Genomic DNA, 288,358 nt, shown 5'->3' with positions numbered 1-288,358 from the left:
CACGTCCGGGACTATAATTGCCCATCTCCCGACAAGTGAGACCGATACTTTTTATCCCGATTACATCTAGTTTTATCATTAGTCGGAAATTCCTCGAATGAGCGGCAGTATTCGTGAAAAGATTTGATATGTTTCAATATTGCCGCCACGATGATAATTCATTCATTCTTATGTATATTGCCTTTTTGAAATCTTTGACTTACAAATTCAGTATTACAAGACCATAATATGAAAAAGGCAAACATGAAACAAACAAAACAAACAAACAAACAAACAAACAAACAAACAAAAAAGCTATATTCTAATCGAGTCTGGTGCAATCTCTTCAATGTTTACATTCCATGTTCCACTGTGAAGCACTCAGTGAAATGCTCAGTGTCAAACTTTCTCACTTCTAGTCTTGTAACGATTACTGTCTTAATGTTATAATGACATGGTATCTTGACGTACTCATTTTAAAATATTCAGTAGATTGTTCCACAACTTGTCACCCATGAACGAAATTGCAAATTGACCAACAGAAGTATGCATTGTAGGTATAGATTCGCACCAAGTTTGAATCTAGTGTCATAACAATGATCTGCCATTTCATAATAATCTTGCACAGGAAGAAGAAAATTCTGATGCTGAAACTCTGAAATAAATATTCCCACCAGCAATTGTGAAGTTTATTAAGCGTTAAAATTCCAAAGTTTTGGAATAAGAGCGAGGAAACTTTTGAACCCAGAAGTTATTACATTTTTTGAGAGATATAAATAGTATTAAAGTACGATAAATACATACTACCCTAGACTTCTTGACTGTACATTATATCAGCTGAGGTAAAATGAAAGCATTATATAATAAAACCAGTACATTTATTGGTACATAATTTCTTAATTTGAATAAAATTCCCGCTTTTTTCTTATCCATTAATTATTTCGACAATGTGTTCTTTCCACGTTAAATGTTTATCAATTATCACCCCGACAAATGATGCCTCTATAGCCTCATTAATGACAATGTTTTTGACGTAACACCTGTGGTTAATAACAGCTTGGTATGTAGAATTACATCACTTGTTTTAAAAGTAATCATGGTCACCCTATAAGCATCGCATCAGTTTATTTTTATTATTATAATAATTATAAATTCTTAACATTCTTAAGATTGTGATCAACTATAGATAGATTTACATTCCTTATGTCAGCTGAGAAAGTGTGAAAAAGGTTTGAACCATCTGTAAATAGTCGAAAGTCCAAGCAATCAGAAGGATTCGATAAATCGTTGACATAGACTAAAATCAAATTCGGTCCAAGTACCGATCCCTGAGGAATACCACAATTCACAGGAATTTTTCTGAAATAATTTATACATATTGGGATCTATGTTGTGGGTTCGAATCCGATTGAAAACTATCCGTATTTTCTATCCTGGGTTGGTAACACTGCTGGTGGACAGAATTGTCCCCGAGGTTATCGTTCGCCCAGTTAAAGCGATGAAATTCGTTTCTTCGCTTCGATGTAGTGTGTATGTGCGATGTATGATAGTGAGCATGCGTGCGTGAGTGCTTCACGAACTCTACAACGTGTTGAGCAGTCTCAGTCAGAAAAATGTAACAACTTAGCCGGCTATTGAAATGAACCACTCTTTTTTGGGAGTGGAGATTTAGCCGACTGGTTCTGTCTCTGGCCTCTCAGCTAGGCGACTGATGCCGTATGTGTGGGTTCGAATCCGATTGAAAACTATCCGTATTTTCTATCCTGGGTTGGTAACACTGCTGGTGGACAGAATTGTCCCCGAGGTTATCGTTCGCCCAGTTAAAGCGATGAAATTCGTTTCTTCGCTTCGATGTAGTGTGTATGTGCGATGTATGATAGTGAGCATGCGTGCGTGAGTGCTTCACGAACTCTACAACATGTTGAGCGGTCTCAGTCAGAAAAATGTAACAACTTAGCCGGCTATTGAAATGAACCACTCTTTTTTGGGAGTGGAGATTTAGCCGACTGGTTTCTGTCTCTGGCCTCTCAGCTAGGCGACTGATGCCGTATGTTGTGGTTCGAATCCGATTGAAAACTATCCGTATTTTCTATCCTGTTCTATCCTGGGTTGGTAACACTGCTGGTGGACAGAATTGTCCCGAGGTTATCGTTCGCCCAGTTAAAGCGATGAAATTCGTTTCTTCGCTTCGATGTAGTGTGTATGTGCGATGTATGATAGTGAGCATGCGTGCGTGAGTGCTTCACGAACTCTACAACGTGTTGAGCAGTCTCAGTCAGAAAAATGTAACAACTTAGCCGGCTATTGAAATGAACCACTCTTTTTGGGAGTGGAGATTTAGCCGACTGGTTCTGTCTCTGGCCTCTCAGCTAGGCGACTGATGCCGTATGTTGTGGGTTCGAATCCGATTGAAAACTATCCGTATTTTCTATCCTGGGTTGGTAACACTGCTGGTGGACAGAATTGTCCCGAGGTTATCGTTGCCCAGTTAAAGCGATGAAATTCGTTTCTTCGCTTCGATGTAGTGTGTATGTGCGATGTATGATAGTGAGCATGCGTGCGTGAGTGCTTCACGAACTCTACAACGTGTTGAGCAGTCTCAGTCAGAAAAATGTAACAACTTAGCGGCTATTGAAATGAACCACTCTTTTTTGGGAGTGGAGATTTAGCCGACTGGTTCTGTCTTGGCCTCTCAGCTAGGCGACTGATGCCGTATGTTGTGGGTTCGAATCCGATTGAAAACTATCCGTATTTTCTATCCTGGGTTGGTAACACTGCTGGTGGAACAGAATTGTCCCCGAGGTTATCGTTCGCCCAGTTAAAGCGATGAAATTCGTTTCTTCGCTTCGATGTAGTGTGTATGTGCGATGTATGATAGTGAGCATGCGTGCGTGAGTGCTTCACGAACTCTACAACGTGTTGAGCAGTCTCAGTCAGAAAAATGTAACAACTTAGCCGGCTATTGAACCACTCTTTTTTGGGAGTGGAGATTTAGCCGACTGGTTCTGTCTCTGGCCTCTCAGCTAGGCGACTGATGCCGTATGTTGTGGGTTCGAATCCGATTGAAAACTATCCGTATTTTCTATCCTGGGTTGGTAACACTGCTGGTGGACAGAATTGTCCCCGAGGTTATCGTTCGCCCAGTTAAAGCGATGAAATTCGTTTCTTCGCTTCGATGTAGTGTGTATGTGCGATGTATGATAGTGAGCATGCGTGCGTGAGTGCTTCACGAACTCTACAACGTGTTGAGCAGTCTCAGTCAGAAAAATGTAACAACTTAGCCGGCTATTGAAATGAACCACTCTTTTTTGGGAGTGGAGATTAGCCGACTGGTTCTGTCTCTGGCCTCTCAGCTAGGCGACTGATGCCGTATGTTGTGGGTTCGAATCCGATTTTGAAAACTATCCGTATTTTCTATCCTGGGTTGGTAACACTGCTGGTGGACAGAATTGTCCCCGAGGTTATCGTTCGCCCAGTTAAAGCGATGAAATTCGTTTCTTCGCTTCGATGTAGTGTGTATGTGCGATGTATGATAGTGAGCATGCGTGCGTGAGTGCTTCACGAACTCTACAACGTGTTGAGCAGTCTCAGTCAGAAAATGTAACAACTTAGCCGGCTATTGAAATGAACCACTTTTTTTGGGAGTGGAGATTTAGCCGACTGGTTCTGTCTCTGGCCTCTCAGCTAGGCGACTGATGCCGTATGTTGTGGTTCGAATCCGATTGAAAACTATCTGTACCTCAAATAATCCGTATACCAGAGAAGTGGGTTCCCCTCACACCATAACGCTAGAGTTTCGATAATATTATATTGTAATCAATAGTATCAAATGCCTTCGTGAAATCATTAAAAATACTAATGGTTGAATTTCCTTGATCAATTTGCTGAATTAAATTATTTACAAGGTTGATGAGGGATAATTTCGCACTTCGTTTCTCATGAAAGCCGTGTTGATATTTGAAAAGCAGGTCACGCCTGCCGAAGAACGTCATAACCTGCTTATTTACAATTTCCTCCAGAATTTTACCTACTGGAGGTAAAAACAGGAATTTCCCGATAATTTTCAGGGTCGTCGTTTGAACCTTTCTGATAAATTGGGACCACTTTAGCAATTTTCAGTGCATCAGGAAACTGGCAATTTTGAAATGACGGAGTATGAAGTTGCTCCTGTAATATAAGAGCCATATGGCAGCATCTCCTTGTGTACTTTGTCACTGACCTGAGCGAAAGGTGTGTGACATTTTAAAACGAACTAACACAAATGGTAAATAATCCTTTATATACACATACACTTACTAGCCTACAGTGCACACGCAGTAAACGGCTGTCAAGGGGGACCCATAGGCGTTTCTTCAGTGACTTTTATACTGCAGAGCGAAAAGGAAACTTAACCTTGCGGAACGGAACGGAAAGGAAGCTCAACCACGATCAAATACCGACCTTATTTTATTAACAATATTGGCATTTGATATATATGTAAATATTTTGCGTAGACAGTGTATGTTCTAGTTTAAACACCGGCACACAAACATCAATTCATGGATTCGTCATTAAATCCCCCATGTATTGCAAGAACAGAGAGGCTGGTATCTTCCATTATGTCGATAGAAGAGCAAAGTAATTTTTCAAAAGGATTGCTTGTCGCTTTAACATTTATTTCGTTCACTCAAAGGGCTGTCATCTCGTTCACAGAGGCAAAGATGATATTCCAATATGTCGGCCGAGAAACATTCTTTTCCAGGGAGAATCTACACATCGACTAACGGTTCACACGGCATTAAACGACGATTTTCTGTTGCCTCGTTATGAGTTAGTACAGTGTACCAGCAGATAGTAGTCAACAGCTGCAGATGTCCTGTGGGAGATTTTCAGCTGGGTGTGGAGACACGTTCAATGTGTGTGATTCTGATGGTGATTTTATTACACCTAAGAGATCTGACAATGGAGATCGCGATGACCAGCAATGGGATCTTTGTCATGTTAGAAAGACCGGCCAAGACAAAAGTTTGTCTTCAAGAGTGAATGCAAACTCTCGACATGGTCATAATAGACTCTAAACTTAACAAGAGGAACAATAAATAATATCATGGAACATACTTTCAGCAATCTTCGTCCTATAGATATACTATTTACGCATTAACAAACTTAGAATGCAAAATTTAAGAATGTATCTCTGACTTTCACTTTTGTTTGTAGATTAAACTCTTGGTAAGGAAAGCAATGAGATTGTCAAAATGTGTCCGAACGGCACCGTGTGGATTTCTGCCGAACTCTACCATGAATATCTACTGAACTGCACCGTGTGGATGCCGAACTGTACTACGAATATCTACTGACTGCACTGTTTAAAATTAAAAGGGAGCTCAATTATCTGGCGACGTGACCACTTGCTATGATACACGGAGGAAAGATAAGTGACGACAAAATGCAGACGAGATCAGGATTAAGGCCCGATTAAGGTTGTAAGTGCCTCGAAAGTGAAAGTCTTAAACTTTTGCTCAAACTTTCCTCAAGGAATATTTCCACCATTCTTTCAAAATAAAGAATAAAAATCGGGGTTCACAGTGCAAACTGTTGTATTAGAGAAACAAACTACCCAAAATTTGCACATACTTGAAATTCAAAATGGCCGCCACCCCTGTGTTAAATCTATGGTGAAAAAATTTCGATTTTCGAAAAACTTAAGAAAGTGACAGTTTTGCTTACTCAAAGAGCTTCAAAATGAACCCCCACAAGTTGTAAATCGGACATGAATTGAGAGTCCAAATACCTGTCGCGTTCTACCTTACGTTGACAAATAGCAAGTGAAGTGTCGACTCATAGATAAGAGCAAAACCGTAAGAATGAGAATAGAGAACTAGAACTACAGACAAACAGGTAGACATGAGAAGAGAACAAAAGAAATGGAGCAGAGGTATAGGTAGACAAGATCACTGAACAAGAGATACACATTTTCACAAGAAAAGTGGTACAAATGTTTGCCTCAATATGATTTACTAAATAAACAAACAGCTTTTTCACAGAAGAGCTCACCTGTCTGGTTCACTAAAAAGTACAGGGTTCCTCTAGCGTCATAAAGAATACTATACATTCAAAATGTTCATTGGCTATAAAGCCTGCTGTTGTTTTCACTTTTGGTGATGTTTTCAATGTTTCTTTAAAGTCAACTATAGTTTCTTCTCAAAGGTATGTTGAGATACTATGTACTAAGTCTGTCAACTCATCCTTTACATGTTTAAACTAGATATAACACTATGTTGGCAAGCTAAATAGGTGTTTTACATGCTTTAGGGAGTAGAACAAGAACTTAAAAATTAACATACCAAATGAAAATAGTGACAGCAAGTCATCCTGCAGCATTTAATGTTCTTAGATCCATTGATCCCTTTTTTGATTAAAATCAAATGTTCTTAGGAACTGATGATCACTGTTTTGATCAAATCAATTGTTCTTAGGCACTGTTGATCACTGCAATGATTAAATCAAATGTTTCCAGGAACTGTTGATCACTGTTTTGATTACAAGAGTTCTTATTTGTATCTGGTATAAGCTTCATACTATGACACACATTGACATGCATATTCAGATCATAGGATGATGCCCTCAAACAAAATCGGAGAGGAATCAGTTCTGATATTTCCAAGTATAAAACAGCTTGCACCTTTCTTATAAGTACAGTGTTAATAAATCTCTCAATTATGACATGAGAAATCTCAAATTATATCCCAAATTGTATTCTATATTTGTCAAAATTTATACATCTCTTGAGTATATATACATAATTGAATAAAATCCCATGTCTTGAAAAATACATGTTTCTTTGCATAAAAAAGTATGGTTTGTTAATTCCTTGAGTTGAATACAGTTTATAAAATTACATACCTATAAAAAGACCAAAAATATATCCATCATCTTGTAGAGGGTTGAGGCAACACTATCAAATATTTAGTTTCTTTTACAGTTTTGCTATTATTTTCAATAAATATAATGAAAATTACGTTGATTCTATTTGGCACTCAACATACCGGTATCTAGGAGTATAGCATAGTTTAAATTCAATATCATAAGTGTCAATAATTTCATGACAACATGTAGACTCTCTAACACGCCTAAATAGGCTATATTATGGGTGTAGCCAGCAAGGAAATCTCACATTCTTGGCATTTTGTCAAGTATGTTTTGGTTGGTTACTTATAACATTAAACCCCTCAGGTATTTAACTATGACGGCCATTGGTTCATGACTCCAAAATCCTGGTAATATCGTCATTTTCTTGAACTTTCACAATAGACTTGGAATGAGAATTTGTTTCAAAAATTATGTTCAAAAAGTGGTGTCACTTTACTAAATATCAAGAATAATGCCAAGATTATTCCTTACAGAACTGAAATCTGCAATAAAGGCTGACTCAGCGGTTTGTCTCAGTGCTTTTGATAACTATCATTGTGTACTTCATAAAGTGGTCACCCACACTCATTTTTCATCATAAAATCTAACAGCCATTTGTATAGGAATATTTTTGAACTCTACACTGCATGAAATAGCAATACTTTAGTTTTTAATCAACTTCCTACATGTTGAAGGGCTGGAATTTATCTTCAAGTACCCTATTCAGTAGATACCAAAATCAGAAATGGACAGTGACAGTATTCGCCGACATCTTTTAGCTGTGTTCTGCTGAAATTACAATAACAAATGAGGAAACAGTATGCTTGTCTACAGTTAAAACACCAGGTAAAGGCATATTTCAGGACCCCCTAACTCAAAAAATATAAAGGTGGCCCCCCCCAGTTGAGAGAGTCCAGACAGTATATAGGACTCAAACTGAATGCAAGCTAGTGAAAACAGCAAAATTCACTCACAGAGACTACTGTAAAAGCTTTTTTTGACAAAAAATAGTTTCAAGAAGGAACAAACATGAAAGAATGACAATGAATTTACAGACCAAGTATGAAAACTGTCACATGCACAAAAGAAATAATGCTACTTGTAATGGCAAAACAACCCTACAAATTTAGCAACATAATAGATAATTATTAAAGTAAGTCAGAATAAGGTAATTGCAAGGATCCTACAACTTATATTTGAAAGCCATCAGAAGAACTTGAATCGATATATACAAATGTTATGCTAATGTACTACATACATCTCTGTTTGAAGGAATCTCTATAAGACCATAAATAAAATGTTGAAACTTTTAGACCAGGAGTATTCAAGAAGAATAAGATTTTAACTAAAGGTGACAATACTGCCTACAACTGACCAAAAATTGATATATGAGAATGTAACTGCATTTTCAACAAATTTGAACGACATAATTCCTAGGAATCTTTAAAAACACTTGTAGAAAACTTGTAAAAAAATAGTGACAACATCACTGTTCGCTCCCATATAGTTATCAAAACAAGTCAACAATTGTATGAAACATGGACATACATATACAGACAGACTGACATACACAGACTGGCACAGAGTGATGACATTGACCCCAAGTGTGCCTTGGCCCATGGAGAGTGATAAAGATATAACAAACAGCTGAATGTAATGATAAAATAGTTAAGTATAGGCCTATACAGGCACTGAAGGTGAATATGTTACAGCAATTTGAATAGTTTCTTTTCCTTTTCTACTTCTGTGATAATATTTAAGACAATCAATCTGCAAGGCAGTTTATGTATTGACAAATATGTTATCTTTTACAAGCACACAGTAAACTGTTCTTGATTTTTCATTTACAATATTTGACATAGACTGAAATACATAACATGCAACCAATGTTTACACTTTGCCTATACACCAGATACATGGAGAAATTTCAACATACAATCATCAACTCAGAAACCCTACAGGAAAAAGTAAACATTGTTTTCTTCCAGAACAGCTGGTACATCCACATCTGGAACAACTTACAAACTTATCCAATTACACAAGGATGATGACACAAGAGATAAAGTTAAACTGTGATGAACTTGACTATTCCTTTCAAATCCTTACCTAACTTGACATCTTAAACTAAAATACACTGCATGGTTAATTGTGCACAAAAATACATCGGGGTGGACCATTTGATAAGGGATGGCGTCTGGAAGATCGATGAGACCTGTACATTATCTTTTTTATCCGATCCATTGTACATTCTTTTTTCCCCACTCTCTCACCTTTTCTTTTTGTCAAACCTTCTCTGGCTGAATTTTTTTTATTGGCATTTGTTAGGAATTTTTTCAAAATCTGCCAGGATTTTTTTGCCGCATTTCAACACCAAATACAGTTTACCATATCAAATGCTTACTAAATCACCACATTACCGGTATATACTCTTAGTTCCAATAGGTATAAAATTACCAAAAAAAATCTTAAAAATACAAAATGAAAGATATCCCAGTAAAACTGAAAGTTTCGCAAAGTTGCCCCAAAAATTCAAAATTCCGGATTTCAACTTAATTTCAATATATCTTATTAACAAAAACCCTAAGGACCGGTTTACTAAATATCGAAGCAATCAGACTGGTAAATTTTGAGAAACAAATTTTTTGACCAAAAATGAGAAAAATTGCCCCCAAAATACAAAATTGCAGATTTCATCCTAATTTTAAATATATCTAATCAACATAAACCCTAGGAACCTGTACACTAGATATCAAAGCTACCAGATCAGAAGTTTTTGGAGAAAAATATTTTGACCAAAAAAGGCAAAAATTGCCCCAAAAATAAAAAAAATTGCCAGTTTCAACATACCTTCAATACATTATATTAAGATTAATCTTAAATACCTGTATACCAAATACATGTATCAAAGCTATCAAATCAGCAGTTTTTGGATTAAAAAAATTTTTATCAAAAATTGGGAAAATTGCCCAAAATTACAAATATGACAATATCAATACAATTTGTACAAGTATGACTGAAGTCATTCTGAGGAACATGAATATTAAGTTTCATAGCATTCAGACGAGCGATTTCAGAGAACAAGATTTTTTGACTAAAACAACAGAAAAAATACCCTAAAAATACAAACATGCAAATTTCATCCCAATTTTCGCACACATAATTAGAATACCTAAAGAAATCTGCATACCAAGTTTCAACCAAATCTGACCAATGCTTACTGAGTTTTAGCCATTTGTAGGATTTTCCTTTTTTCCCCCTCATTTGCATATTTTGGCACTGACATGTTCATTTGAACAAATTCACATCTCCACCCTAGGTGCACCTGTACACCAAATACTAGGACAGTAGGTGCTACGGTTTAGGAGTTTTTGATTCGGACGGACTAACAGACATACATACATACTTACATACATACACACAGACGCCATTTTTCCACCTTATACGAATACCTCCCATTTGCATATATACATATGCATATATGGGAGCGTAAAAATGGGGGAAAAATTCTTTAAATCTACAAAAATAGGCCCCAAAATCTTCATAGGCAAATTTTCTCTATAATTGAAAATATCCAAGTCAGGTCACCCCAGGGACGTGTACATAAAATGTAAAAGTTCACAAACCAATGGTTTCAATGAGGAAGTGTAAAGTTAATGGCTGACAGATACCACAATGCATCATCTAAAAAGCTCTGTGTTGCTTGCTATATGCAGTGTTTCTGAAATCTAAATTCAACAATAATAAATGCTGTAAATATAACAATGGGAACACAGCAATGATATTGTATTTTGCATTCTGCTGATTCAGAACCAAAATCAACTCCAGATGATATGTTGATGTGTTGCCATTTTGACTGATTGTTGGCAATGTTGCAGTCAATTCATAGATTACCAGTACAAAATTTCTTGGTAAATAATCTTCCTTCCCATCAAACCTGAAGCCATAACACATACATTATGGCTTGTAATATTATGTATTATATTGCCTGAAATATTGAAAATTAGTGATTGCTCTAAATCATGTCTTTCAAGTTAAATTATAGACCTTTGAGAGTCTTTGGGTAAATGAATCAGGTCAAGATAATAAGAAAGAATTTTATGTAAAATACATTTTGTTTTCTATACTATGTGACTGCAATGTATAAAATAAGAAATAAGTGGAGAGTCCATACCACTGAACAAGAGAGGTAATTATCAGATTTAAAAGGTGATAATGTAAGCTGAAAGGTGACATGAGTACATGTAAATTGACAAGAACTTATAATCTAAATTGAGTTGTGACATGCAATACTTTTCAAAAAGTAACCTTTTTTCTTAAGTGTAAGTACGATGAAATCCAAAAATAATACACATTCTCATAAAAAAAACAGTGCAACCTGGAATTTGTGAGTGTTCTGTTGAGACAGTGGGTTACTTTCTGATTATTTGGGATTTGGGCTTTATCATAAGTGATGAATGACAGAATGACACAAAGTTAATTCATCATCATAAGTGATGGACACAAAGTTGATTTACATCTCAGTATGATAAACACAAGCTGTGCAGCAGATAATATGATGACATCCTGTTTTGATGATGAATTCCTAGATTGTACTGCAAATCTGATGAATTGTATTTTAAAGGTATGGAATCAACTTTTACCAAATGCAGTTTTCCATACCTCTTCCTTGCTGCCACTAAAGCATTCAACTTTTACCAAATACAGTTTTCCATACCTCTTCCTTGCTGCCACTAAAGCATTCAACTTTTACCAAATACAGTTTTCCATACCTCTTCCTTGCTGCCACTAAAGCATTCAACTTCTACCAAATACAGTTTTCCATACCTCTTCCTTGCTGCCACTAAAGCATTCAACTTTTACCAAATACAGTTTTCCATACCTCTTCCTTGCTGCCACTAAAGCATTCAACTTTTACCAAATACAGTTTTCCATACCTCTTCCTTGCTGCCACTAAAGCATTCAACTTTTACCAAATATAGTTTTCCATACCTCTTCCTTGCTGCCACTAAAGCATTCAACTTTTACCAAATACAGTTTTCCATACCTCTTCCTTGCTGCCACTAAAGCATTCAACTTTTACCAAATACAGTTTTCCATACCTCTTCCTTGCTGCCACTAAAGCATTCAACTTTTACCAAATACAGTTTTCCATACCTCTTCCTTGCTGCCACTAAAGCATTCAACTTTTACCAAATATAGTTTTCCATACCTCTTCCTTGCTGCCACTAAAGCATTCAACTTTTACCAAATACAGTTTTCCATACCTCTTCCTTGCTGCCACTAAAGCATTCAACTTTTACCAAATATAGTTTTCCATACCCCTTCCTTGCTGCCACTAAAGCATTCAACTTTTACCAAATATAGTTTTCCATACCTCTTCCTTGCTGCCACTAAAGCATTCAACTTTTACCAAATACAGTTTTCCATACCTCTTCCTTGCTGCCACTAAAGCATTCAACTTTTACCAAATATAGTTTTCCATACCCCTTCCTTGCTGCCACTAAAGCATTCAACTTTTACCAAATATAGTTTTCCATACCTCTTCCTTGCTGCCACTAAAGCATTCAACTTTACAAACATTCATAAGCATTGATACAAAAATGACATGGCTGATATAACATACATAAGAACCTACATCTATGTCCTTGACCAAAATATGAAACTTTGCTTCAATATTATATGTCACTCATATTTATCCACATATATATCAAATATTCACATACATGTATACATCTATATACATTTATTTTTTGTCTACATTTTATGTATTAGTAGTAGTCTTTTTTCCACAAACTTATTCTAGTTCACACAGATAATTCAAATCAAGATGCTAAGGGATGACATTTCAATAAAAGATTACATACACAGAAACATCAAAAACAATATGCTCTTGTTTAAAACAAAATTGGCTTTATACATGTAAAACTAATGGCCCCTGTGTGATATATTGTAATACAAAAAACATCATAAGTTTATGTATGTAACGTTATGATTTTTTTTCAGAGAAAGTAATCATGATAATTATAAAATTTTATTTTGTATACAATATAATTGACAGACACATTTAATGTGTACCTTGGGTTATGAAAGGTATGGGTCAGTAATATTAATTTCCTTCAAAGTTGAGTCAACAAAAAGTAAAATCAGTGCATAAAACCTGCACATCAAATGTTGAACAGCCAATGACAAGACTTATTGATAAAATAGCTAAAATGTTACAGCATGAATGACAGGAAAAAATATGAAGGAAGGCACTACAAAAAATTGACAAATCAAACATGAAAGCTGCATAATTAGCAGTTGCAGGGAAGAAAATGTTTTGACTGGGTATGGTAAATACGTCCTAAAATGTCAGCATCTGAATTATGTACATCATAATCTTTATGTAAAAATTTCATAATTTTGTTACGTGATCAAATTTTGTCTTCAGCATGACTAGCTGCATGACTAAATGTGCTGACTGTTCTAGGGTTTGTATTTTCTCCATCTAAGTTTTTCAAATCCAATTCCATGTAGTCATGTTGTTGAGGATCACGCAAGGTGGTGTATCTAGACTCATCGTCAGCAGGACCCACTTTGTGGTAGTCATTTTCACCTTTGATTTCAGAGTAATCAGGTTCCTGTCCAGAGTACATGGATTGGTGAAGTTTTGTTGTGTTTCTTCCCCTTTTTAAACTCCCTCCTTCATATCCAGTATTGGTGACACCATCAGTTTCTCTGGTTTTCCCACCATTACGACGCAAGCATACAACAACCACAATGATCACAGTCACAAAGAGCAGGCCAGCAACCGTACAAGCAACAACTATGATTATTGTTGAAGATATACCATCATCAGTGATTTCCATCAAACCTGAAAATGAGATTTAATTGAAACATCAATATTATCAATAACTGAAGATAAATGTGTAGTTGCTCTCAGGATTGAAATATTTGTCAATGAGGAAAATCAAAATAACTTGTCCAAAGAAAAGAACCAAGACAGTTTAAACAGCAGTTAATTTTCTCTTTGATCAGAATTAATAAAAGTTTGAAATGCAATCCTTATTTAAAAGCATATTAGCAAGGTTTTGGAAAAAGGATGTTCATAGCAAAGTGAAGAAAATTGCCTCAAATATTCATAGTGTGCAATGTTTATTATTTGAACCAATCAGCATTATGTAATCCTTGCCAACCTACATAATCACATTAAAAGCTATATCAAAGTACCTTCAGAGTAAAATTCTTTTAAAAAAATTGAAATGTTGACTAAAAAATTACAGTTGCAAATTTAATCACAATTTGAACAAACCTCAATGCTTACGTCATGCAGGCACAAAAGCATAAACCTTATTTGAAAGAAAAAGTCCAGTGATTTCATAGAAAAACATTAAATATAAAAAATAAGCCTCAAAATTTATGTTATGAAAATCTCATTATCATTTGGGAAGAAAATCTTCACTTGCAACCTCCATCACAAATTTGAACATTATTCAAGAATTCCCTTTTTGAGTGCAGCAAAAAGTGTTTTTACAAAATCAGGAATTGGTCAAAAAAATCACCAAAAATGATCCTTAAAATTTATATATGTAACCTTTTGATCATTTAAACAAACTCATTTGATGTCATTCATTGAAAACCGTGATACAATTGTACAGTTCCTGATGAGGTTTTAAGAAAAGAAACTTAAAAAATCTCACAAATCCAATTTTGAAACTTAAAAACAGTAGGAATAAACATCATAAAGAATGTATGGATCAATCATAAAAGCAATTGGTACATTGCTATTTGAGTTTTTAGTTTTGACTATTTGCATATTTTTGAGACATATTCCTTTGACCAAATCCCTCATTCAACCAATGACAGACCTTGACACCTAATACTTGGGTAGTAAATTCAGGGGTTTTCAAGATTTTTAGTGGGCGGATATACAAAGATACATACAAACATACACTACTTGTACATACGAAGCCTGTATACAAACACCAAGTAGATACATAGATATATACAAACAAACACACACACACAAATTCATATATACATACATGAAGACAGACATAAACTGGTTGATTCAATAAGCTCCCAATGCTATACAGATTGTACATATGGCAAATGGAAACTAAATCGATTTAATGAAAGTAAACAGAGTAAAGTATTCAGCAAATCACAGCCAGAAATGAATATGGATGTTTTTAGCTGTAAACGTTCTCCTTTAACTTTTCCATGCTGATTGACGGTCCAGGATTTTCACTTGATTCATTCCTGTTACCATTTCCGGGCCCTCCACCTTTGTTTCTGGCTTTCAAACATACAACAACGACAATGACCACAGTGACAACGAGCAGGACAATGATGGTACAAACAATCACAATGACTAGTGTTGAAGAATCGTCATCGTCAGATACGTTTATGAAACCTGGAAATGAGATTTGAACTTGCAGTTACATATATTATCAATAAATAATATTAATTTTACACCACCTCACTTTTTTATATTTAAAACGTTATTGACTGTAACTTTGGCAAAAGTTTCATGACACAGAGACAATGATAGGCAAAATCCCAGAGGTGATAGCAGATCCATTCATGTACAGCAACCCTTCCCTATAAGAAGCCATGCAGTCACAGATTTGAATGACATCATGAAGGGCAATGTCTTCCCAGGATGCCCTGTTGCCATAGCATTGATACATATGCATAATTTATTGCAGACTGAGATATCCTTTGCTGGATCCTGCCATGCAAATATAGGCCAAATTGAGATACCATGGTCCCACCAGTCCTATGTCAGTAACCATGGAAATTTATTAATCTTTGATTATCCAAATACTATTTTGCACATCAATGTGTTTATATCTTCACATATGAGTCCAGTTGCTACCACGACACTGTGAGGTTTTTTTTTGGCTCAGCTGCCAGACAGCATGATCCCATTCTTTCACTGAGATGATGAGGCTGATGGTTGGGAGGCAATTATTTTTTATGTGAACATCAGTCTGGTGTGAGTAGAAATGGCTGCAACATGGCATTGACAGAGAGGATATTGACACCAGTGGCTTACAGAGAAGATGGTGTTGGCACAGTTGAGGCTGACAGAGAGGATATTGGTACTGGTGCATGGCTAACAGAAAGGATGTTGTACTGGTGACTGATAGAGAGGATATTGGCACCAGTGGCTTATAGTGAGGATATTGGTATAGGTGGCTGACAGGACAGACGCACTGGTGTTTGAGAGAGAGAATATTGGCAGCAGTGGCTTACCGAGAGGATGGTGTTGGTACTGGTGACTGACAGAGAGGATATTGGCACCAGTGGCTTATTGAGAAGATATTGGTATATGTTGCTGATAGGGAAGATATTGGCACTAGTGTTTGAGAGCGATAATATTTGTACCAGTGGCTGACAGAGAGAATATTGGCAGCATGTGGCTGAAAGAGAAGATATTCACATTTGTGGCTAATGGAGACGATATTGGTACTGGTGGCTGGCAGAGAGAATCAGTCTATTGGTACAGGAGGCTGACAGAGAGGATATTGGCACCAGTGGCTGATGGAAAGGATATTGGCACCATAGAAAGGATATTGGTACAGGTGGCTGACAGTGAGGATATTGGCACCAGTGGCTATAAAAGAGATGATATTCGCACTGCATGGATACTGACAGAGAGGATATTGGCACCAGTGGCTGATGGAAAGGATATTGGCACCATAGAAAGGATATTGGTACAGGTGGCTGACAGAGAGGATATTGGCACCAGTGGCTGATGGAGAGGCTATTGGCACCATAGAAAGGATATTGGTACAGGTGGCTGACAGAGAGGATATTGGCACCAGTGGCTATAAAAGAGATGATATTCACACTGCATGGATACTAACAGAGAGTATATTGGCACAAGTGGCTGTATTGGCACAAGTGACAGTATATTAACACAACCCAGATAACCAGACTGGATGTTATGAAGGGTAGGTATATGAGGTATGTGGCATTTACATGATATGGCCTGATGGTGATAATCAGTGAAACACAGAATGAGACTTATTTGATTGATGCAACGTTGACATATGAGTGTTGTTACATGAATGTAGAAGATTATCAAATGATATATCAGACCATGGTGAAATATATAGCCTGCATAAATGGCTCTGCACCTTAACTCTGCACAGACCTTGATGACAGCAGAGCCATAATCTTAATATCAACATAAAGAAGCAACAAAGAGACAGGGCTTAATCAGCAGAAATTTAGGGCCATACCGGTATATTCATGACACTGTCATATTTCCATATAGTCAGTCATAGACTAGGATGCACTTAAGGAGGGTCAAAGGTTATGTTATGCAAGACACTCCTAAAGACATAGCTGGCATGCACGGTGTATTGTAGGTGGCTAGAAGATATGGCAAAGAATCCCTTAGCTAGTGAGATATTGTTGAACCAGACTAAGACAGTTAATGGGGAACCTCCAAATTATAGCCAAAACCTAGGGTCACATGTACTACTGTGGGATTCAGTGGGTTCAGTATTTTACCATCAAGTTGAAGTTAACGGGAAATGTGTTTCTGTGCGTGCCATCAGATTCTCAACTTTCCCAAACATTCATTCTTCAAATTTAAATGACTGCTCATGCATATGAGGAAATACACATTTGTCAAATGGGCAAATGAATATGACACTGTCACTCAATTTAATATTTTCCATCTTGAAAGCAAAACTTTCAGTTGAGTGCTTGAAAAGGGTACCCCAATGAGGTTACGGTAACAGTAAATGGGTCTTTAATTTGTGCATGTAGCATCGACTATCATTCAAATTTGTCTGTGACTCCTAAAGTCAAGAGTGACGCTTTATACACAACTATGGCTAGGTCGTGTTTATAAGCCACCACAAATATTGACATTCAATCGCACCCCTGCAATATACCTAGACTAAGCTGCTGATGTTGTCTACAGTACATGTGGCACCTGGTGGTGTTTGAAATTTGTCCAGATTATGAACAAGACACTAGGGCCAGTAACCAACAGTTACCTTGAATCCAGAAAGTTGCAAGCCCAGATAATTTCACTTTTTCTGAGGATAGAACATAAGCTTATCTTACAAAGTTAGAAACTGAGAATGTCAGAACTTTATGGACACGGATTACAACTCAACCTGCTTGGGAATCATAGCATATAGCATATACAACATATAGCATAGAATAGCAGGGCAAGGTTGCCATTCAGTAGTAGGGCAGCATTGTGACAGACTTGGCTATACTGTGACTAGATTTACGGTAATTGACTATAACTGCTTTGAACTATAAAAGATGGCAATAATGCAACTCTAGCATTTGAGTTGATGGAGATGACTGCCAGCTTCAAATCTGGTGGACAGCATCATCTGTAAGTGAGCACCAGGTTTTCACTGTGAATGAAGTTGCGTAGAGTGGCTTGTGATCAGCTGCCCTCTATAATCAGTATGTATGGTGTTGGCACGCAAGGTAGTGATCAGCTAGACTCAAGGTAGTTGCAGCTGGACCAGAAACTGAACCCGTGTGATGCCTGGTATGGCAGATATACAAGTAGGTTTGTATGTGTCAATTAAGCCTGTCTGTCTTGACTGCATACTCATTTGGCCACTTGCAACTTGTCATTGTCTGCCCTTTCAGTTAACGTTATGATGTGAACATGAGTGTAATGGCTTCAATTAAGTTGACATAGCTGAAACAACATATGACATTGAGCAATGTGGCTGATGGTCATTAATGTGAATGATTGGAATTCCGCTGATGGGCATGAGTATATTTAATTCAATTAGCTTATTGGCTGTGATGTGACCATACGAGTTTGAGACTAGATATCTCGAAAGTTTATGTTTTGGTATTCATGTCTGATAGTAACTATAATTAGATTTGCACATGACTGATTAATTGACATTTAACGAGCATAACATAAGTAGGTGATAGATTTGAGATCCCATGATTGCCAGCAAAAATTGGTGGACCTAGCCTGGTTTTCTACACCCTGCCTTTGTGTTAACCAAGAGCATATGCAGTAATAGCTTTGTTTTTAAATAATAAGTTTATATTTTCATTGAAAATACACTTATTCAGTATTTTTTTGTTTTTGTTCTCAAAAGCAAGTAATATTTATTTTATCCCTAAATTATGTTAAAATACACAGTAACAGTTATGCAAACTCAAGTAATCAAGAGCAATATTGCACGTTATTGTTGCAAAATGAATGTTAGCCTAGACTAAAATTAAGTTGTCAACAGAAAAATCGATATGACATGCATTTAGACAGGCATTTCAATAATGATTTCAGGAACAAAATGATGGAAAATACCGCAAAGGTTACAGATAATGGAACTATAAAACAATCTCCTTTTAGATGAGAAACTGTCATGAGCAGATTCAGATTGACTCTCCACTTAATGGGAGCCTTGTCCATCCCCAAATCCGTGGTAGACAAGTTAACAATCATTATTGATAACTTCAAGGTGTTAAACTACATTGGATAATCATCGCCTGAACCCAGCAAAGGTACAGATGTTGCTTTATCAAAAATATAAATTTTCTGTTAACCCTTTGCATGCCACTGTCAATTTTTCTCAGATTTTTGCCAAAATTTAAAAAAAAAACTGTAGCCAATCAAATATGATGACCGTTTGGTCCAAAATTATAAAAAATGACAGAAAAATTCACAAAAATTGGTAAAGGGTTAATAAGACTGATTGATTGACTATTGGACTTACACTGGGATTGCCTAAAACTGCCTATATTTTCAGTGTACTCTCCATCTTGGCACTTCTGACATACTGTCTGGGCTTCATCTGTCTGGTACGTCCCAAGCGGACAGAAGGTACACTCATCAAGTGATGTATCATACATAGTGCCAACTGGGCATGGAACTGGAGCAAACAAACAACAAACAGTTGTAATGAAGCAAGGTTTGCACAAGAAATCTTCTGTCAAAGAAGCATTGTCATTTTCACAAAACAGGCACAGCTTGCATAGCTTTACTGAGAATATGTACTGTGCATGTAAAATACACAGCTGTTAAGCTGTTTCAACTTTCAATTTGTTGTCTTTTCTTTCTTCTACCCACCATTCAGGATTCCCACTTCAAAACATACCAAAGTCTGCATAGATGTGAATCGCATTCAAGAAAGATCTTATTCACAAGGTATTTTAATGCAGTGCTGACTTTCAATGAAAGCTTCACTTTTAATACATTAATTCTCACTTTTAATGTATCCCTGATTTTAATGCAGTCCTGACTTTTAATACAGGCTTGACTGTTCAATTTCTACAATCTCTGACTTACCACATCCGTCTACTGTACTGACATGACCTTCAAAACAGACCCACTCTGGTTGACTTGCTACAAAAGAGTCTGGATCTGATGTTATGGTTTGTCCATTCAGCTCAAAATTCAGCGATCCATTTTTCACCAGGTTTTCAATTCCTACCAAGGTCTCATTCATGTCTGCATTCATACTATCCAGTAATTCCAATGACACATCATCTTCAGAAGGCGCGCTTGACATTTCATTGTTGACTTGTATTTTGAACTCAATCTTCATATCCTCTGAAGATTGTCGCTTTCGTCTCTTGTTCCCTGCCCCACATGAAACTTTAAAACTATCTTTGTCGCACACTCTACGATGATTACGCTCCCGACACAGCTCATGACGCTCCAAATTAGCTTGCAGTGTAGTGATAATCTCATCTTTGTGAGCAATCAAGCCACAGGCAGACTGGTATATAAAGACAATAACCTGGCTGACCAAAGAGCCTGGAGCAGGACCTATAAATATTCAGAGAGGAACACATTATGAAATTGCAACCACGACGAGGAAAGTTAAAATACTGAGAGGAGCTTATAGTAGTTATGTGCTTCAGAATGGAATCACTGCTCACACTTCAGGAGACTTCACACAACTTTGGTACTGGAAATATACATAACTTTTTACCAAAACTTAAAATTCAAAATGGCTACCAATCCCTTAACCCTTTAAACCCTGCTCAGACATAAATGTCTGATGACGTCATAGAGTACCAGGGGGTAAGGGTGCAAAGGGTTAAAAAGCAAGACATATCTTACTAAATCAATCAGCTTAAAAAGTTGAGTATCTGAATATCTTTCCCTGAGGTCCAATCTTCCTGGACAGAAAACAGAGTACACCTCTTGGACAGATTTTGGATTGAGTGTAAAAACCTATCACTCTTTACTGGTCTATAGCCTATGTGAACATTTTGAAATGTGTATACATATATGAAATATAAGTTTTCAAAACTTGCTTTTATGAGATCTACTGTTTCAATTTTTCACTATGGACTATATCCAGTGAATTGCAGTCATTTTGTAATTTGAGTTAAATGGTTTATCTCACCTAGAAAACATTTTGAAAGATTTTTTGTCAATAAACAATAACACCATTTCTAAGCTAAATGGTGGTTTTTTCCCCTTTTTCCCTTTGATAAATAATTGTGAGAATGAAAAATGTTTGGGGCTTGACGAAAAAATCTCTGTGAGGAACGCATCCACTTCTGTCATGTTATTGGTGGCGTTCGTGAGTGTAGAATAGAGAAGCTATACACACAATTGTAGAATGGCATCTACAAGTATCTCAAGTTCTGTCTACGGTTTGAAAAGTGACAATCACTCCTGCTATGGAGTGTTGTTTAAAATAATTGATTTAGAGGGTGAAGTGAAGTAATAATGAACTACATGTAAGTCCACAGTAGCCAATGACTTTCAGTTTTTTGAGATTTTACATTAGTTTTGTACTTACGAACACAACGTGGAGGCTGGTGGGGATGCCAAATACCATTTATGCAGCTGTAGACATCTCTGTTTCTTAAAGGTTTGTATCCATCCTTGCAAAGAACAACACACTGTGTTCCCTCTTCAGTATTGCCACAAGATAATGCTCCATGTTCAGGAACCAGTAAGTCTGGACACTCATCTAAGCAGAAAACAGACAGCAAATAAATGATATTATTAGCATTTAATAACTTTCTGTATTTGCATGGTACAGTGTATGTAGAGTTTTTAATGCTGGCAATGTGTCAGATTTGTTTAACCTGTACTCATCAATTTTTCTGATATTAAGCAAAGAAATTGCATTGAAATTGCTGTTTTGACTTTTCCAATATGTGATGTCATACACTGAATAATACAAACAAAGGCAAAATATGTCTCAATAATTTTGTCATTTCAAAATGAAAAATGGAAAAAAGGTTGCGTAGTTGGCTATGTCCTTCTGTAGAAAAAAGTTGATTGCATTTTGTTATTGGAAAAGTTTATATAAAATGAATAAACACAACATTTAAGTTGCAAAGTTTACAAAGTTTATGTAAAGAAAGCAGCCCATGGGTGACATGATACCAACTGTGATGCATTACAGGTGACACAATACCAACTGTGGTGCATTACAGGTGACACAATACCAACTGTGGTGCATTACAAGTGACATGATACCAACTGTGGTGCATTACAGGTGACATGATACCAACTGTGGTGATTAGAGTGTGGTACTGATCACAAATTACACTCTTACAGCAGAAATTATATGGTACATAACAGCAATTAATACCAAACAGGAGAAAATTAAACCTTAAGGATTGTGGACATAACAGATGTACCCTTGACAGTCCTGGATCTTTAATCAATTTCACCTTTTTTTCATTAAATTGCATTTTATGGTAATTGAGTTCTAATCACTATAGTAATGACTATTTTTTGCCAATCTGTAGATTTTACATTGCTCTTATATGTAACGATAGTCTATATCTTTTTCTTTATCACTTTTTTTTGCTGTCAGACTTCCTGGGATGTGTAACTGTCATAGTAACTGTCCTGCTAAAGCATATATGATTGTATCGTAGTACAGGATATCACCAGTATACAATGGTTATAAGACTGAATGATTATTAAATTCTGATAGTGACTTACCTGGGACGTGTATGATGGTAATGTCAAATGAGCATGTTACTGTATTGTCTGAAGTGTCTGTTGCTGTAACAATGACATTATGAGGGCTACCAATAACTGTGAAATCACTGCCACTCGGCCGACTTGTTGTCACGGAGGCCAGTTCTGTGTTGTCAGTGGCAACTGGTGGATCCCATTCAATTTCAACAGAGTCATCTGAAGTAGTTTGTGATTGGTCGCTGGGACAAACTGTTATCTTTGGTGGGTGTGGATCTGAACAGAAAGGAATATGTCCAGAAAATTATACAGGGATTTTCTATGAGATTGTTAACTTGTACTCAACAACTCATAAAGAAAGAACTTTTGTCACCTGTAGGTTTCAACATATTAAATTTTTCTCTTGTTTTAATTTGCATGATGATGAGCATATTACAGATAATATCACACACCACTAGTCAGCACTTACACGTAATGCATTGATGATGAAGATTTACGCAAGTCTCTTGGCAGATTAATTCTGATTTTCAACATACCATCAAATTCTACTCACTCAAGGTACATAAAGTTCTCTCTTCATTAAAGTATTACTTACCGATTACAACCACTTGGAACTCACACCAAGCCTCCTGTTGGCCATGTTCTGCACGTACCCTTATGTGAATTCCATTTCTTGTCTGATCATTAAACTTCAAAGTACCAGGAATCTGGATGTCACCAAGAACTTCATGGGTGATTATGTTGCCATTGGCATCAACAGCTTCAATATCAACATCAAGGTCAGCTTCATCACTGTCTTCTGACACTGAGATTTCTACCTGTTCATCTGGACACTGACGGAAAGACACAGGTCCTGTTGTGAAGAAATTATAATATCAGTTTGAAAGACATAAAAATGCAGTTTTAAATTACAAAAGGATAACATAATATGAGAAACAAAAACTAGCGACCATGACACTTTTGGCTCACATTTGGTTTTATGTGGCAGGCCACAGCAAGTCTACTTAATTAAACAAGTTTAACCCTTGGAACATGTATACCGTGTTTCAAAGCAATGGACAAGATCAAAGAAAATGATTATTTTACTAAAAATGTTAAAATTGCTCCCCAAAATACAAACATCAAAATTGCACTAGAAATTTTACAAATCCGACAGGGGACAACACTAGGATTAAGTTTCAAAGCAATAAACAAGAACTTTGGGAGAAAATGATTTCTTGACCAAAAATGGAAAAATTGTCCTAAAAAACATAAAATATGAAAATTTCACCAAAATTTGGCCAAATCAAACTAAAATCACTTTCAAGAACCTGCATACCATGTCTCAACAAAATCTGGCCTGTGGTTACAGAGTTTTAGCAATGTGTAGGATTTTCATTTCTTTTTTCCCCTCATTTGCATGTTTTTGACACTGACATGTTCATTTGAACAAATTTACATCTCCAACCCTTGTGCACCTTTACACAAAATACTAAGATTGTAGGTGCTGCAGTTTTGGAGTTTTTTATATGGACGGACATATATCTGCACATACTAACATACAGTACATAGACATACTGACGCTGCCAGCCTACCATATAAGCTCTCATTGGTACCAAATTGAGCTACAAATGGTGTCAATGACTCTTTGATCACATTTGGTATTGTGGCAGGCCCAAGTGATTGTATGTACAATATTTATTACAGTCTATTGGCCTTAGCTTGTAAAAATCACAATGTCAAGTGCATTTGAACACAGTTTGATGCACAGTCCATCAAATGCAAAGGTGAAGTGTTCAAGGTAAGCTGCATGTTGCCAACACAGTTTTTTTCAAAGCAATATTTCTCACAGAAGATGACAAGGAAACCCCCTGCCTTATACTATATATTTTCAAAAAGCAGAGACTCTAAAGTTTAGTATGGTAGCAGTAGTTTACTTGAAGGATGAAATCAGTGTACATTTGAGGTAAAAAACCTCAATTTTGGTATTAATGATAAAAATTCATTTAAGTCAAAAGCTCAATGCTATTTTCTAAAACGTAATTTTTTACTTGTAAGAACAGTATATGTAGAAAAATACGACTATTATAATTTTATTTTGCATTATCAATCCTCACTCTAAAATTGCAAGGGTTGAAAGACTGACACTCAAAAAAGTGATAAAAATCATGAAAAATGCCTCTTATTCAAAATGCAAGAACTTTATTGCCAAACAAAATGGTCTCTTCTTATGTAGCATTTCAAAAAGATAATATGAACATTTCAGAAATCTGACCCAGCCAGATTGGAGTTAAATTCTTTGGAAATTTTGAAATTGGGAGGAAAAAGAAGCCAGGAAATCGGGTGATTTGCATACATTTGCATAAATCAACTTTCTTTGTCACACAACTTATGACTGCTTGACAAGAAAAGGTGAACCCAACCAATTTTTCGGTTGACAAATTAAATAAAATTGAATCAATATTTGTAAAAAAGTGATTTTTGGGCAAAATATGCTGTGTTGGGTGCAGCATCCCCTTAAAGTTGGCAACTGTTGCAGTGTACATACACATATAAAATATCATGCAGTCTGGCATATCAAAATTAGTGATAATCTACCATACCAAGGTAAAGAGTCCTCTTGTTATATATTGCATGGAAGAAATATAAAAAATATTTGGTAATTTGTCAAGCAGTAACATTTAAACAGAGCTCGGCTGTGTTATGCAGAGAATAGCTATTTGGGAGGCATGTTGATGAAGAAGGTGGAAATCTTTTTTGACCAAAATTTGAAAAATTACCCAAAGTTACAAATATGAGATTTCACCACAATTTTAACAAATCCAGCTTTAAGACACCTTAAGGAATTAGCATACCATAAGTTTCAAACAAATCTGTTTAGTGGTTACAGAACTTTTCATTTGCAGGATATTGCCATTTTTACCTCATTTGCATATTTTTGACACTGGTTTTCTCATCTGAACAAATTGACCTCTCCATCCCTGGGTACACCTGTACACCAAACACCAAGATGGGGAGGAGTTTTTGATGTGGATAGACATACATGCATACATACAAAAATACATGTAAACGTCACTGATTTCCCTTATGGAATTACTAAATGTGAGCTAAAAATACACTTTATAAGCCATCTACCAGTACATGACGCGACCACCCATTAAAACTTACATCCGTGTTAGGCCTTCTAAATCGGGTTTACTGGTGTTGGAAGTTAATGCAAAACACAAACAATACAATCAAAGGTTACATAATCCATGTACACATTCAGCCATGGATCAACACTGATTTTGCAGCTGCTGAGACTGAGTACTACTGCAAAAATTCATGGGCAGGAATATTTTTGTGTTTTATTTGGAAGTAAATGAAGTAAGTACATCAAGTCTCAGAGTGTCTACTTCTCAGAGAATGCCTCTCGCTTGAAAGGCCAAGGGTGCAAATTAAATCGTCTCCAAAACTAAATATTATGAATGCCTATTTTTGAGTTATAACTCATAAATATTCTCTGAGACGCACAAGTAAGCTTAAAGAAAAGGGGCAAATTTTCAAATTGACACTAAAGTTTTTGCAATTCTGGTAGTTAGAGGGCACACTGACACAACAGACCACTTAACACATGTAATCGAACTGCATGGCCACTGAATGAATTTTTTATTTACTACTTAACTGGGAAATCAGTTTGTTATGTGGATTGGATATTTTATTATTTTCTCCAGAATAGACTGATAAATTCCAGTAATTTCCCCCTAAAATATTAAAGTTTCCTTCAAAATATGAAAGAAGAATTCCTTGGTCTAAAACAGATTTGCATAATTGATTCGCTTACTTAATGTAGACATTGTTGATGAGGACATTAACTTCTCAGTCTTATCAGGAAGTCAGTGTTTGCTTCAACTGAGCTGTAATGCTTAGAGTATACACAGGAAGGGCTTGAGTGCTGATAAAAAAGGGGGGTTTGCTGTCTCTGTTTTTAATGGGGTGGTTGCGACATGATGCTTTACAACTTCTGACTATTAATACAAATTTCAACTTCATTGATATCTATGACAGTAAATTTGCAGATTTATTATATAACAAAATTTTTAAAATATATCAATAGCTTTCCAAAAGTTTTTGACATTTCATACACTTTTTGCTACTGATGACCATATTACAGTGCAACAGTTTTACATTTGAAAGCTATACAGTTATATCTTTCTAAGATGGACATTGTCTACAAAGTTTCCAGGAATTAAAAGCAAAATGGAAGTTATGAAGATAGAATGTTACCTGGCATGGCTGTGGTTGTCCTGACAACTGTAAATAAAAATAATAGCAAGAAAAAAGTCACATTTTATACAGGAAAACTCTTTGTACAAGGAGAATTTAGACTTCAATCAAGATCTTCATGTAAACAGGAATGACTCAACTATGTCTTAAAATTAAAAAGTTACACTGTCTGACTGTAATAAGAGTTGTCAATGAACTGCCATATCGCAATGGACAGCCAAATAACTACCAATATGTTAATTTATGGCAAATATGACAAAAAGAATGTTATATGCTGAAACAGAGTTATCAGAATTCATGGTTGTCTGAGAACTCAAGATTGAGAAACTAACATCCTTAGATTAACCCTTGAAGAGACAAGTTTCAGCATTATCTTTCACAATTATTGAATAAGTATCATCTCTATGAAATGATACATTCATTCAATTCTATTACTAATCAACACCTCTGAAGTACAAAACCTGCTTTCACTATCAAAAGCTGATCTGTGAAACATCAGTTTGTTCTTTATTACCTCCACTGACATAATAATATAACTTGCATGTTCAAAGACATTTCATCAGCATAAAGTTGCATAGAAACCACCTGTTGATTTAATTTCACTATTTTGCCGATTTGTAAAATCTGCCAAATTAAAAAATAGCGTCAATGACACTGTAGCTCCCATCCTGGACTATTTAGTGTTTGTTCTCTGGTCAGATATTTGAACATGTGTGAAAGGGATAAAGTGCATGAAGTGAAAATACTTAAATGAAATGTACTGGAGACAGTGAAATATGTTTAATGTAATTATTCAGAATATAAAATGGAAAAAATACAGAATGAGATATATCGAATACTGTGATACAACCATTAACTCAACAAGTCATTTACAATGACATAGTTCCCACTTCTAATAGGAGTATTAGTCTTGATGGGGCAGGAAAATATGGTCATTAAGAAGTATCACTGGAGTGTATATGTTGAGATCTATGGGCACATTGGTCTATGTCGTTCTTCCCAATTTGAAACACATGTGGCATGTCTAAGTTATGGTTCTAAATCGGGAAAAAAGATCAGACCTCTAGCAGTATTGGCCAGCCAAGAAATACATATGCGCATTATAAATGAGGTACAAGATGTGACATCTTAAGGTCTAATATCCTATCAAAATTGGAGGGTATAGAACTTGTGGTTACTGAAATATGCATATATATGTATAATCAAGGTCAAAGGTCATCGAGGTCACATGACATTTTGAAAAAAAAAATTATATTGCTAATTAATCCCTATATGCCAAAAAATCAGATCTCTAGCTCTATTCGCTTGCCCAGAATTAGATGTGTACATAATTAATGAGGTAAAGCGTGTGTTGTCATAAGGTCTCCCATCCTACTAAATACAAAGGACATAACACTTATTTATTGACATAAACATATATTTTAGGTAAAAGGTCATCGAGGTCACATGACATTTGGTCAAATAATTTCTCTCCTATAGTTATCCCTATATACCAAAAATCAGACATCCAGCTCTATTGGCTCGCTCAGAATGAGATATGCGCATAATTATTAAGGTACAGTATGTGGCGTCATAAGGTGTCCAATCATACCAAACATGAAGGGTGTAGCACTTGTGGTTACCGAGTTATGGACAAATATGTATATTTGAGGTCAAAGGTCACCGAGGTCACGTGACATTTTGTCAAAAAAATTGTTTTGCTAAGTTATCCCTACATACCAAAAATCAGACCTCTAGCTCTATTGGCTCGCTCAAAATTAGATATGTGCATAATTAATGAGGTAGAATATGTGGCGTCCTAAGCTGTCCCATCATACCATACATGAAGGTGTAGCACTTGTGGTTACTGAGTTATGGACAAATATGTATATTTGAGGTCAAAGGTCATCCAGGTCACGTGACATTTTGTCAAAAAATTGTATTGCTAAGTTATCCCTATATACCAAAAATCAGACCTCTAGCTCTATTGGCTCGCTCAAAATTAGATATGTGCATAATTAATGAGGTACAATATGTGGCGTCATAAGGTGTCCCATCATACCATACATGAAGGCTGTAGCACTTGTGGTTACTGAGTTATGGACAAATATGTATATTTGAGGTCAAGGTCACCGAGGTCACGTGACATTTTGTCAGAAAAATTGTTTTGCTAAGTTATCCCTATATACCAAAAATCAGACCTCTAGCTCTATTGGCTCGCTCAAAATTAGATATACACATAATTAATGAGGTACAATATGTTGCGTCATAAGGTGTCCCATCATACCATACATGAAGGCTGTAGCACTTGTGGTTACTGAGTTATGGACAAATATGTATATTTGAGATCAAAGGTCATCAAGGTCACATGACATTTTGTCAAAATATCCGAGATATATGCGTGAACGGATGGACTTACGGATGGACGAACAGACGGACATGACCCAATCTATAAGCTCACTGGACTTCATCTGTGGGGACTAAAAATTGTGTCACTGCATCCTTTTTGCAATATGAATACGATGAGAAACTAAATTTTTATTTTTCGTGGCCTTATACATGGGAGTCTATGGAGATCTGCCTTATACATGGGAGTCTATGGACGTTGTAAACTAAAAATATGCAAATTTCACCACGATTTGCCCAAATTTGGGAAAGGTCACTCCTATGCACTTCCATACCAAGTTTCAAATCAATCGGACTTGTGGTTTCAGAGCAGGAGATTTTTTGACCAAAAATGGGAGAAAATTACAAAAAAATTCATGAAAAATAGCAAGTCCAAGATACTGACCCAAGATGTGCACAATCATTTCATGTCAGCCCAAAGTACTTACATGCTAATTTTTCATGCAATCTGCTCAGTGGTTATTGAGTTTTTTGAATTTTGACTGTTTTTACATTTTTTCACTTAATTTGCATATTTTTGGCAATGACAACTTCATTTGAACAAAATCTCATCTACAGCCCATCATCCATGTACACACAAATATCAAGATGAAATGTACAGCGGTTTTGGAGTTTTTGATGTTGACGGACAGACATACAGACATACAGACATACAGACGTACAGACATACAGACATACAGACATACAGACATACAGACATACATACATACAGACATTTCCCTAGCCTATAAGAATAGCTTCCATTGCCATATATACATATGGCTATGGGAGCTAATAAAAAAATGCTTCATGAAAACTGATGACGTTAAAGTTGATCTCAGAGTCACATCACAAGATCAATGTTGTCTTGTGTTCAATGCAAGCTGCAGTCCACTAAGTTCTGTTTCAATGTTAAACATGTATTGAGTTCCAAGTGCAGTAGTTTACTGAGAAAATATTGGTGCATGGCATGAGAACCAGATTTACATTGCTATTGTTTCCTACTATGATTGGTTATATAGAGCTACCATGGTGAATTTTGGTGAAATACTTCCCATAACATTAACCATGTTACCTGCCCTGTATATTTAAAATACCGTCAAGGACAGTGTGCTCACAATCAGTTTGAATTGGTCCATTCGAGAAATATTTGAACCAGGAAAAACAAGAATGACAAAAGCACATAAGGTCTCAAAACTTAGGTACTAGAGGTCATCTTTAGAAACATGCATATCAACTTCTATAGCAATGGGCCAAGCAGATCCTAAATACATAAGCAAATGTCAACAACAAAAAATAGACAGAGAAGGTTTGATAAAAAGAAAAGGTGGGAGTGGGTAAAAAATGTACAAGGGATCTGGTAAAAAAGTAATGCTACCTCATCAATCTTCTAGACCCTACCCCCTCCTGAATATCAAATGTTCCATCCCTTGGTATTACATAACGCCAGATGACAGGGAAATGTATTTACAACCTTGGGAAGTTTTTAGTTAATGCCATGAGTGTTATCATTCTAATGTAAACAGCACTAAAGTTAGTTACAGATGGTGAAATGCCTTCCACTGTGGGCGGTGATTACAACATCTGGAATTATCCTTGATCCAAATTCTCATCAGTTCTTGTATGTCTTACATAGAAAAGTTGCAAAAATTGGTCCGCAATGAAAAAATTCACCTCAGCTTTGTTTTCTAGATCAAATTTTCCTACAAATTGATACCAAATATGACAAAATTATGTTCACTGCCTTCAAAACTGTCTCACAACATATCCTGGGTTGGTGTAGGTCATTTAAGGTCACAAACTGAGAAAATTACCTAAAATATACAAATTTGTGGGTTTCCCAACACTTAGAGCAGAAAATTTATCTAATAACATCCCTCGGGACTTTATACCAAATTACAAAGCTATCAAACAAGTAATTTTGAGAACAAGTTTTCTTGACCAAAAATGACAATATTGTCTTAAAAATACAAATTTGTATATTTCAGGACAATTTCCACATATCTAACTACTGTCATCTCTGTACGTCTGTGTACCAAATATAAATCCTGTCTGTCCATGGGTTTTAAAAAGAAAATACTGTTTAAGATTTTTTGACCAAAAATGACAAAATTGCTCCAAATACTAATTTTCCCAATTTTGTCATAATTTCAACAAATTAGAAGAGTAACCACCTTGCAAAGATCCAATCCAAATTTGAGAGCGATTGGGCTGGCGGTTTCAGAGAAGAATAATTTTTATTGAAAATGAGAACAATCACCAAAAAAATTCAGTAAAAATACAAAATTAAGGATATCTTCACAATATTCATAAAACTGTATAAGGTTCACCTAAGGTACTTGCACACAAATTTTCAAAGCAATCAAAACAGCGGTTCTCGAGATATTAATTCTTGACCATTTTCACATTTTGTAAGCTCATTTGCATAATTTTGGCAATGCAGACTTCATTTGAAGAAAATCCCATCTATAGCCCAGGATGCATCCACACACCAAATACCAAGCTGAAATGTGCAGCGGTTTGCGTGTTTTTGATGTTGACGGACATACTGTAGGTGTGTGTTTTGATGTTGACGGACATACATACATACATACATACATACATACACACATACATACAGCGCCATCGACTTCAGCTTATACGATAAACTCACATTGGTATAACCAAATGTGAGCTAAAAACAGTGAATAGTCAAATGATGTTCTTGGGCTGATTGATGTGCACTTACTGTTTTGAAGAGGATTGCAATGTTTAAAATTGAGAATCCAAAGTATTTATTCAAATAGTCCAATTCACAAAATACATCACTCTGCACGATGAAACAGAACATTTCATACAATGTGTCTACATACACCTTAATAAATTACAGTACATTTTGTTCTCATCTGCATTTAAATTCTTTAAAAACATTGGATTTGCTTACCTCCTTGACCTTGACCTTGTAATACAACTTCAGTTGGACGATTTAAATTTGTTGCTATTTTTTGAAGTCTCTGGTTGTTTACATTTGTCATGTACACAGCCTTATCTTGCCAACTTGAAAAAATCAGAGAATCTCCGTTGATATCCAGACCGTATGCATGATTGAATGCTGATCTCAAATAATTCACTTGTTCTTGGTTTCTGCCTGTATGGTTATGAAAAGTTTTAAAGTTGGTACCAATCAAATTAAAAAAATCGACATGTAAAAAGAGCTGTTGTCAAAAATTATCACCAGGCTTTTTTGCACATCTCTGATTGCCAGACATCTGGATTTATTTAGATGTGCATCTCTGACAGAGAGATTATTTGGATATATATCCATGATGGGTAGATTAGTTGGGTTGCATTTCCGATGATCAGATTTGCATCTCTGATGGCCCGGTTAGATTATTAGGACGCACATCTCTGATGTTTATAGTTATGGTATTCATCTCTGATTGTTAGATTATTGGGATGTACATCTCTAATGTTTAAATTATTCAGATGCGTATCTCTGCTATTTAGATTATTTGGATGTGCATCTCTGATGGCAAGATTCATATCTGGTGGCAAAATGACTGCAGCAAAAAGTAAACCATAAAACCATAAAAATTCCAAAGGTGTATAAAAGCTAAATATACCTTAGTTGCTATTTCATAAGAGGTTAAAAGTCATATAGGGACCATTGGCTGTATAACCAGATCTAAATTGCTCCAAAATGAATAAATGTCAATCATTTTAGTCAACATTTGAAAAATTATTTTTCTATTTATAATGAATATTTTATTCACAAGCCATACTATCCCTCCAGAAAGGATGAAGGTGGCAAAATATATTCGTTGAAACTTGTAAAGTAGCTGAATAACATTAATTTGGATTTCACTTTATGATAAGCGATTATTCTTACAGTAAAGGGACCACTTACTACAGAGCTTTGTTCATTTATTTACAAATACTCATGTTCTAATACATATAGACTATTTTACAGGGTAGAATATTACATCAAGTAATTAAAGGGCCAGTATAGCTGTAACTTCAGGATTTTTTCACTATTTTTAGTTCTTCCTAAAGAATGTTACATCACTATTTAGCTTATCAACACAGCATCTCAAAATGCACAGTGTAAATTGTTAATTCTATTCTAGACCAGAGTTCGATGAATGACATAATGTCAACAATAACAATACAGTCTTTACATTTACAAGCTGATTTGATAAGCTGAATACTGTGTATCTACATGTAAAAATGCTGTAGGGAGAACAAGAAACTGTAGTTGACTTCAAAAAGAGAACTAGTGAAACAAATCATCAAAATTTACAGCCAGGGGCTCTTAACTGCTACAATCATAAATTTTGGTTTGATGATTACCATCAAGGTCAGATTTGATAATGATGAGTTCTTCGCCATCGATGACGTACAGTTTGTTGTCACTTATTGCAAGTCCATTAGGCTTCTTCAAGTTTCCTTGGATGATTGTTGTGAGAACTTGAGTGTTTAAATTGAAACGTTGTACCTTTGCAGCATTAGGAGTCCACTCTGTGAAATACAGGTACCTGAGAGAGGAAACCAGTGTAAACTTGGATCAGTTTCAACACATCATACTGTCTCCTTCACATGAAATGTTTGAGAACCTCTCATTAATGCATTGATAATATCATACAAATTCACATACATAAACAAACGATGTTGAATAGAGTTATCCTGCTGCTATAAGTTTATTTCTTTTGTTGACACTGTAGCTTGATGAGGTGACTTTAAAGATGAGTACAGAGTTGTTTGAGAAAAATGCATACGTATTGCTGATACACTGACTGTCATTCTAGCTTGTTTAGGATACTGACTCAGAGATTTTAGTTTACAGACGTCTATAAAACAGTACAAACTGTATGACTTCTGAGTTGTGTGTTACACACATGTACTTACTCATTATGAACATCAATAGCGCGAGGGTGGCTGAGATTTGACAGCAATATCTCATGGCTACTGCCATCAATGTCATCTAATGCCTTCTTTTCTATGCTTCCTTTGCCAATGTCAGTCCAATACAATGTGTTTGAGTCAATGGTCATTCCATCGATTGTCTCTCCTTCCGTGTAAAAAACCTCCGGGATGACATCAGTGAAGAAGTTCACTCTTTGAATGGTGCCAAAGTGTACTTCACTCCAGTACAGATTTCTGCTTGTCTGATCGTAGGCAATGGCAACTATGTTGTCATCCTGTGTTGCAATGACAACTGGGTAGGCCTGGCGATCAGATGATGTCAGGCCTATCATCCGAATATCGATGACGTCAGCGACGAGTAAGAATTCTGATGGTGCTGGATTTAAAAAATGGCAATGCATTCATCAGAAAGGGAATCATGTGATACTGACAATGAAGATGATTCTGATAGATAATGCTTTTTTGGTGATAATTTGATTCTTTGATCATTGGTGAAATGTATTCTGTGAGTCCTGCAATTTATGATCACTCTCAATGGAATCCTTAATGGCTTTGGCAATGACTGATTTCCTTTCTCACAAACTGCAAGGATTTCCTATCACAAGGTTTACTATTAAAGTGGCAGATATATTGTATTCTCTTTACGATCTAAATTAAAAAATGTGTAGACTGTAAGCCATTTGTTGATGTTTTGAAAGTGTTAATCATGCAATTGCCACGAGTGGTTTAAGAATTTGTGCAACAGAATTGTTGATAACAATTGATTTTAGGCCAGGAAGAATCATTAAAGGGGAAGTTCACCAAGGATGATTTTGACATATGTGCTAGCTTTGTGGTCACTTACCCCGGAAAAGCTATTTTCGCCATTTATAACTCGCAAGATTTTTTACAAAAACCGATAGAAATAGTACAGGAAGTTGCCCATGTAATTTGAATCATGGGAAAAAGCGCCAAGCTTGAAGCTTGCATAATGTGATATGGAAGGGACCATTTTCCCATGGGTATGGCATTGTCCACTCACCCATGCTTAAACCAGGCTGTGGGTATTTACATAACTTTTGTTTATACTGAGTATCCTTGCATAAACGATGATTCACTTATAATAAACTGTCCACTGTCAGATTTTGTGTTGCTGTTTACTACTGTGTTACTGTGAGTAGACAGTGTGGGGGCCATACCCATCCGGAAATGGTCCCTTCCATTTCACATTATGCAAGCTCCAAGCTTGGAGCTTTTTTCCCATGATTCAAATTACATGGGCAACTTCCTGTACTATTTTTATTGGTTTTGTAAAAAATCTTGCGAGTTATAATGGCGAAAATAGCTTTTCCAGGGTAAGTGACCACAAAGCTAACACATATGTAAAAATCATCCTTGGTGAACTTCCCCTTTAAATTGTTTCTTGGAATCACTTTAGCTACGTCAGCCACTTAAGATTTTTTTGAAACTGTCAAAATACGCCACATTGCAATTGTTTTAGGGCTGTTGGTGATGTGTTCTTCTTGGAGCATGTTGAAATGCTCAGAATTTGTTCTGTCAAGACTGCCTGCATATGGAATGCCTCTATTATTGTGGAGAGTTTGTAAAATCTAGACTCCAAGTCATCAGTAACAATGTCACCAGTGGGAGATTTTGATGGTGCATAAAAAAATATTAAAAAAACATTTTGCTCGCAGCTTCTGAAGCTTTGCCCAAAAAGTCAAAGGAATAAATATATTTTTTTCTCTGGCCTTTATATAGTGTTTGTTTCTTACCAACACACTGAAATCCATTGTCATTCAAAACCTTTCCTCCTTTGTCTGGGCAAACACATCTAGTGTTACCAGCTGGAGCATGCACACAGATATCTGTGCAGGGACTGTTTTGACATCTGTCTTGTCCTGTTTATCAGGAAAAAAATAAAAGAATTTCAGCTACATTGTAGTGTATGGTTTATGTCATTCTGAGATCAGATCTTCTTAATAATTGCACACAGATAAATCTTTGCAAATTTACATTATATTCAGTGGTGGTGGAATATTTAGTTGTTCATTCTCTAAAGCTTAGCATCAAACTAATTTGGTTGACAAGATCTGATAAAACTGTCAAGTGATAAACAGTTTATGTCAACTGATACTGGGAGTAAATTCTACACTTTTTGCAGGTTATTAATTCTCTGCTGTAACCAGGTGACATTAAGTTGCAAGTAACCATACACTTTATATGTTTATAATTTTCTCACTATGTTAGAGTTACTCTTTCCTTGGATGCAAATAAACCTAGTCTACCTGAGCTAGGTGCTGTTCTTGTGGCATACTTGATGGCCATTGGATCAAGGATATTGTCAACCAACTTTTCAGAGACTCCGCTAATCAGATTTCCTTTGTATATGGCGGTCTCATTCCAGTCACTCCAATACACCATATCATTGTTAATATCCAAACCAAAGGGGATCTGTATGGGTTGAGGACAAAATGTTATGATAAATATAAAGGCTTTTAAAAATCAGGCAGCCTGCAGGATGCGTGTGTCTCCTAGAAAGAAAGAACAGTCGTGGGAACCCGAACCACTAGCCTAGAGTTGTACCTCAAATTCTATGACAGTGCTCGATCTTGATCTATACTGCTGTGTAAAGATCATCAAGGTTGCTATTGGCACCTCCATCCACAGTAATCCGTAGTAGATTATGTCACAAAGAATCAAAGCAAAATTTATTTTAAGGAAAATTTATTTTTAATTTTGTGGCAGCCACATGTAGCTGATACAAAATGTTTGGAGGTATAAGTTTTTTCAATGACAACTCCTTTGTCAAAAATCTACAGTATTATTGCCCTTATGGTATGACGAACAAGAAAGCGAGGCAAGGTTTTGTCTCTAGAGTGACGACAAATGATAACAGTGATTTTGGTAAGGAAGAGTTGATAATGCCAAAATACATAATCCTAATCAATGTTAACAGTGATGTTGTCAACAATATGCACAAAATTTTACAAAAAGTATTCATATCTATGTGAAAATTAAGTATTAGTCGCGCCAGCGGCTTACTGACTACGCATGCGCGTATTCATAATATACTATGCGAGTAACCGGAAATGTACCCTTCTTTCGTGGGCGCCGCCATGTTTTTTGAGTGCTCGTAAATAAACAAATTCGAAACGTGCTCTCTATTATTTTATAACATGCCATTAATAAAATATATCTTTTCTATTAGCGAGTAATTATTATTATCCACCCTGTCGCTTATACAAAATTTCTTATCACGCCTAAAAATTAAAAGAAGAGAGAAAACTGTCGTGCATATGAACGAGAACATTCGCAAAGAATGCTGGGATTGAATCTTAGAAAGGCGCCCTCTGTGTCAATAACTATATGCAAAATTACCCGTTTTTAGAAGTAACGCTGGTTTTCAGCTTACAATATCTGAAGTTTGGCGGTACAGTTACTATTGCAAAGTTAATGATGGCACAATACGTCCCTTGTTAAACACAATAGATAGTAATCATGGTAAAAATTGCAAATTTATGTCAAACTTTTTTACACATAACAGAAAATCTATACCTACAGGGTCTGACATCATGTACGTGAACTGTCATCAGAGGGTAAACCGGTCATACTTGTACAAACGTATATAGAAAGTAACAATTAATTCTATTTTATCCTTTATGATTACTAATCATGAATCGATACAAATAACATTTTTAATCTCAACGCCTGGCGCGACACCAAGGGCTGAGCCCTATATAATATTAAGTATGAACTCTTTTACTCTTCATTTACAAAATTCAATTTGATTTGAAATCAACTTTGGGCAGCTAGTATGTGTGCAATGTGACAATAAATATTAATTGCACATACTAGCTGTATGGCATTCCATCTGCCAAGGTTTTGCCATTGATCAAAATGACACCTGGTAGTGATCACTGAGTCTGTACGAAGATGATGTAATTTAATTGCCGGATAATGCATGGATGTATGTTGACTCTGTGTACTAGTGAGTGTCTACAAGAGTGGGTGTACACTGTGAATTGTCCAAATATTTTCAAGGATGCTAGTACCTCCACTGAACTCACCTTCATTGGGAATGAAATGGAGATCCTGTTTGTACCATCCAAATTTGAAGATTCCAAAGTTGGAGGTGAATTACTAGTGACATGTGAATCAATAAAGTACATCAAAGAACTGGTAAGAGCGATGGCATTTGGATTATCCACATTTTGACTATGGATCACTACTGGATTTTGTCCATCCAAATCAGTTCTTACTATGGCAGCTTCAACACCCCAATCACTGTAGTACAGATAACTTAAACAAAGAGAGAGAAAAAGATAAGCTGTAAATTAATTTCCTGGTTTCATACACCATATTCCAAAGATTTTATATGCTAACAAAGTCACAGATCACATGAAACTTTATTCATGTTTCTGGGCTAAGTTAATTATAAATTCACTTTCAAGAAATTCCTTGTCTGTATGTTCCTTTACCTTAATACGTGAAATTTTGAAACATGTCTCTATATCCATTCTTTATGCAATTTAGGTGTATATTTGACAAATGTCAGCAAGATCTTAATATATCAAAGCTGATAGGACATGAACTTTGAGGTAACGCTCTGAATTCTTTTGAAAACTTTATCAACTGCTGGCCTGCACACATGTGTAGAGAATACATGATCATAAGTTTCTTGACAACACGATATTCACTATGTTGATGTTTATCAAACAAAATCAAATTTAATCACTCAATTAAGTGTTAAATTCAATACTTATTGATTGATTAATATCGAGCAGTCACAAAAGGCAATGTCTATTGGTTTTGATATTGAGCAATCACAAAAAGCAATATTGGTGTTGATATTGAGTAATTACAAAAAGCAATGTTGGTGTTGATATTGAGTAATTACAAAAAGCAATATATTGGTTTGAAGTGAGCAATCACAAGAAGCAATGTTGGTTTTGATATTGAGCAATAACAAGAATTTGATTTTGATATTGAGAAGTCAAAAAGAAGCAATATTGGTTTCGATGTTGAGAAGTCTCAAAGAAGCAATATTGATTGAGATGTTAAGTCAAAAAGAAGCAATATTGGTTTTGATATTGAGCAGTCACAAGAAGCAATGTTGGTTTTGATATTGAGCAATCACAAGAAGCAATTATGATAGTTTCCAAGTTCCATTTTAATCAACGCATGGCTGACTTCATCAACATGTAACAATTTACATACCCAGCCTCTACATCAAGTTGAATTGCTCTAGGATGATAAAGTCCTGACTCGATGATACGTTTTCTGTTACTACCATCCAAGTTCACCATCTCTATCCTGGCCCACTCATCACCAGAGTTGGTTGCATATAAGACATTCCAATTGGTAAAGTAAAGTCTTCGATGTAAAACATCTATGGCAATACCTTGTGGAGTCAAATTCAACATTTCAGTGATAGTTTTCAAATCTTATCCACAGAATGAAGGTTGAATTGGTATTTATTGTAGATGTTACAAGTAAGTGTGTAAATGCAAAAGCGACTGTGCTGAATATTGCTTCATGAAAATATGAAACTTTTAGCTATACATTAAATTTCGGATTTGAAATGACTTTCTGCTTAACCTTTGAGTGCTGTTATTTTCCCCACAAAATTTAATGCAACATTTTACCAATTTTTATGAATTTTTCTGTAATTTTTTTTATAATTTTGGACCCAATGGATATCACATTTTATAGGCTACAGTTTTTTATCAAAATTTTGGCAAAAATCTGAAAAAAATTGCCTTGGGAATATTTTATAAAGGTGACAAAAATTGACTTTGGCACTCAAAGGGTTAATATATATTTTTCTACATACTCTTTTGATCAAATTAACTTCACATTGATATAAAATTAGCACAGAGCTGAATGTTGAATAAAGCTTTCATGAAAAGTATTAACACTTACCATCCACTATTCCGATACCTTGATGCAAGAACATTTGTGAATTACTTCCAGAAAGATCAACTCTTCTAATTTCTTGATATGACACATCACTGTAGTAAATGACCTTCAAATACAAAACATTTTATTTGTGATACTCAAGCTTTCCACAGTCCCCATTAAACTCTGTTGCTGATATGACTAGTAAAGTACCGTATGGTATATATTATAAATATTTTCAATATTTTCATTTCCTAAAACCTTTTTTGTAGCCTTTTCTCATTTACTATTGTTAGCACATTTCTACATCAAAATGTTAAAGATATACAATGGTTGCGTTGTTTCAAATAACTTTCAAAACCAAAGTTATTTACATACTTTTTTGAATGTTGTGAAAAAATTGACATGAGGTGAATATTTGAATACCAATATCTGTGAATTGACATACCTGATCTATTGGGTCGTAGTCAAGGGCAACACATCTAGCGACCTGGTCAATCACAATACTCCGTCCACTGGCATGGCCGTCTAATGGCAATAATCTGATTTGACCATCATAGCCAGCACAGTACAGCAAGAATTCATTGGAAACTGATAAAAAAAATCAAACCATGCAGCTTTGAGTAAACTTACAATTGATGACGCAGTAATGCATACTGAGCTGTTTGTGAAGATTTTGGAGTCCAGTTGTAGGTGAGTGGTTTGTAAACCTTAGGCTAGTAGCATTTGTGTAACCCTTCATATGGTTTCATTGATATTCCACTAGGAAACCCAGTTGACATGACTGGCCAAGTCTGGTAAAATTCACCAGAGTATTTCCCTTAACAATAAACCTGACTGTCAGACAATAGAAGCTTTTCTGGATGTGAGAAAACACTTTGCATAATTATGTCACTTTTCTAGCTGATTATAATAAATCTTTATCTGATATGTAATGTCAGCAAATCAGCTGTGAGAAATTTCTTTATATTTTCTCTAATGCATCATGAAATTACACACCAAGAAAGCCATCCAGTAGTTTTTTTCTACTACTCAACTACCAGTAAAGAAAGACTTCTACTAATACAACAACACTACTACTATACTTAACTACTTCAATATGGCAGATTTTCTCTGCAATATCATATAAAATACCCCAAATATTGCAAATATTAGACTAAGTGTGTCAGAAAGCACATCAGTATACTTACTTCCACACGTTGTACCATCAGGCATCAGAGTCAGTTCATCATATGAAGAGCACGCACATTTCCTGGTGTTAACACCTGTCGGCAAACACAGTTGTGAACATGACGCCTGGGTTGTACAACCATTGCTGGTGCCTGGTTGTACTGAGGCATCACTTACAGCCAGTCCAAACACATAGTCACCAAAACCACTGGCGATACTCATGATGTTGGTTCCATATGTTGACACAGAATACACAGCGCCCTCGGTCCAAACGGTGAAGTACAGAGTCTGTCCATTTAAAGCCAGGCCAAACATGACCTCTTCAGACGTGGTTGACAAATCAACAACCTGTACAGGACTTGATGCACTGCCCTGTAATGATTCTATGGTGTTGTATTTGCCATCAATCCAATACACTTTACCCCTTGTAAGACAAAATAAAAAGAATTGAAATGGCTTGAGTATAGTGTTTTCACATTTTCAAATCAACAACATCCTGTCTGCAATCAAGATCTTAAAGCACACTGCTTTCCATAACTTTTATGAAAGAGATTTGAGAAGCTAAAAGATTCTACTAATAGTTTTACTGCATTGTCAAAGTTAAGTGTCAAATTTTCAGGGTAAGGCAGTAATCTGTTGGTTTGATAATCATACCAAGTTCATCTGAAACAGAAGTTAAAAGTTGAACAGAATGAAAAATATTGCACTTGCTTGGTGTCTGTATCTACATGTAGCTTGAGTACCAAAATGTAGTTTACAGTAAGGCACTCAGTACAAATCCCCCAAAAATCGTCAGTTTCTTCAGATTAGTTGACCTACATGTAATCCATTGTGAAATGCATGAATTATTTTGTCAGTATAAAATGGATGAAGTTCTGACATATATCTGGCCAACTGAGCAACAATAAAGCTATCAGTGTTAAATGTATCTGCCAAGGTGAACTGATTAAAGGTATACCGTCACCTGTTCCAATTTTGCCACAGTTACCATGGAAAGAGAAATTCTAACCAATCACAGATTTTAAGCGGGTGGCCGCTTTTTAAAAAACAGCGCCCTCACACGGTCATTTTGAATAAGAAGGAACGCCCCTTTGATGACAGGTGACTGTATACCTTTAACTGATTTAACAAGTCATCGTTGATGACACAGTCCCCACTTGTTAATGGGTACTTTGATTACATGTCCTCTTCATTAGGTCTGTGATCAAAATACTTTTTAATAAATTCGCTTGATACATGTCTGAGTTGTGGTTCAGGACATGAAAAAATCGTAATAAAATGGCCACACGGCGGCCATATTGGATCTTATCACAAAACAATTCAATGTGCATGTGTGTGACATAGGTCAAAGTCCTTGTACCAACTTTGAATAAAATCGGTTGAGATATGCCTGAGTTATGGCTCTGTACATGAAAAAATCGTAACAAAATGGCTGCATGGAGGCCATATTGGATCATATCACAAAACAAATTGATGTGCATAGCTATAACATTGGTCAATATCCTTGTACCAACTTTGAATAAAATCGGTTGAAACATGCCTGAGTAATGGCTCTGTACATGAAAAAATTGTAATAAAATGGCCGCCTGGTGGCCATATTGGATTGTATCACAAAAAAATTGACATGCATATGTATGACAAAGGTCAATGTCCTTGTATCAAGTTTGAATAAAATCGGTTCAGATATGCCTGAGTTATGGCTCTGTATATGAAAAAATCGTAACAAAATGGCCGCATGACAGCCATATTTGATCGTATCACAAAACAAATTGAGGTGCATATGTATGACATAGGTCAATGTCCTTGTACCAACTTTGAATAAAATAGGTTGAAACATGCTAGAGTAATGGCTCTGTACATGAAAAAATCATAATAAAATGGCCGCCTGGCAGCCATATTGGATCGTATCACAAAACAAATCGACGTGCATCTGTATGACATATGAAGTAATCCATTTACTAAGTTTGAATGAAATCGCTCCAGGCGTCTCTGAGATATCTGCGTGAACGGACGGACGCACGCACGCACGCACAGACGCACGCACGCACGCACGCACGCACGCACGGACACACGCACGCACGGACATGACCAAACCTATAAGTCCCCCCGGACGGTGTCCGTGGGGACTAATTAGCATTGATATTTATTGACCGATTGAGAAAATGAATTATGAACAGCCAAGCTTACACCAGTAAAGGTAGATGTCATCTATTTCCTTTTGATCAATTGATGAAATAGGCAAGAGAGAATACTTGAGGGTTTAATCTGTTTAGCTTTTCAGATACTTACCCAGAGTCAATAACTATTTCATTGGGCCAATAAAGTCCTGTATTGACCAGTGACTGTGGATTGCTTCCATCCATTCTGGCAATTTCAACTGTTCTGGAATCTTGGGATGTCCAGTACATGTATCTGAAAGGACATAAATAAACAAGGAGATCCAAGGAAGATTTGTAAAAGATCTGGAAAAATTATAATTTGAAGTAAGATACTTAAATATGTATTATCTGCTCCTGTAGCATCTGAGGAAAATGACTCTAAACTTAGTGCAAGGTATTATTCATTCATTCAATCAGTGGCATGTAATAACATTTTTCTTGCCCTGAAAAAACCTCTATCAATACACATGGCAAATAATCAACAATGCTACATTCATTGTATGTTGGGGTGGTGACGATCTACATCTTTATTTTCAATGTCAAAAAAGGCTAACGAATCTCTAGGACAGTATAAAAATTGTGTTCTCAGATTCAGGTTAAAATACAGTGAATTTCAAATAACTCAGAAAAAGCTTGTGCTAGCACATAAATTAGAAGACAACAAATTTAACCTTTTAGACAATACATTCAATATGGCGTAAAGTAAATGATGGTCAAAAGTTACTTCTAGCAGATACATGGTATTTATGATGAGCTGAACGGGGTGAGAAATTTTAGGAAAACATTTAACCATTGGTCTCAAAAAAAGATACTGAGTAGAACTTGACTTTATAATTGTTTGTTAAAGAAATTTTCAGTTTTTTTTTGGAAAGTACTCATAACCATGTGTGAATGTAATACTTATATGACCTTACCATGAACATTAACAGTTTGATTGAAAATCTACACTAAATAAATAGTTAAATAATTATGGAATAATTACTCTAAACACAGTCTTTCAGGATGAAGGAAGTGTGCTCTAAAGGTGTTATAGTTTTCATTTCCTTAGATGTTGGGTTGTACCTTTCAGAAGAATTAAATGCATCATGCAAGGATATTAGAGAAATTAAACATTATGTTACCTTTTGATAAATATGCTATACAACATAATAAATGTTTGCAGGATTACTTTACATAATTCAAAGAGTAAGATACTATTTATATACGCAGACAATACCCATTGACTGGATCAACAGCAATGCCTCTAGGGTTGTCAAGGCTGTACAACAAAGTGCGGCGGAAGCTCCCATCATGCTTTGCAACTTCAATTGTTCCCGCAATGGCATCAGTCCAGTAAATGTTGTTGGAGATCCAGTCAACAGCTATTCCATTTGGTCTGCCAAGATCTGAATATCAAAACAAAGGGAAATAACTGAAGACACTACTCCATAAACTGAAGCTTTTCTCAATGTGAAAAGAGATTCAATAAGGGAGAATTGGACATTGTCATTTGGATTTGTATTCTAGGCTCTGCCATATTCTAATTTCTGCCAATATGCAGTGGGGTGTCATATACAAACTCTTCTCTGTTATTAATCTAATGAATGGAACACTTTGTGATCCTGAGTATTAACATCAATTGAGACTGTGCAGAAATCTGCATGTATGTTTTTGCAAGTCACTTGCAACTTCACTGCATTACACATACTTCAGAAAGATCAGGCACTAGGTAATAGGCATCATTAAGGTGCAGCAACTGTCCGTGGTAGAGTATTGTGTATGCATTGAATTGTTGCTAATTAATTGGAATAAGATTGTGATTACAAAATCAAAAATAAAGCTGACATCTAACTAATGTTAAGAAATCTACATTTTAACCCTTAAACATAAAAATAATCCTTGAAGTTTATGAAAGAAATAAAATAATTAGGTGGGTTATTAATTCCATTTTTCTTAAAAAATATGTACCTTTGATTTAACTATCACACTGCTAAAAAGAGAAATCATCTGATTTGAAATTCAGTGAGGGCATTGAAGACACAGATTGCATTACAATCAGAATTCTTTTCAAACAACAATAGCTGTTGACTTGTTTGTCTGAACACAAACTGGTCTGAGGTCAGACAATGTCACATACCAGGAAGGGCTATTTCATTGCATTTATGCAAATTACCAACAGAACTATTGTCATGGCTGCACTCAGGCAGAAATGGAGAAACAGCTTCCAGTTATATTGTTAATTTTCTATAGTTAAAATAAATTTTCCTGTAATTTGAAGTTATTGATTCAAAAGAGAACAGAGAAGCTACAGCAAAAAACAGGATGGTTGGACAGTCTCATATACATTACGTTTACTTTTTTGTATGTCCCACACAAGTTTGTAGATAACATTGTAGATAAAAAGAACCGACTCATTTGAGTGAAATACTAATCATGTAACTCTCCACTCCACTGTTTATCCTCATGTGTCTAGACAGATTGGCATCAGTATGTATACATTGTATTATGGTTTGTTTAGCCAGAGTGCTGTCCTAATTAACTTTGGTCTCTACTATCAACTTGATATCTAATTTAGCAATTCCCTTGTGTGTTCTATCCAGACACTCAAATGAGTCGGTTCTTATTATGTACAATGTTATCTCCAAAACTTGTGTGCCGCGTACAAAAAAGTAAACGTAATGTATGTGAGACTGTTCAACCATCCTGTTTTTTGCTGTAAGTGGTTTCAAACAAAATACATGATGTTACAATCACTGACAGATAAAAAATCTGAAGAATGCTGTGCTTGCAAATAAAAATGTTGTTGTAGTGAACTATAGTGCTGTTGTTGTACCTGATTAATGGCACACATAAAATTGAAGTGCTTCTGAAATGGTCAAATTGCTATGGAGACAACTGAAAGTTTACGCTATGCACTTCAAGTGGTGTTATACCAATTTGAATTTGCCAGGCAAGTCTAACCAAAGTCAAATCCTTTATCATTCAAGGGCACAGCCTTCAGGATCTCTGATTCCAGTTCCTTTACCAATTTAGGATTACTCGGCAAGTTTTTAATCTGTTCATTCCAGAGCTTAATTTAAGTTACGGAAATACAATTAAAGCTTAGAGCTTCCAGCATAATAATAAAATGACAATGCTCATAGTTTATTACATCAAACAAACTATTGCAGTGTTTTTTTTTTGTGTGTGTTTTTTTTTTGCAGCCATCAGTAAATAGGGTACTACATCGATTGGAAACATTTCAAGTTTTTTTTATTTTAATATGCTGTGACTCATCAAAACCCCCAAAATTTGGCAAAATCACACATGAGTTTTAAAAATGCAAAATAACTCCAGAGTTTTAAGGTTCAATAATGTAGGTAGGGTTTCTTTATTTTCTATAATTAATAAATAAATAGAAATTTCTATGCTTTTCAGTAACAATAAAAAGTGAGCACTGCCTTGCTGTATGACACTACGTACCGGTACATACATTGTCATGATTATTTGTGTGTATAAAACCAATCTATTCTCAGATCGCAAGTCCACATCCAATACAAGATAATTACCATTGCAAAGTCTTTAACTAACATAAACCCTACTGTAAATCTAGCACTCTAACATGATCTGCACTGTATGAATTAATCCTCTAGATAGTGAACAATGTCATTGCTAAACATGCACATGGAAATTTGAAAGTAATACTGATCTATCTGTAAACTTAACAAATTTCAAATAAATTTTTTGATGATTGGACAGGGATCTGGAATTCAATATTCTTGACAACATGACAGATGAACACTTCAAATACAATAATGATAATAATAATATCTATTGCCGACTTACTTGTAAATAAAGGATTGACATCATCATATTTTGTAGCAATAAAAGTGTTATATAAAAAACAATTTAAAGTTTTCTGACATAGCAAGATAAATATTAATAAAAATATCTTGGTATTTCTTAGTGTATGTGATGTAAAAATGTAGTCTGTTAGTTGTTCTTTGAATGACAACTCTTGTTTTATCGGTGGAACAATGAGCTGATTTTAATGAGTTTCAAATTTGGAGTTTAATTTTGTTGAGAGTACCTGTTACAATTTCCTGTGCTGTTCGCTGGCCATCAATGCTGCCTCTGTAGATAGACCGTCTGTCAACATCTGTCCAGAACAGCAAGTTATCTGCTACACAAACTGCCACACCCACTGCTCTCTACAAAGAAAATCAATGTTAAGGAATGACCATCAAATTGAAATCACATACACTGTCATGACATAAAAACTGCTTTGGTATCATGTAAATATCTTCAAAAACATTAACTGACATTTTGGATCATACCATAATTGAAAGAAAGTTTGGATCACATGATGCTAGCTAGATTTCATCACTACTTTTGATTTTTGACGTTATAAGTTCTGTTCAATTTTCCTTTTTTGACTTATGCACTCTTGAAATGGATTTTTATGGTGGTTGAAAGAAATAGAAAATAAACATGCAAAGTGTAAAGACATTATACTTAAGTTATCACACCTTAATTTCACTTATCAAAAAACTTAGAAGGTTGGGGGGGGGGGGGAATTCGCTCAGTAAACATTTTAGCTACAGAACATTTGTTGAAATTCATTGTGACTGTTGAGGAACATAAAAGTGTAAACTACGGCAGACGAGGAAGTTGCTGAATTTTCTGGTGAAATAATCGAAGGGGTGACCAAATTCTATTTTATAAATTGCACTTATTAATTTTATGATAATGTATGCTGGGGTAATATTTGTCACTGCAGAGACATTGATGCACGTCACAGCTTGCCCTACAACAACAACATGGTCGATGGGAAAGAGACTGTATAAAATCTCACAGAAATGATACAATGAAAATTATGGGGGAATTATTTGTTGCTACTTTCCTTGATTGAAAAAATTTCAAAATCCAAGAAAACAGAAGTGGTGATTCCAAGGAACGATTTTTTTATTTTTCTGACCCAAAGATACAATACATGTTAATTGACTCTGATATGTCTATAATTGTGATTCATGCATATATACAACTGTCCTGTTAAGCTCATCAAGTACGATAACTGTCTTATCACATTCTAATAAGAAATCTTATCGTTATTTTTGATTCCTGTGCACAGATTTCGCATGGTAAATATTACAAACAAAAGACTTTGACACTCCCTGTTCCATTAAATGTTTAAGCCCAGTATTATTCTAGCTTTACGGAGGTTATTATTGAAATGTCTATTAAGTACAATACCAACCATACTAAACTCGTAATTAAGTCCACCACAAATGTAATATTAAAACAGTTAGGGATGGACCATTAGATCTTGGGAGGGGGTGGTCAAAAATAGAAAAAAATTCAGAGCAGAAAGTTAGGAAAAAAAAATTTCAACTAGTTTGCAAAATAAAAAAATAAGAATACAAATGCATAAAAAAAAAACTGCAAAAGTCTTTCAAATCTTGAATTGTTTTTAGATTTTACCGACAGGAAGCAGCTTTCTGTATTTTTAGTACATCCTCCAGGCATATTTTTGATTTTATTGTATACATTTAGAGTGACTGTATCCCTTATACTGGAAGTTGTGATCATCTTATCTTTTAAGGACTTTTGTATTCTGATCACTTGAAAATTATAAAATTATAGAGCCCGCATGTTTTCTGCGTACAAACCAAGCAGGTACACTAGGTAAAACATTGAAACTATGGTATGGTTGTCAAGACAGAAAGTTATATTTGCCTTTTAAGATCAAGGTGAACAGATGCAGGCCACATCAGGTTCATTTTTTTTCACAGCATTTTATTGCAATGATGATTGCAAGAATGGGTGAACAAGATAAACTGTCGTTAGGTTTTCGTTTTCAAAAAATGTAATCTTCATTTAAATCAGTGAACTGGAATAAAAGTTAATTTTCTTTTCCTTTGAGTTTTTTATACAAAAAAAATCTGAAAAATACTCCCCAAGTGCCACCAAATAACACCATTTTAATCTCTTTTTTCAAAAGCTCCAGCGGTCAAGTGGTCGCTTGTGGTGCTTTGCACCACCTCTTCACCCTCTTGTAAAAAATCCTGGGGAGAACACTGTTTCTCTATAGCAAATACTGAATAAATCTGCATAACTAATCGTTTGTGTGTAGCAAATGCTGAATGACAATTATCTGAAGAATTTTTCCCGACTAAAATAGAGCATGATTTAAACAAATCTTAAGGGACTTATGTAGCAAATTTCAAAAAACTTGGACAAGCCCTTTCAGAGAATACAGACTTTTTGACCATGAATGGCATAAATTGCCCTATAAAGACAAATATTGAAATTTCACCACATCTATACACATCCAATCAATTTGGACATGCTGCTACAGAGAAATAGATGTTTTGATCAAAAAAGAGTAAAAATTGCCCTAAAAACACAAATATGCAAATTTCACTATATTTTGCAAACAGCTTCTCAGCTTGTCAAAAGATGATCTACAACATTACATGAAATCAGAGCAATATAAATCACTAGGCCATAGGTATGTTGTACCGGTAGTTACAGCACACAATCTTTTTTGCGCTAGTGATATGGATGTACATTGTATCCTCAGACAGCGTCAAACTAAAAAAAGTATAAATCCGAAAATTTACTAGTAAAAAAAATTAGCACAGCTTTCCTCATTTGGAAAAAAATTTTTTTGTAGAAATTTACAATATTGTAAAAAAAAATATCACAATTTCATTGTGACCACCCCCTCCCAAGATCTAACGGTCCATCCCTTAATCCAAAATGAAATAGAAAAAAACCATAAACATAGCACAAAACCATAATGTAAGAGATCAAAACAATAAATGAAATAGTACAAACCATAATTGTAACAGCACAAAACCAAACATACCGTCAATGACACTCGGCTCACATTTGATTCAACATGGCAGGCTAGAGTGAGTATCTTTGTTTGCCCCAGGGAACAAATAAGTGCTATGTGTACCAAGTTTCAAAGCAATTGGATGAGAGATTTCGCAGAAAATGATTTTTTTAATCAAAATTTTGGGTAAAATTGCCCAAAACTAAAAATTTGCAAATTTCACTACAATTTGAAGATACTCAACTAAGGTTGCCTCCAGGTACATGCATACAAGGTTATAAAGCAATCAGAATATTTAATTTAGAGAAAATTATTTTTGACCAAAATTGAGAAAAACTGCCCTAAAAATATACAATTTCACCACAATATGAACAAATCTGGCAGAGACTAATCCTAGGATCATGCATAACAAGTTTCAAAGCCATGGGATGAGAGCTTTCAGAGAAGATTTTTTGACCAAAAACGGAAAAATTGCCCCATAAATACAATCATCAAAATCTCACCACAATCCTGCATACCAAGTTTCAACCAAATCTGGCCTGTTGTTACAGATTTTTAGCAATTTGCAGGATTTTCTCTTTTTTGACCTAATTTGCATATTTTGACACTGACATGTTCATTTGAACAAAAGTCACTAAGATGGTAAGTGTTGTGACTCTGGAGTTTACATTTGGACAGACATACATCCGCACATATACAAACATACACACACACAGAGAAGCTGCCAAACTACCATATAAGCTCTTTTTGGTGTATATACATACACTAAATGTGAGTTAAAAATGACACAGCACAAAACCACAAATTCAACAGCACAAAACCATAACACACCAATTATGTAATGCATAAATAAACCACAATTGTAATACAACTCAACAATTTAGCTTGAATCCAGTTTGTAAATGTGAGTAACAAAACACCGTCATACAACTACTGTGAAATGTTTGCACACTTCCTTCACGTGGTTTCCTCACCATACCATAACCATACCACCATAACCTAACCACTATTATTCCCTATACTGGTAGTTCAAACTGTAACCTTGTATTAAATTAACAATAACACATCGGATCTTTTCACCACATTTTTTATACCAGTAGTTCAATTTGTATTACCTATTAATGTATAGGATCTCCCTGTTACTGATACCAACATTATGGTTTCAGTTATCATGATACATTTCCGCACACTGTTGAATGAGTCGAGCATGAGCCTTGGTCACATGACTTCTGTCACGTGTATTTTTTTGCTAATTCATCATGACGTACATTTCAAAACTTAAGTGTTATCTACTTGTTTCAGTCACTTTGTTTGTTTCATATCCCTGTATTTGATTTGTTGTTGCTCCTTCAAGGAAGCTATGATGGGCAATTGTTTGAGATTTAAGTTTCACAAGTTTTGTGATGTCAAAATCTTTGACCAGCGCTCAAGTCTTTGCTTAATGCTGTATTTCAATGTTTGTCAAGGATTGTTTTGATAAATTCTTATAAAATAAATCAGTTATTTAATCTATTTTATTTGTGTTTTAATATTTCTTTGTTTCACATGATGATAAATACTTTAATTGTATAAATTGTAATTATCTGTTATATACCTTGATGATAGCCATTATTTGGTTAACTTGGTTGAAAATGGAAATCAAGCCATGGTGAAAAGAAATGTATCTCTTGTCAAGTTCTGTTCACTGCTTGACATCATAAGGAAACAAAAAGATTTCTTTATTATCAACTCTGTGCAAAGGTTTTGTGTAGTTCTGATCAAGTAACAAAGATTATACTCACTCTAGCCTGCAATGTCGAATCAAATATGTGAGCCAAGTGTCATTGACGGTATGTTTAGAGACATAACTATATAGATTTATTACATGATGTTCTATTAGCATTGCATTCACTACATTTATTGTTTTTGTTCTGGTTAGGCCAAAGTAATTAAATTCTTTGTTTTGCGTCCACTCAAAATGGGAAAAGGTACGCGTCTAAGCGGCTGAAAAACACACACAAGAAAATTAACACAATGTAATTTGATTGCAGCAAATAACAAATTGTAACAAAATTTTCGTTCAGAAAAGCTAAGCGGTCATATATGTCCTAAAATTTCCTATTCAAATACACTGTGTGTGTTTTTCATGGGAACCTTAAAAACCTAGGCGGGTGGGGACGCAAAACAAAGAATTTAATTACTTTGGCCTTACTATGTTATCACAATTACGGTTGGGTGTCTGTATTACATTTATGACTGATTTTTATTAAACTTGTGAACAATATTACGATTCAATGGTTGCATTTTACAACTTGATTTACAGTTGATGTTATATACCGGCATATGGAGGTTACAAGTGTCATATCAGTTAGCATGAGGTCTGCAGCTGTTAAGTTTGAAATCTGATGGTCTTATCGTAATTTCTGTGCATCAAAGTTTGATCTTTAATTACATGGCACATGTAGTTCTGTAGATTCTCTGACAGTTTATGATCATCGATTAGTGCAGTATATTTACATAAGAAATTTAGCATGCAGTGAATCATTCACACAGTACCTGTAATCCATCATAGAGAACAGTTAGCTCATTTCCACTGTTCAGATCAATACTGATGATACTGCTACCATTGGCAACAATCAGACTGGCATCAGCATCTTGGAAAAAATTAAAAATATACCAAAAATGAAGAGGATAAAAAAATTTGGATGTAAAGTACTGGATCACAGTTGATCTTACAAAGAGCAAGCTGTTATTCCAATATATCTCAGAAATGCAATCTTTTTCTCTGTCCAACAGAGAAATTTGCATTATACCGTATTATATGTGTGTGTGTGTGTGTGTGTGTGTGTATATATATATATATATATATATATATATATATATATATATTGTATATACAATATATACAGGTACTATATGGTGTTATATATATATATATATATATATATATATATATATATATATATATATATATATATATATATATATATATATATATATATATAAATAATCTATACATATGTCCTTGTGGGAAATTGCAGCGCTTCATCCTTAAAACACAGCATTATAAATAACAACACAAAATAATTATATCTGTTACTTCAGTTTCACAATCATGAATTACCTTATACTTTGTGTTATGAACTTTCAGGTATGTTCTTGGGGAAGAACATGAAATGTGTGTACAGTCAAGGGCAAAAAAATCTGATTACATTATATATTAAATGTTTTAAAAATATATAATCTGTACTAGCACATTTTACATAACATTTATCATAATGCCGTAATTTAAGTGAGCTCATATCAAGAATTCGCTGCAGTTCTGTAGCTCTAATCAAGAATATTTTGTACATGCTATACCGAACTTTTCGAAGTGTGCAATGCATGGGAGTAATCTTCGTGGCCACTGATGTGATTAACTCAGAGAACTTTACAGAATGGTAACTTATTTGATTTCTTCATGGGATACGTCAAACAGACAATTTGCCTTTCTATAAAACAAAAAATCAACTTACTGTGAAAAGCGACAAGAAACAGCACCACGAAAGTTGATCCTTGTATCAAAACCATCATCAGCTGACCGTCGCGACAGTACAATGGTTGTCTCCTCAGTACGGGTGAACTCAGAAAACTTTGAACTGGCAATTTTGGTGAAAGCAAATTATTGGATTTTTACCGTGACGAGCAAGGTGTATTGCGATCCTCTTCGGGTACCGCTGGTATGGTTCAACAATCAAAATATATTGCGCGAAGTGACGATCGTCTCATGAGTCGTAGCGCCTATGAAGATCCTGCTTGCAGCTTTTGGTGTACCTGGTCACTTGAGCACGCGTAGACACAACTTTTAAGTTCATCCGTTGTTTTACCGAAAATGTCAATGATAAGGATATCGCGTTTGATACCAGGAGCTGAGACACCAAGTACCGGACATCGATATGTCATCAACCCACTTCCGTCTGAACACCTTATGCAAAGAGAAAGCGGAGACTTGTTTGTTAGCACCCTATATAAAAGCGAGCGTACTCTCCCGGCCCCAACCCAGTACATACAGTATCATTTTTCAGACGATCACTTCCGTGTACTAATTAAACTTTGAATATCATTTGCATAATTTTACCTCTGGGCGGACAGTTTCAAGATCTCCTAAAGTGAAAGTTTCCTTTGAGACAGGCCTTGTCTGACGTGCTGGAGCCAACAGCGCCACCAAGGAATTCAATGAACGTACTTTGAGATTTGTAATTTTTGTCTTACTGCATTCCCTGAAAGTGTTATTGGGCAATAAAGTGTAATGGTGATATTGTAAATTCCTTCTGGTGATGACAGATGATAGTTATTTCATAAACATAGTGTGAGTTACATGTGAAAGTATGTTAAATGATTCTAGCTAGGCTGTAGTGACCAAGGAAAGTAAATGTAGTAATTTTAATTTTAGTTCACGTGCTTTGCCAATCTCAAAATTGTGCATCAATGGAATATATGTCTTACTGAATTTTGTTTAAAAACAAGCTCAATACCTGTATCTTGTCTCAGTAATGTTGTAGGGATTTGGGCTAGCTTATTTGTGGTTTAGGAACCTGAGTACCCTGTACTTAGTCATCTGGTGTTGATCATCCTTGGGAAGAACCTTGGCCAAATTGACTTAAAACAGCCCTTGACAAAGCAGTGTTGTTCACAGTAACCGATTTAAATTTAACGAAGAGCATGATAACTTTGGAAGAAAGTTATTTTGAGGTGATAAGTTTAACTGATAAGAAGGCCAGTTTCAATGTCCATTTTCGAGAGATATGATGGAACAGTTTGCTGTTGCTGGTTTCTTTAGAAACAGAAGTTTAGTTTTTCAAACTTTCATCCTTCAATATATCATCAAAAGAGTTTGACAAACAAGATGTATGTTGTGTGGGTGTCCAGTAATTTGGACTTACTACCAAGCTGCAAATTTTGAAGCATATATGCTGCGAAAATGGGTACATTAAGGCTGCATTCAGAGATATGAGTGGAGGGGGGGGGTGATTGGAGCAATTGAAGAGGGATTTGAAAAATCTGGGGGTAGTAAGGGGTGATGTTAGAGATTTGCAATGGGTAAAGAGGAATCTGAAAACTTTTATTATATAAAGTGGTGGGATCTGAAATGATATTTATTTACTAGGGGGTATCTGAAATGAATTTTCAATATGTCAAATGTGATACCTCCAGCTCCCCCCAATGTATTTTTGAATGTAACCTATTTCTTAGAAAGGATTGAAATCTGGTCAAGCACTAAAGATGGATAACCTAAAGCAGCCAGCACCTTTCAAGCACACATAGGAAAACAAAAAGGGGCAGTCAACAAACCTCTTAATGTACGGCAGACGTGCTAACTTTTTTGTTCAAGTGGGCGGGGAAAGCTGGACTCTCTTGCTGGCTGGCAGAAAGTAAAACTCTACTGTAGCAAGCAAATTAGTTTTAGAAACTTCTTAGGAGGGAGAGAGCTGTGGAAAGATTTTTTAATGGGCAGAGGGAAAGCTGGAAAATTTTATACTCCACTTTGAAATTTATGAACCCTGTGTGACCCGTAAATCCTGGCACTTTTGATGGTATGAGTTTGCCATCTTGAGTTCAAACTCTGCAATGGTCAACCACACCCTTCAATTTATGCACTCAAACTCATATTAAAACAAAACATTAGATTTCCTCTCTTACAAATGGGATAAGAGTTCAATGATGCCATACCATTAAAAATGCCAGGATGTAAGGTCACTCACTGGGGTCATGAAAGTGGCCTATTGGTGTGGAATGGAGATAATGGAAGACTAACTGGCCGCAGGGAAATTTTTCAAATTGGATGGAAGGACAGTGATGGACAGATATTTTCTTTCAAATTTTAACTTCGTTTAAACTATGTTAGAATAGTGTGACTGACTGTACACGTTAAAAACCTTGAGTTAGTAATCTTAAAAAATAGCGTCAATGACACTGTAGCTCCCATCCTGGACTTTAGTGTTTGTTCTCTGGTCAGATATTTGAACATGTGGGAAAGGGATAAAGTGCATAAAGTGAAAGTACTTAAATGAAATGTACTGGAGACAGTGAAATATGTTTAATGTAATTATTCAGATATAAAATGGAAAAAATACAGAATTAGGTATATCGAATACTGTGATACAACCATTAACTCAACAAGTCATTTACAATGACATAGTCCCCACTTGTAATAGGAGTATTAGTCTTGATGGGGCAGGAAAATGTGGTCATTAAGAAGTATCACTGGAGTGTATATGTTGAGATCTATGGGCGCATAGGTCTATGTCGTTGTTCCCAATTTGAAACACATGAGGCATGTCTAAGTTATGGTTCTAAATCGGGAAAAAAGATCAGACCTCTAGCAGTATTGGCCAGCCAAGAAATACATATGCGCATTATAAATGAGGTACAAGATGTGACATCTTAAGGTCTAATATCCTATCAAATTGGAGGGTATAGAACTTGTGGTTACTGAAATATGCATATATATGTATAATCAAGGTCAAAGGTCATCGAGGTCACATGACATTTTGAAAAAAAAAATTATATTGCTTATTAATCCCTATATGCCAAAAAATCAGATCTCTAGCTCTATTCGCTTGCCCAGAATTAGATGTGTACATAATTAATGAGGTAAAGCGTGTGTTGTCATAAGGTCTCCCATCCTACTAAATACAAAGGACATAGCACTTGTGGTTACTTATTTATTGACATAAACATATATTTTAGGTAAAAGGTCATCGAGGTCACATGACATTTGGTCAAAAATTTCTCTCCTATAGTTATCCCTATATACCAAAAATCAGACATCCAGCTCTATTGGCTCGCTCAGAATGAGATATGCGCATAATTATTGAGGTACAGTATGTGGCATCATAAGGTGTCCAATCATACAAAACATGAAGGGTGTAGCACTTGTGGTTACCGAGTTATGGAAAAATATGTATATTTGAGGTCAAAGGTCACCGAGGTCACGTGACATTTTGTCAAAAAAATTGTTTTGCTAAGTTATCCCTATATACCAAAAATCAGACCTCTAGCTCTATTGGCTCACTCAAAATTAGATATGTGCATAATTAATGAGGTACAATATGTGGCGTCATAAGGTGTCCCATCATACCATACATGAAGGCTGTAGCACTTGTGGTTACTGAGTTATGGAAAAATATGTATATTTGAGGTCAAAGGTCACCGAGGTCACGTGACATTTTGTCAAAAAAATTGTATTGCTAAGTTATCCCTATATACCAAAAATCAGACCTCTAGCTCTATTGGCTCGCTCAAAATTAGATATGCGCATAATTAATGAGGTACAATATGTGGCGTCATAAGGTGTCCCATCATACCATACGTGAAGGCTGTAGCACTTGTGGTTACTGAGTTATAGACAAATATGTATATTTGAGGTCAAAGGTCACCGAGGTCACGTGACATTTTGTCAAAAAAATTGTTTTGCTAAGTTATCCCTATATACCAAAAATCAGACCTCTAGCTCTATTGGCTCGCTCAAAATTAGATATGCACATAATTAATGAGGTACAATATGTGGCGTCATAAGGTGTCCCATCATACCATACATGAAGGCTGTAGCACTTGTGGTTACTGATTTATGGACAAATATGTATATTTGAGGTCAAAGGTCACCAAGGTCACGTGACATTTTGTCAAAAAAATTGTTTTGCTAAGTTATCCCTATATACCAAAAATCAGACCTCTAGCTCTATTGGCTCGCTCAAAATTAGATATGTGCATAATTAATGAGGTACAATATGTGGCGTCATAAGCTATCCCATCATACCATATATGAAGGGTGGTAGCACTTGTGGTTACTGAGTTATGGACAAATATGTATATTTGAGATCAAAGGTCATCAAGGTCACATGACATTTTGTCAAAATATCCGAGATATCTGCGTGAACGGATGGACTCATGGATGGACGAACAGACGGACATGACCCAATCTATAAGCTCACTGGACTTCATCCGTGGGGACTAAAAATTGTGTCACTGCATCCTTTTTGCAATATAATACGATGAGAAACTAAATTTTTATTTTTCGTGGCCTTATACATGGGAGTCTATGGAGATCTGCCTTATACATGGGAGTCTATGGACGTGTAAACTAAAAATATGCAAATTTCACCACGATTTGCCCAAATTTGGGAAAGGTCACTCCTATGCACTTCCATACCAAGTTTCAAATCAATCGGACTTGTGGTTTCAGAGCAGGAGATTTTTTGACCAAAAATGGGAGAAAATTACAAAAAAATTCATGAAAAACAGAACAGCAAGTCCAAGATACTGACCCAAGATGTGCACAATCATTCATGTCAGCCCAAAGTACTATACATGCTAATTTTTCATGTAATCTGCTCAGTGGTTATTGAGTTTTTTCAATTTTGACTGTTTTTACATTTTTTCACTTAATTTGCATATTTTTGGCAATGACAACTTCATTTGAACAAAATCTCATCTACAGCACATCATCCATGTACACATCAAATATCAAGATGAAATGTACAGCGGTTTTGGAGTTTTTGATGTTGACGGACAGACATACAGACATACAGACATACAGACATACAGACACACAGACATACAGACATACATACATACAGACATTTCCCTAGCCTATAAGAATAGCTTCCATTGCCATATATACATATGGCTATGGGAGCTAAAAATGAGCAGGTTGGCTGCCTCTGATGTAAACAGAAATGAAATGAAGAAGGAATGTTCAAAGTTTATTCTATTCCAGATTTTACATGCACTGGAAAGTAATTGAAAATGTATTTTGTCAAAGAAACACTGAAGCTTGTGTATTAAAACAGTGAATTATACCAAATTCTACATCCCTGTTTATAAAAAGTGAATTATACTAAATTATAAATCCTATTTATTAAAACAGTGAATTATACCAAATTATAAATTCCTGTTTATAAAAACAGAGAGGTTATAAACAGTGTGCTCGGGTATTTGGTTGCAGATATAAGACCTCTGGGGTGAAAGTTAGCATATTTGGCGGGAAATAATCACAGAGCGAAGCGAGGTGTTTATTTCAACCAAATATGCCAATTTTCACCCCAGAGGTCTTATATCTGCAACCAAATACCTGAGCACACCGTTTATAATCTCATTATAATTATGCTAAAGTTAAATACAAGGGGACAATGTCATTATTTAGGATCGAAGTTGGAATGAGGGTTCAGGAGCACCGCGTCAACACAAACTCTAAAAAGAACCTTTCAGAATGCGCACACATGCACAGTTGATTCCATACAATACAGTAATGCAACACATCGATATCGCGATTACACATCAAACTTGGAAGAATTTTACTTGAAAACACACTCAAAAAGAACTTTAGAAATTGATGTTGTTGTTACATTGCCATCACTGCTTATACAATCTCTTCATTTGTGGGTTCATCGAGCTAAAAGACTAAAAAAATCAAAATCAATCTCAAGCTGTAGACTTGTTCGACATTATGGCACGATGAGCTCTCAAGCTGGAGTTCAAAATTTGCGCAAGCTCAAAAATGTTACGCAGCACGCAGTTCTTCTTGTTGAGAATATAAACCCCAGCTTAAGCCAATCAGATTCCTGGATTCCAGCTATTAGCATATTATAATAAATTACACATCCCTATTTATAAATACGGTGAATTATAACAAATTATACATTCCAATTTATAAAACAGTGAATTATAACAAATTCATAAATCCTTGTTTATGATATAAACACTCACTGACAAAAAACTTGATTTCAATAATGCAATATCAAATAATGCACATTTAGTACTGAAAAACAAATGTTTCTTGATTGTCACAGGAAAACAAACTCCTTTGAATAAATAAATCAGTGCAGCACATGAAATCACTAGAAGAGTGCAATGCAATGCACAGGCACTCTAAAAACGGATTAGTAATGTATGATGTTCTGTTTGGAACATGTCTTGATTTAAATAACATGATCTTTTCGACCAATTAAAAACCTTTTTGCAATGTATAGTAATAACGTGCAAATGAAAATGTTTTTCCTCATAAATATGTAAATACTTTTCTGTATTGTGATTGTCTTACAAGCATACAAAATGGTATTTTAAAGGAATACTAATTTAAAATATCTTTTAGCTTTTTTTTATTTAGGAAACACTCTGATCATAGTGCCTTTGTAAAATCAAGGATTCAATTACAGTTTACAGTGTTTCATCTAGACTGGGGGATGGGGATCCCCCCTTTGTTGGCACCCCCAGGTAATTTGTCAAGGGGGACCAGCCCCCATGAAAATGGTGCCAGTCACACCTTAGAGATACAAGTAGAACACATTAACTTGTGAAATCCGCCCAAATTTTCTGGTAAAGGGGAAAATCCCCCTGTTGATGCCATCCTGGATGAAACACTGCTCAGTTTAATGTAGATAGTAAAGTGTTCCTGGACAGCTGTCATTCATAACTTTCCAGGATTTTACCACTTACATCATTCATAACATCATTACACCAAATACTAACACACACAAGGTTTCTCTTCTCTGATTGTAATGAAAGAGAACTACTTTCAATTTCAACTAGCAACCAAGAAGGTAGACAAGCTCTGTTGCTATTTTTTATGTAACAATGATTAAATATGAAACAACTGTAATGCTTGTTCTATTCATTTTTGCGGACAAAATAGGTTATACTTAATAGGCTTGTAAAACAACAATGACATATATTAAAGACATGTGAGGTATATAGACATCTTGATATCTCTTCCAAAATTGACCAAACATTTTGAAGCTAAATATTGAATTTAAAAACAACCTCACAAACAGTTAAACAAAAAAGATCATAATTGAGCAAATGGAGAGAATTAGCCCATAAATTTACTCAAGCAATTTTCACAATGAATTGAACTTTCAAATGAAAGCATACGTCAAACCCTAAATTGCAAATTGGTAGCTATTGGATTAGAATTCTAAGAGAATACAATTTTAAAAAGTTTACAGCAGCATAAACTATGCAAATTTTTAAAAATCTGAATACAGGCACAGCAACAGTTGGTTAAATAATTTTGCATATGTAAATTTTTATCATCATTTGAGTGAAAATTAATCAGGTCATCCCTAGAAGTCTGTGACAATTTGATTGCTATGAGTAAAATTATACAAATATTGAGCTAAAAATTCTAAACAGTATACAAAAAAATATTTCTCTTCCTACATAACTGCTGGTATGATATTTAAATGTCAAATCTTACAGAACTCTTTTCAATTAAGGTAGAATGTGCCTTGAAGACAGATGTTACAACTCTCAAACTTTCACAATGCTGTTTTGATTTACCAAATGTGGGGGCTTATTTTGAAGCTCATATAGAAAATACATTTTTCACTGCCTTAGTTTGTGAAAATTAAAAAAATGATCACCATTTTGATTTTCAAATAGCTGGTAAATTTTAAGTAATTTGTTTCCATTATACAAAACTAACTGCATATTCACCTCTGACCTTTATTCTTGATTTTAAAAGTGAATGGATTAAAGCTCCATGATTATGGAATTTAGTTTTAGCAACAGGCCAATACTACCTGTATTTTTGATAGTTTCCTTGCAAACTCATCATAATTTCACATTTGTTCAGTCCTTGTTTTCCTTCTCATTTGTTCATAATCTCCATTTCGATGTCCTTGTCCCAATCCTGTTTTGCTACTGGATTGTTGAAGTGGAGGTAGACATGCTGTACACCACCTTCCTCATTGCGTTGCAGTTTTTGATATTCTTCATTCACTTTACCTGATGCATCACTGTTCAGTTTCTGATACCAATCATCCGTCGTGCCAGACATACGAGTGTAGTCACCTTCCTGGAGTTTTCGGGTATCCAAAGGAGTTAGGTAATTGCTATCCCTGTAGTCCTTGTATTCATTTTTCTTATTGATATTCTGGTGAGATTGCGGGACATCTTTTTCCAATGTTATGGTGCTTGGATTATCTTCTGCATCTTTGGTCAGTTTTTGATATCCATCATCTGTCTTGCCAGGATTCATGGCCAGGTACTCACCTCTATCTTCTTGGCTGGCTTTAGCGATGTCCTGAGGCACTAAGTAGCCACCTTCTTTATAATCCATGGCCTGATCTTCTACTGGCGGTTTAGGTTGTGGACGATTGGTGACGTGCCACGGAGGTGATTCATGAAGATCATGTTCACTATGGTATTCAGCATATGGAGTAATGGGTGTCACTTCAGGTATCTCACTGTATGCAGAAGGCAGTGATTCTCTACCAGACTTTTGATGAGGTTTGCCTTTCATTATTTTGATGTAAATACAAAATCCAATCAATACAGAAATTATAATAATGACAAGAATGCAAACCACAACAATGACAATGATTGTTGTTGGTGTTTTTTCTTCACTGGTTCCTGTAAGAAAGAAAGAACAACACAGTCAGTGTTTCCATGTGTATTTAAAATTATGAAGTTCACTTCCGACAATTTAAGTCAACCGTCTGCTGACCAAGGAATCTTTTGCTGTACACCCTAAGAAATGATAAAAGTTCCCCTACAACAGTAAAACACAAGCAAACTAGGGTGGCTACCAGCTCAACCTGTGTTAATTTTAAGGATTTTAAAGTCTTCCAGATTTGCAGGACTTATAGGTCAACTCTAACCTGTAAACTGTATTGCCATTGACTTTCCATTGATATCAGAATTCAGTAAATTACTAACCTTTACACTGTGTGTGATTTCTTGCGCCTACATCGTCAGTGACTTGATCATCTGGACATGCCTCACACTTAGTTGCACCTTTGTTAGGCTGATAAAATCCTCTATCACATGGAGTACACGGATAGGTTCCAGTTTCTGACCAAGATCCTGGATCACATTCTGTTGAAATAAAATAACAATGGAATGTATTTACTGTGTAAACCCATATCCTGCTAAGTTAACATTTAATCATTGGACGGAGTTGGTCATTTAAGTCCCATTATACTGCGTTTTAACAAAAAGTTGAACATTTGAAGGCCAATGAAATACAGATTTTTATTAACTTATTCCTGTTATGATATACCAATACCATCCTAAGTAAACGAAAATACTGCTATATTTTACTCATACCATGTTTTACTGACTCGGAAAATGCAGAAGTGATAGGCCAGGCAGGATAAGGGTTAAACAAAGCATTTAGTATAATGTGTATTCAATATGCTTTGTTAACTACAATATCCCTGATTTGCACAACAATCACACCAGTACATGACAGAAATAACAGGGTGGTTCGAACCCAGTTACACGTAGCTACTCTAAAGCTCAGCATATGCAATGTAATCAATACCTTTTGGTGTCAGTATAAAAGTGTCTGACGACACAGTAAATGGTGGCATTGAACCACTTTGAAGGGCTTCATTCAAGATGGCTGCCATCTGCTCCTGATTGGCCATCTCACTGTCATGTGACACATTGGCTTCATGGATCATGTTATACTCCATAATGACACTACCTTGTCTGTAACAAAAATTAGACCAACGACAGTTCATCACATGGTCATTTTGGTTTTCACATGCTAAATGAGCTTTGTATATTTTACCTTATACTTTTCCATAATGCCTTTCTTTGCAGAATACTGTAGGAATTTGAATGTTTAAATCCGTAAATTAACACACACTGGATGTAGAAATCTGTTAACTCAGGAAAAAAGAAACTATCTTGTTCACTTTTTCAAGGGATGTACCTCGTTATCTCATGAGAAAATGAAACTTTATAGACACAAAATGCAGTGAATATTATTGAAACATGAAACAGTCGGCCATAGTTTGGAAATTTCATGCTGCACAATGGAAGTAAAAGTATACTAATTTATTTGTGTTCGTATGGATACCAACAGAACTGGTACATGCACATAATTAATATTTAAATCAACAAAGATGCTTACGTATTGAATTTTTATGTCTAATTCACAATATAAATTGAGTCCACACTTTTCTCTTACAACTGAATACTTTTGAAACTTTCCAGTTCAAATCAAGCTACGTGGGTTGATATCATTTTAACTGTTTCTCTGACATCAAATATATAAAGCACTTATTAATGCCATGTGTGATATGAACTTTAAAAACAGTTTTAATAAAATACAATTTCCTCTTTCAATATGAAAACACTTACTGAATACTAGTGTTATGTAGGTCATTCCCCCCACACTCATCATGACCTGAGTTCAATTAGTCTAGAACATTCTCAAGGTCACTGCCCTTGATGACCTCACAACCTTGAATTCAATTAGTCATGTTTGGAATGTTCTGGAAAGTTGATTAGTTGTGTAAGGGAGATAATTTTAGAACAGTAATTAGCATGTCAATAAAAGTTCTAGATTGTTCTTATATGCCTTTATAAAAGGGACGTGCACAGCTTCCAGTCAGACTTTTGGGATCGTGTCTCTTGTGTGTTACTAAACTCCAGCAGTAGTCATTCTCAGACTTTTCAAGACCTTCACTGTCAACGCTGGATTTATACTGTGGACTTTGTGCAGCTTCAAGCCTGCAAGCCAAAGGACTGTTCATTCATCCGACTGACTGTTACAACTCTGAGACTGGAGCTTTGCCGTCCCAGCTGAGATAAGTAGTCTGTACACTTTTAAAGCTTGTACTCTGTCCCTGACTTAGCAATTAGTTTTGTTTTCGTAATAAATTTTGTTTAAACGGAAACTGCTGAGTTCACCCTTTTGTTCGTTTTCTATCACGTAACAAATTGGGGGCTCGTCCGGGAGACGAATATTTTGAGCCGTTTGACAACATTTTGCCTACCTTTTCAAAACTACTGTATACTGTGAACTCAGCGAAATTCAATCATGGCGGAATTCAAGCCAGACGAATTTATGGATGATCTTGATCAGGACACATTTGATTCCCTTAAAAAAGACAACCTCATAACACTGGCCAATTTCCTTAGAGTAGATGTCAAAAGATCTATGCGCAAGCGAGAAATACAGTTCAAGATTGCAAAACATTTAGTTAATTCAGGCCATTTTGAGGAGTCTGCCTTAAAAGATTATGAGCCTGAGTCTTCCTTAAAACTCAAAAATTGGAATTAGAAATACAGGCAGATTTCGAGCTAAAAAAATTGGCATTAGAAAAAAAAAAGAATTACAAATGAAAGAAAAAGAATTACAAATGGAAAAGGAGAGACAGGCATTAGAAAAGAAAAAATACAAATGCAGTTAGAAATGGAAGAAAGACAGAAAGAGAGGGAATTGGAAATGAAAGAAAAAGAATTGCAAATGGAAGAAAGACGAAGGGAGAAAGAAAGAGAGGAAAAGAAAAGGAAAGAGAATTAGCAGAACACCGACTGCAGTTAGAAATAAAACGTTTAGAGCTTGGAAAGTCAGGAAAATTCTTCCCTTCAGACGGTTTTGACATCACTAAGCATTTCAGGTTAGTTTCCCCCTTTCCAAGAAAAGGATGTTGATAAATATTTCCTTCATTTTGAGAAAATTGCTCAGAGTCTGAACTGGCCTAAGGAGTCCTGGTCTATGCTTTTGCAGAGTGCTTTGGTGGGTAAAGCCAGAGAAATTTACATTCAGTTGTCAGTAGAGCAGGCTTCAGATTATGATTCTGTGAAGGAATTAATTCTCAAGGGCTATGAGTTGGTGCCTGAAGCTTACCGTCAGAAATTTAGGGATTGTGAGAAGGCGAAGGATCAAACTTATGTTGAATTTGCTCGAACAAAAGAACAACTGTTTGATCGCTGGTGTTCTTCTGAAAAGGTCAGTCAGAATTATGAAAAATTACGACAACTTGTTTTGATTGAGGAATTTAAAAGGTGCATTCGGAGTGACATCAAGACATTTATCAATGAACAAAAGGCAGATACATTAGAGGTTGCTGCACGTTTGGCCGATGATTATTCATTGACCCACAAATCTTCATTTCTCAGCAAACCATCCCAGTCCTTTTCATACAGAAACAATGCAGGTAAATTTAACTCCTCCTTTTCATCCAAGAATTTTTCAAAGGAGAGTAGGAAATCAAATGACAACAGTTCCAAAATTCAAGTAACACTCCCACATCATCAGATCCCAAGTCTCAATCTCCTTCTGACAAACAGTTTGGTACACTTTCTTGTAATTATTGTAAGAAAGACGGCCATTTAATGTCAGATTGTTTCAAATTGAAAAGAAAACGTGAAGGTCAAAGTGGTCAAAGTGGATCTAAGCCCACCGGCTTTATTTCTTCATCAACTCAGTTAGAGTCTAATAATGTGTGCAACACATTTTCTGAGGTTAAACCCCTCTTATCCCCAATTAATGAGGTCAAGGTCAATTCTTCTCAAGATAGCATTATGGGTATTTTCGAGCCATTTATTCATAATGGTTTTATATCACTTTCTAGTGATTTCTCTTCCGCTACCCCTGTCAAAATTTTAAGAGATACCGGGGCTTCCCAGTCTCTTTTGTTGGCAGATACCCTGCCGTTTTCTGAAAAGTCATTTTCAGGTTCTAAAGTTCTTATTAAGGGGGTAGATTGCAATGACTACATTCCTGTTCCTCTCCATAATGTCTATTTGTCTTCGGACTTTGTTTCTGGACCTGTGGCTTTAGGTATTAGGCCTTTTTTGCCTTTTGAAGGGATTCACCTTCTTCTTGGAAACGACCTTGCTGGGGACAAGGTCATTACTAATCCACTTGTGACTGATAATCCTAGTTTAGATCAAAATCCAGAGCCAATAGAGGAAGACATTCCCGGCCTTTTCCCTTCGCGTGCAATTACTCGAGCCATGTCAAAGAAAACTTCTGAGAATCAAAATACTCTCAAAAATAATGTCACAGATGTTGACTTAAATGACACCTTTCTCAGTCAGGTGTTTGACACGGATCATTCCGTTATCCCTCGTGGATTTGAAACTTCCAGTAAAACTTCTGCGGACCAAAGTCAGACATTTTCTAGATCAAATCTCATTGCAGAACAACACAAAGACCCAGATATTTTGTCTTTGTTTGACAGGGTAGATGATGAAGGTAAAACTTCAGATAGCTCTGTTTCCTATTATACAAAATCTGGTATTCTCATGCGTAAATGGAGACCTCCAGATGTTTTGGTTGATGACGATTGGGCTATAAAACATCAAATTGTGGTTCCAAAGCCCTACCGTGCTGAAATATTGCGCCTGGCCCATGAAACCCCCTGGGCTGGTCACTTAGGAGTCAGGAAAACTTATCATAAAATTCTCAGTCACTTTTATTGGCCTAATCTCAGGCAGGATGTAGCACATTTCTGTAAAACTTGTCACACATGTCAAATGGTAGGAAAGCCAAATCAGACCATTCCAAAGGCCCCTTTACAGCCAATTCCTGCATTTCAAGAACCATTTAGTAGGATTCTAATAGACTGTGTTGGGCCCCTACCAAAAACAAGATCAGGAAATGAGTACATGCTGACAATAATGTGTACATCAACTCGGTTCCCAGAAGCATACCACTGAGAAATATAAGACAAAGACTATAGTGAGAGCTTTAGTCAAATTTTTCACTTTATTTGGCCTCCCTAAATGTGTCCAGTCCGATCAAGGCTCCAACTTTATGTCTGGTATTTTTCAACAAGTAATGGATCAGCTAGGCATTAAACAGTATAGGTCATCCGCCTATCATCCAGAAAGTCAGGGTGCTCTTGAGCGATTTCATCAAACTTTGAAAAACATGATTAGGACCTACTGTTTTGACACAGAGAAGCAGTGGGATGAAGGAATTCATTTTCTGCTCTTTGCTGTTAGAGAGTCAATTCAAGAGTCTCTTGGTTTTAGCCCATTTGAGCTTGTATTTGGACATACAGTCCGTGGCCCACTTAAGCTCGTTAAAGAGAAATTCCTGTCTGACACGATGATTGTCTGAATATTTTGCAATATGTGTCAGATTTTCGTACAAAACTCTCTAAAGCATGTGAATTAGCCAGAGAAAATCTTGAGTCATCTCAGCAGTCAATGAAAACCAAATATGATAAAACACCTCAAAACGGAAGTTTGAACCAGGTCAAAAAGTTCTTGTTCTACTTCCAATTCCTGGCAAACCACTCCATGCTCGTTACTTTGGGCCATACCTAATTGATAAGAAATTGAGTGATTTAAATTACATCATAATAACACCTGACAGGCGAAAACAAAACAGCTATGTCACATAAATATGCTTAAGCCATATTTTGATAGGGATAATCCTACTATAACTCAGCCTGTCAGTGCAGTCAGTTCAAACCATTATGAAGATAGTGATACTGAAACTGACTTGAGTGAAAATACTCTAAACTCAAAGCTGGGCTCGGTCAAGCTTCAGAACTCAGAAATCCTGGAGAAGCTGGAGTCTACAAAGTTGGCACACCTCCAGCCAGAACAACAACAACAGCTGAAAGAACCAATCCATGAACACTTGTTCCAAGATATTTCAACGAGGACAAACATCATCTATCACACCGAAGATGTCTGCGACAGTAATCCAGTGGAACAACATCCAGACGGACTGAATCCTGCGAAAGCGGAATATCTCCAGGAGGAAGCCAAGTATTTGCCGAACAATGACTTTATCGAACTCAATAAAAAAACCGGACTTTGCCATGCATACTTTATGCCAAGTTCAGTGCCATTTCGAGTTTTCCAATACCAAATTGCAAGAGGATAGTCATGGCAGATCATCTTGTTTGCTATTTTTAACAAATTTTGCAAATTTAGCAAATCTCAGAGAAACTACTCTACAATTGAAAAAGAGTGTTTATCTTTGATATTAGCTTTACAGCATTTTGAAGTTTATGTTACTTCTTCAAATCAGCCAATAGTGGTTTATATTGATCACAACCCTCTTGTTTTTCTGCAGAAATTTAAAGGCAAAAATCAGAGATTGCTAAGATGGAGTTTAATGTTACAGGAGTTTAATCTTGACATTAGACATATCAAAGGCAGAGACAATTTAATTGCAGACTGTCTCTCTCGTATTTAGAGTTTATTGTTGTTCACTTTCAAGAAATTTTACTTTAGAGTAAAACAAAATTTGAGTACTTAAATCCTTTTCAAGATTACTTTGTAAAAGAAAGATTTTTCTTTGAAAAATTTTCTTTTTTTTGAAGAGGGGGTGTGTTATGTAGGTCATTCCCCCCACACTCATCATGACCTGAGTTCAATTAGTCTAGAACATTCTCAAGGTCACTGCCCTTGATGACCTCACAACCTTGAATTCAATTAGTCATGTTTGGAATGTTCTGGAAAGTTGATTAGTTGTGTAAGGGAGATAATTTTAGAACAGTAATTAGCATGTCAATAAAAGTTCTAGATTGTTCTTATATGCCTTTATAAAAGGGACGTGCACAGCTTCCAGTCAGACTTTTGGGATCGTGTCTCTTGTGTGTTACTAAACTCCAGCAGTAGTCATTCTCAAGACTTTTCAAGACCTTCACTGTCAACGCTGGATTTATACTGTGGACTTTGTGCAGCTTCAAGCCTGCAAGCCAAAGGACTGTTCATTCATCCGACTGACTGTTACAACTCTGAGACTGGAGCTTTGCCGTCCCAGCTGAGATAAGTAGTCTGTACACTTTTAAAGCTTGTACTCTGTCCCTGACTTAGCAATTAGTTTTGTTTTCGTAATAAATTTTGTTTAAACGTAAACTGCTGAGTTCACCCTTTTGTTCGTTTTCTCTGCACGTAACACTAGTGACATTAACAGTAACTCTGCCTTTCACTTCGAACAAAGACATTTGACATTGCTTTTCCAAAACTTTTCTTGAAATCTTCATCAGCAATTAGTCCATCATTGAATTCCTTGTTGGTTATTTTCAGACGACCATCATACTGATGTGACCCTATCAAAACAAAAATTAATATTTAAAAAATGTCACTATTAGTCAATCTAATGGTGGAGTGTAACATTGCCTTTTTTGTAACAACATTCAAACACGCTATTGTAACAACGACATTTATTATGACATTGATAATGAGGGTTTTTTCCAGAGTATAATTAATTCTATACTGCAAAATTTCAGTTCTGAAAATCAAAGATTTGTAGTTGGTACTTTTGCAAACTTGAGCTTGAGACTTTGAACTTTCTTTGAAAACTTAGAGAGTTCATAGCATGCTGCGGTATAATCGTTGGGGACTTTGACCAATATGACCAGTAATTCCCAAAAATTTAAATTAAAATGACTTTTCACCTAAAAAATCAAAACATGGTTCTTACTTGTGTAGAGGTGACAAATGATACCAAAGAATGGAACATTACTGCAGTCACAGTCATAATCCTGTCCAGCGATAGCGATACAGATGCCATCATTCTTGCAAGGTTTAAAGATGCAGATATCCTCTATAACTGGAGGCTGGGTTGGTTCAATGTATGTCTCACAGCTGGCACCATAGAAGTTGGGTTGGCAGGCACACAGATAGCCTTGATTTGCATTCTCAGATATGACACAGATTCCATCGTTTTGACATGGACTTTCTGAGCAAGGATTTACTAGGTCGCAGTTTGGCGGATGAAAACGTGCATCCCGGCATTCACACCAGTACTTATCTGCCAAATTATAATCTGTCTTACAGGTACCACCATTTAGACAGGGAGTCACTGCAAGATGACAGGGACTAAACAGAGTTTGACAGTAATCTCCAGTATAAGAATCCTGGCAGTGGCATGTAAAACCAGACAGGGAATTCTCACATATCCCATCATTATAGCATGGATCTGGTTGACAGTAATCTATCAAAATATCACAGTGCAGACCAGTGTACCCCTGGGGACAGTTACATGTATAGCTGGCTGTTCCTGGAATACAAGTAGCACCATTCTGGCATTGATTCCCAATACATAAATCCAGGATTTCACAGTTTATCCCTGTTTGTCTCTCAGGATCCGGACAGATACATGTGTACGAGTTGAATTCTGTGTGACAAGTTCCACCATGTTGGCAAGGATTAGACAGACAGAAGTCAATTTGTGTATCACAGTTCTTTTCTCCATAGCCTGGTTGGCAATCACAGAGATAGTCACCAATCATGTTTGTGCAAGATCCTTCATTTTGACAAGGGTTTGTCGGCAAGCAGTTATCAATGACATACTGACAATCATCTCCAACAAAGCCTGGTAAGCAGTCACACTCGTACCCTGGATTCTCAAATATTTTGTTGACACACATTCTGTTTGTTCCATCACAGATTGTCACATCCAGACATTCATTCACGTCTGAAAATTAAACACAAACAAGATATGCTTAAGTAATACAAATTTGACAAATACATGTAAAGCTATCTAACTGAGATAGATACATTACACATTCATATGACAGTTCTGTATGAGTAAAAACTTCCAGATAGACTTTGCTTCCTGTTTTCATAAAAGCTCATTTTTGATTATTTTGGACTCATATTTTCAAATGTCCTACAAAATATATTGATTAAAAAGTTTACTTTGTTTGAAGGAATTCCTGCTGAAAACAAGTTCAAATGATGTTAACAGGTAAAAAAGATAATAGCTGATAGGGACACACCTCCACAGTGCGACTCTTCTCTGTACATTACAGCTTTCAGCTCATCTGACAAAGATTCCAGCAAGTCTGGCCAGGCTACAATAGGGAGTCTTCGTGGATGTAACGTAGAGAGCATGGCGTTAATTTTTCTGCTAACTGGCCGATGTTTTGATCACTTAGGGCGCTGTTGTAAATGTGTAGTCTGCTCATATCTCCGATGAAAGATCTCTGCTGCATGAAACCTCCACTTGCAATAGCCTTAAACTGACCTGTTCAACAGCAGATATGAAAACACCATCACATTTTAGCAATTTATAATTGTATACCTTGGACAGGAATATTCTTGTTTGAAGACTGCAGCATTTTAACAAGGACCTCATTACTGGAATGTATAACAACTATTCAATGTTGGTTGTACGCTGACATAATGACTGATTTTTACCTAATGTGATATTTACAATGTGAGCTATAGAATATTTAAGCAATAAAGCATCCCAGCAACAGTATACCACAAGATTTTGACAAGTTCATGGCATATACGTTTGAGCAATAATGAGAGCATATATATGAAGTGAACTGGTCAAAATCGAGTGGTATACCGTCGTTGGGTGTGCTTTACTGCTATTATATCATGAAGTATATTGAAATGCTGGCATTGAACATGAAAAAAGGATGTTTGCTCTTGCCGAGAGTTCATGTGTATGCAAACCTTGCTATACGGCGAATAAACCACGGTTCTTTTCACATTTCGACTAATCAGATAGCCGCATTTGCACCATCAATATACTGGCATGATATAATTTGAGATATGGCATATTGGTATTTGAATCTAAACCACAATTGTATACAAGTCAATTAACACTATTTGGTTAAGGTGCATACCAACAGTCAGGGTTCCACCAGTTTGTAGTTGGGGTACATTCAGCTCTCTAACACATATACCATCTTTACAGATTTTTAATTTGGCCAATCCTTGCTCTGTGTGTGTCCAGGTAACACAAAGGTGATGCCAAACTCCATCATTGACAGAAATATTCAGTTGAATCACATTATTGCCAGCTGCAAACTGAAAAAGAGAAAAATTATTTGAAAAAAACAAATAGCATCAAGGATACTGTGCTCACATTTGATCAAATATGGAAGGTCAAAATGAATGAAATGCAAGCTTTAGAGTTGGACTGTTCATGGTGTCTTTGAAACATAGTTTCTTTAACCACGATGAACACATACAATATTTACAGTTAAATGGCTGTTGGACAGATGACAATAATTTCTGATACACCTGGTACAGTATGTGAGACATAATTAAAAGGGAGATACTTTTGTGCTTAAGCAGTTTAAAGTTACCAACCCAGATGTGTGATTGCTATTTTCCATCAGTTTTCAATGACGATAACCGGGTCAAAACTGTCATTTGATGTACAGCCACAGTCATTATTAGACACATGGAGAATGTAATTACACTTGGCTCCTTATACCTTGTTCACGTAAAATTGATTTTTTTTTGCCTGAAGCTACATCTTGCTGTCCACTACATTTTCAAGCCATAAGTAAATCCAGCAAACTTATTTTTCTAACCAAACACTGTATATATGTACATAACTTTTATTGTTTGAATTGTAGCTTAAGTACAAAGTTATTGATGACAAAGACTTCTTGTATTTCAACTTTGTTACTAGTCTGTTGTGTCAGTCATTGGTAACAAAGCATTGTGGAAACAGATTAAAAAGCAAACCATTTGATGACATGCTCTATCTTTTGAAATAACCTTGTTGTACTGTGAAAGTATGGCAGGTAAGAGGTATAAAATACAATACCTTTAGATTTCTGTAATCAAAGAGGCCAACTGATGCATTAGGAGTTGTGTAGGAAAAGATTGTGCCGTAATTGTCAACATCTTGAGTCTGTAACCACAGGCAGATTGAAAGCTCATCCACAATTTGCAGATCACTAGCAGCAACTTCCACATACTCTGCCATGTTTCCCGTGAACACCAAATCAAAGTTCATGGATTTTCCTGTACATCCAAGAAATTTATCAGGATTCATTAGAATTCATATTTTGTGTTGACACAACAAACATTTATTGACTTCTTCACATTAAAATTACCCTCCCATCTATCAAAAGTGTTTTTGCTAAGGGTTGTTAGCAGGTAAATGTTACTTGGGTTCTCCTAGATACACCAATGCCATCATGTATGAGACAGCAGAAATGTTACCAGGGTCCCCCAGTCATTTTACCAGGCTTCCCCTTGGTATGTCAATGCAATCACATTAAGGGACAGCTTCAATGTTATTGGGATCCCCAAATCATTTACCAATATTCCCTAACTTTAGCAAAAACACTGGTGAATACCATTTTAAAGGGAGGGGGGTTGTCAGAACTGTGCGTGTGCGACTTCCTTGTTTACAAATTATGTATTTCATGCATGATATCTAGATGCATCACATCAACATAGCTGCAACATTTAAAGTTTATGATATTCATTGTTAACAAATATGTTTTAACTTTCATCAATCGCCAACGTACCCTAGATACAGTGTTAACATCAGTCATTGGGGTCCCTGGCAGTTAACCTTTGAGCAGAGTTCCGACAACCCACTCCCTTTAAAATTTTGTACCAGGAATCTCTGCATATTCTATGTGAATTATTTACAGCTGTGAGTCAGATTTTGACAGTTAGGTGTATTTTTCTGACTGCTATTGCTATTTTTTAAGACAACAATACTCATTGTGTCGGTATGAGAGAAATGCAATGATTGGAAATTGCACTAGACAACAACAGAAACAAACATGAAAACAAAAAACTGTACTTACGAGTTAAACAATTTGGTCCTGTATATGAAGGCTTGCATTGACATCTGTATTTATTTATCTCATCATGACACATAATTTCATTCTGACATGGATTGCTGGCACATTCATCTATTTCTACATCACAGATATCTCCTACGGACAGGACAATGACTCTGATCAGTATAAACCCCGTATTTTGTATGGTCATTACAATTTTACAAACACAATACAAATGTTGATAATTAATAAGTATTTTATAATAACAGAAATATGTCTGAGTGCATGAGTCTATGTCACACCTACACACAAGTCTTTCCAGTGGTCACCTAATCGTGTTTGTTTCTAGCAATTCACTTCAGGGTTTACAAAATGACATGCCCTTCAGGAGCTGCTACCTCTCTCATACTGGTGTGGTCAGTGGTCATCTGAAAATGCTCAAACTTTACTAAAAGTAACAATCTATACCAGTCAAGATTTCTAACTGAATTACAAAAAATACTGATGCTGAAACCAGCAAAGAAGTTTTATATTGACTGGTTTTTATGTATGTCTTGAAGAACAATGCGTTTAGCAGATTGATGATGTTGAGATTGCAAACATTGATGGTCTCAGTCTGTGTACTGGGTATATTCACCAATGAGTACACATACACATAAACAGCAACCATACACATAAACAACAAGCATACACATAAACAGCAACCATACACATAAACAGCAAGCATACACATAAACAACAACCATACACATAAACAGCAACCATACACATAAACAGCAACCATACACATAAACAGCAACCATACACATAAACAGCAACCATACACATAAACAGCAACCATACACATAAACAGCAACCATACACATAAACAGCAACCATACACATAAACAACAAACATACACATAAACAGCAACCATACACATAAACAGCAACCATACAAATAAACAACCATACACATAAACAGCAACCATACACATAAACAGCAACCATACAAATAAACAACCATACACATAAACAGCAGCCATACACATAAACAGCAACCATACACATAAACAGCAAGCATACACATAACAACAACCATACACATAAACAGCAGCCATACACATAAACAGCAACCATACACATAAACAGCAACCATACAAATAAACAACCATACACATAAACAGCAACCATACACATAAACAGCAACCATACAAATAAACAACCATACACATAAACAGCAGCCATACACATAAACAGCAACCATACACATAAACAGCAAGCATACACATAAACAACAACCATACACATAAACAGCAGCCATACACATAAACAGCAACCATACACATAAACAGCAACCATACACATAAACAGCAACCATACACATAAACAGCAAACCATACACATAAACAACAACCATACACATAAACAGCAACCATACACATAAAAGCAACCATACACATAAACAGCAACCATACACATAAACAACAACCATACACATAAACAGCAACCATACACATAAACAGCAACCATACACATAAACAGCAACCATACAAATAAACAACCATACACATAAACAGCAACCATACACATAAACAGCAACCATACACATAAACAGCAACCATACAAATAAACAACCATACACATAAACAGCAACCATACACATAAACAGCAAGCATACACATAACAGCAACCATACACATAAACAGCAACCATACAAATAAACAACCATACACATAAACAGCAACCATACACATAAACAGCAACCATACAAATAAACAGCAACCATACAAATAAACAACCATACACATAAACAGCAACCATACACATAAACAGCAAGCATACACATAAACAGCAACCATACACATAAACAGCAACCATACAAATAAACAGCAACCATACAAATAAACAACCATACACATAAACAGCAACCATACACATAAACAGCAAGCATACACATAAACAGCAACCATACACATAAACAGCAACCATACAAATAAACAGCAACCATACAAATAAACAACCATACACATAAACAGCAACCATACACATAAACAGCAAGCATACACATAAACAGCAACCATACACATAAACAGCAACCATACAAATAAACAGCAAGCATACACATAAACAACAACCATACACATAAACAGCAACCATACACATAAACAGCAAGCATACACATAAACAGCAACCATACACATAAACAGCAACCATACAAATAAACAACCATACACATAAACAGCAACCATACACATAAACAGCAAGCATACACATAAACAGCAACCATACACATAAACAGCAACCATACACATAAACAGCAACCATACAAATAAACAACCATACACATAAACAGCAACCATACACATAAACAGCAACCATAGACATAAACAGCAACCATACACATAAACAGCAACCATACAAATAAACAACCATACACATAAACAGCAAGCATACACATAAACAGCAAGCATACACATAAACAGCAGCCATACACATAAACAGCAACCATACACATAAACAGCAGCCATACACATAAACACAACCATACACATAAACAGCAACCATACACATAAACAGCAACCATACAAATAAACAACAACCATACACATAAACAGCAACCATACACATAAACAGCAAGCATACACATAAACAACAACCATACACATAAACAGCAGCCATACACATAAACAGCAACCATACACATAAACAGCAACCATACACATAAACAGCAACCATACACATAAACAGCAAACCATACACATAAACAGCAACCATACACATAAACAGCAACCATACACATAAACAGCAACCATACACATAAACAGCAACCATACACATAAACAACAACCATACACATAAACAGCACCATACAAATAAACAACCATACACATAAACAGCAACCATACACATAAACAGCAACCATACACATAAACAGCAACCATACACATAAACAGCAACCATACAAATAAACAACAACCATACACATAAACAGCAACCATACACATAAACAGCAACCATACACATAAACAGCAACCATACACATAAACAGCAACCATACACATAAACAGCAACCATACAAATAAACAACCATACACATAAACAGCAACCATACACATAAACAACAACCATACACATAAACAGCAACCATACACATAACAGCAACCATACACATTAACAGCAACCATACACACCCTACTACAAAAACACTGGTCATTTTTTCTTGGTCACACAATTTGACTTTGACATCAAAATTAATGCTATTTTAGGCAGTTACAAATCTCAGAATTTTTAACCCTAAGAAGGAATATGTCAAATTATACTATAGCTAATTACTATACTAAAGCCACGGCGTTTTATCATTAGCTTGTTTATGTACATGTATGGCACATAGGGGCTAAGTACCACACTTCAAAGAAAATTGGACATATTTGACTTGTTCATATGGCCTGGTTTTTTCTAGTTGTTGCAACACAAGCAAATCATTCGACGGCAATTTTCATGTCAAGTTACATAAATGTATATATACCATCAGTTTACCGCGGCTACAAATTAACAAATGCATGCCAGTGAGTGTCCTTGCAACTGGAGTAAACAGTCAATAATTTAGGTGTACGTATCATAAAAGGGCTGTATGCAAAATATTGCCAAACTTTTGCTCTATCCATGATGTACTTGAAGTCATGTCAGTTCAGACCAAAACTTGGGTAACAAGCCATGACGAATTCATTATCTTCATTTGTGAATAATGCTACATAACTGTGATGATACTGGGATAGACTACTAACCTGTGTAGCCAGGAATACACTGACAAACAAAATTTCCAACTTGATCCTGACATGTACCACCATTCATGCAGGGCTCTGATAGGCAGTCATCTATGTCAACATCACAGCTTACACCTGAAAATAAAGACAGCACCAAGAAAATAATGTAGTTGGAAATATATGAGATAATTAAAATTACCCTACAACATACATGTATTGTGTGCTTGGTGATCAAACGCAGAAGAAAGACATCAAAAATATTAAAAATTAACTTCTCAGCCAACCAGCATTAACAAATCAACTGCACCCCAATATATCTTAGAATATGTAACTTTTACAATTATTCAGCATTATCATATGCAGGCCATGTGAAATGCCTACATTATCAAATTAAAGTATTCACAGTTTTAATTTATACATTTCACAGAACTTAGTTCCCATGTAGCTCAACATTGCATTCTTGTTGTAATATTTATCAAAACAGACAAAAGCATCATTGATAATAGGTAGTGACACCAGACACCTCAGTTCACTTAAAGCATCATTGATAATAGGTAGTGACACCAGACACCTCAGTTTACTTGTGAATCCATCATCACAGGGGCATTTGTCCATCGTAATACACTGACAGACAGACAGACAGACAGATAGACACACACATAAGCAGCATGATGACATGGGCTTCCAAGTGGGCATTCAACACACAAGGGCTAAAAATTTAAGTGACTCAACAGATCTCAGTTTACCTGTGAATCCATCATCACAGATACAGTTTGTTCCATTGCAGTATCCATGTACACATTTGACACAAAGGGTTTGTTCTTTGTCACAGAGATCACCATGGTAATCATCTGGGCAGACACACTGGAATCCGTTGACCTCATTAATGCAGGTACCTCTGTAACATGGAGAACTCAGACACTCATCCACATCTTCATCACAGTTAGTACCTTTGTGAGAAACAAAGTTTTAAGGAATGTAAGCAGGCAGTGGAAATATAAAAGTAGTGGATGCACACATGTCATGATCAGTTGCTGTACCAAAACAAAACAAAATCATCAATTATTTCCTGCATTCTTGATAAACTGCTTAAATCTTTTTTTTTAATTTGAATTTTTCAAACGCTGAAGGAAGAATATGTAATCACCTAAAAGTGGATGTGCCTGAAAAACTAAAACTCATTCACTTTGAAGAGATCATGAACAATTGTCATTTTATTTGTAATAATTGCAGTCATACGTTTGAAGTAGCAGTAAATAGACTGGATATGATGAGAAACTTTACTGTATCAGTCTTGTTATCTCTTTATTGCTTTCTGACTAATTTTGGCCTTCAAAAGACATTTGGAGCTTGAAACTGAAGCATTGTTATTTTCTTTCAGGTTTCCATAACATTCCTCTCTGACTAGCTTTTGAAGACACAGATGATAGCTTTCAATGTATGAAGACACAGATGATAGCTTTCAATGTATGAAGACACAGATGATAGCTTTCAATATATGAAGACACAGATGATAGCTTTCAAAATGATCGCAATCATACCAATCCATATCCAATAACACTAGGTCAAAATTTGTAAGACAATAGTTGTAAACATAGACACAAAACAGCACAGAACAGACAGTAAATAGACGGTACAAACAAAGTCAAATTCATGAAAGAAAGATATATGGACCTCTGGCCAAAAGACCAAGAAGTGATGTCAGGTGTTTCGAAAATAGTAAGCGCATCCTGCCCCACATGTGGCACCCGCCATATATCAATCTGTAAGTCAGATAGGTAGTGGTCACTAACTAAGGCCCAATGTCACCGATGCCATCAGTGATCATTTGTCGAAGAGAGATATTGTATTTATCTACCAGCTTGCGATACCTGCCAAAAAAGCGTTTCAAATGTATGAAGACACAGATGATAGCTTTCAATGTATGAAGACACAGATGATAGCTTTTCAAATGTATGAAGACACAGATGATAGCTTTCAATGTATGAAGACACAGATGATAGCTTTCAATGTATGAAGACACAGATGATAGCTTTCAATGTATGAAGACACAGATGATAGCTTTCAATGTATGAAGACACAGATGATAGCTTTCAATGTATGAAGACACAGATGATAGCTTTCAATGTATGAAGACACAGATGATAGCTTTCAATGTATGAAGACACAGATGATAGCTTTCAATGTATGAAGACACAGATGATAGCTTTCAATGTATGAAGACACAGATGATAGCTTTCAATGTATAGCTTTCAATGTATGAAGACACAGATGATAGCTTTCAATGTATGAAGACACAGATGATAGCTTTCAATGTATGAAGACACAGATGATAGCTTTCAATGTATGAAGACACAGATGATAGCTTTCAATGTATGAAGACACAGATGATAGCTTTCAATGTATGAAGACACAGATGATAGCTTTCAATGTATGAAGACACAGATGATAGCTTTCAATGTATGAAGACACAGATGATAGCTTTCAATGTATGAAGACACAGATGATAGCTTTCAATGTATGAAGACACAGATGATAGCTTTCAATGTATGAAGACACAGATGATAGCTTTCAATGTATGAAGACACAGATGATAGCTTTCAATGTATGAAGACACAGATGATAGCTTTCAATGTATGAAGACACAGATGATAGCTGACCTAGCAATGGACATGTTCACTGACATAATTTATCAAAAGAATTATGAAAAGTAAATGCCAAGGCAAACATTCAATTATTACCTCGAAATCTAGAATAATCTGTAATCTGAATTCTGGAATAAACACTATCTCGCAAAACTCTTTCTCTTTATTACGCTTCATGCAAAAGTTTCAAAAAGATAACAATATTAAATTGGTATTTCCATGAATACCGGTATCTACAACTCAATGAAATCAGTTGACATTGCTTGACTCATAGGTAGCCATCTGACAGTGAATGACCCTATAACCAAAAGTCAGGGGTCATAACATATCGGTAGATTCACTGAGGGGCTCACCTGCAAATCCAGGTATACAGGTACAATTGTAGCCATTTGGTTGGTCAACGCAGATTGCATCATTTTTACAGGGATTTGACTGGCATTCATCAATGTCAATTTCACAATCAGTTCCTTGGAAACCATCATCACAGATGCAGATATAGAAACCAATCATATCACGGCACAATCCACCATTTTGGCAAGGACTGGACTGACAGTCATCCACAACTAAAAATGAAAATTACAACATGAAAATTCCTTCAATATGATAAATAAACTCATTTTAACAACAATTCATCCATTCACGAAGATTATATAACGACACAATGAAGCAGACATATTTGTATTAACTACATAAAAAGGCGCTGAAAGATCTTTTACCAGTGCTTTAATAGTTGACGCAGCTCTACAATGTTATTTACTATCACTCCAACATTCATAGAATTTGTACATTGACAATATGGCTATTCTCTGAAAGAGACAAAACTAGGGTACCAGAAAAACAGTTGATAAAAAACACTGGGTGTCAAAAGATTAAAACACTCACATCCAGTGTTTTTTATCAGCTGTTTGCCGGTATTGTAATCTGTAGTACCATCTCTTTCACACTCACAATGATGCAGTTTTTACACTTTTTTAAAAGTTTTCAGTGGCTATTCTCTGACTTGTCTATAAATCAGAATCAACAAGCTAAAATAAACAGCAAGAGTAGAGCTTATCTGATGAGGAACAGTTACACTGTACAAACTTACAAATACAATCTCCTTCACTTGATGTCCCCATGGAAACAGTCTCCCTGTAACCAGGACACTCCATGCAATTGGTTTGTCTCATTGCTGATTGATAGTGATGTCTTGGGCATGGTTGGCATGGTGACAAGCCATTGACAGAAAATGTGCCTGGTGAACAAAATGCTGGAATGGGAAAATAATTGTTTATTTGAGATAATTTGTAGCAAGAACATGAACATTTCATCTCATGCAACTGAGTTACTCTTATGTGATTACTATTGTATGCACTTTGAAACTGAAATTGGAAACATTTGTTATTGTAGAGAAACAAAACAAATAAAATGTACCTATTATCTGAAATCAAAAACGATAGCTATTTCAAATATGAACTCCATCAGTAATAATTAAATTTTTGAATTTCCTGACTGTAGGATGGTAAAAACTTAATTAGCTTTAGTCTTCAAAATGCATCCACACATACAACAGACTTGATAACTCTTGTAAAAATTTCAAACTTAAAATCAGTCCCTGAGAAACATTGTATTATAAACCTTCAATGACAGCAGTTCACCAACTGTTGTACAGTAAATTTTAAAGTCACACAGACATACTGAAAAAAAAAATCATGTAACTTTGTTTACTTTGAAAGCATAAGCATTAATCCTGAAGCATATTTGTTACAATGTGACTACCGGTATTTTACCGACTTAAAAGGTAGATACAATGCAAAATTTAATATTTACATTTAAAAAAATATAATTCAATAATAACTTCCTGTCTAATGGTTCTAAATTATGAGAGGAAGCTATACATACAAATACAGCTAGATCGGGCTGTTGATCCGGCTTCCGTAGTTGTTGAAGCATAAGGACATTTGTGACAAAAACTTCTCCCTTCTTGGTCTTGATAGTGTCCAATATTACAAGGACTACATGGCTCGAGGCCAGAATCAGACCAGTGACCAGTCTCGCAGTAGTCTGTTGAGAAACAATGAGAGGTCAATTTACCAGAAAGACTATGTATTGTTGGTAGCATCAGATGGACACATGTATTGATAGCTCCACACTTTAATTACCTATTCAATATAAAGGACAATAAAATCCAAAGAGATTTTATGTGTTATCTCCATGACTTGATGACAATTGACCACAGATGACCTTGAACTTGAGATGAAATTTACACAAACTATGGATCAATTCAGGCATTAAAATAGCAGTCGTAAGGTATACCATGCTTTATTAAACTGTTGAATTAAACTTTCACTACAATATTCGTACATGGAATTTTAAAAGTTTTCTCAATAATTTCTCTAAAGATCTTTCACAAACCCAAATCAGACAATATGTCATGAAAATCAACCATCAGGAAGTCATCAAACATTAATGGATGATGTTAAACTCAATTCCAGATTACGGTATGGTGCGGAAACTTCACCGGTATATGTGTGGAGGTATGAGAAGCACACATGTAGATGATAACTAGATATACCGGAAGAGTTATTGTTTGTATACGCTGATACAGACCATCTAAGAGAATTCTATACTTTGATACAGGTGAAAGTGCAAAAAAATATGTTCGTCATTTTGTAACATTATCTTCATTTCTTCTGTACGAAGAATTAAATAATACACACTAGTCCTTACCACATGACTACTTCACCAGTGAGGGACTAGTAAATTAGATTTGGATACACTCTGTGTTCTAACACAAATGCATACTTGATATATTGTTGTACTAAAGACGGGGCGCCAAAGTTTGTTATGACTAAATAAAAATTCTGATTCTCTGACAATACACGCTAGATTTACAACTCAAAGCAGAGTTGGATTGTGATTTAATAATAATTACCACTTGTTACAGTAGTACCTTGAGTCAATTAAAAAATAGAGAAATAATAGTTCCTTAGGTAGGATTCAATAATGTTATAAAATATGACAAATTATAACACTGTTACCTTTGCAATCTTCCAAATCTGTTGCCCCTTCTATCAGTGTTGTCTTACTGTCAGGACAAGCCTTACAACCAGTTTGTTTCTCCTCATCTTGGTAGAACCCCCTAGCACATGGTGAACAGAGGCTTTTGCTCTCCCAAAAAGTCCCCCTAGCACAATTAACTATTGAAAGAAGAAAAGACATAAAGTTAAAAGTGGACAAGCCGACTAACATTCACATTAGATTGTGTTGCAAAACATACATCTCTATATTTATATAATTACACAGACCACATTGTCCTTGTTCAAAGTTTCTGTGCTCTCCAATGAGTCGATGGCTGTGCCCTTACCAAAACTATTCTATTGAGTTCTAAGGACTTGTGTTTTTCTATAGACTTCAGTAGAAAAACAGCTAAAAGTCCTTAGAAGCCTTTGAACTTTTGGCCTTTTTTCTTGGCCATTTTTGTGTATAGTGATATACAGAACTTTTCCAAAAAGGTGCAACGGCTTGAATGAGTCATATCTGTGCAACAGCTGTAGATATTAAAGGTATACAGTCACCTGTAATCTAAATATGCTTATATATGGTATCAAAATGCCCATGTGAGGGCGCTGTTTTTTAAAAGCGGCCATCCGCTTAAAATCTGTGATTGGTTAGATTTTATCTTTCCATGGTAACTGTGGCAAAATTGGAACAGGTGACAGTATACCTTTAAGAGTATGCACACAAAGCAAATTCATAAATGCCCCTGGACTATGTCATGTAGGAGATAACTCAGCATGGCAGTAGCTTGCAGAGGATGTAACTTTTCAAGACACTGTTTCTGAGTCTGTATCATATTACAGAGTGTAAACTTACTACATTCTGCCGCCTCTCCAGAATATGTTCTTTCAACTTGACCAATCTCACATTGGGCAATCACACCCTGGAACGACAGACTGCTCTCACTCTGGGCAAACACTTGATTGTTAATCACCAGGTCAATTCCTCTTTGTTGTACAGCTTCTAGCTCATAATAGACTTCAATGCTGAGATCATACAAGTCATATTGTGCATTTTCTGTGATAACAACAGATGTTATGACAATATTGATTTGAAATGACACTCTTGTATTTCCAACGACAGCTCTTCTAGCCCTCATCGGTTTGTCAGAGTCATCTGGTCTCAAACTCTCATGATCCACATTCCAGTCATTCTGCCTTTGACTACGGATTTTCTTCAGCTGTGGACTCTCTCTTCTCTTTCTGTCTGAGGTGAAGTCACCACATTCAACCACAACATTTTCTACACTGCATGAAAAATCATCTGTTGCGTCGCCACAAGTTATGTTAGATGGACCATACTGTTCAAGAAAGCTGCGTCTGATCTCATCTTTTGAATTTTCACAATCATCATGAAAGTAGTATGATTCAGATGATACTCTTGCTGTACCACTGAGATACTTCTCTGAAAATGAAGCAACAACCAATACAATCATAAGAATATACTGAAATTTGCCATCAATTTCTATTTGATAACACTGTTTTTAGGACATTGGCTGAATTTTTGTATCAAAATTGTTGTCAGTGTGAACATCTTTCACAATGTAAATTGATAAAATTTTTATGTCTCTGATCAAGATATGAAATTTAAGTAATGAACAATGTGAGCTATACAACTGCTCATCAAATAACCAGGTATCTGTGTATTACAATATTTACCAACCTAAACTGATTTGTTCATTGTATTTGGATTCTATGCTTAATTAATTAAAATGTTTAAACTAAGATGGTTGCCATGAGTTGAACCTGCCCACTGCCCCAAGTTTGCCATGTTGTTCCTAATCCCTGCCTTGCACTGATGTCCCCTCAATGGTTCTTCCCAGAAAAGTAGGCATTTCACAGTGAAACTTGACTTACTGAGCTTTTCTACATTAAGTTATGGAGCCTAATGGCATACTCAGAGAAGGACAAGGACACATTATACAGCCAATATGAGGTTGTTAGGGAGTCTGTCTGGCTTTAGTCATCCTTCCAGAAAAAATGGCAAAGAATAATACCATTGAAACTTCACATGTTCCTGTACAATCAATGGATGCATATAATACAATGGTATATCTAGCAATTTCATCTATAAAATCCGACAGATAAATGACTGAATTTTTTGCTTGAGGTGAGAAGACCTGTTGTTGGACAGAATTATCCCAAGGGATACCTGATGTTCAGATTAACAGCAAATGTATATATTGCTTTAGTCGAGTTTGTGTGTTTGCTTGCTAGTACAGTATGTACCAGTAGATGTATATGTGTTTGCTTCATTGAACTTGAAGGAAAGACCAGTTCAGCTCACTTATTGAGCTATCTTTTTAGAGATTTAAATGTAGTCCATTTGTTTTGATGATTGACTTATACGAACTGTAGGTAACGTAGCTGCCATGGATTCTGAGTTCCAATCCAACTGTAAAATTATTGAGTTTTTACATGATTTTATGACTTACTAGAACAGTCTGGCCAAGGAAGACACTGGTCAACTCCTTCACAGGTCCACAGCCCACTGTAATCACACCTGTACAAGTTCCTATCAGCAGGAGTGCGAGCAAAGTCAGATTCCACATGACAGAAAATTGTACATATTTGTTGATATCCTGAGTGTGGAGCAGCAGCACAGTTTCTTGATCCATTCAGTGGAGGTGCTGGTGGTGTACAATCATAAGCTGAAAATAAACGAACAACAAAGATGTTTCAAAAAGCAATAGAACATGGAAAGACTTTGAGTTTAACAATAATACTTGCATGTGCCATTTTTCTGTCATATTTGTCACTTAAAATTTGTACAAGTAATTGATAGTTGGGCTATTGTTTATTCATGGTAAGATTAAGGGGGCGCTGCACCCAACACGGCGTATTTTGCTCAAAAATCACTTTTTTTGCAAATACTCATTCAATTTTCATTAATTTGTTAACCCAAGATTAAAATATTGGTTGAGTTCACCTTTCAGCTTGTCATGCAGTCATACGCTGCGTAATACAGAAGAGTTAATTTATACAAATGTATGCAAATCACCCAATGTCCTGGCTTATTTTTCCTCCCATTTTCAAAATTTCCAAAGAATTTAACTACACTATGGCTGGGTCAAATTTTCTGACATTTTCACATTATGTTTTTTAAATGCTATATAACAAAACAACTACTTTGTTTGGCAATATAGTTCTTACATTTTGAATGAGAGGCATTTTAATTTTGCTAATCATGATTTTAATCAATTTTTTGAGTGTCAGTCTTTTAACCCTTGCCATTTTAGAATGAGGATAGACAATGAAAAATAAAATATTTGTTTTTTTCTACATACTCTTCTTTCAAGTGAAATATTACATTTCAGAAAATAACAAAAAGTTTTTGACTTAAATTAATTTTTATCATTAATACCAAAATTGAGGTTTTTTTACCCCAAACATACACCTACTTCATCCTTTGAGTAAACTACTGCTACCATACTAAACTTTAGAGTCTCTGCTTTTTGAAAATATATGAGGGGGTTTCCTTGTCATCTTTGATGAGCAATATTGTTTTGAAAAAAACTATGTTGACAACATCCAGCTCCACCTTAAGGTAGAATGTACCTCGGGAACAGATATTCAAGCTCTCAAACTTTAACAATTCTATTTTTAAGTACCACGTATGGCTGCTAATTTTAATGCTCTTGGACTAAGACAACTTTTCAGTTTATAGCTATCAGTAATTTGACTGAGATCTGTCAATCTTTCCCTGACTTTCAACACAGCAGTACATCGATAGTAGTGATACTACCTAGCACATATGAAATGTTTCAAACTCTTAGAGTCTAAAGAGTGTGTTCTCTACATATGTACATTGAAACCTCTTTCAATCACAGACTGTCTCCCACCGTTTTCAAGGAATGACTGGACCAATGTACTTACAAATTCAGATGAAAATGTTAGCAAGATGAATAGACAGGAGGGGTATGTCATAAAAGGATTTCTAACAAAAAAATCTTACCCTCAAGTAGAAAAGAGAATTCACAAGTCACTGTAGGGTGTCCAGTTGGATAGCACTGAATGTTGTGATGGCCTAAAGAAACAAACTGTCCAGGATATGCGCCATTGAGACATGTGATGTCTGAAGCTGGAATGCTATTACCATGGCCATCATTGTACTCTGGATAAGGCCAATCGACATGAGTGCCAGATGAATTTGATGTCTTATTTGTGAAATCCTCTGGGCAAAATACAACGACTGGTGGCCTATCTGTATAAAGCATTAAAAATAAACAATCTGAATTCAAACATCGAAGGCAGTCCAGTAGACAGGAAAAATTGAATAAAAAAGTAGAGAGTCATAAGACATACAATAAATATCATAATCCACTGATATTGTATTTTTAGAAATGACTCTATCAAATTTTCACATACCTTGTATTACATGTAATATTGTATGAATTCAGTACAAAGTGTCACACACCTTGTATCATAGCATTGAATGAGTTAGGTACAAATTTTCACACACCTTGTATCATAACATTGTATGAGTAAGGTACAAATTTTCACACACCTTGTATCATAACATTGTATAATTTAGGTACGAATTTTCGCACATCTCATATCACAACTGCAATAATCACCTGGGCCTTTAAAGGTAGATTTGGGTGGCATACTGTTCTATGTAGGAATTGGAATGTATCCGTGATTTTCATGTGGGTTTTAATGTTCAGTATTTTCTCGTTGTTATATAGTTGACCTTTGTACACCACAAGGTCGTCAAGGTATGTTACGTCATGTGTCGAGCTTCCAAATGAAAATTTGAAGGTAGGGTGCGTTTGGTTAATACCTGATGTGTTTTGTTCCAATAAAGATCATGAAAATATCGTAAAGCCACCTCACATCACATTGTATGAATTCAGTACAAATTTTCAAATACCTTGTATCACAACATTGTATGAACATCGGTCTGATAAACCTGCTTCATCCTCTGCCTGCCAAGTCAGTGAGTGAGTGCCGACAGGGAACTCATATGGACTTGAATAAGGTGACAATAAAGTAAGATGAACAATGCCTGAATTGTCAGTGGCATTAGGTCGATGAAGGTCCCAGTGTAAAAGCCTCGTTGCTTTATTCAAATCTACTGTGTCATGGATGTCATTGGGACACACAATTTCTGGTGGTTCAAAGTCTGGTGGGATGGAAAAGTTCAGTATCAGTGAAATAAATCAATGTTTACTATCATAATATAAATTCTTAAATTAAAATCAAAAAGTTATCAGCATTTTGTTCACCACATCAGGTTAAGTTTGTGTCTCTACAAATATGAAAGCAATGCAAACAAATTATCCTAATGAAAACTGTACAGTCCAGCCCTGTCTCTGAGCAGCAAATTGTTTGTTCAATTCAAACAGCTGTGACCATGACGATAAAAGACATCAAATTTCATGAAATATGAAATAATGTTCTAAATGTCAAAAGTACAACTGTCTAAATGTTTGAAAAGATATATCCTTATTGTGAAATGGAATAATGCATGGCTTAGATACACCTGACACATGCTTAGTTTCACAGAGGAAATACCAGTATTTCCTCTTTTTTAAATCGACATCATAAAGTTGTCAAATTTCCAAACTCACAACATAGAGGTATTAAGAGAAACCTAGTTTCTTACCTACACATTCACCATAAAGTCCATGGTTTGTCCATTCACCATGGTCGAGACAAGTCTTTGTGAAATATGAGCTTGTACCGGTACCGTTCATAGTAAACCCATCACCACAGCTGTACTGACAAACTGTGCCTATTTCATGTCTGGCAGTGGTACAATTTTCTGGGTTGACTGTGGTGTGTTTTATGCTGAACAAGGCTGGACACTCTTGGGCTGGAGAAAAATGATGGACAATCATGTATGATAGACAGTGTTTGTTAAACATACAATATATGAAATATCATGGAATGATGGTGACTTTGATGGCAAGTGACTTTCGATCATTTAATGAACATTCTTTGAAGTAAAATATCTCAGAATTCCTGGTTATTTTGTTGTATCACCATAGCAGTAATTGCTGTCCAAATTTGAACAGTAAATATATTCTGACAAACCTGCCGCATATTGTAAAGAGACACTACTTAAGCTCCAATGTGAATACAGAATAAATGTCACAATAATCAACAGAGCATGAAATCACTTGAAGACATAAATCAACATTTTATGGTCTCTACATGCTAAAATTACACATTTCCTTCTGCAGAAATTTTCAAAGCATTTTGATGATTACATTTTAGACTTTGTCTATACAGTGAAACTAAACGAGAAAAATTGTCTAGTTTGCTTCACATATAGTACACTCATTCAAGTCATTGTTGTGTTATAATTGTCCTTTGAACTTTGATCCTTGTCTCCATTTCTGAGTATAAGACTAGATCGCAGCTTAAATGGAATCTGACTGAGAAATATATTGAGGAGATAGTTAGACGGTACAGGATATAAAATCACCTCTACATTGTGTGGGAGTGCCATCCCAAATTCCAGCATCTGTGCATGTTCTCGACAAATCACCATAACTTATGAAACCGCGGTAACAAATTACAATTACTGTAGAACCAACTGGGTACTGTAATGGGCCGCCTGATGAATACTGGATAATTCCACCAATTCCCACATCAGGAACTTGTGGGCATTGAATCTCTGTTATAAGAAGATGAAATTTAATAGAATGGCATCATTGACAAGATTCTGCTCCCATTTACAGTTAAAATATCAAAAATAGATAAATACATGACGTGTGGCTTATATTGGTACTGAGGGTAGACTTGCTTCAGTATTGATCATTATGAAATGACCCCACAGCCCTGACATTGAACATAAATGGTGAATAAGATATTATACATATATGATCAATGGGGACATACTGATTTTTAGCCTTCTTATACTGAATGAAGCAATCCATAGAAAGCCAAACAAACCAAAATTAATGCCATTTGCATCAGCTGATTGTGACCAAAATGACAGAAATGTCCTCAAAAACAGCAAAAGTTTGCAAGTAATGTCTGATGGTTTACATCATAAAATGTTACACATCTCAGAATATTGGGGTTTTTTTGAGGATCAAAAGTTCAGTTTATAAGAATCCACTTGCAAGGAATAAACAACTCATTAACAACCAGAGTGGTCACTCTGATGTTCAGGCCAGGTTGATCAGGGTGGTTTGATGTCAAGGCCATGTTGATCAGGGTGGTTTGATGTCAAGGCCATGTTGATCAGGGTGGTTTGATGTCAAGGCCATGTTGATCAGGGTGGTTTGATGTCAAGGCCATATTTATCAGGGCGGTTTGATGTCAAGGCCATACTGATCAGGGCGGTTTGATGTCAAGGCCAGGTCGATCAGGGTGGTTTGATGTCAAGGCCACATTGATCAGGGTGGTTTGATGTCAAGGCCATGTTGATCAGGGTGGTTTGATGTCAAGGCCATATTGATCAGGGTGGTTTGATGTCAAGGCCAGGTTGATCAGGGTGGTTTGATGTCAGGTCCATATTGATCAGGGTGGTTTGATGTCAAGGCCAGGTTGATCAGGGTGGTTTGATGTCAACGCCATGTTGATCAGGGTGGTTTGATGTCAAGGCCATGTTGATCAGGGTGGTTTGATGTCAAGGCCATGTTGATCAGGGTGGTTTGATGTCAAGGCCATGTTGATCAGGGTGGTTTGATGTCAAGGCCATGTTGATCAGGGTGGTTTGATGTCAAGGCCATGTTGATCAGGGTGGTTTGATGTCAAGGCCATGTTGATCACAAAGGATGACAATGAGTGATGCTAAATATGCAAATTACTCCTATCAAGCAATGTAGGAAGATCGCTGTGGAAAATCTAATTTTTGTAATGGTTTCCCTTCACATCATCAATGTACGGCCTGGCCATCGCAGCATTTTATTTTGAACTCTTACGGGTATTCAGATTGATTTCAGAAATTTTCTGTACTGCTTTAAAACAGTTACTTTATGATTCGAAAGTTGATGAAAGCAGTGTCAATAAATTGGCTGTGTCAATTTCACTCTGTCTCTGTGTCATTCTAGGCATTCCTCATAGAAAAGGGAAATAAAGCCAGTGTCAAGAAAATGTTCAAATAATATCAGTACAACTTGATACATGGAGAATGTCAAATAAATTACTAAGTCAGGCAATTTGTAAAGTTCAACAACATATTAATTCATTGAAGCAAGCCAATAGTTAACTTTGTCCCAGTTTTCCAAATTTTTTCTACCTTTTGTAATGGGGAGTGTGATGTGTCTGTGAGTGTGGGGGTGGGCAGTTGAAACATCCTTTGCATGTCAGCCTTGACATTCTTTCCACACTTGACTTGCTGTTCTCAAAGATTACAGTGTGCCTATAGATTCACACTTTACCAAGACTGTATAGAAAATGAAATGTGCCTGAAGGTATATTGTCATACTGACAAAGATATTTCCTTGTAGCTTTAAAGTCAGTTTGCAATTACATGTAATTATTACATGAATGTACCAGTAGGAAAAACCCTGAAAGTTGGAAAATACCTGTACCATGTAGCAAATTTTGTTTTGTTTCTTGACACAATCAATGTCCTTGATATTACTGCTTAGATATTTGGCATCTACACTGTTTGTCTGCCCTCAATTTCTTTGTCCTGGTACATACTGTAGTACCTCTTTTATTACTCAAAACCATTCTTTCAATTTCTAGGTGGGGTGACTTGGATCATTGTAAAACACTTCAGAACACTTTTATGTACACTTTGACTGCCCACTGAACAATCTCTCTCTTCAAACCAGAATATTTACTTCCTTGTGCTACGATAATTCACAAAGGTTGACAATGAAGTCGGTCACCTTGTGAATGGAGAGGCGTGTACTCTATTGAACTTTCCTTGCTGTATCAACTCCAGGGATTTCATGCTGAAAATGCCCTACCAAATATCAAATGCTGGCTCCTGTCTGTGAGAACACTTTCACCAGAGCATAGCCAATGTTTGTGATTTCAAAGTAATTTACATCTAGAGCAATTTTTGATTTCAGTTTAAGTTCATATATTAGCAACTAATTCTTGCAACCTTCCATAGCTTTTGTATTGTGCAAGGGTTAAGGTGGTTGGAAAGGCTATTTTTGCACCAATTCTTTTCTCAGAGTTAATGTCAAGTTTCAAGTGTTAGAATTAAGATATTTAGTTCAAATTTTCAGGATAACTCCCTTAGTTAATATTATCTCCAAAGAATATAAAAATTGTATATTTGCAGCCATGATTTTGAAATATGACACCAGTAAATATTAAAATTTAATTTTTCATATTTTTTTTACATATTTGAATTTAATAGTAATTGGATAGTATTAATATTACCAAATTAGTTATAAATATGTTGACACTATTTATTGTAAGATTTGTACGGCAGGATTTGTAAATAAAATTTGTTTTTATGATTTTACATGGGTTTATATATCAAAAAATTATTAAAAATTCTTTCAAATTTCAAAATGTGATTTTTCAAAAAGTACTTCAAATACAGGAAAATTGTGCCGTACAAATCTTATCTGTAACCTTGTTAATAGGCAGTAAAAATTCCATGTCCATATCTCATTTAAAAGTTGGATTAAATTGGTATACAATTATGTAGGAAAACTGTTATTCTGTCAAAAATGTTGAAAACAAGCCATATTTGCACCCCTCTTTTGAAGTCATAGAGCAGTTTTTTTTTGTTAATCTCACTTTTGACACCTCTTTGACACTCAAAGAATCTAAAAATGCATTTACAATAGCAGTCACTCACTCTGAATGCCAGCACCGCCTTGTCAAACTTTCCTGAAAAACAACAAATAATGACTTTCCCTTTTCAAACATTTTATTAAAAGCTAGGGGACCTCTACCATAGTTAATACACTAAGGACTCCCCAACTTCTTCTTATTTGGTCAGTTTTTCAGAAGTTTTAACAGGCTATAATTCTGCAATGCCTTTGTGCCCAAATGTCTAGTTTTTTTTATTCCACAGAGAATGTTGACTACTTTTACATTTTAATAGTTTTGTTGAAATTTATAACTGACGCTCTAAGCCTTTCCAACCACCTTAAACTACATGATGTTAAAATGCATTGTGGGTAAAAAATAAACTTTTCACCACAGCAAGCATTTGAGATGGTGATCTCGTAAATACTTTTAACACAAATGTAAGCGCTGTCATGGCAACCAGTTCAATTTGTTTGTGAAACCAGTTCAACTCATCATATTTTCACCTTTTTTGGCATTTTGGGCATTAATCTTATGTGTTTCACCAGTAGAAATCCACCACATCAAAAATATGGTCGACTCTCTGAAAGTTGTATGACTCACTTACCGGTAGGTGGCAAAATTGTTTTTTAAGGTACTGAGAATTACACAGCTACAGAGGTAACTGTAACACTATGATTGTTTGCCTAAACTGCATCATCTGTGGTGATTTCAAACAAACATGAAATACAAATTTCAATTAATCATGGATGATTTCAAAATACAGACTGCGATTGGTCAGAAATTTGATGACCTTTCACCTTTCCCTATTTGTGAATATGCATTGTTATGGCTGTGGTTATGATCCTCAGATGACCTTATTCAACAAAGTAACTAGCCAAAGAAATAGTCCCTATTTAAAGCTACAGTTTTCACAGACTGGATATACAAACACATCTTACCTTCACAGGCAGGCAAATCTCCATACCAGTAACCTGTTCCATTGATGAAGGGTAGGCAGGTCACTGCTCGGCTTGATACTAGTCGGTAACCATGGTTACACTCAAAGTGGCATGAGTTATAAACAGTGTTATCACATACTTGACCAGTGTTGGCAGTTTCTGACAGTACGATACCTGATACATGAAAGCTTGTGGAGTGTTCTACAACTGGCAGGGCTTGGCATGTTGTCACTTTGTTTACAAACAAGAAACAAAACAAATAAATTGAACATCCATTGAACAACAGTGATCATTGTACATAGTATTTAGAAAATTTCACAAATTTTATTAAGGCTCTGTAGATTTTTCCATTCCAATAAATTAAATATTCATATTTGATCAATTATTTGAATGGATTGAAAAATTTGACCAATTATTTGCATGGTTTAAACATTCATATTGAATCAATTAATATGCATAGATTAAATATTCATATTTGATCAATTATTTTGAACCATTTAAACATTTATGTTGGATCAATTATTCTGCAAAGATTGAATATTCATATTGGATCAATTATTTTGAACCATTTAAACATTCATGTTGGATCAATTATTCTGCAAAGATTGAATATTCATATTGGATCAATTATTTTGCATAGATTAAACATTCATATTGGATAAGTAGTTTGAATATTCTCATTGATCAAACAATCTTCACACTATTTCCAAAATGTAAGAGTAAATGTGCGAAATTTTCAACAGTGCTCCATCTCCTCAATGCTATATATAGACAACCATCTGATTTGTACATTATATCAATACTAATGTCTGTGATGCACTACTGCAGGAATCATCTCCATGGTGACTCAAAACCTACATGTACATAAGGAATGGTATGCACAAGAACATTCATCTCTCTATTGAATTTTTTATGATTGTTTTTGACTGGTGAATTGTAAAGTTTAAGTCTTATAGACAATCTTCATCGATCTATTATAAAGACCATCAGATGTGAACATTATTGCTTGCACACGAATAGAATACAAAATGGATGCCAATCTTGTCTATTTTGTGAATACCCTTAGATAATACTATGTCAATGGGTATTTTTCCAGTTTATTGACAGCAGCTACTGATGTATCAAAAAACAGTTGGGCAGAAAAGTACAATCCTTCATATCTGGTGACACAGTGCAAATTTCCGCTTTGAATTCTGGGGGGGGGGGGGTCAGGTCTCTGTAAGTGTCATAATTGAGTTTGTCAGAGAGCTAATACTGCCAGGGAAAGAGACTATGTGGAGTCAGACCCTGGAGTGACAATCTATGGTCAGACCCTGGAGCGAGAGTCTATGGTCAGACCCTGGAGTGAGAGTCTATGGTCAGACCCTGGAGTGACAGTCTATGGTCAGACCCTGGAGTGACAGTCTATGGTCAGACCCTGGAGTGACAATCTAACGGTATGGTCAGACCTTGGAGTGACAGTCTATGGTCAGACCCTGGAGTGAGAGTCTATGGTCAGACCCTGGAGTGAGAGTCTATGGTCAGACCCTGGAGCGACAGTCTACGGTATGGTCAGACCCTGGAGTGACAGTCTATGGTCAGACCCTGGAGTGACAGTCTATGGTCAGACCCTGGAGTGACAGTCTATGGTCAGACCCTGGAGTGACAGTCTATGGTCAGACCCTGGAGCGACAGTCTATGGTCAGACCCTGGAGTGACAATCTAACGGTATGGTCAGACCCTGGAGTGAGAGTCTATGGTCAGACCCTGGAGTGAGAGTCTATGGTCAGACCCTGGAGTGACAGTCTATGGTCAGACCCTGGAGTGACAGTCTATGGTCAGACCCTGGAGTGACAATCTATGGTCAGACCCTGGAGTGACAGTCTATGGTCAGACCCTGGAGTGACAGTCTATGGTCAGACCCTGGAGTGACAGTCTATGGTCAGACCCTGGAGTGACAGTCTATGGTCAGACCCTGGAGTGACAGTCTATGGTCAGACCCTGGAGTGACAGTCTATGGTACGACTACCAATGCAATAGTACTTACCTCTGCATCCATTTCTAAGGTCACTGGAGTAGCCAAGTGGACACACACAATGGTCAACATCAGTAGCCCCTACAGTATAGGTTGTCCTTCCATTTGGACATGGTTGACAAGGTTCAGGGGTCCTTTCTGACTTGTAACTTCCAAGCGGACACTCTGAACAGAAAAGAACAATAACATATATGAAACTTTGCTGACATTGGACCCCCTAGGATTATGTTTATTTGCTGAATTCTTCAGTGTGGGCACAGCCTTGTTCAGTCTTGCCATTTATTTGCATCAACATATCTATGGTTTCTATTGGAATGAGATACGGTAGTTTACCTTCGCAATCAGCTCCACTGCCTTGATGTCCAGTATCACAGACACATTGGTAAACTCCTATATCCAATCCACACAGGCAAACAGCATTGTCACCGCATGTTGATTTACAATTGTCTATTTCCACAGTTTTCCAACTATTTTCTTCTTTATCTGCAAGAAGTAAAACAAAATTTTCTAAATTATTTCCTTCAACCATGTTCAGACATTTACATTTGCTGAACCTAGCTGTCTTGGAAGAAAATCAGAATTCAAGCTGTAAACCGTACATGAAATCTTGGTCAAGGATTTGATAGTAAACTTGTGGGAACCCCAGATACCATTTATAATGTACCCTGATCTGTTTGGATTAACCAGTAATTACCATATATAAATATTAGTATAGTTATCCAAGTTTCAGGTACTCACTTGATAATCAGTATTGGATTAACAATTTGTTCAGTTCATCTGTTCAGTAACCTTGGGTTATACTGATAGTACTGGTATGTTTCCTAGGCTTGAAATATTTGTTCTAGGCATATCTTATCTTTATGATCATCTTTAGTCCACTGGGACATCCACTAGTGCAGTGCAAATATCAATGGTCTTTAGTGTTTTTGTTTTTGATGTTGTTTATGTTATTATTGGTAATAAAATTGAATACAAATATTTTCTCTTTGTTGATTCATTTCATGTCTTCCTTAATCCACGTAACAGTACAATGACATAATAATTATAGAGCTTCCAAGGCTTTGAGGTACCAGCGAGGTACAGTACAGCGCCAGTGTCCATTCTTTAGTATAAACACATAGCACAAGTGTCTATTCTTTGCTATACACACAGCACTGGTGTCTATTCTTTGCTATACACACAGCACCAGTGTCTATTCTTTGCTTTATACATACACAGTGCCAGTGTCTATATTTTGTTATAACACGCCATATGCTTATTCCGTGTCACGATTTGCCAGAATACGTCACGTGACGAGAAAATAGATACATCTAGTCCCCACCGGACCGAAAAAAGTGACGTCAGAGGGTATTTTTTGAAAAGCTATTTCCCTAGGGAAATAGTTCTGACCAAATTTGGGAAAGTGCCCGATCACGTGACCGTAGTGTCGTCTGCAGCTTTGTAACAATGGCGGGTGACTAGAACGTGATGTGCATCCGGGATAGGTGATGACACATTCTCTAAAACAGATTTTCCAACATTTTCCAACATTCCAACAGCGTAGGAACTTGAACAGGTCATCGACAGAAAAGATTAAAGTGCAACTAAGGATGTCGCTAGGTATGCTTAGAATATTTTTTGAAAGAAAGTGGTAATACCACATACAACTGAAACCGCTGTGGAAACATCGGCCAGTAAACTTGTCACAATGGATTGTTGCGGTACAAAATATCAAATCACATTAAAAACCTTATACAACATGAGCATGTGGGGTGTTATAAAACACCTATTGCCTGGTCTTTATTCGGGCTATAGCACTCATCTATTACCCCTCGTGGCTGTGTGTTACCAGAAACACATCGCTATACCCCTCCGCCTATGGCCTCAAGGAATAGTGATGTGTTTCTGGTAACACACGGCCCCTCGGGGTAGGTAATAGATGGGCGCTAGCCCTGATGACCACGCAATAGGTGTTTACTATATACACACACGGCACCAGTGTCTATTCTTTAGTATATACCACACAGCACAGGTGTCTTTTCTTTAGTTTATACACACACAGCACTGGTATCTATTCTTTGTTATATACACACACAGCACAAGTGTCTATTCTTTCCTATATACAAACATAGCACTGGTGCCTATATTCTGCTATATACACACAGCACTGGTGTCTATTTTTGCTATATACACACACAGCACTGGTGTCTATTCTTTGCTATATACACACACAGCACTGGTGTCTATTCTTTGCTATATACACACACAGCACTGGTGTCTATTCTTTGCTATATACACACACAGCACTGGTGTCTATTCTTTGCTATATACACACACAGCACTGGTGTCTATTCTTTGCTATATACACACACAGCACTGGTGTCTATTCTTTGCTATATCAGTGTTTCAGTCATTTTACTGGGATTCCCCTTGGTATATCAATGCAAGTAGATAAGTGGACAGCAAAATTGTTACCAGGTCTCCCAAATCATTTACCAACATTCAAGAACCTTAGCAAAAACATTGTATACCGGTATACATACATACCACTGGCGTCTATTCTTTCCTACATGTATATACACACACAGCATCAGTGTCTATGATTTCCTACATACATACAATGTACACAGCACCAGTGTCTCATCTACTTAACTGACTAAAGCACCAGTCTCCTAAAAACCATGAAAATATGCTATCAACAATATCATCTTGTGTGGTCCAGTTTATCCATGAACTTACAAGCTTGCACATCCATGGTTTATCTATTGTAATGCCAAGACAATACTAGATACAGTCAGTACCGGTACTTATGTACTATCGCACATTTGTTAGGTGCGACATTCTCGGGTATATATTGTTCAGTATCAAAATTGGAAAATATCGATATTATCAATGACATCAAAAGTATACGATAGATATCGGATATTTTTGAGTGCTACATTGTGGGGATCAAACCAAAGATTAAAGAAAATACTGTCTAGTAAACTAAAGTTATCAGCCAATTATACTTTACTCTATCTCTTTAGGCGTTGACTTTGAGTGTGAATTGCTTCCAACTTAGAGATCATATGATTGGATAGCGTATCCACAAGTCCCCCATCTGTAGCCAACTTGTCTACCAACACACAATGATACCACAGTAACATTTCATTACAAATTTCTGGTAATGAAAACGATAACCCTGGACACCTTTTCCCCAATTTCTCTGTAATTTACCATCTGTTTGTCGCAAAGATGTTTTTGTAACCAAGTGTGACATTTTACCATTCTTTCCATGCAAATAGGTTTGAAGTTCGAGACCACCAAGAACCGATAGTTCTATATTCACTGTCATAAAACTTTTTTTTTGTTCATAATTTGAACCCATTTCATATTAAGCCTACATCACACTCTTTTCTGTCAAGTTGACAAGTAATTTGGTTGATATTCTGTGCTACATTAAAAAAAACGCAATAGAATGCCAAGCTGCCGCCCCTATAACAATCGCAATCATACCAATCCATAATCCAATAACACTAGGTCAGAATTCGTAAGACAATAGTTGTAAACATAGACACAAAACAGCACAGAACAGACAGTAACTAGACAGTACAAAAACAAAGTCAAATTCATGAAAGAAAGATATATGGACCTCTGGCCAAAAGACCAAGAAGTGCACGCGTATATGACAGGGGTTTCACTAAGTTTTGAAAAAGGGGGCCATATGAAAATTACAGGGGGCCAAGCCATACCAACCGCAAAACATGTGGATGTTTGGTCATACGACACGTACCCCTCCCCCTCCCCCTCCCCGCCCACCAATACACGGTTCCAAATTAGCTTTTAAAAAACTGGACAAAACAGTTCATGAACCATAAATGGTAAGTTACATTTTTTATTTCAAGAATTGCTTACAGAAATATGTTATTATGATCTGATGATCTACAAAGGAATCTGCATCCAGCCAAAGAACTTTAGCAGCTATTGTAATCCCACTTGTACAATTTAGGATGCAGTTTGCCTCTATGGTTCACCACTGAAAATAGTCATTTCCAATGATTGTTGGTAGAACAGAATGAAAATTTTTATGAATTTCGACTTTAACCTTAGTACACTAGCCGCCAGTCGCTCGGCATTTCTACTTTATTTACATGTTTCAAACGATCAGGGACCAACATTAGATAGCCTGGATTTACTTTCAAATCATCAACGGCAGCTGTTGTAAAAAAGTGTTCGTTTTATGAAAGTGTTCGTTTTTTGGAAACCACACTCAAAAATGCATCGTCTTCAACACAAAAAGCATACAAGATATGAATTCAGAGATGTATTGGAAGCCATCAATGCTGGTTTATTGAATGAATTATTACGGCTTTTGGTGCAGGAAAGCGATAGGTGCAGGCTATAGCAGCCATGGCCGGTTATTCCATTTCCTGACTTCCTGCATTGCCGTGTATGACGACTGTGCTACAGCCTACCGCTAAACGTCACAGTCTGCTAAAGTTTACACCTTCAATTTATTCAGTCTTGATATTTATATGCCCACAGAGTTAAGGCAATTAAGTCAAACGTAAGGAAAATCATTAAAATCCGAGAACGAACGTCGACTACCGATGCCAAGGTGTTGCTTACATTTTACAATCCACGGCTATGGATCGCGGTAGGGGCGATTGCTGATGCATTCAGAAGAAACATTTCCCAATAAATATTCATAAAACGCCGCAAAAGTATCAATATGATCTGAGAAATTGCCATCGGCTGTACCTTTCTTCATAAACCCGTCTGTATAAATTCTCCATTTCGACTCAACTAAATCACTTCACGGTTCACCCACATCTCATGACCGTCGCAATGTTGCGTTACTGCACACGCTCAATGACCCCTAACCTCAAACCACCCTGTGTACGTTGGACGTATTGCGTGCGGTACCTGAGTACCTACATCTGTAATAGCTTAGCGAGGCATAGCGTGATCGACAGATGCGAACGAGTGAACACAACATTTTCACTGAAAACCCCGCAAAAGTGTTGAAAACAAGTAATTCAGCATTAAGGATACAGATCATTGTAAACTTTTGCCGATATGCCGTTTGTTACCAGCTATTCATTCCTGTAAGCGGCACAACAATTAACATGATTTTCAGGTAATTACAGGCGGCCGTGATCGCCTTACAGCCGGCCATATGGCCGGTGGCCAGCTTTTAACGAAACCCCTGTATGATGTCAGGTGTTTCGAAAATAGTAAGCGCATCCTGCCATATATCAATCTGTAAGTCAGGTAGTGGTCACTAACTAAGGCCTCATGTCACCGATGCCATCAGCAATGTATCGCCCAACTCCGTTTGGTGCATAGAAAAATTATTGCATCCGTTGGCGCAATTTTGTGTATTGTGCCAATGCGTTACAGATTGCGCTGATTACTAAGAGCCTGGTTTTGCAGTCCAACCACAGGTGACCCAGACCCGTTGTGTTATTGTTGTTGTTGACCAACAAAATTCAACAAACATAACTATTGTATTGTTGTTGGTTCAAAAGTAATGTATATGTCCTAAGAAACACTACAAGGACACTGTCATTATTTGATCCAATGCAATGACCCATCATACACTCTCTGAAGAAGGGTAAACCTAATTCATGATTCACGATTCAAGATTCACAAATCAAGATTCACGATTCATGTTCTGCAGTTTAAGCTAGAAACAGACGCATTTTCGCCCAGATTTACTTGATCGATCCATGTACAGTACACTGATAAATCACCATTCAGTGGATAGAAAGAACAGGGAGAGAGTTGTTTTTCAAAATGATGCAGTGCATAAAATAGTGACCCTTCAAGAGTGTTTTGAAGGAAAAAAGTGGCCCTCTCCGATTATCATGCGCAACTGAAACCTGTTACTGATTTGAAGGCCTAGTGGTAAAATCGAGGTCAAAGGTCACTCTGTCACATGACATTTTATCACAAAAAAACCTTTTCTCTATTAGTAATACTTAACCCTCTCCACCAAAAATCAGACTTTTGGCTCTATCGGCTAACCTAGAATTAGATATGTGCATAATTGATGATGTTCAGGATGATGTAAGGGTCAAAGGTCAGGGACAACCCAACATTTGGGTGTGCAATTTGGTTCAATACCAGTCATTCTTCAATAGATGACTGGTAGATAGGATAAGATAAATCTGAGGGGTAGGGCAGGTCAAATGTGACATAGAAAATTTGGAAAAATAATACTTTGCAGGGCTTGTAACCTTGAAATTCTGCACATAGGAACCTAGCTCTATGATCTAAGGGACCGTTCAGTTTTTACGGCCGGGGGGGGGGGCGGCAAAATCCAGGGGGGGGGGGTCATCATAATTTTGGAATCCGCGAAGGGGGGGTCATCACTTTTTCACTGGTAGGAAAGGGGGGGTCACCACATTTTCAAAAACATAATTCCTACAATAAAGTTCACTTTTATGCCATGGCCATGATCGACCCTCTGTAAAAACATCGGCCCTGCCTCCCCATAATTTCTTTCCAGTCCCGCTATATGTACCGTAGAATTATTCATGCGAGAAGGCACCGTTGAAGCCCTAATGATGATTTATCAGTGTGTATGAATCAAAAAAGTCAATTGGAGTGAAAATGCACCTGTTTCTAGCTCAAACTGTAAAACATGACTCGTGAATCTTGAACCGTGAGTCGTGAAATTGAATTAGACTTACCCTCGGAATGGAGCGGACAGTTGCCGAGCCAGTGTGCGAACGACAAACCAGTGCTTGGCGTCTTTTCATAACATATGTTACGTCTGTCCTACCGAAGGTTCAAAGTTGGTATCTTTCTAGTTAGTTGATGGTGCTTACATTCCTTTCTTCACGAAGACGTCCACTCAGTCAATCCCCATGGAGGTAGCGGCTCCAGCCAGGGAAGCGGCCTCATGCACTCATGGAAGCGGCCATGTTGTTTATGTTTATCCTTCACAATACGGTATGCAAATGTATTATAATAATATATTTGCATACCGTACCCGGTCTCTCTCTCTCTCTCTCTCTCTCTCTCTCTCTCAATCAATCAATCAATCAATGTTTGATGCGTACTCACCCGTATTAAACTGTACTGCAAAGATCCTGAACTCATCGAAGGAGTTCAAGTGAATGGCAAAGGACTCATTCGATGTGATGGAAAGCAACTCTTCATATTCTGCATCACCGAAGCCGACAGCAAAAATACGCAACTGAGAAGTTATATTGTCATTCCATACCAACGATAATAACTCTCGACTTGCCACGGTGGGTTTCTCTCCTATGTCAGACGGTCCGTCGGTAATTAAAAAGATACGTTTTTCGGCCTCTGGACGCGAATTCTCCAAAATTTTTCGAGATTCCCTCAGAGCGTCAGTAGTCGCCGTCCATCCTTTCGCTTCTCTTGGAATTTTGTCGATTTCAGAAAATAGCTGACACTTGTCGAGGTCCACCGACTCGTCTCCGTCTGGTATCGAGTTATAGCTTACGGACACTGTGGTACTATAGGTAACAACAGCGACCCTTGCGTAATCCTTGCCAATGTGAAAATCGACCAACAAGCTTTTGATGAAAGAAAACACAGTGTCTACTGCACCATTCACCAATGACATACTTTGCGACTGATCGACCAGGAAAACTATATCAACTTGTCCCTCGCTCCCTAAAAGAAAGTCCTGTCGCAGTGCCCGGCGGAATTTGTCCGCTTCAGAACTACTTGCGTGTTTGATGGCGGCAAGAACGAAAATCCAAAGGGCTAGTCTCCCTCTTGGAGGACGCATCATGAAAATTGACGGTATATAATTAGGCCCTAAGTTGCCAAAAATTTATACGCACCGTATCAGAGGTTCACACCTATGAACCAGGAAGTTCAGTGGGCACCACCAGCACGACTGAGGAGAAAGTCACTTTCCGACAAACAAAGGCCGCGCCAACGCAATGTTAACAGCTAGACGATCCACACAGCTTGTCCACTTTGAATTAATGTTTCGGCGAATGAAGGTTTCTTGTAAGGAACTCAGACTACCGACGCAGTGAGTGAATTTTATAGTTCCCACTGTTGCACAGGCGTATACTTGAGCCGAACGAGCTGTGAGATTCTCAATTTGCATGCGAATATAGTAGCACGAAAACTTTTACCTCTAGCATGAAGACGATTGGTTATTTGATCAAGGTCACGGGGGGTCATCTGCCTGTTTCATGACACCCGTCCAATGCAACACAGTCCCGTCCGTCGGCGCGGTTGCGATGAACTTACCGATGATGAATTATGCAAGAGCTGTCCACGCACTTTTACTGGCAAAAGTTTGAAATGTTCGTACATTTTATGACTTTTTCATTTACTAAAGCTATCCAAAAATATTTTAACGTGAGTCTATTCTAAATAACACGGCCTTATTAAATCCGGTGCGAGCGCAAGACGTAAAAGTTGACAGCAAAACAGAGAATAAAACACAGACTCCTAGGATTGTATGCACTATCGTTTGAGGTGCCCATTCTTGTTTCATAGTTTGTGGATACACAATTCTATAATTTTTCAAGCAACGCCAAGAAAGTCAAAGCAGCAAACATTACCCTAGATGCAATAATTGTAGCCGGGATGTCGTTTAATATGCCGTTCGATATGTTGACTTCCGTATTTGCCCCTATACGGAAGTCAACATCGAATGGCACCGAACGACCCCGCCCCGCAGGCTATTGCAACTATCTGCTATTTATGATTTTTTTTTTCAATCTCACAACGGACAGTGTTTGGGGAAAATCAGGTACTCGATAAATGCGTGAATTCAGTTTTTGGGTTTTTTTCTTCAAAAATTGTCTTGGAGAGCCGTGCGTTTAGTTTCTCAGGGATTGGAATCTGTAGGGCAAGACTATAAGCAAACTCAGGAGAATCGCAACATGGAGGTATAGCTATCTTGCACATGTCACGTACACAATTAATGTGTGGCACGCGTGTACATTCGTTTACGAAAAAGGTTCTTATAACAACACTGAAGTTTATTCCTTGCAGATACATTTTACAGCAGCAATTTCATAAACCGAAGATAAAACTCTTGTTGACCTTTGATGTGAAATTGCCATTTCTTTCAAGTGATGGTTGCGTTTTGAATAATCTGATTAATATCAGGTGTAGATATGGCCACCTTTCAAGCTTTGTTTGTTATTGGCTGTTCTCGTTGCCTGATAATATGAGGCGTTTATCAATCAACGACATCGATTACTCGAAATATGTTTCTATTGATCCGTTCTGTCGATCATCAACTACCATAATTATATAATTATTATTATTATTATTTATTATTAATTCTTTGTTTCGGACAATGAGCAGTCCATATATATAAATCATTACAGAATTGGGAGAAAAATGATACAAAAATGGTGAAATCAAGAAAAATTCATTTATGGGTTAGACAATGAAGAAATATTTCTGTACAAAGAAACTCAGATTAGAAGACTGAATTTATCTACTTCTCCTCAAGTCAGAAGTGAAGTACACAACATCATACACCTTAGGTATAATTAAGTTTTCACTCATAGAAATCCTTTTCATCGAACTATTGATTTGCTTTCTAAGCAAAGCATCAAAAGTGTCAATCCTATTATATACAAACATAGTACTAGCACTGCTACGTCTGTCATATCGCAGAAATATGCGACCAGCGTTATTGTAAGCAACTTTCAATTGTTTCAGGGTGCTTTTATTACAGCTGACCCATAAGTTACCACCATACAATTGATAACAATACGCTTTAAATAGTTTACACTTAACACTTTGAGAACACAGAGAAAATTTTCTCAAAAGCATGTTAGCAGAGATATAAAAAGATCTCCTCTGACGCTCGATATCAGAATTGTCACTGAAGGTATTTGTCAACAAATAGCCGAGGTGTTTTTATTCAACAAATCGCAGTCTAACTCCATTGAGATAAACAGCTGGAATATGCTCAACCATACATCGCTTGAAAGTTATACATTTCTCTGTATTGAAAACAATATCATGAATATTGCCATAATTGCTACAAATATTTAAAAGTTTCTGAGTTCCTTTCACTGACGTGCTTATCAGACATATATCATCTGCATACATCAGATGGTTAACAAAAATACCACCGATGTTGCAACCAACCTTAGAATTAATCAATCTATGGGTCAGATGGTCCATATACACGTTGAAAAATTTTCGCTGAGAGCTACATACTGTATCAGCTGTTGATAGGAATCGTACAAATCCCACTTAACTGTTAACACATGGTAAGACATCACTGATTTTAGTCCCAGTTTAACATCATATGCCTGATATGTATTGATTTTAGCCAAGTTTTACGTGCAGGATATTTGTAAGATGCTAAATTGAAGCATTGGAAAACAATGGATTATTCACGAACATCGCGGAATAAAAAATACCCGAAGCCAGTAATGATAACCAAGTGCAATTTTGATACAATTTGACATGGAAGAATTAATTTTTTGACGAAATTTTACTAGGGTTGTCGTTGTTACACATTGTGTAGTTGCTTGCTTTCTAGCTTTGTTTTAATAGTTTCGAAATCAAATTCGAGAAACGTTTTTGAATTTAGACCCCACTGCATGTGAACTGAGTAGAATCACGTCTTTCACGAAAACAAACTTGTAAGTCTAATTCTGCTAATAATTCTGATAATTGCAATGCAAAACACAACTAGTAAGTTTCTGAATTAAAAAAATAACTTTTCTGACTTTAAGTTGGAATTAGTGCAATCATCTTGATATGAAGGAGGGTAATATCCTTCCCCTGTACAGTAAGTGTCAAAGTGAGACTACTCACAATGGCCCCTTGATTTGTGTGCTCAGACATTATTTGCTAAGGGTTTCTCCAATTTTATCAGTTTCTGAACAATTTGAAATTTAGAATTTAATTTAAGGATTATTGGTTAAAACAAAGTTCCAAAATTATTGAGCATGTTTAAAATTCAGGAGTAAATTGAATAAGAATTCGATGTTGGAAGGTGCTAAAAATTGTACACTTGTCAAAGCAAAGTTATCAGCAACTAAGATGGTCTCATCATACCACCTGTCAGACATGTTAATTTCCTTTTTACAAACATTAAAAAAATCAATATCCTTTCTTTTGCCAACACAAATGCAACTTATTCCCTTAGTTTCCTTGAAAATATTGCATATGGCTGTCAAAATCTATGTTGACAAAATCACAAAATTGCTATCTCCTTTGCGGAAAAGGGGTTGGTATTCTCATTATTCAAAGTGAGAAATTAGAGAACTATGATTATCAAAACTATGGTCCCAGAATTTTGAAATATGGACCCAGCTGTTCTGTGTACTGAAGAAATTTGCTTCAGTTCAGTGAGTGATCTCCGTGTGTGTGGATCATTGAGAATTGTGGGTAGCCTCACTTATTGAGGTCTGTTGTCTTACAACTCAAGATATCGATATTAGAGGAAAACTACTGGTTTAATCAGGAACTGAGGAAAATAGCTTTGACTTATGATAATATATTCAATATTTTTATCCTAGATAAACAAGCACAATCCATGTTTGATTTCAGTAAGATTGTGTTCTCTTTAGAGTACACTGACATAGGAAGCATTAGCCTGGCACATGCAACGCTTTATGTAAAATGTCCAATCTTACTTTTTCATTTTGACAAATGAATTCATGTCAAGATATAAATTTACTCGTCAACAGTAATAGCATTCGGTGTATGTGACGTATATAACCGGCCAAAATTATGAAACTATTTAAGTTGTTCAATCGTTAGACGACTCGGATATAACGAAAGTATGCGAGACATTGATCAAAACTTGGCCCGCTTTGCAATCGGTAAGACTGCTGATCTATTGTTTGCGTGTGTTTATTCACGTGTTTACCAGTTTGCTGTCTTTCTAGTCAGTCATTTGTCTGCATGTCGTTTGTCAGTTCGTCTATTTAGGTCAATTTATTCGTTTTTGTGATCACTTGTGTATTATTCAGTTTTAGCCCCCATGTGGTCTCACAACATCATACCACGGTATGACAGTGTATAATATCATAACTGCTTGACTTCATGGCTCATATGCTCATAAAAGTTGCACGCTGGTAGCATGTTATTAGGGACTAGTCAGTTTCTTCGATGGGGTGGGGGGTGGGGCGCGACGGTGTGTAATTAATTGCGGACGTCAAAAACTTGAAGTGGCTGACCCCCTTCCAACTTTATAAACATATATATATATATATATATATATATATATATATATATATATATATATATATATATATAAACACAAATTACTTCAAGTACAAAGTAATGAAATATGTTACTTAGGTTTCATGCATCCTGCGATCCTCAGACAGAAGGATTCCTAGCTCGACACTCATGTATATATATATATATATATATATATATATATATATATATATATATATATATATATATATATATATATATATTATTTTATCACATTTTTTATCACATTTATTTTTCAACACATTTACATTTTTTAAGTATTGACATTGAATTTTACCCTGTATTTTTACCACTTTTTATTTTGATGGTGACAATTATTTTTTAAGACTTTTACATCTTTTTTTTAAAATATTGACATTGAATTTTACCCTGTACTTTTACTAGTTTTTATCTTGATGGTGAAATTTTTACTTCAGGAGAGTTCTATTTTCTCCTGGCTTAAATATTTCAGTACTGGTTGGTTTTCCTGCAGCTGTCTCTCCACTTTCAAAGACATTGCAGAATCGTCAAGGTCGAGCCGTCTTAGCTTAACCCCTGGCGTAAGATTCCTTCAATGCTTGATCTTTTTGGAATAATAAATCGAAATTTATGAATTGACCATGTGGCAATCAAAATAATAAGATTTACATAGTTATTTACAGTTGCATTAATATCGATTCCTATTACAATACACTTAAACAACAAAGGTACATGTGTTCCACAGGCAATCTGAATGATGTCTTCAACAAATTTCCAAACTTTCTTAGCTTCTGTACATTCAAAGAAACGATGCTGTGTAGTGTCTACACTGTTACAATAATCACACAAAGCATTGTCTTTTATCTTCCACTGATAAAGTTTTAAATTGTTTACACATCTTTTATGCAAAAATTTCCAGTTAAATTCTTTTAACTTGTTTTCGTCTGTAATCTTGTGTGCCAAAACCCATATTTTGCTCCAATTTACTGCTTGCACAAGATTTTCTTCCAGCTGAATATTTTTGCTGGGTGTGACACGCTGTTAATCAAGAACTTATAAACCTGCTTTGTATGCAGCTTTTTTAGCTTTACAATATCTCCTAGAATCACTATATCTATACGACGTCTCGAACAGATGAAAATCTGTACATAGAATTCCATACAATATTTTCAGAGAAACTATGTTCTCTTTTAACTGGAATTAAGTTCCATGCTTCAAGAATACAGCGATAAAACTCAGGCAATTTAGCTACAAAAATCCCAGAATTAACTATTTGCTTTGACAGAACATCACGGAGGATAGAATGCTGCGCTGTTGGCTTTCTCAATTTCCTCACTCAGTAAATTGAAATAGTTTTTTTTTTCATTCCTTAACGGAGTTTGGAGCACAGATGTTTAAGTAGTAAAATATTAGAATTGTCACTCTGTTGTCACTCTATTTTTTTCATCTATTGCAAACAGCGCCACCAGCGGTAATAAAAAAAACACCACTAACCTGAGGGCACAAGATTGTTGATACTCGATTGAAAAAGGTGATCAGATAATTTATAAAACTGTACGTTAAAGTTTATGATTTTTGAAAAAAACAAAAATTACCCGAAGAAGTTAGATAAGATAAATCTAGGAATGGGTCGTTAGATCGTTGGAGGGTTTATCAAAACACGTAAGAAATTTAAGTTTCCAAAGTGAAAGTTATCATATCTTTCGATCTGGTTACTTTAAAACAATATTCTAATGACTAAAACGAGTAAAAGTCTAGGCGAGCATGCTTTCCTGATTTCAAAATCGAAATTTGTCAAATGAATTAAACCATAATATCCTTATCGGATTTGGGCACTTCCACGCCTTAGTTTAGATGAATGGGAGCGTTCAAATTCAGATGCAACTGAATGAATTTCGCCGTACACGTCTTTTAATTACCAACCTTACCAACGTTCCAAACTATTGGGCAAAATACCGGCGTGACTGCCTTGACCGATCCAATTTGACCACACGACTAGCAAAAGTCAATATATAATGATAAAAGACCTAGAAATCACATAACCCGAGGTTCGATATCACATAGACAGAAATCACCACAGGCGCTCCTTAGCTGGGTAGTCTGCTAAGTAGATCGATTTTCGGATCGATCTATTGATCCCGTGATCGATATGCCCGCCACTGCAACCTAAGGTTGCAGTGGCGGGCAAGGTTGCAGTGGCGGGCATATCGACCACGGGATCAATAGATCGATCCGAAAATCGATCTACTTAGCAGACTACCCAGCTAAGGAGTGCCTGTGGAAATCACACAATCCGAGGTGTCTTTGCAGAACCGCCGCAATACGTGTTTCTTTTTCTACGCGCACATCCTTTACTGATATACGGGCTTGTGACAATGGGGGGGACTTGAAAAATTTTCATCATATAGAGGGGGGATTTGAAAATGTTTAAGGGTATGAAGGGGCATCTGGAAAAAAGTAAGATTTCAATCGCGATTCCTCCAGGCCCCCCAATCGTTATTTGTGAACGCAGCCTAACATAACCCGAGGTTCGATATCACATAGACAGGAATCGCAAGTAACCTTTTAGGTAAAGAATAGGGGTTGGCCTAACTATCCAAAGACCCAGCCAGATAAAAGTATCAAAAACACGTTATTTGCTAAATTTAATTGGTGATAAGACTTTGTCAACTGAAGATTGCAAATGTACCTTCCTCACGGCAGTACAAAGCTATTGTTCAATTTATTTCCCAGTGACCAGAGACTGTCGATGTTTCCATTAGGCTACATAATGTATCCAGAGACTGTCGATGTTTCCATTAGACTACATAATGTATCCATATGACAAATTGAACATAGCCACACCTGTCAATATTTATGCAGTGAATGCACACATTGTCCCATTAATGCACCGTCCCTCCACCCACGGTGATTAATGCAACAAATTCTGTAAAATGTTATCGTAAGGTCACATCTTTTATCTTTGTAGTCTAATGGGATAATATCAATTTGCATTTCATTCCAAGTCAAAATATTACATGTACTATTTTTATATTACGCAATAAAAAACCATGTCAGATGCAGGAAAAGCCTGCACGCACCGTATTGCATCATGGGTATGATAATGTTGCTGACAGTAACAGACACAACAACGCAAACGTATCACGGCTGTAAAAAAATCACAGCTATGTCTCAATATTCCTTTGTGTTTTTTTGCATTGCCAGCTTTGGCGCAGGAAGTATGGTGTCATTACTGGTTGTGTTCCAGTTTGCTTATTATCAATCGACAATTCCTAAAATACCGACTGTGAAACAGAACATCGGAGAGCTTCGACAGGGTGTGTGGTACATCCCTTTGGAGAAACGTTTGCGAGAGGAACTAGAGAGTTCGGCACCAAAATGTCAGTGCAAAAGACCGACAAAGACAGATTATGTTCGAGAGTACGATCGTCGTCTGGGTGCTTGGAAGTTACAGCAGCAAGAAGATAGCATGAAGCAAGAACCCTTGACTCTTTGTAACGCCTTGTCACCATTTAGTTACGTTGGTCACGGATTGAGTGTTGAACCTTTCAAGATGATACCTCTCGTCGGCCTGACCATACATAGTGCAGCCTTTACAAACTTCATGGCCAATCGCTCTGAAGGCTTAATGACTGTAGTTTGTGGAAAGAAACTAGGAGTGATACTGGTGAGGAATTTCCACAACAAAATAAACATCAAAGCATCAAAATAAACGGTAACTTTACCGACAAGCTTGTTGTCATCGATGCTGCTTCCAGCGACCCCGGTAATATGATGGAAATTCTCAACTCGTTACTGTCAAATCTCTGGTATCAAAGCACGACGTTTACAATAGATTCATGGGAAAGACTTGAAGTCACAATTTTCGACGTCGCTTCCGTTATTAATATTCACATCAGAAGGAAAGCTTTGCCCGACCTGTTTGATACCATGTCTGACAGCGTTGTTGACAAGGTCACTGTCATTACCAAGACATTCGAAAGATACAATGTTCTCCATCGGTTAATTGATAGTGTACACAATCATTATCCAAACATGACCATCTTAATAGCTGACGATTCGAAGGAACCTGAACTCGTCAGACGACCAAATGTGAAACATTATACAATGCCTTTCTTTGAAGGATACTTTGCTGGTCGAAATCTGGCCCTGAGTCAGGTCACCACAAAGTACACACTGTATGTCGACGACGATATGTTCTTCACTGACCAGACAAATTTGAAACTTATGATAGAAAAGCTAGAAGATCCCAAAATTAGAATAGACATCGTGGCGGGATCTGTCCAAGGGTTTGACCCAATTGTCAGCATGTTCGAAAGTGCCTATGGTGACGAGGGTATTTGCGTGACGTCTCTCTCGCGGAGCATCAATACAGTACCAGATCATCCGAACTGCACTTTCGCAGAAATATTTCTCAATTTTTTTCTGGCGAAAACTAACGTGCTGCGAAGCATTGGCTTCGATCCTGCTAACGCAAAAAACAGGGGACATATCGAATTTTGGTTGGACGCTGTTGGAAAATCCCAGAACGTCTTCTGTAATGACGTCATTATAGGCCACGCTCACGATGACACACAGAATCCAACATATGAAAAGTACCGACAAATTCATCAAATGAATACACATATGTTCTTTCAAAACAATTTATGTTACTACTTCTACAAGGATAAACGTTTCTTTGGAAGAAAGTAAAAATCGATGCACCTATCACGTTTGTCCTTGTAATCACAGCTGAAATTATCATAAACAGTTGTCTTAATTTCTATTCAGTAAACAAGTCTGCTTCATCCTATGCTATTTTATCCGAGATACAATTTATGTGAATTTTGATTTTTAATGATGTCCACAACAGCCTTTTATTTTACTTTCACGACAAGTCTGAACCCTACTGTCCTTCTTGAGCAGCTACAAACATGAATAGACACACACCTTCACACACCCACACACCCACACACCACACACACACACACACATGTATGTATGTATGTATGTATGTATGTATGTATGTATGTATGTATGTATGTATGTATGTATGTATGTATGTATGTATGTATGTATGTATGTATGTATGTATGTATGTATGTATATATTCTTTTGTCGTCATTCCTGTAACTCAGAGTGAAATGCTCACGGTAGAATACTTGGACTGAATCGCTCAGCCTTCATCAGCTGTTGTTCATCAGCATTTCGCGCTGAGTAACATGAACTACGGCAAAAGAATATGGTTCCAGCAAGGAAACTATATTTTTAATTATATATCTAAAAGTTTATATATATATATATATATATATATATATATATATATATATATATATATATATATATATATATCTAAAAGTTTATATATATATATATATATATATATATATATATAATATATATATATATATATATATATATATATATATATTTAACACATTTCTTCAAGTACAAAGTTATGCATCCTAAGATCCACAGGCTGCAATCTTCAGACCGAAGTTAAATGACATGCATGATTCTTTCGTGACTATGTCATGAGGCAAGAGGAGGAAAGTGTCTGAACTTGCTCAGAGGACACAAAAAAAGCATTTTCAGTTTAAACTCTCCATGCTCTTATAAACATAATTAGAACTAAATTTGGATAATTGATTAGCATGATTTCTCAAGAATTTGAGAAATTTGTTTAATATGCATTAAACTTTGCGATGTTGTGGAAATGTTGTAAGTAAGAATGATTACATCACAGTACCCAATGTTCAAAACGTTTAAACAATATTTACATTTGAATGGAAATGAGTTAACTTGTCTGTAGTTTCTTCGTTACTGAAATACTAGTACTAATCTCACTATGTTATTTTGCCTCGACCAAATGAAATTTTTTGATCGATTTACAGTTAAGTCAGCCAGGGTCATTTCAAATGTGCCCTGACTACATTTTTCGTTTGTACAGCCTCAAATTTAAGAAAAAGTGAGGGTCATTCCAAAAGTACCATGACTTAAAAGTCATTAATTAGAGAAATTTATACATTTTGTCGTTTCTTTACTAACATTTAAACAAAAATAAACTTTTTCATAAAATGAATCCGATTTAAGAGATATACAATAATCTTTTTGTTTTTGTTGTTTTGTTTTGTTTGATGAAAACAATATTTCGATTTTTACACAATTCTATCATTTGAAAAATTTACGCTGTAAAAATTTCGATTTCATTTACTCTCATCCAATTTTCCCAATTTAATTCCAATCATGTTAATGTTGAGTCTCTGGCTACATCCGGGTCCCAAAGTCACTACCCTATGATCGTGAATCATGTATCATTGTCCGAAACCCTAAATCCATTATCTTTCCAAAATTATGGATACTCGTAACTGCCTTCCCTCTATAATTTGAAGAAGCAAGAGGTGACACGGAAGAAATTGTCCGGCAGCCCCCGGTAAAAAAGTTTCCCGAGAACAGCGTTTCGCACAAAGAGCTATAGGTCTATTAGCTACCCCTGCCTGTATATATGGTAAACAAAAGTATTCAAATCTGTATTTTTGTTAACTGGCTGCGACCATCTGTGACAACATATCACTCACAAAAACCGTGCGTGCTGCATTCGTGCTGTATATAATCAGATTAAAGCATCTAACGTCAAATTTTCTCACATTCCTGGCTACTGGGAGTCTGGGATCGACGATGCGGGGGAAATCGTCCCACTCTTTACACGAGTTCTGACTGGATGACAAACAGCCTTTCGTTCAACCACAGGGAATTGAGTAATCTTGTTGTTGTTGTTGTTGTTGTTGTTTTTATTGTTGTTGTTGTCGATGGTGATGATGACGATAATAAAAAATATTAAAAAACAATGTGTCATCCTTGCTGTTGTTTGTCGATGTTGTAGATAACTGTAAGGGAGCGTTCAGTTTTTACGGCTGGGGGGGGGGCGGCAAAATCTTGTCGCTGGTGTTCAAAAAAATATAGACCCCCCTGCATTTTTCGTGAAAAAAGATGACCCCCCCTTTGTCAGACGAAAAAAATTGATGACCCCCCCGCTTATAAATAACTAAATCCCATATGTCAAATTTACCCGCATGGTTTGGATTTGAACTCCGGTACGCCGCGCACTTTATTCGTGTAGCAGAGATGCCAGTGCACAAACTTCTCAGCCACATCCATTGAAACGTCTGTTAATTAGGACGACTGTAAGGCAATTTTTAACTTAATTTCCATAGACAACTCATGTCCATGGACATTGTATAAAGTGAACTTTATTGGAGTGGTTCGCCAAAGGCAGCCCTCCGGTTAAGAGGGTCATGGGCCATTACGTAAAGTCAACTTTATTCTAGTGGGCCACCAAAGGTGGCCCGCCGGTAAAGAGGGTCGATCATGGCTATTGCATAAAGTAGACTTTACTGGACAGGGCCGCTGAAGGCGCACGGCCATTAAGATTGCCGTGGGGTATTACATAAAGTCAATTTATTGGAGTGGGCCACCGCAGGCGGCCCGCCGGTAAAGAGGGTCGATCATGGCCATTGCATGAAGTAAACCTAATTGGAGTGGGCCGCCAAAGGTGTCTGCCCGTTAAGAGGGTCATGGGTAATACATAATGTATATTTATTGTAGTGGGCCGCCGAAGGCGGCCCGCCGGTAAAAAGGGTCGATCATGGCCATGGCATAAAGTGAACGTTAATGTTGGTATTATGTTTTTGAAAATGTGGTGACCCCCCCTTTTCTACCAGTGAAAAAGCGATGAACCCCCTTTGCGGATTCCAAAATTTTGATGACCCCCCCCTGGATTTTGCCGCCCCCCCCCCGGCCGTAAAAACTGAACGGTACCTAAAGAAAACTGTAATCGTGACCAAAAAACGACGTAGGTCGCCCAACGTCACTCCCGTCGTATAATAGGACGGGAGTGACGTTGGGCGACCTACGTCGTTTTTTGGTCACGATTACAGTTTTCTTTTACAATTATCTACAACATCGACAAACAACAGCAAGGAATGACACATTGTTTTTTAATATTTTTTATTATCGTCATCATCATCATCATCATCAACAACAACAACAACAACAACAACAACAACAACAACAACAACAACAAGATTACTGAATTCCCTGTGGTTCAACGCGCAGAATTTTATCCAATGCCACGCGTTGAGTAACACACGAACCGGAACTACAAAGTAAGCAGTCAGCGTACAGTGGCAGACGACAGCGTTGCCATGACATTGGAAAATGCTGTACGTCGCTGGTGACAGACTCACAAAAGACAGCCAAATTTTCCAAATAACTGGTGAACATAGGTCACTTGGAAGATAAAGCCATTTTTTTTGTTGGACATCTCATCCGTAGCTGTAGTTGAAGTATCAGCAGTGGAACTCGCCACAGAGTTCGCTTTAGTGACACGGAATACTAGGTAGCCACGAAGTAGGATAGTCGCTGTTACAGTTAAACATTCAACAGTCCGGGTCAGCTCCAAAATTGGAGACTCATTATGATAATGTATTCCGGCATTCAGCCAATCATCGACCAGATTACATCATTAATAAAATACAGGTCACGCTGGGTCACAAATTACCCACCAAGTGTGATCGGCAGTTTTGGGCCGCTTATTAAGCCCCTGTCTTGTGAATTTCGACGAATTTCGACAGTCAACATAATCCACGTGTTCTGCAGAAGGTCATGTCCAACAAGGAGTCCGATTAGTGAACAAATATTCGAAATATTGACGATTCATTTCTACCCCCAGTTTATCGATTTCGCTCAAGTACCGAGAATCATTTTGTGGATGTTCGTCATCTCTATTAGAAATACTGTTATAAAGGTTATTTGTGTAGGTACGCGTATAACATTTTGCAAGAAAGAAGAGCAATGTCAGAGCTTTAAACGATACCTGTTTTGTAGTTGTCAAACGCAGACTAAAAATGGTACGCGATTTTGAAAATGTGTTGACAGAGTGGCCACACAACTGTTCCCCATACGGTAGAATTTGTATCGCTGCCATCTCCGATACAAATGGGGTATTCTGAACGATCTGTGTAGGTACACGATTTATATTTCGCAGGACTTCAAGCCAGAGTCTAGGAATCACAGCGATATATGGGGTTTGGTTGTCTTAGCCAGAATAAAACTGGTACGCGATTTTGAAATTGTGTTTTGACAGAGTGGCCACACAACTGTTCGACATTATGACAGAATACGGCGCGGGAGTTCGACACAGTATGGCGTACGTAACGAAGGACGCATGTGGAGGTTGCCAGGAAATACAATTTTTACTGATGGCGCGCTGGCCGCTGATTGGCTAATGAGAGGGGGAAAATATTATGGTATAGCGTCTCCAATTTTGGAGCTGACCCGGACTGTTCAATGGTTCCAGTGTGAATTTAATACATTTTGTGAGAAAAGAATCTGACGTCCCAAGGACCTTGGATCAGATTTCTCACACTCGTTGGGGATATTTTGTCTCACACTCGCCTACGGCTTGTGTGAGACAAAATATCCCTAACTCGTGTAAGAAATCTAATCTCAGGTTCTTGAGAGTGTGAGATTCTATTATTCTCATCTGGTGAAAGATGTATTTTCTGTATCATCATTTATTACTGTCAGGATCCGATCAGTTTTGAAATATTGAAAGAAATTATTTATTGCAATACCGACTTTTTTCTCTCGATTGTAGTAATAAACTGTTCCATTCCTCACACAATGCATTGAGGACAACATATGTCGATTATCGCAAAGACAATCGTGTATCACCATGACAATTAATCACCAAACTCTAGTTTCTCTGACGAAATTAAATGAAATTTATGGTTTACTACTGAAAACCGTGATTAGATTGTTTAAGCTGCATGTTTTAATGCTGAAGGGGACAATAAAATACCTATTTCCATAGGAACTAGAAGCGGATTTATCTCATCTATACAACATCTGATTTCTCATGAATTATGTCAATTTATCATTTTTTTTAAATGACGCACTGCAGCTGACAGGGTTTGATAACGACATATTCTGTCTGCAATAATTAAGTTACATATTCTGTCTGCAATAATTAAGTTACATATTCTGTCTGCAATAATTAAGTTACAAGGGATCTAAGTACGCTTTATTTATAAGCTGCGATAATCCCTTTATGAAGATTAGAGGGCGCAAGATAAATATTGCTGTAATTTTTCAAAATAGTTGATATTTTCATAAGGCATCTTGCTCGAATCTCGAACCCATAAAACGTCATTATTTTAAGGCATTCATGCAACTGCTTGGCTGGGATTTGTTAGCGTTTTATTCAAAGTTCTTCAAAAGTTGAAAGAAAATGATTAATAATCAATGTTTAATAGCTAAAATTTGGTTTGTACAAGGGCCAATAGACCGACTGAAACATTTCTGTCTGTCACTTGTCCAGCGTGTACGAAATTTGTTTCAGTCTCGACGTGGCAAAGGCGGCACAGGGAATCATCTGTTCAATGGATTGAATGCAAATTGCCTCATACATCCAATGATTCTTCGAAAAGCTACAGAAAATAGTTAATATTGAACGTAGCCATGACAACGATAATAATCACGAGACTTTAAATGATCATGCAAGCATTTTATGATATACTACAGGGTATCGCAAGCAAAATTCATCTGGAGTTTTTATTTTAAGCCTTATCTGTATCGTGTCTCTGCCTATTACTTTATTCTCGCTATCTCTGTACAGTATTTCAAAGAAAATAGTCCGCATCTGTTACTTTACCCTCCACTAATCCCCTTCATTAATGTGTTTTACCGGTCACCAATGCGGGGTTATCGCCCGACCTAACGAGTTATTGATCAAATTTTCCCGGGATATTGATTGGAACACAAAAGGGACTGTGATTAGAGTTTGTTGTTATCTCCCATTTAGTACTGTGCACATGTATGTTTTGGATCGTGTTACGCTACGAGGTCGGTTATATGTCGTTGTCATAGTTACTGATCTGATAAACTGTTTCTCCGGTGAGACCACTGATGGTAAGGGACGGACAATTATATCTTGGGAGAGGGGTGGTCAAAAACAGAAAAAAATTCAGAGCAGAAAGTTAGGGAAAAAATCTTTTAAACTAGTTTGCAAAATAAAAAAACAAAACAAAATAAATAAGAAGACAAATGTATAAAAAATCTGCAAAACTCTTTGAAATCTTGATTTTTTTTAGATTTTACCGACAGGAAGCAACTTTCTGTATTTTTAGTACGTCCTCCAGGCACATTTTTTAATTTATACATTTAGAGTAAACAGATGCAGGCCATATCAGGTTCATCTTTTTTCACAGCATTTTATTGCAATGATGAATGCAAGAATGGGTGAACAAGTAGAAACATGTCAATAATGATAAAACAACATATCAAGTCATTATGTATTATATTACCATGGCCTATTCATCGAGTTTTGATTGGTCGAGCTGAACCATGTGACTGCCCACAAATACACAGTAATGGTTTGTTTTCATGCCCGTGAATATGAATATGAATAATATCGTAAACATAGAAACTTTACAGCTAAAACGAAAATTGCAATTTGTACAAAATTCATAATCAACCACAAAATAAAATGGAGCATTTGTCGACCAAGCTTAGACGCTTTTTTCAAAAAAATCTCCGGATTTGCAAACTTTTGGCAGTGCGCACTACTCACTGTCAGGTTCTTGGGCCCCCGTTGTCGTTCGCACTGGAAATTTTTGTAGAGTTTGACGGTTTTTCGGTGTTCCTTGATAATATAATGGAAATAACAGACTCCGCGCTGACCATTAATGTTTACTTATGGGCGCGGGCAGGAGGAAAACCAAATTAACGGGCTCGGCAAGCCTCGCCCATTATTTTTTGGCTTTCCTATCGCCCTTGCCCATAAATAAACGTTAATGGTCGGCGCTTCGTCCGTTATGTCTATATTATTTTGCTTTCAAACAGGCGTTTTCAATTCTTTTTTCTCAAAAAACAGCCTCAAAAAACAACAGCAACACATATTTTAACATTTAAATACACTACGTAGAATGCATTCTATCCAACAAATCCCAACACAAAAACACACAAAAGGGTTGAACTTTGAAAGTTTCTAGGCAGCAAATGCTGAATAAATCTGCATGAATAATCGTTCGTGTGTAGCAAATGCTGAATGACAATTATCTGAAGAATTTTTCCACCACAAAAAAGGAACATGATTTAAACAAATCTTAAGGGACTTATGTAGCAAATTTCAAAGAAATTGGACAAGCCCTTTCAGAGAATACAGATTTTTTGACCATGAATGGCATAAATTGCCCTAAAAAGATAAATATTGAAATTTCACCACATCTATACACATCCAGTCAATTTGGACATGCTGCTACAGAGAAATAGATGTTTTGATCAAAAAAGGGCAACACTTGCTCTAAAAACACAAATATGCAAATTTCACTATATTTTGCAAACAGCTTCTCAGCTTTTCAAAATCAATTGTAAATCATGAGATATGCATGATGTTTGGTGGTGTGAATGTAGGCATTTCACCACGCAGTAGAAAGGGAAGCCAAAAAACCAAAATAGTCAATTTTCAAAACTATAGGAAGCTACTGAGGAGCAAGAAGTCCATGTTTCAGAGGAAGATGTGTAATCTGATAAAAATACTCCCCAAGTGCCACCAAATAACACCATTTTAATCTCTTTTTTCCAAAAGCTCCAACCAACGCCAGGAGGGGGACACCCCCTCCTAACCTCCCCCCCCCCGCAAAAATACTCTCCAATTGCCATCAAATAACACCATTTTAATCTTTATTTTTCAAAAGCTCCAATGGCACGAGAGGGGACACCCCCCTCCTGATCTCCCCCCGTGACCGCTTGCGCGGTTGCTTGTGGTGCTTCGCACCACATCTTTGCCCTCTTTATCCTCAGACACCGACGAACTAAAAAAAATATAAATCTGAAAAATTTACTCTGAAAAAAAATTTACACAGCTTTCCTCAATTGGGAAATTTTTTTTTAGAAATTTACAGTTGTAAAAAAAATTTCACAATTTCATTGTGATCACCCCCTCCCAAGATCTAATGGTCCATCCCTAACGAAGTTTTATGGTCCGACTGCCGCTGACATAAACTCGGAGGCGTGAACGTGGTGTGTATGGTATTCCCATATGTTGCCGAATAAAAAAACTCAATATAATTGAAGCCGTGCCACTTCACTCAAGGATACAGCCTATTGTTATAGGATTGGGTCGGGGCTCTGGTCGATTACCCAATGTCAGTGTGCTTTCCTCCACCACTACCTCAAAACTTCTTAACCATACATCAACCGTTATCATGATTTATAACACACTCTCAGTATCCATAGTTGTATCATACATTTAATTTCATGTTTCATTTATTGCTTGTCTCAAAACATTAATTCCAATGCCACAATCATATAATTTCTTATCACACAAATATACTGTGTACATGTGTTCTTACATACATAGAGTAAATTCCGTTAGACGACATGCTTCATTTACCAAATCCCTAACCGACTGATAGTCGGACCGTGATCTGTTGTGTCCTGTTGAGCACTCTCTAAAGTTACCCACGAGGTGGTAGTTCTGGTAAGGGGATATGCGTGATCAGTCTTTTCCTGCTGAAAAGGTACTCTCTCAAAAGAAAAGCGGACATTTCAGCATATACCGACATACCAATTTTGAGGGTGCCCCTGGACAGGATTTCGGAAACCGAGCCTGCGTGTAACTGCATAAGAGTAATATGGACCCTCCCTGCCTGAGGGGAATATTTTTTTTTGCTCGTACACCCTCAATGATACCCGTAGGCACCTTTGCAGCAACCCCAACGAGGGTCAGCTGCTTTAGCCAAGCTTGTTAAGACTACTGGGCACCCTCGCAGCAACCCCTCAACGGGTTGACTGCCTGGCCCTACCTTTGTGAAGACACTCATTGGCACCCTCGCAGCAACCCCTCAACGGGTCGACTGTCTGGCCCCGATTTCATACGCATAAAAAACTCTTTTTCCTTTTGGTGCTTACACACAGAAACATATAAGAATAAATACCTAGTCTAGCGAACGGTGTGATGTTTGTTTCCGATACGCAAAGTTAGGGAGAAGAAAAAAATGGCGGAGAGGATAACTAATATATCCGTGTTGCAACAAGCAACTCGCTAGACTAAGGTACCTTATCAAGAAGATAAGAGTAGCAATGTGCACTGGCGGCCACATCCTGTAATAAGCCAAAATGTGCCAACAGCATGACGAAGGGAGAGAGTAACATAGCCAAAAAAAAAACAAGGTCGAGAGACAAAGAAGAGCGAGAAAGAAGCAACAAGTGGCTAAATAGCAAGAAGAAAAAAACAAAAGCGGGAGGTTTAAAAATGCAGAACATACCTGAGAGGTGGTGCAAGGGGGTGTTGCACAAGAAAGAATGTGCAAGAGAAAACAGACGGTCACGAAAAAGCAGGCGAACTTGACTGTACAAAGGAGAGAAGAAAGGCAAGACTGGCCTTGCTTGCCAAACGCTATAAACTCTATAATCTCTAAGAAGTCGGAACTGGAGGCGCCAAATGGAGACAACGGGAATATGGACGTTACTTTCGGTGTGGACATGGCCGTAGTATGCAGAATACCACCATGAGAAAGATAAGTTATTGGGTAAATTTTCAAATGTGTAATAAAATGAGTAAGACCATGTTGTCGATTCCCTGCCAGTATTTCGTGACGTCAGTATTGTTTGAGTCCAAATCGTGTGGAATTGCAGCGCGATTCGTCGCGTCCAAAGACGCCAATGTATCGTGAGCGTAAAATACTATATTTTTGCGCTCATGTGTAAGATTATGACACAGGTGTGATATTGTAAGGCAAGTTGAAGTAGGCATGGTATTGTCAGGCCAATTGAAGTAGGCATGGTATTGTAAGGTCAAACATGGCTAGTTTTGCAGTCAGTGGAAGACGCTTCATCGGGAAAAGTCATCAACGTTTGTTAAAATTTTTGTCATATTTTCGCCAGTAAGAAGTTGTAAATACTGCTTAAAAAACTCTTAAAATCAGTTATCGATTGTCAAATTTCAACCAGAGTATTACTTATGGCATAAGCTTATGCTTCAAATTTTCAATGTTTCGATTCAATAATCTCTGTTATGAACTGGATACATGTTGGTGTGCAGGAAGAATTAACCCAAGCATCATTCATTTGGTTGAATAAGTTCGATTTCTCTCATGAAGTAGAAACAACATGACAACAAAACTCATCGGCATTATGAGTTATCATACAGGAGATATCATGATAAAATCAGTCTAGTAAACATTTCACAGGTTTATAAATCATTTTTATTTTCATGAAGAAAAGTTGTTTTAACCTAAATAAAATCAACAAGAATATAAAAAAGTACAAGATGACACAAATAACACCAGACAACTGAGGTCGGGCTATGTGTTAAGTAAACAAACGTTTCTGTCTCAACATAGATTGTGATCTCAATTTGTTGTAAAAATCGCTTTCTTGTCTTTGTAATTTGATTTATCTCGCTATATATGCTCTCATGTGTATGATTCTTGTTCTTGAGTCGAGTACGTGAAAGCTATTACTGCACTATCAACGCATTTAATATACCAAGAAGGTAACCTCGTTGATCGAGACGATGAACCAATGAAAAAAACTACAGAGTTTGCTTACAGCTTATCCCTTTAACTTATACAATTAACGAGTAAATTAGACTTGAAGCAAGTCTGCGTGCTCTCTGAAACAGTTTTTACTCGACCAGAGTCAGTCGTAAAATTTGATTCAATAATTTACTGTAATTTGGAAGCAAGGAGGCATTTGTAAATCTGATCATAAACATGTAAAGAGTTCGGCTGAATTGCAGTGTGTTTGCAAGGTTATATCTGATTGGTCGATTGTCACTATTCACATCAACTTAGAGAGTTCATTTGCATCATTCAATTATAACGTTAAGACATTTGTATCATTATAGAATTAACGGACGACGCGCTGACGTTTAACGTTTATTTATGGGCAAGGGCGAGAGGAAAGTGAAAAATTAATGGGCGAGGCTTGCCGAGCCCGTTAATTTGGCTTTCCTCTCGCCCGCGCCCATAAATAAACGTTAATATCAACGAACCATTACGAAAATTTCCAGTGCGAACGACAACGGGCTTCCAGAACCTGACAGTGAGTAGTGCGCGCTGCCAAAATTTTGCAAATCCGGAATTTTTTTTGAAAAAGTGTCTTAACTTGGCCCACAAATGCTCCTTTTTATTTTGTGGTTGATTATAAATGTTGTACAAATCACAATTTTCTTTTTAGCTATAAAGTTACCATGTTTACGATATCATTCATATTCACGGGCATGAAAACAAACCATTACGGTGTATTTGTGGGCAGTCACATGGTTTAGCTCGACCAATCAAAACGCGATATACAGGGCATGGTAATATAATCAATTATAACGTAAGATTCTGCCAACCAATTGGATAACAGCTTCCAAATCGCTGCAGTCTGCCCAAAGAATTTGTAAAACCGGTCGTGCCTTGTCGGTTCACTGCAATTCTTTCAGACCAAACCTTTGTGTTACTCCATTGTTGTGACTATTGTACCCAAAGACGGAATTTTCAGATTGAAGAAAGGGGTCATGGTTCTCAATTGTATCTTTGAATTGACCAAACGGATAGAAAATCAAGCCACAGACAGAAATCTTTTCATTGACGTCGGTGGTTTGTGACTATTGTACCCAAAGATTGAAGAAAGGGGTCATGGTTCTCAATTGTATCTTTGAATTGACCAAACGGATAGAAAATCAAGCCACAGACAGAAATCTTTTCATTGACGTCGGTGGTTTGTTTAGAGATGATTTTCTCAAGTCACGATTTCATTTATTTTTTGTCACCAAAACACGACATATTGTTCTCATTGAAAGATGTGTTTTGGAAACTCAACAATACAACAGTGCCCACGGCGAGACTTGTCAAGATTTGGTAGAAATCTACCGCTCACTATCCAATTTGTCACAGTATATGACGTCGCCGTTTCTAAAGTTGTTCTCGCAGATCTAGAGAAGAGAGAAACTTATCGATAATAATATTATGGGTACAAATTATTTGTCCGAACGGATAATCTTCATAACGTTGGCATTACAAGTTACTGATATCATGACTGACTAGTTCTTGCCGACGAATTGTCGCCTTTGTTTCGCTAAGGTAGTCAGCAGTACGAATTATTATCGATTTGAACGAATCATTCAATTATATTGAATTCTCCTATCAATTCTTCAAAGACTGTAATTCGCAACACTCTTTTAAAATCATTAACATCGTATAGAATGCATTTTTATCCTGACATTTTCGTCACTGAAATCGCAGGGATTGTTTTAATATGAAGTATAGATTTGTTAATATGTTTTACCAGAAAGTTGACGCAAGATTCTCTTGAAAACACTGTATAAATGAACGTGATTGGTTTATTTTACCGGAGACTTTCAATGGTCACTGGCATCCATCGTGATTTTGACATAAAATATCTTTACCTATGTTAGCAATCGTCGAAATTGACGCTTCTACTTTTCAACTGACATGGACATTCATCGCCAGATTTCTTATCTGCTATCGCATCATTATGATATCATCTTGCGCTGTTTACTTCTGTTTGTGAAGATTTATTAAGCTGCGTTCAAAAATATAACAACAACAACAACAACAACAACAACAACAACAACAACAATAATAATAAAAATAATAATAATAATAATAATAATAATAATAATAATAATAATAATAATAATAATAATAACTCTATTTCAGGATAAAAAAGAGAAACACTAAATTGTTGACGCTATTCCATACATTAAAAACCAAACAAAAAATTTACAAAAAATAGAGACAGAAAATAGTTAAAAGTACATGAGATTTCTATAAGTTAAAATATACTTCGAATGCAAAAGAGCATCATAATTAAGCAGCGCTTTTGACGCACATGTAAATATTCTGTAGTGGTTGATAGAATTGTAGTCATCAGTCTGTAGAGCCATGAGCTTATTCCTAAGGCAAGTTCTTAAATTGATCCATTTCTGAATGCATCCGTTGACTTTTTGGAATTATAATTCTAAGCTAACTTGAGTTAATCCAACTCTAGCCGGGTCAATTTAACCCACTGAAGAGCATCCAAAAAGACGATCATGAGAGAGCATGCAAATGTTGAATTCCTGGCAATACTTTGCCAAATGGTGAAAAACTGAGCACGTTGACCTACTGAAAAAATGTACAAAAGTACAAGACATACATGACCTATATGCTTAAAAGCGGCATTGAAAGTCTGATCATAAACATGCAAAGAGTGTAAAACCGGTCTTGTCTTCCCCCTTCACTGTACTTTGCAATTCTTTCAGACCAAACCTTTGTGTCACTCCATTGTTGTGACTATTGTACCCAAAGACGGAATTTTCAGATTGAAGAAAGCGGTCATGTTCTCAATGGTATCTTTGAATTGACCAAACGGATAGAAAACCAAGCCACAGATAGAAATCTTTTCATTGACGTCGGTGATTTGTTTAGAGATGATTTTCTCAAGTCACGATTTCATTTCATTTATTTTTTGTCACCAAAATACGTATTGTTCTCATTGAAAGATGTGTTTTGGAAACTCAACAATACAACAGTGCCCACGGCGAGACTTGTCAAGATTTGGGAGAAATCTACCACTCAACGTCCCATTTGTCACAATGAAAGTATGACGTCGCCGTTTCTAAAGTTGTTCTCACAGATCTAGAGAAGAGAGAAACTTATCGCTAATAATGGGTACAATTTATTTGTTCGAACGGATAATCTTCATAACGTTGGCATCAAATTACTGATATTATGACTGACTAGTTCTTGCCGACGAATTTTCGTCTTTGTTTCGCTAAGGTAATCAGCAGTACGGATCATTATCGATTTGAACGACTTATTCAATTATATTAAATTCTCCTATCAATTCTTCAAAGACTGTAATTCGCAACACTCTTTTAAAATCATTAACATCGTATAGAATGGATTTTTATCCTGACATTTTCGTCACTGAAATCGCAGGGATTGTTTTAATATGAAGTATAGATTTGTTAACATGTTTTACCAGAAAGTTGACGCAAGATTCTCTTGAAAACACTGTATAAATGAACGTGATTGGTTTATTTTACCGGAGACTTTCAATGGTCACTTGCATCCATCGTGATTTGACTTAAAATATCTTTACCTATGCTAGCAATCGTCCGAAGTCGAAGCTTCTACTATTCAACTGATATGGACATTTATCGCCAGATTTCTTATCTGCGATCAATATCACTATAATATCATCGTTTTCGCTATTTAGTTCTGTTCGTAAAGATTTATCAATTTTCTGTGGTTTTTTCTTCCAGAGCCTTCTGCTCGTCGGTCTTTTGGTTGGGTTCTACCATTGTAGGCCCTACGGTATTCTGCTTTTCGGTGTTCGAGTTCGCTATTTCAAATTTGAGTTCGTCTGGCTTCTGAATTTCCCCACCTGTGACTGGTTCGACTTTGAGTTCGGTCGTCTTATCGAGCGTTGTAGCCGAATCTTCCAAAACGAGTTCCGCTGCCTTTCCTTTCCCGTTTGAAGCCTGGTCTTGGTCTTCTGAGAGTCCTGCCTCTGACATTTTGATGGAGAGTGGCACGATCGGAGTCACGGCATTATTATGCCCGTCGGTGGTGCACTTATAACCCTCGATGCAAGCTAAGCCAAGACCCATGCACCCGAATAGAAAACTCTTGAACATGAAGAAGAAATACAAAGCACTAATTTGCTTCTTAGGGAGGTAGATATCCTTGAAGATTAAGGAGCGAATGACTAACAGGGGAATATCATCAAGGAAAGCCGAGGCAATGGTGAGACCAAGTCGATATCTGGCGCCCTTGACGATAATTTCTTCTTCTGATGCCGTTTCCTTAGCGAACACTGCCGGGTAATAGATGAATGTACACATGAAGAGAAACTGAAGAGAACTGACCGAGGCAGCGACGGCCACAGCATAGGGAAGGAATTGGTGTTCCAGAACTTCGGCGTTCAGATCATCGAGAAATGCGAGAAGATCTAAGGCCTCGGTCAGCCACAAGGCGGCACACTTCAACATTTCTGAGAAGGAGATACCGCCACGTGGTAAGAAGAGTCGGATGATGACGATGACAAGATAACATGACTGTACGAACAGGAGATCCTAAAAAACAAACAGAAAAACCCAAACAATTCAAAGAAAATGCCTGAAGGAGGAATCCATATTCAGTCAAGAATGGGTACATTCCGATGATGAAATTGCTAATATAAATGAAAGAACATTTAATGTTAGAATGGAACTCATTTTCTGCGAATAAATTTCCAACGTTCTCATGTATTTACATTGCAAAGACAGAATAAAACATGTCAGCGATTCTAAAGGGAGGAAAATGGTCGCTAAATTTCGCATTAATCTCACCTGAAGAGACGGAAAGTTTTCTGTGTTTATTCCCCCGCAAAGAAATTAGCAAACTAAAAAATTCTAACTTTAAAGAATCGCACCATCAAGTAGAGACATTATAGCATAACATTTTCACTGTTTAAAGGCTTGCTTGCTTATGGAATAGTTGCTAAGAGACTGATTTTGATAAAAATGCCACTTACAATCTTTGATCATGGCTAGAACACGATTAGAACTAATTTGGGATAATTGGATGATGAAGTAATGCCGATTTCATCTACAAATGTTATCTCATCTGCTTTTCTTTTACATTACACACTTGTTTTTATGAGTAATAGCACCTAACACTTTTGAGAAATTTAAAAAATATTAAAATCCAATTATCCCCAAATAGTTCCGATCGTGTTCTAGAGTAATGTTATGCTATATGCTATAGCTTTGTACAGTGTGTGTGTGTATATGAGAGAGAGAGAGAGAGAGAGAGAGAGAGAGAGAGAGAGAGAGAGAGAGAGAGAGAGAGAGAGAGAGAGAGAGAGAGAGAGAGAGAGAGAGAGAGAGAGATGTTTCACTAATTTGATTACATTTTCACAGAACAGTTTAGAATGGTATATCTTAATCAACTTTTTTTCCCGTCAATCTGACAGTTCTTGTCTGAACCTTACCAAGTTATAGTCTTTTGTAGTCCATGGCCACTCACCGATATCGAACAAATCTAATCGTTCATCGTGGTACAGCTCCTGTGGGTTGAGTGATATATTGTTGGCTAGCTTGGTATGGGCTACTTGAACACGGCCAATACTAACGAAAGGAACCCAGACAATTACTTGGAGAACAAAGAAAAGTAACGGATCGCACCATCTGTAAATGATCAGTGGAAAAAATGACAGGTTGTATTTCACTTCATATAACAAACCGTATTATTCATGTGAAAAATCAAAACAAATAAACCTGATCATTAATGCAATCATCGTGAGCATACGAAATTCAAGTTCAAAAACCATTGCAATTTGTTTTTAATGAGCGACAATAGGTGTGAAAGTAAAGTTGTCTAAAATTACATATTAATAACAAGATCTGATTGGGTGTAATCGAAGTACCATGACAACAAGCTTTGTGTTAAAGAAATTGTCCTGCAGTTTTAAGGAAGTTGATGGGAAGATAGCGACTGGGTTAAAACGTTGTATTTTGGGTGTTCGTGTCAGAAACATTCATCTAATGTTTTGAGGTGGTTTTTAACCAGCGTGAAAATATTTGCTGCCATGGATGGTTTTTACCGATGCCACAGTCACTCGTGATCTATTCAGCTCTGGGACTATTCGCTCCATAGACGTGTGTGCAAATGTATACACGTCTATGGGGCGAATAGTCCCAGAGCTGAATAGATCACGAGTGACTGTGCCGATGCCTGCTCAGTTATACCCCGTCCAATCTCAAATCAGATCAGCTTGTTGGCCTCAGTCATAAGGGTAACTGTGATCTGGTCAATATGTACACCATGGACTAGCACTTAGACAATCGGAACACCAGTTCGATTGTGGTGAGCAAGCCAAGCGCAGATTGCATTGTGTGAGTATGAATTCCGACGCGTAGCACCAATTCAATCCATCGACACACACAATTTAAACTGACCAGCATACAGGACACAGTAATCGTCTTTGATATTGTCATTATTATTTTAGTTCCACGCTGGATCATGTGAACGCTTTTCCCCATAATGACGCACACTGTCGTCAGATCGCTATGGTTCCTATGTCCTTCCCGCTGTTACGGTAAAAACCGAGCCAATAGCTATAATAATAAATGTTAAAAGTTCATAATGCATGTTTCTAAAACTCACAATACGTATGCGTTAAATTACTACGAAGACTAAACGGCTCAAAAACTTATGCGATTAACTCTTATTCTTGGCGTCCATTTGTCAGGCTTTTCGTTTTATACATCGCTTTGCCAGTCCAAACGGAATCCATGTCGTTTTTATGTCTTAAGAATGTCTCTGACGTAAAAATGAAGTAAAAGCGATTTGTATTATGTGATAAATGATTACCTTTGAAATATTGTCAGAATACTTACGCAAAAAGTCCGTAGAAATTGTTAGTATAACAGCAGCAGTTTCCGATGCAGCGATTCAAGCGTTTCGGTGTCAAAACGCCGACGAAAATGACCAGTGCGCTAAATACACCAAGACAGCTTGGAATCAAAGTCATGTAAAAGTAGATACTTTCTAACAGATAGTTATGCTCTGTTTCAATACGCCATGACGTCACTAAGACAGCCGATAACGCAAAGATGGACAAAAGAAATGAGCTTAGAAATTCGCATCTTGATATTTGTCGACCTCCAAGAGATTCACTGCAACGGCAACACCCCATGTTAGATCTTAACCTTTATCAGTCTGTGTCTAATCCGTTCACTTGACAGACTTGGCCAGCGTCTGATGTTTAACAGGTCATCGCACCAAATTAACGTTAAAAACACTGTAAGAGTACAATAAGGTGAGCCGGATATAAAGAAAGTGCTTCCATGGTAGCGACTTGTTGATTTGACCTGACGTGACCTCTTTTACTCCGTATAGAAACGTTTCTCTATACTGTCTATGAAACTACCGATATGTATGGTCACGATTCTATTGAGTACAGCGATTATAGAATGCTTTGTTTGCTGTATATTTTGTGTGGTATAAAACCTCTGACATCTATATATTCTGTTTCTTGCTTTTGATTTCCTCCTCATTTTTAGGGAAAGATGCCAACATGCAGACTTGATGTCGTCAACATCAATCGATCGAAAAAATGACAACGCCCAAAAACACAATCAGATCGCACTCATTATCATACAAAAGTTTTTCCCATTAATTGACTCATCACGCTGTCAGTATTCGTCTGCAGTTGTCAGAAAACCGCATTATTTTTATGCTCATTAATAGTGAAATCAAAGTGACCGGCGTTCCTGAATATCTGCACCAAGGCTTACTAAGTATGGACCTGAAAGACACAAGTCCACAGCAACATTTTGTACTATGAATTTTGAATGGACTTTTATTTCGGCGATGGAAATTAATTAAAACACGCAGTTTCAACAAAGAGATATATTGCCTCTGACAAAGTAGGAAGTACACGTCATCAAGAGAAACGCGTAGAACACGCCTCGAGTTAAGACAGGCATGGCGGCCATTTTGAATTTCAAATATCGCAAAATGTTGGGTAATTTGTTTCCCTTGTTCCAAACTTTGCACGGTGACCCCCAATTTTTATTGTTGATTTGGTAATAGAATGGATGAAAGTTTCATTTAGGAAAGTTTGAGCAAAAGTTTAAGGCTTTCACTATCGAGACGCATACTACCTTAAAGAAGCACTCCAACTTGGTAACAATAAAATTTTTTAATGCCAACGGTCGATATTTGAGGTGGCGATTGCGCGCGGATCGCGAGATATTTCCCGAGCGTATTTTTCACATCCCGAGTTTACGATCGTTTCTGATTTGACCTGAAATCCCCCGAAGGTTTGTTGTTGTGCTGATTGACGATATTCTAGGGAGTCTACAATAAGTTCGAACGACGCAATTAATTTACTTCCCACAGCAAAGACTTTATATACAGCATTATGCCATTACCTCAGGTAAGTTTTGTAAAACTTCTCCTTAGTTTTTGTCGTTTTCATTATTCTAAATCAGTTGTACTATATTTTTATTCAATACCACATAAACATCAGTTTTTACGTGTCAAATATTAGCCGCCTCCGATGACAACATTTTGTCGTCTGCCACACAGTACGCCGCGCGCGTGGTATGCGTCTATGCATACCACTCGGCGGCCGCTATGTATCAACCGCACGTAACTGTGCTAGTCACCTATGCGAATTCTGGTGGAATCAAACTTTGTTTTCCGTTTTTTCTCAGAGTCAGTAAGACTCGACTTCCCCCAGGGGGCATGACCGATCACCGATGCGAGTGGTACTGTGGCATACAGCAGCGTAAGCGTAGACTCGTACTCCATAGCTTAGTTGACAATGGCCCAGTGCCGAACGTTCGATGTTCGGAAGCTGAATTTAGGTGGCCACCGGAATTCAAACTTTTACTTTTTTGAGGACATGTTTTATCGATATCTCGTGATCCACGCGCAGTCGCCACGTCAAATATCGACCGTTGGCATTAAAAAAATGTGCTTTAAAAATGTTACCAAGTGGGAGTGCCACCTTAATGCGCGATCACAGTACTGTCTCGGCTGTCTCCCTCTCTGAACTGTATGTGACAGTTCTCAATTTCTCGATGGCCTAGGCTTTACATGTCGCATGGCCTAGGTTATAAAACAAGGTCTTTTCGATGCTAGACCTATCGACTTGGTTGAATTTTTTGAAATCAAGTGGCAGCAATGAAGAAAACGGAAGTTATTTGAAGGCCTGTGCACTGCTTGGAAGTCGGCCAAGAGTCATCCCCGTCCCATTTACTGATGAGAGACACTGCCGGGGCAGTACTGAAACCGCGAATTACTGTGCAGTGCTGTAGCTAGACTCTATTTCTAAAGATCTGTCCTACAACTGCTCGAATTTGACAGAGATACTGATCATCATTGAGGATTCCCGTGCAGTCTGGTACTTTTACAAGTATAAAACAATGATAGAAACATTTACTTTTGTCAACAGTTTTCATAATGATACCCTTATTAATAACAGGGTCTATGCTACACTGTAAAGTTAAGTGTTCAAGGATAGAACACCAATTAAACGCCTTTTTGTAACACTTTTTGAACGCGTCCAGACGTTCAGAAATTTAACACTACGTGTTCAACCAACGTTCAATTTTTGAACACACGTGTGCAGATTTTGAACGCTACGTGTTCATCAGACATTATATTGAACACCATGGTGTTCCATATCTGAATACACGTTGCACATGAAATTTGTTCAAAAAATTGAACGCATTTACGCGTTCAAAGGGCTGTAACACTCTTTGAACGCATGGACGCCGTTCAACGATAAGTGTGTTAAAGGCTAGAACACATGATGCGCGCTTGTTGAACACCTTTAATTTTGGGCGTTCAGAGGGTGTTCAAGCCTTGAAATAACATTACAGACCACTGATATTCAGTAAAATTATTTTATTCTAAAAATACACAAAGCATTTCTAGAGTAAAATACAATAATTTACTGTAAAAAGGGCAAATAAACATTGCCAATTTGTATGTAAAGTTTGTCAGAGGAACATACCAACGGTGTTAACACCCTCCTATCAAAAACATAAGCAATACAAATCCCCATGAACACTGTAGATCGTTTTAAAAAATATGAACAAAGTAATGACAAAACAGGTTTTATTTAAATATTGTGGATTACGTTTTAAGGTTCATACTTGTTTAAAATGTACAAAAAATCATCTGAAAAAGCTCAAAATTTGGCTTACTTATTGTGTTGGAAATACATATATGTATGGAATGCATACTTCATTGTTGTAAGATGGTTTCTTAAAGACATTTCCTCTTGTATAGACAATTGTAAATTTTGAAGAAAAAAAAGTTAGTCAAGGCTTCTCTAGTGCACATGGTATATAGTTGTCCACATTAAAGTAAACACAACATGGCAAGTTGTCAAAGTGTCACAGTAAGGCACAACATGCAGAAAGTGGGGAAAATTGGTCCTTGGCAGGGTAAAACCTATTTCCTTGTCCAACAAAGTCCTTCATAAACAAAGAGGTTTGTTTGTTTGTAATATCTTTAAATAAACAATGAAATAAATCGGTGACATTTCAAAAATCTACTCAGAAATTAATTACGTTTGCCGGACAGCGAGGCAGTAGTAAATTTAATATAGCCATTGTAAAGTAAAAAAAACAAAAGATTGTTAATTGTTTCACAGTATTGTAAAATTTCTGTGATGCTGAGTTTTTGAACACTTGAAGGAGATGGTTGTTAACACTACGTGTTCAGGTTAAGAACACCATTGTTAATAATATGAACACTAGTGTTAACAATATGAACACTAGCCGTTCAAATTTGAACACCGAACACGTACATTTTGAACGCGTAAAGACGCGTCTGGCGTCCGCTATTTTTACAGGGTCTATGCTACAGCTTGTTGAATTTGGCGTAGATACTGATCATCATGCAATTAGGATTCTAGTGCAGTTGGCTACTCTTGTAAGTATACAATATGAATGACTTAAATATTAATTTATCATCAACAATATTTATAATTAAAATTTGTTATTATTTGTTTAGACTTTCGTTATGACAAATAACACCTTATGACCCTGTGACAGTACTTGTGTGATCGCTATGCGGACCGTCAATTCTTTTGACGGATACTCTGAGAGAAACTGACAAGAATAGACGGGTGAAGGAAAGGGCAACCAGTTCATTCAAATACGTCGGGCAGATACACAAACTTAGAGGGCTAATGTGCTAATGTGCAGCGTTGAATGAGCTGTTATCCAATTAGGTAGGTGAATCTTACCAATACAATTAAAACAATATAAATGGACTCCCTAAGTCGCTGTGAATAGTGACAATGGACCAATCAGAGAAAGAGCTTATTCAATGCTGCACATCAGCAGAACTTAGACTGCCCAGAGATGAATATTGAATCTTTGAAGGTTTTCTTTATTGCCCTATAAGTAATTTGTAATATCGCAACATTCAGCTATATGGCACCTAACACTTTTGAGAAATTTGAAAAATATGAAGATGCAATTATCCCAAATTAGTTCCAATCGTGTTCTGGGAAGAATTTGAAAGTACGGGGGATAACATGTGAGAGGCTGAGGGGAAAAGTGTGAGAGGGGTTGTCCCCATATCGCTTGGATAATTAAAAACTGATGTGAGCAATCTGAGAGGTATGGTGTTTTTATTCCTTTTTTATTAAGTAAAAGTTAGAATACCATTGGGGAGCACACGAGAGGGCCCCCCTCTCATATCAAAAATTATTAGAAATTGATGTGTGTAAAGTTGCCATCTGAGAGGTGTTTCAATTCATTTTGCACTTCGTAAAATTGTATGAAAATTACATTGAACACTGATATTTTTTATATTTTTTGCATGATCAGTGTTTGAATCACAATATTCAACAACCAAACAATGACAATACATTTTAAAAAACATTTCTCAGTTTGCCAGAGATAAAGGACCTAAGAATATGCAGGAATGGAAAATCTGTGACTTATTGTGTCATTTCTCCAGCTTCTAGCTTCTAATGAAAAGCTTGGATACGGTATGGTTAAATATCAAAATGGTTATTGAACTGAAGTCAATGAAAATATAAGTTTCTGTGATAATAATAGATGAATTCACAACGGTTCAGTCTTGTCCTAGATCCTGTGACAAATTTGAGAAATTGATGTATGCAAGGGTGCAGTCTGGGCAATCTAAGATGAGTTTTCGATTTGTCTTTTACAAGTAAAGCTAGTAGAATACCCCAAGGGGAGAGCACGAGAGGGGGTGTCCCCTTCTCGCATCAAAAATTTTGAGAAAGCTATGTTATGTGTGGAATAATGCAATCGTAGAGTTGTTTAGCAACCTCCTTTAAGTTTTCGATTTTTAAGTGACTCTCTCACATTCCTCGACGTCCCCCCAGGCCGTACATAATGAGGGCTCCCTTACTGCATGTACTATTAGGGGCGTAGGAAGCACTTCACGGTGGAGGGGGGGGGGGAAGATAACCTATATTCTGGTGATGAATGACTTACGATCAAAAATTTGCATATATAAATAAATTAAAATATTAAATCATAAATAAATAAATTTAAATAATTAAAACAGGCCAAAATAAATCTAAAACATAGCGCCAAAGTCCCTGAAGCTACTATAGACAGATTTGCATATTTTATCACAATTTGAACAGATCTAAGTTGGGTTATCCCTAGGGACCTGTATACCGAATAACAAAGCTGTCTGACCAGCGGTTATGGAGAAGAAGATTTTTTACCAAAAACGCCTTTTTTGGAGCTAATTTGCAAATTTTCAACAATATCAAAAAATAAAAAAAACAGTTTCTCAAAATCATATTTTTCATCTACACAACAAATATCAAATCAGTAAGTACTGTGGTTCTCAAGATATTTGAGTGGACGGACGCCTTACATACATATACATACATACATACATACATACTTTACTTTACTTTACTTTACATACGTACGTACGTACGTACATACATACATACATACATACATACATACATACATACATACATACATACATACATACATACATACATACATGCATGCATGCATGCATGCATGCATACATACATACATACATACATACATACATACATACATACATACATACATACATACATACATACATACATACATACATACATACATACATACATACATACTGACAACGGACGCCGGACCGATACCCATCCCAATAGCTTCTATAGACTAAAGTCTGTAATAGCTAAAAATGTTATGAAAGCACCAAGACTTTCACATACGGCAACGTCTCAATATTTGTGTTTTGTGTATTAACTCTAGTTGTTTGTTTAGCTCCCTACATAGCACTCAGCAATAGTTGGGACAGCTAGCCGTAGTGAATGTGTATTTGTAAAATTTGGGGGGGGGAGGGGGCAAAAGTATACCTTTGTCCCGCCAACTTCAGCATTGGGGGGGGGGGCGCCCCCTGCCCCCCGGTTCCTACGCCTATGCTATATAGTAAAAAGTTCACAGGTTGCACACCAGATTTTTCGGCTCCCCTTCTCGAATACCATCATTATGCAGTCTTTGGTCCGTGCGTTCTCTAATCTGGTCAAGAACAGATTGTGTACAAATTAGACGCTAAAAATTCATCGTTTTATGGAAAATACGATTTTCCCCTTACTCTTGCGAGATCTCGCAATTTCACGCAGTGCTTTTTATTGTTTGTGCCCCCCACCCACAGCCAAATTCTATCGACAGGACAAATTATCCAACAAAACAGTATTTTCTGGGACAGAATTTTGCTTGCTGTCTTTAGAGAGCCCTAGAAGTAACATCGCTTATCTTAATTGGCTTATAACATTTTCTATCAGGTAACACTGATGCCGATTTCTCTGTCCCCGTGAGACGATAGTGTTTGCGCTGATGGAATGCTATGTACGTGTTTCCCGGCACTCATCCCTATTTTGCACTCGAAGGAAATTTCGTGAAGTGAGGAAGAAATACCCTCGCTGCGACTTCGCGGGTAGTTTCCCTCCGGTTTTAAAGTCAAAGAAATTTCGCACCGTGATCTGTCAAACGACTACAACATATGAAATGAGAGAGAGAAAAAAAAACAGCTTCCAAGAAATCAGTTTTTGGATTCAATTTCTACAAACGCCTATCAAGTATTAGCACGCTGTACAAGACCCTGGGTACGTGTTTATTCGTGAAGGGAAAGTTGTATCGTTGCTCTGCAACTGCATTCATGATTCCCGCGTCGCTTACTCAGTTCACTTCTGAGATTTCATGCAGCTGAAGGAAAATAAATATATGGTTTTAAATCTGCACATTTGGAAAGATTTAACCTCTAAGATATATCACAAATTCTTATGTTTATCAATATGACGGTAACTTGAATGAAGAATTACTCCGCCTAACGACGAAAACAAATAAAACCTCGACATATTACGAGTGTGTAGGTGTGCAATCCCGGGCTCGCGAAGTGGACAAACAATGCATGCATAGAGTTTGCGAGAGGAAATTTACAAATTTGCCGGAACTTTCGGTACTTTGCGCATGAGCGCCAAATAGCAACAAGTTTACCAGTCTTGTTCCCTCACCCCTTTCTTAAATAAATTTTGCATCTACTGTAATATTTAGGTGTGCCTAGATATAATCTTTAATAATAATTATTTGTTGCTTGGTATGCTTTTCACAAAACTGGTGCAGAATGAATGAATAAAAGCGAAAATTTTAATCAGGATGATTTATAGCCATATTTATATGATCTCCATCCGTGACAACAAAAATATTAGGCATAGATGCCAGGGAAAAATGTAATTTATTTGATCAGTTTTTCATTTAACAAATCATGTCGACCGTTCCTATTTTTCATTTTTCAACAACCAATTAAAGATCGCCGTGGAAGTTAAGGGAATCGATAGAAAATTCCAAAGTCCCTGATGTTTGTAAATTATAAACAAAATATTAATAATACACAGCAATCATAAATGGCTCAATGATGTCATGGTCTCCGAGCCAATTCTGTAAAACCATTTAACCTTAAATTGCTGTTTTGGAAATGTGAAAATTTTGCTTTATATTTCAGCCGGGACACCATTTTGTTATACATATTGCTAAATAAAACTGACTGGCGAACCAACCTTACAATTTACAAAGAAAACCGTGAAAGCATATGCATTATGTTTTTGGATATCGACGTCGACGAATTTCACCTTTCGCTTTAACTCATCATGTCAAGGCACTTCAATTTTGGATTTGACGCTTTGCTCCTCAATTATTTTGGTAGCGTACGTCGCTTACACAAACACTGCTACTTCAAAATCGGGAAATATTTTATTCACCAGGGTTTTGCAAAGCATCTTGTATCTATTTAAAAAAGATCGCTCACAGCAAAATTTGTTCAACCACTGAAGTGACCATGGCAATGACTTTGTCCTTCATTGGCTGTGTCCGATATCTGTTATGTAAGAGGCTCTAACCATAACGTTTCTGCCAAGATCGTAAACCGGGAACGTGAATGTGACCCTGGCTTTCCATTTCAGTTTAGTCCTGATTATAAAAGTGGAACTGAAAATGTGAGAACCCATATGTATTTCAAGAAAATGCTGTTTCTGGAACAGTAAATGTTAACGATAGGCTTAAAAAACCTGGTCATAAACCATCAAAGACCTTTTAACACGATTGAAACTAAGGCCAAAGTAATTAAATTCTTTGTTTTGCGTCCACTCTAAATGGAAAAAGGTACGCGTCTAAGCGGCTGTAAAACACACAGAAGAAAATTAATACAATGCAATTTGATTGCAGCAAATAAAAAATTGTAGCAAAATTTTAGTTCAGGAAAGTTAAGCGGTTATGTCCTAAAATTTCCTATTCAAATACACTGTGTGTGTTTTTCATGAAAATCTTAAAAACCTAAGCGGGTGGGGACGCAAAACAAAGAATTTAATTACTTTGGCTTAATTACGGAGGACTGGATGGTGAAGTAATGTCGGTTTAATCTGCAAATATAAGCGCATCTGCTTTTCCTTTTAAAGCTACACACTTGTTTTTATGAGTAATTTGTAATATTACAATATTCAGCTATACTATAGGGCACCTAACATGTGTGAGAAAATTGAAAAATATGAAGACCCAATTATCCCAAATTAATTCGATCGTGTTATTTGAGTTGTTTAACATAGGATTGAAGGTAAGCTTTATCATATCCAATCAAGAGCAAATCAGTGTGTTTCACATAAGAAGTGACACAGTAGATTATAGCCGATGTTGCATTGTTGTCAATTTAAAAATCTTGCTATTGCCAATCTCTCGATCTATTGGTTTTCTTGTTGACATTATGTATTTTTTGATAAAATATACATTTCTGCCAGATTATCTTTTTACGTATTAACATTCAAATAAGATGGTGTTATCTTGGCCACAAATATGGCACTTAAACAAAAATTAAAGTCTTTCCTGCTATTGGCCTCAGTGGAATATCTGGCAATTTACACCATTCGATAAGTTGCTTACATTCTCGATGAAAGATTCCTAATTTGGGTTAAACTCCCAGCCTTCTTTTGGCCAATTTGACCTTTGGCATCATTCCATTTCTAATCAACCAATTTCTAATATTAAAAGTGATATGGTTCTGACACCACTCTTTGTCAGACCATAGTTCTTAAAAGTATGGAATGTCCAGTGTTGAATCTTAAGCGCGGCATTGCGGAATTAAAGGGGATTAGCGCGTTTCAGCAAAATGACGCATAGGAAATTACCTAGTGCGTCAAAAATGACGCGCTAGCATACGCACTAGCTGGGGTCCATAGCTGTTGTGTTTTCGGACGGGATTTCACACGGGACCCACACCAGTGCAATGGGCGACCAGAAAGTCCACGAAAATCAAGTCATTGACAATGACATAGTCCCCACTTGTAAAAGGAGTATTAGTCTTGACGGGGCAGGGAAATGTGGTCATTAAGAAGTATCACTGGAGCGTATAAGTTCACATCTATGGGCACATAGGTTTATGTCGTTTTTCCCAATTTATAACAAGAGGCATGTCTAAGTTATGGTTCTAAATCGGGAAAAAAGATCAGACCTCTAGCTGTGTTGGCCAGCCAAGAAATACATATGTGCATAATAAATGAGGTACGAGATGTGAAATCTTAAGGTCTAATATCCTATCAAAATTGAAGCGTACAGAACTTGTGGTTACTGAGTTATGCATATATATGTATAATCAAGGTCTAAGGTCATCAAGGTCACGTGACATTTTGAAAAAAAAATTGTATTGCCAAGTTATCCCTTTTATACCAAAAATCAGACCTCTAGCTCTATTGGCTCACTCAAAATTAGATATGTGCATAATTAATGAGGTACAATATGTGGCGTCATAAGGTGTCCCATCATACCATATATGAAAGGTTTGGCACTTGTGGTTACTGAGTTGTGGACAAATATGTATATTTGAGGTCAAAGGTCACCAAGGTCACATGACATTTTGTCAAAAAAATTGTATTGCTAAGTTATCCCTATATACCAAAAATCAGACCTCTAGCTCTATTGGCTCGCTAAAAATTAGATATGCACATAATTAATGAGGTACAGTATGTGACGTCATAAGGTGTCCCATCATACCAAATATGAAGGGTGTAGCACTTGTGGTTCCTGAGTTATGGGCAAATATGCAATTTGAGGTCAAAGTCATTGAGATCATGTGACATTTTGTCAAAAAAATTGTATTGCTAAGTTATCCCTATTACCAAAATTCAGACCTCTAGCTCAATTGCAGGGCTCAAACTTAACTTTTTTACCTACTTGCCCTGCGGGCAAGTTTCCAGAAATTTTACTTCCCCGAGGAACAAACTTACTTGCCCGATTTTTTTGTCTGTTTACATTGTTTGGGTAGAGATCACGAAGACCAAGCAATCTCAAAATGTGGCTGACGGCATCATATCAATGCAGGTTCTGTTTTGTCTGTATTGATAATCGCGTTAATTGTTACGATCCATTATGTTGGTCTTCGTGATCTCTGCCCACTCGTCTACCAATATTCTAGTGCAGGATTGGGGTCATACAGTTGAAGGGGTGGCCCATCAATCGATATTCGCATCAGCAAATCTCTTTTCCATAAGTTTTGAAACTTCCGTTGTCGTTTCCTTTCATATATGTCGCACTTCTGATTCTTCACTTAACTTTCCACTGAACTCGATGCTGTGACCGCGCTATAGCTTTATCACCGTCGATTTCTGAGTGGCCGGCCAGTTGAACGTGTACTGTATCCCCTGACACAGATCCTGTTCCGGAATCTGACTTTGTCAGGCGTAGATTTCAAAAATTTACATGAAAACAGGGTGGTTTGCTTCGCTATGACGTACAGTCTGCGTTGTCTCAGTCAGGTCACCGCGTGCAAAGTGGCTGTTGAAATTACTGACCAACACCCCCTTGGAGTCACTAGCGACAAGCAAGTGAGATTACACTTCCCTAGGGAGGAAAGACAACAGCTGAATATTACTCGCTGAATGTTGACGTCCAGCTTGTCGGTTGTGATACCCGCTTCAGTGACTTGAAACAGCGAACATTGTTTAACAAAATTTCTTGAGTTTTTTATTCCCAGAACATGTAAATTTTATCAAAGTCTATCACTTGCCCGACCGGGCAAGTGTAATTTATTTTTACCAGCCCAATGTCAGGTTTTACTTGCCCCGGGCAAGCGGGCAACCGTTAAGTTCGAGCCTTGAATTGGCTCGCTCAAAATTAGATATGTGCATAATAATGAGGTACAATATGTGGCGTCATAAGGTGTCCCATCATACCATATATGAAAGGTTTGGCACTTGTGGTTACTGAGTTGTGGACAAATATGTATATTTGAGGTCAAAGGTCACCAAGGTCACATGACATTTTGTCAAAAAATTGTATTGCTAAGTTATCCATATATACCAAAAATCAGACCTCTAGCTCTATTGGTTTGCTCAAAATTAGATATGCACATAATTAATGAGGTACAATATGTGGCATCATAAAGTGTCCCATCATACCATACATGAAGGGTGTAGCACTTGTGGTTACTGAGTTATGGACAAATATGTATATTTGAGGTCAAAGGTCACCAAGGTCACATGACATTTTGTCAAAAAAATTGTAGTGCTAAGTTATCTCTATATACCAAAAATCAGACCTCCAGCTCTATTGGCTCGCTAAAAATTAGATATGTGCATAATTAATGAGGTACAATATGTGGCATCATAAAGTGTCCCATCATACCATACATGAAGGGTGTAGCACTTGTGGTTACTGAGTTATGGACAAATATGTATATTTGAGGTCAAAGGTCATTGAGATGTGACATTTTGTCAAAAAAATTGTATTGCTAAGTTATCCCTATATACCAAAAATCAGACCTCTAGCTCGATTGGCTTGCTTAAAATTAGATATGCACATAATTAATGAGGTACAATATGTGGCGTCATAAGCTGTCCCATCATACCATATATGAAGGGTGTAGCACTTGTGGTTACTGAGTTATGGACAAATATATATATTTGAGGTCAAAGGTCACCAAGGTCACGTGACATTTTGTCAAAATATCTGAGATATCTGCGTGAACGGATGGACTCACGGATGGACTCATGGACGGACATGACCCAATCTATAGGCCCCCTGGACTTCATCCATGGGGACTAAAAACTGTGTCACTGCATCCTTTTTGCAATATGAATACGATGAGAAACTAAATTTTATTTTTCTTGGCTTATACATGGGAGTCTATGGACTGCCTTATACATGGGAGTCTATGGACTGCCTTATACATGGAAGTCTATGGAGACTGCCTTATACATGGGAGTCTATGGAGGTGAAAACTAAAAAGTCCTCTAACACGGCCAAATTTGATCGCATTGTGAAACAAATCGACGTGCATCTGTATGGGGTAGGGTACTATCCTTGTGCAAAGTTTGAAAGAAATTGACCTGGGCATGTCTGAGATATCTGCGTGAACGGACGGACGCACGGACGGACGCACGCACGCACACACGGACGGACATGACCAAACCTATAAGTCCCCCCGGACGGTGTCCGTGGGGACTAGAAAGTCCACGAAAATCAAGCAGGTCGTTCTTACATGAACATCGCCATGACACATTGTGCTACAATATTTCAACAGCCAAAGAATCATTTGCAACTTTATTGTCAATATGACATGTTAATCACGATTAACATTTCAATTTTAATTTTTTATCGGATTATCACAAAACAATGTTGTGATCATCGCGGTCCAGCTGTTTTTGAGTCTGCACGTGTACTTTGGCTGGACAATTCACTGTCACGGACAAGCTGAACTTAATGTCTTTCATAAATCTGTCAATTTAATACACCCCCCGCAAAAATAAATAAATAAATAAATAAAATAGGGCTACCAATGATATGAAGAAAATTTGTTTGGAATACAATTCATTGATGCAGTGCAGTCGTCCGGCAATGAACTCAACCCGTCTTCACGGCAGGTGCAGTCCATGCGACACAGTCCGCTGTCCAGTCATGCGTGCACCACAGTTCTGATGTAATTCAATAGGGTCAGAATGAGTATGGCCACAATTTCAAACTTGACTCATGAGTAAGCTACAGTCCAAAAGCTTCCAGTCAAGAAAGTGTGGGAACAGCAAATCAAACTTGCAAACGCCGACACAGCGAACACGCAAATGGCAAAGGTCATCTACTTGTTATACATTTGCATGCGGGTAAAAATGTCAACAGGCTCCTCAGGTCACTATAAATCTAATGAAACGGCTGCACGGCTAGATCGTTCAGAACGCCTGTATCACATGCTGTGCAATGCATACTTTATAAGCTTGTGTAAATGACAGTATCAATCAACCTGTGATTAAATTTTTCTAAATTTTGTGAACAATTTGTCAAGTAAACTAATTTGTCGTGATGATTGAAATTAATTTTTTGTGACTTGTTTGTCGTTGGGAGGTCTTGGAAAATCAGAAAAGGCCGGCCTACATGAATATAATGCTTAATTACGCTAAGAAATATTACTATTAATTAATCTTATGAATATTAATGAATGAAAAAGATGCCCCTCCCCCTAATTTTCAAAAAGCGTCCTAAAATTGAAGTCCACGGACCAAAATGCCTCCAACTCTGAACCTGGATTTAATATTGAATCATATCACAGCTTTCTTCATTTTGAACATTTGATCTATTTCCAGAAATTTGGAATAGAATTGAATAGTGTTGTTTATTTTGCTAAATTCCTTTTTGCTTATGTCTATTGGTAACTCTTATTTTTTGCAATTATTCGGCATCGAACCAATGTGCAACAATGATCTGCGCCCTCTCTAGATGCACTGCCTTTCCTGTTGTTTCTTTTTGTTAGCGTAATCATCCGAGACAGGCCTGGTCATGGTCGCATGGTCGACACAATGGTGAAGTCTTGGTTGCTAAGGATACTTGGAAAATGGCCTTTCATTTATCTGCATATATGATACACTGCAAAACAAAACATTTTTAAGTACATTTTTTAATGCACCGTACAATGATTACAATTACTACTTTTTTATTGTACAAAGTTGAAAGATTTCTTAATTTCTTGAATAATAGTCCCACAGGAGTGTCTTCCAATATTATGATATCGCCATAAAAAAGTTCAAAAGTCAGCATTTGTATTAGAAATGGAATGTGTGCCCACTTCCAGGTATAAAATAAGTATCTTACAAGATATGCATTGTACCAATAGTTTTTTTCTGTCTGCTTGGGTTCAAACTATCAACACAACGCCTTAAATATACTTCGTATCCTCATTCACAAATCAATGAACCTTGCAATGAACTCTCGTTTTTCATCAACAGTTTCAGTTTCACTGCTGTACAATGCTGAAAGACAAAGTCATGATTATGTTGAGTGATGTAGAATTCAACAGTTCAAAAAAATTCAAATTGAAATTCAGGTACTAACATTTAATATGTGTTTACACTCTCTGCGCTTTAGATGCTGCCTGCAACTGTATATCAAATATCTACTAAAGTGATGCAAGTCTGGTATTACAAGGCTATTTTGATACAAAAGAATATGTGGAAAAACAAGACATAAAGTTATCCACTTGTCACATCGAACTTTGACCCAGTGTCAAAGGTCAGATGAGTGAGAAGGTTATTAGTATTCATGAATAAAGCAGCTGGTAACTGGAATATCTAAGTCAGAGATACAGTTGTCAGAAATGTGCTCAAAGGACGAATGGGACCCATAAGACCAATGTAAACACTGTATCCAAGGAACAATTGTGGTTGCTGAGTGTTGAAACATGTCTGTCATAATCTACCCCGTACAATTTAAATATTGGCGCTATGATGATGATCGAGGTACATCGATCAAGATATCGCGCACAAAATACATTGTTTGTAAACAAGAAACTCGCACAGGCACAGTTCTGACAACTGTTTCCCTTTAATTTACAGATTCGCAACATCAAAGACATCAAAATGTGTGTGAATCAAAACTAGGCAGATTACAGTAAAAAGTAAAAAAAGTTAAATTTGAAATATGACAATACAGAAACCAATAAATAGAAACACAAAGAGCATTTCAAAGTTGAGAATAGTGAGAACATAGGATTATTTGCATACATTGAAAACTAAAAAGATAAACTATTGACTGATAATAACAAAGCGGAATGAAATTAAATAAGTTTTCACTCATAAACTAACTGATATTATTGCCACACTACTTGGAAAAATAAAGTGCTGTTGACCACCTGGTTTTTTGATGAAAATCTACATTTCACCACCTAGTTTACTGATGAAAATTAAGTGCTGTTGACCACCTAACTATAGTTTAATTGATGACAATCAACTGTCATAGACTACCTAATTCATCAAAGAAAACTAATTCCATGCTGTTGACTCTGTTTGAAGTTCAAGATCATTCTGACTAACAAAACTCAGTTCCTGTTTTCACATATCATACATTACAGATGCAAAGAAGCAAATTGTCCTCCAAATAGGATATTCTCCAGAGTTATTTTCTGAAAGCTGAAAGTTTCTTCATAATTGTGAGAATCATCCGTAATAAATCCAGTGATATCACTGTCATCAGGTGTTGTAAATGGAAACAAATCAGTCTGCTTTCTACACTCTGAAAATACTCGTTTTACTATGAACAACTTGCAAACGATTTGCGTTGCTATGAATAAAATAATAATAACATTAAAATAAAAAAGATTATACGATATGCTTGGGGACTTCATAAACAAAGTGTCGACTGATCATAAGTTTCACGGCTTGCAACGGTATACTGGCAGTGCCAGATAACTGAAATGTCTAATTACAATTTCAAAACAAACTGCCAAGAGAGTTCTTTGTAAGAGAAAAAAAATGCAAAGAATGGCATTTGTACACATAATTCATTGACCTTGAGAGGGTAGCAGATAGTTGCAGTGCTGTGGGCGGAAAGCAAGGGAAGACTCTATCAGCCATATTTGATAACTATTTCATGCTGAACATACCTGCAGGTGCATATGTCTAATGGAATGAATTTGAAACGTTATATGCACATGGCTGCAATCATTTTGGAAGAAAATATAGATTTGAAAAAATTATGAGATTGAGGTTAAAAGAGATGGTAAAGTAATAAACAGCTTTTCAAATAAATTCCTTTAAATTGGCAAATGATACAGAATAAAACATGAAGTGACTGACTACCAGGGACACAGACCGATCACAAAACTATAGAATCAAACAACTTGGTGTGATGTACTTCCTGACATTTCTTTTAAAATATGTAAATGATACAAATATGATGTACTTGACACCATAACCCTGGATATGATGTACTCACAATGACACACATTTACCTATTTGACATTTGACATAATCAAGTTTACAGTGACAATTCCAAATACATCCACTCATTTCACAAGAGAAGCTGGAAACACTTCTACCTTGTTGATAGTCTGGTACAAAATTCCACATTTACATATCAAATCCTTGTATTTCTGTTTTCTGACTCCCCTAAAATGGCATATTCTTCCTCCTTGAAAAATAAAAAATATCTTTACAAGAACTGCCCTTTCTTTGAATTCCCTACAACTGGAACTAACATTTGCAAGGTTTTGACTTTCAATTTATGAAACTGTAGAAATAAAATGTCAAAGCCTCTGAGTCTGTTCTTGAAGGTGAAGCAAATTTTTAGTGATTTTTCTCCATTTTTTTTAAATGAGTAAGTTTGAAAAAAGCTTGTTTTCACAGACAATCATCTTTCCATGTCACTTAAACAATGAAATTACTTATGTGTATTTCTAAAAATGCACAGATCCCATTCAAAGTAGTACAACTATTAGATCCCATTCAAAGTAGTACAATTATTAGATCCCATTCAAAGTAGTACAACTATTACTAGTCACTCATCATATGAAGGGAGGTCATAAATTTTATAGAGCATGATGAGTCATAAAATTAAGATTCAATTCAATTTTGATGATTGTTCAGAAAACACAGATGACCAAAGACAGGTTGATATTATGATTTATTGAAAATAAATAGCGTCAATGACACTGTAGCTCCCATCCTGGACTATTTAGTGTTTGTTCTCTGGTCAGATATTTGAACATGTGCGAAAGGGATAAAGTGCATGAAGTGAAAATACTTAAATGAAATGTACTGGAGACAGTGAAATATGTTTAATGTAATTATTCAGAATATAAAATGGAAAAAAATAAGAATTAGATATATCGAATACTGTGATACAACCATTAACTCAACAAGTCATTTACAATGACATAGTCCCCACTTGTAATAAGAGTATTAGTCTTGATGGGGCAGGAAAATGTGGTCATTAAGAAGTATCACTGGAGTGTACCGTACTCGTCCGAGTATAAGCCCCCGTTTGGCAACACTAAACAGCTGTAAAACTAGGGGAGGGGCTTATACTCGAGCAACCCCATGTTATCTGGCATGGACGCATAATTTATGCTAATTTTATGCACGATTTTTTTCAACACCACTCAATCTTTCTATCGCTTTCAAAATCGACTTACACAACCAAAGAAATTGATTGTACAATCTCTAAATACAGAAGTGACATTTTGGTGAAATTCAGCGTCACAAAATCCCCCCAAACTTGAAACAAAGACGTCATGTATGCTGCTGATCAACAGTAATGTGAACAGGCATGCATTGCCTACACGGAAAGGCAACTCAATATTCCAGTATCAAACTGTCTACATCTTGTGAAAACAACAACATAGCAGTGAAAATTGTAATAGTCACCAGGAAAAGTCTTCACAAATGAAAGGATAATTGCTTCAAACAAAAGAAACTGCATGTTTCAAGCATGAAAACATCGTGGCTGTGAATGAAAGTGAACAATGGCCGACGTGAGTGAGACTATTCTATTTAGGTGACGGGGTGAGCAGGGTCAAAGAATCAAGATAGTACTGGGAAAACGTGTCATTTTCCTTACGATGCTGTCAAGGAAACTCCAGTTTCCCATTGTTTTAACATCTTTTAATGGTTTCTTTATTATCTAAAAGCAATTTTGCCAAGTTAAATGACCAAAATATACTCTCCTAACCTTTCTGTATTTGAGTTACACTAGGGTAGGGGCTTATACACGGATGTAATGCATTTTCTAAAATCCTCTGAAATCAGTAGGGGGGCTTATACATGAGCAGGGGCTTATACTCGGACGAGTACGGTATATGTTGAGATCTATGGGCACATAGGTCTATGTCGTTGTTCCCAATTTGAAACACATGAGGCATGTCTAAGTTATGGTTCTAAATCGGGAAAAAAGATCAGACCTCTAGCAGTATTGGCCAGCCAAGAAATACATATGCGCATTATAAATGAGGTACAAGATGTGACATCTTAAGGTCTAATATCATCAAAATCGGAGGGTATAGAACTTGTGGTTACTGAAATATGCATATATATGTATAATCGAGGTCAAAGGTCATCGAGGTCACATGACATTTGAAAAAAAAATTATATTGCTAATTAATCCCTATATGCCAAAAAATCAGATCTCTAGCTCTATTCGCTTGCCCAGAATTAGATGTGTACATAATTAATGAGGTAAAGCGTGTGTTGTCATAAGGTCTCCCATCCTACTAAATACAAAGGACATAGCACTTGTGGTTACTTATTTATTGACATAAACATATATTTTAGGTAAAAGGTCATCGAGGTCACATGACATTTGGTCAAAAAAATTTCTCTCCTATAGTTATCCCTATATACCAAAAATTAGACATCCAGCTCTATTGGCTCGCTCAGAATGAGATATGCGCATAATTATTGAGGTACAATATGTGGCGTCATAAGGTGTCCCATCATACCATACATGAAGGCTGTAGCACTTGTGGTTACTGAGTTATGGACAAATATGTATATTTGAGGTCAAAGGTCACCGAGGTCACGTGACATTTTGTCAAAAAAATTGTTTTGCTAAGTTATCCCTATATACCAAAAATCAGACCTCTAGCTCTATTGGCTCGCTCAAAATTAGATATGTGCATAATTAATGAGATACAATATGTGGCGTCATAAGGTGTCCCATCATACCATACATGAAGGCTGTAGCACTTGTGGTTACTGAGTTATGGACAAATATGTATATTTGAGGTCAAAGGTCACCGAGGTCACATGACATTTTGTCAAAAAAATTGATTTGCTAAGTTATCCCTATATACCAAAAATCAGACCTCTAGCTCTATTGGCTCGCTCAAAATTAGATATGCGCATAATTAATGAGGTACAATATGTGGCGTCATAAGGTGTCCCATCATACCATACATGAAGGCTGTAGCACTTGTGGTTACTGAGTTATGGACAAATATGTATATTTGAGGTCAAAGGTCACCGAGGTCACGTGACATTTTGTCAAAAAAATTGATTTGCTAAGTTATCCCTATATACCAAAAATCAGACCTCTAGCTCTATTGGCTCGCTCAAAATTAGATATGTGCATAATTAATGAGGTACAATATGTGGCGTCATAAGCTGTCCCATCATACCATATATGAAGGGTGGTAGCACTTGTGGTTACTGAGTTATGGACAAATATGTATATTTGAGATCAAAGGTCATCAAGGTCACATGACATTTTGTCAAAATATCCGAGATATCTGCATGAATGGATGGACTCACGGATGGACGAACAGACAGACATGACCCAATCTATAAGCTCACTGGACTTCATCCGTGGGGACTAAAAATTGTGTCACTGCATCCTTTTTGCAATATGAATACGATGAGAAACTAAATTTTTATTTTTTGTGGCCTTATACATGGGAGTCTATGGAGATCTGCCTTATACATGGGAGTCTATGGACGTGTAAACTAAAAATATGCAAATTTCACCACGATTTGCCCAAATTTTGGAAAGGTCACTCCTATGCACTTCCATACCAAGTTTCAAATCAATCGGACTTGTGGTTTCAGAGCAGGAGATTTTTTGACCAAAAATGGGAGAAAATTACAAAAAAATTCATGAAAAATAGCAAGTCCAAGATACTGACCCAAGATGTGCACAATCATTTCATGTCAGCCCAAAGTACTTACATGCTAATTTTTCATGTAATCTGCTCAGTGGTTATTGAGTTTTTTCAATTTTGACTGTTTTTACATTTTTTCACTTAATTTGCATATTTTTGGCAATGACAACTTCATTTGAACAAAATCACATCTACAGCCCATCATCCATGTACACACAAATATCAAGATGAAATGTACAGCGGTTTGGAGTTTTTGATGTTGACGGACAGACATACAGACATACAGACATACAGACATACAGACATTTCCCTAGCCTATAAGAATAGCTTCCATTGCCATATATACATATGGCTATGGGAGCTAATAAAACTATAGCAAGACATAAAGTATATGTCTCTGGAGCTGACAAATGATAACCACTGGAGTCCTTAGTTACCCAATGGAGTCCTGTGTTAACTATTGAAATTCTATGTTAACCACTGGAGTATCTGCACTAATACTCTAAAAGTCAAATTCAAAGTTGCCTACGCCTCCATCTAGGAGTGAATCATTTACTGTACACCATACCACAATGATTACGCATGGTTTAGAAATTTGATGTCTCTCTGTCATGGTATGAGGTTTGAAGACGATGACACTTTAAATGCAGCGATTGGAAACTGATAGAGGAAGCAAAGTGGAGAGTTTGATTGCATCAACAAGGAGAGCCTAAAGGACCATTGGGCTAGCTGTATTTTGGTCTAGGGGAGACTACACTGCAAAATATGATGGAGATATTTTGGACAGAATCATTTCAAGTATGTCGACATGTGAACTTTCTGACTACCCCTTATATGCCATGTAGTGATCACAGGAAATACCATGACATACCAAATGACATTTGCAAATGACATTTGCAAATCATACTTTGCAAAGGATTTCCAGGTTTTTCTTTATTTCAAAAAAGTGAAGGATCCTATCTATTTGCAGTGATTATCATTGTTGCCTTGGCAGATGGACAGATACTTTTGAGGAAAGTCACTGTCATTCAACATCATCACAGCATGTTGGGAGAATGGTGCATTTTAGGACTGGTGCTCCCCATTTCACTGATTATTGTTTACACATAGCTGGACTGACACTCCCTATGTCAATGGTAATTGATTACACATGGCGAGACTGACACTCCCTATGTCATTGATAATTGTTTACACATAGCTGGACTGACACTCCCTATGTCAATGGTAATTGATTACACATGGCGAGACTGACACTCCCTATGTCATTGATAATTGTTTACACATAGCTGGACTGACACTCCCTATGTCAATGGTAATTGATTACACATGGCGAGACTGACACTCCCTATGTCATTGATAATTGTTTAACATAGCTGGACTGATACTCCCTGTGTTATTGATTATTGTTAACCTATGTCTGAGACAAAACACCTGTCAAAGCACGTCTCTGACTAACTGTAATGCTTGTAGGAAATAAAAATTAATTTCAAAAGTTGTAAAATTGTAACATGATCAAAGGTACTGTATATACATTCAATATTTCAATTAATCTACTTGGACAAATTAAGAGTCACGGGCTTGAGTGTCAAAGGTCATTGGCTTGAGTGTCATAGGTCATTTATATCTACATACTAAGGTTCCTTTAAATACTTATAATTTCATACTTTCTACACCATGTAGCCTTGCCTCAATGCAAGCTACATTGAAATATACATGTGCTTTATGAAATGTAAATCTGAGACAAAGCAACTCATATCTAGCAGAAGGAAGTAACAAGGTTGACATGACGACAAACATCACATGATATTTTTAGATTCATCATAACTAATGAACTTCTGTTGCCTTGATTTCATAAATTTTAGAAAATAAACTTTGACACGAGTGCATAAAATATTTTTCTCATATAAAAACTTTGTTTCTTGTAGATGAATATCCAGCTCTCTCTACACAAAAACGTAACCTTCACCTTCAAGGTCAATTTCAGGACTGAGTTCATCTTCAGATTTTCCTTCTGTTGCAGAAGAGCCAACAGGTTGACCTTTGACCTGTGTTGTCATGGCAGCGGTAGTTGCATCCTTGGAAGACTTTCTCTCTGTGGTGTTGTCAGCCTCACTGTTATTTTTGTCAGTTTCAGTGTTCTCTGTGTTGGTATCTTTTATGATACTTTTGTCATCTCTATCTTCTATTGACTTCTCTGAGCCGTCTTTTCCTCCTGACTCTGCTTGATTGATTCCATCTTTCACAGATTCCTGGTTTTCACTTTTATTAGAGGTTGCATGCTCCTTGACATTAGCTACGTGTCCAACTGACTTGGATGATGCAGATACCTTAGTTTCTGAAAGGGAATTGTGCAAAGTGTCAGAACACCAATTATGAAACAAATAGAAATTGTTAGCAAAGATGGGAGGTGATAGAAATAAGGACAAAAAATTGAAAGCAAGGAAAAAATGGGAAGGTATAGAGGAATTAAAAATGTCAATATTCAAATTAAAATGGGTGATATTTTTGAAGTTGACAGCCACAATATCACAAATGACTGCATTGGGAGCACAGTTGCTGCAAAAATGTAAGCCTTAATATGAAGATGCTGAAGTTATTTTCGTATTCGTTTTCGTATTCGTTTTCGTATTCGTATTCGTATTCGTATTGGAGTCACTGACAGAAATTGTTATTTTTAGTCCAGGTTTCAGATATGAAACGTGCAATATACGATATTTACTGAGGTTTAAATATTGTGATAATTTGATTCGTAATTTCATCTGCCAAATTTGGTAAATTTACATAAATTTGCATTTGTAGATTTTAAAGAATTTTGTTCACTTCATTTTATTTGAAAAATTACTTAAAATCGGTTGGGATCTGGTACGGCAGCATCTTCGCTTGCCAATGTCTCTTGACCGGGCAGCTGGATGCACCCCGAAATCAGGTGGTCAGTGCCAAGTAATGGGACTCGTGAGGGGGATGCAAAGGAGCTGCCCTGGACTGTACCATTGTTTTGCGGGGAGGGCAGATTTTTGTGAGGCGCTGCAAAACGGGTGACTGTTGAAAGCTATGATGAACGGGGGACTTGTCCAGGACAACCATCTGAATAAAAAAATGTGAAAATTGTTATATCCGGTCATCCTTTTGGACTCACTTTAGAATGATCATATCCATTTACAATTTGTATTTCAAGTATTTTACTTGATTTTGATATGGCTCTACGTAGACCTGAAATAAATTATAATAACAATACAATACAATACTTTACAAAACTCAGGGAGTGCGGTAAGGCAAAAATTACAAAATTGCAAGTTACGACAAAGTTGTACGTGCTGCTACAGGGGAGAAAGTAACAGAAATCAATGACAATAGGTAGTTTATCTTTCAGAGTAAAGATGTGAGCAATATTACCGGATCGACCGTATTACATTCAATCAGGGCTCAAACTAGCGACGTCGACCATTTTCAGTCGCATAGGCGACCAAATTTTATGAGATTGCGACTGAATTTTTTTCAACACATTTCTCCATACCGTATACGTGATCAAATACAACATATATTCGCTCAGTGTTCACGGAGCATTGTCCTGAAAGGCCACGACCCCAAAATACGCATTGAATAAGCATAGCCGTTGAGTTGAGTTCCGGGGTGGAGTTAGTCAGAGGTTTGAGCGCGTTCTCTCCACTGCACAGCGCTGCCAATGTGTCTGCTGATGTTATCTTGAATGATCTGTCAAAATATCCCATGAATTTAATGATAAATTTTACTACAATCCAATCAAGTATCAGAAGCAGTTTTAGTGCTGTCACATCATTTCAATTGAACCAATCATAATCCCAGCATAAAATGTCATCAAAATATAGCTGACAAGGGAAAACAAGCAACCAGTAACTGCAACATGTTTCATGCGTTCACGTGCGTAATGAATATTTGCGTTAGTGGCATGTGACCGGCTAGACCATTTCCGGAAATCGTCCTTTGGAAAGCAGATCAAAGCATCGATTTCATCAAGCTTGTACTGGATTATCCTGTTTCATAAAGGTTTTTGTTTTCAGCTAGATCTAAATAGCAAGCAAACTTTGTTGAAATATCATGGCAAATCTGCCGGGTAGCGACTGCAATTATGTAGAACCACGGAGGTAGTAGAGAACAGACCATGGATGGGACTGTGGCGATGACCTCAATGACCCGAGCGAGTTCGATACACGCCACAAGTACAGCTTCGATATCACAGCTAGGATTAAATGCGCATATACGTTTGAGTTTTGTTCTCTTGCCTACAAAATATCTATCGAAAGTTGATAGTTGCTGCATTTCTATTCAGAGTTTTTGTTGAAAAAAGTAGCTATCTACCGGCTAGCGGCTTAATTGGTCCCCAAAAATAGTACTGCTGGAAGTTTTTGGAGTGACCTGCACGGGGACCTGCAGAACAGGGTTGAAGAGCGGGGCAAACTGCGTAACACTAAAACTGGATCGCACAGTAACAAATGACGGAAACCGATCGAGCCAGTTGCGACAGCTACTAGACTAGCTGAAGTCTATTTATCATAGAATACAGATATTTCTCGATATTTCGCGATACAAATTAATTTCCATGCATTCTGGTGTATCTTATCATAACGCAAGTTGATCAACATGTTCTGGCAATGACAGTTGACGCAAACGCAAGGAAAGAAAAAGAGATGGGCCGTACTGAAATAAAGACTCTGACAACAGCTCACACATTAATTTAATCTTTATTAGGGAAACAAATGTACCGATCGGGACATAGGCCTATGATACCATTTTATTCATCTCGTTTTCTTTTATGACGCTTTCCCACATCATATGAGATGATATTTTCTTTGCGACAGCAGTCTAAATATAGCATGTCATCGACTTAGGGGCATGCGATAACGTTGAGCCCTGCATTCACTGTCGTTATGACGATCACTTTCTCAGAGATATCAGTTTAAAACAAGAAAATTACCTTTTAAGTTTACAACTCGTCAAATTGAGCGGGTCAGCTAAATTTCCATTATCGATACTAATGATGTCAACAGAATGTTTAAGTTGGTTGTTATGATAGAAGTTAATACGAAAACGAATACGAATACGAATACGAAAATGATGTTTGTTTAAAAAATCTTTCCTCCAAATTCTACTACTGGCCCACAGGCGCTAATAGCTTGGTAGTCTGCTAAATAGATCGATTTTCGGCTCGATCTATAGATCCCGTGGTCAGTATGCCCGCCACTGTAACCTAGTGAGTATTTTGGTTACAATAGCGCGCATATCGACCACGGGATCGATAGATCGAACCGAAAATCGATCTATTCAACAGACTACCAAGCTAAGGAGTGCCTGTGTACTGGCCGTTTGTTTTTAAAATCTCTCCTCTAATTATAGCAACGATATCTTTCAATCTATAGGGCCTAAAAAGATTGGATCTTTTTCAACTTACATTCTCAAATATTGAAGTATTGATATATTGTCATATAAAAATCACTTTAAGTTCTGTAAAGACAGAACTTTTATATAATACGTACGAAATTTGGACTAAAAATAAAAAAATAGCGTCAATGACACTGTAGCTCCCATCCTGGACTATTTAGTGTTTGTTCTCTGGTCAGATATTTGAACATGTGTGAAAGGGATAAAGTGCATGAAGTGAAAATACTTAAATGAAATGTACTGGAGACAGTGAAATATGTTTAATGTAATTATTCAGAATATAAAATGGAAAAAATACAGAATGAGATATATCGAATACTGTGATACAACCATTAACTCAACAAGTCATTTACAATGACATAGTCCCCACTTGTAATAGGAGTATTAGTCTTGATGGGGCAGGAAAATATGGTCATTAAGAAGTATCACTGGAGTGTATATGTTGAGATCTATGGGCACATAGGTCTATGTCGTTGTTCCCAATTTGAAACACATGTGGCATGTCTAAGTTATGGTTCTAAATCGGGAAAAAAGATCAGACCTCCAGCAGTATTGGCCAGCCAAGAAATACATATGCGCATTATAAATGAGGTACAAGATGTGACATCTTAAGGTCTAATATCCTATCAAAATTGGAGGGTATAGAACTTGTGGTTACTGAAATATGCATATATATGTATAATCAAGGTCAAAGGTCATCAAGGTCACATGACATTTTGAAAAAAAAAATTATATTGCTAATTAAATCCCTATATGCCAAAAAATCAGATCTCTAGCTCTATTCGCTTGCCCAGAATTAGACGTGTACATAATTAATGAGGTAAAGCGTGTGTTGTCATAAGGTCTCCCATCCTACTAAATACAAAGGACATAACACTTATTTATTGACATAAACATATATTTTAGGTAAAAGGTCATCGAGGTCACATGACATTTGGTCAAATAATTTCTCTCCTATAGTTATCCCTATATACCAAAAATCAGACATCCAGCTCTATTGGCTCGCTCAGAATGAGATATGCGCATAATTATTAAGGTACAGTATGTGGCGTCATAAGGTGTCCAATCATACCAAACATGAAGGGTGTGTAGCACTTGTGGTTACCGAGTTATGGACAAATATGTATATTTGAGGTCAAAGGTCATCCAGGTCACGTGACATTTTGTCAAAAAAATTGTATTGCTAAGTTATCCCTATATACCAAAATCAGACCTCTAGCTCCATTGGCTCGCCCAAAATTAGATATGCGCATAATTAATGAGGTACAATATGTTGCGTCATAAGGTGTCCCATCATACCATACATGAAGGCTGTAGCACTTGTGGTTACTGAGTTATGGACAAATATGTATATTTGAGGTCAAAGGTCACCGAGGTCACGTGACATTTTGTCAAAAAAAATTGTTTTGCTAAGTTATCCCTATATACCAAAAATCAGACCTCTAGCTCTATTGGCTCGCTCAAAATTAGATATGTGCATAATTAATGAGGTACAATATGTGGCGTCATAAGGTGTCCCATCATACCATACATGAAGGCTGTAGCACTTGTGGTTACTGAGTTATGGACAAATATGTATATTTGAGGTCAAAGGTCACCGAGGTCACATGACATTTTGTCAAAAAAATTGTTTTGCTAAGTTATCCCTATATACCAAAAATCAGACCTCTAGCTCTATTGGCTCGCTCAAAATTAGATATGCACATAATTAATGAGGTACAATATGTTGCGTCATAAGGTGTCCAATCATACCATACATGAAGGCTGTAGCACTTGTGGTTACTGAGTTATGGACAAATATGTATATTTGAGATCAAAGGTCATCAAGGTCACATGACATTTTGTCAAAATATCTGAGATATATGCGTGAACGGATGGACTTACGGATGGACGAACAGACGGACATGACCCAATCTATAAGCTCACTGGAGTTCATCTGTGGGGACTAAAAATTGTGTCACTGCATCCTTTTTGCAATATGAATACGATGAGAAACTAAATTTTTATTTTTCGTGGCCTTATACATGGGAGTCTATGGAGATCTGCCTTATACATGGGAGTCTATGGACGTGTAAACTAAAAATATGCAAATTTCACCACGATTTGCCCAAATTTGGGAAAGGTCACTCCTATGCACTTCCATACCAAGTTTCAAATCAATCGGACTTGTGGTTTCAGAGCAGGAGATTTTTTGACCAAAAATGGGAGAAACTTACAAAAAAATTCATGAAAAATAGCAAGTCCAAGATACTGACCCATGATGTCCACAATCATTTCATGTCAGCCCAAAGTACTTACATGCTAATTTTTCATGTAATCTGCTCAGTGGTTATTGAGTTTTTTCAATTTTGACTGTTTTTACATTTTTTCACTTAATTTGCATATTTTTGGCAATGACAACTTCATTTGAACAAAATCTCATCTACAGCCCATCATCCATGTACACACCAAATATCAAGATGAAATGTACAGCGGTTTTGGAGTTTTTGATGTTGACGGACAGACATACAGACATACAGACATACAGACATACAGACATACAGACATACAGACATACAGACATACATACATACAGACATTTCCCTAGCCTATAAGAATAGCTTCCATTGCCATATATACATATGGCTATGGGAGCTAAAAATAGCGTCAATGACACTGTAGCTCCCATCCTGGACTATTTAGTGTTTGTTCTCTGGTCAGATATTTGAACATGTGTGAAAGGGATAAAGTGCATGAAGTGAAAATACTTAAATGTAATGTACCGGAGACAGTGAAATATGTTTAATGTATTTATTCAGAATATAAAATGGAAAAAATACAGAATTAGATATATCGAATACTGTGATACAACCATTAACTCAACAAGTCATTTCCAATGACATAGTCCCCACTTGTAATAGGAGTATTAGTCTTGATGGGGCAGGAAAATGTGGTCATTAAGAAGTATCACTGGAGTGTATATGTTGAGATCTATGGGCACATAGGTCTATGTCGTTGTTCCCAATTTGAAACACATGAGGCATGTCTAAGTTATGGTTCTAAATCGGGAAAAAAGATCAGACCTCTAGCAGTATTGGCCAGCCAAGAAATACATATGCGCATTATAAATGAGGTACAAGATGTGACATCTTAAGATCTAATACCCTATCAAATTGGAGGGTATAGAACTTGTGGTTACTGAGATATGCATATATATGTATAATCAAGGTCAAAGGTCATCGAGGTCACATGACATTTTGAAAAAAAAAATTATATTGCTAATTAATCCCTATATGCCAGAAAATCAGATCTCTAGCTCTATTCGCTTGCCCAGAATTAGATGTGTATATAATTAATGACGTAAAGCATGTGTTGTCATAAGGTCTCCCATCCTACTAAATACAAAGGATATAGCACTTGTGGTTACTTATTTATTGACATCAACATATATTTTAGGTAAAAGGTCATCGAGGTCACATGACATTTGGTCAAAAAATTTCTCTCCTATAGTTATCCCTATATACCAAAAATCAGACATCCAGCTCTATTGGCTTGCCCAGAATGAGATATGTGCATAATTATTGAGGTACAGTATGTGGTGTCATAAGGTGTCCAATCATACCAAATATGAAGGGTGTAGCACTTGTGGTTACTGAGTTATGGACAAATATGTATATTTGAGGTCAAAGGTCACCGAGGTCACCTGACATTTTGTCAAAAAAATTGTATTGCTAAGTTATCCCTATATACCAAAAATCAGACCTCTAGCTCCATTGGCTCGCTCAAAATTAGATATGTGCATAATTAATGAGGTACAATATGTGGCGTCATAAGGTGTCCCATCATACCATACATGAAGGGTGTAGCACTTGTGGTTACTGAGTTATAGCCAAATATGTATATTTGAGGTCAAAGGTCACCAAGGTCACGTGACATTTTGTCAAAAAAATTGTTTTGCTAAGTTATCCCTATATACCAAAAATCAGACCTCTAGCTCTATTGGCTCGCTCAAAATTAGATATGTGCATAATTAATGAGGTACAATATGTGGCGTCATAAGGTGTCCCATCATACCATATATGAAGGGTGTACCACTTGTGGTTACTGAGTAATGGACAAATATGTATATTTCAGGTCAAAGGTCACTAAGGTCACGTGACATTTTGTCAAAATATCCGAGATATCTGCATGAACGGATGGACTCACGGATGGACGAACAGACGGACATGACCCAATCTATAAGCCCACTGGACTTCATCCACGGGGACTAAAAATTGTGTCACTACATCCTTTTCGCAATATGAGAAACTAAATTTTTATTTTTCGTGGCCTTATACATGGGAGTCTATGGAGATCCGCCTTATACATGGGAGTCTATGGACGTGTAAACTAAAAATACGCAAATTTCAACACGATTGCCCAAATTTGGGAAAGGTCACTCCTATGCACTTCCATACCAAGTTTCAAATCAATCGGACTTGTGGTTTCTGAGAAGAAGATTTTTTGACCAAAAATGGGAGAAAATTACAAAAAAATTCATGAAAAATAGCAAGTCCAAAAACTGACCAAGATTTGCACAATCATTTCATGTCAGCCCAAAGTACTTACCAGTGTTCCCGCTAAGGCTTATTTGCGCGCCAATTGCGCAGTGTCTCCGACTGCTCTCGCAGTGAAATTTCATGTTTTGCGCAACTTTAGTCTCAGTCATTTCGATCGGTAGTTTTGGAAACGATAACTCGGGGCGAAATGTGCGATCTCGGCGTAGATTTTACTTCCGCGTTTCGGGTTTAGCGCCCGTTGGTGGCGCAGTTGCCACCAACGTTCATTGTACGTTGTGACGTACCTCAGTAAATTAGCATATACATGAACGGACCCAGCTGTGAGACAATAATCCGACGTATCTCAAGTTGCGCACCCTCTTGAAACCTCAGAGGGAACACTGGTACTTACATGCTAATTTTTCATGTAATCTGCGCAGTGGTTATTGAGTTTTTTCAATTTTGACTGTTTTTACATTTTTTCACTTAATTTGCATATTTTTGGCAATGACAACTTCATTTGAACAATCTCATCTACAGCCCATCATCCATGTACACACCAAATGTCAAGATGAAATGTACAGCGGTTTTGGAGTTTTGATGTTGACGGACAGACATACAGACATACAGACATACAGACATACAGACACACAGACATACAGACATACATACATACAGACATTTCCCTAGCCTATAAGAATAGCTTCCATTGCCATATATACATATGGCTATGGGAGCTAAAAATTTGTCAGTGACTCCAATACGAATACGAATACGAATACGAAAACGAATACGAAAACGAATACGAAAATAACTTCAGCATCGTCTTAATATGAAGGGCTTTCATTAATAGCCGCCATTGAAAAAAAACCCTCCGAGAGGGGTCCCCTCTCAAGCTCTCCCCATCTGTCGATGACCTTCCGTCATCAGCTGGAGCAACCTTCGGTCGCTGCTTTAACTAGCCTCCTGATTAAAGTTTTCAGCCTTTTGATAAAAACTTAATGAAAGCCCTGAATATCAAAAACTGAAATGTAGTGACTTAGTCTGAGATGATTTTTTAGAATGAGTATTCACTTTCAGTTTTTAAGTGAGAATATGAAAATTGTGAGGGGATTATATTTCCATTCACTATGACAGCATAGCAAAGTGTATCAACAAAGTGCACACACATGAATTGAATGTTACTGTATGGAAGTTGGATGATTTCAGTAATCAGTAAATTGAACTATGTACCTGGTTCTGTGTTGTCCTTTGCAGTCTTACTTAATGAATTGGATCTTGGTTTTCCATCAGCAGTGGTCACTTCTTCTTTTGTTGAATCAACAGTGTTGATAAGTTTGGCCCGAGCTTTCACAGAGAGAGTCTGTTTTTCCCTCACAACTCCTTCATTTTCCTTCTTTGCTGGTTTCACTGTGGGTGATGGTTTCACAGTAGGAGGTGAAGACCTTGTAGCAGATGAAGGTATGGACCTCACAGTAGTTGGAGGTGAATCTGCCGAGTTGAACATTAGCATTTGAGAATCAAGTATTGAGGGAAGAAGCATCAAACAAACAGACATGACTCTACTCTACCATTCATTATGTGAACTTCTAATTCAAGTCACAATTTAAATTTTGACACTTTTCAGTCCTTGACCATGAACTTATATCTTCATTTAAATCTAACTGTTTCAAAGCTAATGAATAACAATGTACCGGTATAGAGTATGCTGAAATATTGTGAGCTACAGAACTTGTAGGTAGTTGTTTTATAAAAAAGTTTGGAACTCTTTTAATTTTTTCATGCCCATGAAACCATCCAAACTAATTCCATGGACAAACAGTATTGTTAAAGAAAAGTTCACACTTGCAGTTAATGGCCATTAAAATGCTGTCAATCATGTCATGCAGCAATGATGACAATGGAAAATTATGGATTTGGAAGAAAAATACAGGAATTACAACAATTATCATGAAAAGAATATCATTTAAAGACATGGGCTTGGTCAGTAATAATGCACTGATATAACATAAAATCAACAAGAACAAAATACTGAATTAGAAATGAAACATGTTTTTTCTGATGTGATTCAAATCTACCTGGTTGGATCAATCAGTACATATTTCCTACCTGGTTGGATCAATCCCTACATATTTCCTACCTGGTTGGATCAATCCCTACATATTTCCTACCTGGTTGGATCAATCCCTACATATTTCCTACCTGGTTGGATCAATCCCTACATATTTCCTACCTGGTTGGATCAATCCCTACATATTTCCTACCTGGTTGGATCAATGCCTACATATTTCCTACCTGGTTGGATCAATGCCTCCATATTTCCTACCTGGTTGGATCAATCCCTACATATTTCCTACCTGGTTGGATCAATGCCTACATATTTCCTACCTGGTTGGATCAATGCCTACAGATTTCCTACCTGGTTGGATCAATCCCTACATATTTCCTACCTGGTTGGATCAATGCCTACATATTTCCTACCTGGTTGGATCAATCCCTACATATTTCCTACCTGGTTGGATCAATCCCTACATATTTCCTACCTGGTTGGATCAATCCCTACATATTTCCTACCTGGTTGGATCAATCCCTACATATTTCCTACCTGGTTGGATCAATCCCTACATATTTCCTACCTGGTTGGATCAATCCCTACATATTTCCTACCTGGTTGGATCAATCCCTACAGATTCTGTACCTGGTTGGATCAATCACTACAGATTTCCTACCTGGCTTTTTAGAAGATTTTTTCAACAATGATGGTTTCGGCTTAATTGGCGGTGGAGGTTTCGGTTTGCTGGATCTACTAGTAGGTGGTGATGGAGTGTCCGTGGTTCTACCAGTACGGGGTGATGGAGTGTCTGTGTTGGATGCTACTTGCGGTGTAGTGGTTGGCTGTTTGGCTTGTTGAGTAGGTTCCACTTTGGTTGGTGTTGAGTCAGGTTTTGGTACGTCAGCAGCAGTAGTTGCTGGTGATGATAGTTTCTGTGATTTAACACTGGTAGCAGTCACTGCTGTAATCTTTACTTCTTCCTCTTTGATAGTTTCCTCTTTTTGTGGTTCAATACTTTCCTGTTTCTCTGATTCGCTTGGTTCACTTTTATCGGCTTTGGAGACAGAAATCTCTTTCTCTGTCTCAGTCTTGCTTGTTGTTTCTTCAGTAGTTTTGACAACTTCTAGATCAGTGTTCTCTTGTTTTGAAGTATCATTCTCATTTCCTTTGACTGTTTTGTCAAGTTTAGTTTCCTCTGCTGCTGGTACAGCCTGTGTCTTCTCCTGATTTTCACTTTTGTCATCTTTCTCTGATTTAGGTTCCTTTGTGGTCTTTGATTCAGCTGCAGCCAATGCTGCAGGCTGCTCTTTCACCTGAATGGGGGCATTGCTGGCTTCAGATTCATCATTCTTTTCAGAGACTGCAGCTTTTGGCTGTGTCTCAGCTTCCACAGCTTTTGCTAGCGGTTGTTCAGCAATTTTGCTGCTCTGTTTGCGAGGCACTGGAGATACGCTTGTATTCTCAGGAGTCTCTTGTTTATTCTTTCTTGACTGGTTCAGTTTTGGAGATGCACTGGGTGATATCGTCTTTGCTGGTGACTGCTCCCTTGACTTAGAACGAGGTTTTGGCACTGGTGAGGAACTTCCCTCTGACGGTTTATCTGATTTCACTTCTTTCACTGGTTCAATGTCTTTTGGAGCAGAAGTTGATGGTAACCGTATCCTCTCATTAATCCTTGATGACCTAGGTCTAGGTTTTGGTGAAATCTCCACATTGTCTGTTTCTGCTGACTTTACTGACTGTTTTTGTTGCTTGGATTCTATTGGTTTTGTTGCAGTGTCTGATACTGTAGAGCTCTCTTTCTTTTCTTCAACATCAGTATCCTGTAAAATGTCCTGTAAGATGACCAAAACTTTCATGTAATTTCCATGGCAACGGTGAGTTTGAAAATAAAATACATCTACAGCTTCAGTCAGCAAACCATAATTTACATATTACACTGAATATCTGTGCTCTTATAATTGAATATAGAATTTGATATGGTTTCTCTTTCCTTGAAAGTATCACTTCCTTATTTAGGAACGTCAATGTTTACTTTTCTATCAATCTTGTTTTTCACTCCTCTGAAGGTACAAGTGAGAATATTTTAAAATTAGATCACAGTTAGTCTCATTGTTTTTGGGAAGTACTTGGGAACAATTTGTAACTGTTAACACTTTGAGTGCCAAAGTCCATTTTTGTTGCCTTAATAAAACATACCCCAGCCAATGCTTTTCAGATTTTTGCCAAAATTTTAATAAAAGGCTCCAGCCAATGAAATAAAATATCCATTTGATCAAAAATTATCAAACAAATTACAGAAAATTCACAAAAAATTGGTAAAAAGTTGCACTAAAATTTTAGTGGAAAAAAATTCCAGCATTCAAAGGGTTTATTTTATTTTCAGCTCATGTGTTCACACACCAGAAATATTTTCCTGCCAATACCTGTTTCTCTGTCTGTACACAATATTTTCAGAACCAGATTGGAATCGTATCTGGTACACATATCCTGTTGAAATGGCAAGGGCTGCGTAGTGTTTGGTTGGTGTGGCTTGCACATTTTATATGAATTTGCATAGTTAATGACTTCAGAAAAATGGAAACTGATCAAGAACAGAGGCACAATATTTGATGAGACTTGCTGACAATATTGATCACACAAGGATATAACAGCACTTGAAAGATGCTACGGGGTGACATAAAAGTCAACAACTAAGTTGTATGCAAGATGAAATTTTGGAGAACTTAAATCAAGAATGGCTGCACAGATTATTAAAATCTATAGCAAGCTGATTCTATTTAGTACTGGCCAGAATTGATTTAGTTTTTTGTGGGTGTCACTAGCATGAGTATCGCTGATTTGCACATCAATAGTCTTGACACCAGATATTTTCAGAGTAACTCTATCAAATCTAATGAATTTTGGTGCAGATACTGATCATACAAAGCCAGGTCCCTCTATCACTAGTCTGGCAATGCAGATTATACAAAGCCAGGTCCCTCTATCACCGGTCTGGCAATGCAGATTAATTTCAATTGTCAAAGATGTGAATCACAACAACCATCGGAGTCAGTCCGCAGCGATGCAATAAACTGAGTGTTAGGCACCATTTTCCAATATAGAGTTCTGTGTTTATTGCCAGTTTATAGCTGTTTGCTTGTAAAATTAGCAAACCTTCTGAGTCAGAATCATCTTACAGTAAGGAGAGAAATGTACACTTTCTCTGGTTCACTAAAAGTTTTGCCTTATCAGAATAGTTTGCAGTATATCCTTGTAAGGTTTGCAATGATTTTTGTGTTCACGTTTGATCTCCTTGGCGTGTACAGGTATAGAAAGGTATTAAAATTTTGTAGACTCCTTTTTCTTGGTGTACATTTCAAGAACAAAATTACTACTATCCTCATTGTATGCTTTAAACCTACTTTGAATTCTTGGGCAGATTTTTGGCGACTAGACGACATAATGCTGCTTGAAATATCAAGTGTTTTTTCGAACTAGTGATTGTTGTTTTGAGTCAAGATGACAGCTCTCATGAGCAGTACCTCTTGTAAAAAACACCTCAATTACGCAAACTTGTGAAACTTGTTTTAAATGGGTCACTAAAATCTGGTTTCTTGATTTAGAGTGATGTAAATGCTACACAAAATGAGATATTACAGTCGTTTTCAGTCGGTACAATCTGATGAATGCATCATAACAGATGATCCTTAGTTTGCAATAACTGACCAGCTATCGCGAAGTTTGGACTCTGTTTTAGTCTGAAAGTCAAATGCAGTGTATTCATTTTGTATTCAATGGACAAAACATGTCATTTATGAATTGGTTAGCTACTTTAATACTGTACACTTTTTCCCTTCTGAGTTGGAAATTTTTCGTAGCATTTATTTTGTTTACATTCAACTCTGTTGCAATCAGATCTCTCATTCTGCAGCTGTCTTGCGCGACGTTGGCTCCGGGAACCTCTTAAATGTAGGCGTTCACCTTATTGTCATTGACATCTTGGCCTTTGCATTTGTGTATTGAAAGTTTCTTCAAAAACGACATTCGCATCACTATTTTGATCGTCAAAATCGACAAAAGTGGCTGTGTGATTTCAATATGTTCTGTTCAAACCGTGGCAATCGTGTTACATTTGTTACAAATATGCAAAGTGCTGGCGCAAAACTCAAAGCTGCGTTGCATGCTGCTGATTTCTCTGACATCCTGAATATTTATAACACTGCAACCAGCTATGCAAACTAAAATCTCCGGTTATCCTATCAAGCGTGAATGGTTTATTTGCTGTACATGCGGATAAGGACAGTAGAAAACCAGCTGTCACCAAACCCGTGATAAAGGGATCATGTACAAACATAAGAATTTTCAAAGTCACTTAGTAGCGTATATCAATTATGTTGCTCATTTGCATATCTACTGAACTTCAAAAATGGATCTACTCAAAAATAAAAAGGATGTGCTGTATTTCCTCTGCCACTCTCAAATTCGTAAAATTACTTATTTTTTAGATGATTTACTAATTGTTTTCATTGTTGATTCGTACATATACGAATGCAAGGTAGCAAAGCAGCTGGTTGATTGAGAGCTCAAGGCCCCCAAACCTCAAAATAGTTCTGTCTAAGCACATGTTGTACTTAATTTGAATTTGATTGAATGATATTCCGTATTGGAACGGTTAACTTTACTTATGAATTTCAAAATTTACGAAAAGTTTCAATACCCAATTCGTAAATTTACTAAAAAATTTTAGAAGCCAGAGGAAACACAGATGTGCGGTGTTTATAGCCTCAGTATGTTTATACATTGTACAAATATGAAAATACACATATTTCTATATGTATACTGTATATGAATATGGTTTTGTTTGTACGATGGTCAATTTGAATTTCAGGTGTAACAACACATCAGAGATACATTTATTTAAGAAAGATCTTGATCAAAGTTACTGAAACTTGCCATACATGTTGATGATACAAATACACAACAGAGGTGAATGTGGCTCCCGGTAACATGTTAATTTACATGCAAATTAGCAAGTCATATATTTGATGATATTTTCAATCAATATATTACAGGTTACCATGACAAATTTGACAAACCCTGATATAGAGATTGGAAACAACAACAACACATGAATGAAGTGAAAGATATACTGTGGTAGTGTGTCAATTTGCATATTGATCTAATTTCCAAAATATTTGGATCTCCAGAATGACTCTATCAAATCTGATGATCTTTGCTAGTAATGTTGACAATAACAAGACATGGGTTTATTTTCAGGCAAAAATAAAACTGAAAATTTTTAGTACAGGAAGACTGCACACACTTCATATACTGCAACACAGGGGCATTTTCAGATCTCATCTGGTTAAATTATATTTTAGCTTGAAAATAACATGCATGATTTTTGGTTTTGTTTGCGAACCCTTTGTTTCCTGGAGAGATTTAGATTTTCATCATCAAATTTCATATATGAGCTTATGATTCCTATGATTGGGTTGGACCACTATCACAAATTTGTGGCTTTGCATAATCATATTAACAAGCAAAATTTGATAAATAAAGATTTTGAAGATAAAATCATTTCATTAGCATTGATTTCCAAATATTGGAAAAAGTACTGATTAACCTGTGAGAGAGCTTTTGATTTTACTGTGGGTTCAAATTATGGGAACAAAGTCATAAATGCTTTTTTCATGGTAGTTTTAGAGTTTTCACATATAAATCATCTTTGTAGACTGCTCTGTCAGATAATAATTTGTTATCATTCTGTACAGAGTGCATACCAAAGGAAATCACTAAAGCTGTACAACAGATAAGCCACATAGCACACTAAGCTGTACAAGATAAGCCATATGGCACACTAAGGCAGATCATCTATGTCGCGGACACAAACACAAATTGTCTGATACTAGCTATCAAATAGTGTCCAAAATAGTAAAGAATGAGCTACAAAATCACTATCAATTTTAACTTACAGGTAAAATAAGTCTGTGACTTTGTATAAAATACTATAAAAATAGTAGAAAGTGAACAACCAACTGAAAGTTAGTAGAGGAGACCTTAAACTTGTTAACTACGCATATCATTAGCATCTCATTGTCAGCTACATTAACTGTGTGCCCACACTGAAGCTGCTGAATCATAAACTCTGCAATATGTGATAACCATCAATGTCCACTAAACCATACTTACCAATTTATCAGCTGACTTTCTTTGTTTCAATTTCATTTCTGCCAGAAATCCTTGACCCATTGGGGCTCCAAACATGGGAACACCCATTGGTTTCTTGGCTGTCGCTTCCTTTCCTTCCTCATCGTTTTTCTCATCTTTATTTCCGTCATCCGTCTCATTTGGAGTTTTTGTACTTTCTTTTTTATCTTCACGATGAGTTTGCGTTTCACTGCCGGCAGGAGATTCCTTTATTTCAGATTTCCTGGACTTTCTTGGTGCAGGTTCAATTTTCTCAGTCTTAGCAACTGTGGGTTCTTGTTTCCTTGGTAACTCTAGGATACAGAGAACATAATTCATTAGAGTCACTGACAGTTTTTTAAGGAGGAAATGTGTTTCAAACTTTGATTATTCCAACTTCCTGCAAAATCTACAAAGTCTGGGAAATTCTTCTGTGGTTCAGCTCAAAGAACATTAGACCTTTGCACTGCTTATTGATTACCTCAATGGTTGTTACTTGGTAGCAAATAGTTGTCATTGCAACATATTTAAATAACAATGGGTACTTCAACACAGTAACACTCAGTGGGTTGTACCCTATAGATCACTGAAGCGGAACCCTGTACATGACAGATCACATCTGTTGGACATTTTTGAATATGTTTACGGACATTTTTGAAGAACTAAGTAGTTGATACGATATGCAGGAACTCTTCCAATTTTCAAACTGACAACAATGACTTGTTAATGTCAACTTTATTAACAGAAGCATTTGTAACTGGCCTGGGCATCAGATATACATTCAAAACCATGGTGATGACCTTTGACCTCCTTTAAAGTAACACGTCAGGGGGAAGTGAGACTCAGGTATGAATAGCTATGCAATAGGATACAGCAGGACAACGTCACTGGATCTTTGTTGATAAAGAGAATTACGCCACATTTCTTTCACAGTGATGCAAATATTTCACACCTGTACAATGGTGTTAATACAATTTTGTTAATCTGTGAAACTAAGCTGATAGCAGAGAGCCCTCATGGATAAATGAATTAACAGACCATGGAAATCACAGAATACAAAAGTTTAAACGCCAGAACCAATTGAGGGCTCTCTGTGTTTTCAATCAAGTTTGCCGAGCCTATAGTTCAATCATACATATGGTCCAAGGTTCTACAGAATAATCAACAAGTGAAATGGGACTGCCAGGAACACTGTAGCAAAATCTTTGTAACTTATCATCAAACTGATTTAAGAATACCAGTATGAGTTTGTCAAGGTTAAATGATTGTAATCATTAAGTTTGGCAAACTGAAATTTTCTGTGAATCTAATAGATTTCATGAATAAAATTGACAAATGTTTTTCATCACAAGACTGGATTCTTTGCATGTTATCAACACCATGGTTGTCATGAACACTTTCATGTCTGTTTCATCAATTACCTTGATTTGTACTTTCTTCAGCAATTTCCTCATAGATATTCAGACTCTCCTCTGATTTTTGCTTTTCTTTTTCTGCTGCCGCACGTTTTGATTTCTCTTTTTCTTTCTTACTACTCGGTGACTTATCTCGTGATGTGGGCTGTTTTTGCATGATACTACTTATTTTAGTGGAGAAAAAACTTGAAATACTGGAAATGAAGGTTTAAGAAAACACACCATGATAAGTATTATCACATTATAAATGTTGGGGCACATAAAGGAGATTAATGTTTACAGATATTGTGAATGCAATGTAATTTGAAATGGGTGCTTTCTGTCATGTGATGAAGCCATGGAACTGTGGGTAAGTTGTGACAGGATGGGTCGGTATAGAAATCAAGGGATTAAAGATTTGTAGAATACTCTTTATTGACAAGCTTTGGTATCAGTCTGACTGACATGTCATACACAGATACATAAATGGAAAAATTAAATGACTAAAAATGTAAACAAAAAATGAAGTTCATCTTTATCTTGGTTAAGTATTGCCACATGGAAAGCACTGCTACATTGAGCACAGACAGACTAACAAATTGACTGTTTTAAACTGTGAAAACAACCATACAGTATCACATATTCGCATTCAACACAAAAGTATGTGTTTCAAATTTATGCACTGAAATTTCACATACAAACAAAATGTATCTGAAGAGTTTCCAAAACTGATACAAATATGTATTGTAGACGTCTCTTTCACATTTCAATAATCTGGTTGCTTAGTTACACACATTTGCCTTTGAATATCTTTGAAAAGGTCAGTGCCAACTGGTGCCAAAACAATAGTAGCGGCTTGTCATAGGCTGAATATTGAAGACTATGGTTTCCATCAACTAAGAAAACAAATTTCTCTTTTTTCAGATCAAATATATCGCAACAAGCAGTATATGACTGATTCATTTGGAAGCTATGAATAGCTCTAGTGATAGAATGCAACATATCAATGTTAGGATTTGGACAACACCTAACATAAAGAATTTGCATGACAAGTAAAAATAGATACAATTTTATTGTAACTTTTGAAGAACATCTTAATCTTCTTATAATCTTCTAAACATGAAATGTTTTTGTTTGCATTTTCTGTTGTAACTAAAACAACAAATATATATATATATAAAGCAAGACTTACTCTTTTCTTAAACTCGTTTTTTTTAAAACATAAATTTTGAAAAAAACGTAAAATTAGGATTTGCTTCCAATACATTGCCTTTAGCACATTGTTCATACTATAGTACTGATTTTTACATGTCAGACATTGGATTCATTACAATAAGGCTATGGAATTGTCTCACAGCAAATCAAAGAGTCTACATCAATTGATAGTTTTAAACAAGGAATGAAAACTCATTTGCACACTCAGGCTTACAAATCATTCATGTAAGATGTAAAGACTTTGCTGTATTGTATCTATGGGCAGTTTTTTTTTTGTATATGGCGTGCTTTATTAATTTTAATTTACTATTATTATTATCTTCTTTATTGTTAATTCAACCAAGTAGGACATAGCAAAATTCACGATTCCTTGTAAATAATGCTTGCTTTTCTGTCATCGTTGTGATCCATGTAGAAATATTTTACTGTTGATAAATCTCCTGTATATTATTAAAGTGAGACTAGTGCATTGCCAAGGCTCAAAGTGAGACAAGTGCATTGTCAAGGAAGGTAGATGAAGGGAACAGACAGATGATGCACCATGGCGCCCTCTATAGGTTAGATAGGAAGGTAACAAACATTGTCTGTCAGCAGGTATTTTAGTTGGAAGATGTGTTAGAGTACAAATGCCAGTGTATATTGTCAGAGAACTTTACAAAGAGATGATAAAACAGTACAACATACAAATACTACAATTTAACACAACTTCTGAAAAGAAAGTGTTATTAAAAATTGTATGATTTGGTAAGTGGTTGTTGATCTTTCAGAATACAACTTCTTATGTTGAATGTTACAAAAATACTATGTAGAATCCATTAAGTCCTGAGAAACATCATCTTTGTAAATACTGAAAAAAATATTGGATTGTTGAAGACACTGACATCTAGGTTAGCATGAAAATAGCAAAGATGACTAAACTTTTACTCCTTTACACAATGAAGTGCCTAGTTAACTTTTAAAAAGATACCTTTTCTTGTTGTCATCTTTTTTCTCTTTGGCTTTCTTCGTTTTCTTGTCGTCTTTGACTTTATCTTTCTTGTCCACATCTTTCTGATCTTTGCCTTTTTTATCCTTTTTTTCTTTCTTTGCTTTTTTCTTTTCAGTCTCAGATGAACTAGGGCTTGAACTAGAATTCACAAGGTAAAACAATAGTATCAATTGCACTCTGTTCCCATTTGATGGGAATTGACCAATGAGGAGTAGATTAACAGAATTCCACACCCCCAATGGATTGAGATGGAATATCTCATACAAGGTGGGGAATTTCCTTCTCTATCTCGTATGAGACAGAAATTCCCCAACAAGTGTGAGACATTCAGTCTCAGCCCATGGGCCTGTGGAATTATTTTTCGTTCGTTCAATACTTGAACAAATTGTAATTATCGTATTTGATTGTAGAAAACACCTTTTCATCAATAGTTTTCTTTGATTTATATCATGCCCCTTCAAGAAACATATCCAAATCCAGTCACAATATAATGCTTTATTAGACATGTTTATACTGATGAAAGTTTTCTTCTCACTACTCAGACAGCACTAAGTACAAGTATACATAATTTGGCAATGTATCGGTCAAAATAGTCAAATGCCATCATGCTTTGGCCATTCTCGATAAAAGGGTTTGCAAAAAACCAATTCACTTTGAAGCATGTCATCTGCCTGTGCAATAGTTCTGGTTTTATAGTACATGACTGCCCATTCATCAAATAATACACACGGCTCAGGTGTGGGGATAGCAAAGGACCAATGAGTATTCATCACACAAAACTATATTTTGCAAGTGCGACAACATGTAGTGTGAGAACAAATCCATCGCACACTGGTGTTCTCACATTCCCAGCATACTAGGGATGTGTGAAACATAGATCTGACGCACCATGGACCAGTGGTTAGGGTAACTGACTCACTGTCAGAGGATGGTGAGTTCAAGACCTGGTAGAGCCAGAGTAACAGACTCACTGTCAGAGGATGGTGAGTTTGAGACTCCAGCACGGTGTTGTACCACTAAGCAAGGCAATTTACTCCTCAGTGCTCCATTGGGGTAGTGGGTTATGGGTACCCCATCCTGTAATTGGGCTAATGCCCGTTGGATGATGGACTGATTATTGTTAAATGGGTAGATACACTGATATGATGGAATCTACTGATTTATACAAGGTATACATGCAGAAGACGTTTTCTACAAAGTGAGAACAGCGGCATTCAAAAATATAAATCAGCAAATTTCAATCAATTTGAGTTTTTGAAGATACAAACCAAACTTTAAAGCTATTGGACAAGTTGTTTGAGAAAAAACAGCAGATACTTTGACAAAAATGTACACAATTTGCCAACAATATTTATATGAATTATGAAAATTTTGTCAACAGAAGAAATTAAACTTGAATGAAACCGAACACGAACCAAGTTTCACGGCAATCTGGTTTCAGAGAATAAGATTTTTCATGAAAATTGACAGAATATTTCTAAGGGTTTACATTTGCAAATTTACACTGAATACAATTTACTACAAGCATCCCAAGGACTATACCGCTATGTACCAAATATTAATGTAGTTGTCCGAGACTATCGCATTCATATTGGAAAGAGATCCCATCTTCAACCCATGATGCATTTCTAATCCAGATACTCAACACATGCAGTGGTTTTCAAATTTTTGTAGACAGATAGACAGACAGACAGACATACACGTATATGTGCATACATGTATACATACATACTTGTACAGAAGATTAAAACTGTTGACTGATCTTGAAGCTGATAATGCCATATAATAGCAGCAAATGGCAGTTAACATGCACTTTGGTTGATATTGAGCTAGAATTACACATTGCTACAATGTCACACAAAAGACATTATGACACCATAAAAACGCCAAATGTGTAAAAGAGATTCCTTATTCAATAACCTGCTATGTTTGTGTAAGGGGAACGAACAGTTTTTTTTTCTGAAAAAGGGGAAACTATTATTTATCAATTTTGTTTCATGTTGGTTTACAACCATTACAGCTATGTTGAACCAGTGGACACATTTTCAGCAATTTCATGAAATACATACTGGTACAGGCACATCTCAGTGCAAATGCCACCATCTAAAATTGGACTAAAAAACCTCAACACGATATGCACTGAAAGATAATGAAGAGATTTGAGTGGAATTTGACTTTTGGCACGAATAATCACTTTACCGATTGTACAGCAGAGACTGTTTCATTGAATTTATTGAATTGGTGTTACGTTGCTGAGTCTGAGAAATCTACTCTCAGACTGGTAAGGCTTCATAGAGATACACCATTACACCATTTGAACTGTCTTTATTGCTCTGTTTGCAATTGTTTTGTCTATTTTTAGACACATTTTATCACTCTGTATATTGTAACTAGTGTCTTTGGTTATATTCCTCTGGCTGTTGAAATGAAATGAATAAACTGTTGTCACTTTTTATTATTATTGTTGTTGTTGATGTTCTTGTTGTTGTTTACTCCAGAATGGCTAAATAGTAGCACAATTGTAACTATTGTGTACATGTATGTTTCAGGGATGAAGTGTATTGCTCTTGTATAACCTTTCTGTCAACAACTTCTGTTGAAAGAAAAATTGCTTTCTATCAAAAACAAAGACTTCCCTGTTCAAGGGAGGCGGTAATCGGAACTCTGCTCAAAGGTTGCCAGGGACCACTATGACTGACATAAACACTGTATCTAGGGTACGTTAGCAATTGATGAAAGTTGAAGCATGTTTGTTAACGATGAATATCATAAAATTTAAATCTTTCAGCTTTGTAGATTTGATGCATCTAGATATCATGCATAAAATACATTGCTTGTAACAAGAAAGTCGCACACGCACAGCTGGTTATTTATCTAGTGCTGCTATTTCTGTATTTTTCAAATGCCTAGATTTTGGGAACAAAGTGTATATTCCGATGGGATCAATTCTTGTGTGACTCTAGATTGCAAACATTCTTAAATCCAATAACTGTATTTTGCATCCTTCAATGTGACAAAGCTGTGAGATTTTATCAACATCATGACTGGCTGCTCTGAAAAACAATGGGATTATGATTTGATCCATGGTTTTACTCATTTCAAAGTTATTGGATTATTGAAGATATTTACCATGACGACATCCAAATAAAGCATGAAACAAAGAGAAATTGTGAGTATTAACAGAGTTAGACTGTCATAATAAGTCTGCTTGTTTTGTCATTTTTAATGTCAGTTTTCCTGTTTATATCATGTTTTACCTTCTGAGCGGAAGTGGACAAGTTAAACATTGCATAGTCATCTTGATACAGGAAAGGTTAGAGTTCAAAGGTGAAGAGAGCAATAATTTGTTATCAATGCTATATTTCCTATATGACAGATCTCAGGGAAAATATGTCAAAGGTGAGGTCAAGAAGTCACTGTTTCTGACCACCATTTGAGATCACTGTAGCTTGTTAATCCTCCATTTGATGTAACTTTCCTGGTATATATCAGTATTTTGATTTTATTCATAACGGTTATATCAAAGTTAATTGTATTCACCCTACTTGCCAATATATCCACATTCTATCTGTGTGAAAAGTCCAATGTTTTTGTTTGACAGTGACCTTGACTCTAAACAAGATTTATTTTAAAATTGCAAAGTAATGTCATCAGCATTGTCTTTGTAATGCTTTAACATTTTGTATTTCAACATAATTTCAGAAAAGTAAAAAGGAAAAAGGGAACTTGTAATTAAAGACAAAAACAACTAAAATATTATAAACAATTATAGTAACTGTCCATTTCAATAAAGCTGAGTGTTTATTTACAAACTTAAAATTCTTCATGCATTTTCATACTGGTACAACCATGACTGACATACTATCCACCTTTTTCTGAGCTCTGATTAGAATTCTATACAATGATTACCAATACAGGGAATCATAAGCTTCTTGAAATGTTATGCACGGCACACAATAAAAGATGGTCTTACATTAAAAAAGTCATTTTAATAAACCAATAGTTCCGAAATTGGGGTTCCTGAAGGCTGTCCTGCCACAACAAATTTAACATTATGAGAAAGAGACTGCCTTTTTAGGAAGATGAATGCAAGACACTTCCGTGTTGTAGTGAAAAGGTCAACAGCTCGCAGTGTCAATTTGGCCGCACCCAGCTGTCACACATTTTAATCTGACTAGATCAAATGCTGTATGTACATGCCCGTGCAGTGAAGACACATGTCCAATTACCAAGTGTCATGGTGTGTTCCATAAACTTGAAACTTACGACACTATCTGCAAATGTATGGCATTATGTTACCAATGGATGTGAGATTGAACAAAGGAGCTTTCATAAATTATGCAAATGAAGAAACTTCCACACTTTTTTGTGTTTTGGATTGCAATGACATGTGTTGTATTCAGATAAATGTAAGACAACATGACAAAGGTCTACTGACATTTAAAATAAGATTGATTTTGTACCTACTAGTTTGGTATCAGTTAGGTTTCAAAGGCAAGTGAAACCCACAGCTCAACAGTAAATGCCTGTCACAGCATTTGAACTGACAATGTCAAACAAAGTGACAGGGTGAAAATGTGTATTAGATTAAATACTGTCAATGTAAGATGAGAAAAAGGATAGTAGGTAAGATGCCATGTCAAAAAAAGGAATTGGTGAAAAAATTATCAAAGAATTGGGTGACCTCTTACACTGTAAAACATGTAAGCCAAACAGAGGAAGTGCCATCACACACAGGGACAATGAAACCAACCAATCTTTGTCAACATTACCTGTAAATATTCTGGTTATAATTGCATTACTGCAGATCCGTATCTTCAGTTTAGACCATTATAATATATTAATGGTGGTCCAAATAGACAATCACTTCAAAAATTTAACCTAAACTCCTATTTCAACACTTGACTTGCACTATGCAGACCTTTGGAGCAATATAGGTCAAAGGTCACACAACGATCAATACCACAGGGATCTGATCTGGCAGAAATCAAAAGCCATGAAATACCCTGGTACATTTAATTTGTTAAACATTACCTACTTTAATGGAAGTACAACAAAATAAAGTATATATACCACACTGAACAAATAATGCACGTAACAAGGTTTGGTTTATGGATATATAAGCTGACTGAATTTATGCTATTATTTTACGGGGGTTCCTTTGAATATATATCAAGGTTTGTCAACCTAACATTCAAATCACAGAAGCACACTGATATCAAACTTGAAGTGACTTCTGACAAACTAAAGGGTAAGTTTACAAAAAGATAATTGAAAATGAAAGTCATTGACTGTGCTTCATTATTTGAACATAATCAGTGTATGTACTGATGAACTACAGGCATATGCTGGCAAATCAATATTAAGTATACATCTAATTAAAACGTTATATTGCCTTCTAAAATCACAAAAGTACAGAAAAGCTCTAATATGCAGATTTCACAATAATTTGAACACATTTAAATGAAGTCACCCAATCTTAACACAACCCAAATTTAAAAGCTGATGGAGAAGGGAGTGAATAGCGGTTTCAACAACAAACTAGAAAGCATTTGCAAGCAAAAGCGAAGTTTCCAGAGACCAGAGCAGCGGAAGAAACAAGACAATGTGTGACAAAGATAGCTGCAGAATGAAAGAGTGCTTTAGATTTTAATATTCAGGGCTAATAGCAGTAAACACCTAGCCCTGCGTACGATGCTGTGGGTTCCGCTACAGCTAATCGCCCCGCTCACCACAGAGCAGAGCGGGGTGATTAGCTGTAGCGGAACACACAGCGCAGGGCTAAGTAAACACCATAATACAACTAAAAGCAAGGCAGTCCGGGGAATTACAGTACACAGATTACAAATGCCTACATGTACGGTAAAAACGCAACAGATACATACGGGGGCGACAACGCACGGAAATGTTTATCAGACGACATTCTCGCGAGCCAGAGCAATAATTTTCGCTCAGCTGACCTACGCAAAAATCAATCGCTTGGGCTGTTGACGGGTAGCGCTGAGTTGTTGCCGTAAAGAGGCGTGTGAATTACGACGATGATCAGACGAGAGGAAACATCGGACCTAGGCCGTTGAAATTGAGCCACATGCATTTTCATTTGATTAAAAGCACAGACTAAAACAATTTTCATTGCTATGTCGCTGTTTTCACAAGATACTGACCGTTTGATCTTGGAAAGTTGAGTTGCGTTTACGTGCAGCCAACGCATGCGGCGCCGGTGCGTGACAGACAGTACGTTCACTATGAATCCTAGCTCTGCATGGCAGGGCTGTCGGCCAGTTTCTCCGCCAAAACAGCCGATTTTGAGTCCAAATTTTGCATTGATCATCGTTTTCGAGCACACCCACCTCGCCTAGGTACACGATGTGCTCAGCCGCGCTTGTAAACTTAGGGAAAGGCTAATTTTCTCTCTGTGTGCGAGCGAAGCGATCGAAACGCGGCCATGTTGTCTCATGAGCATTCGGGCGAAACAGTATAGCGCCACGTACGGCGGGTATTTAGAGAAAAATAAAATCAAAAAGCAACAAAAAACAAAGCGAAAGAAAGCTAGAATTATTAATAACTGAACGCAATATGATAGTTGAGCAATGCCAAATAAAAAATAAATAAATAAACAAACAAGAAATGCCCGTAAAACCCGTCCGAGCTGAGCGATGACGTCATAAGCGTGTCGCAATGCATTCTGGGTAATTGAGGTAAAATTTGTGTATAGCATGTTCTATGGTAGTAAAACCGGAAATAGAGAAAGAAAGAAAGAAAGAAGGAAAGTGAGCAAAAACTAACAGTTCCAGAGCTGGTCTCTGGAACAAAATATAGAAAAAATGGCAGTTGTTTCATGAGTATTGCGAGAAATCTGAGTGATTTATACCCTTGAACCAATTTTATCACGTTGGACAAAAAATTTAAGAAAGGTAGATGATTGACCAAAACCAAGAAAAGTGGCCTCAAAGATTTGCAAATAAAAGTATCATCAAATTGGACAAGGAACCTGGAAACACTCTTCATGCTTTCATATCATCACTGGGAATCTACAAACCAAATTTAAGTGTATTTGAAGATGAATGGATTTGTGTAAGATTTTGCAGACAAATGGAAAAATGATTAAAAATTTAGAAATGCAAATGTAATGCTGCACTGAACAAATCTAAAATTAGAGCATTCCCTTGATTACAGGTACATGTCAAAGCAAACTGACAACAATTTGACGTTAAAACAAGTCAAATAATCATTATTATTAGAGGAAAATAAATAACCAGTATTGAGAAACAAACAAAATAAACAAAACAAAAAGAATAATGACAATTACAAGTTATTTTATTTAGACCATTCTCAAATTTTCCAGACTTATTTGCACACTTTTGTCATTTACATGTTCACACTAAATAGTGAATGGTGGTTCTCAAGTTTCTGCAGTGGATGGACATACATACAGACAAGCATACATACTGATGACAACATCAGCAGATCTCAATGGACATACAGCATATTGGAGGTACAAATTCACATACAGAGTAAACAGTTCAGTGTTTTCTGATAATCGTAGTAGCATGTATATACCAGGAAGTTGATGAGTAAATGAACTTACCTCCGTTGTTTTCCTGCACTGGCATGAGAAACTGCAGCTGGTCGGATTGTATCGGGATCTATGACAGTCTTTGCTCCAAAGAATGATTCAACACCTTTGGCAACATCCAAGTTCTGTTCTCCATTACTGTCCACAGCATTGACATGGTTTTCAGTTTCCTCAACAGTCTGCTGTGCTAGAACAGCCGCTCTGGTTGGTCTGACTCTGCCAGGCCGCTGGGCTCGGCCTTTAGTTAAGCCTTTCAGTGGAGTGTGTGAAGACGCTGGTAAGTGGTCAAAGTCTGGTACTGGAGATGCCAACAGTGAATCACCTGTGAAAGATTACAGAGACAAATGAGAACATGTAAACATTGCATTTGAATTGGTATTCAAGACCAATTCTGTTGCAAATGTATCGACATTTATAATCTGACATAACATGAAAAACTCTTGCAAATGCTACAAGGAACTTAAGTAACAATTTTCTTGAAAAAAAGTATGCTGAGCCTGTATTCTTTTATTTCTATGACATTATTCAAATCACTGTAAAAATTAATGAGTCATATGATGGGAAAAGCATTAATTATACTTATCATAAGTTTGATGGGCATTGTCACTACAGCATGAGTACGTAAATAACAAACAGATACACAAACATCCTTTACCAGGTTTCTTTTTGAGCAATACCTAACGATGTAGTGTTTTACGATAATACACTCTTTAAGACTATATACTGCATGGAAGACTCTCTGCTTATCATGGGATCACACAAGACATCCACACAAAGTTATTATCTGTTTTGTGTTGCTGTTGTTGCTGTTGTTGTAGCTGTTGAAGTAAAAATGATTAACAAAGCGTGGATTATCTTAAATATTCTGATGCAGAACAATTACGACTGTGAAATATTCAAAAAAGCTTCAAAGAGGGTAAATAGAAACAGTAATAATATTTGCAGCACAGCTTTCCAGTATTTTTCTCCATTTAACCACACTATACTTAGCAAACCAGAACAGCAATACATTGTTTCCCTTTACATAGTAGTCAAATGAAATAAAAGAAATGGGAAAATTTCACTGGTTTTAAGTTCTTCAAAAGATTAGAAGAACAAACACAAACTGCAAAGAAAGCCGCATCAATTCTTTCTCATTTTACCGGGCACTGGTCAATATTTCATGACATGTATGAAAATACGTAAACAAAAAAGTATGCTGAAACAAGTAGCTTTAATCAGTTACTGTGGTCAACTAACACATCATACTGATATAAACAATATCAGTGTTTAGATCCTGACACTACCACAACCACCATCAGAATTATTATATTCAAATATTATTTTAAATATTATTGTATTTATTTCAACAGAGAATGTGGTAGGACTATAAGCTTTGAAATGACTTTCTCTGCAAGTTCTCACAAAGACACCTATTTTGTTACCAACATTTGCCCTCTGAGCTGCATGTGTTTTTGATGTCATAGCAAGGATTTCATACAAGGAAGTGTAATTTGATGTTCACTCTCAGATTTGTCCAGTAAATACAGTTGTACCACCTGCTGGGCGGAGTGTAAACAGAGATTTTTTGGTTTTGATGTCAAAATGAATGAGATACAATTATTTGCTTGCACTGAAAGTCAGAAATACCATGCAATGCAGTATGCTATTGCAGATTGAATGCTAGTTGTTTTGTGTACAAAATTTATTTTGGGGCTTACTTGGGTATCACATTATTTTATGATCTAGTCATTCATTTGATTCTGTCCATTACCCAACATGCAAAATTACACTTACAAGGTTAGATTGCCATTTCTTCTGGATAAGGGATACAGATGAAAGTCAAAATGCCTTACTCAAGGTCACAACATTAGGAGTTATGCAAGGATCTTGTATTCACCATCCTAATTCCAACTGTGAGTCTGGTTTGCTGGCCATGACTGCATGGGTCTCAAACTCAACAATTTTTTTCTAACTGTGCATTTGGAGGTCTTGTCATTGCACACTGGTATATGAAGCCTCCAATCACTTGTAAAATATGAAACTACACAACAGATAAATAAAAGTCACTTACTTCCAATGCTGTCTGGAGTACTACGACCTGTCACTACTCCAGGCTTGTCATCACTCAAACCACTATCGTCAGTTTTCATGTCTTCTTCTGATGACAGACTGTTATTTTCAGCACTCTGGGAAAGACGGTTGTCGTTCTCCTCCACTACAGAGGACATTTGACCTATAGGAGGAAGAAGGTCAACCGTCTCATACTGGTGGTGTCTGAGAGGTTTGCTTGGATAAGCCTCTTCACTGCTAGTTGATGAAGACGTGTTAGGACTTACTGGGTCTACCCATAATGCAACACAGTGAGAATTGAACAGAGAAGGGAAGAAAAAGAGGAGAAAATAGAGAGGATAGAAATAGACAGAGGGAAACAAAAGAGACACACTCAACAAGTTATGATGTTAGATGGGTTGGGGATAGGGATGTAGACAGATCTTATAGGAATGCCTGTAAGTCATGTGCAACTATCATTCAGAAATTCAGAGTGTTTTCATCACATTATGTTATTGCATGCCAATGTCATCACAAGTGCTTTTAATTGTGTATATTTAGCAAAGTTACAGGTGCAATTGCCATGGTTACTATTGTTTCATCCCAAAAAAGGGACCACTGGTAACTCTAAATATCTAATGTAATCTAAAACAGCCTTCGCTACAGTGCTAAAAAAATTTAAATATTGTCATAATTCAAATGCAGCCCTTATCAAAGTCCGCATACCGGTATTATTCAAATACAGCTTCATCACAGCACAACTCTAATTCAAATATTGCCATTCCTAAAGTATTTGAACACTTGGCTCTCTAAGAATGCCGGTTAATTTGGAATATTTTGTAAAAGGATGATATCCATGCAAAGAATTGCATTGCACAGAATTTCTGATGGGAATATACAGCACATTACTTAACCTGGAAACATCAAGGTACGGCAAAATTACTCTACCAAGATTTGGAAGTGAACATAAAAGTGTTGGAAAGTTGACAAGTGTGGATTGTAAGTTTACAATGATCACAGCTACAGATACTTGATGTTGTTTTCTCTCTTTGCAATAAAACGTGTGACAAACCAACAAAATTTCAGCAAATTTATTGGATACATTTGTATTTGAACTCGATGCACCAATTATTATATATGGAAAGAGTAGTAAACTAAGAAAATAGAGAAGGGCATGCTGGGTAGAAAGGTTATATGCATGCTGTGAAAGACTGTCAAATGAGTTATTAACCCTTTGAACCTGGCTCCGACATAAATGTCTGATTACGTCATAGAGTACCAAGGGGTCAGGGTGCAAAGGGTTAATAACTTAATAAGTTCATATTCTGTAAGTGAGAGTAATTCCAAATGCTCAGGTTTCTTAAATGAAAGCAAGATCAACATGGGCAAAATCACGTACAAAGCCTTAAAATATAATATTTGTCTTTCCAACAATTATGTGACAGTGATGTTACCTTTAATTAATACAGATACTGGTCTCACACTTCTCCTCTTTCTTTGTATTGCTGCCGAAGGTTTCTGTGAAAACAAGAAACCATTGATACAAAATCACTTTTATTTGTCTTTTTCTGCAGACACTGCGATGTTGTGAAGCTTCTAAATGCTTTAGAATTACCTTCCTATACGTACAGTAATGTTGATACATCCACAGTCATTGAATGATACACTCATTGTCAATGAACGACACATTTACAGTCAGTGAACCGCCGTATTCAATGAGTCTAGTCCCCTGCTTGTCTATCAGGCCCTCTATTGGCAGGTCCTCTATTGAAGGTGGTGTACATCTTAGTATAAACACTTAGTCAAATTTAGCTTAAATAAGGAAAGCTTTGGAGAGTGCAATGGATTGTTGATGTTGGTAAATTATTTTTCAGACTTCAGAAACTAGTAAATAGTGTTAAAATAATGCGACATTGAAATTCTCACGATGATACCGTAATGAAAAAAGGTACATTTTCCTAATAACTTACAATTCTGTTACCCTTTATGACAATCCTACTCTGACATCACATCTGCCTTTTTTCATTTCTATTCATGTCCATGACCTTGGTTATCATCTTCTGAGCATCAAATTGTTTTCACAAGATGGTAAGTTGCTTTTTATGTACAGCCAATACATGTTAACACCATGTTATTAAAATTAATGCTGATCAGTAGCATACATAACGTCTTCACATCTGATTTTGTGAGTACCAATCTAACCAAGAATTTACTGAATTTTCAACCCTGGGTTGATAGCTCTGCTGATGGACAGAATTGTCCCTGAGGCTGTCTTTCGCCCAGTTTAAGCGATGTATTCATGGCTTCGATAAAGTTTGTGTATGATGTGTGGTAGTGACTGTTTGAGCATGTGTGCTTCACGAACTCTACAAGATGTGGAAAGGCTACAGTCAGAAAAATTGACTTCTCCGCTAGTTGACTGGGTGCTTTGTGAGTTTGAACCTAATTGAAAACACCAATTTTTTTGCCCAAAGTGGATAGTACTGCTATTGGACAGAATTATCCCCTAAGGCTGTCTTTCTCCCAGTAAACCAATGTATTTATTGCTTTGATAAAGTTTGTGTGCAATGTGTCATAGTGAGTATGTGAGTGGGAATGCTTCATGAACTCTACAGTGTGTGGAGGGCTCGCAGTCAGAAAAATTGTAACAACTTAGATCGGTTATTGAACCACTCTTTTTTTAACTTAAGGGTGGGGATTTGGACGAGCGGTTTTGACTGCGATGCTAGCTGACTGGGTGCCATAGCTAGTGAGATTAAATCTGACTTAGAATTTTATCAAATTTGTTACAAGTTCACATTTTATTTCAAGTATTAATTCAAGCTGAAATTTCACTAAATTGTCATGCACTTCTTTACCCAGGGATTGTGTAATCAGTTTGTTGGAAAACTGGAGTGAAATACTGTGTTTAGCTTGGCTGGGAAATCATCACTGATTTTTGCTGTTGTTTGGCCATGGTTGTCTATCAGTAATGCCAGTATTAGTGTGATTGTGGTATGCCAGTACATGAGATCATGCCAATAATAAATTCATAGTCAGCAAATGACATGCCCAAACTTGCAATGAGTTTGTGAATTATGCATCAAGTTGTCAAAGTTGTCAAGTGACAGCTTCATTAGTTTAGCTGGGGAAGAGATTTCAAAATGTTTGCTAAGTTGCTGTTTTAAAAGCAAAGAAAATCTAAAAAATTAGCAAACAAGCTAAAAAAATTTGCACACACAAATCTCATCATCATTAGTACGAGACTAAATGATGTCAGTCCTGTAAACGTATTTTACCAAATTTAATTGGTATCAGACGAAAAGTTTCAGAGAAACATTTTCTGAAGAAACCTGGGAAAAAATGGAGAAAAAATATCTCCAAGACAGCATCTCTAAAAAGCTGCAAACAACCAAATATGGTGAGACTACTTCAAAATATGCATATTCACATTCTATCATCATTTGAATAAAAGTGAATAAGGAAACGTACAAACCAAGTTAAGTTTGTTTTTTATTGGACAAACATTTTCTAAAATATAACATTTTTGAAGAAAATTGAGCAAGAAATAATATTCTTAAAAATTTAAATCATGCAAATGTTACGCTGATTTTATAATACGGGTATCCCTACAAAGCTGCATATTGAATTTAGGAGCTCTAAGACCAGTGGTACAGAGAAAGTGATGTTTTGACCAAAAATGAGAAAATAAGTTCCAAATATTTTAATTCATAAATTTCAACACAAATTTTAAAAAAGTTGAGTGAGGTCATCCCTAATGTCTTTACACAGTGAGTTTGATTGCTTTTGGGCAAAGACTTTTACAGAAAAAGATTTTTGACAAAATGAGCGAAAATAATGGAAATATTTCTAAAAAAAATTGAAATAAGCAAATTGTTTATTAATGTGCATCCCTAAGATGCTACATATTAGCTGTCAGACTACCCTAGTACTGTAGTACCTGAAAAAATGTTTAACCAAAAATGAGAAAATTAGCCTAAAAAATTGACATGCGCAAATTACTGTCATATGAACAAAGAAGAGTACAGTTATCAAGTGACTTGTATCATCAAATGTTAAAGGGAGGGTGTTGTCGGAACTGCACGTGTGCGACTTTCTTGTTTACAAACAATGCATTTCATGCATGATATCTTGTGAACATAGCTGCAACATTCAAATTTTATGATATTCATTGTTAACAATCATGTTTTAACTTTCATCAATTGCCAGTGTACCCTAGATACAGTGTTAACATCAGTCATTGGGGTCCCTGGCAACCTTTGAGCAGAGTTCTGACAATATAACCTCCCTATATCCCTTTTCTTGCCAAGTCTATATTTCACCATCAGGTCAAGATGGTTAAAATTAATGAAACACAACATATTCCATATGGTGTATTTTAACATAATACTGCACATTTGAAAGCTGTTGAAAACATAAATACTGTAAACTTGTTTTTTTTTTACTAAAGATGCTATAACAGACCAAGCCAAGTGGGTGAAAATAGGTCATGTTTTGGCTCAATACCGCTTTTACTGACTTGGCTGATGGGGAAGAGATACTGTCTGGCAGGAAAAGAGTTAAAGATTTTTGACCAGCGGTTTCAGAGAAGTGCACAGTTGATGGAGACTCCATGAGATGCACAACGGATGATAACTGAAAATTCAATTATCTGAATAGCTCTGCATCGCTGACAATGAAGCTTAAAAAAATTCAAGACGAAGACGTAGAACTGTCATGGTTATGAATCTTTGGACTGGTTTGGTAGCTGTATATCTATACTGAGTATGAGATTGCAGTATTTACTGACTGTACATCCTCACTGTATAAATGTTAGAAGAGTCTATGTAACCATACACATGTACTGTGTAAGTGTTCGATGCATCCATGTTACTTGTATTTCAAAAGATGTCAAAGTTGCTATATTTTAGTTTGCTTTCATTTTCTTTTACATGTTCTCCAGGTCACTGTTTGTTCCATGTTCTCAAGGTCACTGTTTGTTACATGTTCTCAAGGTCACTGTATGTTACATGTTCTCAAGATCACTTTGTCATATGTTCTCAAGGTCACTCTTTGTCACATGTTCTCAAGGTCACTCTTTGTCACATGTTCTCAAGCTCAGAGTTTCAAAGACTGACTATCTGTACAAACACATCCATTTGACCTCTTAGCATGTTGCCACTTTACAGAAGTACAACTATGAATTACAAGTGTATATTATGACAATCCCGTACAAACAGAAAAAGGGATCCCATTGACTGCCATGTTTGGGCAAACAAATCATTTTGACAGAGGTTCTCATTGGCTTAGATAAATTACGGAACAGAAATTGAGACTTACATCTGTTTCTTCTTTGTCCTCTGATTTGGCAATCGATAGCTGCGATGCTGTTGACGATCTCTTCTTCCGTACTTCATACAAAGCAACATTCTAGGAGTTAACAAAAAATAAGGAAAACTTACTTCCTCAAGTTTTCACCAAAAGTAATGAATGCATAGCAAGCAATGGTAAAACACTTTTGATTATTGAACAATGCCTATGTGATAACAAGTCATCGTTGATGACACAGTCCCCACTTGTTAATGGGTGCTTTGATTACAGGTCCTCAGAGAGGATAGAGTCCTCTTCATTAGGTCTGTGATAAAAATACTTTTGAATAAATTCGCTTGATACATGTCTGAGTTGTAGTTCAGGACACGAAAAAATCGTAATAAAATGGCCACATGGTGGCCATATTGGATCGAATCACAAAACAAATCAATGTGCATATGTATGACACAGGTCAATGTCCTTGTACCAACTTTGATTAAAATCGGTTGAAATATGCCTGAGTTATGGCTTTGTACATGAAAAAATCATAACAAAATGGCCGCACAGCAGCCATATTGGATCGTATCACAAAACAAATTAAAATGCATATGTATGACATTGGTCAATCTCCTTGTACCAACTTTGAATAAATTTGCTTGATACATGTCTGAGTTATGGTTCTGGACATGAAAAAACGTAATAAACTGGCAACACGGCGGCCATATTGGATCGTATCACATAACAAGTCAATGTGCATATGTATGACATTGGTCGATGTCCTTGTACCAAGTTTGAATAAAATTGGTTGCGATATGCCTGAGTTATGGCTCTGTACATGAAAAAATCGTAATAAAATGGCCGCCTGGCGGCCATATTGGATCGTATCACAAAACAAATTGACGTGCATATCTATGACATTGGTCAATGTCCTTGTACCAATTTTGAATAAAATCGGTTGAGATATGCCTGAGTTATGGCTCTGTACATGAAAAAATCGTAACAAAATGGCCGCACGGCGGCCATATTGGATCGTATCACAAAAAGAATTGACGTGCATATCTATGACATTGGTCAATGTCCTTGTACCAACTTTGAATAAAATCAGTTGAAACATGCCTGAATTATGGCTCTGTACATGAAAAAATCGTAATAAAATGGCCGCCTGGCAGCCATATTGGATCGTATCACAAAACAAATCGACGTGCATCTGTATGACATATGAAGTAATCCTTGTACCAAGTTTGAATGAAATTGCTTCAGGCATCTCTGAGATATCTGCGTGAACGGACGGACGGACACACGCACGCACGCACGCACGCACGCACGCACACACGCACGGACATGACCAAACCTATAAGTCCCCCCGGACGGTGTCCGTGGGGACTAATAACAACATGAAACAGTGAATTTGATTGGCTAAAGAGTTAGGAGAGGTGCACACAGTACAATAACCTACCCACAATGCTGTTTGGTTTGTACCAATCAAGGCTTCTTTACTAATAACTTTTGCTACTCTATATACCGGTATAAGCAATCATGTGAAGCATATAAATAATTTAATTAGATCTAGTAAAAATGCAGGTAGATATTTCAGTGAAAATTTCAAAATTATGTTACATAACACTACAAATCACAGTCTTCAGTTGCTACAAATTATACCCTTTTGAAGCAAGTTGTGATAAACTGACAGGTCATTCTCTGAGAAAAGTATGTGTGAATTTCCCTTGTCATTTTTGTAACAAAAATTAATATTCTTTTGTTTCATAAAGGAGGTGTAATGAATTTTCCAACTTTCTATTACATTATTCTATATGACTACAAACATATTGACAGAAAGATTTAAAAAATTCCTTCTCCTTGCAACCAAATGTAATTTGCCATGCCATTTGAAATGGAAATGGAGAAGAACCATGGACTCAAAGGTACATTTTCAGAATTTATAAAATCAGTCCATAAAGTTGTCTAACATGTGAGACATGCCAGACTACACTGAGGAATCTCCAGTGGTACAAATCATTATGAATCATGGGATATCTCAAGTACTGTGCAGTCTACCGGGGTATGTCAAATAATGTGGAAACAATTGCACACCTTTAGTATAACCTGTATATTCTCCATTGCCATTTGACAATGAAATTAAAAACTTAGGTGGACAACGTGTGCCAAAAGGAATGTATTACAAACATGGAACAAAACAAGATATTGGTAATTATACATATTTGTATATGCTATTAAAGCATTGCTTCCATACCATGTTTCTAATGCATTCCTTTTGGCATACGATGTCCACCTAAGTGTCTGGTGTGTGCCTTCATTTATCTCTTGTGTGCTGGTTCACTCCTGGTCACCTTTTATTTCTGTGCATTGTATTGTGCAAGCTTTGTTTGTCATGTTTCATGTTGTTAGTTCCAGAGACCAGCTCTGGAACTGTTAGTTTTTGCTCACTTTCCTTCTTTCTTTCTTTCTTTCTTTCTTTCTTTCTTTCTTGAAAATGAAATGCATGTGGCCTCGGTTTTCAATTTCAACGGCCTAGGTCCGATGTTTCCTCTCGTCTGATCATCGTCGTAAACCACGCGCCTCTTTACGGCAACAACTCAGCGCTACCCGTCAAGCGATTGATTTTTGCGTAGGTCAGCGGAGTGAAAATTATTGCTCTGGCTCGCGAGAATGTCGTCTGATATACATTTCCGTGCGTTGTCGCCCCCGTATGTATCTGTTGCGTTTTTACCGTACATGTAGGCATTTGTAATCTGTGTACTGTAATTCCCCGGACTGCCTAGCTTTTAGTTGTATTATGGTATTTACTGAATATTAAAATCCAAAGCACTCTTTCATTCTGCACCTATCTTTGTCACACATTCTCTTGTTTCTTCCGCTGCTCTGGTCTCTGGAACTTCGCTTTTGCTTGCAAATGCTTTCTAGTTCTGCTTTGTATCAGTCTGTATGCTAAATTGAGGGCCCTGGGGAAGATAAGCATCTTTACTGAATCTTACCAGGCTACCCTTGTTAAATAAGGTTTAATAAAATAAAAATAAATTAAAATATGTCCAATGTATCTTAGGAGTCTGGTAAAACCTACTGCATTCAGTTTTCTTTTATAGAAAGTAATTACGGTACATGTAGAATGTGACCTCAGTGACAGATATTCAGACTCTCAAATTTTCACAATTCTTGTCTACTTTATCACTGGTTGGAGCTCATTTTTAAGCTGTTGGAGTAAGAATAATTGGCACTATCTCGGTTTACTTGAAAATCGAAAATTTTATTTTTCTCCATAGAGTTAACACAGGGATGGTGGCCATTTTGAATATCAAATATTGGCAATGCTAGGTAATTTGTTTGTCCAGTACCAAACTACGCACAGTGACCCCTGATTTTTCTTATTGATTTGGTGAGAGTTTGGTTGAAAGTTTCACTGAGGAGAGTTTGAACAAAAGTTTAATTCTTTCACTTTTGAGGCAAATACGACCTTAAATATGCAAATGAGCTATTTATGAGATGCCATACCCATTAACTTCCAGCATGACTTGATGTTAAATATAACTGCTGTATATTAGACGTATGATTGAAGTCAGTAGATTCAATTTTGATGTTTAGCCTAATTACAGAATGCAAATTAGATATCAATCAATACATCAGGGTCCTCCAGCTTTCAACATGAGTGTAACTAAGTATGACAAATGTACAGTAGAAGTTCACTCAAAATCTGTGCACTCAGTATTGATATAAAACCTAATTACAGAAATACTTTAAATATGCAAAGGAGCTTAAACCTGTAAGTCACGCCCACCAAACTTTTGGCATAGTTACACCACAGAACAGACTGAGTACCTGCGTAATGTTATGAAATTTGGTGGAGCAATTATTGAGATATAGCCTAATGCTCAAATTCATTGTGCAAATGACCATTAATTATGCAATACAAATCAAACAAAATCTAATCAAATTTAGATCTTTCTATGATGATGCTAGGTACCGAATTGCATGATATTCTGACCAATCATTTTAAGTAAGGGCTGGAACAAAATTTGTCAATGGATAGGTGGATGGACACAAACACACACGCACATACACACACACACACACACACGCACGGACAGATATTTTTGCAACATTGGACACTGCTTGGGCCTCTGGCCAAAGGTGTCCGAAAACGCTTTGATATTATAAAGAAGTCTGTATTAAAACAAAGGTCAAAGGTCAAGTGATTACTTTTTGAAGGCCAGATGACCATGTGATGATTTTTTTCTAGCAGGAAGTCACTTAATATCCAAGTACGATGAAAATTTCAGCAGTGGAAAGATAGTTGCTACGGAAATGAAATCTGAATGGAAACCAAGCATTTAAAGTCTGGATTGAAATAACAGACATCATCGTTTTACTTTAAGACACTAATAATAACAAACAATCGCAAAAATATTTCAACATGTGTGTGTACTAAATGATTAAGATTTCTATACAAATTACTCCTTACAGTACAACTACAAATATTGTATATAAATACCTCATGTACTTGTACATTAAAAAAACTATAAAACACTTCATAGTTGCTAAGAATATGGTTTATTGACTCAATTCAACTGGAAATTTCAGAATTACTTGAGAGAATATTTATTGCATTGTGTAAGGTCAACTATCTGTCAATGTGTGCAGTAGAGGATAAAACAGGCTGTGTTTTTGCCGATTTCCTTGCAAATATTTGATACAAAGCACCTGTTTTTTTGAAATTTGATAATGGATTCAAATGAAATGACTCTGTGCTACATGAACATTTCTACCTTTACAGAAAGAAATAGCAAGAAAGTTTTCTTGGCATAAAGAAACTCACCAATTTCCTGCGTGAATCAGCAAGAGAATCCAGTAGTTCATCTGTAATTTTGTTGGATACGGCTGTCGCTGCTGCAAGATGCACTTCACTGATACAACATAAAACACAGAAACCTAAAGTTAAGACATCATGTTTTCCGAATTACCAGACAACACGTCAGCCATACATTGAAAAGTTCTGTTCCTAAGCTCAACATGGTGTTAGATATTCAATTTGAACACTGGCTTCTAGATGTGTCTGTTCTGTTTGGTTCCTACTACAATAACTGGTCACTTCCTGGTAGTCTATCCCCTTTTTCTATGGTCTCACTTCAAAATACAGAAGTAATGTGTTTCCGCCAGCCATTATTACATGCGCATATCTTACTGTGAGAATCTGCAGGTCAAGTAAGGTCACACTATCATGCAAAGTTATCCAACCAAATCAAAGGAGACACACTGATTCAAATTATCAAAGGGTTATCCAATGGAATGGAAAGGTTATACATTCTGACACAATGTGTCTAAGTAATCCAGGTGTATTTACATTTGTAGCATTGTTTGAACACTGGCATGCTGGATACTTGAACACAATGAACTGTTTAGTACTTTCAAGTCTCAGAACACAGACACGCCCCTCTACCTTACTCAGTGAAATAGCTTCAGCTATGAGTTTTTTTACCTACAATTTTCATTGGAAATTTTGTATTCTAACATATTGAAAAGATTTGCACTGCTGAGAGTAGTTTTGATTATCTTATGTAGCCTTGGAGACTCTAATTAAAGGTTTTTTGTTGGCGGAAACACAGCCATGTCAAAATTTGTCAGACTTTTGTTGTCTGAAGCAGGTTTTACATGACGCGCATTTCTGCGTCCTTTACGCATAAAACCGGACGCAGGACCCCTCAAAAACTAAACCACGCGTCCCTTGGGACGCAGCAATATCTGTTGCTGGTGTACACCTTGCGAAGCTGCTGAACACGTAAAACACATCCCAGTAAACCTTACCGACCCCGTACTTTAACCCTTAAAGTGCCGCGTCGGTTTATAAACCGACACGGCATTCTCGCTCTCAGCGCCACGTCGGTATATAAACCGACAGTGATTGCGTTCTATGCTTATGCCTAACTTAGCTATGCATTGCCGAACTCAGCCAGAAGGAGGGTATTCCTGACCCTTTGAACCCAGTTTAGTACCATATAAGGACTAAAATAATGACATCGTGCAGCCTAACAATCGAAAATTCCAGTAATTTATGCGAACTTTCTTCAAAAGAGGTCAGCGGTTTTCATGAATATTTAATCAGGTCTGCAGTTTCACCCGTACGCGGCCACAGTGCATTGAACGAAACACGTACGTACGTTTTGAAAGCTTTACCATGCCGTAGACACGGAAGACAACTATATTATGCCAAGCTACTGCCCTCTGGGTGATAGAAATGATAGATTTTACAGTTTTTTTGAGAATATTTTATGGAAAAATGACGCGATTTGGTGACCAAATCGATCGCGATAGTGAACTTCGAACGTATCGGCGGCCAAGATGGCGGCACTGTGTGATGCCTAACTCTCGACATGGAACCCGAGGTTAAGGTTTTCGAAGTCCAAAACATGCAAGATTGAGAAATTTGTAAGGATTCGGTTAAATTGAAGTGTATTTTGTGAATTTTCAAGCGTTTGACTGCCAAAAAGCCCCTTTAAACTGTTGATATTTGACCTCCGGCCGTCCTGAAGCGAGACGGCCATAACAGTCGACCCAGTTTGTAAATGAAATGTAGTTGTTCTGAACTGTTGACATTGCGAGACATTTCCTACGTGTTACGCATTTTTTTAACTGAAATAAACCGGACATGAAACTTTTTTCTCGATACTTAGTGGTTTCTTTCCATTTTGTGGCGGATTTTGTGGCGTGCTTGTCAAAAATGTGATCAAACTTGGCGAACGGATTGACTAGTATGTATGGTAGTACGAGTCCGTGACTCGATAAGCCACAGATAGTTACACACGCGTACGTGAATTAAACTAATGTAAGTTGGGTCAAACACCAAAATTAATCGATAAAAAGGTTAGTGAAATGTGTTTTTGTCTTCAACTCTTCATTATAGTTATACAGGCGGTTCAAACTATACAGAGTCAGTTGAATATGCCCTATAGTTGTGTGCATGTGTTGCACAATAGTTACCCTCCATGTACAATATGGAACCTTGTTGTCTCTGTGTATGCAAATTAATACTAATTGAACACAGTGAAGACCATGGCATTGATAAACTATAAACATTTTTGTGAAATAAATTGGGACCCCCATATTTTGATGTAGGACTCCCATTTTCTAACACCAGGAGTCCCAGGGACTCTCAAAAGTTAAAAGTGATGTAAAACCCTGCTGAAGTACACATGTGAAATGTGATCTTATTATTGCAACTAAGTGGCATTGTTGGATTTCTAGGATACCATTTTCAATCTATGTATTGTCTTACTGTTGGACAGATAAAGAAGAATTCAAAATTTGACAAAAAAATTCAAATGTTTTGTTTCAGGAAGAGTTGCCGAGGAATTTCAACTTGAGAATGTTTAAACTTGATCAATATCATTCCTTCTAGGTACGAGATGAATTAAAGAGAAAAGTGAGAAATCTTGGAAGTCATACTGATTTTGTATTTGAGTATTTGTCAAACATAACAGTCACCATTTACTGTATTTCCTGGACACTCACTCATGTACAACAATGTTCAAGATAAGAAAAAGCCATATAGAATTTGGAAGATACAAGAGTATGCAAATTTATAGTTTTCAATAATACCAATGGTGGAAGTGTGTTCATTCTTGATACAAACTCCATTAAATGTTGCTAATTCAGAGAAGTACCACTTCTAAAAATAAACAATCAGTTCTTCTCATAGAATGCACACAAAATGTAAGAAAATGCACACAAAATGTAAGAAAATACGTAATGGTCATTGTGATAAAAAAGAATTTATGCCTGCAATGGTTGAATCTGTGATTAAAATCACTTTATGCCTGCAAAGGTTGGGACATTGTGATTAAAATGACTTTATGCCTGCAATGGTTGGGATCTGTGATTAAAATATCTTACAACAAAATGCTTTCAATATACATGGCATGACATTTATTCCACAGAATCTCTGTGAGGTGAGACAAACTCTATTTCTACATGAGAATATCATCATTTTTCGGAAAAATGTGGACAAACACTTGAATTTTGTCACCTACCTTGCTTTGTTGGAGATAGCTACTCCAGCCTGCTTCTCAACCCAATCAGCAACAAAAGTCTCTGGAATATTACTCTTTTGTTTAGCTGTCTCTGTGATTTCTGTTTTCAACTCATCCTTGACAACAGACGGACACATATTCTCACCGCATTTCAACATTTCAACTACAGATTTCTGTTTAGCAAGAAAGAAAAAACAAACAAACAAACAAACAAATAAATATGAACATTACACCATAGAGACGTTATCATATGAAATGTTTAAACAGAGTAAAATTTCAAGAATCAAGGTACTAGGACTTATTTGTGTAAATGTCAAAACAAGTGAACAACTGTAACAAATTTCAGCGGAAAGTGGCAAAAATTGACTTCTGTGATCAAAATCTTCGACCACAAGAAATGATTTCATTTTACAGTGCAATACATCATTTTTGTCCACACACTGAAATAAAACAGACATTTCTTTTAAAAAACGCCAACAATGAACTTGATCTTTCAAGCACTGGTGCTTGCCATCTACAGAAGGCACCTGCTGTTTGGTTTCAAAGAAGTAGAATCAAATGAAGACACTATTTTCTAAATTCTTGTCTGACTGGATTGTGTAAATCTCTAAGTATCCTACCAACACTGCTGTAAACACTGAGAATCAATTTGTCAATAAATGGTTAGATTTAATCAATACCTGAATCTGTACTTTCACAATTTCTGTCAAATTTTCTTTCAATTCTTGAACCTTTGCATCAATTATGCCTTGTGATGTCTCTCTTGCCACTGCATACAGCTTGTTCAACAACTGCAGAGAAAGAAAGAAGTGATATTTTTGTTCATTCAAAGAATGGGGGTCTAGGAGTAGTGCACTCATTATGGAATAATATAAGTGACAGTGGTTGGTAATACCAATGTTCAATGTAGGTGTGTATGCGGAGATGTGGCGTGTATGCGGAGATGTGGTGTATGTATGTAGGTGTATTTTTACAGAAGAGAAGGTTATGACAGACCTCTCTTGAGTTGCTGGCATCTTCAACATACTTCATGGCTTCTTCGATATCTGCTTTGACGCTTTCATCCTCACAGTCTGCAAGCTGTTCAGCTGCTTGTTGGACGTCATGTGTGACTGTGTCTACATTCTGCAAGTGATATAATTGGATCGAAAGTAGTAAATTTAAATTTCTGTTCATCAACATGCCATTCTACATGAGCAGTTATAAAAGGAAAATCAATGACACCCTTTGTATGTGTAAAATGGCAGGAAAGTTGGTTTGCTGGCAACACGTCCATAAAAGAATAGGACTAATGAGAACTCCTGAAGAGAGCTAGACAGCGCCCTCTAGAGACGAGATTCCCTGACCTACCTGTTGTGCAGTAGTTACTTGGAAACTCTGCTGTAATCTGAAGGCTTGCTCATTAATCTGAGCAGCAAACTCTACGTTGCCATGGTTTCTCTTCAGAAGCTGTTCAATTTTCATGATAGCAGACTCTGTCTTCTCAGGATTGGACTTAAAAGCACTTCCCGCGTCACTAACTGGTGTTGGCATACTTTCTATCGTATGATTCCTGACATTGTAAAATGAGTAATTGACAATTAGTGCCTTTCTCTTATTTAATTTCACCAGTCAATGCATACATGTACATACATAATTGTATCCATGTATATACACAAATACAAGTAAATAGATACATTCATGGCTTATACATATACAGCTTCATAAATGCAAGCACTGATAGACATTAGAGAAAATCCTTACATACACCCTTATTTCTGTTCTTTTCTACATCTTTTAATATCATTTTGTATAAAATGAGGATCTTTCCCCACCCCCATGAAAAGTATGAATACGTCTTTTCATCTTCACATTTCATCTCTTTACAATGTCTAAGTATAGTCATGTAGTTGAGTGCAAAACGTTCTCATTACCTTCATCAGAACAAATACAGCGCAAAGCTGCCATTCTTAGGCAGATGTGTGCACATTACAAGACAAATTAACATTTGCAGGGGCTACCCCCTCAAGCATGTGGAATTTCTGGGGCTAGGCAGATATCTTTTTTGATGAAATGTATTGTAACATTTACCTTTCAAGGGCTGCAGCAATGTCTTGTAATCCATGGTGTGATATATTGTTTCTGTCCAGTTTGATAGTTTTCAGTTTGGTGTTGATCTGCAGTGCTTTGGACAAAATCCTGGCCCCTACATCTCCCATGCCATTGCCACTGTCAAAGAAAGGAGTGAAAATAAGCATGAACTTGCTTAGGACAGTACTTTATCGTTCATCACTCCATACAAAGACATTGTTTACCTTTTAAGCTGTGACCAATGGTTGATAATTCTGGTTGACTGCATAAATAAATGATGCCATATCAGGTTGCATAGAACACAATTGGATACATAAGATACGGACAGAGCAGCAGAAGACACAGTACCTGATATCCAAGTATGTTAAGATGGTGTTACTGCCTATGGCATCTAACACAGTTGCAGTGTCAGCTTTCAATTTGGAATCAGACAGTGACAGAGACTCCAGTGACTGCAAAGTAGAAAAATTGTAACAGATTCTGATGAAAACATTGTAACAGATTCTGATGAAAACATTGTAACAGATTCTGATGAAAACATTGTAACAGATCCTGATAAAAACATTGTAACAGATTCTGATGAAAACATTGTAACAGATTCTGATGAAAACATTGTAACAGATTCTGATGAAAACATTGTAACAGATTCTGATGAAACCATTGTAGCAGAACATTGTAACGGATTCTGATGGAAACATTGTAACAGATTCTGATGAAAACATTGTAACAGAATCTGATGAAAACATTGTAACAGATTCAGATGCAAACATTGTTACAGTAACAGAATCTGATGAACATCTAATATACAGCTTGGTGACATTTGTTTCTCAGATGGAATGATCATTGTTCACGCATTGTATTCACACCTTTTAGAAAAGGGTAGCTTGATCTTTAAATAATTCTGCTTTCTTAGATTTTGTTCTGACACATGCAGCCATTCTTTGTCATGAATTATCATTAATAAATTTGTTATTGGATGGAGTTGTGAGTGTGCACTACTTTTATCTAGTGGGAGTTCTTTGAGCACATAAATTTTTGTCAATGACAAACAGTTCAGAGTTTTAGATGGATGTGAGAATTTCCATATAATTTATTCTGTTTTACTCACCCCATTTTCATCCTGCAGCATTGTCACAATTGTGTCTACTATTCTGTTCATTTGTCTTCAAAGTCAAAACAAAAACAAACGGAGAGATAGACAGTTTTAGAACTTAGATGATATGAGTTATTACTCTTGGGTTAATTTTTATATACACTTTTTCAAGTCAAAACTAACTTGTACTCTGTTAGGTTCAACTCTACAAGAGTGTAGCAAACCAACCAACCAACCAATCCAAAGTCAATATCCATGCATTTTACTAGATAATCAGATTACAAAAATGTGTATATATGCACACAGAACCTCAAAAGAAAAAATACCCACCCCTATGTCAAATAATGGACAAAAATTACAGAGAAAATTGCTGAAAGAAGACAAAAAGATGAGAGAGGATAATCAGAAAGAAGAATAAAAAGAAAGGTCTTAAAAGAAGGAATATTGAAGTACATTTTTCCTTGTGTAATTGGAAGATTCATATCTCCAAATTTCTGCTGACTAATCTAAAACGTTGATTTAGATTCTGCTCAATAAAAATTAGTGAAAATGAAGTGGATGTTTATAGTGAGGAATTCGTCATTTACTCTGCTGATTTCAATACAGACAAAGTTTAATTAAAAATGAATGGACCCTGAATACATGAGAGGATCACAAAACGATACATTGAACTTGTAAATGTGTAAAAGCTAGAAAATCTTTAAATTTAAACATTTCACAAAATCAAAGCCATGAGTGAAGAACAGTGTTATTTCCAGAGGGTGCATGATATTGTACAGCATATTAGTACACAATGAATCTGATCAGTAAGTTACCGTTTTATTTTGTTTGATAAAACTGACAGATTCATGCATTTGATTTCATTTCACTTCAATATCATGAAGTGTTTTAACACTTCATTTCTTACACACCTACATATAAATTTATGTTTGATGTTAAAAACATTGCATAACAATTTGAAGGCTCAAATGATCTTGTAAACAACAACAAATTTGACACTTTTGAGACTAAATTAGTTGTTTTTTAATGAGAAGCATTATTTTGAGTACACTATAATAAACAGTACCAGCCAATTATTGTTTCAAATACAATACCCTATGACAAATAATAGTACTGAAAATTGTCTGGATGGGAAAGGATCAAGTTTGGCAGTAGGAGTGAACAACTGAAATAACTGATAAATGTTATTTCTAAGATTTGTTAACAATTTGGTTTGACTACATCCATGGTCTGCAGCACTGTAGGACGGTCAGATTACCGATATGTAATATGGATAACTACGCACAAAATCACTACTTGTCAAGTATTTAAATGTACTGCTTTTATAATCTCTTGTAAATTCCGTTTTTAGCAGTCTATCTACATTACAGGTTGCTATATTCTCTTTACATAATGGACAGCTTTAACACTTAAAGTTCAGCAGAACTGGCACAAGACCACTAATTCACTTCCGGGTTCGTTACCCACGAAGATAGTTAGGAAGAAAAATAGTGCAGACCTTGAAGTTTTGATATCTGCATGGATGCTTGTTTAGTTTGAACTTTAACATCAAGAATTTTTGTAAAGATATTTTTCTGCCTGAATCAAAATGCAGACTGTTGTGATTAATGGCTGAAGCATTTGGTGGTAATATGAGGAGTTCTGGGGCTAATAGAAATCATGACAATAAGCCTGAATTTTGTCAAAAACACCACTGAGGGCGCTATTTTCATCGCTATCCTCAAAATTTCCGTGGATTTGCCCACACAAAAAATAATCAGTAGTCAAGCTGACATTGGCCTAACACCTATTAAGAGGATTCGTGCAGCTGAATGTTTTAAAATAAGAAAATCGAGCTCAACGCTACTGTGGTGGCCTATGGGAAATTAATTAGTGGTCTTGTGCCTAATTGACGGCCCAAAGGAAGCCCTATAGGGGGACATATTTCAGTACGTATGATGTCCTATGCTGAACAACCTTTTGCACTTTCTATCACTCCGAACAATACTTGGAAATATAAAGGTATGTGGAAACCACCTCAGACACTAATTTTGATATACTTGGGGGGCCCAAATCCCTGCTGGCGGCCATATTGGACTCAGTCAGGAATAGGGGTATGGCATAGGTTTTTGTCAATTTCTCTCCTAATTCAACTTAATTTTTCAAACCAGTACTTTTATTGTTTAGACATACAATTTCTTGCTTTTATATCAAAAATTCGTGCAAATCCATCCATAGTGGTTTTCTACAGAGAAATTTATTATTCAAAATTTCCGTAAAAAGTCAATGAAAATAGGCCTATCCCCTGAAACTGGGGTTTAACTTCGGGGAGGGATTCTATTTGTGAAATCATTATCTTTTTTGGGGAAGAACACAACTAAGCAATTGTAAAAGTATTCTGATATGAGTGTTTGGGACACAAAATTTGTTTGCCAGGAATGTGTTTTTATGTCATATGGTGTCATATGGCTTGGTACAGAGGTGACGCAAATTGCTGCCATAGGGCTAATTAATGTATGTCTAGAGGCAGGTGTAGCAATTGAAGTGTAAGGTTAAATTTTCTTTTATTTTAGTATTTGAGTCATATTCACCAGTACTTTCATTTGTGTTAAAATTGTGCACTTTTGTCAATTTAAGGTTCACTATATTGGCACAAGACCACTAATTCACTTCCGGGTTCGTTACCAACGAAGATAGTTCGGAAGAAAAATAGTGCAGACCTTGAAGTTTTGATATCTGCATGGGTGCTTGTTCAGTTTGAACTTTAACGTCAAGAATTTTTGTAAAAATATTTTTCTGCCTGAATCAAAATGCAGACTGTTGTGAATAATGGCTGAAGCATTTGGTGGTAATATGAGGAGTTCTAGGGCTAATTGAATCATAACAATAAGCCTGAATTTTGTCAAAAACACCACTGAGGGCACTATTTTCATCACTATCTCAAAATTTCCGTGGACTTGCCCACATGAAAAATTAATCAGTAGTCAAGCTGACATTGTCCTAACACCTGTTAAGAGGATTCGTGCCGCTGAATGTTTTAAAATAGGAAAATCGAGCTCAACGCTACTGTGGTGGCCTATGGGAAATTAATTAGTGGTCTTGTGCCAACTGGTGATGACTATGCATGTGATCTAGAATTCACTCTTTCACTGTATTTAAATGTAAAGACCAACAGATATAGCTTATTATGGATTATGTATTTTGCTTCAGGCATCTGACTCAACTGCATGCTGATTAGCCACATGAACATCACTACGTCTGTATACTTATACCTGCAGTCAAAGTCTCATTTTATGCAAAACAACATTGAACACCAGAACACCACAGACCTGTTATCTGTCTGGCAGATGCATATTCATCTCACATCAGTGTCCATGATGAACAAAATCATTTTTGGAACAATACTTTTCATTCACACATCATCAAATACCGGTACTCACTTTCTGTTCTGTCTGATTGACTGAATGTTTCCACCAATGAGAAGATTTCGAATGTGTCTGTTGTTACGGATCCAGTCCAGGACGCTGGCAAAGTCACCTTCAAATCCATTGTCACTGACATTTAACGTACTGATTGCAGGAATATTGGCAATACAGCTTTCCAAGACCCTGGCTCCTTCACCTCTCATCTAAAATTTACAGATATAAAAGTTTGTTATCTGTCCATGTCAGTGAAGTTTTGAGAAGGGACTGATTGTCACCCATGTTATTAGTAAAATGATTGATCCTTTTCAAACTCATCATACATTTTGAAAATAACTGCCTTTCACTTGACATTAAATTATGATTGGTCACTCCAAATCACTGAGTACATTACAGGGCTCATGAAACAATCTTACATACAAACAACATATTAGTATCACTCCTAGTGGCCCCTAGAATATGTTCATTTTCGTAGTCATGTATTGTCTGCCTTTGATTGTCAACAGACTTACTAAAGTGTGGAATTGGCACTTCCTAAAAGTTTGAACAGTTGATTTTTATCCAAAGATTGTGTGGCATCTTAAAGTTTACATATAAAGTACTTCACATCTCCTGTGATATTGACAATCATGATGATAGTGAGACATTGTTCAGTGGTCTGCCATCTCTAGTTTGAATGTGAAAAGAGTCCACTACCCTCTGCTGCACAGTCCACTTTAACCAGCAATGTATTACCTGATGCTAGGCCATGTGACCAAAATGGTCTATCTAAAGAGTCCACTACCCTCTGCTGCACAGTCCACTTTAACCAGCAATGTATTACCTGATGCTAGGCCATGTGACCAAAATGGTCTATCTAAAGAGTCCACTACCTTCTGCTACACAGTCCACTTTAACCAGCAATGTATTACCTGATGCTAGGCCATGTGACCAAAATGGTCTATCTAAAGAGTCCACTACCTTCTGCTGCACAGTCCACTTTAACCAGCAATGTATTACCTGATGCTAGGCCATGTGACCAAAATGGTCTATCTAAAGTGCTATCTGTAAATAGCTACTTTTTTAAACTTCTTGGTCAAAATACCACCTTGAATACATTCCATAAAGTAATTCCAATGTATGTATAAAATGGGGGAAGACCATTTCATGGCCCTGTAATATAATTCTGATACTTTAGCCAAAACATGGTTTAGATTGGCAATCAGTATTTACTAACCTCATTACTGCTGAGGTCTAACTCCAAATCTTTAATGCTTCCATTGCAGGCTATACCAAGAAGAACATCCCTGCAAAAAACAAATGTAAAAATTATCATCTATGTTATCTCAAACACTGTCATGAAATGAATAAGGTACACGTTGATTACTGAAATACAAGACTTACTTGATAACTTCAGGAGGTAGTCTATTGGATGATAGATTCACATACTTCAGGGATGACGTTGTTGAGAAATACTCCTTCATGGCCTGTGGTACAAAGATGTCTTTTGCTTTCCTTTAATGAACAAAGAGGAATGAATAATCATGTTGTTGAGTTAGTTCAATTTTGCAATGAACTATGGGTCTTTACTGTATACAAAGGGCAAATTCTAAAGGTTTAACACAACTACCTTGCGTATAGATCTGGAAAGTTGAACTCAACAAAGACACACTCAAGTCAAGGTTACCAATAGAGCGTTGTGTTACCTGATTTTACAAAAATATCCACTGTGTTTACGGAAATTATATGATACGTTATCATTTTGAAGTTCAATGCCACAAGAATTGCTAACACACAGGAGTTCACCACATGTGAGCTAGGAAGTAAATATGTCAATATATATGTAGTATTGTTCTCTGAAAGATATTCTTCACAGAAAATTGTTTTTGTGTATTTGATTGCCTGACATTTTAGTATATTGTACACAACTTGGACTTTATTGAGTCCCCTAATATTTTACAGGAAAGGAAACATCATGTGTGTTGGGTATCTCCTAAAACAAACAAACAAATGAATGCACATAAAAGCTGGCCTCAAGGAAACATATTTTGATATATGTACATCTTTCAGACGGTACTTTAAGTTTCATTATCACTCAAAATACCACTGAGCATTGTTTAACTTTGGATATTAGGCACTTTATGAATTTGTTAGATAGATATGAATATGCTATATGAATTTGTTAGATACAGTAGATGAATAAATAGACAGAAATGCCAGAAATACAATCATATATGACTTGTCCAGATGACTGGTTTGAAGCAATGATGTTACACGGAGAAGCTACATTTTGTAATGATGGTAAACTGTTGTTCATTTCCTATGCATCTAAGAATTACCTGAGAAATACAGTGTGTAAACAAAATGCAAACTAACATTCATCAACAATAAATCTCATTCTTTTAATTCAACTTAAAGCTCACCTTCTACTTCCAGTTGTCTTACCTGTGTGTAAATTGGTTCTTGGATAGATTAAGGTGAGTCAGACTAAGAAGACATCCCTTTGCCAATGCTGGGAATACAGTTTCCAGTGCAAGGTCACAGTTACTCAGATCAAGATGGCTTACTGCATTGCCATTGGATAGAAAACTCAGCATCGGCTAGATATAGAAAAAATTGCAGACTACTGTTATTAAAAAAATTTTAACCTTTCATCCCTAAAAAACAAAGAAACAAACAATTAATAAAATTATAACAGTATATTTGTAAAGACATATAAATTTATCAGTAGATGGCGATAACAAACAAATGGAAAGCTATCATAATCATTGTCATCTACTGGTCCACTATAACTCATTGATTTACTGGTTACACTATTCATATATTCATCATGTCATTTTAAAAGAATACCAATCTATGAATGGTGTCAGTGAAAATGATAAATTACAAAATGTTATTGAATGGCAGCTTGAAAAAAATTGTTTACGTTTTGAGACGTTTATCAATATGGCTTCTACCATTTCTCATGTCTTTTCAGCCCTCTATGTTTCAAGTTTTGTATTTTTGACAAAAAGGATTACTTAAATAGTAAGGTCAGACTTAGAAGTCACCATTGAAAGAGTTTTAAAGTTGTCCTCCCTGACAATGCATACATGATAAACATAAATGTGTTTACCCCAAAGTCATCTCCCTTGAAAGAGTTGTCAGACAACTTTAACTTCTTCAGTGTCTTCTTGCACTTTCCAGCCGCCAACTTGTTTCCAAGATTGGAAGCACCTGATCAACGTTTAATGTACAAAAGAGAAGTACATGACAGACAAATACACCAGATTTAGATAAAAGAAAATCACAGCTGAGACATTCCAAGTTATCCATTGCCTTAAAAGACAAGGCTTGTCAATTATTGTTGAAATGAATAACTTACTTAGTGGACCATTTACCTGAAAGTTAAAGTTAAAAGAGAATACAAATTGCTGGAAGTTTCAAGAATAAAAAATATAAACTATTGTTAAGATTTGTTTGTGAAGTTTATCTTTGTCTGTGCAAGTGACATTTTGAAAAACATGGCGCTGTGATCTTATTCTTTCTTTTAACCCTTTGAACCCGGCTAAGACATAAATGTCCGATGATGTCATAGAGTACCAGGGGGTCAGGGTGCAAAGGGTTAATATATGTGACATATTTCTACTGCATCACTGATGGCTCATTGCAGGATCATTGCATGATCCATGGAAATACAGGTGAGAAGGAAAAACCATGGTTACTGTCTTACTTGAGATGAAGTTCAGTGTCACTTGGTTGCTAGGTAAGTAGCGGCATGTATTGTTCCTGTGTAACGACTTGACAAGATTACACAGCACAAACAGTCAATTTTGGCATCCATGCTACCGGTATGTGACAAGGAGTAGAGGTTTACAATACCTTATTTCATTCAGAATGGGAAGATTTAGCAATGTTTGATGATAAAAATTTACATGAATTGAACAGAATTGTTTTATATAGCATCAGTAATCTAAACAAGTAAACACCACTCTTTGACATCCATACTACATCCATACTAGATAGGATTTTGGCATCAATGGAAGGTCATATTTGCAGCAATTGAACATTGGGTCGGAAAGCTGAGTTTACATAGAATTCGTAGAGAGTTCGCTTTTTTGCTAAAGTTTGCAGAAAATCATTACAAAAACATGAAAAACCACATTTTCTGAGATATAAAATTCAAAAACAGCAGGAAAACCACACCCTTCCTATGAACAGCTGATCCATTCCTGTAGTACTATGGAAAGTGGGACCAAAAGTTAGCAGTCTACTAAACTGCTCCCATATAATCTGCTTATTCATAATTTGCACATTTGATTTATGAATACTATATTTTATACAGTTATGTTAAATCATCATGTAACTCCCAACTACAGTGCAAATATGCAGCTTCTATTCTAAAGTCAAGTCAAAGACAAGAAAACAAAGGAGATAGCTCACTTAGTCAGGCAAAAGATGATAAAAATTAATCTAATTATATTCCACAGTTTTTCTTTCCACTTGTACCTCCATACTTGATCCTATTCACATCCTCTTGGAAATCATCCCCTCTAGAGTTGACCTTATACTATCAACAATAACAGTCCATGCTTGATTCTACGATGACACTTTCAAAACAAACACTTTACATTCAACAGAGTTGAATTCCCTGAATGCCTTCCATTGTGATGATTAACTCAATCAATGATTGTCTTTGGCTCTTCTCTTGCTCAAGGTTACCTGCCCTGGAAAGACCTGACTTGACCCTGAGCTCTTTCAAGATGTGACCTTTGACACATTCCACAATCATAGTCATAATTCACCTTTCAATTCATTCAAACAACAAATACTTACAAATCAGGCAGCGTGTTCATTTTTAGCCGGATGCCGGCCAAATTGACCGGCTACTTTCGTATTTTGGCCGGCTACTTTTCAACACTGTTTCGCTCTCTGGCCCGGAAATTCTGGTTTTGATAACAATAATTAGATTTTTTGGTGGTCTTGCAAGCCGCAGATAATATTTCAGAAGTGCCGATGTGGCTATATGTAGTCTAGCAATTTACGCGGTGAACTTGTTGCTATCACTGTAGTACCGCAATCAGCGAACGTGTTGTACTGTACACCGTGACTGGGAATCGCTCTCGATGTCAACCTCGCTCGCCGATCACAGCCCGAATTATTCCGACGTTCACATCGGGTATAGCCGAAAATTGGACTAACATACAATTAGTAGAATTACGTTATGCCCGCGAATAGCCGACCATTTCCGAATGAAGCCGACTTTTGTTTCGCTCAAACCCGGAAGAGAAAGTCGACGCTCGAGAGCTTTGGTTTTCTGCGTAAACTAAGAGTAGGGCCTAGTCTGATGGGTTTGGTAGGTTTTTGATCAAATCTAAAGCGACCACAAGTTACTGAGTCTCATTTTTCATACTTTCGAAACGCCACGTCAATCTATCCATGGTCGATCACGATGTCAACTCAAGTCGATCGACATCGCGTTTTGTGGAGGGGCCGTGGTTGTGTGCATCGCGGAAGAGAAAGTCGACGCTCGAAAACTTTGATTTTCTGACTTTGTCTGTTTGGGAGGTTTAGATCAAATCTAAATAAACAAAAAATTACTTGGTCTCACTTTTCGTACTTTTGAAACGCTACGTCGATCACAGTGTCAAATTTCAGGTCGACCGATATCGCGTTGTGTGTACTGTGTTACAATTGACTACCGGTGCTTTGTACAGGCTGGCGTTCAGTGTCATTAGTTTGAGGTTTTATCAAACATGAAGACTGAAATTTAGCTTTCATTTTCAATTATATTCAACATCAGCAAAAAATCAATAATCAGCTCGCGGATTCGTTTTATTGTGAAATTAGTACAGTGAATTAAAATCACTGAAAATTGTGTTCCTATAATTCATTGAATTGAATAAACTCTTTGATTTTACTGTATCTTCAATCAAGTTTATTTAAATCAGTAAAACACTTTGTGCAGCCAGGCTGGTCAGGATTCTAGCGGATCGTTTTCTGGGTTGTGAAAACCCCTATTCTATGATGTATTTCAAAATGTTTGTTCAAGTCATGAGCTAAACATAATTCTACACAACAGTCTGGTGAAATTTTGCTATTATCCATGTCAACTGAATGCAGTTGACAGGCCCGAGTGATATCAACTTAATTTTTCTCACTTTTTTAAACTTTATCCCTTGAAAACATGTTGTAATTGGCAATGATAATGATTATTCTGTATGCTGAAATGGTCTTACATACTGTACAAGAATGCATAAAATTACTCCAAAATGTCTTCAAAATTTAAAAATTTCTTGCCCACACACAGGGACATGGACCCCGTCCCTGAAACCCTCTACCCCTTTGTGTATGTTGAAATAGCCTTTTATACACTTGTATAAGAATGCATGAAATTGCTCAGAAATGTCTTCAAATTTAAAAATAATCCTTAACACTCTCATGCTGAAATGGTCTTTCCGTACAGTACAATAATGCATGAAATTACTCCAAAATGCCTTCAATTTTAAAATTTCCTGCACACAGGAAACCCTCCCCCTGTGTATATGTTGGAATAGCCTTTTATACACTGTATAAGAATGCATGAAATTGCTCAGAACTGTCTCCCCCGCCCGCCCAGGGATTCTGGTTGCGCACAGAAGCTAACCGCCTACTTTACTGAATTTTCCGCCTACTTCAAAAATTTTTGAGAACCCTGTAATCATAGTGTTTAAAAGGAGAAAACGACTTTTGATTGAGGGAAAAACTTATTTTTTTATAATCACATGACAGCATAATCTGAAAACTGATTTGAATAAAAAATATCCACTCATAGAAACACTGTAATTCAATCAATGTTTTGTGTTTACAGGCAAATTATTTTTTTTGAAGAAATGAAAATTTAAAACTTCCCATCATGGTCTGATGACCCATCATCCTCATTGATAATATTAAGATTGTCTGCATTATAGTAAAGGTCACTAACTACTATGGGTGAAGCAACTTACAGCAGTTTGCTTGCTTTGTTGGTGCTTTGTAACATTGCACTATGTGTCTAACATTCAGGCAAAGTTTGTAACATTGCACTGTGTGTCTAACATTCAGGCAAAGTTTGGAACATTTACACAGGATCAGCTTTCACAGACAAAGACATATACTTCATTCATATTGCAAGCAGGATAGGAAACACAACACACGGTGATTTGTCACGTATTTTAGAGTTTTTAGGACATGAGGAAAGAGGGATTTGATAAGTTCATAATGCATTCATACAATACAGGGAACTACAAAGTATGTTGCTGTGTCTAGACATCACAATACTTACAGTGCCTTCTAGTAATTTTAAACGTTTCACATTATGAAAACAAAATGTACAAAGTATCATACAACTATTCATGGAAATCTTTGGTTTTTTTCACATGACACTGTAACATGAACACGTGCATCATCAAAGCCTATCATTGTGTTGAAACCATCACTTGCAAATTTTAGGCTTGCTGGGGTAGGTTTTCATCTGTGCTTTTGATTCCAACTCATACACTTCATTAGACTTCCTGTGGTCACTTTTATCAGTGCTTGATACTACACATTTATGTTTCAGAGAAGTTTTCACTCATTATGTAAAACCAAGCTTTTTCACTTGTTCAATGATCACAATCTTTTATGAAATGTGTCTTATCATAAAATTTCAATCCATATATTGTTCAAAAACAAAGGCCATTCATGAACTGTACTTAAAGCCCCAATAGCTGGAAATTTTATGCATTATTTTCATAATTTTTTTTCAAACCAAAGTTGGTTCGTGTAAATGTTCTAACTGAAGGACATGTATAGAAGTATCACTGCTCGCTGATTTCGACCATGTGTACACGTTTTAACAGGCTGAATAATAAACGGGTGCCGCACTCATAAAATGGCGCCCTCATGGACAAGTGCAAAAAACAATATTTCCTGCACGTACACATGGTGATCATACCAGAAACAAGCATGAAGCCATTTACTTGAATGCACAATACACGATGGCTAACATTTTGCTGTTGTAATCTTTATTTTCTCTGTCATATGATTAGTTTTTGAACATGGCAGGAAATCTAAAATGATGTTTAACGTTTGAATTTACATGTCATTTTTGGCACTTATAACAGTATTATACACTTTTTCAGTCTTTAATGGGTCTTATTCAAAGAAAACTCTTGGAAAACTCAGGATATTTTGAGATCTTTTTATTACAGAATTACAGCTATTGGGGCTTTAAATGTACCATTACAAAAGAAACAAGGAAATGATTACAGTTAGATATTGATGAGACTTAGCATGAATTCACTGGGGTCCGTATCGTTTCCTTTATCAAACTTCCCTCACACATAATTTAAAATGTTTACTACCAGTAGTAGAAAGAAATGCTGTTTTCTGTGAATCATATAACAGTATGTAATGTAGTTCTTCAACCACAGATGCATGTCTTCAAGTACAGATGCAGAGCAAAATTAAGACAGTGTCATGAAAATTAAATAGTGGATATTTTTTGTGAAACTTAGAATCGGCTGCAAGAATGACGAGGCAACTTTTCTCAAATCAGTATTAACAGGTACTGTATGAAGAATGATGTCACAATTATCTCACTCCATAGCAACAACGACAACAACAAAACAACAAAGTACCACACAAAGACAAAAAGTCAGTGTTAAAAAAAGGTGCAAATTCATGAAAGGTACTAAGCTGCTTGCAATATGTATTTACTAGATGACAGAGTGTCAGAGCAATAGAGACTATTTTAAGTGCATGCTGGCAAGCAGGAGATTCTGGATAAATACCTCTACCTTTGGCGGTAATTTTTGTGTTTGATAAATTCAACTCCGTCATTCCATCAGACAGCTTGGTAATTATTGCTGAGAGATGCTGTACACCACGGTCATCAATGTGATTACCCTTGAGGTTCAACACTTGAAGGCTGGATGGTGCTTGGAGTGCTAACGCCAGTTCTTGTCCAAACTCCCTGAAACGTTAATCATGTCAGAGTCCATGAAATGGAGACAAAGAATATATCAGGTTTCATGAAATGTACACATAGAATATGTCAGGTTTGATGAAATGTAGACATAGAATATGTCAGGTTTCATGAAATGTAGACATAGAATATGTCAGGTTTCATGAAATGTACACAGAATGTCAGATTTCATGAAATGTATACATAGAATATGTCAGGTTTCATGAAATTAGACATAGATTACATCAGGTTTCATGAAATGTATCGGTATACATAGGATATGTCAGGTTTCATGAAATTTAGACAGATTACGTCAGGTTTCATGAAATGTAGACATAGGTTATGTCAGGTTTTATAAAATGTAGACATAGGTTTCATGAAATGTACACATGGGATATGTCAGGTTTCATGAAATGTGGACTGTGAAAATCATGCCAGGTTCCACTATTAGAAATAATATCAGGTTTTCATACAAAAAGTCAAATTAATTTGCATATCCTGTTTAAGGGAGAATGGTACTATGCTGAACTTATTATATTACAGTACCAGTCATATTATGGTACTAGTCCAGACATTATCATACATAACAATTTCTTGAAATTGAATATTATATTCTATTCTATTCATGTTGGATTGAATGCATTGCTTGCAGAATGCAATTTGTTCGAGATCATTTTCTGTTTTTGTATCAATTATAATTGTTGGTACATATGGTATCTTGACAATGAGAGAGTCAATATACATGAATGGTATAACTAAAGAACGATTTGTTAATATTTTATCACTGGCATTCAGGAAAAATACTTGAATGTTTTCTCAAATGATTTTACAAAGCTGTCTTCCAATGTGTATTATTCAGTAACACAATAAAAAACAAAGATGATATTCCAGGAGAGCTGCTACAACTAAGTAGACAAGATAAAAGCAAAACTGGTGTGTTTGAAAGAAAATCTGAACGAAGGCCAGATGATGATAATTGGAAAGAGACTGAGTGTTTATAGATTTACTAACCATCTGTTTATTCCTGTATTTTCAAGTTCAAGTTCTCGAATGTTTGGATTTTTCATCAGTACTTTGACAATCTGCTTGGCAGTTTCAGGCAGCTGTAATGATAATTACGAAATTTCAGACAAATATAACAAGATGGTGTCAGTAAAGTTAAAAATATCACCACAAGAAAGGAGAAGCGGAAAATGGGAATTTGACAGTGACCAGAGTGTGTCCAATATACATTTGGCATTCAATATTCTCCAGTCCCTGGGAGAAGTGTGCCCTTGAACTAAAAATCATTGAGTCTCTTGAGGAAATTTCTTTGCTTCAGTCCCAGCCTTGCATTGCAGAAAACTTTCTAGAATCAATAGTGTGTCCAGTTAGATGAGAGGACACATGCACTGAAGAAGGTAACCAGAGAAATGCAGATTAAGGTTCATTGACCTCAATCTTTTGCAAATGTTGATAATCACAGCTTGATAAAGATTCTACCATTGTGTTTACTTTCAACTCATGGAGATGAGGTCTTTTCATTATGTAACATTTACAGAGCACATAAGAATATTTTGATTTATTTTTGTGATTTTAATTTCTACTCACCAGTCTAAAATTCTTGGCTGATATTTTATTGAACCACTGATTGTAACTTAACGCTGCTATCACCGGTATCAAATCCCTGAAAACAGTAGAAATATTGAACAGAATATCAAAGTTAACAAGGAATTCAAATTATTCTGTGAACCTGGCTTATGATACACGTTTTGATGACATCAAGAGCAAAATCTTTAGTGACATCATCACTACTGTCATATATTTACATACTGATCATCTAACATGATGCATTTACGAGGTCACTACATGTATATACATACTATCAAGTACTGTCTCCAGCAAAATTACTATACAAAGCTTTGATGATCAGAAATAATTGGAGATAGATCCTTATACAACAGTGAATTTCAATATACTTGTATTTATAGTCTTGATAGCAACCTGGAATGCATGAAACATTGCAGTCTTTGGTCACCCTGTTTAAGGCACAGAGCTAACTGTCACAGAGCTAGCTATTCACGGTCTTCTTCCTGAAGCCTATGTATCTATAAGTAAGTCACTGTGACATGACTTGAGTTATGATGGTATTGTCAATCATTTGGTAGCATATCAGGGCCAGCAAGGCTGGTATTCCATTGCTGAAGGGATGTAAACAAGACTGGAGGCAGCGAGTACTACCATACAATCTAAGATGCTACTTTATTCCACTATATGGTACACTATGCTACAGTACATAGAGTGATGGTTAGCTGGAAACTGACAAGGATACACGTAGGACTAGACAGATACAACAGCTCACCAATAATAATGACATAGCACTATGTCACAGTCACAAAATAATGCAATTTGACAAGACAGCTACATGCAAATGAACAGTCTTAGTATTGTCACATGGAATTAAAACTAGATCTCGGTTCAGTCCACACACTGTGAAGATCTTTCTCTAAACTTTGCACAGCATCAACTAATCTTGATTTCAAGAATCTCATCATTTCGATTACTTTTCTGATTGTTGTCAAAAATTTGATCCTTGATATTTTTTCTGCTATTAATTTCAAATGAGTGGCTTGTCATTACCATTTGTTTCACATGTCAAAACATTTTGCAAGTCTAATTTCTATCATTTTAAAATTCTGTACAGTCGGGTTCTCCTATCAGAATGATGTCATCTTAGAATTATTTTCCTGTTCTCACTGCTGCATATTTCACAAAACAGTAACCACATGATTATCGGAAAATACAAGCTCTTCTATGGTATGTACATTCATCTGAAGCAATGTGACATGTCTCTACAATGTGTCATATGGTGATAATAGAGGGCGCTGTGCATGAATGGCATTACTACAAAGGTATCAACATCAAAAGCGATCCTGATCTAGCTGGTTGCTTGGAAAATAATTGTTTTTGATATACCTATTGAGAATTAATGGTTTGAAGTTCCTGCAATTACTTATCTCATATCATCTCACAAAGCAATTCAGTCTTTCCATTGATATTAATGTTAGTACACTCATTAGATTACCCTTCAGTGGACACTGGATAATTGAAATTCTCAGGTACCTAATATCACTTGTATGTGAGGTCACGCAATATATCAGTTTATGACAATTAACATTACATTCCCCTTCACTTAACACAGGCTATATTAACTTGTTATTAAAGCATACACTGTGGATATGTTGGTAAATACCACTGTGTACAATAGCAATTCAAATTATTGACCTTTGTAATAAATTCAATTGATCAAAAGTCAACTGAAATCCATTTGCATGAGTAGTCAAGACTGTAATTGAACACTGCATGCTTCATTGATATTAGAGTTTATTTCCTGGTAATAAAACTTTGGATTCCTACTGAGATCAAACCATGTGTGTTACCTGCACCTGTTTTATTCAAACTCTTTCACATGTAGGATCCATATCTCAAAGGATCCTATCACATTCCGCTTTGCACTCGTATTGCATTGTTAGTACACAATAAAACACTATGCCAGTAGACTTCAAGGTTTTTACATATTTACACATCAAAGAGAATGCTTCAGGCCAGAGTTTCCGAGGAATTCCTTGATGCATTTTTATCAGACGACGCACTAAACTTGGTGTCATTCTTGATTCCGGTCTCACTATGAAATCTCATGTCAGTCATATTTGTCGCTCTTCCATGTTCCATATTCGACGCATTGCCCTCATTCGTAAGTACCTATCCAGATCTGCCACTGAACAACTTTAATATCCATTCGCTTGTCTCCTCACGTATCGATTCTTGTAATTCTTTGCTGTATGGCTTACCACTGTATTTGATTAATCGCATTCAGCATGTTCAAAATGTAGCAGCCAGAGTTATAACTCGGTCAAAGCGTTCTGATCATATTACACCATTTCTGCAGGAACTTCATTGGCTACCTGTATACCAGCGTATCATTTACAAGATTTGAATTATTACTTTTAAATGTTTATATGGTGCTGGTCCACAATATCAGAAAGATTTAATAAGTTTTTATGTACCTAGGCGCGAACTTCGTTCTGCCAACGATTTTAGACTCAATACATTCATGACCAAGACAAAAAAGTATGGTGATAGGGCGTTCTGTTCTGCAGCCCCAATTTTATGGAACGAGCTTCCAGTGAACATTCGTTCTTGTAATAATTTTATTACTTTTAAACGTACGCTCAAGACACACCTTTTTAAGTTGGCTTTCTCTATTGATTGACTTTATTATGATTTTGCTCGTTTTTAACTTCTCGATCAATTATATTTTTATTAGTTATCCATTTTCTTATTGTAATGTATCTTTTAGCGGCTGTGATCACTTTTTCTGTGGAGTTTGTCGCTTTACAAATAAATTATTATTAAAATTATTACTATTATTAAACAATGCCCTTGAGAAATTTTTGCATCTATCTCTTATCTCTTGATAAATATCACTGTAAAATAAAATGTCATTTTCTATGCAAACAAATCATAGTTAGTATGTCAGGGTATTACTTTTATGAATGTCATGGTCCATTTCCTTGTTTTGTTGACAAAGATACTGATAGTACTCTGAACATTCTTAAAATACTTTTTATGATGCAAACATGATTTCACAGGTCTTTTTTTGGACACATGTTGTCCACCTGTCTGGCTTTAACAGAGCTGTGTAAACAAGGCATGACTTGGAGTAACTTCCTCATAAATTCAACTCAACCAGAATCACAAATATCTTTACAAATCAATGTTTAAACCTTCACTAGGCACCTCCGTTTGCCTGTTTCAACCTCATGGTCACAAATTCAGGAATTACACAGATTTGAAAAATATCTTTGGCGTTAAACAACTATGGCGAATGTGTACACTATGTGTGCCGCTGACATTTGTTGCATTTCTTCACATTGTCTTCTCTCTATGGTTGTATACAAACTGCATTTAGACTAGTTTTTTTGCTACCTCAGTTCCACTGTCAATATTTTCAATTTTTCTATCCACTTTTCTGTTATAAACAATACCATAAATTTTATCCAAAACAGTGGAGAAAGTTTTGGTCATGGCATTGATAACATAATGGCCCTTACATTTTCAACATGACTTTCTAAATTGTAGTTTGGCATTGATAACATAATGGCCCTTACATTTTCAACATGATTTTCTAAATTGTAGTTTTATACACTATTTCCTTTTTTTTTACTTCCAACAATGAAACAATTTTAAAAGTCACAAAAAACTTAACCATGATATAAATGATGTAAATGCTCGCATTTTCATTTCATTTCATTTCAAACCAATATTTAATGTGTCTATCCTTTTGAATGGCATTTAAACTCTAGGTCAACTTTATTTGTACGCAGATTTCAATATGAACATGCACACATAGTTTAATATCAATCAATCAATCAATCAATCAATCTTTTATTACTCAGCACACACTGACAGAGAGTGTGGTATGGTACATTTCAGATGAAAGAACAACATGTCCAAAACTGAACACCATCAAATGGATATTAAAATCCAAGTAAATTGAATTGAAGTACACATATAACTCTAACTGTAACCAGCTAACTGTATCATGTCCATTCTTTCAACTAAATAAAATCAATATAAACAGGTCATCTGCAGGTAAAATCAAATTTTAATGTCACACAAAATTTATCAATGTTTTATGCAATGCATGAGCAGAAAATATTTTCTAACTACTGATTGCTGTTTGTAAAGAAAATATGACTGCAATAATGAAATATTGGTACATATCCGTTATAAGAAATGACTTTTCAACAAATGCAAAACACAAAATATATGGTAGATAATAAATGTTAATACCTTCCTTCAAGATGATCAAAGTCGTTTAAGCACATCTCCTTCGTGTCTTGACTCAGATATATAGTATCTACATCCTACAAAATAGCAACAAAAATTCATTATATATATATATATATATATAATATATATATATATATATATATATATATATATATATATATATATATATATATTTGCATTTATACATTCATTTTAACACAGAAGTCCATTTTATATATTTATATCATATATATATATATATATATATATATATATATATATATATATATATATATATATATATATATATATATATATATTAATTATATATATATACACACACATGTATATATGTATATGTATATTGCATTTATACATTCTTTTTAACACAGATGTATGTCCATTGGTTTAAATGTCTTCAATGATTGAAAATGATGGTGGCCATGGAATGACACACAAACTTAATAATAAACATTGATAAATGATAAAATGTGATAATATTAATTGTGAGTAGCAAATTGATACTAAAAGACTAATTACAATTTACTGATACACACAGCAAGTCAACAAATACAAATATCGTTCCAGGCTTACAAAACTAAATATTTGTTCTTCCTTTTATTGTGGGCGTGTCTCTGTTAGTCATTGATTTTTAAAAATCTTACTGCATGCATTATTTCTGTCAATCCTTCTCCTTCTCTGAATAGAGACACTGTAAATGCAAATGCCATTGACATGCTTGATTGAAGGGTTTGTTTTCACTGTGTTTCATAATTAATGTCATTTCCCTTCTAAAACAGATTACCAGCAACAATGTCATGTAAATGACCATCAAATGAATGCAGGTTGTTTTTGTCACAAGTGCAAATCGAGAAACCTTAGAAATGTTGATGATAAATTTGTTGTCAGCCTTGTTAGGTTTTTGACAAAGTACATGGTATACATAACAACAAAACAGAAAACTGACAAAACTATGCACTAATCATGTTTATAATAAACATTATCTCACCGCAACCATTAAGGCTTTGAATCATGGCTTTGAATTAAAGCCTTCAAGGCTTTGAATCAAAGCCTTGATTTAAAATGGCATGGTTCAGGTATCAGATTGTCTTGCCAGGAAATTTACTTACTAGCTTACAATTTCAATGGAAAACAAAAGGCTATGACACCTTCATAATCCTCTTACAGACTAGAACAAACTCATCCCTGGGATGAGTCCCCTACCTTTAACCTGTTTACCCCCAATTCCCTGTAAACAGGCCCACAATCACCATTGATAACAAATGGGTTACGGCCAAACCATGGTGGTGAATGGGTTAAGGCTTTGAATCATGGCTTTGAAAAAAGGCTTATTATCATGGCTTTGAATCAAGGTTTTGGCCAGCAGAATTGCATGTTGTGACATGAACACAACATGTGTACAAAATCTAGAGTTTCATGCTTGAAGATCAAATATTCACTCATCCATGTATTCACTCATCTATGTATCAGAGGGGAATTGTTACACATGTGCTTTAATGTAGCAATCAATTTATGATGACAGCTTGACAATTTAGGTGTACCGGTACACTGTATATTTGAATAGAAAACGGAAACGTTGATATTAATTTACAAGATCTGCTATCCGTATCAAAACACACAATTACAGTTTCTGTTCTCAGCTGTCACAACTTTCAAAACACCATGTGCACTTACAAAAATGTTTGATTTTCTCATAATATTCCAAAACTTCCCACTTCAGAAGGAATGAATAACGCAAAGACTAGTGTCAATAAAACAGACCCCTGTACCGTACTTTGCATGATTGATGTATCTTAATGAGTGTTCACATGCACTCAGTAAATTAGTCACAAATCAGAGAACCATTGTCTCACTGATATATGCAACATATCTTTCCTCATATTCATTTAGCACAGTGTTCAGTGCAGGAATTGCAGGAGATGACTCATTTCCATATTGAAATGCCAAACAGATTATCCAGCTTATCAAATGCAATCAAGTTAAATAATTTCAATGCAAGGTATACACACGTCACCATTTGTTAATGTGGATAAATGAGAAATGACACACTTGTTTAATTCCATTCAGCAAACAGAGACAAAAACATAAGTCATGTGTCTTTCAGGTAATATGCTTTTAGAGCAAATAGGGTAGCACTGTCAGAATCTTTTATTTTTTAACTGTTAATTGGGTGCAATCACATAAAGACAAAATTTGGCAAAATCATGTGTGGTATTTAAAAATGCAAAAAGAGTTTAGGGTTTGAAGGTTTTAAATGCGATAGGTCAGGTTACCGGAAATACATACATGTATATTTCTTTATTTAGCCATATCGGGTGACAGTGAAACAATTGCCATGTTGTGACTGAGACAGAAAGTAAAGACATTCAATGCCTGGTAATACTGATCAGACTAGAATGGTAATAACTCACCCAGGCTATCTCCTCTCTGTACGGCAATTGATGATAATCACACATACAAGCATACATGTTGGAGAAACCTCCACAGGGACCTTGATCTGTAATAGTCAATTTATCCACTGTATCCTTGATCACATCATATCTTGAAGTTGGGTCAAAGGTCACCATTTTCACAAATTTCCTTCATTTTGAAAAAGCATGAGAAAATATCCTGGTCAGAACAGATTGTAATTGAATACACTGTACACAGAATTTCAAAAGTCTTACAAAACACTAAATTTTAATGTCATCAGCATATTCCCTCTATCAGAGAATAAAATCATCAATATGTCTTTTTAACTTTCAACGATTGACTTCGCTTACAACGTTAATTCATGGCCACATTGAATCACTGGGTAAAATATCAACCTAAAAAGAACAGGTTGATTCCTAGAGACTAAAATACCCCCTACAGAACAACATTAACATACAAAGGATTATGTAAATACACACTATAATTATATAAAATTTTGCTACAAATGTACACAGTGGTACATTTTTGTTACCGTTACAGTTAAGGCCAATGTTTGATCTTCAACATTGTAAGATCATAACAAACAATATGACTCCATTTTAATACAGAACTGACAATAGCAGTGTATATGAGATAGCATGTACATATCTGAATTAATTAATGTGCTTTGAATGTACTGAACTTGAATCACATGATGAATGCTAATGAGGCACATTTTTCAACCTGTCCTTTCTCTCTTGTGTGCAGCAAGTTTTACCTGACAGCGTCTACATTTGTAACAACAGTCAAATGTTAGACATTAGCAGGGTAATGAATTTGACATACTGTACTGTACATGTACACAACTCAAAAGCTGCCCTACAGAATGTTTCGAAGGCATGCCACCTGCATTTAATGTACAACTACAATCATATCTGCTGAGAAATTTAAGATGATGAGTTTCCAGCTTTTGTAAAATCATTGCTTCACTGGAATTACAGGATGTACCATAGACCACTTCACTTAGGCTGGCCGCATACTGGTATACCATAGACCACTTCACTTAGGCTGGCTCAACACCCTTATATGTAATAATCTTATCAAATACAACTTGTCCTTTCTCTAAACACTGTCACTGTGACAGTCTTACCTTATACAAGACTTAATGTCTTGTTTTTCCTTGGTGTGAGAAGCCATCAGATATTTTACATCAATCCAAATTTATGAAAATCATCCACATGAAAACATCTACAGTATTTTTACAAATTGTTTCCTGATATGTATCTCTTTATATTTCTTGTTAATATTGGGAAGTAAACCACTCTTTAATTTGAATTTACTGTTTTTTCCTTCTGCATATTCATACAACTGACAGAGTTTCTAATGAGTTATTTCTAAACATGACTTTTCAGCTGTCAAATTTGGAACACCAATAGTAACAAGGCTCCACCTTGATTTCAAGTGATAAGGACTGACTTTGACAAAATTTAAAGCAGTTCATTCCTCTGATACTGGGATTTATTGAATTAATAACTAATTGTGTTCTTGATTAACAAACATTGACATGTGTACAATATGCCAACCTATGCACTCTGCTAGAAGACATGTCCCTTTACCTGCAAGACAGCATCATTTCCCCGTCAGCCAAATTAGTGAAAAGTGGTAATGAGCCATATACTTTTTAAAGAAAAGAAAACAACATAACAAAGTTTTCACGGTCACAATTCTGCTGTATGAATAATCAGCTTAATACATGTAAACCTGTCTAAAGCAAACCCTACTGGGACTGAGAAAATTGTTCGGTTTGAACAAGTGTTCAGTTTATAGAAGTGATTTTAACATAGAGTTCTATTGGAATGGGACTTGGAAAAGTTTTCAAGACAGGTTTCCAATTTAGACAGGGTTCGGTTTAGACACGTTTCACTGTATTGGCAAAGTCAATGTCACTTCCAAAGTCCCTTTCCAAAGATGCCTGTCCTTCCCCGATTAGAATGATGTATAGTATAACCTAAACATGGATAGGAATCAAGATATAACTTACTCAAATGGTGTGTTGGGAAAGTATTTCTTGAGAGATGTTGCAACATGTGTGATGACTTCATCAGCATCGCCCTCAGTGGCCATCAAGAAGACTTGAAGTTTGTCAGAAACAGCCAGGCATAGCTGTGGAATCACAATATTTCATTAAACATTCAATTTCATAGTGACCTGCAGTATTTGATATTCTGATTGATCCATTATGCATTTCAATCAGTAAATCAACTCTTAGCCTTTGTTTACAGAAATAAAATATAGATAATTCACAGCAACATTTATGCATGAACATTGTTATTACAACACAATCCCCTGTAAGCTTTGCTAACAAGTTCTTACATGAAAACAGACACAGATATCGATGTATTGTGCCAGTCTGTGTATGACTGTTTGAATTGACTTCTGATTACGCTGTTCCATGAGATCTCATTACCAAGGACTCATTACCCAGAATGCTTTGCTCACTTCATAACAATCATCAATACCTTAATTATCAATAATAATCAGAGTTCACAAGACACACAGACAGACAGACCATCACAAACCCTAATGATAGAGTGATGCTACACAAGACTATTACAAACCCTAATGAGAGAGTGATGCCACACAGACTATTACAAACCCTAATGATAGAGTGATGCCACACAGACTATTACAAACCCTAATGATAGAGTGATGCCACACAGACTATTACAAACCCTAATGATAGAGTGATGCCACACAGACTATTACAAACCCTAATGATAGAGTGATGCCACACAGACTATTACAAACCCTAATGATAGAGTGATGCCACACAGACTATTACAAACCCTAATGATAGAGTGATGCCACACAAGGGTAACTGAAAAATCACCTACACTCTAAAACAGCACACTGTTGAGGTGACTCTTTATCAGAACACAATCACCACTTTTGATTTGTTTGTTTTTCACTGTGTGTCTAAAAATAATGTGGTCTTGAACTGTGTGCATCTGTCATACTATTTCCTGAGATATTTATAGTTTATTCTCCACAAGGACATCAAGATATGCCATACACACAAAATAAATAATTCTCATTTTCCCTCAAGATTACAGACAACAATAGATTAACAGATTCTGACCCTCTGTAACACTTCTCATGTTCTTTAATATCCATTGTATATTGATTTACCCATGACAGGTATTGTTTTGTTGTTTACCAATTGTAAGTGTGATAACATGACCCAATAACCATGGAAACAATTATCACCTTAACATTTCACAAAATCTCTTCATTTTCATGGAAACATCATGACATATGACTGATCCAGTAAAGCAGTATTGTACCAAAGCTGGTGACAATTTTAATAGAAAGATATTTCCCGGTGATCTATTTCCTGCTAGCTGACCTTTGTTTGAATAACATCACCCATAGCAGTGCTTTAGAGTGGATGTTTGTTAGCTTTGTGTGGCCAACCATTTAAAATTCCTTACTATTGAAGGAAATAATTCATGTATTAGAGTTGATCAAGCATTAATACAACATCCAGTCTTAAATAGAATACTTCAGTTATTGCTTACTTTGTTAAAGAAATGTTCACAAAAGTAAAGTACCATGCCTTCAAAGATCCAAGATAGATATACAGTACTACATATGAACATATTGATAATGCCACTGAATATATATGTAAATGTATTGACAGTGCAACAGAGATCTGAAAATTTCAAAACTCTATAGTGATTTGATATTATCAGTGTCTTTGTCAGCTTAATGCTGCCATTGAACACTTTCATTACAGTTTCAGTGGCTTGTCATAGTGTGAAAATAAACTGGCCCAGCGCTTGATTCTGTATATAAACACAGGGTTGATTCTGGATACAAATCCACAACTTGATGCTGGATACAAACACTGTGATTGATGCCGGATAAAACTGCAGTGCTTGATGCCTGATACGAACACAGGGTTGGTACAGTTCAATAGGTGACCACTGCCCCCTCAAGCTATTGCTTTGTCTCTTTGGTCACTGCGTCATGATTTAAAAGTGTCACAAGTGACCTTTGACATTTGAAATTTATGCCAGGACTCCCGCCCAGTTATCCTCTTTCAAAACAAAGCAGAACACAAAAGCAGAACACAAAAGTAGAAAAAATCTGAATTTTCAGAATGTTTTCTTTCTATTAGTTCGGGATTTACAGATGTGATACTCAACTAAGAAAAGCTTAAATTATTTTTAACTTTTTCAATTTGGTCAAATAAATTTACTCAGGAAGTTTTTATGTCAGGTATATTATTTGCTGATAAAAAATAGATCATTTTATTCTCTTCTGGTTTCTCACTGATGTACAGTTCTGATTGAAATGTCATATGACTGTGTTTTCTTTTCATGAACTATTTCATAGCCTGTCCAATTTTCCCCACTCTAAAACATTCTCAGGTCACTTTTAAAAAGCCAATAACTGTCACGTTTAAAAAGCCAGTAACTGTCACTTTTAAAAAGCCAATAACTGTCACGTTTAAAAAGCCAGTAACTGTCACTTTTAAAAGGCCTGTAGCTGTAACATTAGATGATTCTTCCACAATTTTTCTTTTTTATGTCAACAATGATTTCTTGTTCTACTCCCCAAAGCATATTGGAGATACCGGTACACAGTACTCACTTTGTCAACTCAGACTGTACATGAACAGACTGCATTGTTATTGTTGACAGTGAATTCTGATGCCGACTACAATTCAAATGTAAACAATTAATAGCACATTGACATGTACCATGGGATCTATTTTTGTACATCCATGCATGTACACAGGCTGTGTAAACAAACTACATGGCAGTTGATTCAACATTAATTTGGGATGTAGAACATGAACTTGGTATTGACATTGACATTAAAAACAAACAAACCAGTACTGGTAGTGAAAGAAATCATCAAACTTACAGCTTGAATACAAGGTATTCGTAGTACAGGTCAAGGTATGGCAATCTCCAATCAGTTTACTGATTATTAATTAAATTTGTTTATCCTTTTCAAAATTGTAAATCTCTTGGGGAAAATGGTTGGAACAACTAACATAAAGAGATATTGAAAATGATTAAAGTAAGTTAAACAAGTCATCGTTGATGACACAGTCCCCACTTGTTAATGGGTGCTTTGATTACAGGTCCTCAGAGAGGATAGAGTCCTCTTCATTAGGTCTGTGATAAAAATACTTTTGAATAAATTCGCTTGATACATGTCTGAGTTGTAGTTCAGGACATGAAAAAATCGTAATAAAATGGCCACATGGTGGCCATAATGGATCGAATCACAAACAAATCAATGTGCATATGTATGACATACGGTAGGTCAATGTCCTTGTACCAACTTTGATTAAAATTGGTTGAAATATGACTGAGTTATGGCTTTGTACATGAAAAAATCATAACAAAATGGCCGCACAGCAGCCATATTGGATCGTATCACAAAACAAATTAACATGCATATGTATGCAGGGATAGAAATACTTTTTTATTTTTTGTGGCAAAAGTCTGCCACTGGATATGAAATCAGGTGGCAATTATGAAAAATAGCGTCAATGACACTGTAGCTCCCATCCTGGACTATTTAGTGTTTGTTCTCTGGTCAGATATTTGAACATGTGTGAAAGGGATAAAGTGCATGAAGTGAAAATACTTAAATGAAATGTACTGGAGACAGTGAAATATGTTTAATGTAATTATTCAGAATATAAAATGGAAAAAATACAGAATTAGATATATCGAATACTGTGATACAACCATTAACTCAACAAGTCATTTACAATGACATAGTCCCCACTTGTAATAGGAGTATTAGTCTTGATGGGGTAGGAAAATGTGGTCATTAAGAAGTATCACTGGAGTGTATATGTTGAGATCTATGGGCACATAGGTCTATGTCGTTGTTCCCAATTTGAAACACATGAGGCATGTCTAAGTTATGGTTCTAAATCGGGAAAAAAGATCAGACCTCTAGCAGTATTGGCCAGCCAAGAAATACATATGCGCATTATAAATGAGGTACAAGATGTGACATCTTAAGGTCTAATATCCTATCAAAATTGCAGGGTATAGAACTTGTGGTTACTGAAATATGCATATATATGTATAATCAAGGTCAAAGGTCATCGAGGTCACATGACATTTTGAAAAAAAAAATTATATTGCTAATTAATCCCTATATGCCAAAAAATCAGATCTCTAGCTCTATTCACTTGCCCACAATTAGATGTGTACATAATTAATGAGGTAAAGCGTGTGTTGTCATAAGGTCTCCCATCCTACTAAATACAAAGGACATAGCACTTGTGGTTACTTATTTATTGACATAAACATATATTTTAGGTAAAAGGTCATCGAGATCACATGACATTTGGTCAAAAAATTTCTCTCCTATAGTTATCCCTATATACCAAAAATCAGACATCCAGCTCTATTGGCTCGCTCAGAATGAGATATGCACATAATTATTGAGGTACAGTATGTGGCGTCATAAGGTGTCCAATCATACCAAACATGAAGGGTGTAGCACTTGTGGTTACCGAGTTATGGACAAATATGTATATTTGAGGTCAAAGGTCACCGAGGTCACGTGACATTTTGTCAAAATAATTGTATTGCTAAGTTATCCCTATATACCAAAAATCAGACCTCTAGCTCTATTGGCTCGCTCAAAATTAGATATGCGCATAAGTATGAGGTACAATATGTGGCGTCATAAGGTGTCCCATCATACCATACATGAAGGCTGTAGCACTTGTGGTTACTGAGTTATGGACAATATGTACATTTGAGGTCAAAGGTCACCGAGGTCACGTGACATTTTGTCAAAAAAATTGTTTTGCTAAGTTATCCCTATATACCAAAAATCAGACCTCTCGCTCTATTGGCTCGCTCAAAATTAGATATGCGCATAATTAATGAGGTACAATATGTGGCGTCATAAGGTGTCCCATCATACCATACATGAAGGCTGTAGCACTTGTGGTTACTGAGTTATGGACAAATATGTATATTTGAGGTCAAAGGTCACCGAGGTCACATGACATTTTGTCAAAAAAATTGTTTTGCTAAGTTATCCCTATATACCAAAAATCAGACCTCTAGCTCTATTGGCTCGCTCAAAATTAGATATGTGCATAATTAATGAGGTGCAATTTGTGGCGTCATAAGCTGTCCCATCATACCATATATGAAGGGTGGTAGCACTTGTGGTTACTGAGTTATGGACAAATATGTATATTTGAGATCAAAGGTCATCAAGGTCACATGACATTTTGTCAAAATATCCGAGATATCTGCGTGAACGGATGGACTCACGGATGGACGAACAGACGGACATGACCCAATCTATAAGCTCACTGGACTTCATCCGTGGGGACTAAAAATTGTGTCACTGCATCCTTTTTGCAATATGAATACGATGAGAAACTAAATTTTTATTTTTTGTGGCCTTATACATGGAGTCTATGGAGATCTGCCTTATACATGGGAGTCTATGGACGTGTAAACAAAAATATGCAAATTTCACCACGATTTGCCCAAATTTGGGAAAGGTCACTCCTATGCACTTCCATACCAAGTTTCAAATCAATCGGACTTGTGGTTTCAGAGCAGGAGATTTTTTGACCAAAAATGGGAGAAAATTACAAAAAAATTCATGAAAAATAGCAAGTCCAAGATACTGACCCAAGATGCGCACAATCATTTCATGTCAGCCCAAAGTACTTACATGCTAATTTTTCATGTAATCTGCTCAGTGGTTATTGAGTTTTTTCAATTTTGACTGTTTTTTACATTTTTTCACTTAATTTGCATATTTTTGGCAATGACAACTTCATTTGAACAAAATCTCATCTACAGCCCATTATCCATGTACACACCAAATATCAAGATGAAATGTACAGCGGTTTTGGAGTTTTTGATGTTGACGGACAGACATACAGACATACAGACATACAGACATACAGACATACAGACGTACAGACATACAGACATACAGACATACATACATACAGACATTTTCCTAGCCTATAAGAATAGCTTCCATTGCCATATATACATATGGCTATGGGAGCTAAAAATCTGGTGGCAGTTTAACACATAATGTGATCGGTATAATACAACATTTTGTCATTATTGCCACATACTCATTCTAATTTATAAATTCTTGAAAATATGGTGAGTACACGTCACAAAAAGTCACCCATACTACAGGCTTCAAAACAAGTTTGCAAACTTACTAACCGCGGGACACGTGAATTTCATTTTACTTGGCCGAGAGGAAAAATTACTTGCCCTAAATTTCTAATAACTGTACCAGTAATTTGTAACAGAGAGCAAGAGTTTGGCCATATGAAGTGAATTCAAAGAGGGAAAAAACATTTTCAAACATGAACTACATGTACATCTTGTTAAAATGAAGGACTATTACCAAATCTGAAATGTCACAGAAGAAATGTGAGAATACTTTAGTCTTTTCTGTAGATTTGGCCATCTAGAAAACATCTTTGAATTTGGAATTTTTCCACAACCTAATCCAAATTAAAATCTTTGCATAAGAGTAATAAGATTGTGTGATTTACAATGTGCATGGCTGGCTGCTGCTCTTTATTATCAAGCTGAGATCACAAACAACTGCTCTGCTGGTGTTTATCTGCCAATGCATGCGCACATGTACATCTGCAACCCTTTTACCTGTTTACATGTTTGCTCACTGAGCACAGCAGTCTTTCAAAGTTTTATTTTGATAAACGTATTCGTCAAGAGAGCAGATTCAAGTTTCGTTTTCGTTACTCTTCAGTGCAGATTTGTTTTCTGTAAGTGAGAGCCGATTCCTAACAACCAAGGTCACGTAATTTGAAACTGTCTGCATCTCACGCACTACGTAGCTGCAATATGTGGCCTCCTTGGTCGACTGAGCCGTTTCGACTACGATGTAAACTTGTAATTTTCAACTGGGTGTTGATTTACGTTGAACAGTAAGCATTGCCAAGATCCATGGCTTCGAATAAGTTTACATCCATTTACCAAGCACATGGTGCAATTACACTATCGCGTGAAGCCGATCGACTGTCATACGACTCATACACTTGCACAAAGAGAATGGCAACCACTGTCAAGAGCATACCACTTTACGGCATACACATACAAAACAGTGAGTTCACTCCGTGTCGTCGGAGAGAACATGTCGCAAAACTCTATTTTTACGACTTTTTGTGTTTTACAACAGCAAGAACGATATTTTGCGATGTCAGGCGGATTTTCAAGGGTTTTCAGAAAAACTTTTGAGAGTTGAAGGACTTACAATGATTGTAGGCGTGTACAGACATAATGAAATACATTTTCAAGCTTGAATTGTCCAGGGCTTAGTTAATTCAACCGCTGGTGCACTTGCCCATCGGAAGGGAAAGCATACTGTTTTTACTTGCCCGAATGCAAAATTCACTAGCCACCGGGGTCGGGCGATAGGAATTTTCGAGGCCTGTACTGGCTAATGAATTGCAAGTATTCATGCAGGCTGCAGTTTGGCTTGTTTTCAAAATGTCACAACATGCTTTTATCTTGTGCCCTATGACTGCATATGCGGCTATCACAGAGGGCAACAACATGTCAAGTGTAACAAAAGCTGCTGTCATCGATATGGAGATTAGCCAATCACAAGTTTGGATTCACGCTATGTTTTCATTCATGCCAAAATGTCGCAATTAGTTTGGGTTTTTTTTGCTAATGAGTTTTTTCCGCTGTCAGACAACGCGTGTTCCTTCAGTGTTCCTTCGTTCAAGCGGTAGGATCAATGATATGATGACCCAAAATTTAGTGGCAGAAAAATACCACCAGAAAAAATTTTGGTGGCAGATTGATAGTTTTTGGTGGCAAATGCCACCATTGCCACCGATTATTTCGAACACTGGTATGACATTGGTCAATCTCCTTGTACCAACTTTGAATAAATTTGCTTGATACATGTCTGAGTTATGGTTCTGGACATGAAAAAACGTAATAAAATGGCCACACGGCGGCCATATTGGATCGTATCACAAAACAAGTCAATGTGCATGTGTATGACATAGGTTGATGTCCTTGTACCAACTTTGAATAAAATTGGTTGAGATATGCCTGAGTTATGGCTCTGTACATGAAAAAATCGTAACAAAATGGCCGCACGGCGGCCATATTGGATCGTATCACAAAATCAAAGTAAAACTTAAGTTGCCCACGCGGTAATAGTTGAAAAAAGCAACATGAAATGGAGAATAGGTTTCAATAACAAAGTGCGTCATTAGAAAAACTCCTCATGGAAAAGAGGGTTTGTGTGAGTATAGGATAAACTTTCATGAAAAGCGTTAAGAATAAAAAGTGACATATGTTGAATAGTGTCACAAGATTAAATGTAACATTGGTTTTCATAAAAGGTCTGAGCAAGATTCACCAGGAAAGTATTTTGTTGCTGAAGTACTACGGAAATACTTCTGAAATATGGTAAAAATATTTTTGTATACGGTTTTAAGTTGTATGTCATTATTATGCTCTATGTTTTTATTTCAGTAAATGCACTAACAGAGATTCAGTTGTATACAATAACTTTATTTCACTTTTATTTGTGTTTGTGAATGGGTTCTTTGATTTGAATTTATCTTCATGTAATAGTAATCCTCCCAGTGGAAATCTGTGAAGAGGAAAAAAGGAGGTGCAATGATATTAGTACAGTGCATTCTGAATGTTAATCAAAGTAAGAAATGCAAATGCGTAATGCTTACAATTACGCTCATAATGTTTTAGGTATTTCATACATTCCCACTTGGATACATGACTTACTTATACAGAATCAATATATATAAATGTAATCACAATGAAACTTGAGGTATGACTTAATATAGTGTAGATAAAACCAGAACACATTCAGCTGATTCATATTTCATCTGTTGAAACATAGTGTCAATGACACTTGGCTTATTCAATGTGGCAGGCACAGTGAGTAGTACCTGTGGAAACATACGTACCAAGTTTCAGAGCAATCCGAAGAGTGATTTCAGAGACAATGATTTTTGACAATACTAGATACTGCATGGGCCAACATCCCACAATATCCCACAAAATGTGTGGGAAAATAAATGTGGCTGCTTGACATGAATAGATTCTCTTAGATGTACCTTGAACATCACTTTGTAAAAAAAATTTGTTATCAGAATAAGAATTGTTCATATCTAACATTTATGATAACTTTTCAATAAAAGTTACAACAAAGAAACTAGACATGAAAGCAAAAAATCAAAAGAGTTACAGTAAGTATAGCTTTCATTATCCCTGTATTATCAAACATCAAATGCTGAATTACCTGAATCAATATACACCCAAGGATACTGAAATTTCACCAACATTTTACAATTTGTATTACATTTATGCTATGAACACTTACTTTACACGAAACCGTTTGTTAATATCTTTTGAGGAACTGGGAAACACGTAGATTCGTGTCATAGAATTACTAGTTCTTGAACCGGTTACTTTACAGTGTACATGCGTCAACTGAACTGAACTTGGCAGTACCTGTATTTTAGCAGTTTCTCTTGGTAGTATCTGTATTTTAGCGGTACGATTTCTTCTACTCAAGTTCAACGCGTGCACGCATCCAAATACACCATCATCATATTCTATTCTAATCTGCATTACCTCCCTACAAAGTACTGTACACTTCAGTGTACAGTTCAGCTCACTATGTCTGTTGTAAAAGTCAATATATTCACAAAATTCCATATCACTATAGGGAAAAAGTGCGTGACTAGAGCGAGAAACTGACGCTTTCTCGCAATCGGTGAGAATCTGTTCTTATTCTCACCGCTGTCGGTGAGAAAATTTTAATCTCCACTGGAGATTGGTGAGAAATGCACTCCTTGGCGAGAATCAAGTGTGAGAATAAATTCTCACCGGTGAGAATGGAAATTCTCACTATAAGTACAGCGAGACTTGAAATTCACTGGCGAGAATCATCAAGATTCGCCATTCATTGGCAAGAATCATAGAGACTCTGAACGGCGAGTCTTGATGATTCTCGCCAGTGAATTTCAATTCTTGCTGTACTTAGTGAGAATTTCCATTCTCACCGGGGTGAGAATTTGTTGTCACACTTGATTCTCGCCAAGGAGTGCATTTCTCACCAATCTCCAGTGGAGATTAAAATTTTCTCACCCAACAGCGGTGAGAATAAGAACAGATTCTCACCGATTGCGAGAAAGCGTCAGTTTCTCACTCTAGTCACGCATTTTTTCCCTATAGTGTATTCAATGATTCATTTGACTTTTTAAGGTATTATTATTCCCGCGACTGAAAACGCTCACGTTACGTTTGCGGCAAACCTGCTGCAATGAGCAGTATCTTCTGAGTTGCCTGTTTGAAAAATACACACACATGATACATTTATGAGCTATCATTCATTTCGTGTAACCTAACGACCATTCTGCTGAACCGCTATCTTTGGAGCATGAAAGTGAAAAAATCTTTTTTGACGTCCAAGGTTGTGTCACTCCGGCGCGACGCAACTACTTGAACTGAGGGGCCCACAGCAAAATCGTTCCCCGTAGGCATCCGGCCCGACAACAAACTGACGTTTTGGGTGATTCCGTAGTTTACATAAATTTAACGTAAATTAATGACACATGCATAATGAATTTGAAAAGGCTGTACAATTGGCTAAGCACTGTAATTTGGCTGTAGAGACAATTGGAGCTTAGCGTACCGCTTGGCTTCCTGCAGACATGGCTTCGACCTCAACCCACCCCAATTTGCAAGGACAATAAATACAGCACGGCGAGGGAGTCGCGAACGGTCAATTTGGACCAAAATAACGTGATCGATGCATGAACTTTGAAACATGAAATGGACTTAAGAAAATTCATGATCACTGGTTCTGACAAACGGACACACGGCAGTGTTTGGTTTCTGACCCTTAACTATAAACAACCTGATCTCTTCATGAAAACACACTTGTACCATGGACGTAGTAGAGAGTATACACAGTGAGGCCAGTTCAGGGTTGTACCGACGACTCGTTTATGTTCAATGACGTTTTAACTTGTATGCAGTTCAGTTCAGTTCAGTTCGGTTGACGGGATTAGGAATCCTTTCAGGATTCTGGTCATCCCTCTGACTTCTCTGGTTTCATAGTACAAGTCAATGACGTTTTTGAAAGCATTTACTGTTGGTATGCGTACGGGGACTTTGAAATTTGAGAGTGATACCTTCGTTTATGTGATTTGATTAAGCTAGCTGAAAACTATCATAACTACAAAGACGCATGAGTACTTTGCTTACCCTGGTAAATGAAACGGACCTAATCATTGTCAGAATGGGAAAATTTCATTCACACGGTCAAGAATGAAAGTCACCAACAAGATCAAATAACATGGTCAATCACTCAGATATGACAGCTTGCAAACCATGAAATTCTTACCTGCTCATCAAGTGAACGACTTTGATTCCAAATACCACCGCACAAACTGTATTGCTTCTCTTCTGGTCGGTCCAAAATTAGAGATCACACACGTTTTCAAGGGCACCGAGAGATCAGCTGCCCGAGATCAGACTATCAGGAAACATCAGTGATGATGGCGTGCGTGCCGAGTGCAAAGTTGAGTCACGTGTTGTAGGGCTACACCATTCTTTACTACACAGAGAGGGTTCATAATCACCATACCGATTATGATGTGACCATGGGTGTTTAAGACATACGCACTTATAAGTTATATCTTTATCACTTCATTTACAAAACTACATAAAATTCTAGGGCGTACAATTAGGTATGGACCATTTGTTATCGGGGGGGGGGGGGGGGGGTTCCAGGAGGACTTGTCGGGTCAAAAAACTCCATCCAGTTGCTTACTAAAAACATAGGGCCAATGTCCCTCTAAAGCTACTATACACATTATGGAAAGCTAAGTATTTCTTGAATGTATGAAATTATCTCACTAAAGTCATCCTAGGGACCTGTATACCCATATTAAAGCCATCTGACCAGCAGTTTTGAAAAAGCAAGCGACCTAACAGTCAACAGAGGTACGTGTTATGTTGAGAATAACTTTTTGTGACACAAAGGTGGATATCTTTGATAGCTCATTTCAGGAAAGCCTGGCCAAAAATTGCAAATTTAGCTGCAAAAATACAAAATTGAACATTTCAATATATAACATTAATGTAAACCCTCGGAGCCTGTATACCAAATATCAAAGCTATCAGATGAGTAACTTTTGAGAAACGAAGATTTTGACCAAAAATGGCAAAAATTCACCCAATAAGACAAAAATTGAAGATTTTCATCTGTCTGATCAGATGTTATGAAGAAGATTTTTCACCAAAACTGCCTTTTTGTGCTAATGTCCATTTTACGATTGGTGAAGATTTTTACAACACCCCATTAAGTGAGGTCTCTTAGAACAATGCACTGCCATGAAGCACATGCTGTTATGATATCATTAATATTTTAACTCATATTTTCCTTTTGTTTAGGATGTACCTACTTATACTTTAAGTAGTTTATTCATTTGATGTATTTCTGCTGCTCATTGTATTTGTTACTTAATAAAACATACTAAAATAATGAACTGAGATTGACCACACTGCCAGCACCGGGTTGAGCACATAACCTATGACAGGATTTTAGCAGACTGAGTCTCATCGACTTCTTTTGCAATCACTTTTCGCTAATCCCTACACTTCCTTCCATTTTCTTTTCAACTTTTCAGCTATTTGAAGAAGATGCTGTATACCTTAAATTACATCTTTGTCCTGCTGTACAATAGTCTCTCCTAATGATTGTGCTTTCATTACACCATGTAAAGGAAAACATTAGAACAAAAAGAAGTATTCAACTTTTGGTATATGTGTGTCAATGATTAAAAAGTTCTGAAAATTGGCGAAATTAAGACGACAATACTCCTGAATCAATTTTCTCACCTACCAGAATATGGAATTGTGAACCCACATGTACAAAATCGTTTGTTTATACTCACATTCATGATTCTATAGTGAACACAACCATACATATACATTTCATTCACATTTCTCAATTAATGCACAGAAATATTGCATCCACATATTAATTACTACTTAATATAAATATCAGGGCAAAATAAATTTCTGGAAAAGTACATGTTAAATATTCAACCATATCGATATTACACATAGATAATATAACAGGTTCAATAATCAAGGTACTATTTCAGATAGATAATTTCCAGGCCGTAACAATACACATGTGGTAATCTTGAACCTCTATTTATTTTTGATACAAGTTGCTGATCCACAGTTTCAGTTGTTTCTATGATTTTGAGTCATCTAGGTATACATACACAAGATAATTTCCTGTATTATAGGTTTGTTTAAATTTATTAGATCATTTATGACTTTATAATGCTTGCCAATCCTTTTACATTCAATTTTGTGCAGAAACTACATCAACTCAGCCTCATATGAATACAATAGGTTTGCAACAAGTGGTGCACAGTTTATGCCTATTAAATGCCTATACTTTGCCTCAATATCATATCAGCTAATATGATAGATTTGTTCCTCTATTAAAAAATGCAGCATCTTGATTTCTTCCTAAACGATGTATTTGTGTTTTGGCATCACTGTTGTCGTTTAATATCATAACTTGCACAAATTTAGAAAAACAAAATACTTTCAATCAATTAACTATACAAATTTATTTTTTTTGTTCAATGTTCTGTAGCCCACCGCTTATAATTTAGTGCATCCTCCCTTGCTATGTAAATGAGCAAAAATGAGCAAAAATAAGTCAAAATATTACTTCAAAAATTAATTTCTGCTCAACTATGCAACCAACAAACCCAAAAACCTAATCAGATCTAGTTCCCATCCTAAAGATTCTGTGTACCTAATTTTATGACATTTGATGAATGAGTTTGAGAGATATCGACGAAACAAATCCATAACACACACACACACAGACAGACACACACACACACACACACACATACATATTACAGACACACATACAGACTAACAAACGCCACCCTATGACAATGGCCCACTTAGGTGGGCTACGCCCACCGCGTGGGCCAAAAATAGCGTCAATGACACTGTAGCTCCCATCCTGGACTATTTAGTGTTTGTTCTCTGGTCAGATATTTGAACATGTGTGAAAGGGATAAAGTGCATGAAGTGAAAATACTTAAAGCCCCAACTCCCGTATAAAAGCGCGAGAACCTACGAGAGTGGTCATAATGGTGGGATATTCAAACGTACTCGGTACGCTCTGGACGTCGTCAATAAAAACCGTTAATTTAGAAATCTACCGATTAATTTTTTTCTTGGAAATTGAGGGATATGTGTATAAGTATTTGGAGCACAATATACTTGGTTTCTGACGAAATTAAATTTGAAATGACGTCTGGAACCAGGAAAAGGATAAAATACTTGCCGGTAATATCGCCGGTATAACGTTCGATGTTCAGTTTGAATCTGCATGATTGACATGATATGCAAATTGCAAATGAGTCATGAGCGATACGTTGTTTACTTTTTACGTACGTAGCGTTGATTGTTCAACGCGGGGAAAAAACACCAAATACTCGGAGCGTACCGAAAGATACAAACGCACTCACAGTGTGTATAATAAATACAATGTCATGCAAACACATTTGATTAGGCAGTTCTCTTTTTGGAAAATTTGTTGGTCCTGAAAAGGACCGTTTTCATTTATGTTGGCCTACCTGAGCCGTACATTTTACAGACAGGAAGGCCTATACTGTCATTTATGCCCGACATAAAGTACGTCTGGCATGTTCGGGTTGAGACCACGGACAAGTACCAGCGCAAATTCTGGCATGATCTCTCACTTTGTCTGCACTGTCTGTATATCTTCTGTCTTCTTTTCAAATTTCAAGTTTTACCCTCGAGTAAACATACTGTTGAAAGCGCAATCATCGCAATGCGATATGCGTAACTATCGCTTACGCTTAGCTGTTTCCAAAAGTGATATACATTTTCTTTCCCGATCTAAAGCCGTGCATGCCTATGTAACACAAAACAAGTAGCCTCCAGAATCCAATGTGCTGACAAAACGGATTTTTTTTGACGCCTGCTATCGCCTTCGGCATATTCGGTCGTCACTGCTGTGCTGATCAGACGTCGAGTTGACAAACGTCGCCGGCGGCAGCAGAGGTCACCGTACCAATCAGTCCCATAAGTTGCACTCAAATGTCCGCGCTCGATCCCCACCACAGCTAGCTCCAATTCATTCCTGGCAAAGAAAATTCCCGAGGCTACCTCTAGTGCTCATCAGTGACCGCTATCCTCATAAAGCCAGTTGACATACAGTGTGATTAGCAGTCTGACTCTGACTACCACGCGTTTGTAATGAACTAGTATCGCGACTGCGTGGAGAGTGTAGAAGTGCAAGTGCACTCGATTTTGGCGGGATCGTTCAAAGTAGCGAAATACTAGAACTCACCATTTATAAGGAGGGATGAACATTGAAATGAATACTCCGAGAGATCATGCGATCACTTTATTCTGATTTTATTTTAGGTGATTAAATATTAACAGGTTTGATTTCTAAAGTAAGTATTTTTCAGAAGCTTTTTGAAATAATCATAAGACAACAAATCGACACCACATTTCATTTCGGTCACCATAAAACTTGTAATCGAAGCCGGGGGAATAGTTGTCTGTACCCTCCCATCCGCGACAGCGCCGAATTTTGAAAAGGAAACTACAACTACCATCCAAGAACTGTGGAAAACTACGTTTTATAATGGAGACACAGCCCTGCCTCGCTAAACTAAGGTAGAATGAGGAAGGATTGTTTGTAAGACAAAAGCTCTACAAAATTTGGTAGACGACTCGGCCGTTGAGCATTGTGGTAAATGTCCAACGTCGTCCATTGAAATAACCACACTCGATAAATTTGGACATCTAGTAGGCGAATTTGCTGTTCTTTCAGAACTGTTTTGATTTTTTCCCGTTCTTTCCTGAAATGCGGCATTTCTAGGACGGCGTTTGGACAAAACGGTGCTTCATTATTATCTTCAATCAAGACTCCCTGCAAGAGTGATGTACACTATGACCATGACTGAGCCGAGGAAAACTCCGATAATAGATCCCGTGGCAGAAAAAACTACTCGTTGGATTTCTGCATCGTTTACCCGTATACAAAGATGCGGATAGCTATTGCCACTGCCATGATATGCATTATGTTGAATCATTCAAAAACGCGCAGAATACAATGACAGACGCTTCGTTTTCGGGACGAGAAACGTATACCATGACGCATGAGATCTAAGGGGTGTCGATCGATCGCCTGGCAACGTCATCACGGTTTGTACAAATCCGAGGCGACGCCGCGCCGAACCCTGCTCCAGTAAGACTTCGAAAAAGTCTATGTTCAAGACAAACCTATGGGGGAAATGAGTGGATGTATCGTATGGAAATACGGAAATACGTATGGAAATACGTATGGAAAGTAAACCGTAAATTGGGTGAAAATAGTATACGTAAAAGTCACCGTGCAGTCAATGTTACATTATGTGGCGTGCACGTTCTATTTTTGGAGGTGTTCAACCAGCTGTTTTAATTTGCTACTTTTTGTTCACAAAGATACCATATTAGTTATGTTTTGCTCCGCCCATTTTTATCGATTTTTCTCGGTAGGGCCCTACCGAGAGTTACCGGTTTAAATGAAATGTACTGGAGACAGTGAAATATGTTTAATGTAATTATTCAGAATATAAAATAGAAAACATAGGGCCAAAGTCCCTGAAGCTACAATAGACATGGTTACAAAATTAAGTATTTCCTGACTGTATGAAATTATCTCACTTTAATAGGTCATCCTAGGGACTTGTAAACCAAATGTTAAAGCTGTCTGACCAGCGGTTTTGAAAAAACAAGCAACTCCACAGTTGACAGAGCTCTGCTGTGTATTATGTAGAGAATAACCTTTTGTGACACATGTATTGATGAAGAAGGTGGATATCTTTCATTAACATTGTAAGTGAGTTCTGTTGAATAACTTGAGACTGTACATACGCAGAGAAAGCACACTGAAGAGACAAATGTTTGAAACTTAAGAAGTTCAAGGTCATCAAAAGCATTATAAGGAATCATGTAACTTTCATTGCACTGTTTACACAGATTGCACAATTGCTATAAATAGCACATGAGGAATCTTACAGCGAAGCTTTACGGTACCATAAAAACCCTATCACTTTGACCACTCTTTTAATTGACCACTCTATTTTTTTCCTCAAAAAGTAATTTTATTTTATCCTTACCAAGTCAACCATAAATGGAAATTAGAACTTTCTCTATCTCTATCTCTATTGACTATTTTGAGCAATTTCTTTTAGATAACATACAGGGCACAATAAATGACAGTTCAGAATATGTCAAAGTTGGGATTCAGGAAAGTTGCGTTTACATGTTTTAATCCTCCAAGATGGTAAGCATTTCACTACGAACTGTCAAAAAAGGTTGAACTTTCTGATAATTCTACATAAAAATTATTTTGGCTTTGATGATTCCTAATTAATTCAATTATTTAAAATCATATTAATTATTTTTTTCTGGGTGAATTGATAGGGTTTTTACAGTACAAGAATTACATACAATGCAAGTCAAATTTTGACCAAAAATGACAAAAAAATTCCTTAAAAATACACATTTGCATATTTCATCACAATTTGAACAAATCTAAGTTGGGTTACCCCTAGGGACCTGTATACCAAATAACAAAGCTGTCTGACCAGCGGTTATGAAGAAGAAGATTTTTTATCAAAAACACCTTTTTGGCATTAATTTGCCTATTTTCAACAATATCAAAAAATTAAAAAAAATAGTTTCTCAAAATCATATTTTTAATCTACACAACAAATATCGAATCAGTAAGTACTGCGGTTCTCAAGATATTTGAGTGGACGGACGCCTCACAAACGGACATACATACATACATACATACATACATACATACAGACTGACGACGGACGCCGGACGGATACCCATCCCAATAGCTTCTATAGACTATAGTCTATAGTAGCTAAAAATACAGAATTAGATATATCGAATACTGTGATACAACCATTAACTCAACAAGTCATTTACAATGACATAGTCCCCACTTGTAATAGGAGTATTAGTCTTGATGGGGCAGGAAAATGTGTCATTAAGAAGTATCACTGGAGTGTATATGTTGAGATCTATGGGCACATAGGTCTATGTCGTTGTTCCCAATTTGAAACACATGAGGCATGTCTAAGTTATGGTTCTAAATCGGGAAAAAAGATCAGACCTCTAGCAGTATTGGCCAGCCAAGAAATACATATGCGCATTATAAATGAGGTACAAGATGTGACATCTTAAGGTCTAATATCCTATCAAAATTGGAGGGTATAGAACTTGTGGTTACTGAGATATGCATATATATGTATAATCAAGGTCAAAGGTCATCGAGGTCACATGACATTTTGAAAAAAAAAATTATATTGCTAATTAATCTCTATATGCCAAAAAATCAGATCTCTAGCTCTATTCGCTTGCCCAGAATTAGATGTGTACATAAGTAATGAGGTAAAGCGTGTGTTGTCATAAGGTCTCCCATCCTACTAAATACAAAGGACATAGCAGTTGTGGTTACTTATTATTGACATAAACATATATTTTAGGTAAAAGGTCATCGAGGTCACATGACATTTGGTCAAAAATTTCTCTCCTATAGTTATCCCTATATACCAAAAATCAGACATCCAGCTCTATTGGCTCGCTCAGAATGAGATATGCGCATAATTATTGAGGTACAATATGTGGCGTCATAAGGTGTCCAATCATACCAAATATGAAGGGTGTAGCACTTGTGGTTACCGAGTTATGGAAAAATATGTATATTTGAGGTCAAAGGTCACCGAGGTCACGTGACATTTTGTCAAAAAAAATTGTTTTGCTAAGTTATCCCTATATACCAAAAATCAGACCTCTAGCTCTATTGGCTCGCTCAAAATTAGATATGTGCATAATTAATGAGGTACAATATGTGGCGTCATAAGGTGTCCCATAATACCATACATGAAGGGTGTAGCACTTGTGGTTACTGAGTTATGGACAAATATGTATATTTGAGGTCAAAGGTCACCGAGGTCACGTGACATTTTGTCAAAAAAATTGTATTGCTAAGTTATCCCTATATACCAAAAATCAGACCTCTAGCTCTATTGGCTCGCTCAAAATTAGATATGCGCATAATTAATGTGGTACAATATGTGGCGTCATAAGGTGTCCCATCATACCATACATGAAGGCTGTAGCACTTGTGGTTACTGAGTTATGGACAAATATGTATATTTGAGGTCAAAGGTCACCGAGGTCACGTGACATTTTGTCAAAAAAATTGTATTGCTAAGTTATCCCTATATACCAAAAATCAGACCTCTAGCTCTATTGGCTCGCTCAAAATTAGATATGTGCATAATTAATGAGGTACAATATGTGGCGTCATAAGGTGTCCCATCATACCATACATGAAGGCTGTAGCGCTTGTGGTTACTGAGTTATGGACAAATATGTATATTTGAGGTCAAAGGTCACCGAGGTCACGTGACATTTTGTCAAAAAAATTGTATTGCTAAGTTATCCCTATATACCAAAAATCAGACCTCTAGCTCTATTGGCTCGCTCAAAATTAGATATGCACATAATTAATGAGGTACAATATGTGGCGTCATAAGGTGTCCCATCATACCATACATGAAGGCTGTAGCACTTGTGGTTACTGAGTTATGGACAAATATGTATATTGAGGTCAAAGGTCACTGAGGTCACGTGACATTTTGTCAAAAAAATTGTATTGCTAAGTTATCCCTATATACAAAAAATAGCGTCAATGACACTGTAGCTCCCATCCTGGACTATTTAGTGTTTGTTCTCTGGTCAGATATTTGAACATGTGTGAAAGGGATAAAGTGCATGAAGTGAAAATACTTAAATGAAATGTACTGGAGACAGTGAAATATGTTTAATGTAATTATTCAGAATATAAAATGGAAAAAATACAGAATTAGATATATCGAATACTGTGATACAACCATTAACTCAACAAGTCATTTACAATGACATAGTCCCCACTTGTAATAGGAGTATTAGTCTTGATGGGGCAGGAAAATGTGGTCATTAAGAAGTATCACTGGAGTGTATATGTTGAGATCTATGGGCACATAGGTCTATGTCGTTGTTCCCAATTTGAAACACATGAGGCATGTCTAAGTTATGGTTCTAAATCGGGAAAAAAGATCAGACCTCTAGCAGTATTGGCCAGCCAAGAAATACATATGCGCATTATAAATGAGGTACAAGATGTGACATCTTAAGGTCTAATATCCTATCAAAATTGCAGGGTATAGAACTTGTGGTTACTGAAATATGCATATATATGTATAATCAAGGTCAAAGGTCATCGAGGTCACATGACATTTTGAAAAAAAAATTATTGCTAATTAATCCCTATATGCCAAAAAATCAGATCTCTAGCTCTATTCGCTTGCCCAGAATTAGATGTGTACATAATTAATGAGGTAAAGCGTGTGTTGTCATAAGGTCTCCCATCCTACTAAATACAAAGGACATAGCACTTGTGGTTACTTATTTATTGACATAAACATATATTTTAGGTAAAAGGTCATCGAGATCACATGACATTTGGTCAAAATATTTCTCTCCTATAGTTATCCCTATATACCAAAAATCAGACATCCAGCTCTATTGGCTCGCTCAGAATGAGATATGCACATAATTATTGAGGTACAGTATGTGGCGTCATAAGGTGTCCAATCATACCAAACATGAAGGGTGTAGCACTTGTGGTTACCGAGTTATGGAAAAATATGTATATTTGAGGTCAAAGGTCACTGAGGTCACGTGACATTTTGTCAAAAAAATTGTTTTGCTAAGTTATCCCTATATACCAAAAATCAGACCCCTGGCTCTATTGCTCGCTCAAAATTAGATATGTACATAATTAATGAGGTACAATATGTGGCGTCATAAGCTGTCCCATCATACCATACATGAAGGTTGTAGCACTTGTGGTTACTGAGTTATGGACAAATATGTATATTTGAGGTCAAAGGTCACCGAGGTCACGTGACATTTTGTCAAAAAAATTGTTTTGCTAAGTTATCCCTATATACCAAAAATCAGACCTCTAGCTCTATTGGCTCGCTCAAAATTAGATATGCGCATAATTAATGAGGTACAATATGTGGCGTCATAAGGTGTCCCATCATACCATACATGAAGGCTGTAGCACTTGTGGTTACTGAGTTATGGACAAATAGTATATTTGAGGTCAAAGGTCACCGAGGTCACGTGACATTTTGTCAAAAAAATTGTTTTGCTAAGTTATCCCTATATACCAAAAATCAGACCTCTAGCTCTATTGGCTCGCTCAAAATTAGATATGCGCATAATAATGAGGTACAATATGTGGCGTCATAAGCTGTCCCATCATACCATATATGAAGGGTGGTAGCACTTGTGGTTACTGAGTTATGGACAAATATGTATATTTGAGATCAAAGGTCATCAAGGTCACATGACATTTTGTCAAAATATCCGAGATATCTGCGTGAACAGATGGACTCACGGATGGACGAACAGACGGACATGACCCAATCTATAAGCTCACTGGACTTCATCCGTGGGGACTAAAATTGTGTCACTGCATCCTTTTTGCAATATGAATACGATGAGAAACTAAATTTTTATTTTTTGTGGCCTTATACATGGGAGTCTATGGAGATCTGCCTTATACATGGAGTCTATGGACGTGTAAACTAAAAATATGCAAATTTCACCACGATTTGCCCAAATTTGGGAAAGGTCACTCCTATGCACTTCCATACCAAGTTTCAAATCAATCGGACTTGTGGTTTCAGAGCAGGAGATTTTTTGACCAAAAATGGGAGAAAATTACAAAAAAATTCGTGAAAAATAGCAAGTCCAAGATACTGACCCAAGATGCGCACAATCATTTCATGTCAGCCCAAAGTACTTACATGCTAATTTTTCATGTAATCTGCTCAATGGTTATTGAGTTTTTTCAATTTTAACTGTTTTTACATTTTTTCACTTAATTTGCATATTTTTGGCAATGACAACTTCATTTGAACAAAATCTCATCTACAGCCCATCATCCATGTACACACCAAATATCAAGATGAAATGTACAGCGGTTTTGGAGTTTTTGATGTTGACGGACAGACATACAGACATACAGACATACAGACATACAGACATACAGACGTACAGACATACAGACATACAGACATACATACATACAGACATTTTCCTAGCCTATAAGAATAGCTTCCATTGCCATATATACATATGGCTATGGGAGCTAAAAATCAGAGCTCTTGCTCTATTGGCTCGCTCAAAATTAGATATGCACATAATTAATGAGGTACAATATGTGGCGTCATAAGGTGTCCCATCATACCATACATGAAGGCTGTAGCACTTGTGGTTACTGAGTTATGGACAAATATGTATATTTGAGGTCAAAGGTCACCGAGGTCACGTGACATTTTGTCAAAAAAATTGTTTTGCTAAGTTATCCCTATATACCAAAAATCAGACCTCTAGCTCTATTGGCTCGCTCAAAATTAGATATGTGCATAATTAATGAGGTACAATATGTGGCGTCATAAGCTGTCCCATCATACCATATATGAAGGGTGGTAGCACTTGTGGTTACTGAGTTATGGACAAATATGTATATTTGAGATCAAAGGTCATCAATGTCACATGACATTTTGTCAAAATATCCGAGATATATGCGTGAACGGATGGACTCACGGATGGACAAACAGACTAACATGACCCAATCTATAAGCTCACTGGACTTCATCTGTGGGGACTAAAAATTGTGTCACTGCATCCTTTTTGCAATATGAATACGATGAGAAACTAAATTTTTATTTTTCGTGGCCTTGTACATGGGAGTCTATGGAGATCTGCCTTATACATGGGAGTCTATGGACGTGTAAACTAAAAATATGCAAATTTCACCATGATTTGCCCAAATTTGGGAAAGGTCACTCCTATGCACTTCCATACCAAGTTTCAAATCAATCGGACTTTTGGTTTCAGAGCAGGAGATTTTTTACCAAAAATGGGAGAAAATTACAAAAAAATTCATGAAAAATAGCAAGTCCAAGATACTGACCCCAGATGTGCACAATCATTTCATGTCAGCCAAAGTACTTACATGCTAATTTTCATGTAATCTGCTCAGTGGTTATTGAGTTTTTTCAATTTTGACTGCTTTTACATTTTTTCACTTAATTTGCATATTTTTGGCAATGGCAATTTCATTTGAACGAAATCTCATCTACAGCCCATCATCCATGTACACACCAAATATTAAGATGAAAATGTACAGCGGTTTTGGAGTTTTTGATGTTGACGGACAGACATACAGACATACAGACATACAGACATACAGACACACAGACATACAGACATACATACATACAGACATTTCCCTAGCCTATAAGAATAGCTTCCATTGCCATATATACATATGGCTATGGGAGCTAAAAATTGATGTGCATAGCTATGACATTGGTCAATGTCCTTGAACCAACTTTGAATAAAATCTGTAGAAACATGCCTGAGTTATGGCTCTGTACATGAAAAAATCGTAATAAAATGGCCGCCTGGCGGCCATATTGGATCGTATCACAAAACAAATTGATGTGCATATGTATGACATAGGTCAATGTCCTTGTACCAAGTTTGAATAAAATCGGTTGAGATATGCCTGAGTTATGGCTCTGTACATGAAAAAATCGTAACAAAATGGCCGCACGGCGGCCATATTGGATCGTATCACAAAAAGAATTGACGTGCATATCTATGACATTGGTCAATGTCCTTGTACCAACTTTGAATAAAATCAGTTGAAATATGCCTGAATTATGGCTCTGTACATGAAAAAATCGTAATAAAATGGCCCCCTGGCAGCCATATTGGATCGTATCACAAAACAAATCGACGTGCATCTGTATGACATATGAAGTAATCCTTGTACCAAGTTTGAATGAAATCGCTTCGGGCATCTCTGAGATATCTGCGTGAACGGACGGACGGACGCACGCACGGACGGACGCACGCCACGCACACACGCACGGACACGACCAAACTATAAGTCCCCCCGGACGGTGTCCGTGGGGACTAATTAAAAATATGCCAATTCCAACATTTTCTCCAGAAATATAGCAGCTTTTGCAAGGAAGGATATAAAGTGCAGTGTGTGTACGAAATGTGACAGAACCTTTGGACACCAGATAGACACTTGGTTTACAACTACAAGTAATCTCTTGCCATATATCATAAATAGGTTTATCAAGTAAAGGGCAAATCTCTCACGCTTATCGTATTCACAATTTCTCTACATCAGTATGATTGTACCACAAAGTTTATTTTTGTCGAGATTAGTGCATAGTGGTGTAATTACAGATCTTTTTGAAGATTCCAGGGACATAGGTAAAAGAACAAACATAAAATACATACACAAGCAGAAAACAACATCTACGGTGCTCTGAATAGATAGGTGCTGGTGATTGATATGGTATTACTTATTTCAATAAAAGTACAACAACTACACATATCAGCTATTTGAAAGAGTTCTTAAATCAACAAAAATGTCAACATACTTTTGCCAGATTCACATTCAGGCACTAGGATGGCTCTTGACATGGTGCAAGATTGTGATAAGATACTACATGACATATTTGAATCTCTGACCTCTAAGTCACTTATTGGCTCTGTTCTAGACCAACTGTTATGGTATCCATTTGGCCCAGAGCTGATATAAACCATTCACACACACATACACGATTGCAATGTGGGCCAAGTCGCAAATCATGTCGACTCTGAACCCATCCCTGAGATGCGACATAAATATGGCTGGCCCAGGCCCGACATAGTGTGTTCGAATCAGTTTTTTTTAATCTCATTCGGTTGTTTTCTGTATTTCATAGATGCAAAAAAACCCAGGAATTTTAGACATGACCTTGTACCATGATCCAAATCTGATCAACTACATCTGGTTATTTTACATTTAATGTTAAATCGTGTATTTCAGTTAGCATAAAAAAACTATGAAATATATTAATTACCTTCCGGGGCTTTGTACTTTCAACAGACTGTATGTCTAGGAAATGAAACTCCTGCTCCAACTGTAGAAAGGAAGAAAGAAAGAACGGAGAGAAATAGGGAGTGAATGAAAGAAAACATGAGAAGAGGAAAAGAAAAGAAGGGTATAAGAAAGTTATTTGTTTTTCACAACTTCCTGAAAGTTGCAAACATCGCAGAATAAACAATAAAGCATGAATAAGCACTGATCTGAAGACTTGTGCTGAAACCAGTAAGCACTGATCTGAAGACTTGTGCTGAAACCAGTAAGCACTGATCTGAAGACTCAGTGGCGTTAGGACTTGAAATTTTATTTTAATCAGATAACAACTATTCAATGAGATGATGACAGCTTGGCTATTAGTGCAAGATACGGGGCAGATTAGAATTAATTTATGCAAATTATATTAATGAACATTGTTTTGGTATTGAAATTTATGCTAATGATTATTTATCAATGTGGAATATTCATCTGCCCCGATTGTGCATTATATACAGCTTGGACATGCAATAATACAGAATATTCGAAAATACCAATCTCCAGTAGTTTGAACGGTATCTCAGATCAGCACAATTATTTGATGGTGTGTATACTGGTTTTCACATATCACAAAATGGACATATCTTCCCAAGAGTCATCTATCTCCATAACATGGTGGTTTGGTTAGCCATCCTCTAAACAGAAACAATCTAAATATGAAAATTATCTGACTTACTTTCGGTGGTGACTTTGCTGGCAAGGTAAATATAAAAGCTCTGCATACAGACAACACCTACAGACAACAAATGAAGAAAAAAAATTCACTTTTGTTTTCTCACAGCACACAGTAAGTGAGGCTACCCACAATTCTCCATGATCTGTACACACGGAGATCACTCACTGAACTGAAGCAAATTTCTTCTGTACACAGAACAACTCGGTCCATATTTCAAAATTCTGGCAACATAGTTCTGATAATCATAATTTTCTGATTTTTCACTGTGAATAATGAGAAGATCAACCCCTTTTCCGCGGAGGAGATAGCAATTTTGTAATTTTGTTGACATATATTTTTGACAGCCATACACAATATTTTCAAGGAAACTAAGGGAATAAGTTTCATCTGTGTTGGCAAAAGAAAGGGTATTGATTTTTTTTAATGTTCGTAACAAAGGAAATTTGCATGTCTTACAGGTGGTATGATGAGACCATCTTAGTTGCTGATAACTTTATCTTGACAAGTGTGCAATTTTTAGCACCTCCAAACATCGACTTCTCATTCAATTTACTCTTGAATTTTAAACATAATCAATAATTTTGGAACATAGTTTTAACAAATAATCCTGAACTTAAATTGTACATTAAAAATGTTAAGAAACTGATAAAATTGAAAAAGCCTTTAGCAAAAAATGTCTGAGTGAACAAATCAACGGGAATTGTGGGTAGTCTCACTTACTGTGCAGCAGTTACTGGAATGGAACTCATATCAGTAAAATATGATACGTTGATGACATTTTCAAGAATTTTACTGCAGATATATGACATACATCAAGAAGCATTCACAACCAAAAGCTGCAGTTGGATTCCTAAAATCATATGATAAGACTCAATGGATAGAAATTAACTTAATATGTCAGGATATTTCATTCTCATCTCTGTATATCATCTCTGCTCACTAAGATTTTCCATCAAGACTGTAAGACACAGCTACTGCAATGAGATCAGTGTGATTGACTGTGACTAATGATACATTCTAGAAAGGCATGCCAGTTGCTGGAAACAAAAGCTTTGTATTTGCAATTTTTGTTTTTCCAATAGAAAGCAGTTATGTGCATCCCTCGAGGCCATTACTGATAGTTAGGTTGCACTTTTCCAAGTTCTTACAAGTAGTGATTCCATGTATGAAACAAACATCAACAAACACTTATTTTTAAGCAAATCTAATGTATGTAGAACTACCAGCAATGACACTCTGCAGTGATTTTTCTTTACAAAAGCTTCATAAAAACTTTTGTACTGGTAAACAGAGAGTTTCAGTCAAAACATAATGATTTTGTTCCCATGTGTGGGTTTATTATTCCACATATCTTCACTTTGGCCACTACATCACAGACAGAAATAAACTGGTATTGTTACTTTGTAATGTTACAAATCACTCTACAAGTGAACTACCAGCAATGACACTCTGCAGTGGTTTTTCTTTACAAAAGCTTCATAAAAACTTTTGTACTGGTAAACAGAGAGTTTCAGTCAAAACATAATGATTTTGTTCCCATGTGTGGGTTTATAGTTCCACATATCTTCACTTTGGCCACTACATCACAGACAGAAATAAACTGGTATTGTTACTTTGTAATGTTACACATCACTCTACAAGTGAATGATCTAAGCCACAAGGACAAGACAAATTTTTAAAATTTCAAATGCCTCATGATTCATGAACAAGTAAAACATTCTGATGATATGTTACGGAGTAAAGCAAACTGTATGTTAAAACTTGTGATTTTTATTGCTATAGTTGGGGTCAACTTTTTGGGAGTTTCAAAACAAAACTTCCTGTGAAATGGTTATCACGGAAACAAACACACTTGTACTCTCACATGTTGGTGTGCATTTCTGATCCCAAATGAGGCTGACAGATTAGAATTTTGCCAAGAATTACATGATAAAAATTAATATTTCAGATCTCTCTCCTGTTGAGTTGACTCAAAATGAGGGCAGGTACAAAAATAATGGATAATCGACAGAAATAATACAATTTTTCTCATTTCATCACTGCAGTAATGAGTGGTGACACTAGCATGACTGAACAGTAATCTAATGTGTCAGCATTACAATATAGTGGAAGCTACACTCGTTACATGTATGCGATGTTAGCACTTAATTAGTGTGTATAACTCAGCTCAATTGACATATGCCCTGGGTCACTGATAACAGCAGACCCTGCTCATATTATAAGAGGAAGCGGGGACTCCTGACTGTATGTTTAAAAATAGATGTGAACATTTCATGGTGAACATACAATTAAATTAATCATAAAAAACCCTGAATACCTGTATATACGTATGATGCACAAACAAAACATCTAACTCCAGGGTCTATTATCTAACCAACATGCACTGAGGGACACAATCACTTTGATATTGTATGATGCTAATCCCATACCATGGTACAAGAATATAAGGACTTTTTATCCTGAGCAAGACTTTCCCCTGCAAGATTTTTTTTGACCATGACCTTCAACCATATCAAACTAAAGCAAAGACTTGCTGACCTATGATGTCATCATCATGTAAACTTTATGTAATGTTTAAAGTTTCATCTTTTTATTGACAGAACACGAGGAGTGAAATGCAAGAACTGCGTAAAAAGATGTTGTACTACGTGGTTGGATAAGACCATAAGAAACTATGATAAAATAGACGGCAGCAGCTTATTGAAATATCTCTGCAGATTGTATGAAGAAGATCCTTTTACAGTGTATTCTCTTGTTTTATTTACGTTACGAATAGTCATAATATTAGTATACATTCATTCCAAACAAATGAATTCCACGATACGGATGTCCTATAGCGAAATACAATGCACAGTAGAATGGTGTACATAAGAAGCTACTGATTTAAAACTTCCCCCTTTTTGCCATGGTTTACAAAAGAAAATATTAACGAAGGGCTTTTATTCAAGCAACATTTCCGCTATCATATGACCTTGTACTTACCAATATGCGACCCTCTAATTTTTCCTGTTTCGTTTCGACCTTGATGAGCTTGAACTGTACATGTTTGCCTCTCTCTCCCAGCTCATTTCGTATGCTTTCTGAAATGAAAACAGACTCCAGTAATCGATTTTAAATTTACCAAATTTTCAACGTAAACTGCTCGACTGAGTGTTGACGTTTTACTTTTTACGTTCACCATTTCGTGTGAGAAACATCGAAACAAACTTATTCGTGCAACTTGCCTGCTGCTTCCTTGGGTATGCTGTTCTCCGTTGACATCTTTAACGGCTGTCCTGAAACCCTGATGGGTATCCTAAAACTTTTACACGGCTGTCACTTCGCACAATAAAACATTGAGGACTTTTCACAGGAGGAAATCCAAACTTCGTTGAGGCGGAAGTGAAATTCTATTTGGGAGTGTCAGCCATGATCTCAACTTGCTAATCACTAATGACCCCCTAGCAAGGTTATGTTTTCATGTGCATCTCTTCGAATCACGCATGTGAATGGTAATGGTGGACATCTCGACTAGTCTATGTACCGCTATGTCGGCAGAGTTACTATGTATCAAGGACAAAAGGGGAGGTAAATATTTGTATGCCACAAACACAGTCACAGCAAGGTGAAAAATGTTGTTCTTTGCAAATATTATAATATTTATCAGGTGTTCAGAAAACGCCTATGTTTTGTTTATTTTTTTCTTAAGTTAAATGGCCTTAATGGTTGATACCATTCAAAATTTGTTGAGGGTTGGAAATCCAAATTCGCATCCGTAGTATAATAACTTCATACCATCGATGTTTGATAAGCTCAGTTTTGTTTTGTTGAATATAAAATTATTTCTCTTATATAAAATACAAAGCCTTTGTCTCGAACTGTAACTAACTTTCCAGAGCAGGGTGCAGCCGTCTGCCGGGCGCTGACAGTACATCAAAATGAACTGACCCTATTTCTATGCCAGCTGAACTGGTCGGAAGATGGCGTACCAACCATTATCGAGAATCAGTGGTTCCATGTCTTTGGGCCTCATTAGAGCAGGTATGTATTTTAATATGCTGTTTCGGACAGTGTATCCACCCTTCTTGTACTGTAAGATTGTTAAACAAGGCGCCGAATCGTCTACTTTCGAATTTCAATGCGTTTATATTTACCTTTTTTGCACACTACCTATCATCGTGAGCGTATGATTATATAGCACGTCAATGTTGTTGTGCTCTTGCGTAAAGCCAGCAGCTCACACACGAGCGTAAACACGTGCTCAGGGTCATCCTCATATATATATATTAATATATGAGGATATTACATGTTCATCAATGTTTTATTTTTTTTTACTTTTTCTTGTCTAAGTTTAAAACGTGCATGTATGTATTTTCCCAATTCAATCACATGTATCTCACAGTACAATAAATTACCCACAATACTCTTTGGTTTGAAAAGTTGAAGGTTAATAACTTTTTCTTAAAAACTATCCACTGTTGATTGACCAATCAGAGTGCTCAATTCAGGGTGTTTTATTTACACGTAAAGCCCTGGTCACCAAATTCCAGAAACGAATGACAGCGCCGTAGTAAAGTACTGTCCAATCAAAAGTGAACATGTCATATTCTGTAGACATCTGGTACGTTTTAATATTCAAATTTGGTAATACAGCGGAAACCAGCTGCAGCACAAAATCTGCTGTGCCCTAGGGCATTTATATTATGTGCCCTAGGGCATTTATAGGATGTTCCATTACATTGGAAGGCTATTTCACAAATAAAAGTTTTAATTCATATCCTAAACATGTTACATTGACAAAGGGGACGGTTGACGTAAATACATTGAAAACGAAAATATATCAGTTAGGGGCGATAGTTTTTAAGTCGGATAAAACCCTCATACTCGGGATCTTCTGGTATATAAAGTCCAACCCTACGATAAAATGTCTCGGCCTGCGGCCTCGACATTTTATCGTTGGGTTGGACTTTATATACCAGAAGAGCCCTCGTACTCGGGCTTTATCCTATACTTCTGTACATATGAGCAGTAGTGTGAAACAGGTAAACAGTTGCTTAATTATATCAAGCAAAAGTAAAGTTTAGGTATTACAGTGAAAGTTCAATGATCTCATAAATAAGAAAGTAGTGTAGGTTTATTGTAATATTTTGCTATTTATCAGTCCCACTGGTAAACTGCACTGACACTTTATATATATATATATATATATATATATATATATATATATATATATATATATATATATATATATATATATATATATATATATATATATATATATATATATGTGTGTGTGTGTGTGTGTGTGTGTGTGTGTGTGTGTCGTACTATCGTAGTGCAAAGTGTCTCACCACAGAGTAGTGAGATGGTCAAATTTTAGAACATGGGACAGATGGGAGGGTCACATTTTAGAGAGTAGTGTAAGGGGAGGTCACATTGCTGAATAAGTTTGACCTGAATTTCCCCCTCAGGTAATTATATTGAAGGCTCCCTTACTTACTCCAGTCATAGCCCACAGGCACTTTTAGGCTGGATAGTCCAGTCATTAGCCCACAGGCATATGATATCAATGTCAATGTTATCCAATAAGAATTGTAATCTTTTGATCAGGTCTGATCAGTCCATATCTGGGGATAACTGCATATGGTGCTCAGGTCAGTCCGTATCAAGGGATAACTGCATGCTGACAGATTGGCAGTCTATATCAAGGGATAACTGCATGCTGACAGAGTCCATATCAGAGGATAACTGCTTGGTGTATAAACCATCATTCTGCCCTCTCTGCAGTGGACATATTTATGTAGTCAAGCTGTCAGACAGAATGGACCAAAAGAAAGGAAAAGCAACAATGGATATCTTAGGATAGTTTTTGTCTACATAATTACCATTGTGAGAAATTCACTTATTCGCATATCATATCCTCTTTTACTTAACCCTTGTCATTACATGTTCATTGGTCAATTTAGGTCTCAGGAGATGTGTGTTGGTTTCTCAGAGATGTATGTGTACAGCTGATAATGGCAATAACCATGACCAAAGGTAGGTATACAGCCACATACTTTAGGCACAGGGCCACACTGCTTCAAAGATACACTTGTTAGTGTATATGTATTGGAATGTGGGTACAACTGATATCTGTTAATATCACATTCACATTAGAAATAAAGGTGATGTTATTTTCATTATTAATTTGTATTCTTGGAAAATATTCTTAAAGTGCATTTTGAATTAATTATTGCATGGAGTAGTATGTAGATAATATCAGTAACATAGTGAGTAATCTTGAAGTGATAAAATTCATAAAACTCTTGATAGTATTAGTGAATGACTCCCAAGCATTAAATTAACAAAACATTTTTAAGGATATTGTCTTTAAGAATGACATTAAATACAAATCACTTGTTGCCATCAAAAATGTTTATTTTAATGTAGCTAATGTTTTTGTGATAATTTCCTTGCAGATCAGAAGAGACACAGGACCCTTCCCCTGGAAGTAGAATGGATGAAGATGATGTTGAACAGAGAATTTTGAACACTGCATTGTCATTTGTTCCAATCCATGGTTGGAGTAAGAAGGCAATTATTGATGCGGCAAAAGCCGAGGGTTTTCCCAGTGTGACACACGGAATGTTTCCAAGAGGAGGTGGAGATCTTGTCCATCATTTTGTACGAAACTGTAACTCGGAGTTGGCCAAGAAAATGTCAAATGAAATGCAAGAGAGAGAAGAAAGTGAAGATTCAGCGTAAGTTGATTATTTTGATTTCCTCAGTACCAATGGTAGACTGAAAGATCAATCGCTTATATAAGGGCGCCCTCTATGTAAGAGGGGGTAGCGTAGAGAGTGCCTTCAAGCAATGGATCTTTTGATCTACCAGTATACCGATTGATTGAGTAACTCAGCTTGTTCTTAGGTCTGTGTTGACTGTCGACTAATTTTTAGCTCCCATAGCCATATGTATATATGGCAATGGAAGCTATTCTTATAGGCTAGGGAAATGTCTGTATGTATGTATGTCTGTATGTCTGTGTGTCTGTATGTCTGTATGTCTGTATGTCTGTCCGTCAACATCAAAAACTCCAAAACCGCTGTACATTTCATCTTGATATTTGGTGTGTACATGGATGATGGGCTGTAGATGAGATTTTTTTCAAATGAAGTTGTCATTGCCAAAAATATGCAAATTAAGTGAAAAAATGTAAAAACAGTCAAAATTGAAAAAACTCAATAACCACTGAGCAGATTACATGAAAAATTAGCATGTAAGTACTTTGGGCTGACATGAAATGATTGTGCACATCTTGGGTCAGTATCTTAGACTTGCTATTTTTCATGAATTTTTTTGTAATTTTCTCCCATTTTTGGTCAAAAAATCTCCTGCTCTGAAACCACAAGTCCGATTGATTTGAAACTTGGTATGGAAGTGCATAGGAGTGACCTTTCCCAAATTTAGGCAAATCGTGGTGAAATTTGCATATTTTTACACGTCCATAGACTCCCATGTGTAAGGCTGATCTCTATAGACTCCCATGTATAAGGCCACGAAAAATAAAAATTTAGTTTCTCATCGTATTCATATTGCAAAAAGGATGCAGTGACACAATTTTAGTCCCCACGGATGAAGTCCAGTGCAGTGTTCTCCCCAGGCCATTTTAGCGTAGCGGTCCCGCTACGCTTTCGCCTCTCCCCGCTACGCTTTGATTCTCCCGCTACGCTTTGATTCTCCCCGCTACGCTTTAAAATATTCCCGCCATCCTTTAGTTCACACGCTAGCGCTCTGCGTAGCTACCAGCTGTTGCATGCATTGTCTACATAATAGCGCTCACTGCAACTTTCAACCTGGTGAAAGAGTGGAAGGTGTGAAGTATGGGCAGATGATCGTCCATGTAGCCGACACGAAGTACGAAGTAAAATGGTAGGCGTCCGATAACTTGTTCGTAAGTGTTGAGAGGAACGTTGAAACAATAGAAGAATCGGCTGGGTTGTTCACAAGTTTTCATTCTACAACGACTATTACGACCAACAAAGACCTTTAGTCGGTATACATCGAGGACAAGTATTCACAGAGTTAGGCGGTGTAGCACTAGCGGGGCCTTTGATCACATTCCCATGCTTTGATCAACGAAATGGACCGCAAAAGAAACAAAGAAGCAGTTGACTAGTGAGGTTGATTATGATTTTACAACGATGATATCATGATCTTTTTTTTTTGTCCGAGTACGATCACGATCGCGATCGAGTTCACATTGCATAAATTCCAATATGGCGGCGGCCATGTTGGCCGACGTGTTTATAACGTGTTGACATTGATCCGGGCGTCGCGTGTGGTTCCACTCTGACACGTTCTCTGAAAGATTTTACACCTGATTTTCGAGTGATTCTAGTCGTACTTAGTTCATGTCTTGTGATCATCTTGGTGGTATTTTTAAAATCAAGAATCGAACGACGATGTTCATTGGCAGTGGTAGTAACGCGGGGGGGGGGGGGGGGGGGGGGGGGGGGGGGGGTGGGGGGGGGGGGGGGGGGCGGCTGGTTGAAATTGATCCCCGTGATGAAACATTATTCGCGGTGTTTGTCGTTCAAAAATGATATAAAACTCAATTACATTTGAATTGTGTAAAGCTTAAACTTATGAATTTTCCTCTTTGTTGGCAATTTTTGACAATTTTATTAGCAATATTATGTATCAATGAAAGTCCAATCAGACAAACCATTTCTTGCTTTCAATCTGAACTTGCTGTTACTGTTTGAATCTTCTATTTTAATTGCAATTGCACTATACTGTGATGATTTATTTAAGTGTAATAAAGAGTTTCCATGATGTTCAAATTGCATACTTGTGTGTTACCATTGCATTTTGTTGTGAGTGTATATGAATGTGTGGGTGCATGTGCAAGCTTATATCCATATGCAAATATAAATTAATGATATGCAAATGATTATGCAAATTAGCCGCTACGCTTTTGCTTGATCCTGGGGAGAACACTGCCAGTGGGCTTATAGAGTGGGTCATATCCGTCTGTTCGTCCATCCGTGAGTCCATCCGTTCACACAGATATCTCGGATATTTTGACAAAATGTCATGTGACCTTGATGACCTTTGATCTCAAATATACATATTTGTCCATAACTCAGTAACCACAAGTGCTACAGCCTTCATATATGGTATGATGGGACACCTTATGACGCCACATATTTTACGTCATTAATTATGCGCATATCTAATTTGAGCGAGCCAATAGAGCTAGATGTCTGATTTTTGGTATATAGGGATAACTTAGCAATACAATTTTGTTGGAAAAATGTTACATGACCTCAGTGACCTTTGACCTCAAATATACATATTTGTTCATAACTCAGTAACCACAAGTGCTACAGCCTTCATGTATGGTATGATGGGACACCTTATGACGCCACATATTGTACCTTATTAATTATGCGCATATCTAATTTTGAGCGAGCCAATAGAGCTAGAGGTCTGATTTTTGGTATATAGGGATAACTTAGCAATACAATATTTTTGACAAAATGTCACGTGACCTCGGTGACCTTTGACCTCAAATATACATATTTGTCCATAACTCAGTAACCACAAGTGCTACAGCCTTCATGTATGGTATGATGGGACACCTTATGACGCCACATATTGTACCTCATTAATTATGCACATATCTAATTTTGAGCGAGCCAATAGAGCTAGAGGTCTGATTTTTGGTATATAGGGATAACTTAGCAAAACAATTTTTTTGACAAAATGTCACGTGACCTCGGTGACCTTTGACCTCAAATATACATATTTGTCCATAACTCAGTCACCACAAGTGCTACAGCCTTCATGTATGGTATGATGGGACACCTTATGACGCCACATATTGTACCTCATTAATTATGCGCATATCTAATTTTATGTACACATCTAATTCTGGGCAAGCGAATAGAGCTAGAGATCTGATTTTTTGGCATATAGGGATTAATGAGCAATATAATTTTTTTTTTCAAAATGTCATGTGACGTCGATGACCTTTGACCTTGATTATACATATATATACATATATATGCATATCTCAGTAACCACAAGTTCTATACCCTCCAATTTTGATAGGATATTAGACCTTAAGATGTCACATCTTGTACCTCATTTATGATGCGCATATGTATTTCTTGGCTGGCCAATACTGCTAGAGGTCTGATCTTTTTTCCCGATTTAGAACCATAACTTAGACATGCCTCATGTGTTTCAAATTGGGAACAACGACATAGACCTATGTGCCCATAGATCTCAACATATACACTCCAGTGATACTTCTTAATGACCACATTTTCCTGCCCCATCAAGACTAATACTCCTATTACAAGTGGGGACTATGTCATTGTAAATGACTTGTTGAGTTAATGGTTGTATCACAGTATTCAATATATCTAATTCTGTATTTTTTCCATTTTATATTCTGAATTAATACATTAAACATATTTCACTGTCTCTAGTACATTACATTTAAGTATTTTCACTTCATGCACTTTATCCCTTTCACACATGTTCAAATATCTGACCAGAGAACAAACACTAAGTAGTCCAGGATGGGAGCTACAGTGTCATTGTCGACTAATTTTTTCAACTATCAGTGAATTTATCATTGCACCAGTCCAACAGACCTGTGAATATTGATGCACTTGTCTGTTAAAAAATGTCTACATTACTGCCAAACTGGACGTTTTGATCTCTTGACTTTCTTTGATGCTGGTGTTTGGACCACCAAGCACTGGTGTTTGGACCACCAAGCACTGGTGTTTGGACCACCAAATACTGGTGTTTGAACCACAAAATACTAAGTGGTTTTGTGCACCTAACTCCACTATTGTCTACTTACCCAAGAATTATATGTTACACATCAAGAAGGCATGAATAATCCAGAAAAAAGGGGCGGGGGGAATGGGAAATTGGGAGATAGATGACACTAGTCTTGCCAGAACCTGGCCATGATAACTTGTGGGAAAATCAAAGTAGACAAACTGAGAGGGCTTGCTTAAAACAACAGAAAGATACCAGGTATCTAATGACAAAATTCTACTTCATGTACCCCAGCGTAACTGAAAAACTTATGGCAATCATGCTGTCTCTCTCACCACTCCCTTCACCTTGAACAGTGTCCCATTACAAGTGAACCAGCCACTCTTGATACTTTCAAGAAGAACATCAAAACTTTTCTGTTTAGTAGAGCATACTGAACAACTCTGACTCTGTAAAGCACCATTGAACACAACTGCATTTTGAAGTTGACGCTACAGAAATCCAGTGATTGATTGATTGGTTGGTACTGATCATAATTGAAACAGTCAGAAAAGTTGAGTAATTTCATGAAGTAATTGTGTTCAGTAAATTACAATCATACATATAATGTCACAAAAACAGATGTATGTCACTATAGTACAAGCTTTTGAGGAAGCTTAAAGTTTGAAAATCTCTAATTTAGCAATTTAGCAATGTAGGTTTTAAAAACACACTTTCAGTAACTTTTCTGAAATTATTTAGATAAATGTGTTATCTTGATTATTATTACTGAATAACTCTAGGAAAATGTTTAATATCTAGACTGCCATTTCAAGTCCATTGAATTAGATTTGAACTGTGAAAGAGATGCCATATCATTATCATCGATGTGATGATGACCATGGCTGCGCAATCCACTGCCAGGTACTTTGTGCATCATTCTTGCTTGGCTGTTTTGTTTTCAGGAAAATAAGTAGAACAGCAATCATACGAGATGCAGTTGAGACAAGACTGCGCATGATTATTCCATATGTGGATAGCTGGCCACAGGCAATGGCATTGACTGCTCTTCCTGAAAACATCACGGAACATTTTAAGAACCTTGGTATTTTAATGGATGATATTTGGTTCTATGCAGGTGATAAATCTACAGATGTGAGTATCCTAGACAATACCTTCTTTGAATTCAGTGTCCATAAAATCTTGCATCAGAATTATACTGTATATGTACTCTGTTGCTTCAGAAAATTCTTAACCAACACCAGAGGGCTCCATTCGAAAATATGTGTTTTTCAACCATTGTAATGTTGACATTGTCATTGTGTGAGGGCTCCCTACACTGTACTCAGTCACCTGGCTTTTCATGAAGCAGCATGCAGCAGTTACTGGCTGGCAAAGCGACAGTCTGCTGAAGTTTATTCCTCCAGTTCGTTCTGTTTTGATCTTTTTTTATGCCTACAGACTTGGAGCAAGTCTAACGGCTCCCATCAAAGGTGGAAAGTGTTTTCCACAGTCTATCATTAACTACTCAGAAATATCTTGTCATCAAATTTGTCCTCATACTTCAGATATACCGGTATGATGGCATAATTTTCGCATTGACTTTCATATGCTTTGACATTGTATTGCTTCACACACAGTAACTACCAACAGAGTCAGTTTTTAATATACCAATGTCAGCAAGTCTTGTCTGTGAACACAAAAATTCAGCCTTAAAAAATACTTTAATTTGCAAATGATTGAAACTATCATTGTAAATTCTTATTTCATGTGATGAACCATATTTATAATGTACCTTCTCCGGCTTCATGTGAAAAGTATGAATATAGACTGTCAGTAGACACGTGGCAGAATTTGAATATTCAAATCACAGAGATGCATGTGTCTATTGTGAAAGGGACCTTTGAACTACATTTCACAGAAACTGCTTCCAAGGAGAGATCTATAGAAGTGCTTCATAGTAACTGTTGCAGTTTTTGGGTGTAACTTCCCTCTTTTAGTGTCATGTTGAAATGTTTTACTTTTCTTTATTCTGCATTCACTGTCATAGTACTGATTACTGTGGATACACAATAGTTAACTAAATTAACTAAATTATGCCAAGTGTATTTCATCAGTTGATGAACCTAAAAATATAATGCTTTACTCAAGTGAACTTCCAACAATGACATTGATTTCAAGCTCTTCTTTCTATTCAATTCAATTAAGATGTGTCAAGGCAGTATACTGATCATTGTAATTTGTTTATACACTATTTTAATTTCAGTTCAGCTGGTATACGAAACGAGCAAGTTTAGCCGTTGTATATAAAACAACAGAAATGTGTCTTATTCAAGATAATTCACTTGACTTTGAAGAAACATGGTCATTTTTGGACAGAAGGCTTGCAGACGCGGCATCTGTTGGTCACCTTAGAATGACTGTAAGTTTTCAATAATTGTTTTGCTTCTCGGACTGAAATTCAAGTACCACAATTATACGGATTGAAAATGGCTATTAGCAAACTTACTTAACAAAGACAACAAATTCTGAAAATTTGTGTCTGATCCATCTTCTGGTATCGTACACAACAATGTGACGGAATTTGACTTTTGTAATTACATCCTGGAATAGAACACCTATAAGTCCCAGCATAGTGATACTTGGCATATAATTATTTATTTATCAATCTTTTACAGTTGGAGCAGTTCAGTGGAAACTTTGGTGTAAATGCGACTACAGCATTTGAAACAGTAAGTTTACCCTATTGTTTTTCAAGTGAAGTGTAAGTTTTTGTTTTCCTACCCCAAGCATATTGAAGTACCCACTGTTCAGATTATCAACACAGCATCTCTACTATGTGCAAAATGCACCATTACTGTTTACATTTGAATTCTACACCTGCCAACAATATCAATACATTCTACACATATACAGACTGAGTTTACAAGCTAAATACTCTGAGCATGTATCTTGATATTCTTTAAGGAGAGAACAAGAAACTGTTGTTAACATTAAAAACTAAAATAGTGAAAGAGCACCAAAATTTTAAGGCTACTGGCCGTTTAATACAAACCAAAAATTTGAATTTTGGTATTTCATGGTTATTCACATTGTATTATCATTGTTGGCTACCGGTATCAATTGTGAAGTAGAATAATAATATTCAAAGATGAAATCTGTGCCTTGATAACTTCAATAACGGACTCTCTTGCTATAAATCTTATCTTGCTGTGAACGAGAGACTGAAAAGAAGGCTCATGAGGAAGTTTGTCTTTTGGAGAGTGAGAGGCTGTTCAGTGGAAATATTTTTGTAATTCCTCATTCTTGCCTTTATGCGTTTTCTTTCAGGTGAGAAACATGGCTGGTTTGAATGTTAGAAGTAGATGATTTCACAGCTAAGAAGTGTAGACTACAAGATGTACATTGTGAGATATCATTCAGTTTCACCAAGTTCATGGTTCACACCCAACAATCTGCAGTAATGTCACTTAGGTTGCTCTCTTTGTCAAAGGTTACATAAATATACTTCAGTGAAGTTTCGGGATTGTTAATGGTGTGAGAATTTGAATTTTGCAAGTACAGTATGATGTATTTTGCCCTATAAAATAGAGGACAAATTTACACTGGCTTTCAGTGTTGTTGCTATCCATATCAGGCTGTTTATTTGAAAAGTGTTATAGTTACTATGATGTCATTGTGTGGCAGTGATAGTACATACATATAGGTGTGTAAGCAGCATTGACTTTTGCCTCAGTGCAATAGTTTGGATATTTGAATATTTGTAATGTGGTGCGCTGTTTTTTCTTAACAGAGATTTGAACATAGATCCAAGCTAAGATACCACGTAAATATCTTTCTCAGTCCCGAATCATGATTATGTACTTTATAGCAAAGCCTACAGAAGTTACTTCAAATACCAGTGGGTGAATAAAAGTGTCTAATCCTTGAAAACAACACTGTGTGTTGTCAGAATGGAGTGCACGTTGTGATGTCTTGACAACTGTCCAATGCATGATGTGATTTCAGAAGTACAGTAATTATTAAGACAGTAGCTGATCTGCTTTATGCTGCTGATAATGAAACCATCAAATAACAGTATTTGCAGAAACTTGAAGTACATTCAGAAATGGAAGTACTGGTAAACCGTAAACAGCTAAGTTACTTGTCACATTTCCAAAGTTGCATTGAAATCAACTGCAAATGAAAATTCAATAATTAGGAGTAAAAATGGTCACATTGTTTGTAAAATCACTCTAGGTTTAAATTTGTCAATTTTATATTCAAACATTGAGTGTTTTCCATGAACATTTTAGTAAAGATGAAATAAATTCAAATTGTGCATGTATTTGTTTTTGTTGCCCAATGTGAATAAGAGAGCATTGTTATTATACAGCATTTTGCATTAAATTGGTTTTGAAATGAATGATTGTCTCAGTTTCTTACATTTACTAGTAATACAAATCTTGTGACAGAAAATGTGACAGACCTAACAGATTAGCAAAAATCACTTGCATCACCAAATGACCTTGGATCATCAAGGCTGTCATAGTATTATGGGATATACTTTCCTGTAGAATAGTTACTATATTAAACACAACTTTAAATGTGTTTGTACAACATGGTCAGTAATGTACAGAGCTGTAGATAAAACAAATTCAAAAACAGTCATTAGTGAAATCCTACTGGTGTAGTATTTCCAGAAGAAAACAAGTGAAGACTTGATTAGCATTGATCTAGCCCATTTGCCGTATAATAATATTGTTTTATTGGTAGTTATTTTAACCCTTATCCTGCCAAGTTCATGTGTCACCAGGTTGAGTAAAATCAGTGAGAAATAAGATCCTCAATATGTTGCATTTTATCAAAGACTCAAAAATTAAAAGGCTTCTGAAGCTTCTAAACATGCTTTTACTGCCTTAATCTCAGAGCTTCCGTTAACGCAAAATTCTGCGTATTTCACGCATAATTACTCTGAAGTATGCAAAGTAAATGGACGTCTGTGTAATCTGAGGTACGCATTGAAAAACACAGTCTCCGCAATAAAGACATGAGCACACGTGGTTTCCCTCCATTGCGTAGTTTATCCAGGACTAAAAATCAATGTTTTCTGATAAAAATGTTCATTATTTTGCAATATTTTGTCCTACGTCCTGTCAATTATGTCGCGTCAATTGTTTCCTTCAAGGTGGTACCAATAGAGATGTAACATGTTTAATGTTCGTCGTTATTTAAAAAAAAAATGGTTTTTTCCCCGTTGTGCAAATGCGTACTTACCCTAAAGATCTCCTTGTCGAATATCAACAATTTAAGCTAATGCTTAGCAGACTTGGAAATAATAGTTTAATGGTTGGTCTGCGCGTTTCTTTACAACGATTATCATGAACTCTTTCCAAATATTGTAAAGTTGGCCGTAATTGCAGCCATGATTCCAGTCTCATCTGTCGCACGTAAACATGAGTTCAGTACCCAAAACAGGATTAAAACATCGAAATGTAGTTGTCTGAGCGAAGATGTCACAAATGATCTGATGGTGATAACCATGGAAGGCCCAAAACTTTGCGAATTTGACTTCAGAGTAGCAATGATAGAGTTCAGGCAGCAAAGACATCGTCAGAAGTAGTAGTCTAAATAATTAGTAAGAAATGAATACGTTGTCTGACAATAGAACAGAAGAGTATTAAAGATTGTAAAACTCGTGAAAGAAAAAAAATTGTCACTGCTGATGTTTATTGAACACTTTATTCATTGACTTTTGAACTAGTTTTCAATATCACGTATACAGCTATTTTATACTGGTAGGTACTTACATGTAGTTGTACACACTTTAGATACATTTTACACAAATAAAAGCACCATTTGCGTACAGCCTTATGCAGGTTTGAAAATCCTAATGGAAGCTCTGTAATCTGCCAAAACACACCATCCCAAATTCAAGTACTAACAGGTGAAAATATACCAGTATGTATATGTTTTAGCTCAATACTGCTTTTTACTGACTTAACACATACAGGAGCATCAGGCTTGTCAGAATAATGGTTACAAAGGTTTTTGTAGTTCTGTTTACATAAAAACACAGCAATGTCCTCATTGTAATTTTCAAGGCCTGCTCTAGCTTAGAGATATGAAGAGTTCAAGGAACTTGATGTTGTCTCTGTTTGGTTTTATCTTTGCCAAGAGAATGATTGATATACTCTCCTTCTATTTTTTAATCAAAATATTTCCTGTATCTTCTGCTTATCACCGAGTCACATCTTTGAGTTGCTAGAGGGATGTTACCATAGGGAAGTCATCAAATATCATTTTAGGTGTTCCCTTTGCTTTGAGTATCACGACACTCACATCCTGGTGTCTGCTGAAGTTGACCCTGTTATCAGATATTTCCGATGAGTCATTACAGACACAAACAAAATACAGTACAATAATGTCCGCCAAATTCAATGCTATCACTGCTTGTGTTATGACAAGCAAAGGTCATGTATTGTCATATTTATGTAGTAAAGAAATGGTATATGTCAACAGCTTTGATTTGACTGTTACAGATTTTTTTAAACCCCAATAACTGCAAATATGTAGTAAAGCGATCTCAAAATATCCGGAGTTTTCCAAGTTTTCTTTGAGTAAGACCCATTAAAGACTGAAAAAAATGTATAATGCTGTCATATGTCAAAAGTGGCATGTATTTTCAAAAGTCATCGTTTTTCAAAAACTAATGATGGGACAGAGAAAATAAAGATTACCCGGTACAACAGGAAAATGTTGGCCATCATGTGTTGTGCATTCAAGTAAATGACATCATGCTTGTTCCTTTTCTGATCACGATGTGTATGTGCAGGAAATACTGCATTTTTTGTACTTTTCCATGGGGGCACCATTTTACGAGTGTGGCACGTTTATTATTTAACCTGATAAAACATGTAGACATGGTCCAACTCAGCAAGCAGCGGTACCTCTATACACATTATTCAGTTAGCACATACACAAACCAACTTTGATTTGAAAATAAAATCATGAAAATAAATACTTAAATTCTCAGCTATTGTGCCTTTAAATGGTTTATTTCAATCAGCCTATACTTGTATTCATAACTGGTTTCATTATTATATTGAAATGGCTGCATCTTTTTGCTTTATATTAAAAATTGCTGTACAAATTGCCGTACCATGTTAGTGCACTTACTGAGCGGCGTGTGCTCAAAAGTTCAAGTGAACTGGTCAAAATGTCGCGGTGTACCATACTGTATGCTTTATTACTTAAGTATCACACTTTCAAGTTTCCGCTGCACAAAAATTATGCATCAGAGTGAACTATGAGGAAAAATTATGTATGTGAAATAGTTGTTGGATTGCATCAAAATGTCACTCTTAAGTGTAGTTTTGTAGGCTTAGATGGACTGTACCACTGACAGATCACGCGACACCAGGCTTAGGTGGACTGTACCACTGACGAATCACGGGGACACCAGGCTAAGGTGGACTGTACCACTGACGAATCACGGGGACACCAGGCTAAGGTGGACTGTATTTTTGACAAATCAATGATACTTCATCTCTATTTCATCAGTAAATTACAAGAACATTCTGATTGGCCCAGCAATATGGCAAAGGCTACATGTAGCAGAATGTGATTGGAAGCTGGTAGAGAAGTCGACACGACACATGTTGTGATTGGGTGCTGGTGGGAAAAGATGATGAATAATAGTAGAAACCAATCATGGGATTTTTAACCTTTTCATTTTTACATAGACTGATGCAACAAGGAAGACAAACCTCAGTGACAGTATATCACCTGTCACCTTTCATCTCAGTCAGACAACTGTGGTCAATTTGGTGCACTTTAATTCCTGCAACATACCGGTAGTACACATGCAAGTGTTTTAAAATCTATGCTATTGGACCAGCTGACTTGAAATAGTCATAGAACCATATACAGTAGAGTGGTTCTTTCACTCTACTGTCTGTGATACAACATTATTCGTTTACAACATGACAAGTCAAGCAGTGTACTTTAAAGGAATCCAGTATTAAGTAATTTACAATTGAGTGAATGAGAAAGTGTTCCACAAGTGACATATGTGAAAAAGGCTGTCATTTTGTTTCTCAGTTTCAATGGATACGTCCACAATTTGAGGAGACAGAGAAACTTTGATGAGTTGTTACCTTACACTTGAATTGCTCATAAAAAATTGCGCACAAAACTACACGTGTAACATTCAATTGTTTGATATCATTTTTATTCTGTGTATCATACATGTATTTTACGAGACAGACTGCACAGTTCTGCTTGTTTTCGATTTGACCAAACCAAGGTTTAAAATGTGGTCATTGGCAGGCTGCATCGAAAGTGAGCAGAAACCACTGTTCCTTTGCCAAGTCTGTTTACATTCAATGTCATGTTCAGTTGGTGAAGACTTGCAATTTGTAACAGCCAAACTGGTGTGCAAAATTTTCTGGCTTGATAAAGACAAGCCAGTGAAAACTGAGCAAAGTCAACGGTTTGCAAAGACTATTCTATAGAGCAATATTTACATTTATGCCTATGTCTTGTCACAATGCCAAAAATAACACAATCCTGAAAATGTTTCTCAAAAGTTCAATAAAACACTGCCCCAGGCACAAACAGATCCTTCATAATATTACACTACATTAAAAATTCCTTAACCTTCCGGGATTGTGTCCTGGAAGGGTAACCAATTGTCTGGAATACATATTGTAGGATTATGCATTGCAGCTATTATGCTGTGGTAACTGCCTAAATAGGTCAATATACAATGTAAATGAAACATAAAAGGATGTCCCTATGTAAAGAAACATAGTTTACCAATCTGTTATAAAAATTCAGTTGATTTTTTGAAGAGAATCATGTTGTAAACTGAAAATTACCATGACAACAGCATAGTCCTTACACACAGTAAGTGTCCTATGGCTGATTTACTGGTATCTCTGTATTTGTCAATACATTATTCTTTGTCAGAAAATTACAATATACAGGACAGTGGCCACCAGGCATTGTAAACACCAAAAATTATTTGTAATGGACAGATCTTCATACCAGATGAATCTTGTTTATGTTCGGATATTCTAAGGAAGCTGCTAGTGTCACTATATGGTAAAAATAACTAAAACTCGACTGGTTTGGCATGAACTCTTTGTGTTCAGAATTAAAACACAAAGATGTTTCAATAGTTGTTAAAACCAGCCTGGCTTAATTCTGCATGACATCATGGGATATAGTTTGTATTCTGGTCACCATGGTCACTTTAATGAAACCAATAAACAAACAAAAACAAACATACACTTCTGGTACTGCAAGTTTTCATGAACATACACAAATCAGTCAGAGTCTTTTTGGACCTTATATATAAAGCTTGTGAGCTGCAAATGTTAGACAACTTCAGTAGTATCCCATGATGCCACAGTCAATAAGCAGCTGACATCAATGTCCTCTGCACTGCAAGGAGATACTGTATCAAAATATTGGTAGCTTTGACCAAAAAACTGATTTACTTTTGCCGTTACAAAAGCATAAGTATAATACTATTTGTGTACAGTTGTATGCCTTGTTACTTATTTGAAATTCTGATCTATGATATGTACCAACAGTTTGCAACATTGTTTGTTGGTGGCTTTGTCTAGTCTACGGAAACTGCTATGCCCAGACTCTCTCAACCAATCATTTGCCTGTACTGTGCATAGTTAATGACCATAGTATCAAATATTGCAGGAAAAAAATGAAGTGACTTATATTCTAGATTATAGAGGAGGCAAATTTGTGTGTTGCTCCTTGAGGTACCTGCCCTCTGATATTGGTTTCAAATGATCAAACTGGTATATAATGTATCACCACAACATCATACAAGAATGCAGTGACAAAAATGACCCATCCATTCTTTTTCAAACAGGAATGACAAGGCTGTAAAATTTTAAACTGACAAAGTCCCATGCTGAAGAAAGGTAGAAAAAACCACAGAAATCAATAATTTACTTAAAATGAACACATTCCATTTGGAACTACAAGTATGTGGTATTACAGTATGACCATTGATGAACCTTGTAGAATTTACCGGTTTTAATTACTCAAGTACACGTACACAATTCCTGTGACTGAAACTTGAACATCAAGGCTGTCAGGGAAGCAGTTCAGTTAAAATGTGACGGTGTTGTTGTCATTGTACATACTATCTGGCAGATCCATTCAGTACAATTGATATGTTCATACGTATATGTACAGTATATCAACATGAATGAGTAACCAAGACAGAATGTGTGGCATGCTGTCTGAATTTCTGTTACAGGGATGTTTTTTGCTCTGGACTCTGATGGATTGATCTTCAATATCCTACGACAAAGACAAGTCATATTTGTGAGCAAATGTAATGACTTGAGCAAAGAACAAGCATTTTCTGGAGATCACAACACAATGATGTGACCTTTTGAACTGTTACAGGCAAAACTTTCTTTTGTTTAATTTAAAATCATTCTTGAAAATTCCTCCAAACTTGAATACCACTGTGTACACCATATGCTGTTATATCTAAAATAGTCATTTATACATGTGAGCTTGTACAGCTGATCAAAAAATGTACATTTCCAACTTTCACTTTTTCAAGTAGAATATATTTACAGAACAACTTGCTACCATGGCTTCAAAGGCTAAAAATCGTATGAACGTACATATTACAAAACAAGTGACAATTTTGAATCTTTTTTTTTTGGTTAGGATGGGGTTGGAACATTTAGGAAACTGGAAGCAGAGCTTGAAATTAAAAAGTCATGTTTATGTGAAGGCGAATGTGAGGCACCTACATACTCATGGATAATTCATGCACCAGTACTTACTACAGTTTCTCTCTCTGAAATTCCATGACACCTACACACAATGCTTTAGCACTGATTTGTATCTACAGGTCTCAATGCAGTCAGTTTTGAATTTACAAGGTATACAGAAGCACATGTTGTGGTTTGATGTCCAAACAATCCACCTAAAACAGCCACAGTTCATACTGCAACCAGTATCTTAGTTTCAAACAAAACAATTCCTAGGTCATGACATGGCATACCATAATACTGAGTCACCATGGTAATTTTGTAATTCCATTTTTGTAAAGGTTGATTCAAAAGTAACCATTACTTATTGTGAAATAATAATAAATATCTTAACACTATTGAACGCAGGTATTAAACCATGACAAGATGGTGTCAGATTTGCTTGTTAGATTTATTTCCTCATCTAACTGCATTCACATTGTCACATGCCTGGTAGTCATAATCTATGTGATAGTGTGACCTGTAGGTTACTCATTACCAAGTCAACACCTAGTACATACACCATGTCATGTGCACACTGAGGTAGGCCATAACAAGGCACAGAGTCCAATGGTCAATCAAGACAGATACGACACAGTTCTTGTTAAATTATTGATCTGTGATACACACGTACTGGCATTACTCTGGTATTTGTCATGCACTGTGTGGGTTAACACCCTACGCAATCTTTGCTTCCCGTCTCATACACACTTTTGCACAGTAAACAGCGTTGATTTGATCAGGTCTCAGGATTGACATAGTCCACCTTACACACAGACAACAAAGAACTTTAAACCAGATAATATGGCATTTGTCACTTTCTGTGTTTTGTCATTTGATTCAATAAAAAGGCTGTTACTTCTACATATTTAATCTTTAGTCAGTCTACAGACATGATGGGTGTGGTTGTTTTGTTATGCTTACTTCCTGCAACTGTGAGACATTTCGTTAGTAACTTAGGCTAAAACAGAGCCTCTTTCTGAAATGAATTACAGACAATCTTGTGTTCAGAAGGCCAAATTTTCATCAAATTTGATAAGAGACTGAAAAGCCTACTGAAAAGCCTGTGAATGCATTTATAGATGACCTACACTTCTGCCTGTACAGTGAACCAGGAAGTAGTTTTGCTATCTGTATTCAATGATACAACACCAGGATATGAAACACTGAGCCATGTTGTTTTGCTTGAAATTATTTATAGTGCAAGGCCAAATTAAACCAATACAAAAATAAGATTATGCATCAAAGGAGTATAATTTTTGAATCTCACTGCAAAAAGATGGAACTCTGCCATGCTAAAAAGGCTATACTTTGGACTGTTGTTAAAGACTCAAACTAGTGGTTTTTTTTATTTTATTCATTGTATTTAAATTTTTACCCACGTCTCTTTACATTTAGGAAAAAATATTGGGAGGTCTTGTCTCGCTCCTTTTTATGTTGGGTGATGCAGCAAGAATGGCCTGACACACAGCTTTGACAGGTTTTTATGATTTACCTGCCAAAATTATGCTACATGTATAATACTAGTTTTATGGCACAAAGCAAAAAAATCTGCTAGCATTTATGTACTTAACTACTCCTCCAACTGTCAATCAAAAGTTATCATCTGCTTTTGTTGTTAGTCTTGCTGCCATGGTAACAAGCAAACTCTGCAGTGTGTGCATATCATTGATTTAAAGAAATGACCTCAATACAAATTTCAAGGGGCACTAGTATTGGTTGTTAAATTTGTAACTTGCCAACACAGAAACATATTAGGAGAGATAGCAGCACAATATAGTGTGTGCTGTCTTAGCAATTTTGTCTTTCTCAAAAGAGAAAATGTTGGGAAAAGAAGCTAACTTGGAAAAGAAAAAATTTGCAGTTTGCATAAAAACGATTTAAACTAAAAACAGTCACTTAAAACCCATGATGGCAAATAGCTTTGAAGTCTTCACTGTGTACTTGCAACTGGAAAGTTTGTCCGAGAGTTGTCTCTCTTGACTTGAAAAGTCCAAGGTGACCCTGTATGACAGCATATTTTGATTTCTGAGAGTTTAGTACAACATGTTTTAGAGATGGACAAATACAATTTGCACTTGATATTATATGTACATGTGTAGGCAGAATGAGGAACATTGTAATACAAATGATCTGCATAGCACTGATCTCAACTGTGCACTGTATATTGTAAGGACAAGGATTTTTTTGTGTTGTCAAAAATATTGGTGGGATTATGAACATTGCAAAAATGAGATTAGATCTGCACATGACATGTGGCTCAAATAAAGTAAGTGACCAAGTTTGTTATACATTATCTGTGTGATTGTAAGGTTGAAATTGAATGGATTAGCTTTCCATTTGGACTGTAACAACAGTTGAATACAAACACACTCTTCATCATTACACTTATGACAGAAACATGGTGAACAAACTTGTACAGGTGCTACGTCTTGTCACTTGACCTACTTTAGCCACACCCATCTACGTGTACACATCATAGAACAGCTGCAAGTTTGTTCTGTTTAAGTAACAGACTTAAAGAAAGCTTTTAAGACATCTTCATCTTGATATGTGAGACTTTAGAAATGATTCTCCTCAAGATATCCCTTTATCCTAGTGGGTAGAGGTAATTTCTGGATATGGTCTCTGCGGATGAAGTCTCGTATGACAAATCTGCATAGGTATTGCAGGGAAGGGACCTTTGTGAAACGCGACACAGGACTCGTCAGTCGTACTGGGTATGAACGTACTCCTGGCAATCGTTCCCTTGAATAGCAGAATACCCCAGCTCTGGAATCATTCATGGAATGTTCTATCAAATCCACTATGGAATGGTACCCTTCTGGTTCTGATAGAGGATAGAAACTAAACAGCCCATTACTGTGTTCAATACGAGTGTGCAATGTTCTTCCATTTGAACGAAAACTCAAACTGAGCAAGTATCTATCATCTGAACTATCACGCACAAGAAATGATCCATCAGGCATGTTGCTGAGTTTCTCTTCTGCTTCATTCCGGGTCAAAGGTCCCCAGTACCATGGTCTCTTGGATAACTTGTTCAACTCTCTGGTTAGACTGTTATGTGGCTGATCATTAACCAGATCATACACTGGTGCAGGCAAATCTTTGAAGTGGTCAGCATCACAGGAGTCAAAACCTCTATCAGAGAATGACTGATTAGTTTTGTGCATAGACACAGATCTGATGCTCTTTGCTAGTTTCGGATTGGGTGCTCTCTTTGGAATGGCTGGTCCTTTGTGGTTGACTAACTCTTTTTCACTTTGACTCAAAGTACTGCTGTTATCAGTGACTTTGGTTTCCTTGTGGCTGATATGGGTGGAGGTAATGGCATAGTTCATGGCCGATTGGCTTTGCGCCCTTGATGACCTTACAAGATCGTCACCATCGACATTTTCGTATGTGTCATTAGCATTACAGTTGTACTGATTTGCACCGTGTCTATTTCCGAAGGATGATGTCATCACTTCTTTTGTTTCATTGTCGTCGTCCCCCTCTCCCCCTCCCGTCCCCACTTCGTTGTGTACTTCAACGTGCACTTCGAATTTGTCCAAGGCCTCTTCGGAGTTAAAGGCACGTAGCGGGCCAAACGAGCGGCGACTCCGGTCGCGCATGCTACTGTAAACTTTTGGTCGAGGTGGTCGGTTGTAATAGTCGAAATCTGAGTTTTCATTGTTCGTCGGTGATGTTGGCCGGGTCTGTTGTGGGAAGGCATCTTCTGAAGAACTGATGGAACCCCTTCTCCCACGCCCCTTTCGCTGTGTTTTAGCTGCAATTCTCTTCTTTACTGTTTGCAGGAAACTCTCCTTAACTTTCTGTCTTTCGATATCACCGTTTACTGCTGTTTTGGGCCGTTCTGGCTCAGCCACCTCGATGGAGCTCAAAGATCGCCCATTTTCGTCGGTTGTACTCGGTTCGCGATTTTTACGGTGAAACGTGATTTTTAAGCCTCTTACCGTGAATTTCTTCATCGTGAAGATATCAGTTGAACTTAAACTGTTCTTGTTTTCATTGTCCACAAAAAAGTTGATCTTTCCGAAGTGAAATAGAGCAACTTGTCCAAGTACTTTAACACAATGCTACTTCCTGCTATAAATAGTACTGTTTTAAGCACGACAATGGCGACTTCTCGCGAGATTTGGTTAATGTCTCGCAAGCCTGGAGCCCTGGAGAGGGCGTTTTATCATGTTCTGGCTCTTTTATCAAGATGCAGCAACGTACGCGTACGTGCATACATGTTGAAGCCTCGGAGTTGGGGTGGAAGTAGCTGATAAAATTGTATCCCAAGGGGCCGTGTGCGGGCTATTTCGGTCGTGTTGGCTGTGTAGCGTATTTTACTTAAATTTGTAACCCTAAAAACGTTCCATCTATGGGTGAATTTTCAGAGCAAAAAGTTTAAAACTATTCGTACCAGCCCTTCCACAACGATTTAAAAAGCGTACCAGTTCCCCCCTCCCCGTCGCTCCCTGTTCGCCTTAAAAAGTCCTTCAGTTTTTCACTGCCATCCAGTATCACGTGATTTATTTGCCTGCTTAAATTGACAGTGGCTGTAACTGTTGATTTGTTGAGTAACAGATACGTACATTTACAAGCTTGCTCTCCTACCTAAACTACTATACGCTTACTTATTAAATATCAGTCTATAAAACATGTGGCATATATTGTATTAAATGCAGTCTCATTGTCGAGAAACGAATTACTATCCGGAAAAGGTTTAAGCCATGACATTGCTTATTACATACTCGCACGCCAAGATTACTGGTTGCACTCTGAGCATTTAGACGTTTGGCTTTACTAAACGAAAGAACTAAGAAATATGGGTATCGTGCTTTCAGTGTTGCGGCCCCCTTTCTTTGGAACAATCTTCCACTTGAGATGCGATGCTCCACTACTCTTTCTTCTTTTAAATCAAACCTTAAAACGCACCTCTTTGAGTTACTCTTTTTATGTGTGTCATATGACCAGTAGTCTTGCAGTTTACATTTCTAGTAGTCAAGTAATTTACAGTACAATTTTGACTCTATATAACTTTTTATAAACACCAGTACTATTTGAATTTGGCGTGCACTCTCAGGATTTAGAAGCCAATATATGGGTACAATTCTGGGGCGTTGAAAGTGACACAACAATAAATATTAAGTCCTGATCAGGACAGGTTGAAGAGATCTTAAATCACTGAAATGAAAGATCGTTATGAAATTCAAACTAAAAAAAACTTGTAGTCTGTGTTTGTATTTGTATTATTTGTATTCTGCCCATATAATTCAAATAGGAGATTATCATGAATGCTAAAACAACAACAACAACAACAACAACAACAACAACAATAATAATAATAATAATAATAATAATAATAATAATAATAATAATAATAATAATAATGATACGTGTTTCTATGATTTACATCCTCGCTTAGCTTCCCATGCTCACAAAAAACCAAGATGCCACATATTAGATAATTTGACATGCAAATTAGCTTCTAAAATACCCACAACTGCGGATAGACTTGTAAAAACTCTGCCAGAGGAATACTTAACAACATCTAGCTGATTTCCTTTAGCTGATATAGCTTCCATACGTTTAAGTTGAATTTGATTTCAAATCATCTCGTCGAAAAATTACAAATAGATATAGCTCATAGGGCTGGAAGTGGTAATATGTGTTCGAGTACACTTCACGTGACTTTTTGTTGTTTACTGATAATCTATATCGAACTAATAGTGACGGATGAATTCAACCTGGCGGGAAAATTTTTCAATTCAGCATACGATAGAAATATATACATTAAAGCACAGGTTCTTTATTAGTTTGTACAAAGTATATTCGTGTGTTGATCATGCATTACAGCATATTTCGTTCATAAGTCCACTCACGGTCCCTCCACAAAAAGGGACCGTGGTCAACTTACATAGTTTGATCTCGCAGTACGTATTTAGAAATGAAAATGTCGATTCGTCGAACGGATCAATACAACGGTGACAAAGCCGACAGTTTGATCAGTGTTCACCTTGCCTTCTGCACTTTTGTTGATGAACAAAACAAAATAATTGATAGTATTGGTAACATCTGTACTATCTACGCTACCATTGACATCGCTGACGTCATACTAATTCATGAATGTCTTCCTCCGTCCCGTCGCAAGCACACACGTAGAGCTTCCACTACAAATTCAAAGAACTCGAAGACTGTGATAATGGACAGACCAATATAAAGTCCCAATGAACCACCGATATCACTGAACAAGCTCTCTATCTGTTAATGGGAATGATAAAAACGTGAAAATTTTATCGTCTGTCATTTTCATTTGCTTGTTTGATCACCAGCTCCGATGTTCAGATTGTATAATAAAAGCTTAACGATTGAAAGAGTTTGATCATTTCATAATAAATGTGTGTTGTGTGACTCTCCACCTACACCCATCACTGCCTTTATAGTATTAGCAATTTCAAAGTTATGTCATCACCAGTCCGATCTAAACTTTGTTCGACCGTTTTGAAAGGACGTCAAGCTAATTTAATCAAATCGACGACACACAGGTTAAAATAAAAGCCTTACTGGGTAAGCCGGTTCTTCACGTATTTCCTGGTAGGTAAGCTCGTCGTAGTGTATGTCCACGTTCGAAAGGTTCAAGCTGAAGAGAAGAATGACATTGATTGATGGAATATAAGATATGACTTACTGAGAACAATAGAGAAGAATACAGGAATTATAAGTGTATTGTTACTATTGTTTAATTTCACCTACCTGGCAGCCTGAAGGTCATTGATGTCACGTGTTTTTGCGTTGGTTGAATGCAGCGACCTCAGTAGGTGTTTCTTGGTCAGAAAAGATAAACAGAAAACTCATTTAGAGTAATAATGCAGCCGTCCGTTTTCAAGATATGATCTACAGGTTCTGGCAAATACATCAAGCATGCATGTACAACGGTACACTAACCAATTGAACTGTGGGAACATTGACGCGGTGTTTCATTTGCATTTTGGTCGTCCAGGTAATACGCGGTGTTTCATTTGCATTTTGGTCGTCCAGGTAATACGCGGTGTTTCATTTGCATTTTGGTCGTCAAGGTAATACGCGGTGTTTCATTTGCATTTTGGTCGTCAAGGTAATACGCGCCTCGAAATGAAAAGACTTTAAACTCAAACTTTCCTCAAGTAAACTTTAAACCGGCGCTTTCGATTAAAAGAATAAAAATCTGGGATCATTGTGTAAAATTTGGCACTAGAGATACTTTGACTTCAAATTACCGATATTTCAAATTCAAATAGCGCAAAACCTGTGTTGACTCTATGGCTAAAAAGTAAAGTTTATATTCTCACTAGGATATGCCGTTGAAAATCAGTTGCATTATCTGTTGGCGTAACAGCTTTGCGAAATATCGATAAACATTAAAAGATAATAGTGAATTTACACCGTCAAGGAGCTCATGACATGCTTCTCACTCAACAAATTAATTGCCATTTTCAAAAATATAGTCAATACATTCTTACCAAGTAAACTTTGGATGGCCACATCGACTGAGCTATTCTTAACTCATAATTGGTGTCCCTAAATCGAAAGAAAAATAATCGAGGCATCAACATACCCCGTCAAGCATTGTTTGGAATATTTTTCGAGGAGATGTGTGTCTATGTTACTGCATATGCATTCTTCTTCAGAACTATTGTGAAAACAAAAATGATAACTGCTAGTAGTAAGCTTTAAAATGTGCAATTCGACATGTTCGACAAAACCTTACTTCGATACTTCCGACACTGAATTCACCCTTTTTAAATCAAACTCCTGCGAAATGAGAGTGATTGCCAAATGTTCGATGTTGGAAAAAAGTTCAACAATTTGGGATGAAAACTGAATATTTCATACTCTGATTACATAACATCATTTATTGATATCGAAGCGTATAATAAGCATAAAGACGTCGTGTAAAGTTTACTTCGCCAGCAGCTATCAACAAATGATTCCTCCATGAAAAATTATATTCATAATAATAATTAATGACAATCGATTTGTCGTCAATAGTTCACATAGATGTGTGTAGGTAAAATAACACTACCCAATGCCATGACATAGAATAAACAAAATCACGACTACACTTACGTGCATGTCTTCTCACAACCACAAGAAACAACGCCTATGCGGTAGAAGTAACTCACCAGTTGTTGACATAGATCTATATTCAAAAATAAATGCTTTGTGTATTAAGTAAATCCCTTTGAAGTACTCTGTCAGATGAAGATGGCGGCCATTCACGTAAGCCTGATGAGGCTATAGGAAAATGTATTTGACAGTTTGACCCACCCTACATCGATACTGCCGACACTGACCTTACTCCTTTTAAATCAAACTGCTGCGAAATGAGAGTGATTGCCCAATGTTTGCATATTTATGAAATCAATGCCGTCCAGAATATGGATAACATGATGTGCCCAGTCTGCTACAATATTGCCACAAATCATATTACAGGAAAACACTATATTTGTGTTTTATTTTACCTCTCTCTGACTTTATTCCGTGTCACATTAAGGTAGAATGCGCCCCGGGGACAGATATACTTTGGACTCTCAAACTTTTCGCATTGTTTTCTCATCTACCACTTGTGGGAACTCATTTTAAAGCCCTTTGAATAAGGAAAATTTCATCATGTTAGTTTTTTGAAATCGATTTTTTTACTCCATAGAGTTAACACAGGGATGGCGGTCATTTTTCATTTAAAATATAGATAAATCAGGGGTAATTTATTTCTCTAGAAACAAAATTTGCACGGTGACCCCCAATTTTTATTATTGGTTTTGAAAGTGAACGATTGAAAGATTCCTCGAGGAAAATTTGAGCAAAAGTTAAAGTATTTCACTTTTGAGGCGCATACTACCTTAAAGTCAGTTGATTGACTGCCTCGGAAATTAAATTTCGACTGGCGTAACAACAGTGAACAGATGTGCCGAGGATTTACACACACTCGTGCAGGCACTGATATAAATAGACAGGCAGATAAACAAAAACAAACAAACTAACAATGTGACAACTTTCTTACTCAGAGGTTTGAGATTACCTTTGCCAGTATGAACATTCGTAGAGCCAGTCGGCAGGATGAGGGGAAACGCTAACTTTAAGTAATATTATGAAGCCTTGCTCGTTTCCTTTATGAAACTCACAAAATGAAATAATGCAGAATTAATTGAGCAACAATGCCTACATCAAAGAGTATTGGCAAGGAAATGCCATGTCTACATGCAGAACCTCTAATCTACATTTAACATGCCGATTGAAAAGCTGAATAACCAGTCCTCTAGCTTTACCTTGCGTCTTGTTGAGTATGGAGCAAGGTGGCGCACTTTGTATATTCATCGTTTGTGAACATCCACATTTGTTAACGATAGTCGAATGAAGACATAAATTCTTACATGACTGAAAATCAAATGCAGAAAATTATTAGTAAAATAATAATTTAAAAATAGCTTCGTAGATGACGTTGCATATTTTGTTTCATGTTTGGAAATTTGAAACGAGAAGGAACACGTTTCAAACACGTACACTTTGTGGAAATCATATAAAAAGGATATATATATATATATATATATATATATATATATATATATATATATATATATATATATATATATATATATATATATATATATATATATATATATATATATAAGAACAGCTTATTTGCTATACTTTAAACGTGCGTCACATGACTTAACAACATATTGTTAGGTGTAGCGTACATTTCTTGATACGACGTATGCAACTAAGATTAATAACACAGTCAGCGTTTGTCTTTTAAGCATTCCCAAATGTGGGACTTGTTAATCGTAAGAGACAATCAGAAGACTGTACCAGCATACCTGCATATCATATCTGTAAAAACCACCATACAAAGAATTATATTTATCTTCAACCTTGTAGCAATCACCATAGAGACCACCAAGTCTTACTATTCTTCCCTGTAAGATGCGAAAGATTCACTTTAATTTCATCGCTAGGTTATCCGTCTAAATGCATCAGCTGTCGTCACTATTAAGTAAGATCTAATCTATCTGCTTGAGCAGCAGCGATCTCTGCATATTTATCTGTTTGTCTGACTGTTTGTCGGGTAGGTTGGTACCATCTTGCGCAGTCTCAATACATTCTATCTGTCTGTCTCACGAATAATTTTGACGAAGCTAACCTCAGTGATTCCTATTGAAGTCCTTGTACCAGGCATGATTGTCAGCCCATCAGTTGACGGATGTGACGGGATGTCATAGGGTGTGATAGTGACACGTGCTCCTACATTTCGACCATAAAGACTTATGTATTCCGATTGTTCCATGAATAGTGTAAGACTCAAACCTTCATGAAAGAAACCATGTGTTAACACTAATGATAATATCCAATGAAATACTTTTCGTTACATACTGAGGACTTCTTAAAACTGCTCCATAGATGTACATTTTGACACATACAAAAGTGAATGTCGCACCTTGGCTGAGTTTTGCCGATAAAACAGAAACAGAACGTTGTAATAAGAGATAAGCACTTGTATTTTAACGATACCGCTATTGAAACATGAAAGAAATGACAAAAACCAATTTCCAATTATTCATGTAAGCAAAACGAATTATCTTGGTCAAGAAAAGGGGCAAAGCTGAAGTGTCCACCTTACTTCTACTCACCTGAGCTGCAGCCGGTATTTGTTGCATTGACTAATTGCTGTCCATTTCTCCCATGGTTAAATTTAAAGCAATTTCCAAACACGTCATGTTGAAATGTGTAAAACTGCTCACTGTAAATAATAATAATAATAATAATAATAATAATAATAATAATAATAATAATGAGAAGAAGAAGAAGGAGATGGAGATGATGATGATGATGAAAGAAGAAGAGGATAGTGAAGAAAAAGAAGGAAAAATATGTATTTATTTGATTTTTCGAATGAACGTTTAATACTAGTATACCTCATACAGAGAAAAACATTGTTTAAACGGACCATTGTGAAAAGAGATTAACAGGCATGACTGCAAAACAGGACCAGTGATGATCCAAAAGGTGCAATAACAGGGCGGACAACTGCGTACATGTAGAACGGGGACATCAGAAGATCACTGATCAACTTGAATAACGACTGGATACTGAAAAACAACATCAACAACAACAACAACAACAACAACAACAACAACAACAACAACAACAACAACAACAACAACAACAACAACAACAACAACAACAACAAATAATCATGAAATATATAGATTGCCGTAATGGTAGTGTTGACAACTAGTTAAGTTCTAACTTTTCGAAAATTATGTACTGTAAGCCATTACGTTATATTACAGGGCTGCCCATTGAACGTGCACTGCAAAATGAAGTCTTCCAACTGGTGGCCGTATGCTTCTAATATCTTCTCTATCCAACTTCAGTACATCTTCTAGGTCTTTGAAATCAGGACTTGACGAGAATGTCATGAATCCCTGCCAGTCTGGGGGGTTTTCACTTTTGACTTTGTCGAAGTGGGTGTCGCGATATTGATTTTCCTGAAAATCTTTGAACAATGCGGGGTCTTGAGTGATATCCAGGAAACTGTGATTCCAACCGTCAGTGAAAACATCTTCTCTGTTATACCCTATTGTGACAGAATTCAATTTGGTAATTGACGTAAAGGGGTATAAGACATAGAAAACTTTCACTAAAACTAACAAGAAAATTAGGTTATAGAGGTTGTTTATTTCTGTAACAAGGGAGACCAGAAATAAATTATAAAAATCCCCTGAAATTTCAAATGTTTCATATCAGACAGAGATCATTGAGGACTTGATTCATTCATTGATGTATAAATTTGAGAACCAAACCCCTCACAAAAATATCAGGTAAAAGCCAAGATTTACAACTTAAATTTGCATAATTATCACGTGATAGAATCTCTTGTCCATGCTGCGTTTGCCACGGATTGTCATCAAATGAATCTTTCATTTGTCTTCAAAGGAATGAATGCGACTTTTATCGGTGAAGCAGATTGTAGACTTAGGGACCTATAGGACCTACAGGTGAAGCAGATGGTAGAGTAGTGACCTATAGGTCCCTGCTCTACTATCTCTTTCACGTTTGAAACGTTTGATAACCTAATGTTGCGTCACAACATATTCGAATAATAACAGCTCATACATTTTATATACATACATAAGAAAAACAGTTTTGATGTTGTTATTTTCTCGTTGCGATTATTTCTATTGTTGCAAAATAAAGCGTGCATTTTATTGGGGTGGGGACTCAGTGGAAAATACATCGGAAAATATCAGTCCTACCTTGTCTAGTACAGTTTATATGTTCATCTGACCCGTCAGGACAATCAATTACTGCATTACAAACTTTATACCATGCAATACAACTCTCATCACCGCACTGGAAATCGTCTTCACCACATTTTCTAACATGTTCTGTTACATGAAGAGAATTTCACATGTTTTTAGTTGACTAATTGACCCATAGAGCAATTCATATGAAACTGGTAGAATATCTGTGAACATATCAAAATTGCTATTTATAAATTATGGTGTTGATCGCATAGCCTTCTTGTTCCTCCATCAAATTTTCTTAAATTGTTCAAATAAAGGTGACCTGATAGCAAAGATCATATGCTAGATATCAGTCTCATCTTCATTGAGAGAAATAATCATAAACATTAAAGTGTGACAACAAGAAGGGCAGTATCGCTGTCGATGAATCGTTGATAGAATTAATACGTTCTTCCCGCTGCAGGTATTTTGTATTTATCTGCCTCATAACTACAGATGTGTTCGATTACATTCAAACATGGCAAACATTGTTTGGGGTGCAGTCTTTAAGTGTTAAGGGCAAACAAGGCATGTACAGATACTCGATTGCTTCTTTTGTATTCAGTATACGGGAACATGTGTACGAGATGTATGAATTTGGCAGTAGTTGTAAATATGGAGAGAAAAAAACAAACTGCCATTTAGCTATTATGTATTGACCGCTATTAAATCTGTACTTCTCTTGCAAAAGGATTGAAGCAATTTTGTAGAAGGATTACACTTTGGCAGTCAGATGATAAAGTTTTGCTTTGAAAATATGGATACCAAATTAGGCAATCTGCACACAGGGATTGTAGGTCGGTGTGGATCATTCTAACCTAGTTCTGAGTAGTTGACCGAGCGCCCCCACAAATTTCTGCTGCACAAATCTCTGCATTTCATCCACTGTTTGGGCGTTGCGCGTTTTGTCTAATATACATTTTCAGCCCTCCTATATTAAAATATTTCGAACAAAAATACGACAAATAAAAAACACCAGTTTCAATATTGATCCTGGAATATAACACTTGCAAAACGTAGACCAACTCCGGGTTACATAGATGTGGATAATCGATTTATGATAGCTGCCACTAATTATCCACGCAAAGCTACAATTCCTGTGCTGAGATTGTAAACTAAATACATATCATGTATATCATACATCATACATAATGTATATCATTTGAACAGCAATCAGCGACATGAAATCATCAATGCACAAGTTTCATCATGGCTTGATTGATATATTTATATTACTACTTTTCCTAAATATTAAATGTCAAATTCGAACCTAAAGGCCATATATCGCAATTTTAATGTATTTCTCATCAGGCGATCAAATGAACATTTGAAATTGCGATTCAACTACACAACTTATCAATAAATATCCTTGTAACGGTTTGTATCATATTATAATGCAAATGAATTTACTATAATCTTGGAATTAAATTTATTCACGTACCGTGGTCCGGCCACTCAGCTTTCTCGTATTTCAAACGAAACCCTTTTGCTGTAATGTTTGAATCAGTGACAAACGTCAATTCAAGGCTAAGTACTTCCATAGTCAAAGATTTTGGCAGTGTTTTACCACAAAGGCGTGTTGACCGTCTAATGGGTTCTGGCGCATCACCATACACACGTAACTGAATGGAATTGAAAAGAGCACGTGTTTGTTTCCATATCTTACGATGAACAGTAAAACATCGATCACCCGATGAAGTTCACAGACAAAGTGACAGTGATTACAGGACAAAGATTTAATGTCAGTGTAGATAATTTCAAATCATGACTCCGCAGGTTTCCTAACAATTTCGATACATAAATTTGAATGTAGTACCACAGGCATACTTACTTAACGGAGCGAATTATCAAGTAGCAATTAGGATAGGGGCAGGTAAATAATGTAAATAATGTAACACACCTCATCAACAGTCACGTTTGTGATTCTTCAATGCACGGTCATTTAATATGTGTCATTTTGGCGATGACACACGCAAACAGCCAGTTACAAATTAACAATACTAGGAAACTATGAACTGCCAATTAAAAATCGGTCCGGGACTGTTGCTGCCTGCGCGCTGCACAAGTTGTAGGTACCATCTACGCATGTGCGTATTCTGGAATGCGCAAAAAGCTAGTCTTGTCATCTGCTATGGGACGAATGATAGAAACAGATAGTTTTCTGTGAAAAATTTGGATTATAAAAGTTACTAAACATATATTAATGATCCATATTCGATGAACTATTTGTTTCCGTCAGTTCTGTGAATTGTAATCTGTTTGTCTCAGCTTATGGCCGATGACTCAGACTTTTGTGGCCAACACTCAGGCCCTATGGGAAACAAGAGTATGTTGTTACTCTCATGGCCATTCAATATATGTATATACTGCTTTATATCTATGCATCTCATGCCAGAGATTTTCGTTGTTAAGCAGATACTATTTTCACAAATTATCTTGTACGACTTCTTCTACCTATTCTAACTGAGTATATTTGGCGTTTATATAGGAATATTACAAAAGATTCGACTTGCCTACCAGTACCAATGGATACGGGTTTGCTGGGAGATTTAGGAATTTACAAGGGAACTACATTGCTGTTAATGTTTGATCTCTGTAGTATCCTGTTTATTCAAACACAATGCCTTACAGTGCGTGTCATTTTAAATCCCGGACAACAAGAGTTACAACTTAAGCAAACATTATTTGAAAACGTGAAATATACAAACCAGATTATTACAAACTTCATGCACTGTGACAGAATGATGGCAAATACGTTCCCACCAGATTTTGATGCACGTAAAGAACGCGTCAACACCCTATTTTGAAAAATACCGTCAAGGACCGTGTGCTCACATTCGGTTTGAATTGGTCCATTCAAGAAATATTTAAACCAGAAAAACAAGAATGACAAAAGCTAATAAGGTCTGCAACTTAGGTACTGGAGGTCATCTTTAGGAACATGCATATCAACTTCTATAGCAATAGGACAAGCAGATCCTACTACATAAGCAAATGTCAACAAAAAATCAGCCAGAGAAGGCTTGACAAAAAGAAAAGGTTGGAAGAGTGGGCAAAAAATAAAGAATGGGGAAAAATGTACAAGGGATCTGGTAAAAAGTAATGCTACCTCATCAATCTCCTAGACCCTACCCCTCCTGAATATCAAATGTTCACATTTTAAGCTCATTTGCATAATTTTGGCGATGCAAACTTCATTTGAACAAAATCCCATCTATAGCCTAGGATGCATCAACACTCCGAATACCAAGCTGAAAAGTGCAGCGGTTCGCGAGTTTTGATGTTGACGGACATATTTACAACATACATACATACATACATATAATCGCAATCATACCAATCCATAATCCAATAACACTAGGTCAAAATTTGTAAGACAATAGTTGTAAACATAGACACAAAACAGCACAGAACAGACAGTAAATAGACGGTACAAACAAAGTCAAATTCATGAAAGAAAGATATATGGACCTCTGGCCAAAAGACCAAGAAGTGATGTCAGGTGTTTCGAAAATAGTTGAAAATAGTTGTTGACGGACATACATACATACATACATACATACATACATACATACATACATACATACATACATACATACACACACACACACACACACACACACACACACATACATACATACATACATACATACATACATACATACATACATACATACATACATACATACATACATACATACATACATACATACATACATAGAGTCGTTGAAAATCAATCAAAGATTATGACTTGAACTTCATATTGTCAATCATTTTCATAACAAGATGTAAGTGTATCAAACCTGCAACCAATCATTTGTGCAATTTTCAGAATATTCGATGTTAAAGTCTTCAAACGTGAACTTGACTCTGAAAGCAGATTCTGTACGTTCAGTTGGGACCATGACAGAATACCGATGGAAGATATTGTTCGGATAGTTCATTGGGTAATCAGGAGATAACAGTACACCCATCCTCTCCGTCATGTCCATGTATGTATACACAGGTGCTGTGATAAACAACATAGACCAGCTGTTAACAAGCTTTAAGAGAACGATTTGTCATGACTTCAAGTTCAATCGCGCTGTCGCGCTTGACCACCCTTACCCTGCCTACTATCCATCTTCTACTACAAACTTCGTACTCCAGACATTGTTCACTAAAACGCTCATTTCGAACTATTTTGGCCCGTGACACTTTTACTGACAGAACATGAAGGTGTTCTCCACAAATGTAATAATCTCCACAAATGTAATATCAACCACAAATGTAATAAAATGCACCCATAAATGTAATATCGCCCATAAATGTAACAAAAATCAACCATAAATGTAATAAAAACACCAACCACAAATGTAATAAATGGTAACCATAAATGTAATAAAAAAACACCCATAAATGTAATACTTATCAACCATAAATGTAATAAATCTATTTTGTCGTTGCAATTGAGGAATTAGCCCTTAAATATTGATCTATGTAATAAGGAAAGCAACTCCACACATCATTCATTTCTTAATTTTTTGCGTTTAGTGTGTTTTGCATATTTGAAAGTGTATTTTACGTTTCCCTGTTTTGTGTACAGAACTGATTGGCCATGGCGAGACACAGCTGTAATCTGAACGTCAGTGCAGTCTCTACTCCAGAGTGGGGAAGACTGTATAACACTACGATCCTTTAACGCCTTTTTTCGAAAATTGCCGTACTTTTTTAATCAACTGCCTCAAATTCGTCTTCAGTGGATAAATTGTGTGGAATAATCGATAGATTGTCTGTATTCCTATGTTGTCCCACTTGAAGTTTGTTCCTTCACTAGGGATGCCAGGATGTCTAATTTTGTTCTACTGTGTTCAAGGTAGTGTTCGTATTGTTTTTTACTAGATTGAAATATGTATTGTCGTCAACATGTTTTGTGTCGTAAGTTTCTGTTATAAGGTTTTATATTTCTCTGTTATTTGTTCTGAGTCATCTGTCATAAACTTTGTGTGGTATCACTGGTTGACGAGTTATTTTGACGCTTCCTTATTATGTAATTATCAGTGTCTATAACTGCAGTTCCACTTCCATTATCTAACGGTTTGATCAGTACCTCGCCGTTTTGTGATAGCGTTCTCAAAGTATTCTATTCTGTGTTTCGGAAAGGAAACCTAGTTTCAGGAAAGTATGCAATAACATTACACTCGTCGTATTAAAGTTATTATTTACTCAGGGCATTGATAAACAAATGATCACATATGCAAATTCAAGTTTATTACATTTATGGTTGAGTTTTATTACATTTATGGTTAATTTGTTTATTACATTTGTGGTTGCGGGTTGTTACATTTGTGGTTGACTATTTTATTACATTTGTGGTTGATTTTATTACAATTGTGGTTGATATTACATTTGTGGAGATTATTACATTTGTGGAGGTTACAGGTGTCGGCGTTTGTTTAAAATCTCGTCAAAAAATCAATAACCTCGACTAAGTAAAATCATTCAAGCTCTCTTTGCATGAACAAACAGACAAAAAAACGTCTGAGCAAAAATAAAACGTAACGACAATAAAAAAGCCCAGGTTTAATAAAATTACATTCTTATATTCGGAAATCATCAAAAAGGCACCGATTGGCATATCGCACAACTAGTAATAGCCATTGGGAGTTTTAAGATTTTCAAAGTGTTCGCTGACTGCTGTTGAAGCAACTGCCATGGTTCCATGCTTAACAGTCGCTTGTAAAGCAAATGAAAACCAACATGAGAAACCTACACACATCTAGTGTTCGCGATAACGTTTGAATTCATCCGTCGTCAAAAGACGTGAACACAATTATACTTTCAGTAGTTACTCACCGACAGGGCAGTCCTTTTCATCTAAGCTATCCGCGCAATCTTGTTGCCCATCGCAACGCTTAGTAAAGGAAATACATTTCAGTCCATCATCGCATGAATATCCATAGCAAGCTACGATAAGTAAATAAATGAAGAAAAAATTCTCAACAACAACAACAACAACAATGACAGCAACAAAAGCAACAACAGCAACAGCAATAATAATAATAATAATAATAATAATAATAATAATAATAATAATAATAATAATAATAACAGTGTGACTGCGCAAGTTTAAATTTGATGTTAATTCTTGAAGAAGCGTGTGGGTTTGAATCTTCGCTGGAGAAGAAATTGAAAGTATGTGTAAATTGTAGTTTGTCTATAAGTTAAATGGTATTGGAAGTTGAAATATCATTATATACTGTAATTGTCGCCCATTTGAAGTGTACAGACTATTGCTAATCAAATCCTCGGCATGATATTAACAGAAGAATATCTTCGCATACTTAATTTAAAAACTAACAACTTACGCATCGTGGTATTGAGACTCGGTAGGGTTGCATACGTAGCCATGAATTTGACAAGTGCCTGACCTGAACCACCAGTAAGTATGAAGACAGTAACGTTGTTGCTATCGGAGATCCATTCAGTGATGTTTTCTGCACTGCATAATTTCGATGTCGTTCTTTGTGATATGTCATCTC

The 288,358-nt window shown here is 36.4% G+C and overlaps 9 protein-coding genes and 1 long non-coding RNA gene across 16 annotated transcripts; 1 reads left to right on the top strand and 9 right to left on the bottom strand.

The window, feature by feature from the left end:
* Positions 1-12,528: 12,528 nt before the first annotated feature.
* Positions 12,529-54,320, bottom strand: LOC139148476 (low-density lipoprotein receptor-related protein 4-like). Of its 2 annotated transcripts, none has more exons than XM_070719938.1 (22): positions 53,770-54,320; positions 52,811-52,908; positions 47,525-47,645; positions 44,693-44,861; positions 43,607-43,729; positions 41,338-41,741; positions 40,596-40,738; positions 40,172-40,274; positions 39,467-39,650; positions 38,317-38,548; positions 36,535-36,700; positions 36,022-36,147; positions 34,250-34,643; positions 33,695-33,879; positions 32,289-32,492; positions 27,002-27,028; positions 23,352-23,609; positions 22,781-23,032; positions 21,618-21,791; positions 20,147-20,629; positions 19,575-19,730; positions 12,529-13,720 (listed from the first exon to the last, which is right to left on the bottom strand). In XM_070719938.1, exons 1-22 carry the CDS (start codon positions 53,825-53,827, stop codon positions 13,281-13,283), a joined length of 4,500 nt encoding a protein of 1,499 aa, XP_070576039.1. In that variant the 5' UTR covers positions 53,828-54,320; the 3' UTR covers positions 12,529-13,280. The 2 variants fall into 2 exon arrangements, with proteins under 2 accessions (XP_070576039.1, XP_070576042.1); XM_070719941.1 differs by lacking the exon at positions 12,529-13,720 and adding an exon at positions 14,913-15,262 and having other exon boundaries at positions 53,770-54,300.
* A 6,487-nt stretch (positions 54,321-60,807) lies between these two features.
* LOC139148495 (uncharacterized) lies at positions 60,808-64,393 on the bottom strand. Its single transcript, XM_070719970.1, has 4 exons — positions 64,388-64,393; positions 63,561-63,730; positions 62,954-63,112; positions 60,808-62,647 (listed from the first exon to the last, which is right to left on the bottom strand). Exons 2-4 carry the CDS (start codon positions 63,712-63,714, stop codon positions 61,884-61,886), a joined length of 1,077 nt encoding a protein of 358 aa, XP_070576071.1. The 5' UTR covers positions 63,715-63,730; positions 64,388-64,393; the 3' UTR covers positions 60,808-61,883.
* A 5,485-nt stretch (positions 64,394-69,878) lies between these two features.
* On the bottom strand, positions 69,879-71,379 carry LOC139148494 (fibropellin-1-like). The gene is made up of 2 exons (XM_070719969.1): positions 70,431-71,379; positions 69,879-70,056 (listed from the first exon to the last, which is right to left on the bottom strand). Exons 1-2 carry the CDS (start codon positions 71,377-71,379, stop codon positions 69,914-69,916), a joined length of 1,092 nt encoding a protein of 363 aa, XP_070576070.1. The 3' UTR covers positions 69,879-69,913.
* On the bottom strand, positions 71,291-104,620 carry LOC139148488 (sushi, von Willebrand factor type A, EGF and pentraxin domain-containing protein 1-like). 2 transcript variants are annotated; one of them, XM_070719962.1, is made up of 21 exons: positions 103,603-104,620; positions 96,904-97,053; positions 96,583-96,735; positions 94,557-94,787; positions 90,365-90,556; positions 89,540-89,749; positions 88,805-89,056; positions 87,887-88,135; positions 86,367-86,582; positions 84,749-85,336; positions 83,914-84,072; positions 82,775-82,936; positions 81,981-82,142; positions 81,247-81,456; positions 78,995-79,198; positions 78,270-78,383; positions 74,527-74,658; positions 73,527-73,726; positions 72,592-72,775; positions 71,731-71,978; positions 71,291-71,426 (listed from the first exon to the last, which is right to left on the bottom strand). In XM_070719962.1, exons 1-20 carry the CDS (start codon positions 104,303-104,305, stop codon positions 71,806-71,808), a joined length of 4,644 nt encoding a protein of 1,547 aa, XP_070576063.1. In that variant the 5' UTR covers positions 104,306-104,620; the 3' UTR covers positions 71,291-71,426; positions 71,731-71,805. The 2 variants fall into 2 exon arrangements, with proteins under 2 accessions (XP_070576063.1, XP_070576064.1); XM_070719963.1 differs by lacking the exon at positions 78,270-78,383 and having other exon boundaries at positions 103,603-104,445.
* Positions 104,621-127,162: 22,542 nt separating this feature from the next.
* Positions 127,163-131,554, bottom strand: LOC139148475 (uncharacterized). Its single transcript, XM_070719937.1, has 3 exons — positions 131,123-131,554; positions 129,715-129,910; positions 127,163-128,815 (listed from the first exon to the last, which is right to left on the bottom strand). Exons 1-3 carry the CDS (start codon positions 131,419-131,421, stop codon positions 127,976-127,978), a joined length of 1,335 nt encoding a protein of 444 aa, XP_070576038.1. The 5' UTR covers positions 131,422-131,554; the 3' UTR covers positions 127,163-127,975.
* Positions 131,555-153,416: 21,862 nt separating this feature from the next.
* Positions 153,417-251,497, bottom strand: LOC139148486 (F-actin-uncapping protein LRRC16A-like). Of its 4 annotated transcripts, none has more exons than XM_070719959.1 (33): positions 251,215-251,497; positions 250,973-251,070; positions 247,991-248,047; positions 247,259-247,318; positions 222,101-222,222; positions 220,080-220,248; positions 217,669-217,742; positions 213,424-213,499; positions 212,845-212,936; positions 211,661-211,842; positions 206,005-206,105; positions 205,335-205,489; positions 204,294-204,404; positions 204,127-204,196; positions 202,929-203,116; positions 199,525-199,579; positions 198,765-198,868; positions 198,417-198,554; positions 197,697-197,898; positions 197,343-197,471; positions 197,027-197,137; positions 196,347-196,519; positions 193,139-193,226; positions 188,341-188,430; positions 184,476-184,539; positions 183,044-183,313; positions 181,003-181,312; positions 173,394-173,552; positions 171,239-171,426; positions 169,821-170,131; positions 164,323-165,481; positions 162,827-163,084; positions 153,417-153,996 (listed from the first exon to the last, which is right to left on the bottom strand). In XM_070719959.1, exons 1-33 carry the CDS (start codon positions 251,249-251,251, stop codon positions 153,605-153,607), a joined length of 5,793 nt encoding a protein of 1,930 aa, XP_070576060.1. In that variant the 5' UTR covers positions 251,252-251,497; the 3' UTR covers positions 153,417-153,604. The 4 variants fall into 4 exon arrangements, with proteins under 4 accessions (XP_070576060.1, XP_070576059.1, XP_070576062.1 ...); XM_070719958.1 differs by having other exon boundaries at positions 250,973-251,066; positions 251,211-251,412; XM_070719961.1 differs by having other exon boundaries at positions 183,044-183,205; positions 250,973-251,066; positions 251,211-251,412.
* LOC139148474 (uncharacterized) lies at positions 230,637-233,663 on the bottom strand. The gene is made up of 2 exons (XR_011555944.1): positions 233,521-233,663; positions 230,637-230,739 (listed from the first exon to the last, which is right to left on the bottom strand). It is a non-coding gene; the product is annotated as an uncharacterized lncRNA (long non-coding RNA).
* LOC139148496 (ubiquinone biosynthesis protein COQ9, mitochondrial-like) lies at positions 251,418-263,141 on the top strand. Of its 2 annotated transcripts, XM_070719971.1 has the most exons (8): positions 251,418-251,557; positions 251,866-252,010; positions 253,936-254,008; positions 254,431-254,712; positions 259,702-259,891; positions 261,003-261,158; positions 261,415-261,468; positions 262,067-263,141. In XM_070719971.1, the coding sequence occupies exons 2-8, from the start codon at positions 251,950-251,952 to the stop codon at positions 262,103-262,105; spliced, it is 855 nt and encodes a 284-aa protein (XP_070576072.1). In that variant the 5' UTR covers positions 251,418-251,557; positions 251,866-251,949; the 3' UTR covers positions 262,106-263,141. The 2 variants fall into 2 exon arrangements, with proteins under 2 accessions (XP_070576072.1, XP_070576074.1); XM_070719973.1 differs by lacking the exon at positions 251,418-251,557 and having other exon boundaries at positions 251,859-252,010.
* A 3,780-nt stretch (positions 263,142-266,921) lies between these two features.
* Positions 266,922-273,644, bottom strand: LOC139148491 (suppressor of cytokine signaling 6-like). Its single transcript, XM_070719967.1, has one exon. The coding sequence runs from the start codon at positions 273,489-273,491 to the stop codon at positions 272,082-272,084; it is 1,410 nt and encodes a 469-aa protein (XP_070576068.1). The 5' UTR covers positions 273,492-273,644; the 3' UTR covers positions 266,922-272,081.
* A 1,271-nt stretch (positions 273,645-274,915) lies between these two features.
* Positions 274,916-283,620, bottom strand: LOC139148791 (degenerin mec-10-like). The gene is made up of 12 exons (XM_070720232.1): positions 283,279-283,620; positions 281,808-281,939; positions 280,830-281,128; positions 280,179-280,288; positions 279,692-279,855; positions 279,369-279,467; positions 278,817-278,925; positions 277,618-277,690; positions 277,011-277,068; positions 276,265-276,335; positions 276,076-276,151; positions 274,916-275,772 (listed from the first exon to the last, which is right to left on the bottom strand). Exons 5-12 carry the CDS (start codon positions 279,833-279,835, stop codon positions 275,632-275,634), a joined length of 771 nt encoding a protein of 256 aa, XP_070576333.1. The 5' UTR covers positions 279,836-279,855; positions 280,179-280,288; positions 280,830-281,128; positions 281,808-281,939; positions 283,279-283,620; the 3' UTR covers positions 274,916-275,631.
* Between the last annotated feature and the right edge of the window lie 4,738 nt (positions 283,621-288,358).

This window comes from Ptychodera flava, chromosome 13 (genome assembly GCF_041260155.1).
Source record: "Ptychodera flava strain L36383 chromosome 13, AS_Pfla_20210202, whole genome shotgun sequence".
Taxonomy (NCBI): domain Eukaryota; kingdom Metazoa; phylum Hemichordata; class Enteropneusta; family Ptychoderidae; genus Ptychodera; species Ptychodera flava.
This window is presented reverse-complemented; position numbering and strand designations above follow the sequence as displayed.

Excerpts from the sequence above, each read along its gene's own strand:
- LOC139148476 (XM_070719938.1), bottom strand. The coding sequence starts at position 53,827 with ATGATGGTTTTGATACAAGGATCAACTTTCGTGGTGCTGTTTCTTGTC. Across the intron at positions 33,880-34,249 it reads GCTATTGATGTTCATAATGA|GTACCTGTATTTCACAGAGT; the intron begins GTAAGTACATGT and ends TTCCTCTCTCAG. Across the intron at positions 20,630-21,617 it reads CCAGCCTCCACGTTGTGTTC|GTCCTGCTCCAGGCTCTTTG; the intron begins GTAAGTACAAAA and ends GAATATTTATAG.
- LOC139148495 (XM_070719970.1), bottom strand. The coding sequence starts at position 63,714 with ATGGAGTATAACATGATCCATGAAGCCAATGTGTCACATGACAGTGAG. Across the intron at positions 63,113-63,560 it reads TTTTATACTGACACCAAAAG|AATGTGATCCAGGATCTTGG; the intron begins GTATTGATTACA and ends TTATTTCAACAG. Across the intron at positions 62,648-62,953 it reads AAATCACACACAGTGTAAAG|GAACCAGTGAAGAAAAAACA; the intron begins GTTAGTAATTTA and ends TCTTTCTTACAG.
- LOC139148494 (XM_070719969.1), bottom strand. The coding sequence starts at position 71,379 with ATGTGTGTCAACAAAATATTTGAGAATCCAGGGTACGAGTGTGACTGC. Across the intron at positions 70,057-70,430 it reads CATTTGTCACCTCTACACAA|GGTCACATCAGTATGATGGT; the intron begins GTAAGAACCATG and ends TTGTTTTGATAG.
- LOC139148488 (XM_070719962.1), bottom strand. The coding sequence starts at position 104,305 with ATGATGCGTCCTCCAAGAGGGAGACTAGCCCTTTGGATTTTCGTTCTT. Across the intron at positions 88,136-88,804 it reads ATACAATGTTGTGATACAAG|ATAGGCCACCAGTCGTTGTA; the intron begins GTATTTGAAAAT and ends TGCTTTATACAG. Across the intron at positions 79,199-81,246 it reads CTGTATACCTGGATTTGCAG|GTACTAACTGTGATGAAGAT; the intron begins GTGAGCCCCTCA and ends TTTCTCACAAAG.
- LOC139148475 (XM_070719937.1), bottom strand. The coding sequence starts at position 131,421 with ATGGGGTGTTGCCGTTGCAGTGAATCTCTTGGAGGTCGACAAATATCA. Across the intron at positions 129,911-131,122 it reads AATTTCTACGGACTTTTTGC|ATGGTGCGATCCGTTACTTT; the intron begins GTAAGTATTCTG and ends GATCATTTACAG. Across the intron at positions 128,816-129,714 it reads CTACAAAAGACTATAACTTG|GATCTCCTGTTCGTACAGTC; the intron begins GTAAGGTTCAGA and ends TTTGTTTTTTAG.
- LOC139148486 (XM_070719959.1), bottom strand. The coding sequence starts at position 251,251 with ATGTCAACGGAGAACAGCATACCCAAGGAAGCAGCAG. Across the intron at positions 197,472-197,696 it reads AAGTAACTACTGCACAACAG|AATGTAGACACAGTCACACA; the intron begins GTAGGTCAGGGA and ends TATCACTTGCAG. Across the intron at positions 193,227-196,346 it reads GCTATCTCCAACAAAGCAAG|TGAAGTGCATCTTGCAGCAG; the intron begins GTAGGTGACAAA and ends ATGTTGTATCAG.
- LOC139148496 (XM_070719971.1), top strand. The coding sequence starts at position 251,950 with ATGGCGTACCAACCATTATCGAGAATCAGTGGTTCCATGTCTTTGGGC. Across the intron at positions 254,009-254,430 it reads GGCAATAACCATGACCAAAG|ATCAGAAGAGACACAGGACC; the intron begins GTAGGTATACAG and ends ATTTCCTTGCAG. Across the intron at positions 261,469-262,066 it reads CGACTACAGCATTTGAAACA|GTGAGAAACATGGCTGGTTT; the intron begins GTAAGTTTACCC and ends GTTTTCTTTCAG.
- LOC139148491 (XM_070719967.1), bottom strand. The coding sequence starts at position 273,491 with ATGAAGAAATTCACGGTAAGAGGCTTAAAAATCACGTTTCACCGTAAA.
- LOC139148791 (XM_070720232.1), bottom strand. The coding sequence starts at position 279,835 with ATGGAACAATCGGAATACATAAGTCTTTATGGTCGAAATGTAGGAGCA. Across the intron at positions 279,468-279,691 it reads CTTCAATAGGAATCACTGAG|GGAAGAATAGTAAGACTTGG; the intron begins GTTAGCTTCGTC and ends CGCATCTTACAG. Across the intron at positions 278,926-279,368 it reads TTTACAGATATGATATGCAG|TCATGTAAGAATTTATGTCT; the intron begins GTATGCTGGTAC and ends TTTGATTTTCAG.